The sequence below is a fragment of the Haemaphysalis longicornis genome, unplaced genomic scaffold, assembly GCF_048455015.1.
Source record: "Haemaphysalis longicornis isolate Haplotype H1 unplaced genomic scaffold, Haemaphysalis longicornis Haplotype H1 scaffold_7, whole genome shotgun sequence".
NCBI classification, from domain to species: Eukaryota; Metazoa; Arthropoda; class Arachnida; order Ixodida; family Ixodidae; genus Haemaphysalis; species Haemaphysalis longicornis.
Window position 1 is genome coordinate 98,245,470 of NW_027526422.1, and position 246,588 is coordinate 98,492,057.

General features: G+C 47.5%; 2 protein-coding genes and 2 non-coding genes across 4 annotated transcripts; 2 read left to right on the forward strand and 2 right to left on the reverse strand.

The window, feature by feature from the left end:
- Positions 1–28,001: 28,001 nt before the first annotated feature.
- Positions 28,002–47,973, reverse strand: LOC144146155 (scoloptoxin SSD14-like). The gene is made up of 11 exons (XM_077678121.1): positions 47,742–47,973; positions 44,487–44,609; positions 43,219–43,316; positions 40,865–41,075; positions 39,806–39,969; positions 37,736–37,940; positions 36,889–36,964; positions 33,575–33,765; positions 32,141–32,378; positions 29,507–29,620; positions 28,002–28,294 (listed from the first exon to the last, which is right to left on the reverse strand). The coding sequence occupies exons 1-11, from the start codon at positions 47,906–47,908 to the stop codon at positions 28,145–28,147; spliced, it is 1,737 nt and encodes a 578-aa protein (XP_077534247.1). The 5' UTR covers positions 47,909–47,973; the 3' UTR covers positions 28,002–28,144.
- Positions 47,974–66,862: 18,889 nt separating this feature from the next.
- Trnaa-cgc (transfer RNA alanine (anticodon CGC)) lies at positions 66,863–66,934 on the forward strand. Its single transcript has one exon. It is a non-coding gene; the product is annotated as a tRNA-Ala (tRNA).
- Positions 66,935–74,107: 7,173 nt separating this feature from the next.
- Trnaa-cgc (transfer RNA alanine (anticodon CGC)) lies at positions 74,108–74,179 on the forward strand. The gene has a single exon. It is a non-coding gene; the product is annotated as a tRNA-Ala (tRNA).
- Positions 74,180–108,297: 34,118 nt separating this feature from the next.
- Positions 108,298–224,517, reverse strand: LOC144146156 (scoloptoxin SSD14-like). Its single transcript, XM_077678122.1, has 12 exons — positions 224,396–224,517; positions 217,043–217,267; positions 196,251–196,373; positions 195,747–195,844; positions 189,394–189,604; positions 160,240–160,400; positions 154,392–154,596; positions 153,328–153,403; positions 144,616–144,809; positions 144,168–144,405; positions 135,343–135,456; positions 108,298–108,444 (listed from the first exon to the last, which is right to left on the reverse strand). The coding sequence occupies exons 1-12, from the start codon at positions 224,458–224,460 to the stop codon at positions 108,298–108,300; spliced, it is 1,857 nt and encodes a 618-aa protein (XP_077534248.1). The 5' UTR covers positions 224,461–224,517.
- Positions 224,518–246,588: the final 22,071 nt, after the last annotated feature.

Below are 246,588 nucleotides of genomic sequence, written 5' to 3' on the forward strand. Positions count from 1 at the left end.
CATCGCTCTCCAAAACTGTCTACACAAAGTTGTATAGAGGCTGCTCGACTCGCTCTTCACTATTTTTCAAGAGTGTATTCATAGTACCGTACCGGGATAAATCTTCCGAACTGAGTACCCGTGTGAAGATCCCGGGAAATTTTCACATAATTGATGACAAGTGCTATGGGAACCCTTGAACCGGGCTTGCAACAAATAGGAACAGAAACTCCGAACAATTACTACATACTGTAACCTTTATTTGCAATGTGTAATTTCTCAGTTTCTTTTCATCTCATCTTAAACCAGCGCGTCAGGTACCTTCCCTAAGTAAAGGTGAGTCATTCAGTCATTTCTTCCATCTCAAGCAAGGCGCTCAAACAGTACGCCTTCTATGAAATACAACACCCTGAAAGAAACTATTGCCGCAAGCAATTTCGTATGGTTCCCTGAGCCCGGCGTCTTGCTCCGATTATAATGTGCAGAACTAGTCGAAAGCAGCCGTAAGGGTGGCTTGCGAATTCAACCGCCCTGCGGACTAGCTGGAATAAAATTGGCCGCGTCTTTGCTTGCTTCGCTGCAAATGTCAAAAACTGGTAGTTTTCCACCGCTCCTGCCACCTAAGACCAGCTCCTCTCTCCCTCCTCTCTCCCTCCTCTCTCCCTCGCGCTCTTCCATCCACTGTTTCTCTCTCATGATGAACGCAAGGAAGTTTTTAGATAACCAGGGCAATTATCAAACGTAAGTCAAAGCCCTGCTTTTTCTGATGGCTAGAATTTTCGAAACAGTAGCAGCTGTGACAAAATTTTTAGCTAGACAGCTGTTAACTGCTTTAGCAAGTCATTATTCACATGCAAAAACTGCAGTAGAGCTACGAAAGAAACTTGTCCACACTTGCATTATTCACTCCGCGACATCCTCATACTCTATTTTTAGGACCACCTTCTTCTGCAGCCTTTGTGCAACAAAGCTTCAAGATTGTTTGCCTCGCTGTGTTGCAAGATTTCGTGAAACATCTTGTCAGGGCATTGTTAATAAGACCCACGTTCATTTCTCAAGTATGAGTATACTGGCTGGAGTATTGTTGGCCAACAATTGTGTTAATGGAGTTTCCTGCTGCCATGAAAACCAAACAGTTTATTAGTATTAATTTGGATTTTGTACGCTCACTGTATGTGTATTTTGCTAACTCATGCAGCTTCGCGGAAAATAGTGGGTTGCGATGACAAATGATGGGTTAGAAACCAAAGGGCCTTTGGTATTTTTTTTCTACCTTTGACCTTTTTAGGTATCAGGACTGCGCTGATGCACAAAAATTGGCTATTGTAGCTCGAAAAAAAAAACCAGAGCAATCAATTCACACAAATGCAATTTGTGAAGTATAAAATACAGCGTTTTGCTACAATCTTTGCCACTTGAAGTGATTGATTCTAATATGTGTTACACTATACACTCTTAGGCAAAAAGGACTAAAAGTTTGTCCTTTCGGGGACTAACGGCCTCTGCCACAATCATTAGCCCCAAAAATTGGCTATTGTAGCTCGAAAAAAAAAACCAGAGCAATCAATTCACACAAATGCAATTTGTGAAGTATAAAATACAGCGTTTTGCTACAATCTTTGCCACTTGAAGTGATTGATTCTAATATGTGTTACACTATACACTCTTAGGCAAAAAGGACTAAAAGTTTGTCCTTTCGGGGACTAACGGCCTCTGCCACAATCATTAGCCCCTTTGTGGACTAACTGCGAGGGGACGAACGGTTAGTCCCCCACCCGGATGGTCCGTTCCGATACTCCCCAAGGACGAACTGCGTAGAGTGCAGAAAAAAGAAAAAAACTCCAGCACGGGCAGAGATCGAACCCCTGACGCCCGGAAATATACACAAGGAACCCGACGCGCGATCCGCTGGACCACGCCGCCAGGTGGTAGGTGCGGTAGATAATATTCAAGTGCACAGCGTGTAGTTCTGTGCATAACGCAACAGATCCATTGCAACTGGTGCCCGAATTTCTATCTGTGCAAGCGAACGTGACCGCGTTTTGCGCCTTGCGCTTAGCGCTTTGCTAGGTTTAGGGACTATTGCTCAGTTCGATTCGAAGTAGAGCCTCACAACCATAGTTTTTCTCGTAAATAACAATCAACTCGCCGTCGCCTAGTTGAGATAGGTAGCTGGGCGATCGGACGACTCATTTTTTTCCGCACAAATTAGCGCAAGCTAAGTGCTTTCTTAGCGTTCGATACATATGTTAAGTGCTCTATGTAACGTATGTGAAAGGTATCGTCTGTGTGAGTGTCAGAATAAGGAAACATGCCATATTTTCCTGCATCGGCGAAAGCGAATTTCGCGTTGCTTAGCCTGAATTCTTCCAATTCGCGTCGCTAGACGATTGCGACTGGGAAATGCAAGCGGGTTTTACAGCAGTTGCAGCATTGTCATAGCTTTGGTGCCCAAGGCAATTATGTACCGGGTGTAAAAGATAACTTCGAGACGCTTACCTGTAGCGAGCATTTTTGTTTTGCAGTTGTCATCAGCAACATGCGTTTTTTCTCGTCTGTTAAACATATACATATGCATCTCGCTCAGGAATCCACTTTTGCTATTGTCAGTAATTTTTGCGTTACTGTTAAGGCGCTTGAAAGCTTTCATCGGCCTTTATTACCTCGCACGAATCGTATGCAACTCAGCGTATCAACATAACATCGCCGAGAAGCATATGACAATCGCGCTTCGCCGCTCCTTGCCATTACCCGCCGCTCTACTAACCCTAGGGGATTTTCTTATACCTAACATCATTATGTTCTCCCGTGGCACCATCTAAAGCACCCAGTGACTGCAATGGCTTGTGTTTTGGAAATATAAAACTGTTCGCAGACATATGCGCGAAAGTGCAACGACGACGCCATTAGGGGATTAACGACGCAGCAAAGAGACTAACTGCATGCGTTTCGTCTTCCTGTTACTCCTCATAGACCGGCGGGGACGAACAGTTAGTCCGAATTTATGCACACGGCACGTACTCTGCCGCAGATACTCCCCTTGAAGATGAACGGTCGCCCGCGAAGACTAACGGCTGTATTTTAGTCCCTATTTTAGTCCTTTTTGCCTAAGAGTGTACCATTGAGAGTAGTAGAAAACTCATACTAAAACAGTGAGCTAAAGTTGGTTTTGTCCAAAGACAAGCGCAGTGTTTTTTTCGCGCCTTCGTGTTGTTCAGTCTTCATTTGAGTGCTGCAGATTCGCAGCTAACACTGCAGTTCAAATTAAGTCAAATTAAGTCAGTCGCACAAGTGGGGAACCGACAAGTACCGTTGACTATTCGCCTTTAGAACGAAGGAACTGCATATATATGCCTCGGGCAGCACGGTATCCTCATTCCTCAACCTCACCGGCAGGTATATTATTAACATGGACGCTATTCGAAGCGAAGTGCCCAGTCGAGGCCTGTTTATTTGGTGTGGTATAAACAAAAAGTGTGAGGCCAATCGACTAAGTTGAGTCCGGCTCACAGCTACTCTCTAGTTCAGCACATCAACTATAAGAAGAGAAATGCCAAAACAAGCACAGGGGAGACATTTGTCGGCATAACTTCTAACATCCCTGGCTTTGAATTCACACCACAAAACAAAAGTGTATTTTCTGGAAACAAGGCCGGGCGAAATTATGGGCGCAGTGTCTTCATGCGAATACGGGTTTATGGGGTTCTTCCTGCGCCTGCTATCATTCACCCACAAAGAGAGATGATGAAAAAGTAAACTCCGGCAACCAGAGTATGAAAGCGTACACATTAGCTAGAGGGATCAGTCCTTGCAGGTTCATTTGGGGTACTTGAAAATAGCCATAGTTGAGCAGAATATGCCTATTTTGTTTTCAGCTTCTTGAAACGGAGGTTGGGCTTTTTATAAAAAGCAATTTACATAGAGGCTGGCACATGCAGGTTTTCGCATGCTGGCAAAGGATGTAACGCGGAAATTAATTATGGGTAAGTTTAAATGCCACTTTTCTTGCAAAACGCGCACCCTAGACAAACGATCCGCGCTTTGTTTTGAACGCCATTGATGACTCGGAACCTTAATGACGTTAATGGAGGATACTCTCCAGCCGCTATGGCTGTCGGAAACATTGGAAAGGCTGAGCTGGTAATGAAGCTTGCCTTCTGCCCTGATTAAGCTTGCAATTTAGTATCTGCACGTGTGATTAATTTTCTAGCTTACAACCATGTTGCTTCAAGTATCTGACGCTTCCACCTGCTTTGCACGAACGAGTACTTCTTAGCATTGACTGTTAGTGGCATCGGCTAAGGAATTTGTTTAGAACGCGTCTAACCAAGCAACCGGCAGATAGAAATAAGGACCAACAAGGACGGAAAGGCCGGGAGGTTAACCAGGTGTAGAGCCCGGTTTTCTACCCTAAACTTGGGGAGGGGGTTCAGGGGATAAAAGAGAGAGTGGGAGAAGAGGAAGAGATAGGAGTGGGAAGGCGCGCACTAAAGTCCGTTTCGGGGACTATGGTCTTTCGTGCAAGTTCGTTTCACCCGGGAGACGTAAAAGGGTTTTCGTCGCTGTTAAAGACCGATGACTTAGGAACGTTTCTACTGCAAATGGTCGATTGTCCATGGGGCTGAGCGCGGTGGCAAGCACGCTTCTCTCCGACGACTATTCGGGGCAGCGACATAGCACATGCTCTATAGTCTCTTCCACCCGACAGGCGTCACAGTGGGCGCTGCAGGCCATCCTGATGAGGGAGGAGTAGGCTTTCGTGAAGGCCACTCCCAACCACAGCCTACAAAGTAAAGTCGACTGGGGTCGAGACAGCCCATTTACATAGTGCTTAGCATAACGTACAGTACTGCCTTAACCCTTGTTTATTATCTAAGTAACCATTTATGCTCGAGACTCAGCCGCCTTATATATTCAATTCGACCACAAAGTAGGCACGCACTCGAAAAGATATCACTCTTATGCTGTGGACATATCTTATGTTCGCGGTAGACGCATAATGAACGAACCAACGAACGCTGTTGCCTAACTTATTTGGTTCTTTGGCGTTCAAAGACATTCCTACAATTCCCTACCCTTACGCCTACTTTCTGTCTTTGGGGCGGCGCGGTAGTGCGTTTTCAGTTCCGGGTACCGCTGAGCGCGTAGGGTGGAATTATATTTATTTTTATTCAATACAGGAGGCGTTAGTTTAATTCAGCCTACTACTCCTTTTGTATCGTTAGCGGCTCAAGGCCGGCGTGCATTTCTTACGTGCGATAGTACGTTTTTGAATGCAGCATCCTCGTAATAAAAGATAATCGTAGCCATACAGTACTAAAACGTACGTTACTAATTACGCTACCTCACGCAGCAAACTTGGTGTGTATGTTGAATGAAGTGTTGCGATCGCTCACTACAGCTTGGATTAAAAAGTCACTAAAATTTAGAAAATTTTAGCCTCTTTCAGTATAATAAACTGCCATAAATGCAGATATATTACTCGGGGCAATAGAACTTGCTTCCTAATGCAAGACAATTCCAAATGAGGGAAAACAGGTATCGCACCCTCAATTCACCTTCCGCACTACGATTCGTGTCATCGCAAGGGGTCGAGGTTGTGGCGCAGGACTGGTGAAGCTTCTTAAGAATTTTTAAAGCAAACCCAGATGTAGGAATATGTAAACCTGAAATAAATATATGCTGGAATTACTCCCAAGCCTGCGTGTTTTCAAAAGGCGCGAATCTTTATTTTTGTACGTGACTGAGAATGTTTTTTTCGTTCAACATCATCAGCATGTCACGCAGCAGCCTTTTTATGTCCATTGCAGGACAAAAGCCCCTACGAGTGACCTGCAGCCGCTGCGGCAATATTATTATATACTCACAGCCAAATTTAAACGTCTAAGCCCGGTATATATGTTCATACTTGTCAACTTTGTTGAACAAGAACAAGGCATTGCGCAAATAGAAGACAGGAAATTAGCACACAAGGGATATTTACAGTGTTCCTTTATTAAAAAAATTCATGGATGCTTAGTTTTTCGATAGCAAATCATATTCTACATCTACTGCAGAAAACGACCGCCTGCTGTTGCCCGCGCCATCTCCTAGCGGCAAATGAGAAATCACGCGGCAATAGCAACTAAAGGTTCAACTAGATAGGGTCCACGTCCTGCTTGGAACGCACGTGGAGCACGGTGACGCGGTTCTATAAACCTTGAAGTCGGCCGCCTCGATTCACGCGCGTCTCCGCCGTACTGCAGCGCTGCCATCGAGGAGCCCGGCCCGTAGCAGTGGAACGCGGTAAATTAAAATCCTTTTGAGCAAACCTTTACTGTGTTTACTTTGGGGTGAGCGCGACGGAACAGGAACAGCATGAAAGATGAGCGGGAAAGCAAAGGGCGGCATTTCCTTGGTAAATGTCTGCAAAGACTATCGTCTTTTGACGACATTTGCAACGAAAGGAGCATATACAAGGCCAATTTTTTATTTGAACAATTATACCTTCTATTGAAGTTTGTTCCCTGATACAAGAAGCTATTTTCCTGCCACTAAGCGTTACTCCCATCATTCTTATTTCCATGGACCATTCAGTCGGCCTACGTTTGCTTTCCAGTGATTTGGTAAGGCGCCAAGTTTCCGCTCCGTATGAAATGACTGGCACGACGCATTTGTGAGATCCTTCTTTACAGTTAGACTAATTTTCATTTTTTCGGAGTGCTTCCCGAGTGCAACCCAGCCCACGCCTATTCTACGCCGGATTTCTTTCTCGTGGTTGGGATCAGCACTGTGCGGCTATTCGAGAAGGCCCGAGTTTCAGAGAAACTCGGGCAAGGCGGATCTCTGGCGTTAATCATAAGCTCATGATAATACTTCTAGGCAGGGCTAAACCGCTTTAAAAACGCGATTCATGCTATTTGCTGGTTATTGACGTGACACAATCGGTCCAGGGCCGCGCGCTCCAAGGATGCGCGACTAAGGAGTGGCGCATCATTCAGTGCGTTCTCTCGTTCCACTGCTTTCCCAGTGGCTACTGGGGGTAAGCAAATCCAACTACTAAATCTTATTGTACTTTCACGTTATTATTCTGTTTTACCACAAAGTTCATTTTATTTTTTATTCCAGGCGTTCATATGAGCTTTTTGTTTGACATTTTTCGCCCTAAGAAGCAGTTTCGGCCGTCGGTGGCCGATAAGGTAATCACGTGACTGTGGCTGACTGGCAAAAAAAGAAGCGGGTGATGGAAGCGAGCCACATTCAAAACAGTATTACGTTATCAAAACGCTCCGCTTTTTGACACAAAATTTTTTTGACACAGATTTTTGACAAAATCTGCCTATGTGCTCTTAGGCGAAAGCCTGGCGATAAGTATTAGCAACTTTTTTTCAGATGCATTGTACTTCCGCCTTTTCCCTCCCTTTCGTTTGTTTGTCTTTTGGCACGGATTACTTCAGAAAGCTTCTTTTCTGCTATTACATGTTTGCGTCAGTTTCTTCTCTTTCATTTCTTCGTCTTCGTGAGTAAATTACGTTGGCCAGCAGACTGGAACACGGCACAGCCTCCCTATATTCGCGGTTCTCCGAGGGTGGTGTGTACCTGTCCTACTCCCGTGGCATCACGTTCAGGCTTCACGCTGCGCGCACTCTTCTACAACTTGTCCTTTTCAAATTCGCAGTGATGAGTTTGGCGAACCGGGCACATTAGTTCATCAGAGCTCCATACTGCGGGCCAATACCCCGAGTGGTCATGTGCTATACGAAGGAAGTAATAGCAACAAGGACAACAATTTTTCAGATTTGTTTGTGCTATTTCATTCTGCTCTTCACCCCTCTTGTTCGACGAAGCTCTCCACCGTCGCTTTTTATTTCATAATGTTCAATCCACTGACAACCGTATCTTCCTTCGCGCCCTTTCCACTCCCGCTTACCCCCCCCCCCCCCCTCTGGCGTCACGCGGTTACTTTAATTCTTAGCTCTCCCCTTTACTCCTCAGGACTTGAATAAAGTTATTTGCCTGTCTATCTGTCTCTCCCCTTTACTCGCTTTCCATGATTTGCTTCCTTCCATACGACGGTGGCGCTGTACAAACCCCGTTGGAATGCGTAAAGATCGCCCCTTACAATAGGCACGCGCCGTTAATTGTATTGTAGCGATGATAATGAACAGATGCAACAGGCCATCAAGCTACTGGGGTATGCGTCGTACCAGCATCAAACGTGTGGTAGAGAAAGGTAGGATTACGTCCAATTAAGACGCGGGGATATGCGCCAAATACGCGTCAGGGGGAAAAGATGAATCCCATAAGATGCATGTGCGAGAAACGAGCTGGGTTATCTCCATAATTTAGTATTTTGAAGTCCTCACGTATTTAACAACCGATTTACCCTGGCCAATTCCCCCTTGTGGGTGCGTGCCAAAATGTGTGAGGACATCATCATCATCATCATCAACAACAACAACGCTCGGAGCTGCGTTCCTATCGGATTAACCCCTGCGAATAAACCACCTCAACCGGCTATAGGTGCATCGACTGTCTCCTTGATAGTATATGTGCTACGTATAAGCTATCCAGTCAGTAAAGTTTTCTCAATAAATTCACGTCACGCAACCCCTCGAGGGAAACTGTCTGCCGCGCTGATGATAAGCAAAACGCACGATGATGCAACGCCTCGTTCAAAGCTGTAATGCGAGCAGGCGATAAGTGAAGAGCAGACGGGGTGAAGAGCAGACGCATCTATCTGGCTGCAGACGGATACATGTGCGGTAGGAACCTGTTGAAGCCATGTCCGCCAAACCAACTAGAAGAAAGCGAGGTCTGTGAAACACGTCTCCACTGTTCATATTGCACGCAGACCGGCTGACGGTCGACTGGTGGCGGTCTATGGTGCGGCCGCCACCAACGCTTCTGTAGAAGCTGGCCGTCGAGTAAAACCGCAGTGCACACTACACTTCTTCCTCGACGGTCATGGAGCGAAAGCCGCCTTTAAGTCGTCGCAAACGGGGGCCTGTTGCCAGACGACGACTGCACAACCAATGCACAGCACTTTTCGAGATATAAAAACGAGTTCGAAATTCTTCCTTCGTGTAGAAGGGCTGTCGGGGTAGAAATATGCCTGCTACAGCGACAATAAAAATAAACGGCGGCACAGCAGTGGCCCCGACAGGCGTCCCTAGTTCAACTCGGCCGGGTAAAACCATGCCCAAGTTTCCTCCGAGTTTTCATATCTGTCAAACCCACCCAGCCCATTCGTGGGCGCGGCGTAACAACCGAAGCCACACCCACCCATGGCTTCCACTTTGTGTGGGCGTAGCGTCGTAGCCACGACGTCGTCATTTGATGCCCGCTAACAGCGACAAGAACTTAACACAAAAAAATGAAGTCCCCAGGACACTATCAGCCAATGGTGTCATAGTCGCCGGGGTGTTCGGTCCGAACATGAGTTCATTATAGTCCGATCCGATGGAGAGGTCAAGACGACACGATTTTCCCACGGAAGCCTTCTTCATACACGGTGAAAACAGAGTCGATGACAAACGACCAACTTCAACGTCTAAAACGCACTAGCCAATGCTAAAACACGCTCTTGACAAGGGACGATGTCTGATAAGCGCCCGCCGTGCGCACTTAACCAAGCCGTAAACAAAAGCCATATTTGATGGACGGGAGCAGGGCGCATTCCGTTCGCTAGAATGGACCCCCTTGATCACTTGGTTTGTGCTTGCGCAGGGCTGCACTGTGTCACCCTCAAACCACGTAGCAAGCATAATTCAGTGGAAGAACACAACACCGTGAAAAACGGATGGCCCTGCTCCGGGCGTGGCCAACGGCCAGGCTGGGGATTTTAAAGTAGCAGTGTGGCTATCTAGTTTATGCTAGGGAATGAGTATTGCAGATCAATTTGAGATGGTGCTGCATGCAGAAGTTAGCACGAGCCATACTTTATCAACGCAAGCGGCCCCAATACAGCGCGCTGAATATGCCAGGCGTGCTGCGCGCGATTCCGCCAGTTTCGCTCGAGGTGTATCGTATGCTCCACTATCCATACTTTCATAACGCAAGCAGCTAGAAACTCGGTGCGGAATTCGGGCCTTCTAAATTAGCGCCCCTGACCACCAATTCAGATAGTTATACTCCTCTACTTCTTTTTCTAACGTCTCGTTTTATATAACGTAGTGGGCGCATGAGGTATGTTTATTCACTATCACTGTATATTTATTTATTCATATTTATTTATATCCCGATGCCCATTCATTCTGATTGTAGTACCTCAAGCACTCTTGCAGGTGTATTGCAGACTCACGTAGCAAGGCTATGTCATCTGCAAACCTCACATCGCTCAAGTATTCTTCGTTAATCCGTGAACCTTGTGTTTTCCCAGTCACGCTTCCGGAATACAACCGTTAGACAACCTGTGAAACGCTCACGCGAAATAGTATCTCCCTGTCGTACGCCCATTCCAATAAGAATTTGTTGATTAGTTTGTGACGGATTACCCTGCCCGTACACTTGTATATATGTCGTCTAGAAGTCCTACGTAGGGTTTGCTCTATTCCGTAGTATTGTAATACTTCAAGCATTGCTGCGGTGAGCACTGAATCAAACATGGGTTCATGGTGTACAAACGCCATGCATTAGGGTGGGATACTTTACGGATTATCTTTTATTCCACTGACGACATGCCTATGATTCATTGTTTAGAATCCTTTCCTGAGGCTAGCCTGCTTTCAGGGTTGTTGAGAATCTAGGCTTTCGCTTATATGGTTCACTATTATCTTGGTGAACAGATTGTATACAACTGAGAGTAGGCTGATGGGTCCGTAATTCTTTAGGTCTCTGGTAATTCTCTTCTTAGGGGCAAAAATATAGTTCGCGTTATTCCAGGGTATGGGCACCTTTAGAGTACTTAAAGGGGCATGCAGACAAAACGCAAGTTTAGTTCATTCGAAAGATTGGCTCGTTAGAGTTATATCAACAGCACTTTTAACCCACACTTCGCTCAAATAAGCTATGTAATTAGGAAAAAACGAAATGGCCATGCGACCCCCTAAATCATTTCCCGCAACACAACCTATGATGTCATATGCCATGGTGAGCGATTGGCTGATGCAAGCAAAAGCAAATGCAAATTAGGCAGGCTGAACGAGGTATTTGAGCCTAAATGTAATATATACTCATTTCACAGCCGCAAGAATGCTGCTGTAAACAATGAGAGATACGACAGTACACGCAAACAAAGAAGTATCGATGCGCACAGCTGTTGGTACTGGGCGCACTACTCTTGTTTTAGCTGCACAGCAGTCCGCCGCTTTGGAGTTGTCTTACCCGACACCGGCCGATTGGAGTAAGCGACGTTGTCCTACGTGACCCTCTTTGTCGAGCTCACCACATGTTTCACGAATAGATTACTTTCTACCGTAACAAAAACAAACCAGGGGCAAATATTGTCAAAAATACAGCAACGGCGGACAACGGTACCGGCTCCGTATGGTACCGCCGTCTTGGAGAACTGACGGTAAGCTTGCGTGCAGAGCCTAATGACGCACTGCGAATACGTTTGAATACCCGCCCCTGTGACTTCACTGCAGACGAACGAAATAAGACGATTTGGAGGGAGATTTGAAATTTTAACCTAAATTGATTAATTTCTCAGTGAATACGGCATCGTTTGCTGCGGAAAAGCGCTGGGGGCACTATGAAGCAAAAAATCTTTAGAATAAAACAAGCTTGTATTAAATGCAAAGCATTTCAGTAACTCACGATGTCACCCGCGTTGACGTCCGTAGTCGTAGTCCGCACCCCTCCCCCTACACTATATAAAAAAAAATACTAACCGGCGCCTGGTTTCGATCCCTCGACCCTGCGGGCGGAACGCAATGTACATGGTGCTCTACCCACTGCGCCACAAAGCCGACACAGAATGGGAGGCTACGAACGCGCCTTATATCCTTGACTCATTCAAACTACGTCAAGAAGCTGCTGATACAACGCATTCACTACCACCAACTCCCCAAACACTAAACGTTAACGCAATACACCCACCCCCTATGCGATGCATTTACTCGAGTCCCCCTCGCGGGGAGATGGGCCCAATTTTTTTTGTCCGCTTGACCCCTTTAAGTATTCTCAAAATAATGCAGCAAGCTTTATTAGTACAATATCTCCTGCCTCTAAAATATCTATGGTTATGTTGTCGTCACCGGCAGCTTTTGGTCTTTAGATGCCATTGAGAGCCTTTTCTACTTCATCTTCAGCTACCAGTGGGGCGTCGCAAGGCTAATCTTGTACACTAATTAGTGCCTCCTTGTGTAATGTCGCTGGTGTGTAGCCTGGTATAGAATCATTCCACTACTTTTATTATCTCGTCCAAGATGTGGGTAGAGATGTTACGTTGCTCGTCTCTGAGTGCGTAAAGCAGGCCAAATCTTTAACTAGCGTTCGGGAGCGGTTACTTTTAATGCGTCAGCAGCGTATGACGGAAGCCAAGTTGCAAACAGGCCAATCGTCTGCTAGCTTTTCATTTCTAAGAGTGTTTAAGCTGAAAATTTGGCCCACTGTACCTTCTGCTTTTACCGAAAGCTATAGCTTCCTCCCGTTTACAGTGTTCCATCGGTCACTGCCATGTTTTACGCACAAATAATAATCAATCAATCAATCAATCAATCAATCAATCAATCATGTTTATTTACGTGCCCAGGAACAGCCAGAGGCCTGGGTGCTGGCGCACGGATAGTTACATGAAAACAAAATACAAGAAACATATTGAAAGAAACAAACAAGCGACAACATACACACAAATTGAAGTAGCGAAAATTACAGAAATAAAGCACAGGCGCAGCCTGGGTACAGGTAAAAAAGAAAAAGAAGATGCCTTTGTGGCTCAGCTTATTGTAATGAATACACAACCAGCTGAGAACAAAGTTTAACAGTAAGATGACAAGAACAATGACAAAGTATAGAGACAAATGATAAGACAACCATGATAAGTAAACAGTTTCAAAAACAGGCAACTATATTGGTTGAACAGAACCACAGAGAAACCAAATTTCAGCAATAAAAAAATAAGAACGAACGACAGAGATATCATAGATGTTTAAGATACTGTGTTCAACAAAGCAGTACGGTAAATTGTAAAGGAGCTTTGAAAGATGTCAAGGCGTTCAGAGAAGCGGTTGTAGCAATTCTGTATTCTGCGCACAGGAGAATGATTGGAGTTGCGCGCAGCGGTCAAGAAAGGGCGATGCGACCTGGTGGGCCTCTGTGGAACACTAAACTCTAAACAGTTAAGCAGGTCTGCGCAAGAAAGGTCACCATGAACAATTTTGTGAAGAAATGTAAGGTCTGCACGCATACGTCTGCAGGTCAACGAAGGAATGGAAGGAACTATGGGTAAGTCAGAATCAGGACCCGAACTGTGATTGTGATGACGGTGCTTAAATATGGATAAAAACTTCTTCTGCACACGTTCTATTAATTCACTACTAGATTTGGAGATGCCGTTCCAGGCAACAGAAGCATATTCTAAGTGGGGGATACATATTGCATTGTATAGCATTAGAAATGGATCTGGAGAAGAGAATTCCTTTGTAATCCGACACACATTTCCAAGACTTCGGAGCGCTCGCCGGGTGATGAGCCTAATATGAGAAGAAAAAGAGAGGGTACTGTCGAAAAGAACCCCGAGGTCCCTAATCTCCTCAACCCTTTGCAACGGAGCTCCCGCTATACTGTAGGAAAACAGTAGACGATGGGTTTTCCGGCTGTACGTGACAACCTTTGTTTTAGCTGGATTTAAAATTAGACAGTTTTTGCTGCACCAGACCGATAATTCCGACACATCCCTCTGCAAGGCACAGCAGTCCTGAAAACTGCTAATGTGCCTAAATAGTTTGACATCATCAGCATATAGAAGAAATGAAGATTTTGTTAACACTGTTGACACATCATTGATAAAGATAGAAAACAATAGTGGACCCAGCACAGAACCCTGAGGTACACCACTCGTTGCAGTGTAAACACTAGACCTTTTGAAGTTTACATCTACGTAAAAGGACCGGTCAAGGAGATAGTTGGACAACAAGGCAACAAGACTTGCATCAACACCGGACATAGTAAGCTTGTTAATTAATAATTTATGGTTCACTACATCAAACGCCTTACTGAGGTCAAAATAAATTACATCCAACTGGCCGTTTTCACAAACTGCAGCCGAAGCCTGAGTCATGAAGCTTGCAAGATTTGTAACCGTCGATCGACCCGAGAAAAAGCCGTGCTGATTTGGTATCAGAACGTTCTTGACGCAGGCAGCAAGAACGTTGTGCAGAGCTGACTCAAAGAGTTTTGAGGCGACACAAAGGAGTGAGATTGGGCGATAGTTGGTAACGGCTGACTTATCACCAGACTTAAATATTGGAAAAATTCGAGCAATCTTCCATGCACGAGGAAATTTGCCGAAAAGCAAACAGTTATTATAAATGGAAGTTAAGACAGGCACAAAAATGTTGCCGTAAGCCTTCATGAGGGCTGCTGGAATTCCGTCTGCACCACAGGAAAATGACGGTTTCATCCGTTTAAGGCTATCATTGACAAGTTTTTCATCGAACATAAGTGTACTAAAATTAGACATATTATTAAACGATAGGCGTTCGTCGGGACCATCTGGCAGTTGAAAGACAGAATAAAAGTACTGAGCAAAGCTCGTGGCGACATCCTCAACCTGTTCCCCATCGGAATTAATCAGACTAATGTGTTCTTTAGACGCCTTAGAACGGCCGCGTACATACCTCCAGAAGTCAGCCGGTTTCTGAGACGCAGAAGCCTCTAACGACTCTATATAGAGCTGGTGGTCACGCCGGTAGAGGCTTTTACAAAGTGAGCGATACCGACTAAAATCCGCTTTCCACTTGTCAAGCCCAGACCGCTTGGCCTTTTTGTGGGCACTGTCCTTAAGTTTAAGCGAACTTCGAAGTTCTTTAGAGAACCAGTGGGGAAATTTGGAATGAACAGGCTTATAAAAAGGGATGTAGTTTTCCATGCCACTCCTGACAATTTCGGTAAAACGTCGAACCTGTTCGTCAACATCATTGACATCAAAAACACTAGACCAATCAGCAGATGAATAAAAGTGATAGAGCCCAACATAATCTCCACGCTTGAAAGCATATCGCGGGACTGCACAATCGTCAACACCACCATAGCAATGCTGGGCAGCGACAGAGATAGAGACAATAAGAGGGGGGTGAAACTTGTCGGGGCGTACAAGAGATATTTCGGAGGCACACACTTGTACGTTTTTCAAGTTCGAGAAGCACACATCTAGGACATTACCACAGAAGTTTTCTATGTGGCAGAACTGCTGCAAGGAGGTGAATGATTGAAAATCTAATAACATGGTGCATTTCTGCGCTGCATAATGGTTTTTATGCTGAAATGAAAGACTGTTCCAGTGAATACCTGGGGTGTTGAAGTCCCCAAGTATAATTAGCTTATGGTTGGAGTGTGAATTGGAAACATTTTCAATAGATGTGAGCTTGAGATTATATTCAGCAGGTAAGATATCCGGGGTTATATAGAATGCACCGATGAGCAGCTTCTCGCCCCTCTTGAGGCCTACCTCAAGCCAGACTGAGCCTACCTCAAGCCAGACCTCAAGCCTACCTGAAGCCAGACTGATAATAATAATAATAATAATAATAATAATTATAGTAATATAAGCTTTATTCAATGTTTTATATACATGATATATTTACTGCCACACCTAAGCACGCAGTGCTTGTGAGTGGGCAGGCAGATCAGAGGCGCAGCGACCGTGCGATAACGCAAAAAAAAATTGAAATAAAAGAAAACAAGGGGAAAATACATCCATGTATGCCCTCAAACAGCATTTCATCCCTTAGAAAACACTGCTAGTGAAACAAAATCACCAACAAGAACAGTAATGCCGAAAAAGATTACACAATACCGATATCACAAATATACAGCGGCGTACGACACAATTGACGCATATCAATGTATGCTGCACTAAGAGCAGAAAACATAACGTCATAGCTGCAAGCAAACAAAGAAGACAATTTTTGCATAAAGAATGAACCAGGACGGTAAAGAAAGAAAGGGTAGGCAACAATTCGCATAAATATGCGAGGGAGGAAGAGAAGAAAAAAATTACAAAAGATTACAAAAGAGATATACTGACTTGTATACAGGTAATTGCCATGATGCACAATAATGCCACACTGATGAAAATGTAGATCACAATTTGTGCAACCCAACCGCGACAACCACGATGCATTGAAATGGGCCGCGAAGTTCTTTTTTCCACTATAGGTCTACTTAAAAATCTAGACACCAGTTTTTCAATTGCTTTTTTACTTGCTTAAGACTGGTTAAATTAAGAAGTTCTGCTGGGACCGAGTTAAACATGGATGGAACATAATATTGTCTATTCCTTCGTGCGTGCGTTTTACTTGCGTGCGTTTTACTTGCGGTAATCAATTTCTATAGCTCCGCTAATGTAATTTGATCCACAGCACTCGATAATTTCATTTTCTTACTTTTCGCAACGTGGCATCGTTTTCTGGGTTACTTTTCCAGTTTATTTGCTACATGCTGCTTCTCCCCCAGCTGCTGCAGACTCTGATTGTCGTTATCAGGTTGTAATTTAAAATGTATACACTATCCTCGTTTTCCTTAGTTAAAGCCCGAATTTGTTTTGGATGGTTATTTAAAACTACTGCGTCCTAGCCCTGACTGACTCCATGCTGGGTTTCTTACTTTTAATGAGTTTCCTTCTTTCTCTTTTAAGATTCAGCAACTTTGCACCTAACCATCTCATGATCACTGCTTCTAATCCTGCCTAGCACCTCCACGTCCTGCACAACACATGGGTTGTCATCTAAAACAAAGTCAATTTCATTTTTTCTTATACCAACAGGCATTTTCTATGTCTGTTTTCTATTTTTTTAGCAGAACGTGTTCCATACGCTTAGGTTATTTTCCTCCGCAAATCCCACAAGCGTATCTTCTCGACTGGGACGACTGCATATTCCAAAGTTCCCCACAGACCTTTCTCCCATTTGCTTCACGCCTACTTTTGCGTTAAATTTGCCCGTGCCACTCGTGAACTGTGTGAACTGTGTTGTTCCCTTCTTCACTGCTGATTCGACGCATTCGAAGAAACTGTCTATGGCCTCATCGTAGCAGGCTGTTGATGCATAGGCTTGTACTATCTTTAATTTGTATTCATATTTAGCTTGATCGTAAAGGCTGCGACGGTTTCAAAAGTGCTGAAGAATTCCTCCGTGTTCCCTGCTATTTCTCTGGAAATTAAGAATCCCACCTCCAGCTTTTTCTTTTCTTCATGTCCTCGGTAGCACAGATTACGCCCGCTAGCCAGCTCTATAAAGCCTTTCCCTGTTCTAACCTCCCTTAGTACTATAACATCCCACTTAATCTCCAAGATCTTCACTAATAGTACTGGTAAGCTCTCCCCTCTGACAGGCTTCGCGTATTGAACGTTGCCGAGTTCAAGCTCCAAAGGCGGCCTGTCTGCAGCCACATATTAGAGAATTTTAGCTGACCGTTTCTGACGGTCCGCTCCGCTCCTATAGCTAGCGTGAGCGCCATTGCGCATGCGTGGCGCGCAAGGGCGCTAGCGGCGATACCGGAGCGAGGCCCCGCTCAGCTAACCGGGGCCTCTCAGCGGACCGTCGCGGCAGCTTGCGTTACCGTGCGGAATGTCAACATGGCTGCCCCGCGATGCGAGCGGGCTCCCGCGAACTCCGTTTCTTTAGTTGAAATGTGAGCGACGAAATCGCGACAGCTGTTCCGAATAGACAAAAGTGCCACACTCTTCAACGAGCTTTAGTACGGAAGCAAATAACGCCGACCGAAGCGCGGGGATGCTTCTATGTAGCGCCGAGACAGACAGCCTTGTCTTGGCTATTCCAAAGTTATCGGGTGCTGTAAAATAATTTAGCGCCATTGTATTCAAGAGGTGAAATAAGGCACTAAACACGGTAGTTTACATTACTTGAGCGACCAAATTCCAATTCGTATCTTTAAGTTCGCAATGACGTTTTGGTTTGCACACGCACAGGCACGACCAGTGACGCGAAGCAGTCCCAGTCGCGGAAGATACGGTTATCGCTTAGCTAAAAGCCTTTCTGCCGCTGACCCTCCGGTTGTGCTAAGCGGGCCGTCGGCAGCATACCGGAGCGTCAAAAACGGTTAGCTAAAATTCTCCATTATCAGCACCCTCTGATGGGTCGCTGGTCTGACCGCCGCCTTGGTCGGGTTCTCTAAAGCTGCTGGAGACTGAGGGCCAAGAGTTGCATTGTTAAGTCATGGGAGGGGGGCCAACTACTATACCAGAGTGGCCAGATCCTTCTCCGGTGATTGATTGATTGATTGTAGGGTTTAACGCACCGACGCAACGCAAGCGATGAGGCGCGCCGTAGTGAAGGGCTCCGGATTAATTTTGACCACCTGGGGATCTTTAACGTGCGCCGAAATCTCGTACACACGGGCGTTTTTGCTTTTCGCCTCCATCAGAAAAGCGGCCGCCGCGGCAGGGAATCGAACCCGCAACCTCGTGCTCAGCACCGCAACGCCTTAGCCACTGAGCCACCGCGGCGAGTCTCCGGTGAGGGAGTGTTGTTTGTTTCCCTAAGAGCATTCCTGCTTGAACCTTTCTAGTGTAGCCTCTTGGGTGTCCGAGATTATTCTTACTTCTGGAACAGGCAGCTATACATACCTGCATGGGTTATTCTCGGGGAGCCAGGAGAAGAAAACATCGGACAATAATTTTTCTACTCAATCAAGTCCTATTCTGCACGTCCTAAACGCAGAAGTTCCTTGTCGCTTCTACTATCTAGGTGAATTCGCGTCAGTGAAGAACTGCAGGTATGTTGGTGGTGTTCTGAGACCCTGCGTGGTTCCAGAGCTGGAATAGGTGTAAGAGGGGCCATTTAAACGGCGATCAAGGGTTGGTGCCGGCAAACGAAACGAACTGACATTAAGAAGTGCTGCTGGTTACTCGATGACTAGCAGATAATGCGTCGAGTTCTTTGTACCGAAGTAACAACACATTCTACTAGGCAAATGTCGCATATATTAGCGGGATTCTACACTATCTTAAGGGAACCACTGCGAGTTGGAAAAGAAAAGCCACCGAACATAACCCATAACAAAGCAAAGGGTAATTTCGAAGCGCTGCGTGTATCATTTCTTTAAGATAAATACTAAACGTTATTTACCACTTTCTCACCTGGGCGGCTCTGCGTTCTACAAAAATATCGTGGTATCATTTTGAGATATTACGCTGTCTTACAGAACGAATTACCTCTGCTAGCGGGCAAAAGAAGGAAGACCGGAGAAGTGTTTGCTCGCGGGGGTCGTGTTATACCTAGCATTAGGTTCCCCGTTGCCTCTTCTGAAAAATATTCACACTTTCCGCTTGTTATAAAGATCGGCCCGTAGGTCAAACAAAATGAGAAGGAATTTTACCTCTTTTGTGGCGGGGAACTCCGGCGAGGCGCCGTGCGGCGACAAAGCAAAATGAGATGTCTGGCGGTTAAAACTACACTGTGCGAAGAGGTACGCCGCGCGGGCTTTAAAATAGCTATACGTGCCGCCGTCCGTCTATACGAAACATGAATGCACCCGCCGATTGTTACAAATATCTGCTCTTATCTGGAACAACATGAGAAGGAATTTGGTGAATGAACGCGCAGGGCGGCGAGCGGCGACAAAGCAAAGTGAGATGATAGGCGGCTCATATTGCTGGGTCAGAATTATGAGTTTTGTCCATTTAATACCAGTTTCAAAGTGTACATTTAGAGTTTCCTTTCTTGACTGAGGAAACACTACACGGTTCTGACTCAAGAAAGGCAAGGTCGTTTCTTTGCAGTTGTCTAGAGTTCACTAAAGGACTCGCAAGTGCATCTGCGTCATGTCTTTAAACGGCGGCGAAATTATGGGAATTTTTTAAACAGACATAAATCATTATTCGGCCTATGGTAAGGTGTTTCGGCTTTATGCGTTGCATAGCTGTAAATATATCCAGAAAACTTCGGCGAATTAATGCGAGCTGTTGCCCGCTTTGTTCATACCTGTTTATTAACTAACGACAAAATAGCGGCCCAACTATGAGAACCTGCCTGGTCAGCAAAACAAGGTGACTGGCCGTCAGCTGCCGTGTTGGAAACCGCACCAATTCTCTTTACTGCTTCTTTATATTGTAGCACAACCTTAATGAAACTGTCTTGAATGATTTCGTTAGCAGTCTCACTTCACAATGTTGGACGTGATCTTTTACGTCACGCAGAAATGAAAAAAAAAAACAAAAGGCGAAACAGCGGCTTTATTCATTATTTTTAAAGAAACAAAGCTTCATTTTTCGGTCGAAAAATGCCGAAGCAGCTCCAAATACTGGTATGTTTCAATTATTACAAAAATACATTCAGACGTTGGTGTCTCGTTAGCCATTTACCGTGAGTAGGACATACGCAGTGGACGCAGTTATTACTCTTGAGTTTTCTTGGTTCTTGAGCAATCGAGGGTCATGGGGGATGGTAATGCATGATAACAAAAAAGTTATCTTCATGCTCCTTGCGAATGTGTTGTGAATGAACTATCGAGTATAATAATGTGTGTGTGTTTCTATTGAATAAACAGTTGATAGAAAGCGCTCGTGCTGTCCTCTTCTTGTGTTACGTCTGTCCGCGCTTCAAACATGAATCAGATCCAACTAGCTTAACTTTCCGTTCAACTGATGCTTTCCTGTAGCTGCGCAGTAGCTGATAATTGTATTTATCACCGACACGGAGCACTTTGTGCTTTTGAAAACGTGGCTGAGTGTGCTCTAAGTGCGAGACATTATCTATAGCCCGAACGGCCTTTTTCGTATTAGTACTAGTTTCTGTAAGTTCTGTGAAGTGGTGTTTGCCCACACTAATGCGCAATAATTGAGGTGGGGCTGCTGGAGGGAGTTGCACAAAAGTTTCTTGATGTTAGTTGGGAAATCATGGCGATGTCTGCTAAGGACACCGGCAACCGTGCGTGCTTTTGAGCAGATAGAATTAATATGGTCATCCCAACTCATATTTTCCGAGAATATAACACCAAATGTCTTTATAGATTTTTCGATATCTATTGTAAAGGGTTCCAATGTAACGCTTTTCGGTAAATCTAAAGAGGGAGTTCGAAAACAAAAAAGAACACACTTAGTTTTTGATTCATTGAGCGATAGGACGTTTAGTTCGGACCAACTTTTAAGCTGGTAAAAAATGCGATTTGCATTGGGCAAAATTTATGGAAAATCCCTTCCACGGACCAGTACACTGCAGCCATCAGCGCAGATAATGAACCTATAATGGTGTCTATGCGTACAATGTCATTTACGTAAAATAAAAAAAAGCACCGGTCCAAGAATACTACCTTGCGGCACCCCAGCAGTTATTTGACAAGGGTGAAATTTACATTAATTAATTTCTTATGTATGACCGCACAAGTGCCGTTGGAGTCCCCAAAAACCGTATCGTCCCAGTTTAGCGAGCGAGAGCTCATGATTAACGCTATAAAACGCTTTGCTAAAATCTATGTATATGCCTAACGTCATTAGCTTTTTTTCTGTTTTCCAAAATTGCTTCCTTCTGAGCTAACAAGGCGGATTCCGTCGAGCGACTTGCCCTAAAACCGTACTGATAGTCTGTGAACAGATTGTACTTTTGTGTAAAGCTGTTGATTCTAACATTTATCATCTTTTCCAAACCCTTAGAAAATACTGGTAATATAGATATTGGTCTGTAGTTGCCTATTTTATTTTTATCACCCCCTTTGTAAGCAACCGTTACTCTAGCCAATTGCATATTTCTCGGGAAAGTGCCAGTTTACAAGGTGAGGTTGAAAATATGCGTTACTACGGGAGCTATGATGTCAAGCACATATTTTACTGGTCTGATTTCAAGGGCATCAGCATCTTTTTATCGACTATTTTTAAGATTCTGGAAAGCGACAAACACTTCTGAAATATCTGTTGGCCATAAAAATATTGTATTTTCAGTTTCAGGAATAATATGCGACATTTAGGTGTTGTTTACATCAATGTGGCCACCAAGTCCGGTGAAATAGTTGTTAAACTTGTCCGCTACCTATATTCCAGTTAGGGTTTCACCATCAGCTACAATTTATTCCAGGCGAGTAGCACGGGGTTTCCAGATTATTACTTCGTTTAACTTTTTCCACACGACATCACTTTTGTGGAGGCAGACGCTGTCAAAGAGGCGATAATAGTAATCTTTCTTTGCCTTTTCTATCTGCTTGTTAAGTTTATTTTGAAAAATTTTAAATGCAGTCTATGCTGGTGGCTCTGGGATTTGAGAAATGCGTGGTAAAGTTTGTTCTTTAGTTTAATTTCTTTTACAATATGCGGACTGATCCATGGTTTTCGCACTTCCTTTATTTGTCTATATTCTCTCAGTGGAAAAGATTCGAAATAAACGGCCTTGAAAAGGTCCCCAAATACATCATAAGATACATTTCAAGCATACCTGCCAGGTTTCCCGAATTGTCCGGGAGACTCCCGAATATTCATGGATTTGTACGATTGTACGACCGAAACAAAAATCTCCCGAAAACGCACCTGTCTTTGGCCTAATCTTTTTCCTAGTCTGGCCACAATGCTCCGGAGGTATACCTGACAATCCAACCCGACACCAATTGGCATCGTTATCCATGAAGTGCTTAAAAAGGGAGTCGGCTATGCGGAGACGGTGAACCTGTTCGTCCCATTCTTAGTTTGCTATTTGCAGAAACACAGCGCCGCAACTGCTTTCATTTACGCACGAGCACGGCCGTTCTGGACGGCCGTTTTGAAGATTTAGTGTCTACAGTGGTGTAGAATGTTGTTAGTTTAGACGAAGCAAAAACATAGTTCAGTTCCTGCTGTTTTGTGTTGCGGTTGCAGTACTATTTAGAGGACTTTCTGAAAAGGGCGGCGTCAGCCGCATCGGACATTTAAGTGGTGTAGCTTGTTGGTAGTTTGGGCGAAGCAACAGTTCATTTCCTACTATGTTGTAAGCAAATAAAAAATGTGCATAAATTTACCCGTTCTGTTGCTACTACCCCCCCCCACCTCCCCGGTCAGATCTCCCCATGGATCTTCCTAAACCTGGCAGGTATGCATTTGCATTCTGTATGGCGAAGATCTCAGCCCAGTTTACTTCCGACAATATTGTTGCTAAAGGTTTTAGGTGTGTTCGGTGATATTACAAGGTATGAGGCTTTGTTAGGCCGCGCACCTCGGCTAGCGCCATGCTTATCGACAAAAAGGAATATTGGCATGTGGTCACTTATGCCGGAGCTCAAGACCCCAGATATGTTAGGATCCCTTGAAGAATTTGTGATGAACATGTCAAGAAGTGAAAACGTTGGGCTGGTGACGCGTGCTGGTAGTGCATGTGATGACGTTGTAGAACCCATTGCACTCAAGGATTTCCAAAACATCTGCCTTTGTACCGGAATGTTTCTTTACATCGATATTAGTCTCCCCCAAGAACTAGCAGGCAAACCGTCTCATCTGCATACGAAAACAAGCAATCAATAAAGCGAAAAAAGCAGCAATACATCCAGTTGGCGGGCGGTAGATAACAGCAAATAGTTTTTTGTCGTAGTTTATGCAAAGGATTTCATAATTATCTGTGACTTGGCTGTATTCCGAGACTATTTCAAAGCTGGTGAATGTTGTTTGAACCGATACGCCGCCTCCATGGTTGCCTATGCGATTCATATAAAAATGGCTGTAATCGGGCAGTATGTAATGGTTTGAATCTTCGGTATACCAAGTCTCGGTGAAGATTACAACATAAAATCCTACGTTGCATGCCTCAAATAGCGCTGAGACATCATCTTGTGTGGTTCTGAGTGATCGGGCGTTTAGATGAAAAAGCTTCGGGCATTTATTTAGATTGATGTCTCCACCGGCTGAAACATTGTTTTCCGGCAGAATGTAATCAGTGCTCATGAGAAGGTAACTGAGTGCTTTCGGTTTATGGACAGATGATCCTACGCGGGATTCTGTGCACCGTTACTTTGGCTATTGTTTTCACTGGCGCTACGAAGTACGGGCGACTTCTGGGCTACATGTTCAGCGATATGCGCAGCGTCGTCCGCGCACATGTTGATATAGCTTTCGGGGATTATGGCAACTATTGACGACTTTTCGGCTTAGCGGGCAAAGATATTGCCGTTTTTTACCCACACAAATTTCCACCCGTTTTCGCGTTTACGTGCATTCGCTATTCCAAGCAACCGTCTCATTCCAGGGCATAGGCGTTCATTTATGTATATAGGCTGATCCGATCGTTGTTCAAGGGTTTCATTTGTTAGACGCTTTTAAGTGCGAATGCACTTCTTAAGCGAGCCTGAATCGTCCGCCGCCGTCGTCCGCATAGCAACAGCAACAGCGCTCCTCGTCTTCCTCCTCGTCTTCCCTAGCAACGGGGGGAGATGGGCGCGCGCTACTCTCCTCCTCCTCTCTCCGCTCAGTGACTGCGGGTGTTGGGCGCCTCCTCTCCACTTCGGGCGGGAGAGCTCTCGCTCGCGTAGCGGGCGCTCCGCATTCAGACGCGTGAGGGCGCTCGTGTAGCCCTCGCCGTAGAGTTCCTGTATATAGCTCCCGCAGGGAGCGAAGAGTTGCGCGACCCTTTTCCACGCGCCGCCGTGATTGCGACACTCCGGTTATCCATGCCGCGCAGAGAAGCCCCCACTACGGCTGCGCCGCAGCCGCCGACGCGGGCGGCACCACGCCCCGCCCAGGAACAGCAGCAGCAGAAGCGTGAGGCGCCGCCGACCGAAGCGCCCCCACCGCGCGTCGGCCGCCGTCGGAAGCGTGGCGGCGAGGCTCCTTCACCCGCGACGGGCGGCTTTCCCGCAGCAATCCGGATAACAAAGATGGCGGTCGGTCGCGCAACTCTTAGCTCCCTGCGGGAGCTATATACAGGAACTCTACCTCGCCGTAACGGCGGGCGCTACTCTCCTCCTCCTCTCTCCGCTCAGTGACTGCGGGTGTTGGGCGCCTCCTCTCCACTTCGGGCGGGAGAGCTCTCGCTCGCGTAGCGGGCGCTCCGCATTCCGACGCGTGAGGGCGCTCGTGTAGCCCTCGCCGTAACGGCGGGCGCTACTCTCCTCCTCCTCTCTCCGCTCAGTGACTGCGGGTGTTGGGCCCCTCCTCTCCACTTCGGGTAGGAGAGCTCTCACTCGCGTAGCGGGCGCTCTGCATTCCGATGCGTGAGGGCGCTCGTGTAGCCCTCGACGTAACGGCGGGCGCTACTCTCCTCCTCCTCTCTCCGCTCAGTGACTGCGGGTGTTGGGCGCCTCCTCTCCACTTCGGGCGGGAGAGCTCTCGCTCGCGTAGCAACCGTTTATTCGCACTTACACACCCTCCCCCACGGGGAAGTGCGAGGGAATTTTTTACGTGCCTTTTCGAGAAACTTGTCTCGCTTTTCAAGGCGTGGGAATTGAACGACAGTGTTTGCATAGCCCGGGTTCTTGGTTCGAACTCTGTGACAGACGTTTATGTCATTTGGCGACACAAATTTGACCGGGAGCTTCACCTTTCTTTTGCACAATAGCAACAAGGTTTTCGCTCGGTTCATGTTGAACACCTTTAATTTTGATATTTCTATTTCGGGAATATTGTTCATTTTTCAACAAATTGTGTTGACTAGTGCTAAGCTCGTTCTCTAGCGTGCAAGCCTTGTGCCGGAGTGCTTCATTTTCTTTTTTAGGTCACCGTTTTCCTTTTTCACCTCTGACCAACGTCCATTTGCCTCATCAAAGCCTTTGCTCATGAAATCAAGACTTTTCTTAATTTCTTCTATCCATAAGCGTAGGTTTCGCTCGTCAGATCGAATTCTACGTTCCAATGCCTCTTTGAGAAGCCTCAGATCATTCTTCATCTCTTCCTTAAATTTTTGCAACAATTGCAACTGTTGCCGGTATTAGTGCCCTGGGTGTGAAAAACAGGCTGACTGGCGGGCACGCAGGCCGTCAAACAATGGTATGCGCGCATTTGGGAATAAATGACTGATTATGAGCATTCAGTAGACACAGGATTTTCAATTTAGCTGCGGTTTGCATGAAGCTGCCCCCGTTTCGAAGTCGTTCATCCCAAGAGAGATAAAGAAGCACTGCTTGATTAGACGCACTTTTTGATTGAATAAACACGCTGCTTGACCTGCCGATTATAAGATCGATGCGCTGACAACGCCCCTTACGGGGCAGTTATCGGACGCTGAAAACGCGGAAGTTGTCGATTGCTGTGACTGGACAAATACTTCCGCTGATAAGCGGATGTTAACGCGCTAAGAACGTGTGCACTGGCCGTATCGCTGGCCATTTTTTTTCTACTTCTCTTCGAGTGCGCCTTTGCAAAGGTCACTTTACTACCACCCGGCCGATGCTGAAGAGTATTGAGCGCTAATTTGCGTTATTCTTAGGTGGGTGCAACTTTTTTTCTGGACATGTAATAAAAAGTTACGGGAGTAGACCTATAATTGAAACCAAGCAACGCCTTCCAATGTTCGCCACATGAGTTGTTCCACCTAAGGTCATTGCCACCTGGCCGACGTATACATTCTAATCATAGTTTAAACGCTCATGTGGCTTCTATTTTTTTCCGACGTGCCCTCTCACGCAGGTGTTTGAATACATTCGGTGCTTTTAACGGTTCGCAGCAGGGCCACTTCCGCAAGCTGCAGGCGCAGCGAGCAGCCTGAATTTATTAAGTGGCGTAAGTGCAGAGACTGAAACAAAAAGTAACAAGATGATTGTTTTTTCTGTCGCTGCTAAAGTTGGAATAATTGGTAGCGGACGGATATTTTTACTTCGGGGGTACAACTTGAGACAATTCGAGCTTTCTGGCTAATAAGAACATAATTTTTCTGCTGGCTACTTGTCGGAGTACGCGTGAATAGTGTTTTTTTTCTTTATGCTGTAAGCGTAACAGTAGGCAAGATTTTGGGCAGCGTCTTGATGTGAAAAAAGTTTGAAAAAAGGGGAGGTTTACTTTATTAAGTTTTTGCTATATAAAGTATTTTACCCACGAGTCGCAGGCTTTAAGAAGGTAAATAGCCGATTGAATTGGAGGAATTAGGTACCAGACATCCGACTGCGCCATTCCGGCAATGTCGAAGCACTTTGTATTTGTAGAGATGTGCATGGACGTGTAAAATTTGCCTGTCAAGGTAATAACATCTCCGACAAAGGACGACGGCGGTTGAACGCGAAGATCTTTGTGCGAAACCAAATAGCGAAGGGTCAAATTCAAAGCCGCTGCGATCAAAAGTCCAAACTGCGTGCAAGCCAAAGTCGATGCTAAATGAATCAAAGTTCGCACCGTCTGCAGGTCAAAGTCTTTCTCAGTCGACAACCAAGGAATACGTCACAAGAAAGCTTCGCGTTCAACCAAAGTCGTCATGGGGTGTAGGGCGTAGTGATTTCGCTTTTAACACAAATAAGGTGTATTTCTGTGGGCATATGCCTTATCTTTGTGCCATTCACTCTCCTCTTTACTTCTCTAAAGCTCCGTTCACTTGCGACTGTGGCTTTCTTCATGGACGCAGCCTCACAGCATGGGAAGCTAACCAAAACTGCGTGGCAATGACGACGATGGACCTCCTGATCGGCGCCACCCTGGCACAAGCAACAATCCAAGAAGCAGAAGAGGTAGGTGTAGCACTAGCCCTGGCAGAAACAAAAACAACCGTTATCATAACAGATTCTCAAAAAGTATGCAGAAAGAACGAATACATGAAATAAAATAACTTTTAAAAGAAAGTGAAAATGAAAGAGGATAGAGGGAAGATCAACCATGAATTTTTATAGTGTAATCGGAGATGTTCGAGTGAACTCTCTGGGACGTTTGGCGCGGAATGACCCAGCAGTGAGTCCGATCGTCCATATTCGAAATATTCAAGAGAATAGACGGCTACAATTGAACCGCTGTTAGCTAGAGATAGATATGCGAGACAATAGGAGGCAGTGGGGAAAGGGAACAGCCTTTTTATTTTTGTATTTCTGAGTGTAAGTGCGGTGATTGCTGTTACGATGTGGACGCTCATGGTTAAAAGGTGGCACATGTGGCAAGTGCTGTCAATTGTAAACAGTAAAAGTCACGCAGTCAGTGTTGTCAGCCACCGTACACGTCACCACCACTTCTGTAGTCGGAGTTCGCGTACAGGCGGCCGCTTTTCCGCAGCACGCCCTGGACGTTGCTAAACTCCTCCGTTGCAACTGTCTGGATGTTGTGGCCTTTGGCTTTCAGCAAGAGGGAGTACATCTGTAGGGGTGAAACACCGGGTTGACCGTTTACGCTCTGTCCTACACTTGCCACGTTTTCCTTCATTGTTTCTTGTATAGAAAGAAATCTTATTATAATACGCTGTTTATTTGAACCAGTAAATCAAATGTATTATCCGAAATGGCATTTTCAAAATGGCACGCTTCCATGGAACGTCGACTAGGCGAAAAATCATCTTACGAAACAAATATTTCAATTCATTTCCTTCTATGTACAAACTTGAACAAATATATCCCCAAAATATTCATGTGCCTTAATTTTCAGGAAATATCTTGACTCCGTGCATCGAAGCGCCGAAGATTGAAAGTTGTACTCTGTGCAAGGCACCAAGTTCGATTGCGTGATTTTTGCTCTCAGATAAGCGGCGAGTTTTTTTTTTTTTTTGGAGGTACGCCCGAAACTAACGGCGAAGACACAACGGTAAGGCATTACAAAAAGCGATGGAGCAGAGGCCTAAGCGAGCTGGCAACCAAAGGCCAGGAAAAACAAAAAAGAAAAAACTCATGCGCAAGATAGAATGAAAGTGACCGACCAACTACATGCGCTACTCGTGGTCAATGCGGAAGCACCGAAAAATTTTAACACCAATAAAACTCGCAGCAGTGCAGAACCCCCCGGCCTTTAGCAATAAAGCCCACACTAACTACTGAAGACAAACACCAGTGCGTACTACTATGAGAACTGAACCAAGAGTCCCCGTAATAATAAAAGTGGCCATAAGCAATTCCCACTGCATTTATGCCGATAGCTGACGGGTACTCATCTGATCACATTCCTATGCGATTTGCGGATTCATAACCTTCGTATTTCAGAAGCATTGCGTACTAATACAAAAAGTTCAAAAAAAAACCATAGAGATTATTCTAACGGCCTAGTTTGCTTCTTGATAAAATCACTTTTTATGAAATAAGAAAGAAACAAGATACAGTTTGGTTTACCTAGCTTTCACAAGATAGCGCTAGCTGTGTAGCAAGCGAGAGCCTTTAAGTCTTTATTTCAGCACAGAAGGGACATATCTCTAAAACAAACAAACTACACCCCTTCGTGAGAATTTCTATGAAGTTATAAACACTAAAACTTTTCGTATTAGTGGCCGGCCCACGATTCTTAGGCCCGTGGGTCGTGAAGTAGCACGTTCCAAAGGAATGTTAGCAGGCGAGTTCCTCTTAATCGTGCCGCACGCACCCTTACCTCTGGAAACGCTGGCTCCGCCATTATGTAGTCGGGAATCAACTGGTCGTGCACCCGGGCATAGTCGATGGCATCCTTGATGTTGCTCCCCATCCAAAGACTACGCATGCTTACCTGCGCAGGAGACGACGCAGTGCGAGAGCGTTACAACCGACAGAATATCCTCGTTTGGAAGCCACAAAATAGTGATTGTCCGCGCCAGGCAGTCAAATGCTTGCTCACACAGGCGTGCACCGAGGTCATGTTTCTTTTTAAGTGCGAATGCACTTCTTAAGCGAGCCTGAATAGTCCGCCGCCGTCGTCCGCATAGCAACAGCTGCGGGTGCGCGCGCTCCTCGTCTTCCTCCTCGTCTTCCCTAGCAACGGGGGGAGATGGACGCGCGCTACTCTCCTCCTCCTCTCTCCGCTCAGTGACTGCGGGTGTTGGGCGCCTCCTCTCCACTTCGGGCGGGAGAGCTCTCGCTCGCGTAGCGGGCGCTCCGCATTCCGACACGTGAGGGCGCTCGTGTAGCCCTCGCCGTAACGGCGGGCGCTACTCTCCTCCTCCTCTCTCCGCTCAGTGACTGCGGGTGTTGGGCGCCTCCTCTCCACTCCAAGATCACGATATCCACCGTAATCGCGCAATCAACAACCGTGCATTCGCACTTACACACTCTCCCCCTCGGGTAAGTGCGAGGGAATTTTTTCTAATTTTGAATGCCTTTTTAGCAGTTAAGTGAAAAAAACAGTAGACGGTTCGTGATTGATGGTTGCCGGTGATCGTTTTTTTTTCGTCTTTAGGCGCTTTTAAGTTAGCTGGCACTATTTGTAATACAAAAATTTAAAACGCCAAGCACACCACGTCGACCCTTTTGAGTGCTCGTTTGCAGCCGGCTCAGAACAACTGATATGTGCAACATGCCCAACCGGCTTCGCGAGTATTTATTCTCCAAACAGAACACCGCCAAACAAATTCAATGATATATGGATATGTAGATAAAAGAGCTGTAATTGTCACTTTAAAGTCACTATTCAAAAACGACTAATGAAGGTTTTGCTGCTATGAGACACCCATATAAATGCAATGTTTACGTAATAACGGAGCGTAAGGTAGGCCTTAACACTGAAGAGTGGCATTTATTTCTCGGTTCTTCCGGATGCTCCGAAAGTATCGATGCACTTTTGAAGGAAACGTATGAATCGCTCGTCCCTAGGCTCCCGCTCTGAGGAGTAGCGTAAGTTTTCCCTTTTAAAACGAGCCTACAAGAATGCAAATTTTTGTTCAGCTGGCTAGGTCAGCATGTCAGCGTGGAAGTGATTTGAGCTTAGGGCTGGTGCGTGGACACAATACGTGCTGTCTAAGAGACTGAGTTCAAAGACAGATGTAAGACTGAAAATAGACATAGGTCTCGTGTCAAAGCGCCTACTCTTTAAAAAAAATTACGTTGCACTGTGGGGCTGGAGACAAGCCGACAGAATCAATGAGTGTGCAAAACATGCAAGTGTACACGTTAGAAACACAGAGTTAAGACAATGCCTGTCACCTTTGAGTGCTGCGTGATCCTTCTCTGTAAATTTCTCCAAACACATGCATTGGTGTAGAGTAGGCTCCCAGTGTAATTCTACAGCAAGACATTACAAATGGAATTGCTTCGTCGTTATCGAGGCAAGTAAGGAACCACTCTCGGCGATAGTACTTTACGCGGTTGGAGAAACATAGCTTGGCATTCCTCCATTCAACCTCACGCGGATCTATGATTTGTCTTGGTAGTGCTGAATCTTCCAATCGCTGAAAAAGATGCACCAGGTGTTGAGGCTGCTTGCAGACGGGAGCCTCCAGTCTTGCTTTGAACAGCAGAGAGCTTTTAGTTCAGCCGTGGAGCGCTATATATACCAGAAAACTCAGCCCAGCCGAGAACCCGTGAGCTTGCGCCTCGTAAGGAGCGCATCGCGTCCGACGGCTCGACCTTCTACAACTCTGCCCAGCGCGTGCGTGACGTGATCTCTCACGTGCTATTTTCGCGCCAGTTCACGTGCGTTCGCGCCTGAAGTGGGAACACAGACGCGGAGATCGCGCTACTGACTCCGAGTTCGCGACGGTGGTTGCCCTGGGTTCTAGCGCCTGCTAACGCGGTCTACTTTGGGACAGATACGAAAGCTTGCGGACAAAACGATCCTGCCTTGCCGGCCACGGGGAACTCTCAGAAGCAAGTTCGTAAATCCATGCGAGGTGAAAGAACAGGGTCTCCTACGAAGGGAGAGGGGCCGCCAGCTCTCCAGCCTGGCGCTATTAGTGCAAGCTGCGCCAATTTTTTTTTTTTAAATTTTACAGCGTGCGATTCACACCGCGATGTTCAAAACGTCATGCTGTTGGCATGACCGAATATTCCTTTTCAATCAGTCACCCACTGTCTCGCCAGCGAGATCTCTTTAAAACGTAGCTATAAAAACAAGACTGAAAATATTTTAAATCGTGATTGTTCTGCCCTCGTTTCTAGATTCAAACACTACCGCACTTGCTAATTTTCACACTTAAGTCATTTTAGGAGTATCGTGTACCTAAAGCTTTCCTGGAGCATAAACATTTTCAATTAGAGGCTTTAGCCATGTTAACATTGGCATAGATACACCGGGTACATTTTATAGCTGACTTACCAGAGCCGCACCCGTGGTAATCTTCGGTCCTCCGGATCCACCGACTACCAGCTCGACATCTCCATTCGGGTCGAGTACAATGCTAGGACTCATGGAAGACTGGGGTCGCTTGCCCGGCTCGATGAAGTTGGCTTTCGAGGGCGCCACGCCCCAGTAGTTGCTCTCGCCAGGAATCGAGAAATCGTCCATGTGGTTGTTGAACACTATTCCGGAGGAGCTCCGTACGTGGCTGCCGAAGCTTCGACACCGCAGAGGGACAAAACAGGGAAATCACATGGGAGAGTGTCAGAAATCAGGACAACTTCACCGCGTTTCTATTGCATTCCAAGCTACTGTTCTTGTTTTTGTTACGTGGTAGTTTTGGGGAAGCAAAGCCCGTATCACTGCACCGTCATTGCATCAAGCCTGCGAACTACGAAACCCAATTGTGTAAAGCAACGTAGGAAGCCAATCGATGCAATAAACGCTCGTCATAAGGACATCGGTTTACTCTAATCGTTGCATAAATTGCATTCGATGTGTTTTCCCATCTAGTCAAGCCTCCATACAATCTAGTCCCTCTGTACAAGTTTTGCCTGTACAGTCGGGATCAATTTGAAGGTTATCGCGGGAACGCCGACCGACCGAGACGGCAGTGCCGTTATGTGACACTTTCTAGCATAAGCCACAACGAGATTATGCTACGTTTGATTCTCCCTTGGCTGTTCCATGCAGTGCTTGCACTGCCATCAGGAGCGATAACGGCCACGCTCGTTTCTTTTTTCTTTATTCTTTCCTCCCGCAATCGATTTACTTCCCACTGATACGCAGCCTTCTCAGGGCAACTATGTCGGCATGCAGGAGCATTCAAGTATAAAAAAAATTGTAATTTGCTTCTGCAATGCCACAAATGTTGAGGTTATCAAATCGCCGAGAAACGAAACGCGAATAGTCATCCAAAAAGAAATGAAGAAAAACAATGAGGCAGTCGGCCATTGCTGAAGGGGTGAGCGAATTCTATGCAACAGCCAAGGGGTGAGGGAGGGTAGCATAATCTCGTCTTCCCGAATGAAAAAAAGTGCCACGGAACGGCGCTGCCGTCTTTCTTGGTCGGTTCTACCGCGATAACCTTCAAATTGATCCTGACTGTACCTTGAGCCGAAGGGCGCCTGACAGAAGCGCAGGCAAATCCGGCTGCCAAGTTTTGGGTTCGTTTAGAGATTGCAAAATTTCCGCTAACACAAAACATGTCCTGGCCCTCTGCTGGGCACTTTTGTTCATGACCTTTCAAAATGAAACAACACCACCCGGTGGGAATGCTTCGTGACTGGCACAAATGCCGTTTTTCAGAACACGCTGCTTCTACATAAGTGTCAATGCACTTAAATGCACTTTGTGTGGGTTCGATAATAGCTCACCAACCGTCGCTGAATTAGGAGGCATAAAAATACCTACTATGAGTTGATAGAGCTCGTGACGCTCAACGCGTCTCCGTCTTTCCACATCGCCAGGTGCGCTGTGCCTTTACTGGACGGCATAATCTGGCCCACAAATCCATAGTGCGCTGGATCATGGTAGGTTCGCTCGTCATCGATTTGCCGCCTCGTGGACTCCGCGTTGTCTCTTGAGGTCAGGTTTTGTACCAGCTGCATTTCACGTGCAGTTTTAAGTGCACTGTCTTGATTTTTTTTTCAGTCTTGTATAAACGTCGTAAGAACAAATTTTTCGAAAATAAAAGTACGATAACAACGTTGGTCACGAACTTATGGAGCAGATTTGCGTGTGGAAGCCAGGTAGACTTTTTCCTTCTTAAGGCCACTCTTCGCAAGCGTTCCACTGCCGGATAGCCGAACTATCAGCAAACTTACCGGTCGTTTGACCAACAGAAACCAAAAATCAAAGGAAGTGGATCTTTAGGAATGCGCGAGCAAATATTCCCCCACTCCTAACGAGAGTCTCGAATCAATGCACGCCTTGCTCCGGCCTTATAAGCCCTCAACCGGGTGTTGTTGACACGCCCTTCGCAAACCATTCCTTCCTGTTTTGCGCTCTAACCATCTAAGTGACCACGTTTGCTCGCTTTAGTATCAGTGGCTGTCTGTGCCTCTCTCTGTTGTCCATGAGAAACCGCATTCTGTCGCCGCCATGCACTTTTTATGCCATTTTGCAGCCTACGCGGCCCTGCACTTGCGGCACACGAGGTGCGACGAAAACCGGACTACGAGCGCGACCGGAAGCAGCAGGGGTTCGAACGCAGGTTCAGCGAAGCCAATGTAAACGCCCAGTAGAAACTCAGCTGGATGCCCCTTTTCCGCATGGGCTCTGTCGCTCTCTGTTCTGTAGCGTGTTCTGTACGCAGATCAATGGCACAACCTTTTGCCTACATGCCTATCTGTTGTTAACGCGATATAAAATTGGGACAGATGTGGACATTTAGGGATCATAAAAACTAGTTCCTGATGTGTACTGGACTACGGGGACAAAATATGTAACCTGGCTTCGGACTTTAATCGGTACTAGGTAAATGTAGTCACAGCTATAATAACAGGAAGCTATTGGTTTCGTCACAATGCGGTTCAACCAGGAATCGATTTGCCGTGCGCTGCCTATGCCCGGCATTGGTACACGACAAGGTGTGAAAAGAGCTGTCATTGGCGCTCCCAGTATTCGGTACAGTGGCTTTGGGCCATCAAAGCGAATGATAGCGTTACCGCTCTGAATCTCAAAAAGATTATCAGAAACACGGCTGCCCGCGCAACTCTATTTCTGCTGCTAATACTTTGAATGCGTACATGTAAATAGCATTGGTGGGAGCACAATGAAAATTAACAGCATAAATGCACGTTACCATGACTGTGGCCTCGTGAAGAGTGATTTGTGCGACGACGCGCTATTGCTGGTGGTGATCGACGCTTTATAACTTTGGTGGTTTTCCCAGTGGCTTGGCGCGTAGGTTTAAACTCTAACTGCGCAGCTGCTAACCACGCGAGATTCTGTCGGGCAACCCCGTAATGCCCCACGGCAGCGCGCCGAGGCACAACCATGCGCTTACAAACAGATACTAGTTTTATAAGAAATTTAAAAAAAAAACAGCTGTAATGGAAGACCGGCAGGAACTTTGGCAATGTGGTTGGGGTGCATTACCCGGGATTACTGCTTGAAAGCAGTTCAGAGCCGGCTAAGCGTTAGCAAAAGAGATGCTGGAGAGGGAGATCCGTCTGTAACAGTAGCATTACCTCAATGTCGCTGCTTTATTGTAACGTCACAAAATTGCAATGCACCGCGTCCTCCAAATAGCTTGATTGACTCTAGAGTTTAACGCGCTGACGCAACGCAGGCGACGAGGCGCACCGTAGTGAAGGGCTCCGGATTAATTTTGACCCCCTGAGGATCTTTAACGTGCGACGAAATCTCGTGCATACCGGCGTTTTTGCTTTTCGCCTCCATAAGAAAAGCGGCCTCCGCGGCCGGGAAAAGAACCCGCGACCTCGTGCTCAGCCGCGCAACGCCTGAGCCACCGCGGCGACTGTTTTCCGAACAGCTACGCTGTATTTTACCATCATGGTTTGGGATAATCGCAAGACAGTTTTTCCGCTGTAAAACCTTTACCCATAAGCTAACTCGCAAGCTTTACCTTCCTCTTCACGCCCAGTAATTTGGTTTCTTTCGCCTTGCGTAAGAATTTGAAACAATAACCGTCGCTAGCCCGCTAATATTACTTGTGTTCAAATAGGAATTGTTTTGCAGTGCTCTCTCTGTACCCATCCGGCAGTGTTTCGTCAAGCGCCAATGAGGTGTAAAAAGGGCTGTCAACGACGGTAGCAGTATTCGGTACAGTGGCTTAAGACTAATTAAAGCAAAGGACAACGTTAACGTTGGAAATCGCGAAAAGAGATTCTCAGCAACACGGCAGCTCACACAACTCTCTCTGCTGCTAAAGTATGAATGCGTACATGTAAATAGCATTGGTAGGAGCACAATGACAATTTAAAGTACATCCGCTAGATGCCATCCTCGTCATTTGTGCGGAGGCTGAACCATTTTTACGGTAAGCGATAACAGTCAGGATGTGCAGAATAGATAACTGCGCCGCTCCGGCTCTGTCAACGCAATGAGGGATTTGGTGCCAAGAAGTCCCCCGCAGACACTTTGTTGGTCAGTCTAAATATTCCTTCGCATCACACACAAGCAAAAAGAACAAAGAAGGCGTCCAAGACTAACGCTCACAGCCTTACCCCCAGGCCAACTATTGATCGCAGATTGCTTACTTCCTACCCCCTACCCTCTCCCGCGCATATAGATGCTTTCTTTTGGTGTGTGCCTGTGCGCGTGCAAGGGAAGTGTGTGTTTTAACGTACGCCACTGGCATCACCAAACTGGGCACTTAAATACTGATATGAATGCTATGGTTCCGCAATTAAAAGTGTTTGAGCAAACAAATGATGATCAACCGTACTTATGGCAATATTCCAAGGTTCAGTATATTTATACGTCCGTCCTGAGCAACCTTCAATACTTGCTTGAATGCTGCTTGAATACTCGCTTTGGCGCAAAACAGTTTTTGAGTGATTTCCCGCTAAACGTAAGCTTGCTAAGGAAGTCAAGAATGTCCTTTGGCCCGAATAATAGTCCTTCCTGAAAGTCATACAGAGCGCGTGCATTGTCTCCTTAATTAAGCATGCAATCAGTGGTTCTTTTCTACACATGCCTACGAACGCGTTTTTTTCTTACTTCAGCATCGGAAGGCGGGAAGCCGGTGGTGTACTTACATCTGCAACGTTCACGAAGCGCGGGTCGCCTAGAAGGGCTCTCTTGGCGTAAGCGAACTTGCAAGCCTCAACAAACCTGCAAGAACACACAAACCTTCACGTATTGAATTCTAAAATACGAATGCACGACAACACTTGTACTCGCAGCAGGGAACCGTAGGGAGCTCCTTTACAAGAACTTCACACATAGTTGTCTATGAAGATTCACTTACAACTGACCACTTGTGTTTGCCACTCACGTTTAAAAAGTAATCCATGTAATTGTGGTGTTACTTCCTAGCCAATTTTCAAGTATTCAAAAATAAGGGATGCGTGCTTTTCAACATTATACAGATTCATCGCCTATAAAGTTTCAGTGGCAGTTGGAACCCGAAATGACTATTCGCTTCCAAGCACTGTTTTCTGGAAATTAAATATACCACTGGCGGAGCTGCACCGATTGAAATAATAAAACTACCTTAAGCGAATCTTTGTTCCCTGCCATTGCTGAATTTAGCGATTTTTGTTTTGTGGGCTGAAATGATTGCATTCTGTCGCGGTGGATGGTTCAAAAATAACAGGTGTTGGTTACACACAAAAAAGAAAAATTTCAAAAAAATATTCTGTAATAAGTAGCATGTAGCGAAATACCAGTAATCTCGCTCCGAGCAACAGATCAGTTAACTGTATGGGCTATACCAGAGCCAGAGATGTTCAACTTAAAACTATATTTCATATGCAGTGTATGCATACTTAGTAGTCGTTGCAGCACCACAAGCCCAAACCGTTCCTTATTTACTTCAAGGCTCGCTATAACTCAAGACTAATAGGTAGCAACCAGCACCAGGTAACGCGAAAGGGCGCTCACCTGTGCAGCGTGAGCACATCATCCTGGAGTGCGGCGCTGTCGTTGCTCCTAAAGGCGTCCATGATGGCCATGATGTAGGAGTAGATGGCGCCACCTGCCGGAGGTGGTGCAGAGTAGGCGACTCGGCCATCCCGAAAGGTGACGCTGACTGGGCGTGTCCAGGTAGGCTTATAAGATCGTAGGTCGTCGAGGGTCAAAATGCCACCTGCGATTAAAGAATTACAACAACATATACACTCCATATTTGTGGTTGTTTTGAGGCGCATAATGTTAGATGCAAGCTTCTTGCAGGAGGCGAAGTAAAAGAAGAGTAATCAAACATCGTCCTGCTTATTTCTCTTGCACCCGACGTTTCTAAATATGTATGCACATGCTTTGTTTTATGCAAAGCTTATATGGCTAAGGGTTTATGCATTATTCACTTCCGTGAACAAACCTTGCCGAGGTTCCAGGTACCTTTGAAGCAAGACATGTTGGAGAACGAACGTCCCTCCCGGTGTTTATGCTAGTAGCCCAGTGTCGCCACCAAGACGCACGCCATTCAAAACATAATTGTGACCTCAAGCTCATGCGCATAATCTCTTGGATTTGAGTATTGAGTAGATTAGTTGTGTTTCTCTTGGGCATTACCGCCGTCAGCACCAAGGAGAATTAAAAGTTACCAATACCATTCACCTAATTTGTGTCCCCCCCCCCCCATGTCTAGCGGTAAAAAACTACGCTGGTCATTCTTCACAGTATAGAGAGGCGAATTCAGGACAATTTTTGTTCACTCTTAGACGATCTTGTGGAACAGCTTCCGCACAGACGACATGACGGACCAATCTCGCCGCAACTCCAGTAAACTGTTTTATTTACTGGAGAGCGGATTGACAGTCCCCTAGTGCGGAATGCAAGCATCAGCGACATCAATAAAGTCAGCCGCGCTTTCAGTCATTCAGGCGTCGAGTACTTGCGCTGTAATGGTTACCCAGCCTTTTAACTTTGTTTTGACCTTACCTTCTCCGAAAAATTACGGAGAATGCTTAGAAATTTCAAAGAATGTGAAGGCGAAAGCCTAGTTTGACCTTCTGTTAATCTGCGGCTGAACTATGGGCCGAACTTTTCAGCCGCACCCGTCGGCGCTTAGAGAGAACCCTTCCCCAGGAAAGAACCCTTCCAAGCTCGTTCCTACCACTCGCCATAGCTGGGAGCGTCCTGTTCGTCCGTCGTTAGCGGTCTCCCATCCTACGGCGCGGCTTTTCCTTCGAAAGGCTCTGTCGGCCTTTCGAAGAACCCTCCTCCGGCCATTCTGCATCTATGCCCCGGCGCGCACTACCCATCTCGCGCTCAAACTTTCTATACCTCTATATTCTCTCTACGTCACAACCCGCATGCTTGAAGCAGATCTAAGGGTTTCGCCGTAATAATAGTTTCTTGGCTTATTTGGTGATCCGGAGTCCCACGTCGCATGCGACAAATCGTTCATATCCTCGGGGGAGTGAAACTGGACGAGTTATCAGTAACCACTGGCCACTTTTTTTCCTCGCGAATAATTACGTTACACTGTGCGCGTCGAGACGCCTTCGTAACTAAAGGACAGACATTGTTAATATTCTCGCTTTTCTTGTCCCAGTGCACTTCCTTGCATGTCCGTCTACGTTGTGGTTAAAGGTAATTTTGCTGCATTTTTCCAACAGCTGTGCCGCTGATCGCATAATTTAAAAAAAACGCAGTCTTTCGTCATCGCGTATTTCAATGCTTCTTTATGCGTGCTGCTGCGAATAACATACTACTAAACAACATCGTATCGGTTCCTACTGAATCCCCTAAATTTCCGTCCTAATGTGTAGATGTGTGCTAGTGTGGATGCACATCGTGTGCATCAGTAATATCATCGCCATCGTGCATAAAAAGCCCACAGAATTTACCCCACTGAGGTTTCAGGTTAATTTGATGATTCATCTCTTTTCCTCTCCCTGTATCACTCCGGAGAACAATTATAAGCGGAATTCCTAGAACCAAGTTGTTTCTCACGTTGTCTGAGGAAAGAGGAGATGCTTCAGGCAAGCAGGCAGGCTCGGGTCTTACCGTGTTTGGCGATCTCCTGCACCATCTGCTCGGCAAGCTTGCCTTCGTAGAAGTAGTTTGGGCCGTGCTTTGCGATCTCCGCCAACGTTTTTGCCAGGTCCTTCTGCACAAGCCGCTCTCCGGCTATCAAGGGTCGCTTCGCCTTCCGGTTCCAAAAGGGTTCCCTGTGGTACGAACAGCGCCAAAGGGGCAGATCAGATGGTCATTAATCTCTTGTTTCAAAGTTACGAAAGACTAACGAAGATTTTTTCCTGGGTCAAGCTTCTCTGGTTTCTGAGGTTACTAGAAAATAACGAGTTTAAGGGAACCCATATGATGGAGTCACTGTCAACAAATACTTCTCTCGGCGAGTCTGCCGCTGGAGTAGAGCAGTGCGTACGAGGTACGTTGGGTGCTACGTACAGGCTCAGCCAATTTTCATTATTACACTGGTGTTCAAAGGCACAAAATCTGTAAGCTTGGAAAATGCTCTGTCGCCGCCAATTGTCATTTGTACACGACATTAGGCGGTGTTGAACTATCGCTGTGATGGGCTACGTTTCGCTGAACCAGACCAAGGCGTTCATTCCCGAGTGGTTCTCAGGGCCTCCAAGCTGGTCAGTATGGAGGCTACCTTTATGTACGTAAACAGGGAGCTCGTATATTACTGAAGTGGGGTTTAAGTCGTCATGGGATATGGTAAGGTGAATTCAGCCACCCTGCTATGACTGAAGTGGTCAGTCGAGAGTCCTCGAGGTGCGTCGCTGCTATTTTCAGAAAAAAAAAAGAAAAACGGGAGAATTTGGCAACCTGGGCAATAACCACTGGCTATAACAGAGGGCTACCCTGTGAGAACACTGCGTGAACACGAACCCTGCCAGACCACTGATCGGTGGATCTGGGCGCCGGTTTCTGAGGGACCGCCGGCGGGTCTCGGTACCTGCTCCCACCCCTGAGTGACACAACCTTCAGCAGTCCTACGAAAAGCGGGTTCTGCCTGCAACAGGTCCGCTCTTAAAGACACTGAAGTAGAAGAAAACTATACAGTGTATAAAATCTTTGGTAAGGTTCGTTCCGCACCATGTGGGATCGCACGGCCCGTCTGGACAGCTGAACAGGTCACGTGCCTCGTAGCAGAGGCTGTAGGCGATCAGTTTACTGACAGGGAAGCCATCGCGTGCCAGGCGTATGGCGTCTTGGAATAGGGCGTGCCAAGGAAGCCTGCCTTTCAGGCGCCTGTGGATCTCCGCATAGCCGCGCACTTCTCCGGGTACAGCAATGGCGAGTCCACCTGTACAAGTAATGAACGAAAAGGTAACGATGACAGCATCTTTTGGAGACGAAGAATGAGAAGAGCGTGAAAAAGAAAATGTTTGAAAAGTGTGTAGATACTCGATGTCAACAATATCTACTAATTGCAGCTCTTTACCGACCGAGGACGGTGACCAGTAAAGAGTTTGTCTAAACGTGACTTTTTGGCATGCACTAGTCACTGTAGTGGGGCTTCGTTACGCACCCTCTATTGAACAGTGATTAATTATTTGAAGGATACGAACATCCTTCTCTTTTAAACGACGTACGCCGTCCCTGTGTGCGCCGTGAACATACATGGTCAACATCATGACAGACTTCAACCTCTAAAAAACCTCGATCTGATGGTGTGAGGGTGCATTTAGATGGGACCAAAAGGGTCCCATGGGACGCGTTCAATAAGGTAGGTTGGAAGTCTTTGACCACAACCTCTGCTGACAAGCTTGTGGTCGGTAATGATCAATTCTAGGCTGAGTTTAAACCTACCTTTTAGTGTATAAAGTGGCGTCTTCGTGTGGTTTTTATAGCGTACTTCGAAATTACCTAAATTATTCGGACAAAAGCTTCCGGACTTCAGAAAAGTGTGGCAAGGTTTTCAATAATTAAACTCGACATTTTTAATTTGGTATATTCTGAAACTATACAAAAGGGTTGATCGATGCCAGGACATTGGTGATCCTAATCTTTTGCGTTGTGTTTTTTTATTTGGCAAGAAATTTGCTCGGTTGTCTTGAAACCTAAAAGCTTGCGAACGTGCGGCAAGATTCACTGAAGGCGTTGCTATAGATGCTCTTTTGGTGCGACTATGATTCGGACGTTTCTTATAATGCGTTTTGAGGTATCTAGTGCGAATGCAGCTTGGTGGAAGTTATTTTTGACTCTAGCATTATATGCAGAGCCATTTACCGACTGGTCATACGCTGGTGTGGAGAGCCCGTATTTGGCTCTATTAAAAATACTAGCGACACATCTATTAGTATTGGCAATGAAGAGACAGATATTGGCTTCTTGTGGTACACTTAAAGACGGAAGTTGGGCTAGTTTGTGTTATTTGGGATACATATTACCAGGGCTTGTTTCTTAGTCTTGGTCTTCGGCTTCGTTCCTGACCTGTGTCTTTTTCGTTTGTAATATGCACTCTTGTGGTATTCTGACATTTAGCCAATAACCAAGATTTTGATGTTACTCGCAAAAAAAATGCTTCATATTTTTATGCTCACATATCTCTGAGTTATAAGCAGTACAAACGAGGAATTTCCTGCGCTAGTAGGGAGTTTTCAACCGCACCTCGTGCGAAACTGCAGATTCTGCGAATTAAGGAAGAATTCACAGCGACGAAGCCGCGTGACATATTTACCCATGTTATGCGCTACGAGGATCAACAGCGTCTTCCTCACACGTGACATAACGTCCAAAAAAAGTTTGTAACGTTTAACGTAACCTTTACTGCCAAAGGTTTAAATTCGTTCTGATGTTTCAGCCAACCCCACAGAGATCATGGCGTTAAGGCCTTACGAACGCGGTATTTTCGTGAAAGAGCATTTGGGAGGTACATTGTCCTATTCGTCACTTTTCAACGCAAGGAACGAATATGAATTTATGGGGGGACAAAAGCAGGTATACTTTACGACTTGTGCCGTCAAATAAGATTCACCATCGAAAAGAGGAATTCCGGCACCCATTTTGCCATCCAGAAATACGCGAAACAACTGAGAGAAAATAAAAAAACGCTTCCGACCAACATTCACCCAGTTCAGCTAGTCGAGAACGCAGCCCTTGCGCGGTCAAAGCCCCGTTCACTGGCCGACGCGTGATAGGTCGCGTTGTTTTTCACGTGTGTCCGGCTTTTCACTGAGCTTGGTTTGTAGACACCACGTGAATGAATGAGCTATTTTGAGGAAAGTTTGAAAAATTATTCTCGAAATTCCTCCAGACAATTCGAAGAAGTGTCGACTATATCTGAATACTAACATAACATGTTCTATTTACACCACAGACATTGTCTGCGTGCTTCCAAATGTCTGCGGCTACAGCTGCAACGGCTCCTACAGGTGTTCAGGCATATGAGACTCGATATTTTAGCACCGTTGAAAAATTTAAATCGCAGAGGAGTGGCGGCTCACCTTTGACGCTAAGGGTGGCGTTCCCGACAAACATGTCTCTTCTTGCCGCCGTCGGGGCCACTTCGCGGGAAATGAGTGAGAGGGCCTCCTGTTCTTTCCTGCGACGAAAAAGATGATTTAAGAGTTCCTCTTTATGCTTCGGATTAATGAGGATGCTGTTGATGGCTGCATGCGTTTAATTGTAGTAGAACCGCGGCACATGAATCTGCAACCACAAAAAGGAATTACGAACTCTACATCGCTTGTCGCTGGCCTTTTTTAAATAACAATGAAACGTAATAAGAAGAGAGATCGATTTTTCTTAATTGACGGCCGTTAACGTATAAGTGGAGAGACGGCCTATGAAGCAGAGGGGAAGGGCTTCCGTGTCCAGAACTGGCCGCGTACTTGTCTGACAAAAGCAGTGACAGAAAGTTTAGAAGTGGCACTCCCACACCGACTCACTCAATCAGCGCGTCATGGGTACAAGACTGACGAGGTGTTCAACATGGGTGGTCTGTAAGTTTTACGACAGTTGAAACAAAACCGCCTGTAGAACATTTTCTATCGCGTCAGCTGAAACTGGCCAACAGCCACTTTCCTTCAGCCCTGTCTTGCCCTTCCTCGCTCACTAGCCTTTCCGCTACCACTGTCCGCAGGGTAGCGCCGCTTCCCAAAAACTATGCTAACCGATTTACAGGGTTTGTACAGCCTTCGCAATGTGGCATCGCTGTGCCTCGAAGTTTTGTGGCCCTAGGACGCCTACGTTTTTCGCTGATCCGTGGAGTGGCGCCCGCCGGTGAGCTTGCCCCAGGCGTCCCTATAGCTCCAATTGGAAAGCGGCTGGCGCGTCAGGCTATGTTATACAAATGGCGTTGGTTGAAACTTGGGCTGGTTGGTACACAATTTAGAAGGAAAGCGGCAGCGCTACTGGTAGAATGGAAGGATAAGAGCAAGCGTTTGCGTAATACTCGTCCCGTCCCGCCTGTTGCGATGCGGCTTTCTCACGTAGGTATCAGCTTCGCTGGCAAATCCCTTCACGCGGGAGCCCAAATGCTTCGCAGATTTTTTTCAGCATAACCCTTTACCGCATGTAGCTAGAGCAAAGTATATAGCTCACTGGGCAGCTCAGTCTTGCACGTAAAAATTGATCGCTGTCGTGGTCGTCGTCTTATACCGTATGCATGCCGTATGCATGCCGTATGCATGCATTTATGGCGTTATCCGCATTACTCTGACACACTAGGTGGAACTAGATGCTCATAGATCTTGCAATGGAGGCTACACACCTCGAGTAGAAGGTTGCCACGAATCCACCGCCGATTCCCATCGCCTTGGGCAGGACGACACCCATACACAGCAGAGTGGCCACGGCTGCGTCGGCTATGTTGCCTCCCTTCGAATAGATGTTGCTGAGAAACGTAGAAAAAATATTTCAAAATCGTCACGAGGACGAATGCCAGGAATAAAGAAGGAACGGTGGCACAATACTTTAACAAAAAAATTATTCACAAGGGTGGTAACAATTTAGGCTCCTAAGCGGTAATAACAGCTTTGAGACCTCAAGCCGGCATTAAACGGGAGAATTTTGGCGATATTTCCTTCAAAACCTGTCTGGTTAGAAGTCAACGGGTAATGTTAAAAACAGGTTCTCGCCGTTGACTAGTACGCATTGGAAACGAACGGCGCGTGTTCCAAAAAAAAGAGGACAGTAGAAACCTGCGTCCCCGAGGGGTACTGGACCGTAGCGAAGCACGCATTTTCTCAATCGGGTAGTGATCGCACGTTGTCAGTAATCGTCCTATTTCAAATAAAGTGAGTCCACGTGGTATGTCTGGCAGCAGTCTATTGCTGCCAGCTTGCCTACACCAAGTGCCCTGTGCGAGCGAGTACACAGCGGGCCGGTGCTCACGACAAAATGAAACAGGTCTTTAAAACTGCGATTAACGGAATTATTAACGTCGCAACCTTTACGAGCTTTTCCGCGCATGAATCATGTATAGCAGCAAGCCGTAATGCGATACGCTTTAGCGTTGCACGGTCAGCATGAAAGTTACGACTCCCCTGCGTAAGTTGTACTTTATATTTTCAAGGCGTCAAAGCAGCCATCCATTACTCCGTCCTTATTTAGTAGGCAGCTATCTGAAACTATGCTCCTCCAGTTGTGCACTCTTTCCAGCACGCCTCACGTTCAGGGAGTTTATCGACGTATACTGTTTTGTTCGATTGTCAAAGTATGCTTGAGAAATAACAAACGTTACGCTCGGTGTCGAACTGTGCCCGTGAAAGCTTGAATGGCATCCGGACCCCCGACGTTAGGGGCGCCCAACTAGAAGACGACACATTCGGTGGGTGTTCATTTCACAAGCTATTCGGGACCTTTTTTAAATAAAACGGACCAAAGCTCACTTTTAAGAACAACTGTTAAAAAGCGAAGCTTGTTTTTTATGAAACCCGAGTCGAAGTCAGACTACAAATTCCGAACTGCTTCAACCGTGTCGAAATTGCGCAATCGGACAGACGTCGGCTCTATAACACGAGGCACCCAGGTTAGATTGACCACTGGAAGCGATTTTTTATTGAGGCGCTTGAGGTGCATCTGTTCATCATTACCCTTTTTTGAAACCAATTGTGCAAACTTGGTTTTCCTGGAAAGCGTTCCCGCTTTTCGACGTCATCAGTGAGACCTAGAAACCTTCGCCTCGTTAACCGGCATGCGTATGTAGCTGATAGGTGCTCACGTCAAGTCTGCGCCATCCTTTTGCTATAATTTACGTTTACTTAGTATTGCCAAACCATATTGGAAAAATTGTCGCACAGGCTAGCGCGTCGATTCTAGCAGCTCAGCAGCAAGGTAGCCTAAAACTTCTCTCGTTCATCCGCACTGCTGTTGCTGCAATCGAACGCTATGATGAGCTTCAGATAAAGTTGGCTTCAGAAAAACTAGGTCAGGACTGACACAAACCCTGTCGGGGTTTGAGAAGGCACGCTGCGCATCTAAAACTCCTACAATATGACAGTTTGCGAGGCCGGGTTGGGGCAGCCCACACGGACTGCCCCAATTGCGAAGCGCAATACACTGTTACCTTAAATGCTCGTCTCTAGATATAGCGTACTCCCCAAGCGTCCTATGACGACCCGTGCCTTCTTTGTGACGCTGAGTTTTACGGAAAACGACGCTTGCACCGAAGGCTAATCCTTTTCGTCGTAATTAGTCAAATAGCTTGTATATGAGGCGGGCGCCTGTCACCACTGAAGCAGCGGAGAGCGCATGCGCGGACACAGCATGAACCATCGCCCTTGATGTTCACCCGTCTGCGACTCTCGATCCCAACCTCTTTCCTGCTCCAGTTCGGGTGCTCCAAAAAGGGATTCGAACTTATTATCGAGCATTAGCGGTAATGAGAACCTAAATATAGAAATCGATCATGACGCAATAGCCTGGCTGTGCTGGAAATCGTAACGAGAGCCCGGTGATGACGAGAGAGTACGCTGAATGAATGAATGGGCGTGTTTGCGTCAATAATAACGTCTAAGCGTTTTAGAGCATGGTCCGCAATGTGTTCGTTTTCCCATTTGAATAACAAAACATGCATATACGATCATCACAGGTCGAGCGTGGGACACATTTACTCGGCGCACGCTTAATAAAAAGCAAATACAAGAACACGCCCTTCCAAATTCCTTCCGCCACCAAGCCATTCTTAGCCGGATACACTACAGGCTGAGCTACAAGGAGTAAGTGCCCACGAGAGAAAACTGTCCTGGGTCTTTATTATAATTGTGTAAACTACGTCACTTAGCTTCAATACACCGGAAATTACTTGCCAGAGCTCCTATAGCACCGCATCCACACTGCGTATCTAAACAAGGAAGGATCCGAAACCCATGCAAACAAGGCTTTTACAGTAAATTAATAATTTTTACACGTGGCTCGACCCTTGCACGCTTTGACCAGCTGTGGCGCCTCTGATTATGAAGGTGGCAGAAGCGAGCAACTGGCGTGTGGTGTTCGTCAAAGGGAGAGCTTACATGGGCTACTTCAGGGCACCCTTGTCTTCAGGTGGTGTGTACAAGGCTATTCCTGAGTTCTCCATCAAACTTACTAATGCGCGCGTGTTACTAGTTACACACAGCACGAAGCCATGGTGTACGTAATTTTCAGACGATCTAATTAGGCTGAATAGAACTGGGGACTATATAAAACCTCAAAGTTTAACCGCTTAGAGCTACTGAGGAGCCCCGTGGATCGGGTAAGGACATAAGCTTATCTCCCGCATTGCTGAACATTAATGAACACATTATGCATGTTCCGGTCTTTATCCACCTAAACAAGGCGCCTTAAATTTAATAAAAGATATTCTAATGATGTGATTTTGCATAATATGTACTACGCTTTGTAATAACGAAATCTAAGGACCCTCTTCTAGGCTTCTAGGGAATTGAACAAGCTTTATAGCTGTTATTATTCACGAAAGCACTTTTAAACCTAACTGCGGCGCACGTTGTGAAAGCAGCCCAAGCATGCAACGCTTACCACCCACCTGGCAACTGGGGCGCATTGCCTGGCCGGCGTTGACACGGCCCAGTGTGAGAAATTTCCCAGCCTAGAAGGTCCGTACTCGATGCCGCAGCTCTCGTCCCCTTCAGCAAGAGTTCCGGTAAGGGCAACAAAAGCGGCCGCAAGCAGCAGCACTGCTAGGCGTGCCATGTTTATCGAAGTTCAGCAGGCAACCGCACCGCCTGTGAACCACACGTGCGGCAGGTCGTGTCAGAAAAGGCAGCAGGGGAGCCGCAGTCTACGGGCGAAGCACAGCAGGTGCACAGCTGGGCCTGCGAAGTATTGCACGGGAAGTTAATTGCATTTTCTGTAAAAATTGGCGTTACTTATATGTGCCATCAAAACACTGCAGCGGTTGTTTCTGGAGTTTAGTAGGCGTCGGCCGAAGAAAAAAGACATGATCATCAAAATGGCATTGTATGTGCGTTGCAGTACGCTGTCCTCCCTTAACTCGGCTAAGGTAGGGCAGTGCGCAGAGCTTAGTGTTTTAGAGCAGGTCTTACCATTCAATAGCAAAATTTGTGAAGGAAAGTTTGACATCCACCTAAATGCAGCCATACGGCTACAAAGGAAAGCTATACAGCTTTCTCAGAAACTTCGCAGTTCAAGAAAAATTCGTCCTGGTCCAGGATTCGAACCCGGGACCACTGCTTAACCGGAGCAGTCACTCTACCAACTGAGCTAACCAGGAGGCTAGTCGTTAGTAGCGCGAAAGCGAATTGATCAAACAACTCGAAGTGAAGGACAGGTTAATCGACCAGATTTAAGTACATGTCCTTCACTTCGAGTTGTTGATCCATTCGCTTTCGCGCTACTGACGACTAGCCTCCTGGTTAGCTCAGTTGGTAGAGTGACTGCTCCGGTTAAGCAGTGGTCCCGGGTTCGAATCCTCGACCAGGACGAATTTTTCTTGAACTGCGAAGTTTCTGAGAAAGCTGTATAGCTTTCCTTTGTAGCCGTATGGCTGCATTTAGGTGGATGTCAAACTTACCTTCACAGAAACTTACTGCACCTTGGGGATTTCCCTAAATCTGGTCGATTAATAGCAAAATTTGTAACTGGTACAGAGCTGCATTGAGGAGTTATTTAACCTTGCCTAAATACCAAAAGAGGTACATGTGCACTTTTATTTACCTCACCTGTTTTTTGCAACCCTGTGGTCTCAAACGGCTGCTACTAATTTATTGTTTGCTATTGACTGATTATAGACTAAATACACTAAGTACTACCCCGAACATGCAGGACAATTGGCTTTTCAGACTTTCGGTTGCAGACATTCCAAATCCCCTACAAGTATTCAATTGGCGAGTTTTCGGGGAACTGTTTTTGTGTTTGCCGCGTTTTGTCACCAAGACTTATTTTCGTTGCTTAAGCCACATTTATTTGACGCAATCCATTTATAATCATCATAAACATTATCATAGCATGTGCATATATATATATTCCTTAACCAGCGAAAAACGAACATGTTGGTTCGCGACGTCCTGAAAACACAAAAAATTTGCAATCGCCTAGACGAATACACGCCAACACCTCTATAGCTGAATTCGAACCCAGGACTAAGGTAATCCCAGCCCGATACACTACGTACTGCGCTAGAAAACTAACTGATTTTGTTCTACTACTTCAAAGGAAATTACTTCAAAGCTGCAGTTTCATTTAGGGAAGGTGCAACTCGCGGCTCAAATCGAATAACGGTGGGGGCGCGAATCGTATGCCACTCGGGGCGCAACTTGGATGCCGTTTTGAGTCGCCGCACTCCGCACCCTCGCCATCATCCACGGAGTGGAGATGCTGCCATTTTTCTTTTGATAACTGATCGTCAGACGAAATGTCAGCGGGAAATCGCGGGCAAGTCAAGGACACCAGAATTGGCAAAAGAAAATTTTAGCTTAAAAAATGTCCAGCTCAATCCACCAACCTTGGAATGAGTGATCTTGTGTAACTGGCCAGTCCCGGTGGCTTGGGTATGAAGAACAGGACGAGTGCCTGGTATAAAAGCCGCGAACACTGCTACCACACTGAAGTGCGATGCACTGCATCCATTGGTTTTATAGGGCTCAGGAAAGGGCAGGCGACGATGACCCGATATGACGACGAAGCAGTGAGCCGGTCATGCGCAGGATATAGCAAGCGCAGGTGTAATTCCGCATTAATGGTGGTTGCGCTAGTCTTGCCGGTATCGGTGACCTGGTTTTGAACAACAGGCTGACTGGCCAGCACAAAGTTTGTGAAACAAAAGCACACAAGATGACATGACCTGAGTGTGAAAAACGGGCTGACTGGCTTGCACAAAGTTCGTGAAACAAAAGCATACAAGATAACAGTGTAGAAATGACTGATTACGGGCATTTAGAAGACACAGGAATTTCATATCGGTCGCGGTGTGCGTGAAACTACCCACGTTTCGAAGTTGCTGAGCCCAAGAAAGATTAAAAAAAACACGCATTGTCAGCTCTAGGTGACGCTGAACCTCTCGACCTGCAGTTTATGAGACTTATGCGTTGACTGCGTCTCTTTCGGTGTGCTTTGTATCGCACGATACAAAATATATCGACTGCCCTGCGTGAACGAATTATTCAGTTAATATAAAAAGACAAAGAAGGCTTCAGCTGATAAGCGGAGGCCCACATGTGAAGAGCGCGTACTCTGGCGTACGGCCGGTCACATTTTTTCCTGCGTCTTTTATTCTGCAGTGTATCAAAAAGTCGCTGATTTACCGGTTAACTGATGCTCAGGGATCTTTTAGCACTAATTTATCTTATTCTTATGGGGGTTTAACTTGTTTGCGGACGCAAACAGAAACTCAAGGAGTTGACCTATAATTTGGGCCAAACAATAGCTTGTCATAGTCGCTACCAAAGGGTGTCCGCGCGTGGTCACCAGCAACAGACAAAACAATAGCTTTGAGTGATCCTTTAACCTTGGCTTCTAAATTATGTGCGGCGTAGGCTCGCATGCAGGTGTTTGAATAAATACGCCGTTTTTACGTGTTCGCAGCAAGGCCGGCCATTTGCGCAGGCTGCAGGCGGGGCAAGCAACGCGACGTGATTTAGTGCCGTAAACGAAAAAAAAAACAAATAAAAAAGTTGCAACTTCTTTTTTTCGTTTATGCTAAAGTTGCAATAATTGGTAACGGTATCGATATATGTATGTCAGGGTTACAACTTGCGAATATGTATTGTTTTTCGGTTGTTAAGAACATTTATTTGACGGCTGGACGATTCTACCAGTGCGCTCTAATCATGTTTCTTGTTTATAACTTATGCTGACTGAGGAGAGAATTTTGTACACCCTCTGGTTGCATAAAAAGTCAGGAATAAAGAGAGGCCCAAACTATTACAATTTTTTGTGATATTTATTTTACCACCCGGATCACATGTTTTAGACAGATAAGGTGAAGAGTGTGCAACATAGATATAATATGTACACAATGGAATACAGGGCATCTGTGTGAAAAGCAATCAATAATCCAACACCGGACCGGAAGTCGAGCGACATCGGCGAGGATGCACGGACCCACATACGAGTGGAACCGATCCCCAAGAACGTCCACCCAGAATACTACAAGGAGGGGCGAGCGGCGCGGGCCAAGACCCTCGTCGAACGACATGCAAAAGACGAGCACGCGCGTTACGTCGACGCGGCGGAGTACCAACGAGAAGGTTTCGTCGCGGTGGCCGTCAAGGCTACCACGGGTACCACGACAGCGGCACCAAGCGTGCGGTGCACGGGCGCCACGGACGCCGAAAAGGTCTCCATCGCTCTGGCGATCTCTGAGGCTGAGTCTCACACCGTGCTCAGAGACTCAAGAACCGCCGTGCGGAACTTCACCAAAGGCCGAATGTGCACCCATGCGGCCGCCATCATCGGAAAGACCAAGCTTCAAGACAGAGAAGACCACATCAAGTGGTTCCCGGCGCACATGGGCGAGTGCGCAACTACGTCCAACCACAACGAGACGGCTCACTCGGAGGCGCGTGCACTTACCTTCCGCTGCCCCGATACCGACCGTCCGTGGTGGTTCGAGAGCAAAGACCGCTTAGCAAGCTACACTGAAATCACCAAGGCCTACCGCCTAGCTCGACAATTAATGCCCCTTCCTTCCCCCTCCCCCCCCCGCCCCCCATTAAGGACTGAGCCGGGAGGAGGTCGTGTTGCTACGGCAGCTCCAAACCGGGTCCATCCTCCCGCCGGCAACGCTGCACGTATTAAACCCAGGATTTTATGAGTGGTCTGTGCAAAGTGTGTAAAGTGGATCTGGAGGACCAGTGGCACATCTTCTGGGACTCTGTCCGGTTTCCAGACGAAGCGAAGTCAAGGACGTATCCGCCGAAACTCCAAGAAGCAGTGCGCAGTAACGACAAGAACGTTCAATTTTGGGCCGCCCAGCAGGCCCGGTGTGCGCTCGGAAAACACAGGCCACGCGACACAGCAACGGGGTGCGTTGGCGCTGTGCAGAGTAACTGCAAACCCTAGGTCAACGCCAGGTACGCGCCACGGCGAATAAAAATGGTCGTTTTCCAAGCATAAATAAAGTTATACCTAACCTAACCTAATCCAGATTATATAGTGATAGTTAATTCTGCATGAAACTCGTCAGCCTTTGTGAAACAAAGTTGGCGAAATATGTTTCATATGAACGCTAAAAAAACTCTTCCACTCAAGGGGAAGGCTGTCCGAAGTGCAGGGCAGTGATTCGCCATAATGGGCAGTGGCGCCGTAATCCGCTCAATGCTACCACCGCTCCCGGTCTTCCCCTCCCTGTTTCACTCCTCTGTTGATGAATTGAACAGTTTTATCCAACGCAATTCAAATTTCCCGCCTTCAATGTGCGAGCGTTCCCTCTGCCTGGAGCAGCACGAGCGGGAGTTCTGTTCTTTTTGTGCTTGCTTACATCTCCCACGAGCCTGAGCCTTACTGCGTAGTTCTGCACGCGTGTCTTACTATCGGAAACACAACCCCACGAGCGGTCCTGAAGCGGAATTCACACGACGGAGAAACCCTCTTTTTTTGGCCCGCGGGACCAGCTGAAGTGACCGGTTTCAGGCTCCGCCCGTCGGTGGGGATAGCCCGCGGAGGCTCCGCGAAAGAAAACCCCTCCGCATGTTTTCGTTCGACGGCGGTGGCCCTCGGCGGGGAATGAAACCTGTTCCTCGGCGCTGTCGTCTGCTAGTCACTCTGCGTAGCTCCGCACGTGTGGATGGGCCGCCAGGACGGATAATCCGGTCACGTGCGTTTGACGTCACATATCCGCCCGCCTCCGCGCGCCTGTTCCTCCGTCGTGTGAATCCCGCTTAACTAAATAAACTCAGGGTCTGCGGGTTAATTACAGAGATTTTGCCTGAAATGTACCTGCAGTTTTCTCTGCGCTACACAGTGGGGAGATTTATGACAAGTGCCAGCGGTTCAGGAGTTTCGAACGGTTATGACTATATCAACCGCTTGTATTTCTAAGGTGTATTACGCCGTTACGACGTGGGGCTCTGTTCGGGTCCGTTACGCCGCTATTTTTCGTGATTTCGGGTGGTACGTGGCTATACATCGTGATAGCGAACGAGCTACAACAAGGCGGTACCCTAAAGTGCTCCGCACTTAAAATGGAAGCCAATGCTGCCTACATGGACGCTATATTTGCCGTACTCTTGTAATAAGAAAAGCTCCAAGGATAAGGAAGGAAGGAAGGAATACGTTTTTCGTCCATCGGGATCAGGTGTTGGGGGTGGAGGAGGCCCACAGGGCCGCCGCGACCGCCAGGGCCCGGGAGGTGGTCAGGACTTGGCCTGTCTCCCAGGGGTCACGCAACATCTGCTCCCAGTGGTGAGGGGAGGGAACGGGGAAGTACGGGTCTGCGGGGCATTCGCAGAGGGAATGGTAGTAAGTGTCGAGTGCCCCGCTGGATGGACAGGTAGGGTCAGTAAAGCGGTGTGGATGACTGTGTATTAATTGTGTTCTGTGTGGGAAGGTGTGTGTTTGCAGGATGCGCAGCATGTGGCCCGCCTCCGGGGAGAGGTGTGGGTGCGGGGGTGGGTATCGGCGGCGGAGAAGGCGGTAGTGCAGGGCAATATCCCTGTATTGCAGGAGGGAGGCTGGCTTGCCTGCAGGGGCATCGCGTGCAGGCGTTGTGAAAATGGCGACCCGGTGAATTAGTTCGCGAGCACGTACGTGCACCACTTCATTAGCGCCTACGCCTGTGTGGGCTGGTGCCCACAGCAGGGTCACGATGTCGGATGGAGGATTTTTGGAGATAATTTTTAATGCCATGGGAGAGATGTTACAGCGAATAAAATTGCGGATGGCCTGCTGACAGTCAGAGAGGACGAATTGGGGGGTGGGGCGCTGGGTGAGCGCAAGGGCAATGGCTGCCTCCTCCGCCGTGGTTGTGTTGCTAGTTAGGATGGTAGCCGCTGTGTCGTTTGGTGATGTGTGTTGGCCAACAACAGCTACACAGTGTGCAGGTTTGTGAGGGTAGGGGGTAGATAAGCACTCCTTACGAGTTGCGGACGCCAAAGCCTAAGTGTCCGATTGCGTGTTCCTCGGAGTTCTACGCTGCGCGTGATGTCCTCGCTTCGCTCCTGTAGCTGCGTTCGCCTGGTTTCGCTAACTTAGTTCCACTTCGGTGAACTAGCGTATACATGTCCAGGGAGAGCGGCAACCACGTGCCCTGTCCGTTGCACGCTGGACAACGGCCGCTGCGCCCATCGCACCCGCTAATTGCGCTTGACAGGGTGTTGACACGCCCTCTCTCTCTCTCTCTCTCTCTCTCTCTTAAGCAACAGCGGTGCGGGCTTGTGTTTTTGTGTTTTTACTTTTAAAGCACATGCACGCGTTGTGAAACGTGTCGCAGCCAATAAGAGCTCAGGAGCCGTTTCTACGCTACAGATGCCAGGCTGCCCATTTCGGTAAATGACCCCCGTTTACAGCTTTCGCTTTATAGAAACAGGCTATACGTCCATGGTTCATTGGTTGATTGTGGGGGTTTAAGGCGGGCTTACCTGTTAACATTACTATGAGACTTTCAACTTCGAGACCCACTGGCTGCCACCGCTAATATCATTGGGCACTAATGCGAAAAGTTTTACAAATACACAGGAATGTGCACAACGCACTAGCTTGCTTCCTTTAGAAATACGCCACTCCTGTACTGAAAAAAAATAATCTCGCACTAGGTACACCGCTAGCGCCATCTATTGAAGGCTAGATAAACTAAAATGTACCTATTGTTTATTTTTTTATTTCAGTAAAGCTGCACGATATTTCTAAAAGAAGCAAACTGGGCTGTTATGCATATTTCCATGTATGCATAAAGCTTTTCGCATTGGTGAACACTGGTTTTCAAGCACGCGTTGGTCATGAATTAGTAAGTCCGATAGGAATGTGATCTGGTGAGTGCCGCTTAACGCGCCAACGCTACACGGGTGATAAAACGCCGTAGTGGGGCGCTCCGGATTAATTTTCAGCACCTGGGAATCTTTAACATGCGCAGAAATCTCGATCACACGGACGTTCAATGTTTCATCGGCGAGGAGCAATCTGAGTTTCGATCTGCTGAAACGTCGGGGGTCATGCGGCAATTTCTGGAGGACGAGCTTTAAAGGGACACTGAAGTGATATGTAAACATTGCGGGATTACTAGCGCAAATTGTAGTCCGGAGTCCCCAGGCCATGTTTCGACCACTCTAGGCGCGTTTACGCGATTTTATTTAGTAGAAAAACTAATTCGAAAATGCTGTCCTCCTCTCTTTACGCTCGCCCATTTTCTGTGGCGTTTTCGTGTGACGTCAGGAGAGGATGAGCTGGCAATTGGCTGCGCCACGGCTGCGCTACTGCACGGCTCCCCCGGCCGACAGAGTCAGTCGGCCCAGCGTTTCGTCCGCCGGCCGCCGGCAGGTCGTCGCAATCAAGGAGGTTAAAAAAAATTGCTTGGTCGCAATTCGTTCGCTTAGTTGAAACGAAGCCAGGACACGTTTGTGAATGGAAGAATGTGCATTTCTTTACTTGGTTTGTTTGTACACTGTATCTAGCTCCAAGTCAAGTTCCCTTCACACGAGTGCTGCACAAGCGCACATGCGACGCTTCGCTGACTGGTACGCCAGTAGGAAAATATAAGGCCTCTTGAAGGCGGGAGAAGAGTCAGCGAAGTCAATATAGGTACTAAGGAAATAAAATCAACTGATATTTTTACCGTACAGCGTAAAACTAGGGCGCGGGAAGCACTTTTTTGCGCTGGGCGAACAAGCACAGCGGTCAGCAGCACGACTACGCATCTGCGAACGCTTTTCCGTCTACGAAATGCAATTGCTAGACGTGAGCTACTGTGGAAACTCGGGCGACGCTTACTGCACGATCGCAGTACAACAAATAGTCACCTAAGCTGCTTGAAATGCCAAAACTAAATAAAAGTGTAAACCGGTTGTACAATATATACCCTATATTAGCATATTAGCAAGGCCTCCGCGTCCCGCTCCGTGGCTCAGTAGTCTGGGGCGCTGGGTATGCCACTGCAAATGTTTTGCAAGTCACGAGTTCGAATCCCCGCGGGTACGTGCTTTTTTTTTGTAAGTTAACTTTTTTGTTTCCCGCCGATGTTTTCTATATTGAGTTCACCTTTTTTTGGGCCGCAACGTCCATGGCTACACGAACTAGTTCACAAAACGCGCGCAGGCTGGCACATGCATGGCGCGCTAGCGAGTTCTCGTTGGCGTGCTGTTGCCATAAGCACCGACTGCTTGCAGGCAGTGGGCACAGGCCAGAATGAACAGACCCTTGGCCTGGTGCGAACACGCTTTTTACGATACAGGCATGAGGTAGGCAAGCTCCAATTATGGGGGAAAAGCGCATGACATTTGGGCGTCTACGGGTACGCGGAGGGCGTTCATGCACTGCGTAGGTTTCGGCTAGTGAATGCTATGATTCCAAGCCGTCCTAGGAGGCTTATCTTTATGCATTTTTACAGCTGACAACATGGCAGAAGCGCGGTACGATGATTACTGAGTCATTGAGAAGGCCCATCCAACAACGCCACCGGTTGTGTTTTACAGAACCGAAACCGAAACCGAAACTTGTTTGGTTGCTCACCTTGGGCATCGTCCAATCACGGTGCCCGCTCCTCCTAACGTCACAGCTTTAGTTGGTGCGGCCGCCGCAAACCGCGCGTGGTAGTTTTTCTTCAATCGCGCTTTGTAAAATAATTACCGATTTGTCAATCGTAAAAACGACGAAAAGTGTGCTAATCTGAGCCAGTCTACACAGTGCAAGCAAAAACGGGAGCTTGACAAATTCACTTCAGTGTCCCTTTAAAGTGCTTTAAGAATCGCGCGTATGAAGGCGGTGCTGTTATCAGCAGGGCATGTGGGAAAAATATATATTTAGGAGGCCGACCAACATAGCGCTATAACCGCCTAAAATGCAATTACTCATCAAGTCACAAGCGCGCAATAAGTAACATGAACGTGTAAACACACGAAGCGAGTTTCCCAATAAATACCCATAAAGCCCACGCAATAAAATGTTCAACGTGTAAACACACGAAGCGGGCGGTACAACATTTTCAAGATAGAGGTCGGACAAAAGGAGGGCACGGGTTGAAACTGGCGGCCTGTGCGGCCCCACTTAACAGCTGGGCGGTTGTTGGGCGTAAGCCCAGCGCGTACAGCTGCCGTTTGGTTCCCCTCCCCTCTCCCCCCTCCTCCCCCCCCCCCCCAATGTAGTTGTGATGCGAACTCTAGTTATTCGCTGAAACCCAAGGTGCCCCACTTGCCACATTGTGCATGCGAGGGCAGGAGGTCGTGTGAATGAGGTTTGCGTTGCCGATTTTTTAAACTTTCAGCTTAACAACGAAAACAAACTTACAGCACGATCTTTATAGTAAGCTGTTCTTATTATTCATTATTGTAAGCATGTAAATGGCAGTGAGACGTCTACGCACCGCCAACTTTCTGAATATAGTTCCTAACAAGTGCTGCGATGTCATTATGACCGATCAAACAGGGAACGCAGGACTAAGATGTCCTGTTCTCGTGGTGGTCATGGAACACTCAAACTCGAGCTCGCGAGCGGGGCCGATCTTCTTTTAAATGCAGAGCATTTCAGTAACTCACGATGTCAACCGCGTTGACGTCCGTCGTAGTCCGCACCGTCGTTGTCCGCACCCGTCCCCTTACACTATATAAAAAAATACTATCCGGCGCCTGGTTTCGATCCCTCGACCCTGCGGGCGGAACGCAATGTACATGGTGCTCTACCCACTGCGCCACAAAGCCGACACAGAATGGGAGGCTACGAACGCGCCTTATATCCTTGAGTCATTCAAACTACGTCAAGAAGCTGCTGATACAACGCATTCACTACCACCAACTCCCCAAACCGTAAACGTTAACGCAATACACCCACCCCCTATGCGACGCATTTACTCGAGTCCCCCTCGCGGGGAGATGGGTACAATTTTTTCCATCAATCATGCCAACGCCCCCTGTCTTCGCTCGCGTCACCCGATTATTGCACATTTATTTTCCACAGTCATATCAAGCTGAACAAAATTTATCTTTGCGCAAAAATATTGTTACGTGACGGCAACGCAGATGAAACGATCCGTGGTTGATGGTGAAGAGATCTATTTATAAAGACGTGATGGACGTATTTACAGTATGTACATGGCGGCCATGAGAGTGCTAGGCGATCGCCTCGCTTGCTTCGGCTCAAAGCTACAACGACCACAATATGGTTTACCTTGTTTATTGATTAGAGAGGTTGGGAGCCAATGTGCGCCGGGCTACTCCATTTCACCAATAAAGGGTCATTGATTGAAAGGGACCCGGCTATTCAATTCAACTGCTCACGACGATTTCGAGAGTTCTAGTAGTTGTCTATAAAATATCCTCCTGTTCACGGATTCACGGTAAAAAGCTAATACGCCACCTAATATTTTGACGCTATTCCTGTAGAGTTAAAAAAACACATTCAAGGCATGAACCCGCTGCAGGGTATGGTCCTAGTAAAGATGCTAAACACATCACACCACGGTTATCTAATGGCAGTCTGTTGTAGAGTTCACTTCTTTGCAGGCAATATAATAGGAAGTTTAACATCACGCAGGAAACATCTTCCTCTGGCACTCCGCGTGCGCAGGATGGTGAGTTTTCACAGCAAATTTTGAAAAGAAAGGAATTTGTACAGGCAACGCCCAATCGCATACGATGGAACAGAGTTTGAACTTTTCGCGGCAACTGCAGACTCAGTTGGAACTGTAAGGCTCGGTCTATTGCGTACAGCAATGACCGCTTCATTTCCTGATCAAACGACGCGTCTGCGAACCGTTGCTCACTAAGTTTCGGTATGATACTCCTTATATCATCAGCGTGGAGAGGAACGGTGAGCTCGTCGCCATGGTCGTGCCCCTGTTTTGCGAGTCTGTCTGCTCTTTCACTTTCTTTCAGGTCGCTGTGGCTCGTACCCATTGGAAATCTCCGACATGCCCTTTATCACGGGCTGTTTGAAGATGTTCAGCAATCGTAAGAGCCAAAGCCATGCACCCATGTCAGTTAAGGGCGGTTGCCGCAAATGCAATCATAAGGGGATTGCCCTCTTTGTGGATGCCCGATCAAAATGCTGGCCGCAAGAGATGGTAAAGTTGGCGTTAGCGAGTCCGCCACAAGCGAGTGGCAGGGATGCACGGCTGGAACAGAGGATCACGCACAGGAGTTGGAGGCAGCGTCGAGAGACGCTTCGTAGAAGCGGGAAACCTGCAACTGGTCTGGCATTTGGGCCCGAGCTCGTCAGGGCTCCATCTGGCGCCTTAGCAGCATGGGGCTCAGTTTCGGTTTACCGCATTTCTGACCCGCAACAGGCGTGCAACTTTGGCATGCCCCGCCCCTGTACGACCTGCTGCCTGCTCGTAGTCTACCGGCAGTTGCCGGTTGTCTACTGCCGGATGCGACCTGTAGCCTGGCACCCGGTCGTGAGCGGGAGTCGAACAGGCAGTTTGCTCTTAGGGCACTGGTGTCCACCTCGTCAGCCTACCAGCACGCAAGACTCCGTCATCGCTGCCCCGTGGCATCTGCCCTCGCATTGTCACATGAACCCATGACGCCCTGATGACTGCGATGAACATTTTGTTGGAAGTGCTTAACGCCACGGCTGTTTAAGCCTGACCGGTGGCGTTAGCAAAAAAACAATACCAAGAAAAAGCGGCCGCGTATCTGCTTTCTTTGTTAAAAATGTCGACGAAAGATGACGGTCGTCTGGCACCCCTGCCAAGTCAATGCCTTCCTTCTCTTTTCCGCCCAACTCTCATGCTGCTCCTCTCGCGTCTCGCTTCTCCGAAGATAAACATGCTAGCGTTTTGCTCAAGTCAATTTAAAATTGCTGCGTTCCACTGCGCCACGCTGAATGCCTCGATGTCAGCACTGCCGTACGGCGGAGACGCGCGTGAATCGAGGGACCCTACTTCACGTGCGTTCCCAGCGGAACATGAAAATTCAATAGCAGAACCTTTTGTTACTCCTGCCGTTTGGTATTTTAAAATGCCGCTAGGGAAAGCTCCGGTGACTACTTTTGCATTTTTCAGGACGTATTGTTTATTAAATCACTTATCCGTGTATTCGTAATAAAGAAAACACAGCGAAAATCACTTATGTATTGATGTATTGTCCCAGATAAGCGCAACATCTTGTTTTGGCTCAACAATGTTAACCGGTATGAACATTGCCACCTGACATAGACGTTTAGATTTGGCTGTGGTTACAGCATCTCTTTCAGTTTGGCCGGGCGGCTGAATCGAGGTACAGGCGCACAACAGCCCTTATAACGAAACCGGGAGGGGATCCGTCACGCCCGGAAGCACATAGGCCTATTACTTCGTTAAATACGGACTATATAGTCGTAGCCACCATAATTTCAAGGCGCCTTTCCAAAGTGTTGCCCCATGCAATGAGCCCTGCCCAAACATGTAGCGCACCGGGCCCTAGATTTTTTCGGCCCTGTCTCACACCAGGGGCATTCGCCACTCGAACAAGCATTCCAGGCTGCTTTGTGTCGCTGGATCGGGCAAAAGCCTTTAATCAAGTACAACATCGTTACTTGATGGCTGTTCTTTGCAGCTTAGGCTTTCCCGTGGAACTCATTACGAGGTTAAACCTTTTGTACTATGATCTCACTTCCGGCACCTCCTAAACGGACAGCTTAACGCCCCTTTCCCAGGTGAGCGAGGGATCAGGCAGGGGTGCCCACTGTCCCCCCTACTTTTTGTCCTGGCCTTCAACCCTCTTCTTAGACGCCTGGCGAACGGGCCCTGACCTACGCGGCTTTTCCCTTCCCTGAGCGGCTCAGGTAAAATGTCGGCGCACGCAGACGACGTGTCCCTGTTTTTGCGGGACGATTGCAACTTTGCCGCATTCTCACGGCTCTATTCCATCTACAGCGAGCTGTCTGGTTCGCAAATAAACAGGAGAAAGAGTCAGGCACTGCGGTTCGGAGCATTCACGTTAGACCTTCTGGGAGAAGTGGAGTGGATTGCCGCCGTCAAATTCTTTGGTGTAACGTACCACGCTTGGGGTGAGGTGGCGTGTGAGGCATGGACGGGAATTGTGAAGAAGGACAGAAAGCGCCTGTCGGTAGCTGCGCAATTTAAATGGTCCTTTACTGAGCGCAAATTTGTCATTAAAGCATGCGCTTCTTCCGCTCTTTAATACGTTGAGCGCATAGCTCACCCCCCCCCCCTCCCCCTCTACCCGCAATGTAGTGCGGAAGGTGGAGAACAAGTTCTTCCCTTTGTTTTTGTTTTGGAGAGGAAAGAGGGAGACGGCAACTCGGGCTGTCATGCGGCTCCCAACCCGCCTCCCATGCATATCAACAATGTGCAGCGTCCTGGCGTTGCGTACGTTTGTAGTTCTGAAGTAACAAAAGCTTGATGTGGGCGAGTTGGTACATTATGCCAAACAAATTACTCGGTGCTAAATCAAAGACGAAGAAGAAACACGTAACACACAACACAGTGCCGAACTTCGAACTCGATTTTATTGAAAAAAAAAAAAAGCTGATTATATACTTGAAGACGCTGCTTATAGATCTGGCGCCGAACAGGGACTACATAGGAAGCAGCTTTTTAAACTACTTCCAGGCACACCGCCACGCGTATTTTACAGTGAACCCTACATCGGCCCTTTGGCAGAGGAACCGCCGCCGTAATGCGCTGACATCACGAAAACCTTTCGGGAACTGTTAGCACAAATTGCAGACTTGCAAATTTCGTACACTACCCCAAGCAAACTTTGCGAACAACTTGCTGTGGCGGAACTCACTGTGGAGCAGCAAGCGTGCTCTAAAAAGGTGCGCTGGTGACAGCTTACTTCCTCGGTACCCACAGCGGACGTTAAAGATTTCGGGTGGGAGCGTGGTTGGGGTGTTCTGCCCACTAGAGACCGCTTGACAGCGTGGGGCGTAACACCGTCAGCGCGGTGTTCTCAATGCGGACAGAATAAAACTTTGCGACACGCGATCTTTCGGTATTCAGTAGCAAGGACGTTTTGGACGATGTTGTCTAGGATGTTTTAAGTACGCCTAAGGGAGCGCACAGATTCGCGTGATGCCCTAGTGAAGTTTCTGTTATGTGTGGGGGCCCTGGTTGTATGGAGGCGTCCTGGTGTCGCGGCACTCGGGTCTCGGTCTCACAAGGCTGTTCCGAATGTTGCTGCGCATGCGCACGCGTCTGTTCGAATGCCTCGAAGCGGAGCTCGCTACGCTGGGGTAAGAGGCGTTCCTAATGCGTTGGTCGTGCCGCTTCATCAAGGCGAACAGAGCACTTTTGATTCGAATTGTAGAATATTAGCCGTGTAACCAGACTAAATACGATACATAGTTATCTACAGTGTTCACTTTACCATGTGTGTATCTGTAACGACATGTGACGGTAGTACTGCTAGCAACGTTCGTGGAGATTCGACCTTGAAGTTATTGTTCGCTTTTGTCCACAACTTAACTTTCCACTCTTATATATTGTACCCAGCGTGGTAGAAAATGTTACAACTGGTATGTAGGGCGGCGGCAGCCATTTCTGGATTGCTGTTTTTGTGTGTGTTTCTCTTTTGTAATGTGTATTTGTTACCTGACGCATAGTTCCATCGAGGCATGTTATGTATCTGCTTCGATGACAAATAAACCTCTTCAGAGACAAATAAAGTCGCTTTACGACAGACAGGAAGACATACAGACAGGCCAAAATTTCTGCGTTTAGAGACTATCGTCTTTATTAAAAAAAGACGCAGGTGTACTGTGCGGGTCAGGCTTGTCTAGGGAAAGCGAGCGCACGGCTCCGGAGCGTGCTGGCGACATCTGTTGATATCTGCTGGGTTAGAATATCTTGCCATTGGGCGTAAGTGGATCTCACAAAGGGTTGCGCCCATGGAGGAACGAAAAGGTTTCTTACCTCCGTGGTCGAGCCGGTCGTCGTTTAACATGGGAAACTCTAATTTGCAGACGCCACCAGCAAAGAAGTGTGCTAGCCTTCCATATAGACACGCCAGGCCACAGGCCGGATAGATGTGTCGTTTGACGCGGTGTAATGTCACCGCAGGAACTTATGTAATCGCGTAAAACGATTAGCCCCAATCATCTAAATCTCACTCGTACCAAACGAAAAGAACGACGCAAGAATTCACTGCAGAGCTTTCGGTCAAACTTGCTGTTGTGCGATTACGTATCTTCCTGGAGTGGTAATGCACGGCGTCAAATTACGCGCTGATCCCCAGTGTCATCTCTTACGGCTGGCATAGAGTTTCTTAGTCAGTTTACTAGAGAAGAAACTGCACCTGGGAATCCATGTCGTCATGGGGGGGTTATGGGAAGACCCCTGCTTCTGGCCTGGGCTTGGCATGACAATTGGATTCTTAAGCGGTTTTTTCGGATTTGCTTTTTTTGTTATGCATTAGCACTGCTGCGAGCTTCCAGGAAGCCGAATTCTTTCCTGTTCTGTGGTAGCCGTGAGTCGTAACAACTTCTTGTTCGGTGAAAGAGCAGGCAGGGCGTTATCGTACCTAAAGTTGGTCATGCCGGAGTCCAAGGAACGCGTGACTGAGCGGGGGATATCCTGCCGCAAATTTTGTAGCTGACGGAAAAAAAAAGACAGAAACTAAACGTACTTCGACGAAGTCCAGATACGACAGATACGAGTGCCTGCACCCATCCTATCTTGTCTTCGTCCATGACTGTTTAACGCCATGTTTTCTTTTTATTGCAAAGCACTATTGCAAAAACACACGCTTTAATCGTCAGCTACATTTTAACAAAAGTTTAACAAAGTTTAACAAAGTTTAACAAAGTTTTAAGTTTAACAAAACCTGGCGCTGAGCGGGTTGGTTCCTACCTGAAGAAAAAGGAAAACGTGGCGTTAAACAGTCGTGGGCGAAGGCGTGATATGGATTGTCGCAGGCGCCCGTATCTTGTGTACCTGGTCTTCGTCGAAGTACGTTTGGTTTCTTTTTTTAGACAGCTACAACTTTCGCGGCGGCCTATTACCCGCTCAGTCATATGTTCCTTTCACTCCGGCAGGACTAACGTTAGGTACGATCACACACTGCCTACTCTTTCGCAAAGCACACATGTGCCACGGCTCACGGTTACCCCAGAAAAGGGAGCACTTCGGCTACCTTGTAGCTCGTAGACGTGTTAATGTATAGTGAAGAAAGCAAATCCACAAAACCGCTTAAGAATCCAGTTGTCATGCCAAGCCCAAGCCAGACACTGGGGTCTTCCCATAAACCCCACGACGACATGGATTCCAGGGTGCTGTTTCCTCTCTACTATACTTACTAAGAAACTATGATTGCCGCCGCAAATCCCCCCTTGCCAACTAGCTGCGTGAACCCGCCGGTTGAAACCAGCTTGCCCCATTGGAACACCGGCGTGAGTACCTAATTATGTAGCTTGAAAGCCATTCAGAGCGACATTGTCGCGTCGGTGGCCCTCGTTGACCAGCTCGTCATAGCTCTTCGGGCTGAAGTATAATAATGGATCTTAGTCTGGTCGCATATAACGTCATTCTTATCCCTGCGCCGGCATATTTCACTCCTAATTATGCGTTCATCCCCGCTTGTCAGTTTAGTCGTTCATGAGTTGGGCGTGGAGGGAGGGGGCACGCACTCACTGCAGGGCTTAATGCCGCTACCGATGACCTTCCCATTGTGGTGGTGGGAGATAAAAACGTGGGAGTGTCATGGCTCAGTGCACCCTGTCAGCTGTCCTCCGCAATTGAACGGTTTGGGTCTGGGTCGGTGTGTTGCACAGACAAGGAGGTGCGTACGACTGGGCAGCGGAACGGACACCCACGTGTGTGTGCGCTAGAATAAAGGTAGATGCCTTCGCTATGGGACGGACGCATGTCGTTCGCTTGGAGGAAGAAGAGCGGAAACTGAGGAAGCGTGAACCCGAACAGAAGCGTGAATGGGCGCAAAAACAACGCAAAGTTGCGGCCGCCGTCCTTGCGTCTCAAGTTCCAGCTGGTCCAGTAGCTGCGAATACCTCCCGGATGAACAGCAACTGGCCCGCTCGAAATGCCGACCTGGGCCAATATCACTTGTTCAGCAGAAAGGGCCCTGAGAGAGAGAGAGAGAGAGAGAGAGAGAGAGAGAGAGAGAGAGAGAGAGAGAGAGAGAGAGAGAGAGAGAGAGAGAGAGAGAGAGAGAGAGAGAGAGAGAGAAACAACTTTCGCTGAGCCCATTTCAGGTGACGCTCGCAGGTGTCAGACGGGGTGGAACCCTATTCACGACATGTTCGGCAGTGTCTTTCACTTGTGAAGGTCCGCTCATGACGGGTTGCCGATTTATGCGTGCTCGGATTGGCTGGGGCTGAAGGGGTGGAGGGAGGGGGCACGCGCAGCTAAAGGTTCTATGCCCTGACTGATGCATGTTCGTTGCGTTGGCGCGAGGTTTAAACGTGGCTGTCAAGCAGCTCAATGCGACCGCTCCGGTGTCCTCAGTGGCGGAGTGGATTGTGTTGGCGTGTTACACAAACAGTAAGATGCCTACGACGCGGGAGGGAAATAGACAGTTTTTCAAATTTCATTCAAGTGGTTGGCTGAGAAGTATGCTCAGCCGTATATTACAAACAGACGCCCTTTGTTTCGTGCACTCCGTGGAGGGTATGCAGCTTTGCAGGCCATCCGTTTTCACAGAGCAAAAGGGCACGATTTTTTTTCTTCACGAATGAAGGAACACGCTCAGCAACAAGTTCTGTTAAACTGTAGCTGATGGTCGGTGCACCGCTGCACTACGAAGGCGACGTTATCATGGACACGCTCAAAAAAATTTCCAAGCTTTTCAAACAATTTATTATTCGAAACAATGCTAAAATAAAAAAATAAGAGTCTCTAATAAGTTTCCCCTAAAATTTTAACATTGTTGTTAACCACCAGCTTGGTCTGCAGAATAGTAGGCACAACCGTTCCGCAAAAATACGCTTTACGTCCTTTTTTCTTAGCTTTAAAACAGCTTGTTTTTTTTTTCGGTTATTTAATGACACACCATTCGCTGCCTTTTTATGGCACTGTGTTCGAATATACGGCCACTGAAACGTTTATATCCAAGCCAATGACGAAACTAAGGCGAACGCATGGTATAATGAAGGCCCACGACTACTCAGGTGGCCTTGATATGAGCCGCATAGACGCTAGGGCCAGATTCCTCAGTAGTGTAACTGTGAGAAAGTATGGAGGCTGGTACGCAGAAAACAAGCGCCAGTTTACGGTGGTGCCGCCTGCAAATCTAAGAGGCCCGAGCTGAACGACGACCGGCCACAGCCTGTACGAGATCCAGGCACGCGCAACGGCAAGATATATCTAACCTAGCAGCTATGAGCAGATGTCGCCAGCATGCTCCGAAGCCGCGCGCTTGCTTGCCCTAGACTAGCCTGACGGGCACAGTGCGTCCAGTCGTTGCATACACCTGATTAGCCTCCAATGACTAGCTGGGGAGAAGCAATCCATTGCGCCTTTTCGGACTCTTGAAGGCCATACTTAGGTTGAACTGGCGCTCCCATCGATGATTGACATCGGACAAGCGTTTAGAATTGAGACGCCTCTATGTACTCGTCTTTTACGTGCTCTGCTTCCGTTGGGGGGCTGTAGCTCAGTGGTAGAGCGCTCGCTTCGCATGTGAGAGGCCCCGGGTTCGAACCCCGGCAGCTCCATTTTTTTAATTTATTGAGTTGTTAGGCGAAAGAGCACACATTACACCACGTTGTCTTTTGTCTTCCATATAACGTATTCTTTGTTTCAGAACCGAGTATTTCGCTCTTTTACCACTCGATTGTTCAATTTGAGCTTTTGAGGAGTTGATGGGTGAGGCGGCACCCGTATCTGCAGTTGTGCTTACCCTGTTATCTCGCGCACAATATTTTGAGATGAAATTACTTTATCCAGCATGCAAAGTCCGGCCTTTACTACGATTTTTCATACAGGGCGCGCCCGATAATGAACTACTTCAACTACGCGTCCCTCATCAAATAACGGTGACGTTTTTCCCGGTGTACATAGGCCAGAATGCCGTACAGCACAACCTTATATTTGGCGACCTTTCCGACAGACTGTTTCAAAAACCGTAATTATCCTTGCCACCGTCCCTCCTGTCGCGTCTCCCTCGACTTGAGGTAACATGAAGCTACGGCCGTGCACGAGCATTGTTGTCGAGGCTGAAAAAATGCAAATAAACATTTGTACCTAAGGTGACGCAGGGGGGCGGGAGGGGGGGGGTTGCTAGTAGCATTGAAAAACAAAGCCAACAATGCAGAATGTTAGAAAAATAGTGATAAATGCGCAAAACTCGGCACACCTTGAAAATTCCTTTTACACTCTGTCTCTATCATATGCACTGTGTATTTTGTTGTATATTTCCTTTTCTCAAGTGCCTTGAACGTTTCGCTGGCCGAGGGCTACAGCTTGCAACACTGCTTTTTTTTTTTTTGCTTTTTTTCTGAATTTCTGTAAGTATTTTTACTTTATTTTTTCTGCCATATCCAGGATATTGTGTGTTGTGCCGTGCTGTTCTACGTTTCTTTCATTAATGTTTTGTACATGGTGTGCCAGCACCAAGACCTTAGGGTTGTTCCTGGCACCGAAAATAAAGGTTGATTGATTTATTGATTGATTGACTGATTATTATTATTATTTTGCACACCAAGAAGCAGTAGTTACGACTTTGCTCGTGGTGACTACATTGGTTTATTTCACTTTCTTAGTAACACTGATTGGTCACCAATACCTAACCTCAACGACGTTGATGAACAGACCGATTGTTTTACTGGAGTTGTTCACGATGGCTTGAGGAGCTTTGTTCCCCGAAAATTTGAAAAGAAAGGCAATTTTCCGCGTTGGTTTTCTGCTGAACTTAAACGAGCTTTGGGGAGGAAAAATCGAGCGCACAAGCAAGCTAAGAAAACGGGGCAGGAAAGGTGGCAGAATGAGTTTCGTCAACTCAGATCTCTTTGTAAATGTCTGGTTAGGCGCGATAGGTCGAATTACATTGCCGCGGTTGAGGCTGATGCAACACGCAATGCAAAAGCTTTCTGGGGCCACGTCCGTTCTCAAACATGTAAAAATTCACCTGGGAACATTAACCTCATCGATGAACGAGGAGAGAGCATATCGGACGTTGCCAATGCCTTTGCGCGACAATTCCGTTCCACTTATGGCAACAACAGTGCAGCTTGCCCCCCTCCACAATCTCTACGTTACTGTAAAAACTCAGAAGTGTTGGTTTCGGAAAGTCTCGTTTTGAAAGCTCTGAAACAATTGAAATCGTCATTTTCATGCGGCCCTGACGGCATTCCTTCTGCCGTACTGAAAGCGTTTGGTGATATCCTAGTTCCAGTATTGACGTGTATATTTCAAACTTCTCTCAAGTCTGGCAAGTTCCCCGCTCGTTGGAAGAATGCAAGGGTTGTTCCTGTATTTAAGACAGGTTCAAAATTGGACCCCACGAACTACCGACCGATATCTATTCTATGTGCTGCTTCTAAATTGTTTGAGTGAATACTGCATAAACTACTCACATTCAGTATAAATACCACATTAATACCTGAACAGCATGGTTTTTTCGCGGGCCGATCGACCACTACCAATCTCGTCAACTTCATGCTGCATGCTTCGGAAGCTGTGCAAGGGAGAGGTCAACTTGATCTAGTCTACTTTGATTTAAGCAACGCTTTTGATGTCGTCTACCACGAGCTCTTAGCCGAAAGACTATCTGAGTTTGGTATACAACCCTCCCTGATATCTCTTATATGCAATTATCTATGTGATAGGTCATGTTTCGTGCATGTAAATGGACAGTCTTCTCTTTCCTATGAGGTCACCAGTGGTGTCCCTCAGGGCTCAGTTCTCGGGCCACTTCTCAATCTTTATAAATTATGTCGCGACAATATTTAATGATTGTAATTTTCTTTTATATGCCGATGATGTAAAAATATTTAAATCTGTTTCCAACTCTGCCAGCTGTTCCGCTCTCCAGAGAGCAATTTCGTCCTTCTCGCATTGGTGCTCATGCAACAAACTCCTCATTAATACATCTAAAACTAAGGTAATGACATACACAAGAAAGACTGACAACATCTTGTTTCCCTATAACATCAACGGTGAATTACTCCCACGTGTGGTAGAGGTTAATTACCTAGGCGTCACTTTCGACAGTAAACTGAGCTTCTCTCCACATATTCAGGTAATTACTCGTAGAGCTCTTCGATCGCTTGGCGTTGTCTGTCGCGTGTCCAAGGAGTTCAAGGAGCCGATTTCTCTTCTCAAGCTCTACACAACTATATGTCGTCCTCAGCTTGAATATGCATCTGTTGTCTGGAACAGCACGAGCAAAACAAATCGTAAGCTTGTAGAAAGGGTCCAAAATAAGTTCATATCTATCTTCAACCATCGCTTTGGCGATAGTAGTAATTATAACCCTGGATCGCCCTCTTCATTGACGCTATCATGCTTAACTTCCAGGCGGAACAAGGCTGATATTCTCTTCCTCTTTAAAATTATGCACGGCATAGTGTCTTGTGGTGAGCTGCTACAACATGTTCGTCTTTATGTGCCGCAAAAGTGGACCAGGAAACTAGATACCTTTTGCAACCCCAATTGTCTGCGTGTCTTGTGCCCTGTGTTCCGACTGCAATGCACGTACAATCGGTACTCGGATTACCTTGATATATTTAATGATTGCCCTACTCTGTTTCGCAAACATGTCTGTGAGTTTGTATTGGCGTAACTGCCAACTTTTCTTATTCTGCATTTGTCTTTTATCCTTGAGTTCATGCACTTAAATGACTTTCATTCCGTAACTTCAACATAAGCTATCCTTTCGTTTTTTTGTATTTTGTATTTTATTTTGTTTTTGAGAGATGTGTACACTATGTTTCGTGTGTTTCTGTTTCCGTGCGCCAGCACAAAGGCCCCCTCCGGCTGTTCCTGGGCACGCAAATAAATGATTTATTTATTTATTTATTTATTTATTTATTATTATTATTATTATTATTATTGGGACTACTATTTGATTCTTCTCTGACCTTCTCTTCCCACGTTACACAAATTACCGGACGCTCTCTTCGATGTCTGGGTGCTGTTTGCAGGTATTCTAGAGAGTTTAAAAGTCCTCTTCCTTTCTTAAAGTTGTATTCGGCTCTCTGCTTACCTCTTCTCGAATACGGTTGTGTTGTTTGGAATGGAACTTGCAAGTCCAATAGTGACCGCATCGAAAGGGTTCAAAATAAGTTCCTTTCTATCTTTAGGCACCGTTTCCGTCATGTACAAGAAGAGGCAAACGGCAGCATGTCTTGTCTCAAAAGAATTCCTTCCCTTTGGTGTCGACGAACGAGAGCTGACATTATCTTTCTTTATAAACTTCTTCATGGTGATATTTTGTGTGATGACTTGGTTGCACTTATCAATGTCAACTTTCCGAACAAACGTTTCCGAAGATTTCGAACTTTCAGAACAGATGCTTTAAGTATACGAAGCTCGTCCATCTGCAGAATACAATGTGCATATAATGAATATTCCGATCGTCTTGGTATATTCCAGAGCTCTTTGTCTTTGTTCTCTAATGAATTGAAAACTGTTGTAGCTTAAGTGCCTTTATGTCATTTATGAGCCGTATTTCTGTTCCGTATTTATTTTATGCAAATCATCATCTTTCTTGTTTGTTTTTCACTTTTCCTGATTTTGTGTTGCTTGAATTTCTGTCGGTTTAAGTGTCAGTGCTTGTAACGCTGAACTTCGTTTTTCCATTTCGAAACTTCCTAACATTTTGTTACAAAACCTTTGTTTTATGTGTATAATCTATCTCCGTCATGTTCATTGAGTATTTGCTTGTGTATTTTCGATTTTTCACGTGCCTTGAACGTTTTGCTGGCCGGGTGTCATGGCTTCTAACACTAGGCTTCCTTTTTTTTTGCTGTTTTGCTTTCTGGGATCTCTGTAACTATTTTTACCTTATTGTTTCTTTCATATATATGGTTTTCTGTGTTGTGTTGTCTTGATTTAAGTTTGTTTTTATGAATGCTTTTATGTGGTGTACCAGTACCAAGACCCTAGGGTTGTTCCTGGGCACCAAAAATAAAGGTTGATTGATTGATTGATTGATTGATTGATTGATTGATTGATTGATTGATTGATTGATTGATTTATTGATTGATTGATTGATTGATTGATTGATTGATTGATTGATTGATTGATTGATTGATTGATTGATTGATTGATTGATTGATTGATGACGAGTACTTTGGATGTGTATTATCAGAATGTGCGCGGTCTTCGTACCAAGGCAACTGACTTCTTTGGTAATGTTCTGGCTTTCCGTTAATAGCTATCTCTGAAACTTGGTTGTGCCCTGATATCCTGTCCAGTGATTATTTCCCTCAAAATTACCATGTATATCGTAGTGATCGTGCCTTGACGGGAAGCAAACAGACAGGGGGTGGGGTCCTTCTTACCGTCGACAAATCTCTCCCGAGTGTGCTTTGTAGTGATATTCAGAATGCAGATGAGTCTGTATGGGTTGACATTCTTATCTCTAAAACTGAAAAACTTCTTGTTGGAGTTTTTTACATTCCCCCTGATGTAGCTCCTGACGCATTGTTAGTCTCCTCCATTGAGCAGAAGCTTATTACTCATTGCAACCGCAAGGTCCTCCTTCTTGGAGACTTTAACGCTCCTGGCGTTCAGTGGAGCCATCTATCTTGTTCCCACCATAACCACCACATTGAACAGAAGGGTAATAGATTACTAGATTTTTCGTCTTTCACTTCTATGGCACAGCATAATCACATAGAAAACTGCAGTGGAAACATCTTGGACCTGTGTTTTTCGAATTTTTAGGGTTAATCGGGGCTCCTTAGAATGACTAACACCGTACAAGCGTGTGTAGAATCGAGACGCCTCTATGTAGTCGGCTTTTACATGGCGTGTCGCGGGCGTGGGGGTGTAGCTGTCATCTGTGTAGCTGTAGCTGTGTAGGGTGCAGGCTGTCATCAAGAATCTTGTGGGACCGCATCAAACATGCGGTATAAGGGGAAGGAGCATCTTTACTAACATTCACATAGCACGCAGTATCTTGGAAACTTGTGACATGGATTTCCGAAAAGTTGCCATGTTGCAGGTAGACTTTGAAAAGGCGTTCGACAAGGTGAGTCATGACGTCCTTTTCAAAATACCGGAACATGCAGGAATGGGCAAAAGAATTCTAGACGGAGTAAAAATGTCTTACCGACGGTGCACAACTAAATTCATTATTAACGGGAACCTGACCTCTCCTGTCAATGTGCATGCGTCAGTGCGTCAGGGTTCTGCCCTGTCGTCACTCCTGTTCGCGCTTTACCTTGAACCTTTGTGTGTAAAAATCAACCAAAGTCCTCTCGTGCAAGGTTTTTACCTTGAATCCTGTAAGGTTAAAGTAATGGCTTACGCCGATGATGTCGTATTTTTTTGTAATAACCAAGAGAGTGTTAGTAAGGCAATGATCATTACGCAATAATATTGCGATATGACGTGTAGCACAGTCAATTTTAAAAAGTGTTGGGCTAGCGTGGACTGAAACCCCGCGTATCTTTAACAGCATCGCATAGTCAACAGAACCGGCATCTTATCTCGGAGTACCCTTGAGCAATTATCGAGATAGTAACGGGTATTGGGCTGAGCGAGCTCAGGCAATGCGCGCGCAAACGGCAAAGTGGGAGGGCCGTAGCCTTTCTATCTTTGCGCGCGCAACAGTTTGCAGTATCTTCCTTGTCTCAAAACTTTGGTATATCATGCAGGCCATCTCTTGCGCTCGACTAAATGTTCAAAAGTTTCACCGCATTTTTGCGGTCTTTGTCTGGCAATCAACTTTTGAGAGAACGAGTAGGAGCAACTTGTTTAGGAAAGTTCAACAGGGAGGGCTGTCACTCCCACATCTATTTGTGAGACAACTTGTTTCCCGTTTCCTGTTTTTAAGAGATCAGGAGGACCCGTTTATCCGTACTTTCTTGCAGCATACGGTCGCAAGTGCTTTACCCAACTTCGTAGTGTCGTCAGCGAATGTGACCCGCTACTCGGTTAGTCTCTTTTTAAGAGAAGTTGTTTTCACTTGCCGTTTTTTAATGACGCGTTTTTCTATTCAATTTTTGGCAGCAGTGAACCGCAAAAAACTCTCCTGTGACCTTATCGATAGTCTGTTCCCAGAGCCGATGTATAAATCTTTGCATAAAGTTGGCTCCGGACATGATGTACTACGGAGAGTGAAGAAAATGCCAGTGCCTGGTGCTGTGAAAACGTTCTTTTTTAAACTGCATACTAATACACTCCCCGTTAAAACGTGGATGTTAGAGAAGGGTTTATTTTTGCCGTGGGGTGCCGAATGTTCATTGTGTAAAAAACCAGAAAATGTTGATCACGTATTCATCGACCGTTGGGATGCCGTTTTCTTTTGGGATGTCTTGCAGCGTACCCTAAAAAAAGACCTTCCGATAACAGCACGAGGAATCCGCTTCCTTGATGTGAAACCTGATGTTCTACCTTGCGATTTGTTTTTCCTTCTGGGTTTACATAGCATTTGGAGAAGCAGATGGACGTGAGAAATGCAGATATTAATGCAAAATCGGTGGGAAACCACTTTGTAGAGCACGTGTATAAACTGCGCGAAGTTTTTGTTAAGCTGGAGTATGATGATGATGTGATTACTGTTATGAACGAACTGTCTGTATTAAAAGTTCACAAAAACGTAACCGCCAGCTAAAAGCGCGGCGGTTTTGATGTATTTTCCTTTTCTTTCTCAGCCCTGAGGGCTGATGTAGTACTTGTTTTGTTGTGCCCAGACGGCAATAAAGAAAAAAAAAAGTGGGGGTGTAGCTCAGTGGTAGAGCGCTCGCTTCGCATGTGAGAGGCCCCGGGTTCGAACCCCGGCACCTCCACTATTTTTTTTTTTTGCAGTTACTCAGTTGTTATAAAAACGAGCACACATAGCCTCATGTTGTCGCTTGGCTTCCCCGTAACGTATTCTTTGTTTGAGAACGGAGTATTTTGCTCTTTTACCACTCGATCGTTCCCTTTGAAAGGACTGCACGGGCCCGCTCCACAATTTGTTTTAATATGAGTGAGACGCCACCCATACTGGCACTTGGGCTTATCCTCAGTGTTGACTCGCGCACGATATTTTGAAATAAAACTATAGTGTCCAGCCTGCACAGTCTGGTCTTAACTACGAGTTTTCATACAGGGAGCGCCCTGTTAGTAATGGACGACTACGCGAACGACGCGTCGCTCAGCAAATAACAGTGATGTTTTTTTGCGGTCTATACATATATGACGGAATGCTTTACAGCGCAACCTGATATTTTGCCACCTACAGTGATCGATCGCTGCAAAAAGCCATAATTTTCGTACTCACAGTCACTGCTGTCGCGTCTTCGGAAATTCCAGGGAACATACACCCCTCCCCCGAACCCGACCCGTCCCCCAAAAATAAAGATTCCACAACCACGAGCGCCTTGCCCGGGATTCAGTGGTTTATACAAAATTTCGATTTTGGGGCGGCGTCGAAATCCTTCTGGGGGTGTTTTTTTTTCGGGGGGGGGGGTATAAATTCCTGGGCGGGTTGCTTGTGGTTCTGGAATTGTTGGGGGGTGGGGTGCCGAAATCCTTCTGGGGGGTGTCAGGGTGGTGTTGGGGGGGTTTATAAATCTCTGCTGAGATTTAAACACCAGGAGAATTTCAGCGCCCCTCCAAAATAGAAATTCTAGATAATCCCCTGACATGAAGCTACGGCCGTACGCCAGCATTAATCAACTGCTGTCAACACTGCGGCATTGCTGGACGCTAAATCCAGTAATCTCTGGTTAACTCGAACTCCGATATCTCAAAATATCGGTTACGTCGAAACTTTTTTTTCGATGCGCATTTACCTCCACTAGGAGTTATGTACGTATTTGATCCACTTTATCTAGAAACGGTTTTGGGGGCACTACGGATAGATAGAAATGTTGACTTAAAGGACACAAGGCAAGGTCCCCTACAGGCAGCTGATATAAAGTCTCCGTTCTAACGCTGCTCCCACTGTATACGCACCGAACGCGGCCGTGAATGGCAAACTTCCGATGCACAGGGACGATGTTCCTATGCATTACCGGAACGCTGACGGACGCCTACATCATTGCGGAAGCTGTGGACGATGCAGCTGATTGTGAAGACGAAGAGCTAGGAGCCTGGGGAAGTGCCTATAACGACAGAAACAACAAAGATGATGCGGCCGCTTCGCAACAAGGTAGAATGTAGCCGTGGCTACCAGCAATTGATGCGATGCATTGAGCATGTGGTGGACGCTTTTCTGGGACCGGAGGCGAACGCGAAAATAGCCGAGCATCAGACAGTTCTTTCTTGCACAAAAATAAAAATTCGTTTTTCCCGCGAACTTTTTTGCCCTTGTTACGAAAGCTCCCGTGTGCAGTTGAGTTTTTGTTACCACCATTACCTCTTATTTCAATCACCTGCCGCAAATTTCCGGCGTTTCGCTTAACTCGAAACTCCACTTATATAGAAATTTTCAGCGTATTTTACGACGCCGAGGTAAGGAGTGGTTACTGCAAATGTTACGTGCCTAAGGCGAAGGCCGGGAGGGGGGGCGGGGTGCGGGCATCAGCAGCATTGAAAAACAAATACAACTATAAACAAATACAAACACCGTTAAGGAAAATAGTGATAAATGGGTAAAACTCGGTACAGCTTCAAGGTTTAGTAACAAAACCTCGCATAATTTTTTTCAAGAACTGCAGTTATCAAAGCTCGTCTTCAGCGGTTAAGTCAATCGTCCCTTACCCGATCAATGATGCCTTCTTTCTGCTCCGGGGAGCCGAATCCGTACCAGCGCAGTTGCTGCAGGACGTACAACAAAGTGCACAAATCATGCATTAGTGTTCTCTAGGGATGGGCGCCGATTATACAGTTTTACCGATCATTCGGCAGGAATGAACCAATTCACAAATTAGTTCAACGCATTTATTCAAACAAATAAAAAGCTTTCAACCCAGTCACCAGCATGACGGATGTTTTCACTGCAGCGTCTCTGTCATCAACACGTCGACACGGTGACGGCGAAATAATTTTAGACATGACCAAAAATATAGTAGAGCAAATGAGGAAAGCAAAACGTTTTCAGTCGGAGCGTTTTTCCAGCCCTCTACAATACCTTTCCAGTTGTGCTAAACCTAACCCACATGGCGCCGACGTTACCGCGAGGCCAAGCACGAGGCTTAACACGAAGGCACCATTTCCGTAATATATGAGCCTGAATCAGTGCCGGATTAAGGTGGGGGCTACGGGGGCTGCAGCCCCGGGCCCCACGGCTTCCAGGGGCCCCCTGCATCCGCGCCCCGCTCGACTATTTAAAAAAAGAAATGTCAATGAGCCTGTTTCGTTGAGGGGCTCGGTTGAGATCCCGGCCATCGGATAAAACTCCGGCGGCCGGGGCCTCAACCTCAACTCGACACAGATGCTGACTAATCCGTGAGGAGCCGGCGCAGCCCCGTAGAGAGCACCGGCGTTCATTTCAATGCAGTTTCTTTATTTTGCTCACACGTTTCTCAGAAAGCTTTCCGGACTAACAAATATGAAAGAAGCTCACACTAATGTGTAAGACCTGAAAGTAGCGAGGCCGAACGCAACCTTCACAACCATCACAACGGTTTAGGTCAACGATCGGACTTAAACGAACGAACGGAACACGAGACCTTAGACGAGGCTTTCGAAGGTGCAATGTGTACCTTATCCGTTTTTTTTTTCTATCAAAGCAGGTGGCGTAATTCCTCGCCCCAAAGCCAGAACCTAGTGAGCAGTGTTGCGGAGTTACCACTCCGGAATTGGAATCATTCCAGATTCATTCCACCTTTTCCAGTGGCCAGAATGGAATGGGAATGGAATGAGGACAACGTTTGGAGGAATGGAATGGGAATAGAATTAAACGCCTTTCGCCCGGAATGGAATGTTAATGGAATGGTGATTTTTAGCCGACGGCATCACCATTGCTGGCACCTTCCGGCACATCAGTTAGTCTGTGGCGAGGACTGCGTCCGCATGTCTCAAAAAGAGCACCGATAACAAAAACGAAAACGCATGTACGGAATCTCGAGTAACCGAATCCACAAAGCCTGCTGCAGCGCATGTGAAAGTCGGCCTGCGCAAGCGCGTCTGGCTGGTGGCGCCGTTAGGTCGACTCTTCGTGCTTTGGCAGGGCTTTTTGAGGCATAGGTTTCTCTGTACAACTGTCCGTGGCGCCGATGGCAGACCGGCGTCTCAGTGGTAGGCACTGTGTGCCCAGGGAATAGCATCGAAAAGCAGGGGTGGGGAATACGAACAGCGCGCATCCGAAGCCGCGGTGTTTCTCACCACAAGCTGATGCTGCGAAATCTTGGAGCTAGCAATATAAAGCGTTTGCCCATGAAACATAAAACAACGGGTCTGCCTGGCATTCTCCTCCCACCCCCCGTACCCGGGGTCCCCGCACAATGAATATCGTTGTAGCTTCTAAGCCGACCTCAAAGGCATCTCCCAGGAATACTACGCCAGCCTGCCGACCCTCTGTCCGTATGTTGCACCGGGGCCCCGGGGCTCCAACAAATTGATGATTTGATTGTAGGGTTTAACGCGCCGACGCAACGCAGGCGATGAGGCGCGCCGTAGTGGAGGGCTCCGGATTAATTTTGACCACCTGGGGATCTTTAACGTGCGCCGAAATCTCGTACACACGGGCGTTTTTGCTTTTCGCCTCCATCAGAAAAGCGGCCGCCGCGGCCGGGAATCGAACCCGCGACCTTGTGCTCAGCAGCGCAACGCCTTAGCCACTGAGCCACCGCGGCGGGTGCTCCAACAAATCAAAACCAAGGCAGCAAAAAGGAAAATTGTGGGTGAAGGCCCGGTGTGTGTGCCCGGCACCCGCCATAGGCCTAAGAAGCGAGCTTCGGATGTGTTACTGGGTTTTTTACGTCCACGCTCTGATACGGTAGTGAGCAGCCGTGATATACGATTACATTAGATATTAAAGGGACACTGAAGTGAATTTGTCAAGCTCCCGTTTTTGCTTGCACTACGTAGACTGGCTCAAATTAGCACACTTTTCATCGTTTATCCGGTTGACAAATCGGTAATTATTTTACAAAGCGCGAAAGAAGAAAAACTACCATGCGCGGTTTGCGGCGGCCGCACCAACTAAGGCTGTGACGTTGAGAGGAGGGGCGCCGTGATTGGACGATGCCCAAGGTTGGCAATCACACAAGTTTCGGTTTCGGTTTCGGTTCTGTAAAACATAACCAATGGCTTTGTTGGATGGGCATTCTCAATATCTCAGTAATCATCGTACCGCGCTTCTGCCATGCTGTCGGCTGTAAAATGCGTAAGATAAGCCTCCCAGGACGGCTTGGAATCGTAGCATTCACTACCCGAGGCCTACGCAGTGCATGAACGCCCTCCGCGTCCCCGCAGACGCTCAAATGCCATGCGCTTTTCCCCCATATTTGGAGCTTGCCGCACTCATGCCTGTATCGTAAAAAGCGTGCTCGCACCAGGCCAAGGGTCTGTTGATTCTGGCCTGTGCCCACTGCCAGCAAGCAGTCGGTGCTTATGGCAACAGCACGCCAACGAGAACTCGCTAGCGCGCCAGTGCCAGCCTGCGCGCGTTTTGTGAACTAGTTCGTGTAGCCATGAACGTTGCGGCCCCAAAAAAGGTGAACTCAATATAGAAAACATCGGCGGAAAACAAAAAAGTTAACTTACAAAAAAAAAAAGCACGTACCCGCGGGGATTCGAACTCGTGACTCGCAAAACATTTGGAGTGAAATCCCAGCGCCCCAGACTGCTAGGCCACGGAGCAGGACGCGAATGCGTTGCTATATAGGGTATATATTGTACAACCGGTTTACACTTTTATTTAGTTTTGGCATTTCAAGCCGCTTAGGTGACTATTTGTTGTACTGCGATCGTGCAGTAAGCGTCGCCCGAGTTTCCACAGTAGCTCATGTCTAGCAATTGCATTTCGTAGACGGAAAAGCGTTCGCAGATGCGTAGTCGTGCTGCTGACCGCTGTGCTTGTTCGCCCAGCGCAAAAAAAGTGCTTCCCGCGCCCTAGTTTTACGCTGTACGGTAAAAATATCAGTTGATTTTATTTGCTTAGTACCTATATTGACTTCGCTGACTCTTCTCCCGCCTTCAAGAGGCCTTATATTTTCCTACTGGCGTACCAGTCAGCGAAGCGTCGCATGTGCAGCGCTTGTGTGAAGCGACCTTGACTTGGAGCTAGATACAGTGTACAAACAAACCAAGTAAAGAAAGGCACATTCTTCCATTCACAAACGTGTCCTGGCTTCGTTTCAACTAAGCGAACGAATTGCGACCACGCAATTGATTGCGACGACCCGCCGGCGGCCGGCGGACGAAACGCTGGGCCGACTGACTCTGTGGGCCCGGGGAGCCGTGCAGTAGCGCAGCCGTGGCGCAGCCAATTGCCAGCTCATCCCCTCCTGACGTCACACGAAAACGCCACAGAAAATGGGCGAGCGTAAAGAGAGGAGGACAGCGTTTTCGAATTAGTTTTTCTACTAAATAAAATCGCGTAAACGCGCCTAGAGTGGTCGAAACATGGCCTGGGGACTCCGGACTACAATTTGCGCTAGTAATCCCGCAATGTTTACATATCACTTCAGTGTCCCTTTAAATATACCAATGCAAGAGATACAGCTGCCAAAGGGCGTTTATATCTTACAGTTGCGGCTCCAGCCGTGCCCTTGTTTGTGAGTGTTTTGACAGCTCTCAGCAGTGCGACACCGTGCTTTGCTTCGATCCGAAAGTGCGGCCCTCTCCTCCAGTTGTGCTAAACTGGTTCGTGGTTTGGTTGCTGTGTTTCTGTGCATGTGGCCTTTGCACCTGGGTAAAAACGCGCCTTATTACTGCAGCCTTAGTCGTCGGTTTGAAAGTTGGAGCACCACCACTATTCAGGTAGGAAAGCCTCATTTAAAAATTTTGATGAGGTCTTCGTGGATATTGGTTGCGCGTTAATGGAAGCAAACTGCCTGACCCTATTTCTTTATTTTGCCAGGGCTCCCGTCACGATATGGTTCTGCCACTTTAAACGAGGGGGTCATAAATAATGCCCCGAACTGAACGCAGTCGGCTGAGGTTAGGGCCAGGGTAACAAACAAGCGAAATAGAGGTCAACGTGGAAGCGGTGATGACTTTCCCACGGTGAATGCAAAACTGTTAACGAGTGGCGCCGTCCTCCCGTCTCTCTCATTGGCTTGGTAGCATTATTCGACAATGCTGTAAATTTAGTTGAAATCATTTAAGTAAACACTTAGAATCCGTATACATGTGAGAAAGCTCCACGCGACATGCGTGTGAGTTTTCCACAGCATACTGGTATGACAGTACGCAAAGCAGAAAGTAAGAAAGGACACGACAGACCAAACGAAGAAACGGAAGAGGCAGGCATCAACGTAATAGCTGCTTCATCTCGCGTCGCTCAAGAATAAACCATTAAAACAGGCTAATATGCAAATACCATAATAAGTAGCGCGATCCCACTACTCATTATGTATAAAGGGGCAGTGTGACACTGCCCCCTTTTCAAACGAAAGCTTTCTAAGTGGGACCGATGGCGTTTGTCAAAAACACTAATGCATTTCCCCATAGACCGGTTGCCAGACCGAAAAGCTCTGATAACATCTCTGGAGACACGGCGCGTGCGTGAAAGCGGGGACCGCAAATAAAGTTTATATCTCTCGATCTCCCTGAAACCGGGCTTCCATTGGGTCAAAACGGTTACTTGAAAATCACGAAAAAGGAACAGTTCTAAATAAGACACAGCGTAGATCATGAAGATGGAGAGCAGTGGTATATCTTTATCTTATGAAACCCGTAACCATGCACATTTAGATCGTTCGAAGATGCGTTTACTCAGTGCGCGAAAAATCCTCGAATCGGTTCGCTCTTCGCTTGCGATTAGGGACACTGCAACACTCTTTGAGCAGTGCAAGTAAACCTGCGCGACGTTTAGGTTACACTGCCAGGAATACCTGAGCCAAATATTACAATTGCGCGGGAAGCGGTGAGCGCGCAAATCGATGTGAAAGACGGGAAAAAACCAACCGCTCTCTCTTCAGTTGTCCTCATTATGCAACCCCTGGCATGGCCTAAGGGACGTCACATCTTCTTCTTCTTCACATAATCTTCTAGTACTCCAAAAGAAAGTAGTACGCTTGATAGAAAATGAATCACCCAGAACCCACGCTGCCCCACTCTTCTACAAGAATAGCATACTGACTATTCCAAACAGCATAAACAAAAAAATGGCTTTGTTCATTTATCAACAGTTCAAAAATAATTCTGATGCCTTCCTGGAACAATACGCATCGAAGAACCACGAATACAATCTACGGCATGCGAGCTACAACAAAGAAAGAATCCGCACTAACTATGGGTCGCAAAAGACAACCTACACAATTCCTGACTTTTTGAACGAACACCCTGTTATTTTTACATTGATACAGTCTTCCCTTTCTGTACAATCTTTCAAAAAGAAAGTTGATCTGTATTTGCTGGGGCTACAGTGAACAAGCTATGATATAGATAAGCGTGATATTACCGTTGATTATCGCTCTGTATTTCTACTTTGTGATCTTGTTTATACTTGCAATGCCAATTCTTAAGTAATACAAATTCTACCTTTACTTGTGTTATGTAAACGTTTTATCAAATGGAGTTTGTTTTCTGTATTATGTTTTCTGTATTATGTTTTCTGAGCTCGAAAATTTTGTACTTTGTCACGTTGCTGCTGAGTGGTGTGTAGGGGGGGAGGGGGGGAGGGGGAGGGGGGGGCCGGGGGATGTCGCTTTGTCAGGTAATTCGTTTGCCTTTTCGGCATCCCCGAAGACAACCGCTTCTGTGATGTTTTTACGTGTTCATTGCGATGTTTACTCGGTAACATCTCCCCTGTAACTTTTTTCGGTTGTCTGAAATAAAACATTCACATTCACATTCACATAGGCCATGGCTGCCCGATCGGCTGTCACTGGTCAACTTCGCGGCTAGATTCTCCCATTTCCGTCGTCGTCATCGCTGTGTACGAACCTCTTCTATGCCTGAACCTGTAGGCACTGTTTTGTCGTTTCTTTTGTGTTTTGAGTGCGCGTGGAGCTTGAGTGATGAGCTCAATACTTCCCTTTCAATGGGACCACTCGACTACAAACGTTTATTGCTTCAAAAACGCCCTACCAGCCCGAGCGCGCACTTGCGAGCAGGCACCAATGCCTGCTTTTTTGAGGCACCAGACCGGAAATAGACCCCGCCGCGTTGCGGAGAAAAGGAGAAAACTACCCGGCATGTGATACATCGAAGGCCGCCGAAGAGAACGCCGCGAGCCGCCCCCCTCTCCGGGAGAGAGCGCGCAGCTTTCGTCGCGTTCTTCGCGGTCGAGTTGAAAGGGAACGATTATGTGCGATTTCTCATCGCGCGTAGTTTCGTTAATTGTGAACGGATTTTCATAATTCTTGCGGGAGGAGATTTCTGGGACAATAGACTTTATCCCAAAATACATTACTAGTAGTCGATGGCAAGTGTTGCAGGGCCCCTTTAAGGGCTTGGCGATCGGTTGGACGCACTTTTAGCTCTCGCGCTTCTCTCTACATTCGTTACGAAGGGATGGTTAACGTTTGCATTAGAAGGGTAGTTATTCTGCACGAGATATGTATCCAACCTGCTACCTCCCAAATCGGTGACGAGTGACACATTTTTCATACTTTCGCAGTTTTTAACGCGTATGATAACGTCCGATTTATGTTGTGTTCCTCGATAACTCGACAGAGCAACTGAGGCAGTTTTTACTATGAAAGATTAAAGGAATGGAATTGAACTGCCCCTCCATTCCAGGAGTGGGAATGGGCAAAATTCTGTCATTCCGAGGAATTGGAAGGAATGGAATCACGACAAGTTCTCATTCCTCGGAATGGAATTGGAATGGAATGGGGATGCCCATTCCGCAACACTGCTAGTGAGTAAGCCGTTTGAATCTCGGGTAAGTTATTCGCGGCCATAGCCGAGTGGCTACGACGACTAACTCCGTTGATCTATCAGACACAGGTCCGAATCCTGACGGGGCCGGTGATTTCTTTTCTTTATACTGATAGACTGACTTTGTTGAAACAACGGAATCTACGAATTGCTAAACAGCTTCGCTGTTTAAAGCTTTGTACAGAGCTTGACGGTATCAATGAACCCGCTAAAAGAAGCCCCAAGCCCTGCTACGGTCTTTTCGGTTGAGGGCGTTTCGGTTCAGTGTTTTTGCTACCCGGAAGTTTCTGTTAATGGATGTTTCGGCGCAAATAGGGGTTCAGGCGCGAGCATAAATTGACTTATTTCCGCAGAACGTTCGGTACTTTTTAGATGCGACGCATCGCTTGCTCTCGGGCTTGTCCCTCCTGCGTCGTCGTCGCGGCGTCCGTCCGCATCCCTCCTCCGTTCTTCTCTCCCACAGCTGTGTGCAACACTCTCACTCCGGCTCATTAGCATACCACAGCTAGCGCGCTTGTTTGGGCGCGCTTCGATGCGAAACGCTGCATTAACAACTGCTCCGGCGCGCGCAAGTGCGCGCATGCGCGACTCTCCTCCATTGTCTCCTCTCCTTCAAGCGCTGTAAATATAAAGCGGGTATCGCGCTGCGGCGGTTCAGTCAAGCGCTCGCTCTCGCACTTGACGTGACCTTGCTTGACTACTTCGTGCTTGACTTGATTCTTCCGATGAAGATGTGATGGAAGAGACGGACCCTTCAGTGAGTGCTGTGACGCAACAATTACGCCCATCGTCCCGCGTATAGGAACACCCGCATGTGATGCATCATACGCGTTCACAACACGTTTCACGCGATTTAGAGAATCAACCCAACGGAAACACCAATTGAACCCCCCGATGCGTCGCATCACACCAGGGTTCCCTCGCGGGAAGATGGGCGTAATTTTAAACCCAAGGGACATTCAATGTAATAATTGACAACTTGAGCACAGACTTAGTGGCTCGAAAATCTGCGTACACAGTTTTTGGCAGAAATTACGAAGTATAGCGCTTGACAAAGACGGTCGTAGCGATCACAACCTTGTCAGTCAATGTAGTTGGTTTTGGAAGTTCATCAGTGCGATCTTGACGAATTTTTTTCACTACCTAGAGAATTGCAGTTCCCAAGACAGAAGTGCGGGTGGTCGGCTCAAAATGTGACAGCAAGAAAAATGTGTTTATCCTACAGTTTCTATTGCTCTAAGGGAGTCTATTTTCGTAACAAACTGTGAGACCGAACATTGCAGTTTGAAAACTGCTTTTGATTAAAAACTGCTCACGCTATACTATCTGCAAGGAGAATTGATGTCTTTAGCCATCATGTCGATCATAAGTCAACTGCTGAAAGATGTTTCTTTTGATGAACAAATATGTGAATTTGCGAGTACAAAAAGCTATTACGGGCCGTATTAAATTTTCTACCTGTTCCTGTTTTATCTTAGTGCTAGCTTGTCTCATTTTTCTACCACTGTACGGTGTGAAGGAAGTCGTTCTTTGTTCCCATTTTGTCACAAGTGATTGAGCCAGACGTGACTGCTTTTGTTAAATGTATTGAATGTAAAGGTTTATTTTGAAGCGAAGTCAATGTGCATGATTCGTATGGCTATTTCGATGTTCAAAGGCTGCGACTACACATGTGTTTTCTTGAATTTTATGTCTTCTAACAAGGCCTAAAGTGTTTCTTTCGAAGAAAGTGCTCTCATGTTCTTTGGCCTGTCATGCGTGCCAATGCGGCATTTCGATTATTGTGGATTGGTTATCGACTGCAAAATAAACCATACTGACGTGCACATCATGTAATAACCGTTAAATAATATAACGAAGAAAAAGAAAATCAGTTTTCGGAAAGCATTAAAATTAAGTATATTTTTTCACTGATCATTGCGCGTAACATGTGGTATTCGGAAATTTCAACGTCTTAATCCAGTCATCATTATCGTCATCATCGTTATTAGGGCCCCCATGATTAACCTAATGGGCCCCAAAGTGTTAGGTAGCCCCGGGCCCCAAAATTTCCTAATCCGGCACTGGCCTGGATTCTTCCACAACTGAAAGTGAACTCGCCACCATGGCCGTTCATCGGTTCTATATGGTTTTTTACATTATCACCGGTTATCTATACGTTTAAGATTAATTCGCGTATAACACACCGAAGGCAGCGCGCTATACGCATGCGTGTAGTTATTTTCATGTAGTTGTACACGACGAAAAAAAAAACACAGCCTCCACCTCTCTTTTTTCGCTGAATTTGAATGACTTGTTTTCACGAATAAAACCTATGAGCGCGCTGTTGGTTCATGAAGTGATTTGAAGGTGGATTACTTGGACAAAGGAATGATATACCACAAGCTCACGCCGAAGTTGGAGGGGAAACGTTGAACCGAGTAACAGAAAATTCGCCTAAAAATAATTTAAATTAGTTATTAGAACGATTAGAATGCGGCGTAGGAAAAAAAAATGTTCCACTTGTTCAAATATTCAGGCCCGGCCCCGGGAGATAAATCAGCTAGCTGTTCCAAAGGACACGTAACCGATATCAGGGAGAGCTGTTCCAAGCGACACGTAGTTGATATTGCAGAGTAGATACCCGCACACTTACTGTGCTGTACTCCCGCAGGAAGGCATCGCGGCCGAAGTAGTTCACTCTCATGTCCAATTCTGGAACCACGATGTCACTTTTCGGGTAACAGGCACAACGGTAGAACTTCTGCGGCTTCATGCTCCTGCCCATACCTCGGCAAAGTTGGCGCGGGTCACTCAAACTCACTCACAATTTTTTTTTTCGAATCACCACTCACTCAAACTCAGACTCAATGATGAGCAGCACATCTGCGCTCACTCAAACTCAAACTCACATTGAGCTCAAAACTCAGAACTCACTCGGACTCAAAACTCAAAATGTACTCAGAACTCAAATGTACTCAAACTCAAAATGTAATCAAAACTCAAAATGTACTCAAACTCAAAATGTACTCAAACTCAATTTGGACTCAAAACTCAAAATGTACTCAAACTCAAAATGAGCTCAAAACTCAAAATGGACTCAAGACTCAAAATGTACTCAAAACTCAAAATGTACTCAAACTCAAAATGAACTCAAAACTCAAAATGGACTCAAAACTCAAAATGTACTCAAACTCAAAGTTAACTCAAACTCAAAATTGACTCAAAACTCAAAATGTACTCAAACTCAAAATGAACTCAAAACTCAAAATGGACTCAAAACTCAAAATGTACTCAAACTCAAAGTGAACTCAATACTCAAAATTTACTCAAACCTCAAAATGTACTCAAAACTCAAAATGTACTCAAAACTCAAAATGTACTCAAACTCAAAATGGACTCAAAACTCAAAATGTACTCAAAACTCAAAATGAACTCAGAACTCAAAGTGGGCTGAGAACTCAAAATGAATTCAGAACTCACATGGCCTCACAGAGATTGAGACAGTCAGAGAGTGAGAATGAGAGTTTGAGAGTGTGAAATTGAGAGTGTGAGCGTGAGAGTGTGAGTGTGAGTGGGAGTGTGAGTGTGAGTGTGAGTGAGAGTGAGAGTGAGAGTGTGAGTGCGAGTGTGAGTGTGACTGAGTGAGAGTGAGAGTGGGAGTGGGAGTGAGAGTGAGAGTGGGAGTGAGAGTGAGAGTGAGAGAGGGAGTGGGAGTGGGAGTGAGTGTGAGAGTGAGAGTGAGAGTGAGAGTGAGAGTGTGAGTGAGAGTGAGAGTGAGAGTGTGATTGTGAGTGAGAGTGCGTGAGAGTGAGTGAGAGTGCGTGAGAGTGAGAGTGAGAGTGTGAGTGTGAGTGAGAGTGAGAGTGAGAGTGTGAGTGAGAGTGAGAGTGAGAGTGAGAGTGAGAGTGTGAGTGTGAGTGTGAGTGAGAGTTTGAGTGTGAGTGAGAGTGTGAGTATGAGTGAGAGTGTGTACCTTTTGCTGTATACCTTTTGCGATATCCTCATAATTATAACCAGAAAGCATTTTCATATTTGTCCCACGTGACCCCCTCGACGAGACCTTCAATTTGATACCCCACACACCCTAGCAGGGTCATATGGAATTCATACCAGTCAAACTAACCATGACTCATGACTGTAACCAGGACGCATTATTTAGGTGTCCGACATGATTCCCCTAACTGGAACGTTCAATTTGACGCCCCACATGCTCGAGCGGCTTCACCTTGAATTTAACCCCATCTATGACTCATAATGACCATCTCATTATTCGAACTACGAAGCCTTTTTTTTATTTGTACGACGTGATTCCCCTCTTCAAGACCGTAAATTTGATACCCTACACTCCCTAGCGGGGTCACTTCGAATTTTACCCCAATATAAGACTCGCCATGACAATCTAATGGTTATAACCAGAGTTATCTTCGTGATGTTCCTTTCCTCGGGGCTTCTCCTCCAAGCCGCAGCAGCGCTGAGGATCTGACCCCGGGTATCCTCAACCGACAGACTCAGCCTCCGATACAAAACTGTACATTTATTTACAGCCCGGCGGGCGACTAAAAAACAGGACTCGCGCGGAGCTCGAAGACGGCGGGCCGAGCTCTCCCGCGCCCGGACCCCGTCTCTCTGTCTTCATCTTCCCTTCCTCCTGACGCTGACGGCCGGGGAAGAAGGAAAAGCCAGTTGTCTCCGTCGGTGGCCATCGCATGTGGTGGTGGTTAAGAGATCCGGGGCGCGCTGGCGTCCGAAATGCGCGGCGTCTCAAGGCGCCGCGCGACACGTGCATTTCATTTGTGCGCTGCTCGCCCCAGGGCCCCCGCCAGTTCGTGCGTCGAAGCGCCCGACACCTCCACCACCACTGTGAAACATAACTTCAGGAATGTTTCACACACGAAACACACACCACACACACTTTTGGCCCGTGCACCATCGTTCCTTCAGTTTGACGACACAACAATCAGCACGGCCAGTGCCCCTTGACCCTGACTGCAGATCACCATGACAAAATAGGCACAATCCTGATCTAGCTCGTTCAGAGCGAGCGGCCTTTAGAAGGTGGTATGCACCGGCCGTTGTCGTCCGAAAAGACCCTTGCCATGCGGCGCACCCCGTCGCACAACAGTAACAGGGCCCCCTCTCCTCCCCGCTTTCTCGCTCGTGAAGGGACCCCTGCAGCCTCGTCGGCCTGCGTTGCAGCCACGCTGCACTCAGGTGAAGCTGCATGACGCTTTCGCCTCTTTCTGGGCGGACTCTCGGAATCGGCCGCTTCTGCGCTCGGAGCGCCTTGCTGCCCAACGCACCGCTGGTCAGCGTAAGCAACAGAGGGCTGCTTAGCGATCACATTACCGCTGACATTGACTGTCTGTTCAGCTACGCCGGCAGTCCTACCTGCAACTGCCTGGGGCTGCATTACATAAGCAGCCGTACACTGATTTACACGTTCCTCTTTCAATTCATAGGAGCTCCCCATGGCGATCACATTTTCGCGACATGACATTTGGGGATCTCCCGAAACAAAAGATGCAGTGTGTGCGACACCAACTGCATCGGATTCCTCGCGCGATTCCCGGGCTGCTGCATCCTGCAAAGCTCTTGGCCGCTCGGCCATGCTCCCAGAATGTTCTGCGTCTCCGCACGCTGCGACGACGGGCTCACGCTCACCTGAAGCCAGCCCCAGCCCCTTCACAGCGGCCGATTTGAGAACTGCACAGTTCTTCCGCTCCTTTCTGTGCGAACCCTCGCGTTGGGCCGCCACTGAATCACCGCGTGCGCGCGAAGCTGCGTTCTCTACCACACACCGTTGTGTGGCGGAATGATTAGAGAGGGGCTCATCGGTCACATGCGACGCAGCTGAGGCTGTTTCTCTGGCTATCAGCTTTTTCACGGGCATGCGCACACTCTCATTCACCTTTGACCGCCTGTCATTTCCCAATGCAGCCTCGCGCGTAACATTTTCCTTCACCTCCATCTTCATTTCGGTGAAGCCTTCTACGCGGGATGCCTCATTATCCTGCTCCCCGGTTGCAGGAAAACTGAACGCCCACGAAGGAACGCGCGCCACTATCCTCTCTTCGCCTATCCCGCGTGACTCTGATAGTGCCGAATCCCGCGAAACAAAAGGCTCACGCACGCCCAGTGAATGGACTCCACACCGCACATCTTTCGGCGTACTGGCGCACTCCAGTCCACTCTCTCCCTCAGCGCCGAACATTACTCGTTGAGCAATCGGTGAGGCAGGAACATTGTTAGCTCTCTTGAAACGTTCACTCTTCGAACGTTCCGCTGCTAACTCTGCCTCAGCGATTCTCAATTTCGCCTGCAATAGCGCCTTCTGCTCAGCGAACGACATTGCAATGCTTGCTGTCCCTGCAACGTTCATGCACGCTTCCTAATCCTCATCACTATCTCGCGGCTACACCTAGATAGCCGCCAGATGTCATGGTGAACCGCAGACCCATGGCATCAAACGAGGCACTGACCTGCATAGCTCGGCGCCTGTAGAGATGCCGCACCGGTGCAGATGGGGTATCCATTTGTGCGCCGCTCTTTCCGCCGAGGTGTCCACCAAACAATCGCCCGCTGACTTCTCGCCTGCCGACAGCTCGCTGCTCCTGCCGCTCCTCGTTCAGTGGGCTGCTGATGCCGCCACTGACCGCTGGTCAAGCTGCTTCTCCGCCGCTCAGCAGGCCGCAGACACTGCCTCGGTCTCCGATCAGAAGTTCGCAGAGCGCCGGTCGAGCCGCTTCTCCACCTGGGTGGTGAGCTCGCTGCTCCTGCCGATCTCGTTCAGCAGACGGTGATTTCTCCGCGTACCCCGTCCGTCGAGGGCCCGTCTCGCCCGCCGGCCGGCTGAGTCGTCGCTGTTGAAGATCCTGTCAACTGCGCCAGTTATCTTCGAGATGTTCTTTTCCCCGGGGCTTCTCCTCCAAGCCGCAGCAGCGCTGAGGATCTGACCCCGGGTATCCTCAACCGACAGACTCAGCCTCCGATACAAAACTGTACATTTATTTACAGCCCGGCGGGCGACTAAAAAACAGGACTCGCGCGGAGCTCGAAGACGGCGGGCCGAGCTCTCCCGCGCCCGGACCGCGTCTCTCTGTCTTCATCTTCCCTTCCTCCTGACGCTGACGGCCGGGGAAGAAGGAAAAGCCAGTTGTCTCCGTCGGTGGCCATCGCATGTGGTGGTGGTTAAGAGATCCGGGGCGCGCAGGCGTCCGAAATGCGCGGCGTCTCAAGGCGCCGCGCGACACGTGCATTTCATTTGTGCGCTGCTCGCCCCAGGGCCCCCGCCAGTTCGTGCGTCGAAGCGCCCGACAACCAGGAAGCATTTTTGTATTTCTCCCACGTGATTCGGCTCATCAAGACCATTGATTTGATACCCATCACATCCTAGCGGAATCAATTTGAACGTTAAACCAATCAATGACTAACCATGACTATCTCATGATATAGCCCTACCACATTTTTGTCCCACGTGATTTTCCTTATCGGAACCTTCAATTTGATACCCCGGACACCCAGTGGCATCATTGTGAATTTTAACCTAATTTATGACCCCTTTTGACTATGTCATGATAATAATCAGGAAGCACGTGATTACCCTCATCGAGACCTTTAATTTGATACGCCCTAGCGTCATGAACCTGAATTTTAACCGAATCTTTGATTTACCATGACTACGTCATGATATATCCATATCTCATGTTCGTCCCGAATGATTCCCCACATCGAGACCTTGAATTTGATTCCCCACATGCCCTCGCAGCGTCATTTTGAATTTTAACCCAATCTATGACTCATTATGACTGCCTGATGACTACAATCAGGAAGCATTTTTTTTATTTACCCCGCGTGATTCCGTTATTCCGGACCTTTCATTTGATACCTTACACGCCTTAGCCTCATCAGTTTCACTTTTCACCCAATCTAATGTGGTCATTATTATGTCTTAAGGGGCGCTGCCCAGTCAATTCAGCTCATTCATTTGAAACAGTAGAAAGGACAGCCCCCGCCCCCATTTCCCCCCGGCTCTCACCTCTTCCTTTGTGACCCCTAGTATATCAAGCCGTTAACAGTCGCAGGCGAACAACCAGCACGCCAGCGCCGCCGTGTGCTTTCCCACCACCCTTTCCCACGCTCTTAGTGGATCCGTCAGGAGGAAAAGTTAAGACAACCCTTTTTTATGACCTCACCAGTCAATTATCACTCATGCGCCCAGCCGCGAAAATTAGGTATACAGCAAGTGCTTATGGCCATAAAAATTCAACAAGAAACTACAAAAAATCAGACACCACCTCCCTCCCAACCGATCATGCAGATCGCGATTGGGGCCATACCCGCAGGTAACTTGAATTCTGAGCCCACAGTGACGCATGAAACTTAACAGCCAACCATAGCTGCCTGCTAGGCTACTCATATGTACTCAAACTCCAAATGGACTTAAAACTCCTATTTACTCAGAACTCAAAATCTACTCAAAACTCAATATGTAATCAAACTCAAAATGTGCTCAAACTCAAAATGTACTCAGAACACAAAATGGACTCAAACTCAAAATGTACTGAGAACTCAAAATGGACTCAAACTCAAAATGTACTCAGAACTCAAATTGTACTCAGAACTCAAAATGAACTCAAACTCAAAATGGACTCAAACTCAAAATGTACTCAGAACTCAAAATGGACTCAAACTCAAAATGTACTCAGAACTCAAAATGGACACAAACTCAAAATGTACTCAGAACTCAAAATGGACTCAAACTCAAAATGTACTCAGAACTCAACATGGACTCAAACTCAAAATGTACTCAGAACTCAAAATGGACTCAAACTCACTCGGACTCAAACTCAGTCGTGATCACTCGGCTCAAACTCACTCAAGCTCAAACTCACCATGCCACACTAGCCTCGCGCTCACTCAAACTCAAACTCACGCGTGAGTTTGAGTCCAAATGAGTCTGAGTGAGTGGACTCATGAGTGAGTTTGCCGACCTCTGCTCCTGCCTACGTGGTAGTGACAGGACGTGCGCCTCCCGGGATCACAGCACGTGTGGTAGCGTTGTCTTCTTTTTATTCAGTATGAGCCCGGGTGAGGGATTCGTGCTTGAGAGAGAGATAAATACATTTATTCGGTGAAATCCGGCACCGGGGGGTGCGTCACGCAGGACTCCGCCCCGTCCGTGGAGTCCCCGAAAGGACCGGGCTGGATGACTAATGTGCCTGGGGAGACCGGGCGTGAAGGGCATTACAGCCACCACCTTGGTGACTGCCCGATCCGCCTCGTTTCTGTCTAGCCAGGGCTAGCTCCAGCTGCTGGATCACCGTCCGTTGCGCACTGAGGTCCGTAGAGTTGAGCGCGCACTGCACATTCGGGGGGAGCACCCGCGGGTATACCCCGGAGTTTCGTGTTCTACACATCCCCACATTACGTGTGGTAAGTCTGCTAGCACCAGTTCACAAACACAGCACGTGTCACTTGCGTAGTATCCTGGACACACATAACCCGCCAACGCCGGCGTAATCACTGTGTTTGTCTGTAGTTGACGATAAAGCACTCCCTCGGTACGGGTGAGGAGTGGGTGTGGCTGCACTGTCTTCCTCCGTTGCTCCCGATGCCAGGCGAGTACGTCTCCATAGTTCAGGATTGGGTGCATTTCATTGGAGCTGTCGCAGTCAGTCTCATTTCCCTCCGCCCGCGACGTAAGAGGTTCGGCAGTCGCTTCACGGTGTGCGAGCTCTCGTGCAACTTTGTCCGCCTCCTCATTGCGGTTGGGGGTCCCCTTCGATAAGTTTCCCATGTGCGCCGGGAACCATCTGAGGTATGCTCGAGCCATTCTGTTTGTGGGTGCCAGTTTCCACGCGACGCTGCTTATCGCATCTCTGCTGTATCTGTGGACAGCAGAGAGGGAGTCGCTCAGTATCGTGATGGTTTGACCGGGTTGACAGGTCAACGCAAGCGCTATGGCAGCTTCTTCAGCTTGCACGGCCGTACGGGTCCGGACACTGCCGGCCGTTACACACTGACCATCGCGTGCTCGTATTACCGAGAGTGCAAAGACCACGGTCTTCTGCTGATTCGTGCTTGAAGCGAGCACAAAAAGGACACGAACACAGAAGATGAACGAGTTCGCGGCACTCACTTACAACCAGTGTTTATTGCTCGAAAGGAGTGTTACAAAAGTGGACGTCCACAGAAACACGCTCAGGAAAGGACATAGGGGAAAAACTAAAAACATAAAGGCAAGAGGAAAAAAAACGCGTGCATTGAACAGACGCCAATTAAGGTCTTCTGCGCAAGCGTAAAAGCAAGTTCTTAAAGGTGAAAATATTGCAAGAACGGGACCATACGAGCTGTTCGCCTAATAAAGCTTCACTTTGACAGATTTCGTTCAATTCAAAGAGTCTGATATTAGTAAGAAACTGTGTTGCTCGCTCCTTGTATCGGCTTTGAGATGTTGAAAACTCAGAGCCGAAACATAAAACAAGCATTTCAAGGTTCAAAGTACCAAAATAATACGCTTTAATACTGATTTTTTTCGGCTAATTCTTTTATGTAAAAACTACTGTCATTATTATTGCAAAAACACCGTCGAAGTTTTGCTGAAATCACAGACGCTGCTCCCGCAGCAACAAGGCAGCGCTCAGTAGCGCATTTACAGCTCGTTTCCTTTCCTTTTCTTTCCGCCGCCGTTTCGCGTAGATTGCGTGTGGGGGAGAGGATAAATAAGAATGGACTAGTCTAAAAGCAGCAGCGTCTTACTGCATTGGGTGAAGTGACATCAAAGCGCTTCGGTAACCATTAAAGTATTAGGGTTGTTCACATGAATGTGAAAAAAAAGGTTGAACGGAAGTATATTAACAACATTATTTTGGGCATCTACTGCCGATATTGGGTTTGACGCGCTGATGATCCCCCGCGGCTTATTAGCATTCGCTTCCGCGTGCGGCGGCGCAAACACAACTTTTAAACGTAAAATCATGTCAACTGACGAAATCACAATATTAAAGCTAAAATTTTAAAAGAATGCCTGGGGCATTCCGTACACCGAAGTGTCCGCACCGAGACGTCCTGCACAAAAATGTCTGTGCACCGAAAAGCCCGTGCACCGAAATGTCCGCACTGAAACGTCCTCCATTGAATTCTCCTCTCCGAAATGTCCAGATCCCATCCTGCCGGCATGTTGCTATGAGACGTTCTTCATGTCTGTCAATTTAAAGCTGACGAATAACCTTCATATAGAAGGAAGACAGATGAGTCGGATTCGACACACTTTTCATAGCTTTGCAAGCCGAACAAAGCACAACTGGCTTGTTACAATCAAAGTCACTCAAAAAGAACTGAGAAAAATGAAATTGTGCCTGGGCGTTTTGTACTTGTAGGTATTGTAATGTGTATAAGCGTTAATCAGCCCCCCCCCCCCCCACATACACACACACGCACAAGATCCATCCTTATGTCCGTGTCAGTAACGTGTGACAAACATTGGGGTTTAGTGGTGTTATCGTAAATTTTACTGCCCCCCCCCCCCCCAAAGAAAAAAAAACATGTTTGGAGGAGGTTCCCCATGCTTCGAAATTCCAACTGTTCGATTGATGCCCTTCCTAATATGCAATGAATGCATGCACCGAAAACAAATAATGGTGATTTTTATCGAGGTTCGTGCTTTTCAAGAAGCACAAGTGCTGGTTGCAGGCCAATGAAGTTGTGTTACGTTGCCTACTCCTCAGTTTGCCGCACCATAATTTATATGTATCGAGTTGATCACATACTTTGCCTTCGGAGTCGTGCCTTATAATTTTGTTGTGTCTCTGCGTTCTGTTGCAGGTGAGACCATGTGAATGGAATAGTGAAGAGCACTCTGACTGCAAAAGTGAGTAAGAAGGCCTTTGGTGCCAATTTTGTCGCTTGTGATGTACTGTGTTCAGCAGTTAGTAATTTTGCTGCTTTGTTGGCTTGCCTCCAAGGTATCAGGGGAAGGTTCCACCAGCACTTTGTCCACGGCACCACCTTAGACGGCAGCCAATGGCAGCACGACTACAACTGCATGGTCTGGAGGAAGAAGAAGGACCTTGATATACTCGTGAGTATCTTACGTGTGAAGAGTGCGTAGCTGTCCTTGCTACTTATGTCTGTCGAAGAAGTGCTAGATTCATACTGAGACAGGCTAAATTCAAGGACATGCTTTAGAGGCTCCTTTCATTGCTTATAATGATTGGAACCTGTAAGCTCACATTGGATTAAGCATTCTAAGTGACACAAGAACACTCCTTGGTATGTGCTTCCTTTACAAGCTCATTCATGGCCATGGCACTGTTGATCTTGCCGATTTGCGAACTTCCATCAATTTTGATGTCACCACACGATGCCATTCTTCGCTACCATTTTATCCTGTCGTCAATCATGCAAGTCCTATACAGAGAGCGCAACTCCTTTAAGAGTCACTTGATGGAACTTTTGAAGCACCTGAGCTGAGTACATCGAGTAAATGGAGCTTTCAATAGCCCCACGGGACCACCGTAGTACAACCGGTTATACCTAATAGCAACAGTACAAAAACGGGCCAACCGGCAAAGAGAATTTTGTCCACCCGAAGGTGGAGAGAAATTAACGGGAAAAGCTATCTTGCGACCCACCGCCAGGGGGACGGGCCCGGGGGGACCCCCGTTGTCCCCCCTAGGAAGAAGCCGGATGGGGAGGGTTGCTGGGAACGGGAACTTGGGCATCGGTATGGGTTATGGGAAAAAGGATGGGAATGGGGGGAGCAATTTTGCTCCGATCCAGTTGTCTGACTCTTTTTCAAGACTGATTGCTCAGCGAGGGCATCAGACAGTGCCAATTGCCAAATATGCGGTCCCTGCGAGGGTAACCGCTCACCCATAGGGTACCATAACTGGGCCCCAACCGTCGGAGACAGGCAGTACCCTATTTGGTGGCGATGGCCGCCCCCATCCCCTCGGCCCCCAGCTCCGCGGCCGATGCGTACTAACGTCCTCGATCGGCGGTCCCGCACCAGGTACTAAAGAATCGCCAGTGAAGCTTTCACCTATACACGGGTACTTGCAACACCTGCTTTTCACGGTCTCCCGACACCGGAAGTTTGTCCCTTCGTCAGGATAAGGGCCTATTCTTATGTCCTCCTCTTTGCCTACTCTGTCACTCATAGGAACAAGAGTCTTCCGGCATTGCCTTGCATATCGAAGAGGAGATCGGTCCGGGCCTACTAGCCGTTACTAAGCCAGGAGAGTTTCCCCGGTCGGTGTACTAACCTCACCTTTCCTCGTTTTCCCCATGCGGGACACCAAGTAGCCTGCGGCTTGGGTGACGTGGTTCGCCTACGCCTCAGCTAGAGAAGATCAGTCTATAGGCCCCTCGCAGCAAGGTTGCAGGAAGGCGCGACCCCCCCCCCCCCCCCCGGCCTAACTGTACAACATCTAGCCCCCATTGACGTTAGGTTACAGGGGTATGTCACTCCCCGCGACTTGTTGCGATCAGGTCGCTGGCCCCGCCAAGCTCGCGGTTACAAGGGTCGCCAATCCCCCGGCCCACAGTGGTTTCCCGACTATCAATCGGTACTGCCAACTACAAACGACTGTACGCTGGCTGTAGGCTGTCAGTAGGATCCCCCCCCCCCCCCCCCCCCGAGCTGAGTACAGCAAAATCTCGATGATACGAATCTCGCGGGACCGGGGACAGCGAAAAATATTCGTATCTTTCGAAATTCGCATGAACCAACACAGGCCAAAAAAAAACTGAGCACTAAAAAGTTTTCGTTTATTTCTTTTCTTACTTTCACGTGAAGAAATCCGTGACGTTTTTTTTTTTTATTTACCTCCATGTGGCCGAACGGTCCTTTGTGGAATTTCGTCTCCTCATTCGCTGTGCCCAAGCTGATTACAAGAGCATTTTTGCACGCGATTCGTGCGCGTCGGCGTTGCGCGCGCGATATTTGTAGGCGGCCGCGCCGGCGATTCCTTCGCCCGGGGCCGCCTGTGCCTCAATCAGAAAATGACGCTAGTACTACTACTAGGTGGTTCGGGTGGAAAGGAAAGGAAGTGCACTGGGGATATTATTGAGCCCAACTGGGGGCTCACCTGCATAAAACCCAGAGCGGTGGGAGGGGAAGGAGGGGGATATAAAGATTAGAGAGGAGAAAGGGGGGATAAAGAGATAGGTGGGCGAGTAACAAAAGGGAGAGAAAAGCGAGGAGCCTCGAGAAGAATCTTGGTGAAGATGCGCTACGCGCGTGGCAGTGGTAGGAGCCTGACGACTTGCGCCAATGGGAAGGCGTGCGCCTCATGGCGGCAGTTTTGAAGCGCTGGAGACAGCCGGCTGGCTCCGCCGGAGATGTTTAGGCTTAGTACCCCGGCAGACATTTCATGGGCGCTTTCACTAGTGGCGCGGATGAAGTTTTTGCACCGTTTGCGCCCACATAATTAGCTCAATTACCACACAAGAAACTTCGTGTGTGCTTTGAACGGCATTTTAAAGACCGGTTAGAAGCGGTCGCTCGAGCGCCCCGCACCACTTTGCGACCGAAGCTGCCCACATGTTGCCGAGGCCGGCTGCGCCCCGCGCAGCGTGCGGGTGGTTCCGCGCCGGCGTTAGCGCGCCTGCGGAGTGTGCGGCGCGTTTTCCTGAGCAGAAAACAACAGCCCATCCGTTCCTGAAAAAAAAAAACGACAAAGAGGGGAGAGAGAGCCCGTACGTCGCCGGCGCTTGCTCGCTCGGCAGTCGGGCGCCTCCCGGCTCGTTCGCATCATCCGCCAGGCCGCGCATGTCCGTTCGTAAGAGCCGAAATTTTGTAGCGGAAGCTACACTACGCTACCTCGGGCAGTCTTCGCGGGGTGATCAGTTTTGCCCTTGACCGATATTGGTCAAACTACACACCTTTCCGCAAGCGCCCCGCACAGAGCAGTGGCCCGATAATGGGGATTGATCCATCATTGCCTCTGGCAGTCGCACTCACAACAGGCCCTGCTGTAATGGTACCAAGGGACACGGGATGTTCCCATGCTTTTTATCGTGCATCTGTCAGGTCTGTGCAGAAAATAGAAATAAGCTGTCACTCACTTCCTCATATACCTATACACACCTAAGTAACTATGAATTGGTAAAGGAAGGGGAGGGATGAAAGGGAACGAAAGAAGTGGGAGAGATGAAATACCAAAATTTATGGGGAAAGGGTGGACTGACTCAGCATTCAATAGACGTAGCTAGATATCTTTGGGAGAGGTCTCCGTCCCGCAATGCACACAACGATGATGATGATGATAAAAGGAGGAGGGCCCATTACGGCTGAAATTGATGTTTACTTACTCTATTTGCTAGGGTCATTTACTGGCCAAGCTAGCTTGTCTGGCTGCTTCATATATGTCTGCCCATTTTATTTCTTGTTACGTAGTTGAGTTTAGCAACCACTTATGGCTAGCTTGTCTGGCAACGTCGTATAAGTTTGCCAATTTGATTTCTTGCTATTGATTTGAATTGGCAACGAATAAACAAATCCAGACTCTGAAGGGGCACGCTTTGAACATTGTAGAAAATAGAGATCCTGCCGTAATGGTAATGGTGTCACAAATGTGTCTGCCAAATGTCACTTGTTTTTTGTGTAGCAGCAAGCTCATATTCTTGACGCAAACTTTGTGTTGGCTGTGCTATACTTAGCTCAAACTCTCACCACCTTTAGTGTCACTTTTAGTCCTACCACCTTTAGTCCCTTTTGTCACCTTTAATGTCACCTTTAGTGTCCCCTTTCAGTCACCTTTAGTGCCACCTTTTGTTTCACCTTTAGTGTCAGCATATAACGTTGTACGTTAGTGCTCTAAGACAGCTTCACCGGACAGCTGTATTTTTGTACTTTTGTACTTTTGCACCACCTGTTCACTTATGCTACCTGTGTGGAAGCATGCTTTGCATTGTTCTTGTGCATTTGGTAAGCCTGCTGTTTGCGGTTACCGGGTGGCCACCCCTTTTAGCTTGAGAGTTACTAAGTGGGTGTCCACTTTGTGAAAAGAATTGTTCCTGTCGGATCAAAGCCTTTCAATCACGTCCATGGAGGGAAAAGATGCCTCGTGAGCACGAACAAGGGGAATCGCTAGACAACGCATGCCAGGAATTCCAAGCACGTCTTGTGCTACCGGCATTCGCTCTGCCGTTGCCCCTCTATTCAGCCCCTCTTCAGCACTGCGGCTACTTGGGAACTGGAAATGGCTGGATCACTGACCACCCTAGGAAAAGTGGCGGCTGTATGTGCCGGTGGAGAGCAGGGTAGCTGAACAGGATGCCCAGATGATGACAGTACACAGAGGGCAGGAGTTAATGTGTAAACAGGTGGGTTCTGGCTTATGCGGCCTTATCTTCCAGTGTTTGTGCACCGTGTTGCTCCTATCGTCTATATCATCTTGAATAGGGTTGTAAAGTGAAAGCTTTATTAGTGGGACCCATGGCATCGTGTCAAAAAACTAGTGCATTTATCCATAGACTGGTTGGTCGACTGTAAAGCTTTGATAAAATCTCTGGACAAAGCGCGCGCATGAAACTGGGTTTCCATTGTATCAAAACGGTTACTCGAAAATTTCGAGAAAGGAACGGTTCTAGATAAGACAATACACGCATCGATCATGACGGATGGCAATAGTATACCTTTATCTTATAAGCACTTATCGGTAACACTTAGATCGTTCGTAGAAGCGTCTACGTAGTGCGCAAAAAATCGTTGCACGGGTTTGTGCTTCATGTGCAATTTGGGTCTTTGAAGGTTCGGCGATCGAATGTACACACTTTTGGTGAAGGTTTTGATGCACTTTTGCCGCTGTTTTGGTGTTAGAAAGCTTTTGTGCCTCTCTCAACTTTCGTTAGGAAGGAAGCGTAAATTTTTCAACTGTTTTCGGTTGTTTCATCCAGTTATTCTTGGGGCCCCTGCCGTGCCATATTGTGCTGCAGTAAGCAGGTACTTTTGAGTCCCCATGAGCCCGTTAAAGCCTACTATCTTGGTAATAGCAGCAACGGTTTCCGTCGAACAGAGTTTCAGTGAGGTGGGATCTCTCCAATCTTTCAAATATTGCAAACTTCCATATTGTCTTGGTGGTTTCTTTAAGTAATTGCCACCGTGGAGTTGCTACGGTTCTCATGCCGCAAGATGGTGAATTCCTACACAAACAGCTATAATTTGACTCAGTTAACAGAGCAGGTTTCTACATTATTTATTTAATGTCAGTGTGTTCCCTTAAAGTTCTATCCTTCTTGTCCACAGGTGGCGGAAAAATCTTCGCAGGGGCACACTGTCAGCGTGCTACTCGAGCAGCCTTGGAGGCGTGCTCCACGAAATGGGCCACACTTTTGGACTGGGTCACACTGCCGAGGGCATCATGGACCACCGGTTCCACGACATCGCCCACGTGTACACCGTCTCTGAATGTGGCGCGCAAGACGTGAGTGGGCCTCGAGTTTTTCAGCGCCCTTAGTACCCATGTCCGAGTGGAAACTTTCGGCAAAGGTAGAGCTTTGTTGTGACATTGTCTCAGAGGATTGCCATCCGTAGATGATATCACTAAATGAAATGTTTGTTGGAGTTAAAGGCCAACTGCACCCAAAATTTCAACCTCTTGAAAAAGGTCTTGCAATGTAGTCTGCCTAAAAAGGCTTCAAGATACAAAATATTACAAATGACATACGCGTATTAACGGGGAAAATGACCATAAAAATCGGAGATCTTGAAACCGATGAGAAGAACGCAGCCTTTATGGCCAGGCTGAAGTAACGTTACAGCTGGTGAACGAGTGGCCGAGCGTGGCCGGCCGGCCGGAGCAAACCTGTGGGCAGCACTTCGCCCTTGCAGCATCCCTAGGAGAACTGCTCCCAGCTGAAGTTGATTGGTTCTCCTGGCTGGCTGGAGCAAAAAGCACCCGACCGGCAGCAATGGCACTTCTGCTTCTTGGCTGTTTGTGCGGCCCGCCCGCAGGTGCAGCGTCGCATGCAATGAAGCTATTCTAAACGTTTCTAACAAATTAACAACACATTTTACGTGGCTACCAGTAATCTCTTAGTTGCTTTGGTGGTACGTACTGTACGTTCAAGCAAATTTGGCATTTAAAGTATGATTGTGTATGCTGTGGCTGTCATAGGTGTTTCAACTTATTTTATGAATTTTTACTGTTTAAGGTTGAGGTAGTGCATCGTATTTAGGATTGCAAAATGTCCGATTTGTTGAGTGGGCTTACGTTCCTTCCGCTGCCGCATAGTTGCAATGCTGCTACTGTCACCCATTTTACTAAAATCCTAGAGCTTGCACGAGTGTAACTGAGCCCATGTGCAAGCTCTCTCATATGTTTGCCCATTCGTCTGTTTTTTTATAGGGGCACCACTCGAAATTTGTGCGCGAGGCAGAGGACGCCTAGGACTGCTGTCATGCTGTATTAATAAAGCCTTCATTGTTAAGGCCAGGTCTCCTAAGCGGTTGTCCTATAGAAAGTTCTTTTTAGTATTGCAGAGCAATGATTGCAAGAAAATGGTGACCGGCTCAGTTTCCCTTCATGACTAAGTACAAAGTAAGTGCAATGTTTTTGCTTGAGCAGAGCCTCATCTGAACCCACTGTAGTTCACTATGGTAGAAAGTTCACTTTGGTAAAGAAGTTGTGAAACACATTTTGTACACTGCAGGCATCAGTGCCAAGGTCAGTCAAGCCCATATAAAATGACTGCAGCTATAACGAATGCTTAATTACAAGGAATAAACGCATGACTGTCGCGGTAATCATGAAAGCCGGGGCATCATGTTTCACATTAAACAAATATGAGCAAAATGCAGTTTGGCTTCAGCAGCCGACTGACCGTAGCCCGCCCACGGTAGGCATTCATTGTCGCCACTTCGATGGACTTTTTGCGCGAGTGTGAAACATCAGATGTACTCTGTTTGGATCACCCCTTCTTTTTCTCAGCAAAACCTATTCTTCACAACCAGCAAGAAAAGACAACAATGGTGACAAACGTGGGAACAAAAAAAGGGTGTCACCGGTAGTTCCAAGTCTCTTCCAAGGAAGAATTTGTTCAATTTATTCCTTGCAAAATTGGTTAAGAGAAAGGTAAATCTGCTTATAACATGGCCCTACTTTCTACATGTATTGTTTTTGTTCAACTTGTGGCACTGTGAGCTTCCTCCTCAAAATTATAGCAAGTGGAGTAACTAATCAATAAGAAAATTTGCTGGTTGGTGGTTGATCTAATGTGCATAAATGTTATGTCCGGTTGTTTTGAGGATGAAAACGCATTTGGATTTTTACTGCCAGCGAAAACATGCCGGGAATTTTGTCTCTGCAGGTTTGGGGCAACTTTCGCGCCGCAACGGTGGAAGCGGCGGGGAAAGGGGATGTATGCGCGGCCGCCAAGAATCCAGCTGGCAACACTGAGTGAGCTTGATACTATATTACTCTCACCACTACTCACTACAGCAGCAAGAATCACAAATTGTTCCTCTGTACAGCTGGTGCTTCTAATAATAGACCCACATGGTTGAAATATAAAACACCATTTTGCGCCCACAGTATGCTGTATCTGAAGGGGTGTCATAATGGCGAACATTGCTGTTTTTAAAACTTTAGGAAGCTCTGTCGTTATTTGTGCAAAGATTTCGCTTTAACGCGAGCCTCGTTGCATTGATACACATTCAAACATTCAAAGAGAGGTTTGAATGTACATAACCTCTGTACATAATGCGTGTCAGAGTAGATTGGTTTTCGCTTTTGAGTGATCGTACACCTTTTGGAGCCAAGGGAGCACACTGAAATGCAAACACGATTCTGTCTACAGCCAGCAGCAGCTATAGCCTTTACTTGCCTAGTGACGGTCAAGATTGAGGCCGCCTGCTCACGACGGCCACTTGTTTTTTTGCCGCCTATTACTTTCTATTTACGGCGCTGGGAGGATCTCTTAGGTAAAGACGAATTTGTTTTTTCATAGAAGTCACCGGGCGGAGAACTCGCTAAAGGGGAAGTGCCATTGGGGGAGAAAACTCAAACGATGCCTTTTGACGCTCCTTTTTTCTGAAGCACTGGCCTTTACCGCTTACGGGATCAATAACTTCACTCTAGTGGACATAAGTAAAAATCAATCACATTATTGGCGGAGAAAAAGCAGAGGCAACGTCGATCGAAGGCACTCGCAACCGTATTTGGCGTCAGGGTATATTTTAAAGGAAGTATGAGCCATCAGGGCGTTTAGGTATTGTTCAATAGGTAGCGGGTGGTACAAGCCTACGCGACCGCTTAATCTTCAGTCCTGCAGAAGAAATAGAGGCTCTCACTGAAAAAAATGAAGCATGAACGAGAGAACATGACGAATAAGAAAAGATTGAGTACGACTTTGGGGCCCACAATTTTCTGAAATGGTATACATTCTTCCCTGCGTTCCGTTGCCTGCGGAGGCGACAGTCTCGCTGAGTGAATAGCCGGTGATAGTTAGTTCTCGATAAATTCCAAGTGGGGCAAGTAACACTTGTGAAGGGCTCTTTGCCGATATGCCGATAATGGATTGATCGACCATAAACGGAAGCGCTATCATCAAACCGACACGCTTTCGTAAGTTTGGGAGCTTTCGTAAGTGCGGGAGACGGGGTGACTGCCCCGTCTGGAAACAGCGTGGTGAGGCAAAACTACCTTTTTTTGTCGCCATTCAGGGTTTGTACCTCACTTATCTATATACGGCCCGGTGTGCGCAACTGTGGGAGGTGAGATGGTTTCTTGGAACGCGGTAATGCTTCGCTAGTCACCTGGTTCGCCTCCCGTGTCACATAAACATCCCAGTGCAAAGAACCTTGCATCCGCGCTTCCGGTTTGCCCTCGAGAGACCCTAAGAAATGGTTCCCACGGGAGCGTACACAAGTTTTGAGGCGACCGTAGTGTCTTGTTCTTTTTAGTGTGTGTGTATGGGGGGAGGGGGGGGGAGGGGGTGAAAAGGTGCTCCTGGCCAAGGGACCGCATTCTTTACTGCAACAAAGATCCCTTCGTACCATTTTTCAGTTGTACCAGTGATAAAAATTGAGAGCTCGCGTAAACACGTCAACCTAGCGCTACAAAGACAAGCCTTTTTCTCGACTAAGACAATACCGTCAGTAATTGTGGTCGCGCGTTCTTTGCACACATGATAGAGGGGAAATATAGCTAGAACGTAGGAAATAACGAAATCCCAAAATTGAGAGTTACCACGATGCCAAGCCAAAAAGCTTCCTTTCATATCGGGAAAAGAACAATAAAAGTCCTTTCTACTCTACCAACACCGCACAAAGGACGGAGACCAGACGTGAGACAAACATATCGCTCTCTCTCGTCTTGTGCGCGTTTTCACGGCGCTGGTACTTCTCGTTGAGTACCAACTCGTTTTACTGGTAATCCTGGTGTAAGTTTACTTTCCACTTTTTTTCTTCTCTGCCACAGGAGGGGGGTGTATAGAATGGAATAAGAGCAGCGGCATTTGCAAGCGTTGTGTGAAGTTCCGGGAGCTCTGACGAAGGGCGTTCTCCGGCGCCTATAAGTTAATTTAAACTAGGGTTCATGTTCACCCTAGTCATGTTTATTTAGCCTTGTTGTAGTTCGAAATTTTAGCCGCAAAATCAAAGAGCTTTTGTCCATCATTGAGGGTGAGTAAATTATGGAATGGGACTGTTGATTAAAAAAGGACTGAAACGGAAATAAGCCGACAGCGTTATTGGTTGTCATCTAATCCGAATAACGCTGCGAAGCAACCCCTAGGTTTATCTTTTGTTTAAACGGTTCGCAATCTATAAACAATTCTTAAACTTTATTACAGGCTCTGAAATATATAAGGAAGGGAAACAATATCAAAATGTCTAGCTGCTCGTATTATGAAAGCTTTATGCGTATTCTAGCCATTTGCATGGTGCGAAATGCTTTGCGGAACTCAGACGCGTTACAAGACGTGTGCTCGCCACAGCGGCCACCCAGGCGTCCTGTACCTTTCAAGTGAAAGTGCGGATTGAGGGAGGGAGCTAGAGAAGTGAGGCAGGTTGAAACACACGACAAACGCAACCGAGTCCATGGCTTTGACAACTGAGGGGTTCACCTATTGTGGCTCACCCCGTGAGCTACAAGCTGCGGCCTGCGCCGAAGCTGTTCGTCGACCCCGCCCAGCTTCTCGTCAACAGGAGGCCCCGCCGTACCGCTGTCCACTGTCGCCCAGCAGGACCCCTATGGTCTAAAACCCGACGTCAAGGAATACTGACGTATAGCGAGCTCCCGACCGTCATCCGCTCAGCTACTCTGCTACCACTGCGGAAAAGCCAGCCACATTTACCGTCGCTGCCCCTAAAAACAACTCGGCCTGCGTGGTTTCTCCGCCGAAGCATCGCGCCCATGCCTGGCCAACGATCCACTGGGATTGTCGAATACCGGTCTGAGACAAACCGAGATCCAGCGCGTGTCATCCGTTCACCGTCTCCGTAGCCACGCGGATGTCCGTAGCGCCGCAGCAACGTTGACTCTACGTGCGGAAGGTTCCTCATCCCACGAAGGGGAAACAAAATACAGCAAATTCTGGAGGCGAAGTTGCACTACGGTGAAAAAACGAAAATCCTCCAACGACACAACGAGGCACAGCAGACGAATATTCACGAGATGCCCACCCTTCGCCCAGATGGAACGATGACGTTAACCCCGGACACGACTGAAGCCACATGACATGGCGTCTACCTCACAAGACGACACGCGTTAACAAGACGACAAAAACGACGGCGCGTAGCGACCGACCGTCAACACGAACCAGCCGTAATACTACGCGATCATCAAATCTTCAAAGACCCAAATCGCAAGCGAACAACGAACCTATGCGACAATTTTTCGCGCACTGAGCAAGGGCATCTACGAACAATCTGAACGTATACCGATACCTGACTTATGGGATAAAGGTACTCTTTGAACTCCTTAAAATGCACTCTTGGTATTGTACAAGAAGGGTACTCGTTGAATTGTACTCCTTCATAATCAAGGCGTGTATTGTGTTATTTATAACCATTCCTTTTTTTTGAATTTTCACATAACCATTTTGACTCAATTGAAGCCTAGGTGCACTCACGTGCCGTGTGTCGAGATATCTTATCAGAGCTTTTAGGTAGAAAAACAGGTTTATGTAGAAATGCATTAGTTTTTTGACCGCACATCGCCGGTTCCACTATAAAAGCTATAGCTTTCAAACTCGCACAATAGAAGTGACTTCCGGAGCAGTGACTTCAGGCTGTCAGCTTCGCCAAAGTTCACGAAAAAAGACCAACCCGCAGCCCTGGGCGCTTGAGACAGGGCGGCTCTCCGAAAGCACTTACCGCCGCTTCCCTACTTTCCTATCGGGGGACGCATCGAAGCCGCAATCAAAAACCGACGCCAAGGTGCGGTCAAAGAAAATTTGCTGCGGCTTATCTCATCTAACCCTGGAAATTCAAAGCGATAGCTTGCTTTAACCTCGTTAAGTCTAGTGTTCACGTGGTTAGCCTTTAATGCAGCTGTAATTATTATACTATTCGTCCGAAGCCTGCCTGTGTCTGCAGTTGTGGTCCTGCTTCCGGCATTTTTCGAACCGAGTGACTTGCACCTCCACATCTCCGAAGCTACTGTATTTCACGATTGTAGGTTGACTCGGATGCACATCGCCCCCCACCCCCATGGCATGTCGAAAAGCATGAATAAAGACAGAACACACGAGCGCATTCCACCTCCAAAATATATTGGACACCTGACCTACACCTCATTCTCACTAGTGTCATCGTCTTCACTAGTGGTGCTGCTGCCATGACAGCTGCCGCGACCTCACAGCACGTTGTCGCGCAGTGTGAGCTCGCCCTTTCCAAAACACCGCATTACAACATCGCACGGAATGACTGACCATGAGGAAAGCACCCAAAAGCGCACAGTAGCCAGGGAGGCTGTCTTCATGGTCAGCCCGGCTGATATGAGCGGTCAATTGTCCGCCGAGAGCCACTTATTGTATTCGCGGCGTAAAATGACCCCTGAAAGTCTTATTTATTCCCATGTCAAGCGCCTGAAGTTGCCCCGCAAGATTACTGGTGATCACCATCACCCCCACGGGGTATCTGACGCTGCTGGTTAGACCACCTCTAAACGGCCAACGGAAGATGGCACATGTACTACTGCCAGCCGAGTCAGAGCAAAAAAAGAAGTATTGAGAACTAGCGTTCGGAATAACTACCATTTGCAATAGGTAGAGTCGGAAAGAAAACGTGGAGTTGCAACTATGCCATTGCGTCTCTGATTTCTCGTTTGGCTTGCCATCCCTCGTTTCAGTTTCCATTACAGGTTGACCACAGAACGTTGGATTTTCAAATTTAAAGGAATGGATGGATCTACAATCGGGTAGATACGGTGGCTTCGCGCGCTTGGCACTCCGGGCGCTCTTCAGTGAAGCAGCTCGCCGGGCGATGTCAGCGGGCTGGTAAGATGCGTCTTGCCGACAGCTGCTCAAAGCCTTCTGCTCCCGCGCAACGCCGAGTGGTAACGGCCCGGCCTCACTCTCATCCATGGCCAATCTCGCACTGTCTATGCGGCGCGGCGCTCCCCTTGGCAAGGCGCGCGGCGAGTCACGTGGTCAGGCGGCGACCCAGATGCGGAGAGCGCAAGCGCCAGGCCGGCGGCGGCGGCGGAGCTCGGCGAGGAGAGCCACGTGCTGCGTTGCCCAGGCTGCGGCGCAGGTGCGGTCAAATGAAAGTCAAGTTTCTGGCGGCGGCGAATTCGGCTCGACCAAGTTAGTAATGCTTTGCTTTAAAAGAAAAGAGCAGGCATTCCTCGGCGAACTTTGACGAACTCGTACCGTACGAAATCGGTGATTTCTCCTACACGCGGATTGCTCCGGGAGCTTACGTTACATCGAAAATTTAACATATAGGGTGAGGAGGGGGAAATAGAGAGGAAGATAGCAAACTGTTTTGCCTTTTCACCACGTACATCACAGCAAAGTAAACGATAAGTGTAAATTTGGCATTAAAATTTTATTCTCCGTCCACATCACCGCCTTTTCTATAGTCAGAGTTTGCGTAAAGGCGTCCATCGGCTTTTCGCACGCCCATTATCACTGAGAGCCTCGCTGTTTCGTTGGTAACTTTATGACCCATGCGCTCCAGCTCGTCAATTTGGTCCTGTGGATTGAACAAAAGGATAGTATTATGACGTGCCTGGCTTGTCTTTCTAGTATGTCAAGTTAAAACGCCAGGTCCCTTGCACCGCTTCATCACGGCCTTTTTTATTCCAGCATAAGTGCTTTTAATTTCCCCGACAACTGGCCAGTCATAATCTATGGACACAATGGCCACCTCTCAAAAACCTATGGTAATAGCAGGGCGTAGACTATACCGTGAGAAGAAACGGAGCAGTTGTGATTGTTCAGGCATTAGTCACGCGCTCCCCTTCCAGCCGTTTGGCTCGTTCTCCCACTAGCTTGTAAGACTTCATTGCAGGAGAAGCAACATTAGTACGCATTTCACGTTACATGTCAACATATGTTACACGTCAACACGTCAACGTATGCACTACTTCTTGCCAGTGAGTATTGAATCATGCTTCCCACAAAAACGTTAAATTCATTGAAGAGGGATTTTAACCCCGAGTTATTAAAAGTTAAGGCAAACAGAGTGGCAACTTCGTCAAAAACAAAAACTGAAGAACGTTGATTATGAGCTATAAGGCAGAAGCCTGGAAACGCTACAGTTCTTCGCATCTTCCCTTGTTACTCTTACCTTACACAACTTAGCCTATCCGATGGATAATCAGCAAGCTTCAATAGCACTTTTAACGGGTGCGACAATTTGAAATTAACAAATAATCATAATAATTTATTTTGTCTTAAAACCCCTATTTTGGGAATTGCATAAGTGGGGGACGCATAAGCTTGAAAATGGTCGTAGTAACTGTCAGAAAAAATACATATAAACACCAATAACAAGCAGAATACATAAAGGTGCGAAAGAGAAGGCTATGGCCGCTTACGTATGTTTGCTAGAAACAAAAAGCAGGACGGAAGGAAAAACAAATGAGACACTCATAAGAAAAAGTTAAGAAAACATGTCAAAGTACGGGTAAGAAGTTTTGGGAAAGAAGAAGACCGATCGCAGCGCACACCTGAGCCCACTGGGTACCAAGGGCTTAAAAGAAGGGACAAAAAGAGGATAGAGACAATACAGAAACAGATTGAATACCAATAAGAAAAGAATGAGGCTGCAGTAAGGAAGGCAAGAAAGCAGTTTATCCTCACTGCAGCAGCATGTTTTTTTATTTATTAATTTCCAACAATGCTACTCTCAGCTTGAGAGCATTGCAGCTCTCGTAAAGACAATAAATGTAAATGTAATCGTAAAGACAATAAAATACGGAAGGAAAGAGCACGTGGGAAAAAAGACAAGGATGAGTCAACAGTAAGGAAATGTTACGAAACAGTTTCGGTGCACAAAAAATAAGAATAACTTCAGCTGCACCTTGGTAACAAGAAATATAGAAAAGCAAGGGAAGATACAGGCTGCGAGACACGGGAACTTCACGCTATCACCTGGATTGGATAGTAGTACACGTCAATTTTTCACACGCTGCTTAGTTATTGGACCTATTGGACTTGGAAGGTTAATGGTACAGGTTCGACGGGGTTTGAATTTATTTGGGTCACGTTCAGTATAACTTCTGGTTTAGACAGGTTATACCCTCATCTGCTGTATTGGGAAGAAAAATTGTCAAATGAATTGGTACAACCATGCAGTTGCTGCTTCCACATAGAGTTGTGTAGGTGGCATGAAGTGCGCAATGGCGGTAGTAATAATGAGCTTTCTACGTCGGGAAATGTGTAATATAGTTTGTGAAAAAGATAGAGTAGCGATTTTCCTCAGAGAGCAGAGAATAGGGAGACCGAGGGACGATTTTATGGCGGAGATGCCCGAAGGGAAGCCGCAAGATGGGCTAAACGATTTTGGAATGACTCACGAGAATTTATCAACGAGTTTCATGGGCGTTCCGAACTGCTGTTTGTACGAGCACAAGCGTAGCTCGCACAAACGTTGTGTGTGTTAATTGGCAGACTGTAGCAGGTGTGCAAGATAGGGATGTTCTGATGTACTGAAGGCTTTGAGAGGCATCGGTTGCAAGTTACAGGAAGTGGTCAGACCAGGTTAACTAACTGTTTATGAGGACACCCAGGTACCGGTGCCAACTCGTGAAAAGTCGGTTCAGTTTAGCGAGTATGCAAGGGTAAGGTGAGAGGGTTTTCGGGTGACGTGGGATGCGCTTTTGTTGTCTTCATGCGTTCCTGTCCCCGCTAATTTGCCCCCAGTGTGATTTTTGAGATCCCAACTCGCCCAATTTTCAACCCTTTTACGTGCATAAATTAACACTTCAATAAGTTGTTTTGACATTCACAGCGAGCACCAAGGTCATCTTGGAGAAGAAGCTGATCACCTTTGCTAGAATTTTTTCTCCAGAGAACACAGTCATCCGCGAATAGCCAAGTGGAGGAAGAAATACCGCACGGTAAATCAACACACAATAAAATCAGAGGGCCGAGAGCAGCGCCTTGCGGTGTTCCGAACGTTATTGTAGTAGTGCGTGAATAAAGACCCGGTATGGTAACAAAGCCTGTACCCACACAAAGAACCCACAGAATGAACAGTAAAAGTAAGCACTCCTATGTAATAAAGATATTAACCCCTTATCTACAGCAGGTCTAAGCCCTCACCAGCCCACTTAAGGCCTCTGCTATTGTGTTATCTCTGTAGCCACCTTTTGCCCCGAAATTCCTTATCTTTCATCTCCTTCAAAGTACCTGTCTTCCCCTACTACTGTGCCTGTTGCTAGCTCTTTTATTACCCTCATAGTGCACCGATCGTCTGTGGCTACTCAATTCGCAGCCCTGCTTGGGGCTCTTTAATACATTACTGAAGCTGTTCGTCGAAGGTGGTCCGTTTTTTATTCCAAAAGTGCCCAGCAAAGTATTCAAGCATCCCTGGGATTCGGTCCTTTCCACCAACTGGTGAAAGAAATTTCAGTATTTTTTTATCAGGCCGTCATTAAGGGTCATGATATTTTATTCACGTGGCTGCTATGTCCCTCTGGAATCGCCGGCAATGTTGTGGCTGATGCAGCTACCTGGAACGGTCAGGACACTGAAAGCATCATCTTGTTTCCGCTGTCAAGGACCGCCACCCCTGCGGTGCTGTTAATCCTGCTACACTTCTTTGTGTGGTTTATTGAGCTCATCTAAATTTCCTTGGCTTGGTTTACGGAACTCATCCCAATGTCTCCTGCACGGATTCCAGCCCTTACTTTAATCCCTCGCACCACTTGGCCACGGTAACTTTCAAGGACAAGGTCATCACCTCCGCCTCACTCAAGACCACATCTACCTGCGCTGAGGCAGAATTTCCCATGGCCCTCGCCACCTCTGAAACACCTGCACCGATCATAATTACTGACTCTCAGGAGGTTTGTCATGGTTTTATAGTGGGTGAGGTGTGCCTTAGTACATGGAAGTTTCTCACTAACACGCCCCCGTTCGGAAGACCGATACCGTGTATCCCCCGGGCACTCCCCACAAACGGGTAACAACTTTTCCCATAGGCAAGCCGGCGAACTTTAGACCCAGGGCTCTGAGAAAACGCCGATTATTGTTCCCCTGATCGCATACCAAGTGCTACCCAAGGTTACCGCTCGTCAAGACGTTTCCCACCATTTCACCCGAAGGTTACAAAAGCAGAATCATACTGTAGGAGCTTGAGTCAATCACCTTTTGTAATTCAACTGGGCAACGTCGAGTTGAATGAGGGAAGTACCAGATCACATTTCGATCTCCCAAAGGGCTACATTGCCCGTGGCGGATCCAGAAGGGAAAGCAGGACCCAGATGTCTTATTATCGTGAAGAAAAGTGCTGCAGAAATTCAGAGAATTGTCCACGAATGCCTACCATTCGTTTTCAACTTTTCTAGAGTGTGAGTTCACAGCAAAATATGGCTACGAGTACCTAAAGACGTTAGATTATTTTATCGTTTTTGTTTTCTTTTGTTTCTTTTCGCCAATGACCTAAATATACAACATTAGAACGGTGAATTGCTTCTACTTCGGTAATTTTGTTTGTGAAGATGCAAGGCGTACTGCAGAGTTGGTCCATTTAACGTATTTTTATACGTATTTTTAATATGGTTTTGCCCACTTTTTTCGTTAAATATTTGGTTTCGGAGGGAAAAGCGTAAAATGCATATTTCTGATTTCTTCAGATGATTTTTGCAAAAATTTCGTTGTTTCTAGTTTTCTTATTCTTGGTTTTTCAAATTTTCCACCAACCAAATATGTCAAATTACGCTAATATAGGGATTAAAGATCTGGCTCTTAGCCCAACCCATGTAGGTGAGGAGTGCAGCCTGCTCCAGAAGTAACCATCATTCCGGATATCTAAGAGGCTACACTAGAAGAGTTCAACTATGTTATGATGGCTCTTAAGAATACAAACACCACCCCATAACCAGATCAGGATCTGGCAAAATGGTGTAGTACATGGCTGCCGCCTACCATGATTGACCAACTCTAGCCTCGGCCCTCAGTGTGCGGTAGCTGTAGAGCACATGGCCACTGGGGCAGTCAGGACAGCGATAAATCTCTGTATTCAGACACGCCGCTTTTTGACTTGACCCTGGCAACGTTCAACGCATGCACGCTGTTTACTGAAGGAAGCTTCCCTGTACTACTTGAGGAGCTCTCGCACATAAAGGGGGATATTATAGCCTTAATCGAAGTTAGGAGAGCAGGAGAAGGCTTCATGCAGCTCACTAGCTGGCATAATCGGTGCTACAGTAGATACCAAGCGAAAAAAGAACACGCCGTGGGATTTTGAATCCACAGAGAAGCAGCAGGGAACTTACAGGTGTTTTTCAGCATGAGCGAGAGAGTCGCGGATGTTGTGACCAAGCTAAATAGACAATTGTACTGGTTAAAGATATATAATTCAGGCCTATGCGCCAACAGCCGGCTGTGATAATGAAGCCGTAGACAGCTTCTACGAGGACGTCGAATCAGCGCTGAAGAAGCCAAGAACACAGTTCACGATTATAATGGGAGACTTCAACGCAAAGGTCGGTAAGAAACAAATGGGAGAAAGATCAGTGGGGAACTTCGGAAAAGACAATCGCAACAGTGGAGGAGGTGCATTTGTGGAATTTGCTGAGAGAAATACCCTGAGGTCCATGAACACATTTTTTACAAACGAAAGAATATGCAATGGAGGTGAAAAAATCCCGATGATGCAAAAAAAAAACCAGTTTAACTTGATTTTAAGTGGCAACCACGTAAAGTGCGAGACATGGAGGTGCTAAGTAAGATTCATGGCAGCGATCATAGGATGGTTGGATACAAGCTATGGGTGAATATTTAAAGAGAAAGAAAACTCGTGAAACGTAAGAACCACCGGATGGAGTCAGTCAGATCGAAAGCGCAAAAGTTGAACATACCTCTTCGATTCGCGCTTCTAAATGAGCAGAACAAGACTTGTGTGGACAGGCTAAACGAAAACCTAACAACAGCAATCAGAGAATCAGCAGCAGCTGTGAAGCTGTGTAAACTTTGGCAGCACGTAGGAAAGTATTCAGGTTAAAATTCTTATTTAACATTCTAAGCGACAAGACAGGAATAAAAGAACCTCATTACATCACTACTAGACGAGATAACCCAAGAAAAATAAGACCGTACCAGTGCCGCATTGATGTCTTTAAATACTCACTTTTTCCTAAAACGATTGAAGATTGGAATGCTCTACCCAGTGAAGTAGTTGCCGCGTCTGATTTTCACACCGCCATCGATGATTTTGTGATGTAACATGTAACAGTTGTGTGTTATGCTCCGCCATTATATTTCTAAGTGACGTTGCCCTTTTGTGTATTGCCCTTTTCTGTGATTGCTTTATGCATCAAGGTTGTAACCCCCCTACAATAATGCCATATCGGTGCTGTATGTATATGTAATAAATAAATAAATAACATGTAGAAACTAGCAAAGAAAACGAAGTAACTGAGGAAAGGGTTAAGTACGGCGGATCATAGTGAATTAGCCGAGCTGTCGAAACTGGTTAACAGAAGTAAAACAAACGGCATTCGTGCATATGCATATGCATATTCGTGCATTCGTGCATGGCAGTGATCAAGGAAGCGCAGCCAGCTCGAAAGCAACTAAGAGGAAGCTAGCCATCGGCTAAGACCGGATGTACGCACTGAGAGACCAGCACAGTAACATTACGCACAACTTGGAGGAGATAATGGACGTAGCAGAAAGATTCTGCAACAGGCTGTATGCCAGTGACGTTAGACCAAGGGAAACTGCTGAGTGCATTAGTTTAGCATGCGATGTCCAACTAGCAACCAAAGTAGAAGTAGGAAAGGCAACCAAAGGCATGAAAATGGGAAAAGCTGTGCACAGGTGACGACGTCATAACAGAGGATATTTTCAAGAAAGGGGGAGATATTGTACTGCAAAAGTTCCTGTGCCATTTCCGGAATGCTTAAAGGCCCAAAAAGTGCCTATAGTCTGGAGAAACGCCCACATTATTCTATTTCATAAGAAGGGAGATACCAAGGACCTCAAGAATTTCAGACCTATGAGCTTACTCTCAGTTGGTTACAAGCTGTTTACCAAATTTACATTTAGCCACATAAGTGACAGCCTGGATTCTCCTCAACCCAGATAGTAGGCTGTATTTAGGAGAGGTCACTCAACCATAGATCAGGTACATGTCGTCAATCAAGCGATAGAACAATCCGCAGGGTACACTAAACCCCTTTACATGGCCTTTATAGATTATGAGAAAGCATTCGATGGCGTTCTTGCTGCAGCCGTCATAGAAGCATTGAAAAAGAGGGAAATGGAGATCTTTATGAGACTTCTAGAATACATATATAAAAAATGCATGGGCATGATACCCCTCTACTAGCAAAACTTTAAATTCAGATCCGAAAGGGAGTAAGACCGAGAGATACTTTCTCGCAAAAGCTATTCAAAGCATTGCTGTAGGGCGTATTTAGAAAGCTTGACTGGTATCATATAGGTTTAAGGATAAACGGAGAATAGCTGAGCCATTTGAGGTCAGCGGACGACATAATCTTGCTGAGTGAGACGGGGGAACACCTGCAAACACTGCTTGATGAAATACAATCAGAAATCACGGACGTGGGGCTAAAAATAAATATGATTAAATCTAAAGCAATGCGGAATAAGCATGGCAAAGGCGTCCCCTTCTGCTTAAGGAACGAAACGCTAGAAGTAAAAGATTATAACTATCTCGGACAGATGGTTAGTGCTGACCCCAACTACGAGATAGAAATCCGGCACAAATTAGGTAGGCTGCGGAGCACTCGGGAAGCACTCGGAAATAAAGAAAAGTAAGCTACTTGTGTCACTAAAAAGAAAAATCTACTACCATTCATACTGCTTGTGATTACATAAGCAGCTGAAATGTGGCGCAATACTAAACAACTAGAATGCAAACTTAGGGCTGCTCAACGGGCCATGGAACGAATAATCTTCGGAATAACACTCAGGGACAGGAAGCGAGCTATCTCGATCAGACAACAATCTAGTGTAGAAGATATCATAGTTCAAATAGAGGAAAAGAAATTGTCTTGGGGTGGTCTTGTAACGAGATGAACCGACAACAGGTGGACAATTGGGCAAACAGAGCGGAAAGAAGGAGATGGGCTTAGACAAAGAAGGGGACGTCCATTAACCCGATAGAGGCGCCCGGGCTAAAATAAATAAATGGGAAGAGGGGGGGGGGGGTAAACTGTGGACTCGAGAAGCGCTTGACGGGAGCGCTTAGATGTAAATAGGAGAGGCCTTCGTCCTGCAGGGGCCTGAATGGACTGATGATGATGATGGTGAACGATTAAAGGTGTTACTTCCGCCAAAACTACATTTTCGTGTAAATGCAGGGCGTTACATGGTTGGCAATATTTGCTAATTTTAGTTCGTATATTGGACGTTTCTTGGGGGGGACTTTTCTTTTTATTCCTAGGTTTTTGCAAGAGATGTATAATATGCATCCGTAAAATATACTGTTGGGCTAGTTGGTTCATTGCTTAAAGAAAAACGAGCGCTACAAATGAGGTCAGAAAATACCAAGAACGACGAGACAGATGCGCTACTAACAACTGATTTATTCCATGTAAAGACAGGGATATAAGTAGCTTGTCTACAAAAAAATATAATATGCATATTTTTGTTTTTGTAAAATCACTTTTGTGAAAATGTTATTTTTACTATTTTCTTATTTATGGGTTTTTCAAAAGTTTTCCTGGCCAATTATCTCGATTCACGCTATTATAGCGATTACAGGCGTTGGTTTCCCCAAATCTGCATTTTTGTGGAAACGCATGGTAGGGAGCACTTGATAGAGAATGCTACGCATTAGTGCAACGCACACTCTGAGCGACGCAGTGGTTGGAACTTTGTCTTCCTCTTTACTACACGCTTCAGCCCCTCTTCCCTCCAAAGTGGTAACTGGCCTGCCCTCCGCTCGTCCGTCCTCGATTGCCCGTCATGCATCCAAAGCCGCAACTGGCCTGCCTGTTTCTCGCCGCGCATATAACATTCGTCCTGTTAACGAGAATAACGTCGAGTCTGAGAACCACCCAGAAGACATGGAGTGTCAATCGGTTGCGTATAAAAGAACAGGATCGCCGATTTTGGGTTCACCTGATCCGTGCCCGAAACAAAAGACAAAGAAAGGTCAAGGGATTAAAAAAACAGGTGATATTTTGGAGGCGGCTGTGGCGGCCACCACTTCCCCATCATGTCTCTTCGGATACTTTAATGGAATTGTCGTAAGTCTTTTCAGCGCTAACAGACCTTCACTATATTTTCTCTAAAACCCAACCAGATGTTATTGTACTGGAGGAAACTTGGCTGACTCCTGGTCGGCCATTTAGATTACCGAATTACCGAACGTTCCGTTTAGACCGTCCAACTAAAGTAGGAGGATTGCTAACTGTAATATCCCCTCAATTTGGCCATAAAGACTATCTTTTGTTTGAATTAATGTCCCTGGAATCAGAAATTCTGGCAGTGACGTTCAACGTTCCAAAGAGAGAGAGAGCGAGAGAAAACTTTAATGAATACTGAAGAGGTTAGCCCCACAAAACGGCGGGGCTTGCTACTTCAGATGGGGGTGAACATAGTGAGGTGAAAAAAAAAGAGGGGAAGAAGTGAAAACCAACAATGAATAAAAGGGAGAAGAAAATAAAATCAGTTCGGAACGTAGAAAAAATTTACAGCACTAGGAGAAAAAATCTGAGGTTTCCAAGTTTAAAGAACATCGGTTAGTCTCGTGTCAGGCAGAAAAGTTCAGAGAGCCTTTGTCCCTCGCGCCGCGTCAGCGTGATTTTTCCAAGGACCAAGAAAGTGACGCAGCTATAAAGAGTGTCCTCGTAGCAGTCACACTAGAGTTCTTTAAGCTGTTTCGCGTTGAGTTGTGTGCTTCGGGCAGTAACACAAGACATGCTGTAGGTCGTCTCTCACAGAGCACACAGAGCACAATGGCGAGTCCGCCCAGCCTATCTTAAAAAGAAAACTACCAGTGAAGGCAATGTTCAGGCGTAGTCGGTGAAGGACACCCTCAGCTTTCTTTTGCAGACCTCGTGGAAACTGGAAATTGCACTGAGGGTCAATCGCGTGCAGAGGCAAGGGTATCTTAAGAGGGGCCTGCCAAGCTGATAACTGCAGTTTCCATCCAAGCGCATTCACGGCCGTACTTCCGTCTTGTCTGGAATACGGGATTCCAATAGACACAAGCAGATTGTGCGCCTCTTTCTCTGCTGCGTCAGAGATGACGTTCCCCTTGATGCCGGAATGACCCGGCAGCCATTGAAGCGAGATGCGGTGCCCGTCTCGTAGCCCTAGTGTGTGCCATGCGTTTAGCTCACGCACAAGTTGGCTACAGCGGTGGGATGGCTTCATCAGTGCTTGCAAGGCAGGCCGCGAGTCGGTAAAAATCACCCATTGTCGAGCGGGACTATTGGTGATGTGATGGAGGGCCGCCCTAATAGCAGTTAACTCAGTGAAGGTGGATGACGTCTTGTGACTGAGTTTCTCTTTCACAGTTAGTCCCACCGACGGAATGCAGGTTGCGTTGCATTTTCTATAGTGAACACGCATTTTCCGGGTGGAGTAACTTCCACCTCTTCACTCGCCGACATGCTGTCGTGTCGGCGTGTGAAAAGCGAGTTGTTCTTTGTGGGGATTTCAATTCGCATCACGTATCGTGGGGTTTCCGCACAGATTCCTGTGGCAGGCGTCTTTGCGGCTGGATGCGGGACAACAATTTGTATTGTTTTAACTCTTGAACTGCGACAGTTTTTCGCTGGCAGGGCAGTTCTGTTCTTGATTTGACCTTCTCCACCCCAAGAAATATTTCTTCATGGTGTACTTGGGATCAAGCTACAAGTAGCGATCACATCCCTATTTTATATGAGTTTTTATGCCCTTCTAAGTCACTGCGAGCACATATAGTTCGGCATATAAATTTTCATCACGTTCAAAAAGAACTAAAGACAGCACTTTGCTCTATTCCATGGGCAGACGAGGAACTCCGGGCAGCTCAAGTGTTATCAATCCTTTCTTAATCTCTTAAAATATCCCACTTTATTGTTTGTGAACAAAAAAATGGCGGCTCCAGTCCATGGTGGAATAAGGAATGTGCTCGTGCGTATAGTCAGAGAGAAGCGGCTTAGAAGGAAGTTCTTAAAAACCAATGCCCATCCAATTGGACCAGTTACAAGTTTGCGGCTGCCATATTCAAGCGGATTGTTTCTAAAGCAAAAGAAAATTATAACACCGAAAAGTTTGCCTATCTATCAAAGTCCAAAAATAGACGCATGTTGCATAGACTCCTTTGTTCTAGAAAGGTTGTACGAGATCAGGATAACGGCAAGTCAATTGTTCAGTCAAAAAGTGAGTCTATGGAAACATTGGAACAAATTGAGCAGGAACTGGAAACTCGTTTTTCTTCTGGGTTGGCCTTTCCTTTGGCGTGCCAGGTTTCAAATGAGGGCTTCACTCCAGTGACAAGGGCGGAATTAGCTGATATTGTATTGCAGCTATCTGAGTCTGCTCCAGGGTCAGATGGCATTACGGTGTGAACGCTAAAATTTCTGTTTGAGGTGTTTCCTGATGATTCGCTCAACATTGCCAACATGTCGCTAAAAAACAGCTGGATACCTTCGCAATGGAAACTCGCTAAGGTAGTACCATCGTTGGAAAATGAATGTTTGGGTTTCATCCAAGGCAATATTAGGCCAATTTCGTTGACTAGCAGCGTGGTAAAGCTGGTTGAAAGGTTATTGCATAGCCGGCTTATGGGGTTTCTGAACACTAATTGTATTCTAAGCCCCGCCCAGATTGGCTTCAGACCTGGAAATTCTATTTGGAAGGCCCACGTTGACATCGAGAGCCGTAATAAATTAGCTCGCTGACTAAAACATGTCAGTGCACTCGTAACCCTAGATATAACAAAGGCTTCCGACAGCGTGGAGTACAGCACGTTGATGTCACGCCTTGCGTGTAGCGAGATTCCGGGTTACATTCGCTCCTGGATTGGTAGTTTTTAAAGGGAAGGAAATTCTTTTGTTCCAAGGGTGGTTTATCGACATCCCAGTATCACCAATTTCGTGGAGTTCCTCAGAAATCAGTTCTTTCTCCTGTTATTTTTAACTTACTCCTAAGTTCCATCCCAATGCAGAACGGTGTATCTACTTATGTGTATGCCGATGATATTGCTTTTTTCTCGGCTGATAGGGACATGCAAGCGTTGTACCAGCGACTGCAGGACTATGTGGTTGTCCTGGATACTTGGCCCAGCACGTTACACCTCTCGCTAAATGTCAGTAAATGTGCCGTTATAGTATTTCCTGCAATAACCCTATATCATTATGTCTAACATACCGGTTGCAATCCATCCCTCAGGTCACGGAAATTAAATACTTGGGTATAATTTATGACGACCACCTCACATGTCATCCTTATATTTCGCACATTGCTGCCAAAGGTGATAAAGCTGCTGGAGTGCTGCGTAGGCTATGCAATCATAAATTCGGTATGCGTAGGGACGCCATGCTAGTGATTTATCGTTGCTATGTTCGCCCTGTATTGGAATTTGTTTGCGTGTTATTTTCGGGCTGCGCGACGTACAAACTCCATCCCCTATTTCTGATTGAGAGATTGGCTTTGCGTTTATGTTTAGGGTTGCCAAAGTATGTAGCTAACTCTGTATTGTACCTTGAGGCACGGTTGCCTTCACTTCTGTATCGGTTTAAATTGCTAACGGTTGTGACATTTCTAAAACTGCTTGAATCTTCATTGTACGAGGCTCAACCCATTTTCCTCTTGAGACCTGACCTTTTTCAAGGATTTACGTGCCCCGATTTCAGCATCCTCCATTGGATTGCGTTCAGGCATGGCTGCAGCCTCTTCATGAAGATCGTTTTCTACTCCAGCCCTATTCTGATAATTTGTCGCCTGTCGACATAAGCTTGCACAACATTTTTCCTCCGCGTGCGAAATTATTGCCGGCCAGATTACTCAATAATTTGCTTGAAGATCATATGGCTACCCTTCATACTCATGTCGTCATTGCAACAGATGCCTCGCAAAGGGATGAGAAGGATGGGGTAGGAATACATTCTCAATTACCGTATAAACCGGAATATAGGTCGAGTTTTTTTCCAAAAAAATCCGCACAAAAGTCCCCCCTCGTCTTATATAGCGGTCATTGGCAGAATGTAAATCGCTGTCTGGCAACAATGTGCAAGCGCAGTCCGTCGCCATCGCCATTCGTGTCGGACTGCTCTCTCGCACTATCAGGCCTTTATTTGATTTCGCTTTTCTCTAGTTTTTCGTCTTTTACTCGTTTATTGTGCGTGCGTGCGTACATTTCTGTACGTCTCTGTTCCGAGATGAGTGGCGACAGTCGGCGCCAGTTCACCGCGGCGTTTAAGCTGACGGCGATTGAGTCACCGAGCAGAATGGGAATATGGTGGCGCAACGCCAGTTAGGCATTTTGGAGAAAAGTGTGCAGTACTGGCGGAGCCAGAAAGCTTAGCTGTGCGCGTGCAACCCCCGAAACCGATCGTTCCGTGGACGTCAAGCGGTGCACCCCGAGTTGGAGAACAAAGTGGCGGACTTCGTCCGGGAACTTCGCTCACGATCGCTCCGGAAGCCATGCGCGGACGGGCTCCGCGAACTGTACAATGAGTGGATAGCCGGCGACAACAAAAAGACCTATACGGGCCGGTTGCGACCGTGTCAAGCTGGGTGTCCTTCTCTGGGCAGTCGCTGCCCGACGACATGGTTACTCGAGCGTTCAGGAAGTGCTCCATCAGCAACGCGCCTGATGGCATGGAAGATGGCAGTGCGAAGCAGTCATCCTTGGACGACTCTGAGAGCTCGGACGAATGACTTCGGCAGGCATAGTGAGTGGCAGTGACGGACGGGCGTCGAAAATAAATATAGACATTGTGAGTGCGCTTCTATGCCGAATTATTTTTTTTTGTGAACTTTTCCCACCTCAAGGTAGGGGGTCGACCTATATACCGGGTCGACCTATAATCCGGTTTATACGGTACTAGATCGATCCTTATCAATCAGGCTACTAGACTATACCCCGATTTTTCAGGCAGAATTATTGGCGATAATGCTAGCCCTTAACAACCTACAGCATAGATTTGCGCGGGCGATTATCCTTTCGGATTCTCTCTCCGTGTGCACCGCTCTAACAAATGATAAAGATTCTTCCCTTCTCCGGTCATTCCGTTCATTCGTTACTTACCAGCTTCGTGAGATCCGGTTAGTGTGGGCCCCTGGTCACGCAGGGATACTCTTCAATGAGCTGGCAGACCAACTAGCCAATTTGGCTCTCGGGGGTCCTGCCATCGTGAATTGCCCAATTGACAGTTTTCTTTTGGGGGCGAGGTTCAGGCGCCTTCAAGATTTACAAATTAATTGGCAGGATGCCCTTCGATCATGCTCCGACTATATTCACCTCTCTCACTCATGGAAGCCTAAATTCTGCGAATCTCTTAAATGTGAGTTGGCAATCACAAAATTCGCTGCAGAATCCCCCAACTAAATTTTTCTCTACACAAAGCTGGCCAGGCTTTATCTTCTCATTGCCCTTTCTGCAAGGGCCCCGAAACTATAGAACACTTTCTTTTAAATTGCCGCAGCTTTTCCTCGATGTCATATACGCACCTTGAATACACGTTTAATCGGCTGAATCTCCCTTTATCTTTAACAGTTATTCTTTCCCTGTGTGCTTCCGTCGTAAGATATTGCCATAGAGATGTTGTGATCGCCTTTCACTCCTTTATTGCGGCAACAGGCCGGATGCACTGCTTGACAGCTATGTCTTCATTCGCCATTTTTTTCTTCCTGGCAATCCTGTTCTATCCAAAGATTTCTTTTTCTTCTCTTAATATTTTCCCCCTACTTCACTTTTTTTCTCTCTAAAATAATCCGGGTCACAGCCTAATCATTATAGGCAGCTTCTTGGTCAATCCCCCGCGTGGGTACGTGCCATGACTTAAGGATCCAACCAACCAACCAACCATCTTTAATGCATCCTATTCTTTATTCACAACAGATCTTCAACAAGCGGAGGCGGACCTTCAACGGAAGATCCAGGCGATCAAAGATGAATACCAAGAACCCATCAAAACGCGACGACGCCGAATACGGGAGTTACAAACAAGAATCAAGGAACAAGAACAGGTGGAGTGGCTTCGAACGACTCAATCTCTTCGTCACTCATTCCGAAAGCCAACAGGGGGCACTCATCGCCGCAAGATTAAAAAAACCCGTCGTTACTTGAAGGTCCGTCTAGTGATGACCGCGGACTGCCGAGATGGATGAAACCTTTCATCGAGCAGATACAGGAGCAGCCGCTACAGCTCCAGCAAACACAGCAACTGCTAATGCAGCAGCAACAACTACTGCAGTAACTACAGCCAATGGTAGCCAATTTCCAGTCGATGCAGCAGCATGGCCAAGTTCTCAGCCAGTAACAGCCGCTTGCAGGACACTATCGCCGATGGTATGTCGCCTCCTCCACCAATACTTCCTATGCCAGACTCACCAACCCCCGACGTGCTTCAGTGGAATTGTCGCTCTCTCCAAGTGTGCACTTCGGCGCTTAATGAACTTTTCCAGACTTTTGGGTGCCCATCTCTCCTGCTTCTGCAGGAAACGCGCAGGTAAAGTCCTGGAATCCGTGGAATCCGTGGAACCCAGCATTCAGCATAAAATCGCGGGGCTAGACGCTCATCATGTTCAGGCACAGTGCGCGGTGTTCGTCCGCAAAGGCATAATCCACACCTGTATAGACACCTCTGTCTTTTGTGACTCGCTGCAGGAGGTTGTGGCAGTGAGGTGCCTCATCCCGTCTCACTCACGACGGCTTGTGGCGGTTTCCCACTACGCAAGGCCAGCCACTAATGGCTACCGCCAAGGGAGACGACCCTATGAGCAGCAGCAAGACTACATGTGAATTCGCCGACTCCAGGCAGCACACCCACAGGATGACTTCCTAGTATGGGGTGATTTTAACGCACAACACCCAGCCTGGGGTTACACCTATGAGAAAAGCAGGGGAACAGCACTTTTAGAGATGATGGCAAGCTGCGGAATGGAGTTGGTCAGTGACCTCGACTATTCTACCCGGTACGGCCTCCACGGAGGGCTGCGCTGTATGACCCCAGACCTCACATGGACGTCTAGCCGCTCGCTGGTGAGAGAGTGGAGGACAAACCCCGACCCTCTAGGCTCTGACCACTATCCTATCTGGATTGAGCTGACCCCAAATGGTCGAAAACGCGACTTGCGGAGAAGGACGAGGAGCGGGGACTGGGACAAGTTCAAGACGCTACTCCGTCAATACGAAGACAACCGGCCTGTCACTGAGGTACTACAGAAGGCAGTAGCCCTTGCCACACGCACCTTGGATATCGACCTAGAGCTTCCTACCCCGGATAAGCACCTTGCCAACCAGTGGGCAGCACGGAAACGTCTCCAAAAAATTTTCATTCGGAATGGAAAGAGACATAAGACCTTATCCGTCTAAGATGCAAAACATCCGAAGCTAGGTGCTACGCCAAACACTGCCTCTTGATAGGTGGCAAACCCCTGTGCATCCTTCGGTGAGAAGACGGGTGCACGTCAACTGTGGCCAACATTTCGAACTATGTACTGCAAGTCCAAAGCCAAGAACACAGGTCCCAACGTTCGCATGAAACTCGACATGGACCCGGCGACGTATGAACAGAACCTGGCAGCCACCTTGTTTCCCGAAGCCACGTACGGCAGCGAAGAGGGCGAAGACTCTATTTGACCCAATGCCCGTTGCTTCCGAGGAAGGCCCAGACTCGCTGTTTACCCTTGCAGAGCTCGCAGCGGCCTTCGAGTCAGTTAATGCAAGAAGTGCACGAGGCAAGGACGGAATCACCTGGACGATGCTTCACAACCTGGATGAACGACAAAACAAAAAATTGCTGGACGAGCTCAACTTGGTCTGGACAAGCTGCCTCTGACAACTGGCGCAACTCTGTAGTGCACGCTATTCCAAAACCAGGGACGCCTTCTGAGAGACCAGGCAACTTGCGACCCATCTCACTCACGTCTACTCCGTTCAAACTGCTGGAAAAAAGGGTGCTTAGTAGACTGAACCACCATTTTGAATACGTGAAACCAGATTTATTTGACCATGGCCAGACTGGGTTTCGCAAGGGACTGTGCACCTATGCCAGCATACACCTGATAAAGGCAGCTTTTAAGCGTAGACACGGGCGACTCCGCCAGGTTCCTGGGCTTTTGGTGGCTGTCGATCTTCAGAAAGCTTTCGATACGGTCAGACACGACTACCTGCTTGAGGCTCTGGTACAATTTCGTACAACATTTCTTGAGACGTCGAACCTTCGAGTTTGCGGCTTCAACAGGTGCCAGCTCGCCCAAGGTATTTATTGCTGCCGCAGTTGGAGTACCTCAAGGAGCTATTATATCGCCTACCCTCTTCAACATTGCGATGGCTAAGACCGCCCGGGCACTTAGGAAGATACCGGGTCTCGGCTCGACTGCCTACGCCGATTATGTCACCATCTGGGCCATTCCGCAGCAGTGTACCACCACCGAAGTTACCGTGACTGCTGTTCATACAGGCCTCGACACACTCTCAGAGTACCTAAGACCAACGAGCATGCAAGTGTCTCCAACCAAGACGCAGTGTCTGGTCATTCGGGGCTCAGAAGCTGAGCGTGCCCAGGCTCACCTTACCCTGAATGGAAATGCCATATCGCGACCGACAGATGGCTAGACTCGAATACTGGGCATTCCCTTCCACGAGAATGGCACTCCTAACGAATGGCTATCACCGCTCCGAAAGTCGTGGAAGTCAATACTACACGTAGTACAGAGGATCGGCAGCCGCTTGCGAACTGCGAACGCTCGTCACCACGTCCTCACAACTAAAGCGTGCTACGGAGCCATGGCTATTGTCCTAACCAAGGCACAAATGCAAAAGCTAGAGCTCTTGCACCGAGACTCCCTCCGGGTGGTCACCGGCCTCCCACGTCACGCAAAAGTTGAGGACCTACATAGGTACGCGTGACCGCCTTCCTTGCCGGCCACGCTCGCTGCGAGAAGAGACAGCAATGCCTCGAGGCGAACCTTCACGAACGCTGGCAGGTATATCATACGCCTTGCTGATGAATGGGTCCGTCCCGAGATACCCTCATTACCGCTTACGACCCCATCATGGGTGGACACGCTCGTCACTCGGCCAAAACCACTGCCACAAAGACGCAACAAGGAGCGCCACAGAAAGTAACGGGGGGCTTGTGCACGCAACACCAACGACCCCGAGCTTCAGGCAACTACTGAGTACACACGGGAGGCCACCCTTGCAGTGGTCACACCCTTTGGGCCATACAGAGGGTCACAGGCCTACAAATATCACGAGCCTACAAGCACACAACTAGAACTCCATGCGTAGTGGATGGCGACTCTCGTGGTACGCACCAAGGCGGCGCGCTATCTGTGGACGGCCCGACAAAAAAAGCACCGTAATGGGCGACAACACAGAAGCCATCAAATGGCTTCAAGGACCAAGCATCGATGGTTCCGTGTGCCACCTTATTAAGAAGGAGTGCAGAGCACTAAAAGACAACCACAACATCCAGGTATGCATCGACTGGGTGCCGGGACACGCGGGTAGCCTCGGAAACGAGGTTGCTCACGCGAAGTCGAGCGCGCAAACCTCTACGCTCCACTCGCTTCCCGAACACCCGGTGCCACCACTCATTGACGTCGACCCGGCCAGCCTTGTCGAATAAGATAGAAAACGAAGGAAGACAAACCTGAGAGACATGAACCCCCAAAATGAGCACCCTCTTCCAAAGGGCGTACCTAGAGGGGCTCAAGTTCTGACCAACAAGGCCCGAATAGGAGCCGCCCTTACCGAGGATGTGCTGCACAAGTGGCGCTCCTACGTCAAAGGGGCGGCACGTAGCAATCCAGACAGACGCAATGGCTCCGCCGCTCTCATCAACCCACCGTACCCCTGCCCGTACTGCAAGGACTCCACAGTCAAGCAGGACATTCGACACCTCCTGTGGGACTGGGGGGGCCTCCGTGAACTCCGAGCCCGACACGCCCAACAGGCGCCATGATACAAGTGGACTACGCCAAGGAATCCTAACCATGCCAAGGGGAGATTGCTTTCCCTTTGGTTGTTCGCCAAGGGGTCAGGCGTAGCACGAAGGATTTAGGGCCTAGAGGAGCCCTGCACCTCCTTCCAAACACCAGCCCCCCCTTCTTAGGCCACTGGCCACCGCTTTTCTTCATAAAGATTATACATACATACATTTACAACACCCCCCTCCCCCGCTCCGACCAGGAAGGTTGTGGGACTGGCCTTTAGGTTAAGCCTTTGCACAGGGCGCCCATTTTCTTTCTTCCCCGTGGTCAGCCGGAGTTAAGTGTAGCTGGATTTTTGACATAGTCGTTGGTAGCGTGTAAGACGTAGGTGGGGCACCATCATGCACGGCAGAAGCCTACCGCGGCGGTCACGCCAGTCTGCTCGTGCGTAGTGACCCAACGGCGGAGGACGCGAAGAGGAGCGCGAGCAGTGGCACCTTTTTTTTCGATGAGCGTGACGAGCATCAAGAACACAACCGGAGTCGTCGTCTGCCACCCGTCCGCCATCTACACCACTGCTGCCAGTGTAATCATCCTTGTCTAGCTCATCTCCTCTGGACAATGGCGCAGAGAAAATCCACGGGTATTTAATAATGGCACGACTGTGTATCACTACTGTAGACGCAATGCGACCGTTGCAGTTCGTACTTCGAGGGGAAATTTGCTTCACCGGCCCCATTTCTCGCACTTCCGGCCTATCTGGGGGAGGAAGACCCCCAGCCTCACTCTTCCCGCCGTTCGCTTTGTGATAGCCGCCGGGTCTTACGGGCGTTCATGTAGCAGGGATGGCTGTATGCGCGTGATTGCGAGCACGTGCCTGTTGTGGCGATGGTGGGGCCGTGGCGCGCAAAAACAGAGGCGTATTGCATATGCACTATTCTAATCTTAAGGGGGAGGCACAAGGTTCGGATCTGACATGGCCGCCGCAGCTTCAAAATTGGCGGAGTATTTCATCCGGGCATGTTTCCCCAGACGCGATGAAATATCTGGCGTCTATAGGTGGGATTCGCTCTTTGTGAGCCACTACGTGACGCAGCGACTGACTGTTCAATGTCTTTCGGGGTGGCGTGTGAGGATTCGGCTTCTTTTGGCAGGGCGTGTCGGAATATAACTTTTTTGGAGCGGCTTTACATTGGCGGTTTAGTGGTCTTTAGCAGCGCCATACAACCAAGCTCTGAGGGTCGTGTGAGCACTATACGACATCTTGAGTTGGCGAAGAAGGTCGTTGTGCTTGCTCTCTATAAGTTCACTGAGATCTGTGACCTGTTGTGGACCCAGACACGCTTTGCGAGGCCATCGGCTTACGAAAATGCAAGGAACACTTCCACCGCATCCTCACTCGGTGTATTTGTCTTGTTGTCGTTCGAAAGCAGGATTCTCCAGCCGTTAGTGAGGAGAGTGAAGCTTGTGCTGGGCAGACAAATTGGGGCAATTATCTGATTTTGATCGATATCCTCTGGTTGCGTTGTAGCCGGCTATATGAGAGGAGACTCGTCGGTAGTAGCGATGCAAGCAGAAACGCCGGGTTGCAACACAATGAAAGCACTAATGTTGAACGCGTGTTTAACCAGCGAAGTATTCTCGAGATATCCTTGGCGTGTCTCTGACCAAACCATGGAAGAACACCAAAGTGAATGCTTTGCGGTACGATGGAAAACCCGTTGGCTGTCCATTGTCACTCACCTAAGTTGTCCGGACGGTTCCCCCGGAAATCAAATGCATAGCAGCAAAGACAACCAGATGGTGTAAAAACGCGCGTTCCGGAGGGGCGCATTTGGTCATCGAAGAGTTGCGCTACAGTAATGTCATGCTTCAACTTTTAGCCCTTCAGTTTACCTTCTATTGCATCGTCAAGGGCCCGGAGCTCGATGTGCTCGTAAAGGACAAGGTCGAGCTTAGCGCGAAGATCGAGCTTTGGTTTCGCGTGTTTAAAGGAAGATAAGACTTTCCAAGGCAAATAAATACCACCGGTTTAAGATACATAAATAAATAAAAATGTCGCAGGCCATCTCCTCTAACTTGAAACCCTGGGGAGGGACGAAGCATCCAGTATAGAAATGTATTCTTGGCGCCTTGGCGTTTTTTCCAACGGAGATGAAACCGTTGAGGGGTAAAGATATACAGCTGTGCTGTAAAAGTCTCTTGTTTTTGAAGCACGAAGCTCTCTAGCGCGAAGCGTAAACGAGTGTCCCGTTGTTTTTTAGTACACGTTATGAAGCGCTTTAGCGCGAGGCGTAAACAAGTGTCCTGGTGTTTTTTAGTACCCGTTACGTTCTAGCGCGAGGCGTAAACGAGTTTTCCGGTGTTTTAGTACCTTGAATAAACGAGACGACAATTACGATGACGACCGAAAACGTTACCAGCCTCAGCCCGTAAGGGGCTTCGCCACAGATAAAACAAACTTGGGTTGTGTTCATGGCCATTTTTAACTTCCGACTTTTGGTGATGTCTCTTCAATCCCTGCAACGTTGTACACGCAGATATTGCGTTTCTTTTTCTGTAAATCAATTTTTACAACTCCGCGAATTTCATGCGGTCTTTTGTTCCTGAACTTTTAGATTCCTTTGATTTTCAATAAGCTGCTTGCTTAGTTTTCTCAGACGTTTTAGCAGTTAGTTTTTCAGGTCCTGTCCTCCTACGGGTACTCCTGAATATTTGATTATGTCGCTTAGTTCTTTCTCGTTGGCGGCAACCACCAATTCATTGCGTTTGGTGTCTTGTTCGAAGCTCCTGATCAATGTATTTTGTGGATCTTACGTTTGGTTTCCTTCTTTTCCCTAGTTTTTTCCATTAATCTACTTACACATAGCCCCATTCTGCGTCTATCTAATCTGTAATCATTGTACTTGGACGTGTATAGCACCCCAGCAACCTCCGCAATGCTTCTGTTGAGGCTTATGACCAACTGAGCAAAGTTTTTTTGGTCTTCATGGCGCCTTTCCCGCCTTGAAGCTCTTCTAAATGCACAGCTAAACTACCATCGCTTGGCAGAGTCTTAATATTAGGCGCTGCCAGGTCCAAGTTCCGGAGGCGTGTTGCCCGGATCTGGAGATTCTGAGTACTCTCTGCTATATCGCTGACTTGACCGCTACTTTTGTTTCAGTTTCGGTTTATTGTTGCTTATGAAGCGTTATCGAGCATAAATAACTCGAGGAGGTCCCATAGTCATAGGCTGAGGAGGGACCTATTACCAATAGGTACAAACAAACAGTGCACTTAACGCGGCTTACAGCAGCAACATTCCTAAAAAACACAAAGGAAGAACGTGTTTACACAAACAAGTCAAATATTGTCAATACCAATCAAAATTATTGCACAAAAAAGGTATATAAAACGGATATTCATCCACATTCAACATACAAGTATATAATAACACTCGTTATGCCAAAATGATCCGGTGAAGCTGCCTCTTAAATAAATGGATTGAAGGAGATGTTTTAATGATATCGCCAAAACGTTGGTAGTTAATTGGCCGTATTTAGTCCCAGGCTTTAGTAAAACATAGTTATTTTGCTGTAAGAATGTAGTTGCAGTGAAATGCGGGGTTTGGTCTTTAGATATTACCGGAATAGGTAAATTCCCTTGAAAGAATTTATAAGACGCAAGGAATATTTATTTAAATCCCCCATTGACAAAATATGAAATCTGCAAAGTAATGTCTACGCATTACATAAAAAATAGCTTTAAGTGATTATTCTTAATGCTTGGTTTTGCGAGGGCTGTGAAGGTGCCAAATGAGTCTGATATGTGTAGCCCCATGAAGAAATGCAATATGAGATATAGCTGTGAAGGAAGACGTACTACAGTGAAATTATCATGCGTTCATTAAAACAGGGTCGCACTCTACTTAGTATTCTCAGAGAATTCTCCGCTTAACGGGTTAATAAAATGTGATTTGTTAATTTCAAACGACTGTTGGCTTCGACGCCACGAAATGTGGCGTGGTCAATAGCGTGAGGCAAATTCTGACCAACGATTATTGACGGCTTTCCCGGGACAGTCTTAATTAAGCGAACATAAAAAAAATCACAGTATGATTTAGCGTAGTTAATTGTGAGCATAATATCACTGCACCAAATAAAGATTTTAGCGGTGTCAGCATTTAGGTGAGATATTAGCGAATCGATACATGTATTAGGAGAATAAAGTGTCGTACGTTATCAGCATATTATTATTAATATTATTATTATTATTTTAACATACTGCTAATCCCATTTGGGATTTTTGCAGGAGGGGCAATACATCGTTGCAAATACACAAATTTCAAGCACGGTTTTCGTTCATACAGGACGAGAACAGTATAGAAATCTGAGAGAGGTTTTCTACATGACAAGCGAAGGTTGCATATTACATACGAAATCTGAAATCTCATGCATCAAACATGCATGAGATGCATCTTGCATCAATTGAGTCATGCATCAATTGAGTCAGTGTCATGCATTCCCGGTCTGAGCGAGCATATTGCGGTCTTGTTTTCACTTCCAATTGCTTTAACTTCGCGAAGCCCCTCGAAAAAAATTAATACGGGACATTACATTGCCGACTTTTCCACGATTAACTCCGACCTTAGTAAATGTTTAGTCTCCCAAACAGTTAACCGAAAATATAGGGGATATATAATATGAAAGGCTACAAACGCGCCTTATATCCTTGACTCATTCAAACTACGTCAAGAAGCTGCTGATACAACGCATTCACTACCACCAACTCCCCAAACACTAAACGTTAACGCAATACACCCACCCCCTATGCGACGCATTTACTCGAGTCCCCCTCGCGGGGAGATAGGCCCTTTTTTAGCTTGGTTGGGAGTTTCTTGTGGGCGCACGTCACGACGAAACCGTTGGCTGGTGGAGGTACAAAGAATGGAGGAAAGAAAAGCTTAGATGAGGCCCTAACATCACTTCCACTGTATCCGGAAACGCCATCTGGGTAGAGGACGCCCTTGTTTGCTTGTATTTTGCGGGCAAGCATCGCCTCCTCGGCCTTCGATCGCTCAACTTATAGTGAACTATAACTCCACTGTTGTCTGCTTCGTCTGTGACCGCCGACTATTGGCTACCGGCTGGACCACGCAGTCACGAACAGCCTCGGTGGGTTGGCTTTAGGTGCCGTAGCTCGAACGCGTTTGCTATCGGCCTACACTGGCCGCAGAAAATTTGCGTCACTTCTTCTACACTTCTCGCAATGCGCCGGCGGCTAGCGGGAGTCTCCTGCACTTCCTTTCCTCCATGGTACAAAGCTATGTTTTAATAACCAGCTACCCGGGATCCTGACAACATGCCTGCCAGTCTTAAGGCTACTAATAACATATCAAGTCAATTTTTTCGGATAAGTTTCATCCAGTCGATTTACGAAGGTTCAATTCCAGATGGCTGGAAACTTGGGAAGGTTGTACGGGTTTTTAAGTCAGACAATCGATCTGACCCATCCAAGTATCAGTCTATTTCACTAACCTGTATCGCTTGCAAACTTCTGGAACATATAATATATTCGCATGTAACTCGCCACCTCGATGAACACTCCTTTTTTCATAAGCACTGTTTTTCTTTCGGGGCTTTCATGTCGAACACAACTTTTTTAATTCACAACTGATCTTCATCTGAACCTTGATTCAGGATTTCAGACTGACCTTATTTTCATCGACTTTTTAAATACCTTCGATCTTGTCCCTCACCAAGGACTTATCACCAAGCTTCTTGCCTCTCCCTCGATGCGCTGACCTTATCATGAACGAAATGCTTCCTTTTTGGCTGGTGTGAATTCATTGTAATTGGTGGTGCCCGTCCCGAGACTACTCAAGTAATCGCTGGTACGCCTCATAGCTCGGTTGTGGGTTCGCTTCTCTTGTTGATCTGCCTAAATGACCTTCCTTGTGATTTTTCATTAACGCTTCGTCTTTTTGCGGATGATTACGTCATCTATTGTCTTGCATCAACCAGCGAAGATCAACCTATGCAATAGCAAGATTTACACACAATTCATAGCTGGTGCGCACAGTGGAATGCGAGGTCGAATATTTCCAAGTGCTAGTTCAGGCCTGTGTCTTGACAACACACTAATCTACCGCACTCATTAAAGTCAACAAATTTATCGCAAGTTAATGTATACCGCTACCATGAAGTTTTAATTACAAGCTGACTATCCTGGACCGGGCATACTGCAAAACTAACTGCCGATGTCTCGAAAACAATTGGCTATCTGAGAAGGTCATCGTCGTTACCACCTGCAATCATTTGAAAAATGGCCTTTTAACTTTTGTTCCCACTAAAATGAAATACGCATCTGTCGTTTGGAGCCCTCATAAGATTTACCTAATTAACATGCTTGAATCCGTTCAAACTTGGGCCGCAAGATTCACCTCAAAATATGACAGATGTGCTAGTATCAGACACTTAAAACCCTCATCGGTTGCTCGGTTTTGTCAGCTCGACGCCAAATTGCTCGCCTTTGTCTTTTTTACAAACTGTACTGCAACGTTCCTCACCTACATGGATCACATTTACTACCGTACTTCCGCCCATCTCGTCGCTTATTAATTCCATAGGTATTCAGCGCCTGTTTGGCTCTACTGACGCTTTTAACAAATCATTACAGCCTACGGCTACTGAAGAGTACAGCGGATTGACGGATCCTATTGTCAGTGTGCAGGTTCCCTTTAAGTTTAAGGATTTATTACTAGCCACCCTTGACTGGTAATCGCTGTTTTTTTTTCGTTGTTTGTTCCCTGCTGCATGCATGTTTGGATATCGAATTGACTGTTACCCACTTCGTTTCACGTGTTTTGTGTTCCTTTTTGTTGTTTGCTGCTACGTGTATGTCTTGGTAATTCAAAAACTGTTCCCATGGATTGCATTTCATTGCCATTCCTAATTTGATTCTTCCCGTATGTCCTACCCGGAGAGGCGCCCTTAAGGGTAAGAAATTATGATGATGAAGACAGTCAAGGTCGGATACGAAACGTTTTACCGATCCAAACTGCTGCAGCGGTGCTCCTAAACTTGATGAGCTAAAAATGCTGAAAATAACCGAGTGCCTGGTACAAACGCCCAATATTTTGCTCAAAAAGGAAAATACTAATTACAGGCTCTTTAATTTGAGAAATATTACCGAGAAAGGGTGCAGGTGGCTCCTGCCATGAACCAAGAGAAAACGAAAATATTATTTATTTATGCGGGACGTTAACATTAAGTAATATCTACGCGGCACCGCGTTGCCGCATATGTATTGTGGCAGGAATTCATAATCTGATTTTCACGTCAAGCGTTGGTAATCATATCAAACAAGTAAGCAGGCACCTTTAGAATACCAATCGCTGCACTCCAGTAAGCTTCAGTGGTAAATATCTTACGCGCGAGTGTAGATGGGACCAAAATTATGTTTAATCGTCCCCCATTGTACCTATCCAACAACCTGCCCCACGCTACAGGAACATCTTGGCCCACTACAAGCCCGAATTGCGAGTTTTCCCCAGTCCCCTCCCCTACGACACGAGAGATGAAACCAACGCTTTCAGACGGCTTGAAACCAACACTCATTCAAACCGCACCCTTCCTATCCAACCGAGTACCAATACTATGAGGTAAGGGAGTGTCAGGAAAAGCAAGCATCGTATCTGCAACCCATTTAAAACCCCTGCATTCAGCACTGCGCGTGCACTGACACGTGCTGCCAGCTACAGCCAGGATCCTGTTCTAGGCATCCCCTCCACCGGTTGAGTTCTTTAACAGCACCTGTTATTCATCAAAGTTTTTTTTTTCATTTATTCATTCTACAACGGGCATGTGCCTGATCAAGTCATGTACTTGCCAGTTATATTGCGCACATTCCTGACTTGAATTCCGCACAACCCAATTTCTCTGTTGTCAAAAGGAAGCCTGTTACAATAAAACACGTGTTTCTAGGCACGTTTATCAAGCTAGCGCATGACAAAACCCCTCCAAAACAAAACAAAACATCTGAGTATCCATGACAGGAAATTTGGAGGCAGCTTTGAGCATCATTATTTGACAGCACAGGAAATTACTTGCATCAAGTGAGCAGTTAAGAAGCAGACTAGTGCTCCGTTCTCAGTAAGGCCTTTCGAGATTGCATCGAGGGAAAACGTAAAATTGCAGCTGACCAATTCAAGTTAGTGTTCGTTAATAGAAGACATAATGTCTTCATGGCATGATACTGTTTAATACTGTTGTGTGCGCTCCCCTTTTTTGTACTGTAGCGGCTAGCAAGCCATTAGCCCCCACAGTAATGTCAACATTCTAAGAGAACGGGTTAAAAGAAATATTACCGAGGAAAAGTTTTTCTCCACCACGAGTTCGTCAGGGATAAGTTGGTGGTGTAGCCTCGGAGAGTCAATCGCCTGTTTTATAGTCTGTCCCATCCATATTGCGCGTATTGTCACCTGTGTAGCAAAGGAAATAATTTTGCTCATATAGGGTATTTTTGTAGTGCAAAAATCGCTACCATGCACAAAATTCAGCAGAATTTCGAGCTGCGGGTACCGGTTGCCGTCGTCAGAAAAAAAGAGTGACGTCAGGCCTAACATCCGGCCCTCTGCTGCATACCCTAAATTTGCTGCCGTTATTCGAGCAAAGTTAAACAAACCCACAATGTTGCACACATATTCGCGCAGCGGGGGATTGGTATGCGCGTTATAATCAGGAATGTAGGGTACTGCACCGCACGTTGCTACCGCCACTGATGGTGCATGCACCAATAAATACACGAACCAATTAAACAATTACTTAAACCACACGCTCTGGGAACGTTGACCTCAAGAAGTATGAGCCGGTACCTTGAATACAGTACACTAACTTCTGAAACCTAACACTTCGTTACGTACCAACGGAGTAGCACCTATCCGGAATGGGGTATTCGTCAACGCTTTGTAAGCAAGAATGTATGCTACTTTCGTTTGATGATCCGGCATGATTCAAGGCAAAAGCATGTCAATTTTTACGTATTTTTACGTTTTTATGTATTCCGACTTAGCGGCGGATGAAATGAAAGTGCCGTGGACCTTGAGCTTAATCGCGAACTTCCATGGATTATGTCCTGCATAGCTTTCTACTCCGTCTCATCTTTCATTTCTCTCCTCTCCAGCCGCCGCTTTGTCCTCTGCACAATCGCTTCGCCTCTCTCCTCACTGGCATCTCCCCTTGTTTCTCAGCGGTCAGAGGGGCAATGTGCCGGTGTTCATGTCTCCCACTCAGCCACGAATCGCCAACGAAGTTAGGCTGACAAGCTTAGGCTTCTACACGTGTTTCTCGTGATCGCTAAACATGTGTGCCATGATTCGCCCTGGCCAGCGGGAATCGCGGCAGTGAGGTGCGGTACAATATTTATTTTAATGGGGCGTAATTGCAGCACGCACTGCATTATTTTTTTCGCATTTACTTTTTGTACAGGATCGTGAAGCTGGGCGAGTCGGTAAGGATCCATGATTAAAACAGCGGAAGGAACAGGTCCCCGTATACCCAGGTACCTGGATCAACGCACACGAGAAGTTGCGGAGGTGTTCACAATCTATAAAATGAAGGACTCGTGCGAAAGCGTGCCGTCAATGGCGCTGCATGCAAAAGAGATGTTATTTGGGCGGCGTGGCTGCGGTGGGTGACACCACTGTTTATTAATCTTTTTATAACCTTTGTTTGCCTTTCTTGTTTTGTTTGTGCTCTTGCTTTTTCATGTATATTTCGCCGGGTCTTTCAATAAAATTTAGTCCTTAGTTGGCGCCCGTCCTTGTCAGTTTTTCTCGTCCTGTCCCTTGCGCTGTTTCAATCATGGGTTACATTTTGTAGAGGTTTTACAACCCTGCAAAGCATTAGTTTGTAGTTTACAGCGAAGTTTTTTGCAAATCCGTCGCTCTAAACTGTATTTATTCGTGTAATTATTGTTGTTCGGATTTTACGACGCTCAAATTATGCGACGCTTTTTCATGGTTCCAAGAAAGTCGTAAAGGCGGGTTTCTTCTGTACATAATTTTCTCCGTCTTCCAATGCTTGCCCGTCTTCGACGACAATACTGTTGCCAGAGCCTCGAATACATTACATCCGGTGCGCAATCTTTAATCATTGATTTTTTGATTGATTGATTGATTGATTGATTGATTGATTGATTGTAGTGTTTAACGCGCCGAAGCAACGCAGGCGATGAGGCGCGCCGTAGTGGAGGGCTCCCAGGTGGTCGAAATTAATCAATTTCGACCACCTGGGGATCTTTAACGTGCGCCGAAATATAGCAAACACGGGCGTTTTTGCTTTTCGCCTCCATCAGAAAACCGGCCGCCCGGCCGGGAATCGAACCCGCGACCTCGTGCTCAGCAGAGCAACGCCTTAGCCAGTGAGCCACCGCGGCGGATACTCTTTAATCACGTTACTTTTACTGTATCATGATAGCGTACTAGAATGTAAAGGTGCGTTGTCTGCGGTCGGTAGAACGGGTCCCTTTGCGATGATAATTTCTAATTAGGAACACCAATGGTGAGCAACGCCCCTGGTGACTGCTGCTCACTGGTCGGATTCGCAAGTTTTGGCTGTTGCAATCTATATTTTGTTTGGACGGGAAGAGTTTAATTTTTCTAATTTATGGCATCCCATTTGAAAAGTCTGTTAATTAACTGCGGCATTTTAAATCTTGGGCTAAAAAAATTGCCTGTAGCTCTGGCTGCAAGAGGAGTTCGCCGAAGAAGTCCTGATGCAACCGGCGCCACGTAAAAATTTTGCACTGCAAACAGAACCCGCCCTCAGCGTGAACTCTCTCCTCGGATGATCACACCTCTAGCTTGTAGTACTGTTATAATAGCGACAATCCGTGCATTGGAAAGCGCGAGGTATCGACCGCGGTGGTGATTCCGGGAACACATGCAAGTTCTGTAAACGTTATTTTTTATTTTTTAGGTGCAGATCTCGAACAGACAATTTATACTGCAAGTACTCGGGTATGCTTCTTGAATAAGCTTTGCGCTACATAGAAACTACAATGAACAGAGTTTTTATTGTTTTCAATAATACGAATACGAATAGATATTTGCATTTTTAACAAAATAATAAAACTATTCATTGTTTAAAATTATCAAGAAATGTGCAGAACGCTGAACACAAGTGCGGCGGTTTTTATCAAACATAATCCCCCCGAGTTTGCGCCCCCCCCCCCTCCAACCCCCCCCCCCCCCCCCCTGAAAATACCTGCTTCTGTTATTTCGGGGATATGCGGAAACGCATCACCCTGGTGTGCACCAGGCAAGCAAGCATGCTGTCGGCTATGCACGACGCTACAATTTATGTGTGTATAGTTGTTTTTACTGTAACGGCTACCCAGTTATTATTTATCAAAATTTAGTTCCACTATGAACGCAAGTGGCCTTTCTTCTCTCAAGACTTACTCACGGAACATGCGGCATTTTTTTTTTTTTTTCAAATTTCGCTAGCTTCGCGAAATGGCCATTATAAGCTATATGTGATGATCTATGAAAAAGATATTTTGTACATGTTGACTATCCGCTAATTTCTACTCGCTTTCTGCTCCGTGAATTTCTCATGGAGAACATAAATTGTGGTTAATAAAACACAGGGCAGTACAAGCTTGATCGTTTTACGCTCCTTTTCTTTTTCATCATTGGGCGCCCTTGAACAAACTGCAGCCTATCTCTGCGCCTATCACTGGCGTCAGCAGGTAGTTTATATAATGGTTTTGATAGTTACACTGAATCACAGTAAACCTTCAATTATTAAAAAAACGCTTTATCAATAAGAATAGATACCTCCATGAGAATAAAGAAGGAAAGTTCGAAAGGCAACCTTTGCCGCAAAAAGGCGTAACACTTTTGACCTGCATAAAACGATTATAACAACATCGAGACATGGAAACATAAACTATACCTATTCGACAGAAAATACAAAAACCGGCACTGGCATGCGACAGCAGAAGCTACGCTGATCAGTTTTCGGGGTGCGGGTGGTGATAAAATAGTTGGAGAATCTAATGGAGTAGCGGAATTCGTCGATTGTCTTATTGAAAGCGCGCTGATAATGCACTACAGATTAGAGAACTGCACGGGCCCGGGCTGACCCAAGAGCCCGGGCACAGCCGAAGCGTTTTTCGGTGGTCTCGGGCCTGGCTAGGGCTCGCAGACATGGGCCTGGGCTGGGCTCAGGCTTGAAGAGATGCGCCTGGGCCGTTAATACTGTATTTCAAATTTAAAGTGTAGAAAACAGATTTTCTTAGTTACTTCTACACGCTTCTTGAATCAGTGATTGATTTATCGATTATTGATGAGGTTTAACGAGCCGATGCATCGCAGGTTATAAGCGTGCCGTGTGGAGGCCTCCGGACTAATTTTGACCCCTGGCGACCTTTAACGTACGTGAGCCGAAATCTCGAACACACGGGCGTTTTACAGCGAAGCTTCAGTGTCTTCGCTGATGCCGTTGTACCCCAACACGCGCTGCAGGAAAGCCAACTTTTCCAGTCCGTGATGGTGAATGATCGTTGGTGAAGCGGAAGAAAAAACTTCACGCATCTCCATGAAGTGAATCATGACGAGTGGGCGAAGCACTGGGGATTGTTCTTACCGTAAATCACACGTGAGGGTGCTTACTGTGGCTAAAACGATTTCCAATCCAATCCAACACAATACAATTCAATTTAATCCAATCCAATCCATTTCAATTCTATCCAATCCAATCCAATGCTTCTCGATCGCGCATGCGCAGCACGGCTCTCAAGGAGCTCTCTCTCTCTAACCTTTTGTGAACCTTTTATTTTGTTCTTGTCACCCTTTTGTTGACCTTTTGTTCACAGACGTTTCGATTTACACGCTGATGTGCCGTGAGCAGGTGCGCCGGACGCCGGACAAACCTCCGCCTTAAGGTGCTTCGCCCCTAAAACGGTTCGCGTCGCCGGAATCGAACGTCGGTACCTCGCGTTATGAAGCCGGCGTCTATCCGATTGCTCCATTTCGACATGATCGAAGCGAACGCCAAAAAGCAGGTACCGATGCGCCCGCCGTACACCGCAAACCCAAACGGTAGGCCTACGGACTGCACACCTGATAGATGACGGGTGATTCTAGAAAAGCGGTTACTACCACTGAGTAGACGTACTCGCTGTATGGTATTGCCCAACCAAAGAATTCATCACGAGAAAGGTTCGCGTTGAACAATTGTTGTGGTTAGACGGAGCGGTGTATGATTTTTTTTCTTTTAGCCTCCATCAAACAGCGGCCACCTCGGCCGGAATTCGAACCCGCATCCTTGGGCTCAGCAGCACAACGCCTTAGCAACTGAGCCACCGCTTCGGGTACACAATTCTTAATGTTATTTGCACGCATCGTTCAAAAAATGCTTTTTTTCGGTAGTTTTGATACTCATTGGACTCCTCTTTTATTGTAATTTTATGTACGGCCACAAATTTTGTACTTTGAGTATAGCGTTCCAATGATACGATAACAAGGGAGGCCCCAGCGGGAAAGCATTAATTCAAGCAACCTACATCTATGTATATGTCGCATCCATCGAAATGCGGCTGCCGTGGCCGGGAATCCAACTCTCGTGCTAGAGAAACACATGTGACACTAGAAGAGGAACAACAACAACAACAACAACAACAACAACAGCTCCGCGCGCTGATCAACCGCTGCAGGTAAAACATTTTAATGCTCGTAGAGTACTCGAGCATTTAAACGCGGCATTAAATTTCAGCATATATACTTCTGTCCGAGAAATGTGATGGCTCCAAGAATTTGGTCTACAAAGGTGAGGGTGACTCTGACGTAAGAACTCGCGCTATTATTACGCCGATGTGACGTGAACTGAAGACGGTGAAAGCAAAATTACGTGTACTGCTTTACCATAAATTTTCGCTCTTCAACCCATGAGTGCTGTACACACTAGATGGTCTGTCTGATTGTCGGCTACGAGTGGCTTCAGCGTTTAAGCCCGGCCTGCTCTCACACAAACGCGCGCCCGCCCTAGTCTTAAAAATAAATGACCGGGACCGGCCAGGGTCCAGGCTGGGCTTTACAGGCGCATGCGCCAAGGTCGGGCTTAGGCTTCAAAGAGCGGGCTCTGTTTGGGCGCGGGCCTTAAAGGGACACTAAAGTGATTTGTAAACATTGCGGGATTATAAATGCAAATTGTAGTTCGGAGTACCTAGGCTCTGTTTCGACCACTCTGAGCGCGTTTACGCGAATTTATTTAGTAGAAAAATCAATCCGAAAATGCTGCCCTCCTCTCTGCTCCCGCGCCCATTTTCTGTGGTGTTTTCGTGTGACGTCGGGAGGAGAGGAGCTGGCAATTGGCTGCGCTACTGCACGGCTCCCCGGCCTTCAGACAGAGTCAGTCGGCCCAGCGTTTAGTCCGCTGGTCGCCGATGGGTCGTCGCAATTCGTTCGCTCAGTTGAAACGAAGCCAGGAAACGTTTGTGATAGCAAGAATGTGCCTTTCTTTACTTCGTTAGTTTGTACACTGTATCTAGCTCCAAGTCAAGGTCGCTTCACACAAGCGCTGCACAAGCGCACATGCGACGCTTCGCCCGCTGGTACGCCAGTATGAAACTATAAGGCCTCTTGAAGGAGGGAGAAGTGGAAGCGAAGTCAATATAGGTACTAAGGAAATAAAATCAACTAATACTTTTACCGTACAGCCTAAAACTAGGGTGCATGAAGCACGTTCTTGCTCTGGGCGAACAAGAACAGCGGTCAGCAGCACGACTACGCATCTGTGAACGCTTTTCCGTCTAAATACAATTGCTAGACGTGAGTTATTGTGGAAACATGGGGGACGCTTACTGCACGAGCGCAATACAACAAATAGTCACCTAAGCTGCTTGAAATGCTGAAACTAAATAAAAGGGTAAACTGGTTATATACATTACATACCTCATATTTACAAGGTCGGCAGCGCTCGCCCGCGGCTGAGTGGTCTGGAGCCACAAGTATGTCTTTGCAACTGTTTTGCAAGTCACGAGTTCGAATTCCAGCGGGTAGGTTCTTTTTTTTTATAAGTTACCTTTTTCGTTTTCCGCCGATGTTTTCTGTGCTGAGTACACCTTTTTTTGGGCCGCAACGTTCATTGCTCCCCGAACTAGTTCACAGAACACGCGCAGGCTGACACTGGCGCGCTAGCGAGTTCTCGTTGGCGTGCTGTTGCCATAAGCACCGACTGCTTGCGGGCAGTGGGCAGTGGGCACAGGCCAGAATGAACAGACCCTTGGCCTGGTGCGAACACGCTTTTTACGATACAGGCATGAGTGAGGCAAGCTCCAAATATTGGGGGGAAAAGCGCATGGATTTTTAGCGTCTGCGGGGACACGGAGGGCGTTCATCCACTGCGTAGGCCTCGGCTAGTGATTGCTACGATTCCAAGCCGTGCTGGGAGGCTTACCTTATGCATTTTACAGCCGACAACACGGCAGAAACGCGGGACGACGATTACTGAGGTATTGAGAATGCCCATCCAACGATGCCGTCGGATGTCAAGCACGTTGTTTTACAGAACCGAAACCGAAACTTGTTTGGTTGCTAACCTTGGGGATCGCCCAATCACGGTGCGTCTGCTCCGATCGTCACAGCCTTTAGTTGGTGCGGCCGCCGCAAACCGCGCATGGTAGTTTTTCTTCTTTTGCGCTTTGTAAAATAATTACCGACTTGCCAACCGAATAAACGATGAAAAGTGTGCTAATTTGAGCCAGTCTACGCATTGCAAGCAAAAACGGGAGCTTGAGAAATTCACTTCAGTGTCCCTTTAAAGTCAGGCCACTGCAGTGGTCTACTACAGATCCTAGATACCTGTCACGGCTGCCATTCGCTTCCCTTTTTAGTATGCGGTAAAAACATCGCTATTTTGTCCGGTGTCCCCTACAAAGGCCTGCTCTATGTAGGAACACTAAAAACATGGTGCCTCTACTGCGCTCAACGATAGTGACTCTACTTACTCCTATTACAGACTTTACAAATTCAGCTTATCGGCATTGTAAAATAAAGTAGTTGCATTAGGTGAGAACACCATTAAATACCATTACTTTTACAATTACACCTGCCTAAATATACGAAGAACATTTTCTACCAAACACGACGCTTCCACCATGGCCACACGCTACGCCCTTTCAGAGAGAAACAGAATGTGGTCAGGTCCTACCCACCACCACAAGTTTCTCTACTCCCTTGACCCACAGCAGTCGTCAAGGCTTCCGCAAGCTCCCCCGTCATCTAGAAACATTATTTCATCGGCTCCGACTTAATGCAGCCTACACCAACAGATACCGTTTCCGAATTAGACTGTCTACCGCCTCCAGGTGCAACAACTGTGCATCGGAAGACACAATTGAGCATCTTTTACTCTACGGTCCTGTTTACAAGGAACCTAGATCAACGTTGCTACAGGACATTGCACGCATAGGTTACACGCAAGGACCATGACCTTAAAAACCATTTTAGGGCCCTGGCCGTCTTCTTCTCAGCAACGCCTTGCCCTAAAATTTCTGTTTTCGTACCAGCGATACTGGCTTAATTCAAAAGCTTTAAATCTCTTCCCTCTGAGACTTTCGCTCTTACCCTTTTACCTAATTTCGTTGGTCCCTCTCTCAGCTTGCATCTCTTTTCTGCCCTCGTCTCTCTTGGGCCTTTCTTCCTTTTCCCCCTCCCCTAACAGAGTAGCATGAAGGCGATTTTGTACGCCGGCTAAACACTCTATTTTCTAATAAAGAGCTTGTCTCTCTCTCACACAATTACTTTTAATTGTACACGAAAGCCCTGAATGTGCTGTAGCCAACACATTGCGAAACCCTGGCGTGTCTAATTGTGATCCCTGGAATTCTACCTTGTGTCTTTTTTTTTTTCAGGGAAATGAACCAGATAGATTTTATCAACCAATGTCTGATTTCACCAATCTAATCCCGATATATTTCACAAACCCCTTCGTGTCTCAAAGACGCGAGCAGATTTTATGGTCTAATAATTAGTTTTTCCACGCACTTTTAAACCATATCATAAGAGCCATAATTACAACATGGACTATACGTAACCAGCTAATAATGCTCGACGTTACGTAACTCTTGCAGCTCGAGAAAATTTTGCACCGCGTTTTAATGGAGGAATAAATAAATTATACACACCAGTGCAACACCAGTAGTAATTTTGGACCCTCCAGTTCCACCGAGGGCAAGTACAGGCTCGCCTTTTTCGTCTAAAAACACCGTTGGTGCCATGGAGGACATTGGACGTTTTCCTGGCTTGATGTAGTTGGCCTTGGAGGGCGGTACACCGTAGTGGTTTCGCCTCCCAGGTGTTGAGAAGTCGTCCATTTGATTGTTTAAAATGACTCCAGAGCTGGTGCGCACTCCACTGCCGAAGCTGTAGAACAAAGTATAACCAGAATATAGCTTTCATTCTAAATTTTCTATATATATATGTTATATTCTCTGGTTTGGATGGACGAAACAGAAAAAAAAGGCTACAGGAAACTGTAGTTTGTGTTACTAAACTATATATGCATACGTGTGAGCGCTACTTTATAACTGTTTATATTGTTTTTAGGTGGAAAACAGAATGTAAGGAACGTACTAGCCGTTGATGGAGCTTGAAACTGCAATCACGACACCATCTTTGCCCCAGAAAGATGCGTGTGCAGTGCCTTGGTTTATCTCCTGCGATTCGTTGACATAGCCGTAGTAAGTAGGATCGGGGAATGTGTGACTGTCATTGATTTTGGCCTTCGCCTCGGCAGCCTTATCCTCAGACGTGAGAAACTTTACTGCCTAGAACAAAGAAACAGCGAAGTCAAGAAAGGTAACAGCGGCTAATATTTCTCAAAAATAAATAATCGTAATGCAAGGTCTCCATCATGGAGCACTGTAGTACCACTTTACAGCAGTGACCTTGAAAATTTGTTGTTGAATTACTGTGTGGACCAAATGCGGCGGATAGCCTCTTAAGTGAAGGACTGAACACAACGCTGCTTACTCGTATGTCGTGGTACCAGGAATACCTTCTTACTGCGTTCCCTGCGCGGGAGTTCTATAGACGGTGAAATGTACCAGGCATTATGTCGAGTGTGATGAAGCACCCCACTAGCACCTCGCGCTAGACCGTCGTACAAAGTGACCACATCAGGTGCGGATCATCAAGGCGATTTATTCTGATTAGCAGAAAGACAACGAGAATACGCACAAAGGGAACACACAAGGGCAAAGGCACCCGGAGATGTTATAAGCGTACATTTTCACGAGACCGAAACAGTGTCGCTGATGGACAACACAGTCGAAGCAGGGATAGGCAGGGATAGTCTCATCACATCCGAGCCCGTCAGGCACCCGATCCAGCCATGTCGGTGATGGACGCTGACAAGACTCGAGGACAGCGCTTGTGCTTGTTGTGGCACCCCGGGCCTACGCTGCGAGGAGGGACCGCTATCCTGTGGACGTTGCGCGGGGGTCCCTTGACGACGTGCGGCCTGGTGAACTTGTCGGGTAGCACATGCCCCACGTCAGGCCTCGGGTGTTTAGCGCGAACCCAGGTCTCTGCTCGGGCCTACGCCGCGAACCACCTTGAGACCATGGATGGTATGCCCAGAGCTTCCCGGAACACCTCGAAACGAGCCGCCAGAACGGGCCCGGGACTCGGGAAAGGTGAAGTTCTGGCAGTGAGGATTCAGGATCCCGGAAAACCACGCAACAAACCCGCCTTGACGTTATTCCATCACCAAAACCCGGAGTGCACACCGTCTTCCTCCTTCTCTTCCTCCGTAGAGGCACACCCCTCATCCTTCTTCGCTTGTGGTCAAGCCCACACCACCGCGTTATGGCACAATGCATAAACACAACGAGATTCCCGCAGAAACGCTCCTCCATCGCCCTCGTAAAAAATTTCTACACGTCCGAGCTCAACAAGAAACAGGCTTTAAACCCCTTTCGGAAGCTCTCGTCCTGTTTTTTTAGATGCGAAGCATCTCATGCTCGGGGCTGTGTCCCTCCGTCCCTCGTTGTCGTTGTCCGCCATCCACACTCCACTGCGCATGCGCGTCTCTTTGGTCCCGTCAGCGTTTGGGCTGACATCAGTGCAGTCCACTATAAAAAGAAATAGGCGGCGCCCGGTTTCGATCCCACGACTCTCTGGCCGCAACTGGAGGTACGTGGTGCTCTTCCCACTGCGCTACAAACCGAGACGGGAGCATGTGCTAAGAACGCGCCTTATGTCCTTCACTCATTCAAACTACGTCAAGAAGCTACTGATACAACGAAGGCACGCGAAGCTGAACGTCAACGGAAACGACGAACTGAAAACTAATGGGAACTTCAGTCGACCCCATGGCTGCTTCGCATACTACTCAGGGTTCCCCTACGGGAGGTTGGTGAAATTTTTTTTTCTTCTAAATTATCTCTGAATTCATGGAACCGTCATTGATGTTAAACGCCATGTAGTTTAGAGGAGTTAGATTCTGAGTTTGCTTGTTGCATGTTGAAAGTGACGGCCCCTGCTAGTAGTGATGCTGAACAATATGCAGTACAGACTACAAGACCTGATTGACGGAATCAGCATTGACGTTGCATTTACAAACCACGTATTTAAACCCTTAATGTACGCACGCTAGCAAAGAACATGTCTAAAAAAGACGCGCATGCTCATGGCATTTCAAACTCTTTAAAAGCATGCAAAAGATCCCTGTATTTGTTTTTTGGTATGTGCGTAAGCACTCCTCACCAGGTGAGGTTGGAAGCTTCGGGCTCTCACGGAAGCGCACTCTTATTTCAATTCAGATCCATTCTGCCACTTCTATGATCCGAACATTAGATAATACTGAAGGGGTGAACCTCATACGCATGTCGTAGCTTCCAATGCACCAGAGGGATGTGGGTTCCAAATGACTGCGAATGCCATTCAAAGTAAACGGGGCTCACCGAGAGGCCGACTTATATGTCGCTGGCGGATGCGGCAACGCGTCGTCACCGGTCCCCTAGTGCCTGTTGCCTCTAAACTAGTGAAACATGGAAAAGAGAAGCGAATTTAATGCGTGTAAATTGAATGACCGACGCTTTCGCGAGACGCAAATTTGACTGCAACCACCAAATCTCCGAGATAGTCACAAGCATAATCTTTTTTCTGTGCGCGAACAAATACTCGGAAGAAACAGTCTCTTCAACCCATTAATGGTTATGCTAGCGCGAAGTCAAAAAAAAAGGGGGGGGGGGGATTACGTCTCTAGGCGCTACGCCTGCGTGACCTTTTTATCCCTTCTATATTATGGCTCCCTTTTACACGGATGCTGTACCCGCTGGCCCAGTTGTCTTCCTTTTGCACATCACTGACAGCGCATGGTGCTAGGGCTCACTTTTTTCTGCGCGCCTTCACCGGTCCGCTCTCCTCGAGGTCTGCGCAGAGTACTTTATTTACATCCTGGAGACTAGAGAGTTGAAGTCGCTAATCATGGGTGCAGTGTGAAATTCATCGAGCAGGCTCCGTTTCATGGGCAACACACGCAATTTTCCACGCTAAATTTTTTTCGGGCCTGAAGGAAAGGCATGATCTCGAAAATGACTGGTAGCACATGTGCGCTTAGCGGCTGTGTTGTACACACGAAAGGCATTCTTCTGCTCATCGTGTGGCGCCTGTGGTTACAATTATGGTTACACTACACGTTATAAATGAAGTGGCGGGCCTTTCAAATATCGAGAAAAAATGAGGTAACAACTTGGAGGCAAGATTATTGATTTCCGATTTTGGATTTCTGATTGGTGAAACCTGCGACTGGAAGAGGCCAAATATAAATTTTCATCTTGAATGTTTGTGCCCACTTGAAACAAAAACCAGGACGGCTTTTCAGTGGCGTTCATAATATGTTTTATTTTTTCAAACATGATACTTCTGGAATTTTTATTACCCGCCACGGTGGCTCAGTGGCTAAGGCGTTGCGCTGCTGAGCATGAGGTCGCGGGTTTGATTCCCGGCCGCGGTGGCTGCTTTTCTGATGGAGGCGAAAAGCAAAAACGTCTGTGTGTACGAGATTTCGGCGCACGTTAAAGATCCCAAGGTGGTCAAAATTAATCCGGAGCCCTCCACTACGGTGCGCCTCATCACCTGCGTTGCGTCGGGTCGTTAAACCCTACAATCAATTCATTTTTATTTGTCTAATGAGCGGTTGTTGAATTAGCTTGGCAAGTTTCATTGTCCATTCCATGAAATCGAAAGTGCAATAAAGTGTGTTTCATTTTTTTTTCCGGACTCTACTCTATATGTACCGAAAAAAACTATACCCAGTTTTACACAGTGTGAAATCTGCCTGAAACAGCAAAGCTGTGACCCTCTTGTGTCGGCTCAAACGCCAATGGGCGCTCCCCTGAGAACGGCAGCGCCGTCACCAAGAAAATTTCACACTATTCGCGCCAAAGAATCTGGATCTAAATGTTAGCGGCGAGAAGCTCTATCCCCTCTTCCTGCTCTAACGGGAAAGAGAGGAACCCGGCCCTATGAGACCACTGCGCCTTCTTTCGGAAAGTCTGAGAACCCGTTTCTACGAGGCCTCCGGCGGGTCTGGGAACCTCCCCTATACTTGCGTGTTGCACGACCTTCAACAGCACCGCTGTTACAAAAAAAATATTTTGGCTTAAAGGACCCATGAAGAGAAAACAAAAGTTTGTTTTATTCGAAAGATTAGGTGTTTCATAGTACCCCAAGCGCTTTCCCGGAAGCAAATGATGCTTTATTCACTGAGAAATAAGGCAATTTAAGCCAAAATTTTAAATCTCCCACTTAATTGCATATTTCGTGACGTGAACAATGGCGTCATAAGATCCGGTCCATGAAACACATACTTAGTATGTCGACTCCATATAGCACCCACACGCGGGAGTCAGACAGGAACCGGAACTCGTGCCGAAACCGAGACGGCGGCAGTTTTAAAAATACTAGTAAAACCTAGTGCACCCGCAGCCCTAGTCATAGAATCGCCTGATCCAGACAACAAAGCTCTCGTCGAGGAGCTCGGGCCACGGAGCAAGAATATAAGGAGAGGAAACGCCCATTGCGGCCGGCGCGATCGAGCGACTAGATAATGTCACAATCATAACTACGGCGACCTACGGAGCTCCGCAGCTGCGGCGGCGAACAGTTTGACAGCGGAACCTGGTTGAATGTATTAAAAGCAATACTGTTGTTTGCAGCATTCGCCACAAGGCGTGAATCGCTATGCGCTCGAGCTGCTGCTCGACGCGGGGACGGAACGCGCATTTATCTCGGACGTAGTGAGCACGAGTCATGAATTGTCCGCTGTACTCAACTCGCTTCGAGCGCACCGCACGCAAGATAAGGCCGTGCGTTTACAGGTTTTACTTTTTTTTTGCGTTTCCAGGTTTGTATTTTGGTCTTGGTGCTCGCGCAAGATTGCTTACGCATTAGAAGAAAATGTCCCTTTTATTCGCTCGCCTCGGCCGGTTTAAATTTGACAGAAAATTAATCGCGAAGGCGGGCTCTTCAGTCAACGGAAGTGCAGAAGAGCGCACACACTCTCGCTTCGGCCACGGAATGTTTTGGCGGCCCGGCGAAATGCCGACGCGATGCTGTGGCCGGGTTGGACTGGGCCAGCGCGAACAGAACGTGCGCCGGCCGTGGCGATGACCGCGCCCTTCCTTCGCTTGCCGCCAGATGCCGGAAACTTTACGTTCGCCAAGTGCTTGTGATGTTATCAGGCTGCCCCAGGAAGCTCAGTTTCCCCTCCTATTTTATTCTTGCTCCGTGGCTCGGGCTTGCATTTAACAACCTCACACCACTTGAACGCTCAATGCTTCTAAGTGCACGAGCGGCAGGACTTGTGGGATACGCGGATAGACCATAAAGCGTCCATTCCGCGATAGGCACAACAGACGAACGCCTAGCCGTCGGCATCACTGCCTCGTCAGCCCCGTCGCGACGGACGAATACAGACTGGTACGTATGTGCCGTATTTTTATTACGGTTAATAATAGTTAATTTCAGTAGCAGTACCGCTTATGCCAGTTGGCCGGTGTCGTATATGGAAAGCCGTTCGCGCGAGCTCTCTGCTTCGACCAGAAAGATACGAGCGTCAATGCGCGGTGTGTACGGTATTTTTTTTTCCAAGCTCAGAGCGCTTTGACGGCGATTTGACAGGGTCGGCGACGAGCGCCAGCATGTCCCAGGAGTGAGATAACGTAAGGCTCCCTGCCGTAATCACTTCGTCGGAAATGAAGCGAGCACACTCGTACTGCCTTTAGCTCCCTTTCTCCTCCGTTTGCAAAGTTCACAAAACGTAGCCACTTGCTTCGCCGAAGTTCGTCGTGGGGCAGCCCATGAAAGGAGTTGTCTTCACCGGCGGGGATGTCGCACTCCCTCGACGATTGGCCCGTACTACATGAGCATTTCAGGACGCAGAAACTAAATTTCATTGTAAAGTACTCGAACAAACTGAAGTTTTCAGTGGTTGTAAACTGGAAACGAGCTCGTAACGACAGCAGCAAGCCAAAACCATTCCGAACTTTTGCGACGACTGGCATTTTCTCGTCGATGCTTGCTGTTCCTTACTTCACTCGTTTCTATTTTTACCTTTGGTAGTTGGCGATATGACGGCCAACCTCCTGTCAAGGGAGGAGGAGGAGGAATAAACGTGTATCTGAAGCTGTCAGCCCTGGGGAAGAGTCCTCATTCCAGGACCCCTTGAGTCCGTCCGGCTTCTTGGGCTCGCTGCACCAGCCAAAGCTGGTCGTCAGGGTCCGAGCTGGACAGTGCTCTCTCCCAGTGCTCAGGGGAGGGGAAAGGCAGGGGGGGTAGGTGGGGGTTCTTATCACAGCCCCAAATGATATGGTAGAGGGTGCCCGGAGTCTCCAAGAAGCGGCATTGCGAGGAGTACAGGGTGGGGGCCAGAATGTGGGCTCTAGTTGGGTGGGGAAATGTGTTTGTCTGAATGCCTCGGAGGTGGCGCTCTTGTTCTTTGGTGAGGCTTTTGTGCGCAGGAGGATATAGCATTCGTTCCAGACGGTAATGCTGAGTGACTTCGTGGAACGACAAGAGAGGGGAGACCTGCCACTGCTCGCCGAACTCCTGGCTTGCCCGGTGGGTCAACTCTCGGGCATGCTGATGGGCAGCTTCGTTGCCAGACACGGCGGAGTGGGCTGGAGCCCAAATAATCCGTACGGGATGTCGAGGAGGATGCTCGAGTAGAATTTTTCGGGCAGGTCGGGATATGAAACCGCTGGAGAAGGTTCTACAGGCTTGTTGGCTGTCTGTGATGATTATTTCTGCCGAAGTTTGTGCAATCGCTAGGGAGATGGCCGCTTCCTCCGCCTGCAGAGAGTGGATGGTGGGAATTGATACGCATGTAACGAGGTTTTCGGTAGTAGAGACCACAGCGGTCATAGCTCTTCGCCCAGGATATGAAGCGGCGTCTGTATAGACTGTGGCAGAGTTTCGGCCGTATTGATTAAGAATAGCTTTCGCTCTGGCTTCCCTACGAGCCTCGTGATGTGTCGGATGCATGTTGCGTGGTAGTGGGGCCACATCAATGAACTTGCGAACCTCATCGGGAAGCTGAGTCGAATCCGCCTGCGGGTGTTGCAGAGGAGAGCGCAGGTGTAGTTGAGATAGAATGGCTCTACCGGTAGGGGTAGAGCTCAGGCGTAAGAGCTGGCTCAAATTCTGGGATTCCAATAATTCATCTAAGGTATTGTGGACTCCCAACCGCAAAAGTTTCTGCGTTGAGGTGGTAACAGGCAGTCCTAATGCTAGTTTGTACGCCTTGCGTATCAGGGCTTCCACCTTGTCCTTTTCGGTCTTACTCCCTCCCTTACGCCATACTCTCCTGTCAAGGGATTAAGATACCAAGCAAGGTCGCGGCTGTACGTGCTGGAACGGTTCGTTGGCCCCAGAGAGCCTCGAACCCGAAAATTCGTCTGCGCGACGGCGAGATGTCGCGCTCGGCCGGCGGTAGTTTCGTACGCATTGGCGTACACGTTTGCGTGTTTGTTCGGGACAAGTGTCATAAAATGAATGTGCAGTATGTTTAACGGGCATATAGCTCACTATGCAAACTGGTAAACCCTGCCTAACTTGCGTTTGCTTTTGCCGGCCTCCGCCAATCGCGGAGCATTCTAGTGTGACATCATAGGTTCTGTAGCGGGAAATGAGCTGTTGGGTCGCACGGTCATTGCCTTTTTTCCTAATTATGTAGCTTATTTGAGCGAAGTTTGTGTTAAAAGTGGTGTCAGTATGGTTCTAACGAGGCAATCTTTCGAATGAACCAAACTTGTGTTTTCTCTTAATGGCTCCGTTAACGTACCCGTTCGTTCGGGTTTAATCGCCGGCGTGCGCTGTATTTTGTGCTGTATGGACAATGGACAGGCTCCAATGCTCTCACTGTGCCAATAACACGTGGCTATGTTGGACCCATTAGAGTTCACCGCGCCCAACTGTTAACAGTTTATTCCAAGGTGCCTACAAACACCGTTCGCAAAGAGCCCGAACGTTTGTGGTTGTTGCATAGCCGAAACCGTTTGTTGCCTAGCACTAAGGAATACCGAAGGGCACGGCATCAAGGTAAACAAATCTTTCTAACGGATGGCCTGGCCTATTTATTTATTTATTCATTTAACTCAATATTTATTGGTTATTTATTTTTATTTAGATAACTAATTAAAAAATAATTATACGAGATACCCTCATGGTCCCAAAGGACATATTGGAGTGGCTGTACATGACAGTACAACTCAAACAAAAATAACAAACCTTAGGCAACTTAGCAATTCATGTATAAAGCGAGAATAAAAAAGAAAAGCAAAAGTAGAGAAAACATTTGAAAATTCACAGCATTCATACGGACACTTAAACACATGCATAGAAGACATACGATATGATATTGAAAGTGGTGACGCTAAAAGAGCTGCAAAATGAAGTGCCTGTTTCTCGAAAGTCATGCTTGCGGAACCTACCGACCGACACCTTGTATCCCATGTACGTAGATTTTTAATGTGTGCTGTGGATTTTACCATGTTTATCCGGTGCAACGTGTCAGAATTTGACGCAGGCTTGGGGAATGTAATCCATCCTCACGACCCTATTCTGTTAGCCGCGTAATGAGGTTTGTAAGTTCAAACCGCATCGTGTTCGTGTGAACATATCTTTCCTTGATGGAAGGGTTTGATTTATTTTGTGAAGAGTCTCTAATTCTTTTTCGGGTCAATGTGTTTAGCTCAACAACAAGTGCTGTACCCCAAATGCGTGTCGCACGCCGCCAATCACGACAACAGGAAAATGGACATTGCAAGGAACACTTACGTCGGAGCAATTCACAAAGGCTGGATCTCCAAGAAGAGCTCTCTTGGCGTAGGAAAACTTGCAGGATTCAACGAACCTGTATACAAGAGTAGGCGTAGAATAAAGTGTGCACTGAGTAGCTTAAATATTAAATTAATGAAAATACACAGCTCGCCTTGATGTGGCTTTTGAATGTATATACACTATCAAGTACAACAAACGCTGCGGTAACTAACGATGGCAGAATGAAACCAGGTATTTGTGAACTTAAATTTGGGTTCTTTCTTCCGTGAATTCGCATCACGGCTTTCTGCCTGGTTGTCTTGCGTCAACCAAAAGCGACGCCCATACCGTGGCCGCTTCGAAACGCTGTGTGGATCCTGCTACCCCGGCGCGGTGGGCGTCTTACTATAGCGATGCATTTCTAATCCTCGCGTTTACAAGTGGCCTGTAGGGCAATGCTAGGCATCCTTGTCACATTTTTTGACGTGTGTGGAACTGTATTTTTTCCAAGCGTGCTGTGCTGGCAAGCGATGAGATGCTGTATTTGCAGCCAGGTTGTATCCAAAAATTAGAAACGCGTTAGAAAGAGTCCTGTTTTTAAAATTCGTCAAATCTAAGAAAACGGCGAAGCAGGAGAAGGTACAAACATTTTTGTAGAATATATGGCAAACTATTATCTGATATATTCTGTAGTCGAGGACTGATGTTTGACTGATTAGCAGTGCCTACTATAGACGTCATCCGGAATGTTCATTTGTGTACGTGCACACCAACCACTTCCTCAGAACAGTTTTATCAGTTTTAAAATAACCTACGTTATTCCCTACCTGCTTTCTGCGTTGTTCCCTGCTCTGGCTGCCTGCCGGGCCCCCACGGCTAATTATATTTTATATCTTGTTGTAAAGCGTTATCAATTTTGAGACGTCAAAAAATAAACTAGGACTCGCAGAAGGACCCGAAGGATCTTTCGAATTCAATTAGATCAAATGATTCTAAGTGGATTGCTCAAAACCACAGATATTACGCATAGACACAGTCAGTCATTACGAACGCGTCGATGAATGAAGGGAAAGTGAGTTTACCTATGCCATGTTTGCACGTTGTCATCTAAACACTCATGGCTTGAGTTGCGATATTGGTCCATTATGCCCAAGATGTGGGCAAGCACTGCTCCGCTGCCAGGTGGCGGCACCGAAAGCATGGTAAGCGTATTCTTGAAGGAAACGTTCAATGCGGCCTCCCAGGTTACATTGTAGGCGGCCAAGTCTTTTTCTGTAATAATGCCCTCTACGGTAAGGGAAGAGCAAAGCCAAAAAGCAAATTATTGCGACGTCACTCTTCTTTGCGTAATTATTTTTAATGCTACAATTCCAACCCCACGTGCGCAAGCGTTATTGCATATCGCTCACGTGCTGCCAGACGTGACACCTGTCTTTTAAAAAAAACGAGGTTAAATGGAAAACTCTGGAATTAAAGCGCGGTCCCAAGAAGTCCTTCGTATAACTCAGCCTAAGAGCGGTGCTTAGCTTGAGACAAACAGTGAGCAAGGGTTTCCACAATGGTTTAATAAAGCAAAAATTCTAGGCTTTTTTTTTTTCTCCCGCGCCGTGCAGCTTTACAACTTGTTAATTCCCATACTATTTCTTATCTCTGCCGTAAAGACAGTACAATTAAGGTTATTGCTATATCTAGACAATTTCACTTATTCAGGCTACTGCAAAAACAGTTCAATGGTTTCATACTTCGATTACAACAGGGTACAGTCTATTTTCGTCGTTGTCTGTGACGGGGTCGTTAAGTATCGCGGTCTAGGCATGCTTGACATCTTTATACAAAAACAGTCGCAGGTAGGAATAATGTGAACCACAGAAGGAAGGCGAAGAACATGTACATATAAAATGAAAATTTAGAAAAAATGGGGTAAAACCGAATTTAAATCCCACCGCTACCACTTAGATCTTCAGGATTTGATACCTAGTGCTTAAGAGCCCTTCGTATATCTGAGCTATGCTTTTTTAAAATTGTTCATTAAGTAGTGCCACCGACGTTTTAAGCTGCGAAAGCTACGTAATGAGCTTTGTATGTCCTTGTACATATCCCGCAGAAAGTGTCACCTGCAGTCGTTTCGTACGACGTATTTTCAGTCAATTTCAGTTTTTGCACGTGACAAACCCGTGCACTGAGCTCATTTCAACATCAACACCCACGTGACGTAAATAGGGCCTGGTTGACAAACTGTTGACGCCAAGACCGCGTGCTATGCAGTGCTTCTTTAGTACCACGCCAGTTATGATACGCCGCACATCCTATTCCTAACTTCTTAGACCAATAAAGAGGGGGCGCCAATGTTGCTGGTACTGAAGCATTCGGAGAAGCTAGGTCCTCCTGCCTATAAAGAGTGCCAGGCTTCCCATCACGGCTGATGTATAACGGCTGCTTTCACTAGCTGCTCCCTGCGGCACTTTGCGGGTGCCGGCGTTGCCATGCGGCCGCTTGCCACGTCTTGCACCGTGCGCGACTGGTGTCAAGCGGGCGGCCGCCATCAGAGCAGTAATTCCACGAGGGTTTTCTGGTTGTGGCGGACGCCGGCGTTCATGTTTTGTTGAACCAAAACGGGCACGAGTGAAATAGCTGTGCATAATTTTTTATGCTGAAGTCGGTCATCTACTGTGTCAGTTCATGAATATTGAGCCGCCGGCGTTCATGTTTTGTTGAACCAAAACGGGCACGAGTGAAATAGCTGTGCATAATTTTTTATGCTGAAGTCGGTCATCTACTGTGTCAGTTCATGAATATTGAGCCTAGAGGTACTGATGGAAGAAAACAAGATGCAATGCGGCAGTTTCGTGCCACTGCTGAATTAAAGTGGGAACAAAAAATAAACCCGCTATGAAAATATTGCCCTTCATTTGTGCACTCTGTATTCATCATTTGACCACAAGGTAGGTCTGGGTTTTCAATCATTGTGTGCATCACCGCATACACAGAATCGTTGATTGTCTTGATGATTGTTTAAACTTTCCTGCTATGACTTCAGCAGATATAAATGTCGTCTAGCCTGTGTAAGAATGCCGTCCAGCGGTGTAAGCACTCCACTAAAACGGTGACGTCCCGAGGACCTTCCTAAAAAAACGTCGCCTCTGGTACTTTTTTAATATCCATAATATAGCGTAACGCAACCTAGCCTAAAAAGCACACACCAATTATTTGAAACCCGAGAAACTACCCTAAAACATCAAAATTGCAATTTAAGCTAAGACTATAAAAATTGGCGACTCCCACTCACAGGTGAGAATTAACGAAACGCAGGGCTTTTGTCGTTACATCGTTGAATACCGGGGTTGAAATCAACTTACGTGAGACATTCTAGTGTATTGAGCTGTTCGTAGTTGCTGATTTTTTTATAACGGTGAGCCGTGGCAAATGTGTCGAAAAATTCGAGACGTAAGAAGAAACGTTCAAAGTCTCAATCGCTGTGGTGCAGACACCGAAGATCCAAGCGCAGAGAACGTGATAAACGCATCAAGGGGGGCTTGGGCCTTCGTAGCCGAAGCTATGAGAACCTTCTGGGTCACGGGATTAGAACCTCCTAGGGCATGGAGGAATCGACTCGGGGCCGCAACTATATGCACTGGCCCAGATATGATGTTGTAACGCGGCCCTGTCTCCACAAAGTGGCAGAACCGAGAACGATATACTGAGGCAGGTATATGACGGAGAACCCTGTTGGGAACGTATTTCGTTGTGTTCCGAAGGGGGCCGGGTGTATTTTAGGCGAAAGAACAGTTCACTTCAGTAAAACTTTATTGAGGTTGGGGAAGGGACTTAATGGAGAAACTTCGCTGGAGTCATCTTTTTAGAGTCCCAGAAGCTTGTGCACCAACCCAGGCCCTGTCGATCAGCTGGCGCCGGTACTCCAAGGCCTCAGAAGGGAAAAGGTTTGGGCGTGTTGGTTCATAGTCACACAGAAAAGAAGTGCTATTTAAAAAACTCAGGACAAGGCGTGTACGGGACAAGCGCTAAACTTTCAACAAAAAGTTTATTGCAGAACCAGCGCTTATAAACACGTCTGGCTAGCATGAATTGAGGAGGAAGAAAAGGGAAACATCATAACGGTGGGCGAAACAAAAAACAGTGACGTACCGCCTACGACAAGAAATCCAATTCAAGTTTCGATAAGGCTACAGACGGCCTGCTGACGCATTGATCCCCAGACCTTGCTATCTCTGCCGCTTCCACAATTTCTCCTGTCAGGCCCGAGCGGTGAAAATACAAGGCGGTTGTTTGGTCGTACAGAGGATGACACGGGTTTCCCGAGACACATTTTTTACAATGGGCAGCCAGCTGGCCGTCGGTGGCAACGCTCCTGACCTTGTTCTTGTGCTCTTGTAGGCGAACGTTTAAGCATCTGCCGGTCTGGCCGATATAGTGTCTGCCACACGACAGAGGAATTTTGTAGACATTGTCCTCTTTGTCCTCGGCGCTCTTTGCCCTCGTTGACCTTGTGCCATAAAACACCAACCATCATCATCAATTTTGTAGACAACGCTACGTCGCATTTCACAAAGGCGTGTCTGTGCTTGATAGCACGGATCGGTTTCCGCGCACGCGTGGTCAAGGTCAGGGGTCAAGGTCGTGTTCACGGCGCCTAACAAGCTTTTGGCTTTATGCAGGTTGAGCTGCCCCACGCGTGCGCGAAAACCGATCTGCGCTATCAAGCACAGAGACGCCTTTGTGAAATGCCGACGTAGCGTTGTCTACAAAATTCCTCGGTCGTGTGGCAGACACTATATCGGCCAGACCGGCAGATGCTTAAACGTTCGCCTACAAGAGCACAAGAACAAGGTCAGGAGCGTTGCCAGCGAGGGCCAGCTGGCTGCGCATTGTAAAAAATGTGTTTCGGGAAACCCGGGTCATCCTCTGCATGACCAAACAACCGTCTTGTATTTTCCCCGCTCGGACTGACAAGACAAATTGTGGAAGCGGCAAAGAAAGCAATGTCTGGGGATCAATACGTCAGGCCGTCTGTAGCCTTATCGAAACTTGAATTGGATTTCTTGTCGTAGCGGTACCACGTCACAGCTTTCATATGAGACGCATCTCTTTAATTCGCCTTTTCCGCCGTAGTCGGCGTAGTCCGCACGTCTCTCCCCCATTCCCCTCGCCGCGCTAGCTGCGCGCTAACGCCGCTCTCTCACCGCAGCGCCATCTGCGTTTAGCGCTCGCTGGCACTCGCTCCCGTCGCCGTGCCAGCTGTGTGTCAGCGCGCGTTAGCGCTCGGATGAACACATGCGCATGCGCTGCTCTCTCTCATTCCGCTACATATAAACGCGGTAACTGCACCGCTCCATTCAGTCGTTCCGCCGCCGTTCCACCGCGCCGCTCTGCCGATGACATCCGGTGACCACCGATGATTTGAATGGAGACTACGTGGGTTTCCGTTGCGTTTCCGTTATGTTAGCATAACCATTGTTGTTATGTTTCCATTTTACGCAGCGTGTCCCCCCCCCCCCACGATGCGTCGAATCTACCTATGCTTCCCCTCGCGGGAAGATGGTGTAAGTTTTTTTTGTTTCGCCCACCATTTTGATTTTCCCCTTTCCTTCCTCCTCTCTTCATGCTAGCCAGATGTGTTTATAAGCGCTGGTTCTGCAATAAACTTTTTGTTGAAAGCTTAGCGCTTGTCCCGTCCACGCCTCGTCCTGTGTTTTTTTTAAATAGCGCTTGTTTTCTGTGTTCCAAGGCCTCGATGGCCAGAGTCGCCTCCCATGTTTCTACGGAATGAGGTGCATTTTTCTCGGTTTGCCATATAACCGGACAGTTTCATATGGTGTAGAAAAGGGTGGCTTTTTTGTTACATTGAAAACAGTACTCACTAAATCGGTCTTGGAACACGAACACCAGCCTTTATTTGTGCACACGAAACTTTTTCTTTTAAGGTGGACTCCTTTAAACGCACACTACTGCGGCCAGGCAGTTTCGGGAAGAAGAAATTACTGTTATTTATGAGACCGTGCTCCAGTTACTTTTTATTTACGAGACCGTGCTCCAATTACTTTTTACGGCACATGTAGTACGTGTGCGGGCCGGATGTGTAAAGGGATCCTACACCACTAGCCAATAGGTCTTTTCCACTTTCTTCCGTTTCTTCTTCCACAACATGAGGCGTTTGACTAATCTGTCTACCTGAATAAACTCATTCGTTCATTCATTCAACAAGACATCAATATAGGCAAAACTCTTTCAAACTGCAAAGTCTGGTTGAGTTCTTCATTCTTGTCAACATTGTTGAGATAAAAGAAACTACTAGGAACATTGGAGGCAATACACAAATACATAACTGATACTAGGGTTTTTTTCATATTAAAAATATTTGTTGGCTTGGTTTTCGCGACAGGAAGCCAGACAATACAATAAAACAAGGTTTTAGCATACAAATACAACTAAGAGCTCGCGCTCGATCCCGGAGCTTGAGGCCGCACTTCTACACCCAATAGTAACAAAAGGTCCGAATAATGGCACCCGAACAGTTCGAATGTGGGAAAATCAAATTGCATTGAGCAAATCTCTGTCACGCTGATCATGGGAGAAGCGAAACGGGAAGGAAAGAGCGTGAGAGGTGGGTGGGAGAGCGTAAAGCCATTTCATCAAGTCCGGGAGAGCAGTATACAGCGGGTTTAGGGGAGAGAGGAAAAGCAGTTACGGGGCGGGGGCAGAAGGAGGCTATCGTCTGTCGAGCAGGCGGCCATTTTTCTCCTTAGACACTCATCACCGAGTGTCTAAGGAGAATGGGCTGATAGCGAACCACTGTTCGCTATCAGCCCATCAAAAGAAATTTCGTGGAGTTCCTTCATTTCTCTTAACCAAATGGGCTAACGTAGAACTAGAAATAGAAATAAACTTTTGCAACGCCAAATAAACGGTACGTACTATTTCGTTGGATTTCCGCTGCCAGCGCCTCTGCGAAACGTCCTTTGTAAAAATAATCAGCACCACCGCTGTTGGCCACCTCTTCTAGAGTCTTGCCCAGGTCCTTTTGAATCACTGTGTCTCCTTTTACCAACAGCTTGCCAGTGCTATTAAAAATTTGACTGCAAAAAATATCTTGTTTGTAAACACAACTGCAGCACATTGTTAGAGAGAAGAACAGCTACAGTTAACACACATGTTTCTTCGTAGCAATGCTTACACGAATAGAAGAAAGTGAATATTTTTCCCCCAAAATTAAAAAAAAAATCATGAGTGCGTCGTTTACTTAACCTTCGCACAATGCATGCAAGAGGAAGTATTGAAAATAATGTTTCTGTGACACTGTTCATTGTTTGCCCTAAACATGCGCTTAGAGAACGAGGAGTATACGCAACTGTCCTTGTGGTGAAAATACACTCGTCGTAACATAATTATGATCTCTTAAGTGTATACTTAAAGGGACACTGAAGTGATATGTAAACATTGCGGGATTACTAGCGCAAATTGTAGTCCGGAGTCCCCAGGCCATGTTTCGACCACTCTAGGCGCGTTTACGCGATTTTATTTAGTAGAAAAACTAATTCGAAAACGCTGTCCTCCTCTCTTTACGCTCGCCCATTTTCTGTGGCGTTTTCGTGTGACGTCAGGAGGGGATGAGCTGGCAATTGGCTGCGCCACGGCTGCGCTACTGCACGGCTCCCCGGCCGACAGAGTCAGTCGGCCCAGCGTTTCGTCCGCCGGCCGCCGGCGGGTCGTCGCAATCAAGGAGGTTAAAAAAAATTGCTTGGTCGCAATTCGTTCGCTTAGTTGAAACGAAGCCAGGACACGTTTGTGAATGGAAGAATGTGCCTTTCTTTACTTGGTTTGTTTGTACACTGTATCTAGCTCCAAGTCAAGGTCGCTTCACACAAGCGCTCCACATGCGACGCTTCGCTGACTGGTACGCCAGTAGGAAAATATAAGGCCTCTTGAAGGCGGGAGAAGAGTCAGCGAAGTCAATATAGGTACTAAGCAAATAAAATCAACTGATATTTTTACCGTACAGCGTAAAACTAGGGCGCGGGAAGCACTTTTTTTGCGCTGGGCGAACAAGCACAGCGGTCAGCAGCACGACTACGCATCTGCGAACGCTTTTCCGTCTACGAAATGCAATTGCTAGACGTGAGCTACTGTGGAAACTCGGGCGACGCTTACTGCACGATCGCAGTACAACAAATAGTCACCTAAGCGGCTTGAAATGCCAAAACTAAACAAAAGTGTAAACCGGTTGTACAATATATACCCTATATTAGCAAGGCAATTGCGTCCCGCTCCGTGGCCTAGCAGTCTGGGGCGCTAGGAATTCACCCCAAATATTTTGCGAGCCACGAGTTCGAATCCCCGAGGGTACGTGCTTTTTTTTTTTGTAAGTTAACTTTTTTGTTTTCCGCCGATGTTTTCTATATTGAGTTCACCTTTTTTGGGGTCGCAACGTTCATGGCTACACGAACTAGTTCACAAAACGCGCGCAGGCTGGCACTGGCGCGCTAGCGAGTTCTCGTTGGCGTGCTGTTGCCATAAGCACCGACTGCTTGCAGGCAGTGGGCACAGGCCAGAATCAACAGACCCTTGGCCTGGTGCGAGCACGCTTTTTACGATACAGGCATGAGTGCGGCAAGCTCCAAATATGGGGGAAAAGCGCATGGCATTTGAGCGTCTGCGGGGACGCGGAGGGCGTTCATGCACTGCGTAGGCCTCGGGTAGTGAATGCTACGATTCCAAGCCGTCCTGGGAGGCTTATCTTACGCATTTTACAGCCGACAGCATGGCAGAAGCGCGGTACGATGATTACTGAGATATTGAGAATGCCCATCCAACAAAGCCATTGGTTATGTTTTACAGAACCGAAACCGAAACTTGTGTGATTGCTAACCTTGGGCATCGTCCAATCACGGCGCCCCTCCTCTCAACGTCACAGCCTTAGTTGGTGCGGCCGCCGCAAACCGCGCATGGTAGTTTTTCTTCTTTCGCGCTTTGTAAAATAATTACCGATTTGTCAACCGGATAAACGATGAAAAGTGTGCTAATTTGAGCCAGTCTACGCAGTGCAAGCAAAAACATCCCCCTCGCGAGGGGCACGATCAAATGCAGAGCATTTCCGCGGGGGGCGTGCCTGCAAGTCTTATGGATTACGTATTGGTTGTTGTTGTTGTAATTGTTGTCTTCCAGCGTAGACATTGTCGATGAAGTCGATGGTGAAACGTGAAACGTGCCGTGAACCCCCTGCCGCGGCTATTACGCAACGTGGAGAGGCTACGACGCAACGTGGCGCGGCTATGACGCAACACAATCCAACACAATCCACTTTAATCCAACCCAACCCAAATCCAATCCAAGCCAAGCCAAGCCAAGCCAAGCCAAGCCAATCCAATCCAATCCAATCGAATCCAATCCAATGCCCTTCGCGAGAGAGTGCTATAGCCAACGTTTTTAGATTAGGTCAGTTTGCAAACTGCGCCTCGAGAGGCGGTACCATTTTGTCGCCATTCCGACAGGTGGCGCTGGCATTGCGTTGAGATCTAGTTTGAGGAGCGAGGCTCGCCCCGGCCATGTGTTTTCGCTGTGCTGTTGGCGCTCGCCTGCTCGTCACGTCTGTATTAACGTATTAGCTCTGTGCTGTCATCGTGCATACATATTTTAGTGGATCTCTGAAGTGTCGGTGCGGTTTGTTGACGACCTGCGCGCCAGGCTGCCGTTCGGGGTATGCTTCGGAAGCGGCCAAGTCCGTGCAGCGGCATTTCTTCAAAGCGCCAAAGGGTCCTGACGGATTGAAGGCGTGGGAAATCGCGATTCCGCGGAAAAACTTCAAGGTTACGCCATAAACATACGTTTGTGACATTCATTGTGAGCCTTCAGACGTCGTCAACTGTTACGAACACGTCGTGAACGGTCAAACTGTAAGGATACCGTAAGGCAGGTGGACTCTGAGAGACCGCACGGCGCCCCGTATTTTCCCTGACATACCTGAGCATTTTTCGCCACCAAAGACGTCAAAGTCATGCCGCAAACCATCCAAATGGATGACAGTGGTTCCCACCTATGTTGCGTCCTGCCAAAATGATGGGCCTTTGCGCGAGGAAACTGGCGTAAGTGGCGCGAGTGGTGTAGAAAGCGCCGATATGTCAGCACGTACGTTGGGAACTGCATGAGTTGTGGTTCGCAGTTATGCAGGGATTCAGCAAATGTCCGACATTTCAATCGTAGAATGTGAAGGCTTCGTCTAGCCAGGTTATCTTCTACAAGCTCGAACGTTCTGGGTGCAATTGTGCTGATTGAGAAGGGTGCAGTAGTCGGGCAAAACTTGTCGGATGAAGTTAATTCAAGAGGTTTACTTGTACCGCCGTGTAGCTAAAGCGATAAAAATGGGAATATTCACCCTCAGCTGTCAAGGCAGAAGAATGTAGCAACATTTATTCGCTACATTGTTGCCTTAAAGATCAACCCTTGGAACAAATGTTACCTGTTTCCAGACGTTTCATCCGCAACAACTGCCGTGAAAGGGCATGCAGTGTGTGTGGCACAACATATTCACGGTGCTGTCAGATCAGATCCCTACCCGGCGCGGTGGCTAAGGCGCCGTGCTGCTGGGCGCAAGGACTCGGGTTCGATTCCCGGCCACGGCGGCCGCTATTCTGATAGAGGCGGAAAGCGAAAACACCCGTGCGTTCGAGATTTCAGCGCATGTTAAAGATCCCCTACGTGGTCAAAATTAATCCGGAGCCTTCCACTACGGCACGCCTCATCACCTGTGAAGCGTCGGCGCGTTAAACCGCTTATAAATAAATTAATCTGACTAGTCAAAACTGAGAAGTGTTGCCTATCTGTAGATTGCAAAAAGAAACGAGCAGGAAAAATCAACGCAGAAGACAGCATAAGCGATGGCTCAGCGGAAAAACTACCAGGCTAAACGCTTTAAAAAATCGGCATAAGCAGGGCCACAAGAAGATAAGTGAAGGCTAACGCTTTAAAAAATCGGCATATCAGGACTACAAGAAGATAAATGAAAGTGTCTGTGACCCTAACAGATAGTCCATCAGATTTACGAACCAACAAAAAAGAATAGCAGTACGACAAACATTCTCATCCGAGAAAAAACGTTTATTTCTTTTAAGAAACCACATTTATACCTGTCAGGGCAATAAAAAAAAACATTGGTTTAATAATTGGTTCAGTTTTCTTTGTTAACAGCGAAGCTGTTTACAAATCATAATTTTTCGTGTCCGCAGTTAAAATACCAAGAATTTTCTGAGCGCGTGCACGTGAGCGCGCACGTCAGCACTTGGTTTCCAATCGGCTCACTTGATCAGTTTTGTTGGGGTTGTAAATATGTTCTTGTGAAAACGTACCTACTGCATTGACTTCCAAAGCATAAATAAAAATGTCGAGGCGCCTTCTCTTGATTCCAAGTAGATGGCTGACTATTGTAGGCTTTCCCGCAGTTTCAGAAGTGTAAGACGTGTTCGGGTATGCTTTAAACATTATTGAGCTATAAGGGATCCCGTACTGGGGAAAAATAAATGAAAAAATAAATAAATGGAACGGGAAGCAGCCGAAGACAAGCGGACTGTGCAGTGTTTGCCTTGTCTTTTTTTTTTTTCTTAAGTACAGCTTGTTTCTCGTTATAATGTCGATAAAATTGTAAACCCTCGGTCACTTAAGCGTTAGAGTAGAGCGAATTTTTATTTCGCATGTCAAAGAAGAACATTAACGGTGTGCGGTGGTCGTTCACCGGCGCCTTTCCAAGCAAGGAGTAGCAGACGACGCGCCGAGACCGATCTCAACGCTACCGCAGCGCCACCGCCTGGTCGGCGACAGCACCGGCCCGCGCCGCGGTGCTTGGAAGGCCGCGCTCTTTGCCAACTGACCTAATCTAAAAACGTTGGCTATAGCGCCGAAATCGCGCCACCACATGAACGCGAACCGAACGCGGCGAGAGAGGGTGTTGCGGGCGGAGAGGAGGCGAGGAGGACGCGGGGGAGAGGGCGCACCTGTGGCCGACGGTTGAATGAGTCAAGGATGCGTAACCTTCCATTCTGTGTCGGCTCCGTGGAGCAGTCGGTAAAGTGCCGTGTACCTTGCGTTCCGCCCGCATAGTCGTGGGATCGAAACCTGGCGCCGGAAGGCATTATTTCTTTATATAGTGTAGGGTGCGGACTACGTAGTGATGCGGACTACGGTAGGGTGCGGACTACGTAGTGATGCGGACTACGGACGCCAACGCGGGTGACATCGTGAGTTACTAAAATGCTCTGCATTTAAAACGGGAGCTTGACAAATTCACTTCAGTGTCCCTTTAATGAGCCCTTCGCGCGTTGTCGTGATCATGATAGCAAGCTGGTTTCCCACTTTCTTTCCTTTCTATTCTTTTTTTAACGCGCAGTTCCTTCTAAGAAAGCTTTCAAACCGTACCCATGTTTTCTCGAACCAAAACTGAGAAAGTCCATGTTGTCAGTTAGAATTGTGCCCCATGATGATGGTGCTTAGCATGAAACAATAATGCGGCATTTTCGTACAAGTTACCTTGCTGCCATGGACAGATTAGCCCGGCGGTCCTCCCTTCCGCCCCCCCCCCTTTAAGGCGGAACATTCTCAGTCTCATTGACGGCGATGTCTTAATTGAAACGCACAGCAGAGGTGGATTACGCAATGGGAGGGCGCGTAGTAATGATAATTATGATGAGGATGATGCTGTTGGTGATGATGATGAACGGGAAGGAGAGGCATAAACTAAGTGCTTCCCCCGGTCAGAATCGAACTTAGGTCCCTGGCGTCATGAAATTGACGCCCGTCCGATTGCATGTTCCATCATCGCATTCGGCTTGTCCAGCATTTCCATTCGGATGGTTGCGCGAACATTGGCTTTGGATTCTGGCTGAGTTGAAGACGAGAAAATTCAAACCCTTTAACGCGTGCCGATGCTTCATTCAGACCATAGAGTTTCTCACTAGCTAATATTGAGAAACTCTATGATTCAGACTACACTTCTGCGCATTCTCTCTGCAAACAAAGTTCAAATCCCCTCCGTCTAGCCAGGACGATGGTCTAACGACGATGGAAGGGGTGGGCGGAGGGTGCGCTCAGCTTTCTCGTCAGGGGTTTGTTTCCTGTCGTCTTCGTTTGGACTTCTATTCGCAGGCAGTTTACACTTGCATCATTTACGCATTGACTTCGATTGCAGCAGCTTTGACTTTGGCCTTCGCCATTTGATTTTCGCAAACTAGAAAGCGCCTCGTTTCACCCTCATTGTATTCGGAAGGTATTTGGACTTTTTTACTATGTAGTCCCTCTGACAGCGTCCTATAAACCATACCGATCGCGGCCAACGTACTTTCTTGGTAGTAAAGCAAAGACGCTAGGGTTGTTAAGTAGAACTGCGTCACGTCAGCAAATGGTTTATGACAGTAAATATTAATATTGTAAACTCCTCTGGTCTGGATGGAATTCCCTCCGCTCTACTAAAAGCTTACGGGGTCATACTAGCTCCGATTCTCGCTTCTATATTTAACAACTGTATAAAATCATCTACCTTTCCGTGCCTTTGGAAAGTCGCGCGTATTGTTCCTGTGTTTAGGTCTGGTGTGAAAACAAAGGTAGAAAACTACAGGCCAATTTCTATCCTCTGCTCGGCAAGCAAACTGTTCGAATCAATTTTGCACGTAATTTTGTCGAGTAGTGTCAAAAACATCCTTCTTCCAGAACAACACGGTTTTTTATCTGGCCGTTCAACTACTACAAACCTTGTGTCTTTTATGTCCTTTGCCTCGGAAACTGTGCATGGGCGGGGTCAGCTCGATACCGTGTACTGTGACCTCAGCAAAGCGTTTGACGTAGTTGACCATTCCTTGCTTCTGCATAAAATGTCTACTAATGACATTCCCGTTTGCTTCGTGGAGTTACTCAGCAGCTATCTTAATAATAAGTCATGTTTTGTCTCTGTTAATGATAAAGAATCTGCTGCCTACTATGCTTCCAGTGGTGTGCCTCAGGGATCTGTTCTGGGGCCTCTTTTGTTTTCTTTGTTTGTTACTGACGTCTCAGCCTCTATAAATCACTCTTGTTTTCTGTTATATGCTGATGACATCAAAATATTTAAAGAAGTTACTAGCGCTGAAGATTGCATAGCTTTTCAATCTGATGTGGATGCTTTTAGCAACTGGTGCTCCGCGAACAAACTTGCTCTTAGTGGCACTAAAACGAAGGTTATGTCCTACACTCGTAAAACAAACCCCATACTTTATCCGTACGTTGTGAAAAGTGTGCCACTACCGCGTGTGTGTAAAATATCTGACCTTGGGGTGGTATTTGACAGTGCGCTAAACTTTTCTGCTCATGTGGATTCTATTTCTAAGCGCGCCCTTCGCCGCTTGGGGTTTGTCTGTCGAATATCAAGAGAATTCAGCAACCCTGTCTCACTACTAAAGCTTTATTTGTCTGTTGTCCGCCCTATTTTAGAATATGCCTCTGTTGTTTGGAACGGCACGTGCCAGTCGAACAGTAATATACTTGACAAAGTGCAAAATAAGTTCATATCTATCCACAAACATCGTTTCTCCCGCCACAGAGGCAATGGTTCAGACTTTTTTACTTCTAATCCTCTCCAAAGTTTGAAGTCCAGACGAACCAATGCTGACCTAATTTTTTTATTTAAACTTGTACACGGGATTATTTCTTGTTCGGAGTTGCTTGCAAATGTAAATCTTAGAGTACCGTCGAAACTTACCCGTAAGTCTCCTCTACTTCGTACCCGTAAGACAAGCAATAGACACTGCACATTGCACCGCCTTCAAGAAACATACAATCTCTACTCCCATAATATTGACCTGTTTCATACACCCCTTCGGTCTTACATGTGCGACCTTCTGACTTCTGTCTCTCCCCGACTTGGTTCCGACCAGTTTTAATTCTATTTTCATTGCCCTATTTTCGTTTATGTTGCTCGCCTTTGTTACTGTTCCTACTCATATATATCTATATCTGCCCGCTTGTATTGTCAAATTTTTATGACACTGTGTTTTATCGTTTCGCGATTGTTCAAACTTTAGTGTGCCGAAATCATTGATTTTGTTAAATGACCTTTATTCTTCATTATAGTTTTTTTTCTTCGCTTGTATTTTGTTGTTCTTCTCACGTGTGGATGTATTTGTGTCGTCGTCTGTCTTTTTCTTAAGTGCGCCAGCACAAATGCTACGGCTGTACCTGGGCACTATAATAAAGAGATTGATTGATTGATTGATTGATTGATTGATTGATTGATTGATTGATTGATTGATTGATTGATTGATTATTACTGTAAATATTGTAAATATTATCGTACATATTGTAGAAAAATACTTGTTTTCTTTCTCTCTTTCTTTCTTTCTTTCATTTGTTTTTGCGTTCCTTCTTTCTTTCTTTTCTTCTTCCTTCCTTCCTTCCTTCCTTCCTTCCTTCCTTCCTTCCTTCCTTTCTCTCTTCTTGTTTTTCTTCCATTATTTCTTTCTTTCTGTCTTGTTTTTTGTTTTTTTTTGTTTTCTTCTTTTTTATCGTGTAGTTCCCCAAACGGCGGCCTCTAAATCGTACCAATCGGGGCTCGCATATTTTCTTCAAATGCGAGAACACCTACGTTGTTAACTACCATTATTCGCCGTAAAAAAGGAGTTAGAAAAGAACGACGCTCGGTTTTTCGTTACTTCTTCAGAACTGCCGTGAACTGCACATCCCGCTGTGTCCTCGCATTTCTTTTTTTAGCGCTGTTCATCAAAGCGTTGTTTCAGTTAAACTTAACCATCACTACACCCGTCGTTACGCGACACAAAAGCAAAAACCCCTTTTCCCCAGTTAGGAAGTGGTTTGCTCTAAAGGTCCAGACGCAGCGCTTAGTTATTTTGGCACACCGAGTATCTTTAGCTTAGGAGTGCTCTCTGGTCCGGAAGAAAACATCACCCTACATTCTTGAGAAGCTACAGGGCCGAGGCGCAACCATACTAGAAGTCTCTCTGGGACAGAAACGAGATCTCGCCCTCCTTGTAAAGTACTAGGCCATAAGCTCACCCGCATCAAAGAATCCAACCCTGGACCCACAATAAACCGCAGCTGAAGGGCACTTGACCACGGTGGTGGAGAGAGAGAGAGAAAAACTTTTATTGAACGGAGGGGGTTAGGGAAGCGTGGTGGCCGCCGGTTGCTGGTCGGCGGCGACGGTGGCAGCTCGTCCCACCAAGGCGATCTGAACGCCCGGGTCGGAGCTACCCAGCGCACTCTCCCATTGCTCGTCACGGGTGATTAAAGGGAAGGGATTTGATGGACAGGCCCACATAGAGTGGGCAAGTGTGGCGCACTGGTCACATCCGGGGCAATGAGGTGAGGGGTAGAGGGAAGGGTGGATGTGATGGAGCACCGCCCTGCAGGTGCTCCATCACCTGCAGGGCGGTGCTCCATCACCATCATCAAAGGAATTAAGCTGCAGAAGTCGCCAGGTGCGCGCTTGCTCATGGCTGAGCTGGGGATGCGGAGGGTGGTATTTTCGGCGGGCGAGGCGCTAATGAGTGAGTATGTCATGATACCTAATTAGGCGGTCTCTGCCTGATCGGGCCCCGTGGTAAGGAACTAGGCTGGCTCCCGCTCGGATTGTGAATCCTCGAGCCGCGACATGGACCGCCGCGTTCCCCCCGAGTCCTGAGTGCGCCGAGGTCCATAGTAGTTCTACCGGGGAAGTTGGAGGATTTTGAGCGATAATTTTGAGTGCCAGCGGCGAAATGAGACGACAGGGAAAATTTTGAACGGCCGTCTTCTAATCAGAGATTACGATCGTGGGGGTCGTCCTTTGCGACAGGGCGAGCGCAATTGCTGCCTTTTCCGCCGTGGCAGGGCGAGGAGTGCGAACTGTGAGGGAGCATAACTGGGGGTCGACCGGTCGATTCACGATGGCCAGACCAGAAGCATCGAGGTGACGGTACTATGCCGCGTCGAAGTAACAGATATCCTGTCTTACCTGTAGGCGTCGCTGAAGAGCCTGCGCTCGTTGCATTCTGCGACCCGCATAATACACAGGGTGCATGTTGCGTGGTACAGGACGGTCGACAAGTCGAGCGTGAATAGCGCTAGGAATGGGGGATTTATGAGTGGGCAATGTAGCGGCACGAATCCCGAGTCGGTCTAGGATGTGCAGACCGGTTGGGGTAGTGGATAAGCGTGCTATTTGTCCTGTGAGGTGCGCCCCCCCAAGCTCCTCGGCATTATTATGAATACCCAGACGGTCTAATCTGGCAGTGGAAGAGTACAGGGGTATCTGAAGTGCCGCTTTGTAGGCTTTTCAGATGAGGCAATCGATTTTCTGAAACTCAGCAGCACTGGCATGAAGGTAGAGGAGGGAGTAAGTTATTCTGCTGATCACGAAGGCCTGATTGAGTCGCAATCTCCCACTCTCGCACAACCCATGCCAGCGGTTGGCAATTCTTTTTACGAGAACAAATATTTGGACAACATGCTTGGTTAAGTGGGTGAAAAATTGTGTATTGGTTTGATTGCGTTGTATAAGGAGCCCGAGAACATTCATTGTGTGAACTTACGGGACTGAATAACCACTAATAGAGATGGAGTTATCTGACGTTGTGCGGGCTGCTCTTCCGGGTGGCAAAACGAGCAGCTCGGACTTGTTAAGAGAACATGTAAGGCCTGCTAACTCTGCTTGTTTAACTACAATATTTGCACCATTTTGCAGGGTCTCTTCAATGTGCGCATCACTGCCACCTATCATCCAGAGAGTGATGTCATCGGCGCACATACTAAAACGCAGACGGGGAACTTTCTGTAATTCTTTGGGGATATTTAGCAAGGCCTGATTAAAGAGCAGTGGTGATAAGACAGCCCCTTGCGGCGTACCTATGGATGGCAAATTCAAGGTGTCTGATGTGATATGCCCGATTTGGAGGATTGCCGTGCGTGCCGTGAGAAAGCTGCGAACATAGTTGTATATGGGCTGTTCCGGGTTTACAGATTCTAATCCGCGCAGGATGGCGGTGTGTGAAACTCTATCAAAAGCCTTAGTGAGATCCAAGGCCAGGATGGCCGCGGAATCGAGCCTACTGGGGAGAGTTATCACTTAGCTCAGCACCCGCCGCGGTGGCTCAGTGGCTAAGGCGTTGCGCTGCTGAGCTCGAGGTCGCGGGTTCGTTTCCCGGCCGCGGCGGCAGCTTTTCTGATGGAGGCGAAAAGCAAAAACGCCCGTGTGTACGAGATTTCGGCGCACGTTAAAGATCCCCAGGTGGTCAAAATTAATCCGGAGCCCTCCACTACGGCGCGCCTCATCGCCTGCGTTGCGTCGGCGCGTTAAACCCTACAATCAATCAATCAATCACTTAGGTCAGCGATACAGTGACGGTGTTTGGTGTCTCTGTGTCCGGAAAAACGCCCTCTGGGTCTTGAACTTGGCAACTATTTTAGCTACGCTTTGATGGGATCTCCATTGCCTTAACAGGAATATGAGAGGATTAATCGAGGTTACAAGAACAGGAGATGACTTTATGGAGTTTAGTATCGGGCATATTCCGCGCTATCAAGGATTGCTCGAAAAGAGTGAAGGCGGGGTTAGATTCTTCGCCCTGCGAGAAATAGCAGGAAATTTTCACAAATTCATCCGCCTAAACGAGAAAGTTGCGGACGTCGTGGTGAACCTAATCAATGATACAGGTCAAAGTAGAATTTTAAGGAGTGAAATCTAGATACGGAGATGAGGCCGTAGACAATTTCTACTAGGATGTCGAATCATCAAGAAAACGGCGAATGGCACGGATCACAATGTTGAAGAAAGACTTTTTTTTCAAAGTAGGCGAGAAGCCAGTAAGCAAAAGGGTGGTGGAAAACATTAGAATAGAGAGTCGGAATAGCTGAAGGGATGCAGTAGTTGGATTTGCGGGGAGAAATTATTTAAGTATAATAGATACATCCTTCTAGAACAGACAGATTATGAGAGGGTTCTGGAAAAGCCGTCCGAATGCTAGGCTAAAAATAAAACCAGTTTCAATCCCAGTGACCATCTTGGCGTGGAGTAGGATGTGAAGGTGCTGGGTGAAATCAAAATTGGGGATCATTGATTGGTGAGGCGCACGGTAATACCAGATCTCAAAAGGGAAAGAAACTATCAAAAAAATTCCCGCGCCTTCCCGCGAGGGGAACACGAGTAAATGCAGAGCATTGGGGGTCGTTAATCTTCCGTGATGCTGGAGTAGCAGACACGAGTAAACGTGGGAGCGAGCGTCAACCAAGGAAGGAAGGAGCAACGCAGTGACTGAAGCACGAGCGACCGCTAGCCACTTTATATTTGCAGCGCGCGCAGTAGAGGGAGAGCAGTACGGTGGGGAGAGCGCGCATGCGCAAGCAGAGCGCGCCCTTCCACGCCCCACCGCGCTGCTATCATGCACCTGTTACGCCGAGACCGCGACGGAGCGAACGGGCTGACTGTGACGCATGCGCGCGCCAGCTGCTGTTGAGAGATAGGAGGGAAGGAGGAGAGGCGCACCTGCTGCGGACGCGGAGCTGTGGACGCCGTCCGACGCAGGAACAGGCGAGGCTAAGAAATGCTCTGCATTTAAAAATGCTCTGCATTTAAAAGTACAAAATCCTACTTGCAGACAGCAGGAGCGCAATCGCCGTAGTTTACAGTTACCCTTCAAAAGGAATTAGTATATTTATGCGGGGACAATAGTGATACGTGTACAACTGAAATGACAACCTTTCGACGGATATCACTCTGCAGTATTCGGTAGATGGATCAGAATTTAAAACAAAACTGCCAAAAACTGTCCAATTAAAGTGCATCACGTAGCAAAAATAAACACTCTGCGAGTGTTTCTCGTTGTTACGTGATGCACTGCAATTTATTTCATCCTTTTTGTTTTCGTGTTGAGTTGGAATTAGATTTTTATTTATCGTTTTACCATTGTGATGTGCTGTACACCTGATGTGATACCCTCCGACAGAGGGCCCATAGGGTTATTTTGAAATAATTGAATAAATAAATAACTAAATAATAAATAACTAAATAAATAAATTAAAATGCACTTATTACGGAAAATAGAAACGTTTCAAGCAGAGGGCATGGGATTGATAAGGGGAAGCTGTTGAAATCGATTAACAGAAAAAGTTGCTGACACCCGTGCCTATAACCTGTCAGAGATAGAGGTAACTTTAAAGGGCACTGACACACTTTTGTTGTTGTTGTTGTCGCGGCAAGTAGCTAATGACATGTTTATCACACGTGGAAACCTCATTTGCTTCAGCGCGCGACGTTAGTTTAATTGGAGACGCTTTTAATGCGGCCAGTCGCAGTTTCGGTTTCAGCGGGCGCCCGGACAGGAAGACAGGTAACTTTATTAAAGGGACCCTGCAACACTTTTTTCAACTTTTTTTGAAATTTTAAATGCTTGCAGAACGCAGTCACCCAACCCACCCAGTACATAGATTAGGGGGTCGCAAAGTACCTCAGCATAAAATTACTGCTCTATGCTGATCAGATAACTTGGAAACTTGCTCAAAAGATTTTACTCTCTTTCCCGGTCCTAACGTTCTTCGACGGCCCGAATTACGTCATCGAGACCATCTAGCAGCTGTTGGCCGGTTTTCCTTCAGTTGCAGCAAAGAACGCTTTTTGATAGCAACTTTAAAATAAAGCAAGAAAAACAAAGCAGGAACGGAAGGCGCGCATCTGTTGCGACAAGCAAATAACGCAGTGCCGCTCCGTGATGCCGATAACTGTAGCTTTCGCAGTGCTTCCAGGCGCGAAGGAAAGAGTGAAAGCGTTCATTGAAAGTGTTGCAGGATCTCTTTAAAAGAAGGTGCCCCTATTCCGGGGCTCCGGGCACGGAGCTGAGAACCAACTATGCCCGTTCCGTCATCTGTCGCTGGCCTTGAGCGGTTGAGTCGGCCAGCCACTTCTTCCACTGGGCGCGAAACGTTGATTTTAGTATCAACAAAGCTGTCCACGTGACTTTAGGACGGATATCAAAGAGTAGAGCCGCCGCAGTACTTCCGATTCCGCGTCGGTGGCAGTTTCTTCTAATGCCGCTGCGTACTGATCTCGTCAGCTGCTTAATTAAACAGCGACCGTGGACGTGATGCAGGCGCCAAGAGTGCAGATTGCTGCCGCGGCTAAAAGAGGACGCGGAACGCTTGAAACAGTGGGTGGGGAGACGAGCGCTGGGAGCAGCCGGCCGGTCTGCCACAAGGAGGTTAAAAAAAATGCTATTTTTTTTAACCTCCTTGGTCTGCCAGCAGGTCAGCCTACAGATGTTAGGCTTAACACTGTGGCGTCTATTCCATTGCCACGCTCGTAAGCGGTGCAGTTGATAATTGTTAATGCAATTTGCCATCATCCAATACCCTTCTTCCTTGAATCTCCAGCTGTTTTCACGTTATGAGTACCATTTAGTGGAGCGGTAACAAGCTATTACTTGAGCTACCTGCGCCTGCCTGCTCCATTTCGCGGCCGCGGCCAACACTCGCACATCGATGGTGGCGGTGGTATACGCAGCTCCCTGAGTGCGCCTATCATGTGCCCGGCGCGTTTTTGTGTCCAGTAATAAAGAGAAATAAAAATAGATTCCCCAGAATAGCTGTAGAACTTAGGTCGCGCCCAGCTGCCAGATGAGTCAACGATGGCAGTTTCCGCCAGTGCGGAAACGGCCAACACAAACTCGTGACGTGTTTCGATGTTGTTTATTTACGCCACATCCACGTAGGTGTCGATCTCGCGAGAAGCTCCACAGCTGGCTTACCAGTTGTGTTACACACACTTTAAAATTGATTTTAAATGTGTTCTAGGCTGTATTTGCCGCTGATATTTTGCAGGTGACGTATGTGTGTTCACAAAAATCTATCGCACAAGTTATCTAGACGTCAAAATTTTGTGTGAGCACTCCTTTAAAGAAAAGGTCGCGGGTTCGATTCCCGGCCGCGGCGGTCGCTTTTCTGATGGAGGCGAAAAGCAAAAACGGCCGTGTGCACGAGATTTCGGCGCACGTAAAAGATCCCCAGGTGGTCAAAATTAATCCGGAGCCCTCCACTACGGCGCGCCTTATCGCCTGCGTTGCGTCGGCGCGTTAAACCCTACAATCAATCAATCAATCAATCAATCAATCAATCAATCAATCAATCAATCAATCAATCAATCAATCAATCAATCAATCAATCAATCAATCCTTTAATGAAAATAGTAAGCTTAGGAGTGACTAAGAAGGCATTGACTATTGGTAAAGAACGAACGTACGTAGTAAGGTAGTTGCACGCTAGGAAGCGAAATGTAATACGCGGAGCGAATCTAATGAAGCTGCAAGTTAGCAACGTTAGGGAGTGAGACAGTAGTGAGCCTACAAACGTAGCTTACGAGGCGCCAATAGTAGATGGAGGAGGAACTCAGGGGCATGAAGAGGGAAAACGCCACAGGTGGCAGCTGTAGGTTTCTTAAACGAGGGAGTTGACAGGATGTCGAAAATCTTCCCAAGTATACTCAGAATTCTTCCGAATAATTACAGTGCCCCGGACGGGAAAGGTACCTTCGTAATTCCGATTTGCAATAAGGGTAATGTTGAAGAGTATAAGGACTACAAACAAATAAGCCTACTCTTTGTCGTTTACAAAAGTTTTTCAAGGGTAACACTAAACGGCGTAGCTACAGCCTAGATTTTCAACAACCGAGGGAATAGGTCCGAATAGAACAGGCTGCACAAGAATTGATCACACGCCTGCTATGAATCCTGCTGTAAAATTTGGCAAAGTGTAATAATAAACCCCTCTACTTGGAATTTCATAATTATCATCCTCGTCAAGAAAAGCTTGTTTAAATCCACTGAAATCCGAAGGCCTGAAACATTGACCTTCAAACACTCCTGCCCAGCGCTGCCCGAGTCCATTCACTGCTTCTAAATGTTCTTATTCCTTCTATTCATCCAGTTATTGGCTTTCCCCTTCATCTTCTCCTGTCTCTAAGTATCCAACGTGATACCATCGAGGTGCACCGGCTATCGGTATGTCCCACTACATGGCCAGCCAAAGTTTTTTTTCTTAATTGGAACTATGATACCTTCTACTCGAGTTTGCTCCCTCATCTACGATGCTCGCTTCCTGTGCCTAAGTGTTACTCCCATCATTATTCGCTCCATGGCCCCGTTAGGCACGACCTAGTTTTGCTGTACCGTTGTTTAGTACGGCGCCACGTTTCCGATCCACATGTCATCACTTGCAGCATGTCTTGATTGTATACTATTATTTGTTGGAATAGAGGCACCCTACTCTTTATTATACCTCGGAAATGTTGAGCCGGAACACACAAACTCGCTCAGAAAAATCTTTCCCAATCACTGGTGCGTCAAACTCCGACTCACAGCGAGCGCCAGACTCAAAACTCACTCGTGCTCAAAACAAAAAAAGGACTCAGAACGCCAATGGTCTAAGAACTCTGTCGGGCTTACTCGGGACTCAGATTGAATCAGACGGACTCGTATCTCAAATGTACTCAAAACTCAGACGAGCTCAGATGGATTCAGAACTAATATGAATTCAAAATTCATAATTCACGTGGGTTCAGGAATCATGCAGGCTGAAACGTGTGTACTCGAATTCTTGCGTTTAGTATGACGGGATCTCGTAACTCTAATGAGGCTGGAAAAAAATTTTCGCTGCAGATTTATTAGGCTATACTTGCAACTCCATGATGACTAGCGCCGCTTACAAGCAAATGTAAGTATGCTTGGATAACAAACCCTTGATACAAACTGCGTGTTCATGACAGATGATTCAGATCCGATGGTGTGCTGGGGGAGAGACAAAAGACATTGAGCAAGGTGACGTGTGTTCAGTTCATTACATCGAACCTGTTTATGGTTAAGGTGCCGGGAATTATTGTTCTACATCCTCAAAATACGCCTTGCGCATAGCAAACTGTTCCTACAAAGCTCCGAAGAGCGACGCGTTCAGTTGTGTGCATTTGTTTTTATTTGCGTGATTGCTTATAGTTCACTTCGGCATCAGTCACTTATAGGTGACTAATGCTGAAGGGGCGCTTGCCGGGGCAAGAACTTTAACTCAGCCCGACGATTACGCCAGGGGAAACTATAAATATGTCTTTTTTGCATTGTGCACTTCACTTCAGTGTAGTCGTACAATCGAACACGGATATATCGAACTCGAAGGGGATCGCGAATTAGTTCGATATATGAAAAATTCGATATAAAAAAATAAAGGCCCCGAGACCTTAAAAATAAAGGCCCCGAGACCTTACCTGTGGCGGACGATCCCCTACAATCGGCGCATTCAAGAATGACAACTAATTCCGCACACACGATGCAACATAATGTTTTATTTCCGTGAAAAAAATCGCTTATCTTGGCCTGCTTCTTCGTCTTCGAAATGAAGTTGAAGACGCTGGCCTCGATCTTATCGAGGCTGTCCAGGTGCGACAGCCCGGTTCCCTCCATGTCGCCACAACAACGGCGAATCAAGCCGAACGCTGCCGCTACTTCGGCGGCGAAGTACGCGCGTGTAGCCGCCGCCTCGTTCGGGCGATCTTCGTCGCCACTTGAGCTGTCGGCCTGGGCATCCTGGGTCCCTGCGACCGCAGCTACAATGTCCTCGTCAGCGAGGCTCGCAACAGCCTGAACATTGCAGTCCACTTCCACGAAATCGTCCGCAGACACTTCGGGTGGAACGGCAGCCGGGAAGAGTGTCGACAACTCGCGAAACGCGTCGTCTATGCGCTCTTCGTCGCCGTCTTCACCGGTTTCCGCAAGTTCCGCCGTCCCGAAGCCTGCCTTCCGGAAGCAGTTGGCCAGTGTGTCCGTCTTCACGTATCGCCAGGCGCCCGTCAGCATTTGAATGGCACCAAGCAGGTCAACCTTCAGCTCGGTGCCCATGCGGAGGTTGACCAGCAGCCTATCAAGGAGTCGCCTCCTGTAGCCCACCTTGAAAGACTTGATGATGTCCTGGTCGAGCGGTTGCAGCTTCGCTGTCGTGTTGGCCGGCAGAAACTTCAGCCCGATGTTTTTGAGCTCGCAAGTGGTGTGGTGGGCCGAGCAGTTGTCCACAAGAAGGCAAGCGCGACGCCCCGACTTGCCCAGCTCGACGTCCCACGCTGATCAAAACTCACAAAACATAAACAACAAAAAAGAAAGAAAAGGCGAAAAGAGGAGGCCGCCGGCGCCCAACAGCGCAGTCCGAGCCGCCGAGCCCTCACGTTTTTCAAGCGTTTCGGGTGTCGGCGGAGGCGCTGTGCCGCGTAGGTGGCGAAGGTCGCGGGGGGCAGCGAGTGCCGAAGCGCACCTTCCAGCTCGCGCGGCGTTCGATATATCCGATGGCGGGTAAAAATACCGTTCGATATAAACGTTCGAATTTCTATACTTTTACAAAGGATTTTCAAGGGGATAATTTACGAGTTCGATATAGCCGAAAATTCGATATATCCGTGTTCGATATATCCGTGTTCGACTGTATTATGATAGGGGCATATAGGCTCCGTGCACTGGTGTTTCGAGAGCGACCGCAGCGCCGCCGAGCAGCGGCGCCGTCAGAAATCGAATGTTGGTCAGCCCGTAGGAGCGGCTGTACTGGGCGGAGATTCCGCAGTCGTTGTGAAAAAGTCGAGCTAGTAGTGCGTATTTCTGTACGTATTGCTGGGTCTATGGGTCCCGCAACATTTTAAAAAGGTCGCCAGGAGGCTGACTAAAAAATAGTTTATCTCGGTTCCCTTGAAATGAAGCGGAAAGGCGACAGCGATGAACCCGCGCAGTGCGACGGGCAATGTAAACAACGCCGATCGACTTCTGGCCATAAGCGTTCGTTTTGCTCTTTTGTGTGGATGTGGTTTATACTCTAGGATCTTGTTTCTGTGCACACCCGCTATCAACTTCGCAGGGGACCTGCGACAGCCGGTGCCCAGCGAAACTTGAATAGGCAACGCGAGCTTCATCGGGAACAAAAACAGCGTGCCAGCACACACCCCAGCAATCTTAGCTGAGAGAGAGAGAGAGAGAGAGTGAAGAAACATTTAATAGAGCAAAGTGTGGTGGTTGAGCCGTCACTCGGTGGGGTGGGTTCGCCTCAGTGCTACGGAATATGACGCAGCGTAACGGTCGACACGCAACTGCAGTGATCCCCCAGGCAACCACCGCAGCTAAACGAATGTGCCATTAATATGCGCATCAACCATCTTGAAGCAGTGACGGTGTCGGTCGTTTTCTTTTTTTTTGTCGCTGAGCTTATGACTCCCCGGCATTTGGGCATTACATGTAGCTTATGGTATAGCAATCTCTATCGCTTATCCCTCTTCTGTATTATGGTGCTCATCGCTGCTTACCCTTTCCTAGGTGTACGCGCGGAGCATCTGCCCATGCGGCCTCGGCCGCTGCTTTGACGCAGATACCGCAGCCAACTCCATATGACTAACAAACATTTCGCTGATTCGGACAGAGCTGGAACACAGGCGTTGATACCTGCGCTAAAATTTGGCAATAGCTGCCTGGTGCTCACCGTTATGAGTTGACGAACATAGCAACTGCATCAGCTTGTTTACGCGAGCCGTGGCATCCGGCCTTGCGCGTGCTGCTTTTCCCGCCTACCTCTGCCGGACACGCAATAAAGTTTCTCTCTCTCTCTCTCTCTCTCTCCCCCGCCTACCTCGCTTCGACTCACTAGTGCAGAGATGCGTGAGCCGCGTGTTTCACAACCATTCACTGCACCCCCCTTTAAGTAAACGTCGCAGCCCAGGGTCACGCCTGTTATGTGCCCAACGCCATTGCTGGAAACATCGGACGGGTGTGTTGCGTTCGCTAGCTCCTCCCGAACGCAGTAAACATCGTTTGCGGCGTGTAGCTGTCGACCGCGTTTTGAGGTTTTCTTAGACAAAAAAGAAAACGAGCCAATATCTCCCACCTGTCTAAAACCGCTAAAACGAGCGCGCTGGTTTTTGCAATCAGTCATCTGAGCGTAGCACGGGCGTACGGGGAAGGGCGCAAGCGACGACCACAACATCCGATAAATGCCTCCACTGGCCGTAGATGGCGCTAGTTGTTCAGGCGCCTGTGTCGCCACCATACCAGCGCACGGAGCCTATAGATCGTTACCCAGTGCACCGTGTCCGACGGAAATTTACTAGTATGCGGAACACGGAGGCTCTGTACTTAAGGTTGCCGTCCTCCGATTCCCCACGACGACCGGATGGTTACGCCGACACCCTCCCCCTCCCCTCACCCCCCTCACGCCAACAGACAATTTACGAGATTGAATGATGGCGAGCACTGCCTACTCGTCGCACCCCTTCCTTTGTTAAAATTTGTTTGTCACATCAGCTTTGTTGGTCATCCACCTTCGCAGAGTAAAAATAATCATGACATTTTAAAACGCTTTGCCTATTCCATTCGCGTGGTTTTGATGGCTACATAACCTGGCGTGCAGTGCAGCTAGGTGCCACGGCATCGCTGCATGCTAAAGTGTGCGCCATGTTACTACGGCGGGTTGAATACGTCCAAAACAACACTGACGCTTGCATGTGTTTGAAGCCCTGTTTCGGGCATTCCACAGTTATGTGTTTTATTTTCATCAACGCTTTCTACACAGGCCAAACGCCGAGTGCTGGGACGACTCGTATACGTGCCGTGCTCTATGTTTGCACCACCGATGCTCCCCCTGGGCTTCGGTTGAATGTCAGTGAAACATGAATTCACAGTGAAGGTATGTTTATTCTTCCATGTTCTGGCGGTGGCGTGGGCGCTTTACTCGGGGCATCAGTATAGGCCTCCTGCGCTGTCCAGGGGGCGCTGCGCAAGCGACTTCCGGCCAGTGCTTCTGGGTAGTACAAAGCTGCGCGGGTCCCATAGGATCCCGTGTTGACAGAAGTAAAATGAGCTCAACGCTCCCGATTATTTTGTGACGTGCTCACCAGCTCATCCCCGACGCGTCCGATCTATTTCAGCGATCAACTTGGCATTAGGGGAAAAAGCTTTGCGGCGCTAAACACGTTTACAGCGACGACGAAAGTGCCGGGACCGTGACGGCGTCTGCTACTCGCAGGTTCACCGATCGATGGTACACGTACGAAGTGAAATTTTAAGTGAAATTTCTAGGTTAAACTAATACTCTAGGTGACAAAGACTTCTCAAAAACAGCCAATCAAAAAATAAAAGTGACGCAATCGGCGATGATCGCGCTTTAAAAAGCCAGTGAGTCCGGCGGACCGCAGGCTCGCCTGCTGGGGTGCGCCGCTCTTTTGCGTACCTGCACACTATGCGTGCACTTTCATTAAACAGTGCTCGTTTGCGTCGCCGTTACGAATACATGGTGCAGCGTTAGCTTGCCGTTTTGTTGCGTGTCTCAGTGACAAACTGCCGCGACCGTCAGAAGCGTGAAATCTGTTTTGCGATTCCGAAATTAGTGGCCGTAAAACAAAGTGGTCGGGCGAACTAAGAGGCCGCTCGCTTTCTTTGTTTGCTCTCACTTTACTTGATTACGCTCTTAATAGCCTAGAATGAGGGTCAGTAACGGCCGAGTTCCATGCAGCCGACACGGCGGAGGGCTGGACGGCAAATCCGGAGGGTGGGGGGGGAAGGGGGAGGAGGAGGGGGGCTTTGAATGCAAAGAGAAAAAATTCAGCGAATTTCTAATAATATTTGACAATAATCTGGTGAAGTGTGAAGATTGGGGGGGGGGGGGGGGGGCAATTCAACTGGAGGACGCCAATTCTCTGTTCTTGTTTCGCTGTCTAACTCCATTTGAAGTCAAAACTGGCGTGTCGGCCGGCGTTCAGACTCGACAACCCCTGCTCTAGAAAACCAACACAGTCAGTGATGATCGTGTGTAAATATTCGGGGCCCCACGCCGTGTATGCGGCTGTGTTATGTGATGTTATAGAAGTACACATATCTGCAGGCAGCGGGCGTGTGATTTGGTGCATGTTTTGCGTCTTTTAATAGCGCTTAATTTGTTTATTTGGCATATTGCCCCACCTACTCGCTAGTATACATGTACCCTGCCGTTCGTTAATCGTTCGGCGTAAAACGTTACGCAAGAATCCTTTAGTTTGCGAAAATACGAAACAAAATTTCCACTCGTTTCAAAGGCGGTGCCAGGCCAGCAGTGTCAGCTGAGTCAGCTGCGCAATTCTTGCGTTCGCTTGCATGCTCCCGCTGAAGCAACGTTTTGCAGTTACCTCAGGATATAGGATGAACAGCGTTCCGTGTTTATGCTACTCGTGAACTTTCCTTTGTCGACCGCACGCAAGAAGAAAAAAACTGTAACTGTCGTCAAACAGTTAAACCACCCGACCTGGCGATACTGTCCCACGCCGCGACCACCGCGACAGCTCGCTCAAAAGAAAGCCGACAAATCGGCTTCTTTTAGCGGATATTATTTTTTTTTACCTCTGCAACCACTTTAAGGGCTATTTCATACAGTATGCAGTCATTTAAACACGCCACAAAGCGCCACAACCAACTTTCACTCTGGCTTGTAATTGAAAACACATGGAGGGCGGTGAGGGTCGTCTGCTTTTGTACTACCCAGAGGCGTCGGCCGCTAGGGGCGCTGCATGTCGCCAAAACTCCAGCGCACGCTCTCTCATTCGCTCATTTGCTCGTGCTTTCTTGTATTTCGCTCCACACTCGTTTTAATTCGACAAGTTACAGTTCGGCATTTCGAATTTAACTTCTCCGCTGTCATTGTAGTTTCAAGGTTGCGTGCATTCCGACCTCACGGACGCCAGGGACGTCGAAAATTTGGTAACTCTGCCGGGCGTGTGTACTCTCCGTTTAAAGGTGCCGCGCATCGACTCTTCACCATGAACCCCGCACGAGGCACCTTGAGTATTCATGGTGACAGTGAGCAGCGACACCGCGGACCCCGAGCTCCCATAGATAAGCTGTGTCCAACCGTGGCGAGGTGTTTAAAGGTGAAGGGTAGAAGCCGTAAACGGTGGCCGTCGGAGCCTTGGTCAAGCTCCGGCCGATGGGCTCCCTGCCTGTCGACCAGGGTAACGTCAAAGGAGAAAGTACCCCCGTCTCCCTGCTTTTATACATGCTGTATGAAATTTTCTCAACCCCCCCCCCCCCCCCCCACCTCCAATGATCGGCCTCCCAAAAGAGGCCACACCGAAGTACTTGCGAAAGAGAAGGCAGAGCATTTCTATAAACATCTTGTAGTTCATTCCACAGGGGACACCCCTGTCGGCAAGAAGTCAGTCATTCTTTTGGCCAAATGCATTGAGTCTGTTGTCGGCTCAGAATATGATGCTAAGAAGCTTTCATCCTGTGACCTACTTGTTCATGTATAAAGGAAAAATCGAAGTGAAAACCTCCTAAAACAGACCACGTTGGCTGACCTGTCAGTTACTGTGACTCCGCATAGAACCCTCAACTCCTCTCAAGGTGTAATCTCAGAAAAGGAATTACAGTCTGAGACAAAGGTCGAACTGCTTCAGGCACTTCAACCTAAAGGAGTAACTTCTGTCAAACGAATTGTAATCCCTAGAGCAAATGAAGAAATCCCAAAAAAGCATCTTGTCCTAACATTTGATTTCACAAACCCACCCGAAAAGGTCAAAGTGGGCTTTCTAAGCTGCAATGTACGACCATATGTCCCTAATCCCAGGCGATGCTTTAAATGCCAACGATACGGCCATGGAACTCTATCATGTCGAGGAAAGCTGACTTGTCCTAAATGCTGAGACACTGACCATTCGTCGGATGACTGTGAAAATGGCACAGTGAAATGCCCGAATTGCCGCGGCCCACATGCTGCTTATTCGCGAACCTGCCAAAAATTCAAAGCAGAAAAAGAAATTCTACAAATGAAAGTAACAGAAAACATCACCTTTGCTGAAGCACGCCAAAAGCACAAGCTACTTTCGGCCACATCTTATGCAGACGCTGCCCGCTAAGGACTGGGGCGGCGTTTGGTCAGCACAGCGACACAGTGCAGCCTTGTTGCTGATGTGTTGCTGTCCCAGCTTCCAGCTGAGCAGCCACCTACTGCCTCTACAACACCTGTAGAAGGTGCGGGGGCCCCGTCTCTTGTCGGACTGCCTTCGGTAGCCCAGCGGTGTAAGGAATCGCCCAGTGTGGCGACTCCAGCGAATGTGGCGGTTGTGATCACCGCTGGGAGCTCTGCCGCTCTCACTGTTTCCTCTCCACCGGCCCTAGGGACACCTGAGGGCACGGAGATGAAGACAGGAGGGCCCACAGCAGCGCTCATCCAAGCTCCACCGCCTGCCCCGCCCGCGGCGCAGGCAAAGAACACCCGAAAGGCTACGAAGTCAAGGGGGCCCAGTTCGCCGGGCACCCCCTTGCCTTCAGGTGACGACATGGACATCGAGCCCTTCCGGCTTTCATCGCAGAGGAAGGAACGGGCTGCGACGTCCAGGTCTGTAGAGAAGGCCAGAAAACTCCTTCCAAGAGTCCAACCCCAGAAAGACCCTACATAGTCACACTCCAGTAGCTTTCAGCACTTAATAATGGGAAGAGAAAATATTGTTCAATGGAACTGCAGAGGCCTTCTGAATGATCTTGACGATGTATACGAAATACTGCATGCTTATCAACCAATTGTAATGTGTGTTCAGGAAACACATTTGAATTCTAAACACAGAACGTTTTTGAAGAGTTACCTGGTATACAGAAAGGACCGGGATGGCTGCACGCACTCTTCTAGGGGTGTGGCCATAATCACCTGGAAATCCTTAACATGCCACCCTGTCACTCTGAACTCTGTCCTTGAGGCTGTGGCAATTCGAACAATAATATTTAATGGGTTGATAACGGTATGCTCCATATACATTCCTCCTGATGTTGCACTTTCAAGCTCTGACTTCGAGGCGCTGGTCGACAAGCTGCCCGAACCATATATCCTCACAGGCGACCTTAATGCTCGCAACTCTCTTTGGGGCTCATCTCGCACGGATGCCCGAGGTCGCCTGATAGAGAAATTCCAGACATCTTCAGGAGCATGCCTTTTCAACAATAAACAGCCTACATACCATAACAAAGCACACAACACATACTCATATCTTCACTTGGCAATTGGCTCCGCAGTTCTCTTTCCTCTTGTCGAGTGGGGTGTGGGCACTGACCCATATGGCAGTGACCACTTCCCCACCTTACTAACATATATAGGTAAAGGCCCATGCAGTCCATCTTCCCAAAACAGGTTCAATGAAGCAAGAGCTAACTGGAATACATTTACAGAGACATCCAAACTACACCACACATCCATTGGACACCTACACGTTGAAGAAGCTACCTAACTCCTCACGGCACACATCATCGACGCCGCTGAAAAGTCCATTCCCACCGCCTCTGGTGCCCCGCGCAACCAGAGGAGGCCGTGGTGGAGTGAGGACTGTAGGCGACCGCGAGAGGCCCAGAACAAGGCGTGGGGTATCCTTCGTCGGTACCCCACGTCAGGTAACCTTATTTTGTTTAAACGGGCCAAGGCGTTCGGAAAACGTGTGCGCCGTGAGGCAAAACGAGAGAGTTGGCATACATTCATAACATCAATTAACTCCTACACAGACACACGAAAAGTATGGACACGTATACGCAAACTCAAAGGACAACAGACACACAGCCTGCCCCTGGTCTGTACAACAGGGGACACACTACAAGACCTGGCTAACACACTCGCACCACACATCCAACACGTGTTCAGCTCAGCACACTACACAAATACTTTCATGAAACACAAAACATCTGTAGAAAAGAAGTCCCTGTGTGATAACAACAAGTCGCACACTTCTTACAACTCTCCTTTTTCAATTCATGAGCTGAAGGCAGCCCTGACCACATGTAAGCCTTCAGCGCCAGGTGCGGACAAAATCACATACTCCATGATACAACACCTACACTCAGACACCCTGGAAACACTTCTACATCTATCCAATACCATATGGCTTTCGGGGGATATTCCTCGCTCTTGGAGGGAGGCCATAGTAGGGGCTTTCCTGAAAGAAGGGAAGGACCCTTTCTCTCCCGCCAGTTACCGGCCCATTGCTTTGACAAGCTGCCTGTGCAAGCTGCTCGAGAAGATGATAAACCGTAGGCTCGTGTACTTTCTTGAGTACAATGGTCTTCTCGAGAGCTGCCAGGCAGGCTTCCGGGCAGGGCGATCCACAAACGATCAATTAGTTACGCTGTAATTTTACATTAAGGATTCCTTTGTACACAAACAGTTCTGCATGACCGTATTTTTTGATAGCGAGAAAGCTAATGATACGGCATGGCGTTATGACATTCTTGCAGACCTAAAATCCTATGGTGTAACAGGTGACATGCTGAATACTTTTTCCAGTTACCTGTCTGAACGAACATTTCGTGTCAGAGTCGGTTCCGCACTTTCAAACGTTTACGTTCAGAAGAATGGCGTGCCTCAAGGTGGCGTATTCAGCTGCACCTTGTTTATAGTTAAGATGAACTCTCTTCGACAGGCGCTGCCACCAACCATATCCTGCTTGATGTATGTACATGACGTTCAACTATCTTTCAAATCATGTAACATATCTATTTGTGAACGTCAGGTCCAGCTTGGGGTAAACAAACTTTCCCGCTGGGCAGATGAAAATGGATTTAAACTTAATCCCTCTAAAAGTACCTGCGTTGTATTATCAAAAAGGCGGGGCATTCTGCCCGATCCCGACGTAAAACTCTTTGGTGATTCAATTCCAGTAAAAAAAGAACACAAGTTTTTGGATGTGGTGTTTGACGAGAAACTCACATTCATCCCTCACATAAAACGACTCAAACAAAAATGCCCCAAAACAATGAATATTATGAAGGTCTTATCTCACCAATCATACGGTGCAGACAAACAACTTTTGCTTTGACTTTATGCCTCGTTGGTGGGGTCACGGTTGGACTACGGAAGTGTTGTGTATGGGTCAGTCACAAAAACAGCTCTTAAAATGCTCGACCCAGTGCTTCACTCGGGGCTTCGCCTGTCTTGTGGGGCATTCCGTGCCAGTCCTGTCCACAGTCTTTATGCTGAGTGAGACAAATGGTGCTTAGCGTACCAGCGAATTTATGTTGATCTTCTATATGCCTCCAAAATCTCATCAATGAATAATCATCCCTTTAAAACGGTTTTTAATGATACCTCCACAACTAAACTCTTTTTAAACCACCCATAAATTTCTGTTCCCTTCTCGCACAGAGTGAGGGACGAGGTGACTATTCATGAGGTCTCCTTCTTAGAAACATTCAAATCTCACACTGATCTTGTAGCACCATGGCATCTCCGTCCTTTGCCATGTGATCTGTTTTTTATACGATACAATAAGAACAAGACACCAAGAAGTGGGATTTTGCAGCATTTCATTTATCTGCAGGATAAATACAGGGCTGCAGAGTTTTTCAGCGATGCATCTAAAACGTTCACTGCGGTGTCTTGTGCTGCGCATGGACCCAATTTTGAAGCATGTAGGACCATGAATGTTAATACAAGTATTTTTACGGCAGAAGGATATGGCATTTTTCTGGTTGTAAGTCAGATAGTTGAACACAAAATCCGTCATCTATACAGATTCGCTAAGCGTCGTCCGTGCATTGTCATCCGGAAACTCATCGAAAAACCACGTAGTTAACCTTGTCTTGAAATCAATTGTGCTGGCGTTTTCTTCAAACCTTGAAGTCACTGTGTGTTGGGTGCCAGGGCACTCTGGCATCGGCGGAAATGAACTGGCGGATTAAATGGCCACCAATGCTGCACTCCGAAACACAGTAAACTTAACAACACTACCTTACACAGACATCAAGCCACACATAAGACAGCAACTCCATAAAACTTGGCAAGCAGACTCGAGCGAACAAACAGACAACAAACTACACGTAATAAAACCACACTTGGGACAATACACTACTGACTCACACAACAGGCACATTGAAGTTACCTTAGCTAGAATTACGGATAGGCCATACACATGTAACGCACTCGCACCTGCTCACGGGATATCCAAGACCCCTGTGTAGCACGTGTGGGGAGATCGCGCAAGTCGTGTATAGGGATAATTAATGATTACCAAAGTTAAGAATTGATTGATGAGTGATTGATATTGGCAATCAGTAAGGTGGGATTAAGGTCATTGAAATAGATTAAGGTAGATCACGATGAATTAGAATGTATTCCATTGATTGTGGAGTTCAACGCGCCAACGCAACGTAGGCGATGAGGCGCGCCGTAGTGCAGGGCTCCGGATTAATTTTGACTACCTGGACACCTTTCACGTGCGCCGAAATCTCGTACACACGGGCGTTTTTGCTTTTCGCCTCCTTCAAAAAAGCGGCCGCCGCGGCCGGGAATCGAAACCGCGACCTCGGGCTCAGCAGCGAAACGCCTTAGCCACTGAGCCACCGCGGCGAGTCTTTGATTGTATTTGGCTTGACGAAAGTGATCAATGAAGAAATAATGATTGATTAGTTATTGAGAGTAATGATTAGTAATGAATTAGGATGCATAACGGTAGTGATTAATTAAGATCTTTTACGGTGTAATACCACTGATTAACTTAAATTACGGTGGGGAGAAGGGGGTTATGGTGGATTAGGATAAATGAGAACGGAATGGGGGTTATTACCGATGGCTGCTGGGTCAACGTGTGGGATTTGATTGATTGATTGGTTGATTGATTGATTGTAGGGTTTAACGCGCCGACGCAAGGCAAGCGATGAGGCGCGGCGTAGTGAAGGGCTCCGGATTAATTTTGGCCACCTGGGGATCTTTAACGTGCGCCGAAATCTCGTGCACACGGGCGTTTTTGATTTTCGCCTTCAACAGAAAAGCGACCGCCACCTCCGGGGATCGAACCCGCGACCTCGTGCTCAGCAGCGCAACGTCTCAGCCACTGAGCCTCCGCGGCGGGTACAACGTGTGGGCGTGTGTATCAAATGTGCCTCTGATAATATAAGGCCATCATTTCGCCTTTATTGGTATAATGAAAATCGGTTAACACAACGCCACTACAAGTGCCAGCGTACAATTGGCCCAAGCCCTTTTCCTTTACGTCTTTACGTCAAAGTCACGATTTCAAGCTAATATCGACAAATAATGTCTTCAAAGAGAGTGGAACAATCTTACTTGAGCGTTTCAGGAAGGGTCTTGTTCAGTTTTTCGAGCTTCTGTACTCCAAATTTTAAAGCATTGGCAAGGTGTTCGCCCATGGGAAAGCCGCACTTCGCCAGTCGAACAGCGTCCTCGAAGAGATTCTTCCAACAAAGCACGCCGCCCAGCTTCTCGTGCATCTCCTTGTAACCTCGTAGCTCCCCCGGCACTGCTATGGCGAGGCCACCTGCGTATTCATGACGGGTTTGAACCACGTGGATTCCTTTGGCATAAGAAATATGTTAAAGAGAAAGCGTCCCATGTTTCATCACGAGAAAATTCGGCGGTGTAACAGAAATATTTATGGTCATAACAGTACGTTATCAAATGTGCGACGCGAGTGCGGAGCGAGCGGGAACGAATTCACACAAAACACAAATAAGCCGGAATGGGAGTAAATGGCTTGTTGCATAACTCAGTACCAATTCGGAGTTTTCAAAACTCCTTCCAATGGGAGTTTCGCCTTACTCCCATTATTTCCGCAGTTTTTTCAGTAGCATATGGGAGTTTCATTTTACTGCCACTACAATGGGAGTTTCTAGGGGTACCCTTGGGAGTGTATTGTTTCCTCCAACTGGGAGTTTTCAGGGGGCGCGTTGGGAGCAGTGTTGACCTGCATTCGAGGTGTTTTTTTGTGCGCTTGATATAAGCGCTGCAGAGGACTTTATTACTGTATTTGAGAGTTCTTAATGAGCGCACAGGCCGCATTTTCATTTTTAGTTCAGGATTACGTAACTTCCGCTTCAAACGTTGAATGGCAAAACATGAAAAAATTGTTTTCTGCACTGTCAATTTATTGCATAAAAATTACATAAATACGATACGTGTGAACACGTTCATAGGACAATAAAAATACTGAATCAACAAAACACCTACATCGAGAACACAAGGTATCTTGGTAAGAACTTTATGTGCTACAGCACTCCTCAACTAAAGTATTTTAAGCCATTTCCAAACAATGAGGTCAGCATGTCGTCGGTGCGCTGTTTGCTTGCACCTGCCTCTCAAACGCTGACGTTGCCGCACCTCCTGGCACGTTCCCCAGAAAGCCACAGCAGCACATGCATTAGAGGGATAGCAAAACGCTTTAAATCTTCGGCAACAAATACAAAAGCATATTGGGCATCTGACCTGAAAAGAAAAAAGAAACGGCACTGTAAATACGGCGAACTTGCTACTCTTGTGTCCAACTTTCCGTAATGTCTGAATGTTTATTGAAAGCTACGAAAATTGCACTTCCGTCCGAGACACCTGCGCTCACTAGTTCGTCAAAAGGAAGTGCTCTGCTGTTCAAAAGGGTGCGCGACCCTTGTGGCGACGAACTTCTCAAAATGCTTCCTTTCCCTCTTTTCCTGGCGTGTAGTGTTGTGGGAGCCAGCTGCAGGTTGAACCACCCGCACTGCACTTCTCTCCCCTCACGCAAAGTTAAGGAAAAATTTCGGTCGGAGTGACGCCTGCCCCCCCTCCCCCCGCCCTCCCCTTCAAAAAAAAAATAAAATAAGCAGTCGTCCGTCGACTCTACAGAATGCTCCCTCGATGGCGTTTGCGGGTTATAGTTACACGCGCCTAGCTAGCGTACGGAGAGCTCCCACGGGGCCCTGACCTTCTCCCTTTCCAGTGAAAGCAATTAATCGCCGGCGGCACGCGGCAGTCACCCTCCTCGTAGCAGGCGCGGCTGGCACCACACGTACTTCTCAAGAAAAGCGGCCGCCCTGCGGCATTTGACCGGCCAACTTCACCTTCGCCTGCCAGTAAGCCAGAGACACAGCCTAACAAAGACACCTAACAGCCGTTGAGAGTTCGGACAGTTTTCATTCTGCTCGCGAGTGTGAATGAGTCAGTGTTCTGCTCGAAACCCGAGCAAATACGCATGAATTGCTTCCACACCGTTCGGCTCGTGAAGCCGTGGGCGAACAGACTCGTGAAGCCGTGGGCGAAAACGTGCAACCGCAACGGCGTTGCTACGACCTGCTTCCTTTCTAATGGCGTCGCGTTCACCACCAGTGTTAGCACCGCTGAATTCTCAGTGTTGTCCGCCTTTTTGCAAAGGGTCTATGACGTTCCGGGCATGGCGCCGTCTTTCACGCACAACGTTCACCTCCAGTGGCGGAGAATCGCTCGTGCAGTGACGCGAGAAACACGCTGAGTTTATTTGACTCTAGAAGGGGCACAAGTCCCCCAAAATGTTGGGTACAATAAAAAACGTGAAAATCTTACCTTCAACCACCTCGCAGAGACACAACCGCGTTGTTTTTAACGAGCCACTCTCAGCGATCACTGCCTTTAGGCCTCGCGTCGGCTCGCTGGCGTATTCCGACGGCTCGAAGGTCGGTGACACGGAGGCGACGTTGCAGTGTGTCGCACGTCAGTGTAGGCTGGTTCCACAATGTTCGCAACGAGCTTCGATTGTCGGGAAGCACTTCACATCCTTTCGTGCGGCCGCAAGTTCACATCGACAATAAATTTTCGGGGTCGCTGGACCTCACACGACACACGGCACCAACCGGCAGCCATTTTGTTAGGAGACGTAGAGGAGGATGTGGTGAAGGATGAGGAGGAGGAGGAGATGGTGGAGTCGTGGGAGTTTTTAATACTTCCATTAGGACAAACGTAGTATTCACAGCTAGATACTGCGTTTTGTGAAGAGGTACAATCGTGGTAAATGCGCCTATTTACGACGGCTTGTGGCCCCCGGTGTGAACTGGCAGTTTTTTCACCATCATACAGCAGGCCACCTGCCGTGAGGAGTTTAAAAGACGTATTCCAGCCAAAAACCTCCCATTCAGGCTAACTTGTGTTTTGTGTGAACGATGCTACAGGGGTGAGGAAAGAGGAGGTGTAGCGAAGGAAAGTTTGACATCCACCTAAATGCACCTATGCGGCTACATGGAAAAGCTATACAGCTTTCTCAGAAACTTCGCAGTTGAACGAAAATTCGTACTGGACCAGACTTACTGCACCTTGGGGATTTCCCCTAAATCTTGTCCAAGACGAGGTGTAGTACAGTAAAATCTCGCTAATTCCAACTCGAAGGTGACCATAAAATTGTTTGAATTAAGCGGAGTTCGAATAAGCGGGTGGGTGCTAGAATGAACAGACATCGCGCCCCACTGCGGGGGCAGAACAAAAAGAAGCCACCTCTGGACTAGTTATTGCAAATTAAGCGCTAGCACACCTTTGTTACGCACGCCACGTAATCGCAGGCCCAAACCAGTGACCTCGGCACAAAGCCAACCTGCAACGGCATCGGCCGGAGCCCTGGCGCAGGTGGCGCGGCGCCCGCTGCGGAAGCGAAATAAGCTGTCTCAGCAGCGAAGCGCGCACCCTACGCTGTTGTTTTTACTGCGAAGCAGTATATGTCTAACCACCAACCCCCTACCACCGCCCCCCGCCGCCCCCCAGTTTTTATTGCGGTGAAGCAGATTTACTCGGCATCGCTTCGGGGTTCCTCCTCGCCACCGCCGACCCATCTTTCACAACTCTTATAACAGCGGATATTCCCCTCGCCACCACTACTCATGCCTCTTCCGCAATTTGCACAGTCGGCTGACAACGGCCGTAGCGCCATTGTCAGGTGATTGCGGAGAATGAACACCAGCGCGAATGGGTGTAAAACCACCCAAAAGCCAGCGCCGCAGCCGAAAATGTAGCTGCGGCCGTTGCCGCCTCAAATTCCACCTCGCCCACTAGCTGCGCGTCCCTGCCGGTTCAAAGCAACCTGCCCTGTTGGAACGCCTCCGTGAGCCCATTATTCTTCTTTAGCACGAAAGCCATTACGAGTGATGTTGTCGCTGCGGCGGCGGCCATCGCTTACGAGCTGGTCATAGTTCTTCTGGCGGAAGAATAATAATATGCCTTAGTCTGGCCGCATATAAAGTTTTTCTCCATTTGCCAGTGTATTTCTCGCCTAATTATGCGTCCATACTCCGTTGCTCATTTGGGCTGCACGGGCTGAGGTGTAGGGATGGGTCATGCACGTGCAGTATGGCTTAATGCCGCTACCGATGACATACCCGTTGTGGAAGTGGGAGATTTGGGAGTCTTATGGCTCATTGCTCTCTGTCAGGTGTCCTCCGCAAAGGAGCGATGTGGGTCTGAGTTGGTGTGTTGCACAGACAGATGCCTACGAATGGGAAGCGAAAGGGACACCCATGTGTGTGTCCATTAGAATAAAGGTAGGTGCCCTCGAGGTGTTAACTCACTACGGGACAGACGCGTGTCGTTCGCTTGGACGAAGAAGAGCAGAAACTTGAAAAGGGTCAGCCCCAACAGAAGCGTGAATGGGCGCGAAAACAACGTAAAGCCGCCGCCGCCGCCATTTCCGCCTCAAGTTCCAGCTGGTCGTGTAGCCACGAATCCCTCCCGGATGAACAGAAACTAGCCCACTTGGAAAGCCTGAGTGGACCAATATCACTTGTTCAGCTTAAAAGGCTTTCACGGCGACATATTCAACAGTGTCATTCACTTCTAAGCACCCATTCATGGTCGGTTGCCGGTTTATGCGTGCACGGGCTGGGAGTTGAAACAGGAAGGGAAGTGGGCGGGCGCACGCACCTGTGGGTTTTACGCCCATACTTATGACATGTCCGGAGGTTTAAACGTGGACGTCAAACAGCCCAATGCGACCGGTCTAGTGTCCTCTGTGTTATAATGGATTGGGTTGGCGTGTTACACAAACAGTACGGTGCCTACGAAGCGGGAGGGAAGGAGACAGGTCTACGTTTGTCCGCCAGGATAACGGTGGGGTCTTTTTCAAATTTCATTCACGTAAAGGGCTCGGAGGTATGTGCAGTCGTAAATTACAAACAAACGTGTTTTGTTTCGTACACTCCGTGGCGGGCATGCTGCTGTACAGGTGATGCTTGTTGAGAGGATGGAAGGGCCGTAAATTTAACATGGAAGTATGTTATGGCGGGGTACACAAACCTCACCGACGTCATATCCGTCACGGAAATGACATCACCAGAAAAAGTTCCACTGGCTCGGCGGCGCTAGGTTTCGAGCCCACGATCAGTCTTGCCGCAACGAGACGTGTGTCTCGCTCTGCGAACTGAGCTATGAAGTCATGCCTGCATGGCTGTGCGAACGCACCTTATGTCCTTCCCTCTAACTTTTCCATTCAGATGGTGTGCCATCTAGGAGACATGAAGCGAAGTAGTGGGTCATGACGCTAATGAGCGCGGATAGGTGAGGCCTCGATAGTTCAGCTTATAGCAGCGGAAGCTGCTGTGTTTATCAGTCCTCTGCCCACAAGGAACGCCGCTCAGCTTGTGGAACGCCGACGCCGCGATCCACAAAATGAGTTCGGCGCCACGCACGCGTCTGGCGTACATTCCACGGAGCAGGACCGATGTGGTCGCAACTTTTCCGAAGCGACCCGCCAGCAGGACGCCGCTCACCAAGCACTCCCACAAGACTGCTGCCGACCCGCAAATCATGCTTCTTTCGTTGCAGCGGGCCGTGACTTCACCAAACAATTCGCTGACAACCCGTTCGGTTTCGTTTGCACGGTTTGCGAGCACCTGGGGTTTTAATCGGACTTCCGCAATGCTCCGGCGCGTGTAATCCAGTGTCTAATGTTGTTGTGTCTAACGGTGCCATACCGATGAAATATAAATAGCGGTGTGCAAGTTCATATCGATGCACAATAAACATTCAGGTGTTCCTGGGAAGGCACATTCCATTTTCGTGTTTTATCGATTAGTATCAAAGAAGGATCAACCGTGTTTTTTATCTTTTATAGGCGATACCCGGACTAAACGACCCTGAACACTCTATTTTGCGACTGTGCGCGTACATAATCGTATTTCAAGTCGTACGCTGTGTCCCTGTGCCCCTTTAAACACTAATGCGTGTTGCTCAAGTATTCCATCAAAAATACCGTGAGAGTGAAAACGTGCTACGGAGCGGTTGACAGGGAGCGTAACCGTGATCCGGCCGTCCAATGTTGAGCGCAGAATTGAAGTACCTGCGTCAAAATCTGGTAGTGCATGACCATGCCTGAAAAAGGGGCCCGGTATCACTGACAGAAAGGATGCCCCGAAACCAATACTCTTTTCATGTTAATTGTAGGTTAGTTTATTTGGCGCTGTGTTGTAATTGTGTAAAAGGTTATGGTTTGCCTAGTACGTTTCGTAGCATCACTCCACAAATAAAATATTCGCACATTATGTCATAGCCGTTACCGTTATGTTCGCGCATTGTGTGCGCCGGCTGGCCCATAGAATGTATTCGAAACGTCATAGCAGTTTACAGTTCCACGCTGTCTTAAGGATTATTGAAATCTGAAGGACTTTTTTATCGAAAGTGCTGAAACATCTTTCACTTACCGAGCATGCTCAACATTGCACTTCTGTTAAACATATCTCTCGTGGCGTTGCCTGGCGCCACTTCTCTAGCTACTAGAACCTCTGCCTTTGATTCGTTCCTGAAAAAAATAAAAGGTTGCACTTCAGAAGACACTGTAAATTCTGCATTTACAAGCTCTCAACTATTCACAACTGCGGCTTGCTTATGTGGCGGAAACAAACAGCGGTTGATATAAAAAGCATAATAAAGGTGATATTCCTTCCCGGTTCCATTTATGAACAACTATAAGCCTGCCTACGCGGCTGTTTTGTACAATTCTAAAGCCGCGTGATCCTCCATGACAAAGCTGGACAGGTCTTTCCTAATAATTATCTGGGGAGATATATGCAGTAGACATACGCACATTGTAATTTACTCCATTCTTACAGTAACAACAGGTTGTAGAACAAACCTGATAAGCCGAAAAAGAAGGACCATAGCGAAAATTGCATAAGCAGAAGACAATATATAATAACACTACTTACTTTGAATAAATCGTCGCTATGAAGCCACCGCCTATCCCCATCGAGTGGGGAAGCACAACTCCCATACACAGTAGCGTCGCAATCGCGGCGTCTACAGTCTTTCCGCCCTGGTTGTAAATGCCCCTGAGTGAATAAATATGTCATACTGTAACATCACCAATCATTATTAACGTGTAAGCATTCTTTTCCCAGTACCTCACCTAAAGACCATGACCCTTTATATCTACAAAATAAGTGCTTAGCTGCAAATTTAACAATTTAGTGTATAATAGTGCAAATATAAATGGTTGATACCTTTAGAATTAATAATGAAGATTGAAAACAACGCGTGGCACAATGCACTAGCAATGCAGCTGTCCGTAGTTATCAAGCCGGCTTTACAGGGGTTGATGTGTAATACTCCCTATTAATAGATAGAACCATCAAACAATAAAGCTGCTTACTTGACGTGAAACTATGTTTTGTGAGCAGTGAAATTGCGTATAATAGTGAAGACGACTTTAAACGAACTCGTAGTATAGCAGATAAGCTGAAATGTTAGGCATTAGTTGACAATACATAACAACACTACTTACTTTGAATAAATCATAACTCTGTACGCTCTTTTAACAGCATAGCTCTTTAAGCTTTTAGTCCCGCTGTCCAGCGCTACCATAAAAACATACAAAGAAAAAATACCGAGCACAAGTGAGCGTCTGCACCATGAGGAGCGCGAAGCGTCGGCCAGGCTTGCGCGTGGGGTTGCGCCATATGAGGAGCTCCAAAAATACCAAGAAAAATACCAAGCACACGTGAGCGTGCCCCTCATGAGGAGCGCCCAGCGACGGCCAGCTCGACATTCGAGAACACTCTGCCCAGCGTTCGGGGTGTGATGTATCGCGTGCTGTTCTCCTCGCCAGTTCATGTGTGTTTGCGCTTGAAGTGGAGAGCACAGACACTGAGTTCGCGAAGCCACTTGCCGCCCGTTGTAGCGCGTGGATACGCGGTGCACTTTGGGAGATATGCGGACGAAACGACTGGGCCTGCCAGTCATGGAGAACTTTCAGCGGCAAGTTCGGAAATTCATGTGAGGTGCAAAAGCCGGATCTCCGACGAAGGGGGGCGGGCCGCCAGCTCCGCTGTCACTCATTCTTTGCACCAATAATGCAAGGTGCGCCAATTTTTTTATCTCCCGATTACAGGTGCGGGGCTTGTGACTTAGCGACTGATATGTTCCGAACAACTGGCATCAAATAAAAAGAAACATGGGTCGGAAGCTCAGGCGAAACGCCTCAATTTCTTGCTATGTGATACCTTTTATGGCTATTATTTTCCATACCTGTAGCATCTGCCGACATATCCAAAGGTTCTCACGATTAGCAAACAATTTTGGCAGTTTCAATTATTAGAAGTCATGATCATACTACCAGAACTTTTCGCTGCTCTGGGCGGTGAAACCACAAGTGTGGCCTTCTGAGCCTCACTAAAACTACGTCGGACGCCACTTTACTCATTGCTTCTTCGTATACTTCTCTTGTCAACTATGTTCAGGGGGACGCTATTTCAGCGTGTTGCTGTTGCCGAAGTCATCTTATAGTGTGTGACTAACACACTAGAGTTATTTATCGCATCGTTCTGTGATGATGTGTTCGAAACTTTCGCACTCGGGTCCCACCTTTTGCGAACAACTCCCTCACCCATGGCTACATGCATGGAAACTAGGTACAGCTGCTTAAACCCAGCCTATTATTCTTAATGTCACGTGGAACAAAATCCACCTTGCCTAGGGCCCCACTTCTAACTTTGAGGATAAGGCCCACTGAAGGTAACTCGCATAAGCACAAGGTGAGCATCGTGCACACCATTTCTGTGATACCTTCGTCCTTACCCTGGTCACCGCAACCTCAGACACAACAGTCAGATGCTTTTTAACGCGATAGCGTTATTAGGCTCTTTTCTCAATTTTGCCGTGCCCGCTAGACGTCTGCTATCAACCGTGCTCATCAAGTGTCCACGGAAATACGTCACCAATGCCAACAGGAAACTCCGACTGAGGCAGCCAGATGCAAAGGTTAACTGGCGGGTGGGAAGGAGGGCAATGATGCTACGGTGGATGCTATGACAGAGAAGTGGTAGGTAACGATTCATCAAACGTTGCGTCTGCGCAGTGAGTTCATTCTCCCACCGTTCGTGAATGCGCGGATGAGCCACTGTTGACGCGATGCCGTTACTGGGCTTATTCGGCGACTTTCTGTAAAGGCTAACTGCCTGCTATCAACCGTGCTCATGACGCGACCACGGAAGACCATGTCCCCGTCAACCGGAAAGTACGTCTGCGCACGCAAAAGAGAGCTCGCGCCTGACGCTCTAATCGGTTCTAGGTGCTTAAAACCGAGTCCTGGAAAGGAGAGGGCGGGCCGGTACAGTGGCGTAGCCAGGGGGGGGCTGACCGGGCTTCAGCCCCCCCCCGAAATTTTTCCGGCCGTCGCCGGTCTGCCTGTATGCCTGGTACGTCGCCTGCGAACAAAGCTGCATATCCTTTGAAAGTGCCACTAGTAGAAGCATTCACGACTCAATGTCTTCCCTACGCAAGGGTGTTTACACAAAACCACGGCCGGACTCGACTCTTTTTCCGCGCTGCGGAAAGGGAGTCGAGTCCGGCCGTGACAAAATGAAGCCCCTGAAGGGTGCGAACCGCTGAGGGATGATTGCGGAGGGGGGCAGCCCTGAAAGCCACGGCGCCTTCAGGTAAGCTCAGCGCACGGGACGACACAGGCATGCGTTGTGTCCCTTTGTGCGAGACATGTGGCAACACAGAGAATAATAGGCCGGCTGAGTACTTCTCAGCAGAGGAGATTGACTCGGCCGGGGAAGCAAGGATTGGTCCGCACTAACTCGCGGGAAAGAAAAAAGACGGACCGCCGGTCATTGATGGTTTAAGACTGGTACGATGCAGGCCCGTAAGGGAACAGACGATCTTTGTATGTTAAGCAGAACAACGTGCACGCGGCGGTGGCTGACCATGGCTGCTCCATCTCCTAGAAAAGGGGAGATGAAGCGGCCGTGGGCACGTGCACATTCAAGACTCGTGCAAGGTAACTGAAGAATGCGATGGGGCTACGTAATGGATGAAACATGCAGTTTAGCTGGATGAATGTCGTGCGCGGGCAAAGGGCCTTTGCGAATGAGACACACAGCAAGGTACGCCCCTCTTCCTCTCGTCAGCCCTTCATTCTTCCTTTTTCACGTTTCTGCGAGCCCGGGAGGGTTTTGTTGGAGTGGGCTCAGACTGCGCGCACTGAGTGTCCCCTTCCGACGGCGATGTTGCGACAATCAATTTCACCCCTGCGATTAGGCAGCTTTGTTCGGAAGTATTCTCCCCTAACCTAGGAAACTGGAGAACAGCGGTTCGACAAAAAAGGCGCGCTGCAGCTCCCCGAGCCAGTCCCAGACTTTATCCTAAATGTGAAGGCACCGCGGTCACCAGCCCTGCCACAGGCAGACGACGTCGCGAGAGTAACAACGATCAGGTGGCCATATTCTACCTCGATCACAACTAAAGCCCCTCCATTGTGTCCACGGCCGCTTTTTCTCTGGACGGCGGCTGCCCAGAGCAGTGTATATTAAGGGCCTGAAACACAACGGCAATATGTCGCGAGGATAGAAGCGCCCCTGGTTTTGAGAAGCTCATGTTCCAAGTGCCAACACCCAAAAGAGGCCTCGAATTGTAAGTCATTTCCTTCCAGTGATTAATCCTTCCATGATCACTGATGTCTTTTGACGATGGAGGTTGCATTGTACGTTAAGTTGTGCAGAGCAGATCAGTTATGCATTCTCTGATATTTAAATAATAATTTCTTTATATTTATACGATGCCCCAGTATCTTGCGTCTGCGAGCTAAAATTGTGTATTTCGTTTTATTCCGAATGCAGTATTTGCGTTTGAATTGGTTGTTAAAAGCGCCCACGGTGGAGCGGATAGGTGATTTTTAATGAGGGAAAACGTAAATTCAACTCCTGTAACGCGTAAATATTTTATTATGCACGCAGTTGGAGAGGGTTACTCAGAGTGTATCGGGACAGCGTGAGTATCAGTACATGAAGAGTGAAAAATATATTTGTTCTGGCTGCAGTTTTAATAGTTTGCTTTTACTGGAACGAAACTCCATGTGATGTAGCCGCTGTTGCATTGTGTGCGCGTTATCGGGACTTTTGTTACCGCGTTTATTATCTACGCGTGCATCGACTGCTACACCAAATTTTAAACCCATAGCAGCGTACGTGCACAGCGCAAGTGAAGGACCTTCGTACTGGTGGCGAAGAAACGAATGTGCCTTTCTGGTAGAATTTTCCTTTAAATCTTCCTGGCCTTCTTTGAAGTTCTGTGGACGCAGGAGTATCGTTCTTTCAAGGCTCAATCGGTCGTGCAAGACAACATAATTTCCTAATTAAATAAACGGGCTACAGACAGCAGGCCCCCTCAAGAGCACCAGCACACCTCTGCCCTCCTCCTTCGCTCACCTCACCCCCCCCCGCACACACACATACGGGTGCGCGCTGTTGTCTTTCTTCCTGAATCCACAACTGCTACTTATACATTCTAAAATGTTGCATGAAGGACATTTTGAGCAATCGTCAGCATTTCCTAAGTAACCGAAATGACCGAGGAATTATCACGGTAAACAACTTTGCAACTTTTAGCCAATCTATCCTGTCGTATAGCCTGAAACCATGCTTGAGTTTCAACATCACGCTCGCTGTCAACCAAGGAAATAGTTTAACTATGTCATTACTGTCCGCTTCATGTTGAAGCATGGTAGTCTTTGGTCTTTCTGTATACGGGGCCATGCCAATGCGCATGGTTTCTTGGTGCACTCCGGAAAACAAAATGCTGACTTGTTTCGCGCATCGCACCACGCCCGAAGGTCATGCTGGCTCTGCACAGCTGCCCAATCCTCCATTTTCTGGTGGGCCAAGGAGATTCCCAACATAATTTCCATTTCCCGCGTCTCTAACAAAAACTACAAAACTCATGTGCGCCCTATACATTCCAGAGCCACCCATGCTTATGCACTGATATTTTTTTATCGTTTAGCTTTAAAACCGGCAGTGTGTACTCGGCTGAAAAATGGCAGTGCACGCGTCAGCTAAAAAAGTATGTCCTTTCATTAAAGTTTGAAACCAAAATGGTAGGACCGCATTATAACTCTTTCCTCAGATCTCACGACAAAATTCAAAACAGCAATATTTTGCTCAGATTGCACAGAACACGCCTAACCGCAAGAGTACGGTCAGGCATCGTCGTCTTTGCGTTCCTATTTTTTCTTGCTAAATATAAAGTTCGATACAGCATCGAATGGTGAACTTTGCAGTGACTTGCTCTACCTCATCTAGGAGTGGTAGCTAAATGGGGTGGCTGCTCCAGAAAAGTTACTGGGTAGTACACGCCTTCAGGCAGACTATAGGGCATTTATGCACGAAGCATTGAAAACTTGACAGGTAATAATGCAACTATTTGAGAACATCAAGCTCATTACAGCAGACTCTACATTTAGGCTGTGCCGAAATGTAAACCAGATCCATTATGTTACAAAGCACAAGCTTCTCATGTCCGCCCGGAGACCTGATAGAAGCTACGAAATGGACTGTGTTGAGACTCAAAACAGAAGCGCAAATTTAAACTGGCATGACTTAACAAATACCAATGGCTGAATTATTACGCTTTGGTGTGGACTAATCTTGCCATGTTCATGTAATTTTCGTGCTTAACAGCGCTGTTATTGCGCATGATGTCTGTGTGTTTAGGGTTGATATTTGTTAAAATTATTGCTAGAGATATAACGCTTCTTGTATGTATAATTCATAGCCTCTCATTTTTTAAAGATAAGATCTGCGCTACAGATAACGCAAGTGCATAGAATCGATGTATACTGCACAGAATGAGCTCCATTGGCCTGACACTGGCCGCTACTGTGCAGGTGTACGCAAAATATTTTATTTTGCATTTTGGACAAGAACAACTAAATAAAAAAAATCTAATTCTTACGGCCTACGTCATTTTATTGCGGTTGTCACACCTATCATACTCCACACGTTGAGATAAAGCAAGTAATTGCATGAAACTATGGCCGTTTAATGCAATGCCTGCACAAGGTTCCTGTGCGTGCAATGTACGTCCCGTATCACGGGCGCAGATTTGCACCACGCGGTCTGCGGATTTCCGCCCAGTTTACAACTTCAGCTGGCACTAATACAATCATAATCAACACCAATATCATGAGAGAACCTTAAAGAGCCTTTTAAAGACAAAATACAACCTTGTTCAATTGAATAGCAACTAGCCTTTGGTAACTCGCACAGCTCCATTCCAATCACAGGCGTTTTTTAAACCGAAGCAATGCAACAAATGTCAAAATTTTTTAAATTTAGCGCTGCAGTGAAGTGATATCGGCAGGAGTGGTATATATATAGACTAGCACTAACGCGTAGTTATGAGTGTGTTAACTGCACGTTAGAATTCAAATGATAAGATCAATGGAGGCCCGTCTACAATCGCGCAATCATGTTCCTTGGCGGTGACTTACAAGATCCTGAACTGTCATAGTGAAATCGCCGCCGGAAAGTGGGCGGGGATTCGCCATTGCTTCAAACGTTTAATTTAATATTTTGATTATTCCTTTGAAGATTGCGATAAAACTGGTATCATTGATATCGGGACAAGGCAGACTTTTGAATGAACCAAACATGTATTTTATCTTCATAGCCTTTAAGGGCGCTTGCAAACTACCGCACATTTTTTGTTCGGGGGGGGGGGGAGGGGGGGGGAGGGGGGGACGAGAACAATCTTAGCCCCCCCCGAACAAAAATCCTGGCTACGCGCCTGGGCCGGTAGGATTGCCGACAATGGTACTGCTGCGCAGAAGACAGAAAGGAATCGAGGTTTTGTCAAATGCCGCTTCTGCGCAGTGAATACCCTTCTCCCACATAAAGCCGTTGCTCCTAGTATCGTTAGGTTAAACTTCAGTGTTCGGACATTATGAATGGCGAATGCCGCAGCTCCGTTCGAAGCTCTCCCTTGACGACGAGGTAACGCCTTGTCGTCAAGCGTAGATGACCCCTGCAACTTTTCTACCTGAACTCACTGTTAGGTGGTAAACTCTAGCGTGAGGAATGCAATGTATCCCGGGTAGAGTTCCTGTATGTCGCGTATCGCAGGAGTTGTGCGTCTGAATGCCACATGCCACGGGTTCCACATTAGGGCAGCGAAGCCAGCTTTCAGTGCTGCCAACAAGACACTGTTTTCAGTCAGTTCTGCGTAAGTGACCGGATACGGTTACGGTGGCGGCGGCCGCGGCGGCCGTTCAGCTGATAAGCAACCGAGTATCCTCGCAGTTGTGTAGTCCCACAGTTGCTGTGACTCGCATGCGCCGACTCCTACACGCGTGACGGGTGGCTTTCTCGCACGTCTTTAGAACTCAAGATGGCGAGTGGACGTTCAACTTTACTCCCCTAGGGGAGCTATGTACAGGGACTCTAATGCAGGGGAAGCCGGTTCCCATCTACTTGGCGTCGTTCTAGATGCCCCTCGGTAAATTTCGTGAAAAGTAAACGGAGAAAATGTAGGATGCCTCGCAGTGAATTTTAAGCGTTCTTCTGGCCAGTTACATGACTGTTGGACGCCTCGACCGAAGTGCTATAGTGTCTGAAAAGTTTAACACATATTGTTTGTTTGAAGCAATAAGGCACATTTTGCACACAAGCGTAAACTTTGAAACACAGAATTTTTTTCGTCATCTCTGCACATTTTGCAGAAAAAAGCGAGAAGATTTTAACGTTTGAAGATGTTTTGCACTTTGTATGAACAATGTGTATATCGGTAAATGGCATAAAATGAAATATCAAGCAGGAAATTGATTACTATTTTCTTAATGGAGAAGTTTAAGGAACGAGGGACCCCTTGCTCGAAGCCCAACAAGTGAGACGTATTCGCAGTATAACATTCTTGGAAGACTTATTGGGGTGTTTTCCGGAAACGAGACTGGAAATAAGATTGCAAATTAGACCGTGAATAAGGCTGCTTCGAGCAGTCTTATTCACAGACTTATGCTGACCGGCCCTGTAGGGCTATTTGTACCAGTGTGGGACACACGGAACCCGAAGCCCACCCATGACTAATTCCTCACAAGGCAAAATGTGCGCCAAGGTTGCGCCAATGTGAAATTGAACTCCGGTAACAGAACGTTACGAGAGGTGTCATGAGTAGCAATTAGGAGCCCGCACCCGACGGGCGGGCTGCTCAGCAGGCGATTGAAATCGTCTGCAGAGGATTAAAATCATCTACTAAGCGTTGCTTAGCGGACAATTTTGAAGCAGGCCACCGGTTTGTGACTCATGCGCTGGGCACCCGCCGCCTGCGCAGGGCCTCTTTAGCAAAGAGAAAGCATGGGGAGAGCATACCCTGCGTTCTCCGAAAACGGCGCAGAGAGGTCGAATCGCATGAGTTGACCAGTTACCGGGTTATTGTAAATGATTCGTAATCAATGTTTCGGAGTTGCCACTCAAGAAATAGGAATGACTCTGGATTCATTCCACCTTTTTGAGATGCCGGAATGGAATGGGAATGGAATGGTGATTTTTAGACGAAGGCGTTACCATCGCTGGAGCCTTAGGGCTACTTAGTGTGTGGCGACGACTGCGTCGGTGTATCTCAAAGGGTGCACCGGCGACAAGCACGACAACGCATACCCGGCATCTCGGGTAACCGAATCCTCGGAGCCTGCGGCAGTGCGTTTGAAAGTGAACTTCGAGCGGCGCAAGCGCGATGCGCGCATTCCTCTACCAGAGACGACAGTGTACAGACCCCGCAATGAGCAGTTGCTGTAAGTCGTCTCGAGTGGATGCACTAAGCCCATGCTTGTCCACAAGTCTAAGGTTGCGCTTGTTCATAATTTAAATTTTAAACTGTTTTTTAGGGTTTCGCTTAGATCCCACTGCACCATTTTTTCCCATTTTGATGGCACTTTGCACTGCACAAAAATTTGTTTTATTGTTCATAGTGGTTCGCACGCATGCAGATAAAAGTGGGCGCGAAAAGGTACAGGTGTTTTTGGAAGACGTGTGGAAGCTAGACCAAAAAAAGTGTTTGTAGTTAGTGGTTTCTGGGGAACCAGTTCTTTCGTATTATTGTTTTAATCTTATGACTACCACGGCATCTTTGTATGCAATGCTGTCAGAGTGTTGATCCCTCATCTGAAGCACATACTGCATGAAATTCCTCATTTTTCACCCATTTTCTGCCTGCCCACATTGTGCAACATCCCATTTTTTATCATTCTACTTCGGTAACTCAAAAAAGACGCGTGAAGTCACTGGGCCTACAATTATTGGCCTATCAGGAAATATTTTGATACCTTGCGAGCAAATTTAGCTCCACATGTGATTTGAAGACGAGTTACTGTAGCTTTGCAGGTTGCAGTAGCGATTGCTGATGCAACACGGAGCTGGGAGTCGCTGGGGTGAAGTCCGTCCGTGCCACCAATAGCTGCATGTACACCACGAAATGCCTTAAACATATGAGCACGGGTTTCTGTCCCTTCAACGTGGATCGTCACGTCTTCACGGTGGCGCCGTTAGGTCAGCTCTCGTGCTTTGGCAGGCATTTTGAGGCATAGATTTCTTCTCTGTACAACTGTCCATGGCGTCGATGGAAGACGGGAGTCTCAGTGGCAGGCGCAGTGTGCCCAGGCCAGCAGGCGGGGAATAGCATCGAGAAGCAGCAAGAGGGGGGGGGGGGGAGGGGGTGGAGACCAACGGCGCGCATCCGAAGTCGCGATGTTTCTAACCGCAAGCTGGTACTGCGAAAATTTGGAGCCAGCAATATAAAGCTTTTGCGAATGAAACATCAAACAGAGTCTGCTTTGCGTCCTGCTGCCACCCTCCGTACCCGGCGCACAATGAAGAGCGTTGTAGCTGGTAAGCCGAATTGGCAGGCAGGCATCTTCCGGGAATATGGAGCCACCCTGCCGACCATCTGTCCGTCTGTTGCATCGGAGCCTCGGGGCGCCAGGAAGTAAAAACCAAGGCAGCAAAAAGAACATCGTGGGTAAGGGCCTTGCGTTCCCGGCACACGCCATAAGCGTTGCAAGCGAGTTTCGGATGTCTAACTGAGCTTTCTACCTCCACGCTCTGCTACGGAAGTGGCCAGCTGGTATACACAATTACATTAAATATTATGTGCGACAATGTGAAGGCACAGCTGCCAAATGACGTTTCTTTCTAACAGTTCCGGCTTCAACAGCGCCCTGGTTTGCGAGTGTTTTGATAACTCTCAGCAGTGCGACACCCTACTTTGATTCGATCCGAATGTATAGTTTTGCCAAACTTGTTCCTTTGTTGGTTTCTTTCCTGTTTCTGTGCGCGGGGCCTTTACGCCTGAGTACAAACGTACAAGATTACTGAAGCTTTAGTCGTCGGCTTGAAAGTTGGAGAATCGCCACTATTTAGGTACGAAGGCCTCGTTTAAAAAATTTCGATCAGGTCTTCATTCGTATGGGTTGCTAGTTCATGAAAGAAACTGTCTGACCATGCTTTTTTATTTTACCAGGGCTCCCGTCATGATATGGTTCTGTACTTTAAATGAGGGGCTAACAAATAGTTTCTTGTATTTTGCAGCTTGAGCTGAGCTGGCAGGTTCCAGTAGCCAGAGCAAAAAAACAAGCAAAAAGGAGGTCAACGTGGAAGTGGTGGCGGCTTTCCTACGGTGAATGAAAAACTGTTAACGGTGTTTCTTGATGCTGCCCTCCCGTCAGTCGCGTTGGTACAGTATACAGTAACATTAGTAATCAATGCTGTAAATTCACTTAAAATAATTTAAGTAAGCATTTCGAGTGCGTGTACATGTGATCAAGGTCCGTGCGACATGCCTGTCAGTTATCCACAGCACAGTAATGGCGTTGCTATGACGGTACGCAAAGCAGATAGCAACATAGCACGCGGCAGTCTGTACATCTAAATGGAAAAAGCAGAGAGCAACGTAAAAACTGCTTCATCTCGCGTCGTGCAAGAACAAAGTGTTAAAGCATTATAACCTGCAAATACTATAATATGTAGTGCGATCCCGCTACTTATTATGCACAAAGAGGCAGTGTGACCCTGTCCCATTTCAAAACAAAAGCTTTCTCAGCGGAACCAATGGCGTTCTGTCAACAAGCTAATACATTTCCCCATAGACCGGTTGCTCGACCGAAAAGCTCTGATAAGATCTCTGGACACATTGCACGTGCGTGAAAGCGGGAATTGCAAATCAAGTATTTCTCTCTCTCTCTCTCTCTCTGAAACTGGGCTTCCATTGTTTGAAAACGGTTACTTGAAAATTACGAAAACGAAACGGGTTTGAATACGGCAACAGACGCATCGATCTTCAATTAGGAGTAAAATAGTACACATTTTTCTTATATACCACGGAACGATGTACATTTAGTTCGTTCGTAGACGCGTCTACTTAGTGCGCGAGAAATAGTCGCATGGGTTCATTCTTCGCATGGGATTTGGTATTTTGAAGCCTTGACGTTGGGTTGGACACACATTCAGCAAAAGTTGGATGCACGTTTAACTTTCGTTCTTCTGCCTACTTTCGTTAGGAAGGGATGGTAAGACTTTGCATTAGAAGGGTGGTTGCTCTGCACGAGATGTCGCCAAGCTGCTGCTGCCACCTCGCAACTTCGGTGACAAGGGACACATGTTGCATACTTTTGCCGTTTTCAACGCCTATTAAAACGTCAGATGCATGTTGCGTTCCTCGGTAACTCGATACTGCACATGGGGAAGTTTTTACGTTCAAGAATTAAAGGAATGGAAATGAACTGCCCGTCTGTTGCAGGAGTGGGAAGGGGGCTAATTTCTGTCATTCTGAGGAACTGCAAGGAATGGAATCGCGACAAGATCTAATTCCTCGGCATGGAATTGGAATGAAATAAGGATGCGCAATCCGCAACACTGTTTGTAATAGTATTCACATAAGCCGCCCGATAGGCCAAATTTATAGAATTGTACCGATAATCGTTCAAAACAAACGCGTGCTCTTGGCCGGCAACGCCAAAGCGACAGTATTTTTGCCGCATTGCCTGTTTTTTCTAGGTACCCGTTGTCCCCATAGACTTAAATTGGGCTGCTCTAGAACTTAATTACACTCGAGGACAACTTTCTGTGACAATAGAGCGAAAGCTGTGAGAGGAGGGGAAGGGGGAGCTAACTGCTCTGTGTTACTGCGGCAAAGTAGTTCAGTCTCGGTGTCACAGATATGCATTTTATACAGTTCATTTCTTCACATGAGCTCCGTGGTTGAGCGCGCTGAACCAGGATTAATCAGCATTAATGCATATTGGCGCCTCCTCTCCCACACTTCATTTGTTTGTAAACACATGCCGACGCTTTGACTGGAGAAGTCAGAACGACAGTGGACCATGCAGCCCAACTCTGTATCATTCAGAAAAGAAGTGAATTTTGTCTGAAGTTCTGACGGCATGCACTGATTTGTAAACTCTTATGGAGCTAAAAACTGAACAGCACCATCGGCATGTGCAGCGTACTTACATAGCGCGGGCGCGGTGTACCGAAAGGGCAGCATGCATTCTTACGCACACGCTCGCTTACGCCGCTATCTGGCTAACCGAACGAATTGCGGAAACGGCGAAGAGTCCCGGCCGCATCAGTCTCACTTCGGCGTACACTTTGAAAACCACTTGCTTCGTTTGTTTAGGCAGCGAAGCTTCTTAAAAATCCTGGGCGGAGAATGAAGTTGAAGCAGCTGAAATCTGTCGACATAAAGGAAAGAATACTCAAGAGAGGCCCCTAGCATCCCAATGCATTGCAAAAAGCGTGGAGGAAGTGGCGTAATTTCTGATGTGCCGATACACAGTGTTACCTAGTTTTTTTACGGCTGTGGCGGCTAAATCTGGCTAAACGCCACGGAGAAATTTTTACGGCGTTTTGACTGTGGTTGCCTCGCCACCCTGGCAACAAAGCCAGTCGCTACGGCGTCGTCGTCGTCTGCCATCTGTGCACTACAGCTGATATCGCAGCGTATTTTCTACTGCCGTTTCCTTTGTGCTCCTCCGAAGGTAACATCCGATGGTTAATAATTGGCGTCGTTCGGGAGTATAGTTGCCGTTCTCCAGCGGCGATATCGCGTCGATTCCACGCTATGGTTTCTATCCTTCTCGGTCTGCCGGTCAGAAGGTGCGCGTTCGCAGCTTAGGAAAGTTTATCCAGGTACGACCTGCAACCCGGCGCGCAACAGTTGAGCGTCTTGAAAACCACTGCAGCCCCTTATCCATGTGAAGTGAAATGAACCGTAGCTCAGAAGTAGCGCACAAAAACCGCCGTGCTGTACGGACCTGAACACTGCTTCCGTCGTATGCTTTCGCTTTCGTTAGCCGCCCGTACCGCGAAGCTGCCATCAAACGGGAAACCGCAAATGCGAATGGGAAAGAGTTCTGTGCTCAGTGGGCTCATCGACAAGGCGGATGCGGCTTCACAAACGTGACGTCAGGGCCTCTCCTAACCTTTTTTTCCTCCATGGCCATCGACAAGAGCTCTATGTTTTTGTTTTATTTTTTCGGATGAGCCTCAAACAGATAATCCCACAATCTAAAAAAAAAATATTGCTCTGTGTTTCATACGTTCTGGCTAGTAATTTATGGCATCATCAATCCAAGTCTCAAACATAAGAACTATATATTTTTGAATGGCTTAGATTACAGCCAGCCAATTGTTTTTGTTGAACTATTTCCAGGTGCACCGCAAAAAAGCGTGGTTTGGCTCCGTAGCCTTTACTGGATTGCCACAGAAAGTTGTTCCCGTGTATAGGGTGGGCGCTTTTGGGAAAGCGCACTATTCTGAATCTTATTAGCGAACTTATTGAAGTTCGCGAATAAGACTAGACTGTCAATGAGACTGCCCATGAGCACGTTTGTTCGAGCAAGCGGGCCAGAGCTGCACATCAAGTGCAAGGCGCGCCGTAGTGGAGTGCTACGGAATAATTTAGGTCATGGGTATCTTTACGTGCGCCTGAATTCCTCACGATGGGGTTTTTTTTTTCGCTTTCATTTGCGAAATTTCCACCGAAGTCGGGAACAAACCCCCGACATCCTGCGCTCGGTATAGTGTTTTCCATCCTCACGCAAGTTTAAGTGAATTACTTGCTGACTTTGGCCTTCAGTGCCACGAAGACCACGTGACCGGCCATTTTATAGCCACGAATGTTACGGCGTGTTCGACTGCATTTCGTTCTATGGGGGCAATTCAACAGAAAGAACCACCTATCAAGGCGAGAACATCATCTTCACTGGCCAGTTCCCCCATGTGCGCATGGGAGAATTGTGGGGGGATGTTGAAGCCGAGACATGATGAATAGGAGCAGCGCTGCCATAGTGGAAAGGGTAGAGGTGGATAAGCGTGTAAAGGTGGGGTGTTTCACCGGCCAAACAATGCAGACGGTGATGACACAAGTGAAGGGGCAGCTGGCCTTGTCCAGTAAAGCTAGAAACATTGTGGTGATTGCCGTGGGGCCACGGAGCAAGCCGTGCGCGGGGCTAACAATGTTCTCAAAGGGGAGGAGGGAAAACTTGGCCAGGAGATAGCGAAACGGGTAAAATATCTGCGGGCCACGGCCCCAAATGTGCTCATTGGAGTCTGCACCGTGCCGGAGGTGACAAAGCAGGGCGTGCACCCCGAATGGCAGTACGCGATGCTAACAGCGAGATCAAGAAGCGCAAAACTTGGATTTGAAGTGATAGACCTGAATACGGTAGTGGGCAGCATTCAGAATACATGGGCAAGCATTTCAGTGGGACGGGATTCTCTCCAGCCCTATGCTATAGGAAACAAGGAGGGGTGGCGCTTAGGTGGGAGAGGGGTAGCTTTATTTAGGGGGCCCCATGGTGCTAAGGAAGGCAAATAGAACTGAAGAGAAGGGGAGGAGTTGGCATGCTTATTAAACAAGAAACCGAGTGGAAGAGAGCCCATGAAAGCTGTAAAGAACATCTATGGGTTAGGGGCACCATAGCAGGGAAGAATACATGGTTAGGAGTTGTGTATCTGTGGGCTGGAAGCAGAGCTAGGGAGGAAACTGTGGAAATGGTCACATGTTTGAGAAGAGATATAAACGAGTTCAAAGATTGGGCTGAAATAATCTTAGTTGGAGATATGAATGATCACATAGAAGATCTAGATGGATACACAGATCACAACGGTCCTCTAGAGGTGATCTATGTCAAGAAAGCCGGCTTGTAATACTAAACACAGAAAGCAAGTGTGGCAGACAAATGAAATGGGAAAGCCGCAACAAACAGTCCAGCATAAGCTATAATCTAGTCTCCGAAACAGTATACGAAAGCTTGCGAGAATTGAGGATAGATGAAAACGGAACAAACAGCTTACGAAGCGACCCCAAGCGCCTTACATTGCACTTTGGAGGCGCAACCCGGGCAAATTTAGAAATCGGTACAACCGGAGGAAGTAATTTGAACGATGAACAGTTAAACATTATCGCTGATATTTATTTATTTATTTATTTATTTATTTATTTATTTAAAGTACCCCTAAAAGCCCTCACGCAGAAGGGTATTACATAGGGGGTAGTCAATGCAACAGACCAAACATACGAACAAAGATATACACTCGGAGATATAGAACATAAAAAGGAAAGCGCATGCGCGAACACAAATATGATAAATGTAATATTAGCTCGAAATAACGCGTAAAATATAAACTCAGAAGAAGCAACAACCAACAAAATCTCTGTAGAAAAAGAACAATCTGTCAGAAGTGATAGAATAAAAAACTGATAGCTTTGTTTTCAATTCACAACTGAGTTAATTAAATTTAACAGCATCAATGACGGTGGATATGTGTGATGGCAATGCGTTTCAGTCAATGATCGTACGCGGAACGAATGACCGAGAGTAGTGCAATGTATGACATGGTAACGCTTCACATGAAAGGATGGTCGTGTCTGGGAAGAATGGAAGCTGGTGAAGAAAAGAAATCGTCATGAAGCAATGGGTGGTGATAAAGTTTGTGAAAAAGTGATAACCTTGCAGCCGTGCGTCGTTGCGACAATTCGAGCAGTTGTGCGCGAATTTTCACGGCTGTGATACCGGAACGACGACGGGAGTAGTCTGAAAAGATTGAAGTTATTCGATGTTGTTGATTATGTAAGCTTGGTACCGTAAGAGTCCCAAATGGCTGATGCATATTCGATTTTTGACCGTATAAATGTGCTGTAAGCGAGTTTACGTAGGTGTGATGGGGCATGCTTCAAGTCATGTTTTAAAAGACCTAGAGAGCGGTTAGCCGATGCAAGTATGACGTCAATGGGATGACTCCAGGATAAGTCCGAACTAAGGTAAAGACCAAGGTACCTGTAATTACTATTAAGTTCAACTGGAATATTAGTTAAAGAGTATGAGGTTGAAATGCGAGATGCGCGTTTAGTAAAGGGCATAAGCTTTGTTTTAGAATTATTAAGCCACATTAACAATTTAGAGCACCAACAGCTTATATCATCTAGGTCAGACTGGAGGGCCTGTCCATCATCTTTGCACAAAATTTTGCGATAGATCACGCAATCGTCCGCGAAAAGCCTGATTTGAGATGAAACCGTCTAGGCAAATCATTAATGAAAATTAAAAAAAAAAGCAGGGATCCCAGCACGCTGCCCCGAGGAACGCCTGAGTACACTGCCCCAAAAGAAGAGAAACTGTTATTAAGGGATGTGAACTGAAGTGTTCTTGAAAGGAAATCTTTAATCCATGCGAGTACAAGCGGGAGAATGTTAAGCTTTGTTCATTTGATTAGCAACCTGTGATGAGGGACCCGTTCAAAGGATTTTGAAAACTCAAGAAAAATTGCGTCAGTTTGTATGCCAGCGGTGATGGAAGGATGTAAATCGTGAGTGAACCGGGCAAGTTGAGTGTCGCACGAGTGGCTCTTTTGAAAGCCGTGCTAGTACTTGAAAATTATCTTATGCTCTTCTTGGTAGTTAATTACCTGCGAGTGAATGACGTGTTCGAGAGAGAGAGAGAGAAAAGACTTTATTCATAATTCCTGCGTGCGGGAGCACCCCAAAACCGCGCAGGGCAGGGGGTCCCTGTCTTGCTAGACCTCAAGAGATGCCGGCCGGGCTCGAACTACTAGGAGTTTCCTCCGTTCGCTCTTGCCTAGCCAAGGCCCTCTCGAGCCGCTGGATGGCTGCACGTTGCAGTTCGTGGTTACCCGAACGGAGCAAGCCCATGAATTCCACCGGGATTTCATCCGGCACACATGGCCTCACGCCATCACTGCTGTTGCTAGTGTCACCGAGACGTTTGCAAATGGCGCTTGTGAACGATATTGGTCTATAATTAAGTGGGGATGAACGATCGCCAGATTTAAAATAGATATTACTTTTGCAATTTGCCAGTCTTGGGGATCAAACCAGATGAATAGCATCGAGTAAAAAAAGCTGATAAGATACGATGGATGCCTCGATAAATTTTTTTTTTGTATTTTGCTATTGAATCCAAGGTGATCAGATGCTGAAGTAATTTTAAGTTTGCCGAGTAAAGAAAGTATACCAGCCTCGTTAATAACTATCTCTGGCATTGAGCTAACGGTGGAAGTGTTAACAGCTGGTGGTGATGTGATGCCCTCTCGGGTAAACACTAAAGAAAAGGTGTTATTCAGGACCTGCGCGCACTCGACCTCGGGAATTGCGTCACCTGCAGCATTGGAAAGGGTGATGTCGGGGTGGTTAGAAGGGTTTATTGTGCACCACAACTTTTTTGGGTTATTAGTTAACATTGAAAGCAGATCGCGGGCCGAAACGTTGCGGCGGGTTGATTTTAGCAGAGCTTGGTACTGACTGTCACATAATTTGTACCGTTTTCAGGAAGCTGAATCTTTAGGCTTATTAGCCTGCCTGAAAGGCGCGCTTCTTTTTATTATTAGGTCGGCGAGGCTGATTATTAAATCAAGGAAATGTGTTAGTGCAAGAAATTGTTATGATGGGTACAAATTTATTTATGAGCTCGCCAAATTTTGTTTTCAAGAAGCTCCAGGTATGCTCTACGGATCGGGTTGAAAAATATTCGAGAATTCCTTCTGCGAAGGTAGACAAGTTCTTGTTAATACCATCATAATTTGCACTACGGTAACACATTGTTTGCTTTTTATGACGTTCTTTTTAATTGGTGAGCATTTCAGGTTACCTGTGATAATGGAGTGATCAGAAAGACCATCAAGATGTATTATATCTGAACAAAGATTGGGGTTTGTTAAAATTTGGTCAAGGATGTTAGCTGAGGTTGCGGAACGTCATGTGGGCTGAGTGATTAATTGAAACAATGAGAAATCAAGGCAGGTGTCGAGGACAGCGCTAGCCTCGGATTCCGTGGCAGCTCCTGATATGGTACACCAATTAATAGAAGACGATGGACGACGAAATCAATTAGTACCCAGGCCAAGATTGGGATTACGACGAAATGATCGTGTTCATAAAGCAGAAGATGAATTAAGCCAAGCCACGAAATTGGTGGAAAATGACGAGAAAGCCGAGAAGCTGGTGGAATAAGGAAATAAAGAAGCTATTGACCAGCATAAAAGGCGCCGAGAGAACCTAGAGAGGCAAAATTACTGGTATGGAACTGGAGGTTGTGAAGGAAAAATGGGATATCTAGCGGGAAAAGAAACTAGAAGTGCAGAAAAGGGTGCAAGCAAAGATCAAACAGAAAAGCGATGGATAACAGAAATACGGAAGAAGTACAAAAGCGCATCCCAGAAGTTTTGGAACCAGGTAAAATTACTAAGCTCAAGAAATGATCTCCGTCAAAAATTCTTGATTGATGAGGGGGGTAAACATTTAGAAAGAGATAATGCGTTGGCGTATATTCATAGAGTTATTAGTAAGAAGTTTAGGGAAATAGAGGTAGGGAATTGTGATGATAAAGATGATTAGTGGCTCTCCCTTTGAATCAGGGCGTCGGTTGACAGCAACCGACTTGACTGTCTTATTCCACTTGCCCTACTAGATAATATAATAGATTTGCCTCCCCTATTTCCCACTCACCCCTGTGGTTAACGCTTATCGCTCCCGCCTTTCACCCTCCTCCCCCCGCTGCTCTAAATTCTCATCTGTATGATTACTTCGCCTGCGTACCATCTGCTTCGCACCTCTCCCGCACCACCGTTACAATCGCCTGTTCGTCACTCTATGGTCCTGAAGTTGAGGTTCCCCCTTGCCCCAATCCCAAAGCCTCCGCTAACGTCGTTGTTCTCCTGCCTCCGTGGCGGTCAAACCTCTGTGCAGCCACTGACAATAGGGTCTGTAGTTTTCCGATAACTGCCGCAGCATGCACATGTTTCATCCTGCTACCTGTAGACACCCGTGAATGCCCGGGTTCTCAGGCACCCTGTCTTTGCTTCGAAGAGCGCTTCACCGCCTCTCGTATTGCCATAGAAACCTTCCTTCCTGATTTCTAGTTTCTCTGCCCTATAAGTCTCCAGGGTTTTTTTCATTCCATTCTCTGTGCCCCCTTCGTGGTCTCTGCTGCCTTTTTCTGCTTTTTAACTGTTGTGTATGCCTCACTTCCCCATGCCAACTTTCCGTACCGCTTGTTCAGCTGTCTGGTCCGCCGTCTTCACCGCGTATCCATGCTCCTCATATACAGATACCTAACACTCTCGCTGCCCATTTTTTATCCGCTATGTCACGAAGTCGCTCCTCAAACTTTATGTTGCTCTGCGCCTTCCTCGCTTCCAAAGACGACCAGCCCATACCCCCCTGTACCGCTTTGTTTGCAGTTTTTCTGTGGGCCCCAACACCGATAACCTCAGCGCCACAGAAGATTACCGAAAAAGAAGTAAGTTTGAGGAATTTTGAATGGAAAAAAGCAGAGCAAAAGGTTTCCCCCCAAACAGCCGTAGCCCCGGACGGAATAACAATGCAGCTGATAAACCTGCTTGGACCTGAATTTAAGACATCGTTTATGAGGGCAATAGATAAGGTGATACAAACCACACAAATGCCGGAGGACTGGCTAGAGAGTAGGACAAATTTAATATATAAAGGCAGAGACACCAAAACCACTATTGACCCATACAGATCACTCACAGTAATGTCAGTGGTGTATACATTCGTAATGCAGGCGATAAAATCAGAAATTCAAGCATGGAAGGAAGAAAGTGAATTCCTTGAGGAACTGCACAATGGATTTAGACAACACCGTCGATTGGATGATAATTTGGTCGTTATAATACAGTGCATTGAAATTGCGAAAGCGCAGACTAGACCATTATGCATTACGTTCTTTGACATTAAATGGGCATATTACAACGTAAATAGAGAACTGCTGTGAAGAATGACATTAAATGGGCATATTACAACGTAAATAGAGAACTGCTGTGAAGAATGCTGAAACTACAGTGATTAGATGACGAGTTATTACAGTTCCTTATAGCGATCTACAAAGATAATAGAGTGCAGCTGACGTGAGAAGGGCAGAAATTTTGTTCGCGAAAACCCAGAAAGACGCATGACGGTTGCAATGGCGAGCAATACGCTTGCTTGAACATTTACAAGGATGCTTCGAAAAGGCTTGGTGGTTAAAGTATGATGGTTAATTACGTACTGTGTGGACACGTAAAAACAGCTGCAATCAATCTCGACTTGTTCTAAATTCCCGTTGCCGGCTTCACTTCTTCGAAAATAATCTTACTTCTTCCAATTATAGTTGTTTGTAAGCAAAGTGAAAGTTGATTAAATAGCTCATTCTTACCTGGAAACGTTTGCACAAGGGGCAGCGTCAGTGCTAACTGCCCAACGAGAGTAGTTTCCAAGGCGGGACGTCGGAGTAGCATTTTGCTTTTCACGTGAAATATTCTCACATGTTATCGTGAGATTGCCGGCGCAACGATCGGGTTGTGGTTCTGTAGAGCTTGCTAGAGATACACATACGAGGAATGTACAGCTGAGCAGAGGGGTTCTCGCGGCTTCTCTTCTCCTGCAATGTAAAAACAGAAAATGTCGGCGAAAGTAGTTGAGGTTGCGTTGTATCCCCCACTTGAAGGATACTGTAATGATACATGAAGTATACTTAATAGGGCTCGCCATTATATTCTTATATCAGCACAACCACAAACGTTTATGGCATTATGGGAGCGGAGAAAACACTGCAATAGGTGCTGAGTCAAAGAAAGATTTTCATTCAGATTAAGCGGAATTCCATTTTATAGCTTTACAAGCGTTCAGTCAGACAGAGGGCCAAGAAAGGTCCATTTGTCCGCCACCGGTGGGCTATAGCTGCTGTGGAAGCTATGGCGCTATGAACTTTAAACTTTTGCAGAAGAGCTTTTCAGCCACGTCTGTCAGCGGCGTGTGTACGGATGCTAACAGGATTCCTATAAAGCACTTCCGGCTTGGCGGGGATCAATATCAATAAGAACATGAAGTGATGCAGTTCTAATCGCTACCCGTTATACCTCGGTGGAACGGGAAGGGTTTCAGTTCATGAGCGCGTTTAATAAAGTTCTAATCGCTGCTGTTTATTTCAACCACTCTTGCGATAGCCCTTAAAGGTTTGAAGTATGTACAAACAAACAAACAAACACACAAATAAATAAATAAATAAATAAATAAATAAATAAATAAATAAATAAATAAATAAATAAATAAATAAATAAATAAATAAATAAATAAATAAATAAATAAATAAATAAATAAATAAATAAATAAATAAACACATAAATGAGTAAATAAATAAATAAATAAATAAATATATGAATAAATAAATAAGCATAGCTGCACCTGTCGAGAGCTGTAGATTTCAATCTAGGCACACTTTTTTTGGCCGGCCCATGCCATCATTCGCACGTTCCGCCATTTACCGAACGTGAAACTGCGCACAAGGACGGGACAGCTAAAAAGGAGTAACAGGACGAGCGCAGGTGTGCTAGCTTGTTTTTCGCTGTCTTGTGCTTGTCCGCAATTTTACGCTTTAATATGAAAAACCAACCAGCCCAACAGCATGCTTTACTGCCGCCATCTGCTTGGATAGCGCAGTGCAATCTAGGCTTCGGTGGATACTGCATTATGGCGCTAAAAATTTCGGACTGGCACGTACCCACGCTTGCATTGTCAGTCAAGCAGTACATTTTAGAGGGAATGTACATTGCTACATTTATTGTATTGCTACGTGTACAATGTATTGCTACATGTACATGAATGTACCTTTAGTTAGTATTGTTGTATGTAATTAGCAGAGGAATGTTCTCAAGTTGTACTCACCACATGTTTCTCACGCACATTTTTAAGTCAGAGTCCTCGAGCTATGGTGGTACTGGGGATATGAGCTCCTCTCGCATTCTGGAGGCCTCGGGTTCGATTTGCATCCAGGCCGAAAGTGATACAACGGGCTTTTGAATTCTACTTTACATTTATTCTCTTCTGCTGTCGGCCATTTTATCAGCCGTCTCTAGCTCATGCAGGTTTATCGACATACACAGTCATCAAATGCTTCACCATCTCTTGACTTTGACCCTTGGTTCGGTCGTACCTAAATGTGCGGCACAACTTAACGCTTCGACTGGCCCAGCCAAAGCTTTTATGTAGTAGTCTGTGTGCATTTGGGCAAGTGGATTTACCTGTCACATACCCCTTCCGTCTGTCCACGCATGTGCCCATGCTGCCTATACACTCAAGCGGGTTAGCAATAAGAACGAAAAGATCCAAATGGGGCATTGAAATGAGCAGTCAGGTTGGCTCCTGTTGCATGTTAAGTCTGGATGTGGTTCAAGATATATTTGGCGCCCCTGAAGTCTGAAGACGTCGCATTCCTGGAGACTTATTGCCTTAAGTTGGCACTACCGCTAGGTGACCTTCTGCAAAATGTTTAAAAGGTTTTAATGATTGAAAAATAGCTTCTTGTAGTTGCAAACAGCAGTCCCAGACTGCTCTCTGACACTTTGCCAAGTGCCTCAGCGCACGTATGCAAAAGGTGCATACGCAAGTCGGCCCATGAAGCTAGCTGGCACATCCAACGCTGCCTCTATTGTTTGTTGCAATCGTATATGGATCCATAATATATATCATTCTTGATGTAGCTCCTTAAGTACATTAGTGATGATTTCGAGTCCCTATTAGAACTCAATTCCCTGCTTCAGGCGAGGAAACACATCTGCAACGCGTTAGCATTGACCTTTCATTGATACAGGAAATAACCGAACACAACATAACCAGAGGTCTCTTCAAGATCGTATGACCACCTGGACTGACTGCCATCATAATCGCCCTCGTGAAACCATTCTAGTGCATCTTTCACCCATTTTTCTGCAAAAACGATAAAATCCTAAATGACCCCTAGCAGTACGAAATATTTGCGATTTGTTTACGAACCTTGCAGATGTCCCTCTCCAAGGCTATAAGCCTTGCAGTGCGACATCTTTTGTATCATCCCTCCCTTTTGTTTCGCATCATGCTCCAAAATAATATAAAGCCGCTCTCTCTTTCTCTCTCTTTCTCTCTCTTTCTATCTCTTTCTCTCCCTTTCTCTTTCTTTCTCTCTCATTAACTCTTCGCTGTTTGCCAGCTGACGCGGAAAACGAAAACTCGGGACCTTGCTGATAATACCATCAGCTCCGTAAACACTGAATTCTGCGCGTTATGCGGGCACGGAAAGCAGTCCATTTTTAAGGTCAAGTCGTACTGTACGCTTATCGCCTGCACGTTCTAAATAACGTTGTTCGCATCCGCCGTTATTAGATGCGACGCATCTCTTGCTCTGGGGCATGTCCCTCCTGCGTCGGCGTCGGCGGCGTCCGCACGCCACCTGCGCATGCGCGACTCTCCTCCGCTCTTCTCTCCGACAGCGGTGCGAAACACTCTCGCTCCCTCTCCTTATCATAAACAACAGCTGCGTGAGCGCGCTTCGCTCCGCTCTTGTCGCGCAAGTGCGCGCAAGTGCGCGCATGCGCGACTCTCCTCCGCTGTCTCCTCTCTTTCAGGCGCTGTGAATATAAAGCGGGTAGCGCGCGGCGGCGGTTCAGTCAGCGCTCGCTCTTGTTCGACTTCGCGTCACAACTCGTTTCACCAGATTTATAGAATCAACCCAACGGAAACAGCAACTGAACCCCCCAATGCGTCGCATCACACCAGGGTTCGCTCGCGGGAAGATGGGCGTAATTTTTTACAGCTGCTCTTCTACCTTCCAACACAAAAAAGCCTCATGCTCAGTGCCTCCAACGGTCGTGGTCTGACATTCCGCGCGTGAGCTATACTCAGCGTAAAAAGCTTCCAGGACGCTATTACGACTGACAAAGTTAATTCTTTGCTGCCCGATTGCTAGGCGCTTGATTTGTATTCGGAGGCGAGGCATCACGCTCCGTGGCATCACCGCCGTACATGTACCATGAGCTCCTTCACCAGGCATTCGGAAAATAACCGTGGCTGTCGAAATCGCATGCTGGGAACTTTAGACACAAGGTGTACGTTGTACTACCATAGTCATTGGTGGAAACCCCGGCTTTCTCTAAATGTAATATGCGCCTTTTTAGTGCTTGCAAAAACCTTATATTCATCATATGCCTGGATATCTCCATCAGTTCCTCTGAAAATTCGCTATTTGATTTCAATCCTACGGCCACAAACATTCTTTCCAGAATCCGAGACGTCACTCACGATCGTTTCAAGATACGCCTGGTCTGGACTCATGCTCACACCCATGGAGCGGACAGAAACCAGTCGGCGCATAATGCTCCCCGCGAGTGTTACCCAATCCTCCCATGGTACCCGATTGCCTCCAGGAACACCCTGCCAAGAACAGGCATGTAAACTCCACTGGCAACAGGAATACCGTAGAATTATGAACCTCAGCCGGCAGCGGCTTGCTGAAGTCTCACCACCTGGTTTTCTTGCTCCGCTGCAGTTCCTGGCAGGAACAGCAGAAATTTTCACGAATAAGGTCTACTTTCACCAATATGGTCTACTAAGACTCGGCCTGCACTCCGAACATCATCTCTAAATGCCCAGGCACCCTACTAGTCTTCAGTGCCCCTGCTGTGGCTGTAACCACACACGCAACTTTTTCTACGTCGTCTGGGCACATTCAGCTTACTCAACTAATCGCGACCACTTTCTCACAACGCAAATAGCTCAACGACTTCTGCAGAACACGTCCAGTATATCAGAAGCAAGGCCCAAATATTACACCAAAGTGCAAAATTCGGTCTAAAAACAGGTCTCTATAAAGTAGTACAGTCGAACACGGATATATCTAACTCCAAGGGGATCGCGAAAGAATTCGATATATCGACAATTCGATATATAAAATACGCCTATCCGAAGAATATCTGACAACTCCGCACATCACTGAGAGTTTTCTGAAGTCGTGGAAAACGGTAAACTACCGTTTTGACCCTTAAAGCACGGAAAATCCGAACCGCAGCATGATGACCACAGCACTTTATTTATCATTGATATGTCGTTGAGCTTCGCTTGTTTTTTTCTCCTGCGTCGTAAAGTTCGCCAAATTGTCTTCAAGGTTACAAACACGCACAAATGAGAAAATCAACGCTGTACACTGTGCCACAACAGAGGCGATTAACGCTGACGTAACCTCGGCTGCAGTAGGCGGTTGGGAACGTTGTCAGGCACTGAGGGCCGTTAACTTCAGTATCCGAACCGAACACCTCCCCCATCTGGAGGCGTGCAATGAAGTCGCTTTGCGCCCGACACGCTCCGGAAAAGCCGGGGCGGGTTGTGCTGCATTCGCCTTTACGTCAACGTTGATGCGTGCATCGCCCTCAAAACTACTGCGAGGAATTCCGAACGCCTTTTATACCAACATCTTTTCAGCAGCCTGCACCCGACGAATTCTCGCCTTAGTTGCTCCGAAATTAATGCCTTGGACAAAACAAACAATACACCGCATCGGTCCCCCTGCATGAGCCACTAAACAGCTAAATCACAGAAAAAGAGTGCCTCCGGTCAATTTCTTTTGCTCCTTTATGTCCTTTCGCCCCAACCACTATCCGCGTTCTAGCTATCATGGAGCTGCCCGTCGTGCTAGCGTGAAAACAGCTGTTGAAGGCCATCGAAGCGACATAATGCCGCCTACGCCGCCTCTGTCTCCTCAAGCCAGGCAGCTCCTGCGATGAGTCAACATTATCATCAATTCCACCCCATCAGAGGAAGCAAACTTTCAGGGACACCTTCGGCGCGTAATTCGATATATCGAATTTTCCCGTGATCAGGAGTTCGATACACGCGCACAACAGCCCTATACTTTTGCATGGGATTTTCAAGGGGATGTTTGCACTGTTCGATATAGACAATAATTCAATATATCCGCGTTCGATATATCCGTGTTCAACTGTATGAAGTCGAATCGTCATCCGTTCACTAGATGCCCCTAAAGCTTACCCCTCGTGGCACCCCACGGCTTCATATGGATACCCGGATGTTCATCGTCTCACAGTGTCGTTGCCCCTACTACGTCCGTATGGTACCCGTAAGGGTGAAACCAGAGATAACAGGCTCAAGTTAACGGCCGAAGTGCAGTGAAAGAGCTTTACAGAACCATCTTCCTCTACTGCTATTCCTATATCCCACATAAAACACTCTTGACCTCCTTCCTCCAATAAAATCATTTATACCATTCCATTTGCATGTGTCGTACTTAAAAGCCGAACGTGCACAAGTCTTTTTCGTGTTTGCTTTGTTTTCCGAGTTAAGGGCATATATTTTCTCCATTTTTTCGAAGGCCATACTGGATGCTCAGCGCGGAATGAGATCGCCAAGATTTGTACTGAACGCGGCATCTTGTGCACGGTAGTGGGCTTGCTACCTCAGATGACAAAAGCACAAAAAAAACCTCTGATAGAGGAAAGTGTAAAAATTTTATACTGACGTTTCTCGATTACCTTGACAAAATAGTTCCCCATCGCGTTTCACGTCCTGCGAGATGTTGTACTGTAAGCTGCCTTATCTATTTACCCTCATACATGTCATTTCCTTCCTAAGTTGGACACATTTTGTGTTTATGCCAGGTTACACGAAACGGTGAAGAAGGTATTCTAAACTTTGGTTGCATTATGCATGACACGGAGAAGACACGACAGGCAAAATCATTAATTTCTGAGATAACTTTCAAGGCGTTCTCTCGCCCAAGCTAAAGCGATTTTGTATTAGCCTGCCCCATTATTCCATCCACCCCTGCTCAATAAGCGGTGCTCTATCAAAACAATTATAACCACTGCTGGGGTTTGCTTAGAGTTTCACATTTTATTTTACTCGCGTCTCCGTCCTTTTGAAGCACCCGAATTGTTTGTTCAATGACTTTAGCGATCAATTAGCTTGCGTCACGTGCAAGCTCTGACAAGTAAGCACGATATTGATTTGCCGGGACAGCTTGCGGAATGCTATTTTTGTTGCGGTGCAATGCTACTAAATCCCTTTAAATCCGAGTGCTTACAATTGATGAATTCTATCTAGGCGTGCATGACGGTCACTTGGAAAAAACTGAGCTTTGAAGGAACCACGCTTTGACGAGCATCGTTGTTTATGGGCGCACTCCGGACCTTCGTTCAATACGTCAACAGCGAACCCTTGAATAAGGAGAAGGCTTATCAGGAGTAACCTCATATTTAGGCACAAAAATGGCACCTAATCAAACTCTAAAAAACAGCAAGTCCTAACACTTTCCATTTCTTTTTTTGCAACAACTGGGGGATGATCTAAATTTTTAAGGCTGTCAAGGCAGTTAATCACTATTGCTAGCTAACCACGCTACATTTTTTTAGGTTGCCTGCTGGTGGTTGGAACTGCTGGTCATCTGTAAACGCTCTTTTTCTGGTTCCTTCATTTTGTTTGCCATAATGTGCGGCTACATTTTTGTGCTGTGTATTTCCGTGTATTGTATGTGCTGTATTGCCCCTCCTGCTTGGGCCCAAACCGGGCCTGCAGTATGTACTAAATAAATAAATAAATAAACAACCGATTTTTGATATTATCTTTGTATAAAACTGTTTATCGAACTACACGAAAGAAAATAAGAGCAAATTCAGAGCATCCCCTCCAATATTAGCAATATTTATTCTATAAAAAACGGCGCACGTTATTTAAACTTGAACCCTACCTTGAGTACACATTGAAAATGAAGCCTCTACCACGTGCCATGGAGTGAAGGACAGCAGCACCCATGCACAAGAGTGTCGCAATTGATGCGTCGACAGTTTTTCCGCCGTTCTGAGAGATGGTTCTGCATAGAAAGAATAGCGTGCACATTTTTCATGAGTAACCAAAATGATTGTCGGTCACATACGGTAGATGGCTATACTTTTTCGCTGGCCAGCCGCAGGTGTACACTACCGACAATAGAAACATTCATGCACATAACAGTCCATTAATGTACGTCCGCAATGTTGACAGTATTGGTGGGCCACTGCGCAAACTATTACCAGTTAATCACACAACCACGTCTCTTAGCGCTATGAAAGGCAGTACACTAAGTAGTAGTAGTAGTAGTACGTATTACTGAATGAAGCGGACTTAGCGTTGCATAGCTTCCAGCAATCCCTCCGCCTAATCGTCCGCAATACAATATCAGAGACTATCAAAGTCACACCTCACTTAGTCCTAAAAAAACGGACACACAATGTCACCACACCTCACTTAGTGCTGTGGTCTGCAAGAATCCGAGTAGGAGACCCAGTATTCCATTAAATCAAGCACCTCAAAAATTTCGAATCCCAAAAGCTATCTTTCTTTCAAAATAAAGAATTGAGTGGCCTGGAACAAAAGGCGATAATTCTAGAGCTTAAATCACGTTCTATGTCTTCACCACAGTTGAATTTCGCTTCGGTTCTTCCTGATGAGGGATGGGGGCGAAATAGTGAGGTTCTTTTGGGGCCCGGGGCCGAGATGACGATCTCGGCTCGCCCTGATGACCGACGTCCGATGCTTGAAGAAGGTGAGGGATGAGAACTGCCTGTCTTGCTAGATATTAGGTTTATTTACATTATTTACATGACTCCAACTTTACATCAGGTCAGAGTGACGGTTACATTGTCACTCTGACAGCAGCAGCCTGTTCGGCCGAGATCTATACTGAACTAGATCCGCTCTCGACCGACCCTCGACACACCCCAACACTCCGGTTTTGATAGCAAAAACCCCGCCTCCAAAAAGGGGGCGTTCAAGAAAGAGAGAAAAACCTTTCAAAACGATTATTACAAACCATTGATTGGCCACAGGAACCAGCCAATCACACACATGTCCCCACCTGCGGTCACGTGACCTAACACTCTCCCTTACACACTCATAGTGCGTTTCCCACGAACGCCATAGCACCCGACAAGCAAATACAGGACATCTGTGGCCTAAGTGGACACACATTACGTTCAGCGGGTGGCATCTGCACAAAAAGCAAGCCGAGGGCCCGGAGCGGTCCTCGCGCGGCTGACCTCCCTCCGCGCGACGCCTCCCACGACGCCGTGCGTCTGCGTGCGCGGCGGGACAATGAGGGTTGCTAATTCCCTCCCAGACGAAGGGCGCCGCCGCCTGCCGCCAGTCCCACCGGAAGACGCGCTTCAGGCCCACTCGGTGGTCTCCGAGGCGATTGACCCGTCAACGACCCACGCCGCCGCCGGAGTCGAAGATTTCCAAACTTACACCGCGCGCGCTTTCAACACTAAGAGATACGATAATCTGGCTTCCCGTCAGCTTGTTATGCCGAGTGACCCAGCCCCCTCCGACGCGACAGAGGTACTCAAGCTAATCGCCCCCGTCTTTTGACACACAAAAGGACGGGCACAACACACGCTCTCCGCGGCTCCTAACTTGGCGTCCGTGCGGCTACATGAAAGGGACACAGGATCGTAGCTACCAGCGGAGGCGACGCTAATACATGGGCCACCGGCGGCCTTCATTAATTGCATGCGGAGCCCGAACTTAAAGGAGCCATGAAGAGAAAATGCAAGTTGGTTTTATTCGAAAGATTTCGTGTTTTATAGTGCCCCCAGCGCTTGTCCGGATACAAACGGTGCTTTATTCACTGAGAAATTAAACAATTTAGGTTAAAATTTTGATTTTCCCGCTCAATCGTGCGTTTTCGTGGTCCCAAGTGACATCACGGGAACCGACCGCTCTGCAGCCTAGAGTACCTTCATTCACGCATCCGCCGTACAGGGTAGAGACACGTAACGCTGGCGCCGCCATGTTCGGTTGCTCGCTCGCCGCCAAAGCAAGTCATTGTGTCAAAACCGCGCTAAAATTATCGCCGCAACGCGGTTTACTGAAGAAGTTTGAATCATATTGTCTGTTTCGCGTTGCGAGGTCTTGTGGGAAACGAAAAGAATAACGCGTTGAGCCCGTTGGCCCAATTGCGGCGGCACGGGACCGTTCAAAGGTTGTCTCCACCCTGTAGCGGTGTTGGTTTGTTCCCACGTTTTTTTACGTTCCGTAACCTAGATGGCGCCACCATACCGTGGCAAGCGTTTGGTTTGTTTTTGCCCGCATTTAAACCTGGCTTGTTTTTGTTCTGGGATAAAATATTCGTTCCCTGAAACAGTGCTCGCTCGACAAATGGGGTCACGTAAGACACCGTTGCTTGCGTCAATCGGCCAGTGTCGTCTGAGACAACCCCAAGCCCCATAGTGCTGTGCAGCTAAACCAAAGCATGCTGTGCGCAGTACGAACAGCAGAACGCATCAGTACTTCTATGTTTACATGTGCTTTCGTAACTTCCACTGTTTGTCCCATCATTCCTATTGCTTTGTAAAGAATGTGCCCTAAATTTAAGCGCAAATCGCTCGTTCGTCTATTTTGTAAGCTCTACCTAATTTGCGTCTGCTTCTGCCAGCCTCCGCCAATCGCAGAGCTTAGCCCATGTGACATCACAGGTTCTGTTGCGGGAAATGAGCTGGTGGGTCGCATGACCATTCCCGTTTTTCCTAATTATGTAGCTTATTTGAGCGAAGTTTACGTTAAAAGTGGTGTCAGTATGATTCTAACGAGACAATCTTTTGAATGAACCAAACTTGTGTTTTCTCTTCATGGCTCCTTTAACACCTCCGCACTAAGAATGTTGTCCGTACACTAGCTGTACGTACAACATTAACTCTCCTGCAGGTTATGTCTTACTGCAGAGCCAGAACTCAACTACAGGGCCCGTGAGAACAAACTCGTGGCACCCTCTACCATTAAAGGCAGCCAACCCCACGAAGGGTATAAATGTTCGACCTGACAACTGAATGAATGACACCATCCACTCTTAAACGTTAAGCGCATGCAGGAACATTCTATCACTCTAAGGAAAGAAAAAAAAATATCCGAACAAAACCAAACGTACCAAAAGAGGTTCTCCTGTACAAAAAAAAAAAAAACGTCTAAGGAAGTTCAGGGTCTCTTCACGCACTCGCCGACGCGTGTTCTTTCGGAATGCGACACAGATTGTTCGTCCCGGTTGCGGTTCACTTGTTGTCCACATGCGATGCACTGAAAGTTCATTTTTCAGTACTTCAAACACCAGTTCGCACACAAGCGCCACAAGGGGGCCCTACTTGCACATTCCATGGCCCACCATGACCACATGCCAACGAGCGCAAATAAAGGAATGCACTCGCTATTGTACCCAGAGGTAAACTCCCTACCGTGCTGTAACAGCGGCTCTACTCCTCAAGAAGACAGCGTTAAGACCGCCAGGCTGCGCTTCTCGCAAATCACACGACTTACGACAGCTGAATGCAACCAACACATGCACAAACAAAAAAAAACTAACAACAAGGTGGGAGAACTACAATACAGGTGAAACTAACAATAATTGCCCTCTGAGCGATCCCTACGCACCCAGAGAAAAAGACGCTAACAACCAAGTGTGCGCCAAACAACACTGACCCGTTCTGTCTAGCACTGCACACTATTCAGCGCAACCCCCCCTTTCCACGGCGGCACACACCGACCGTCGCACGGAAGCTGATTCCGTTTCGTGCGCCACCAGCTGATTCTACACGAACCCTGGTTTGGCTCGCGGCGTCCTCTGCTCCCGGGAGAAAAGGAACACCCTACTCGGTGGTAGCGCGTACGACGATGTCGCACCTGCGCCGCCACACCCGCCCCCGAATTCCGCGTTCTTGGGCCCGTCGGAATCGCCCTACGCGCAAGACGCCGCGATCCGCCTGCACCTTCATGCTTTGATCACACAAGCTCAACAATCAGGCACGCCGTTCCGCTGCCGTAGCATGCCCCTTGTGCTGCCTCGGCGACAGACGGCTGTACATTGCGCGCCTCCAAAAAGAGAATTTCCGGAGCTGAGACATCTGCCTCGCGAGATTCCTCGATCTAATCTGTAGCAGTGGGAACGCTACGGTGCTGCTCAACAACTGCAGTGGCTTCGGCCACCTCAACTGCATTCCCACCCTCCTTATCCCGTGGCGTCCGAAGCGCCCACGAGGGAACAACCACTGTGAAAACATTGGTGTCCTCTTCGAGTTTACCAATCCTGCGGAGCTTCGCTTTTTTGTAAGCGATCTCCGCTCTCCCTTGGGCTAATTGAGCGCTAAGCTCTTCAGCTGTCCATTCGGACTAGCTACCCACGCCCCTGCTACCCGCTAACCTTGCTTTTTCGAAAGCGTGCTGCGCATTTTTTAGAGCTATCTCCGCTCTCAACTCCTCAATCTCGAGCACAATGGCACTAACCTTTCGGTCGGTGCCGCGACATCCCGTTAGCATAGTGGCCATGGTGAACCCGGAGAAAACAAATCAGGGCCCACCTGTGCTCGCTCCGGGTTAGGCCGGGTCGGTGATGCAGCAGCTCGTGGACCCGATGCGCCGCTCTCGCCGCTGGGATGGGGCCGTGCTCCTGGACCGGAGCCCACGAGGTGTGTTATAAATAAATGAGATGGGCGCAGGCAGAAGGCGATAGCTGGGGTAAGGAAGAAGACGAAGCTGCGCCCACTGCCTCGCCAAGAGTATGTTCCATCGCCTTACGAGAATGGGTGCTGGGTCGTGCTTCTCTCTTGGATCCTCCATACGCTGGTGCCGAAACCCAGGAGCCTAGGCGGGTTTTTGGCGGGAGGCCAGAGCCCACGAGGCCTCCGGCTTAGGTGTCGCCCCGTTGAACCGCGGCTTACGCCGCCCTGGGCCAGAGCCCATGAGGCCTCCCGCTGAGGTGTCGCCCCGTTGAACCGCGGCTTACGCCGCCCTGGGCCAGAGCCCATGAGGCCTCCCGCTGAGGTGTCGCCCCGTTGAACCGCGGCTTACGCCGCCCTGGGCCAGAGCCCATGAGGCCTCCCGCTGAGGTGTCGCCCCGTTGAACCGCGGCTTACGCCGCCCTGGGCCAGAGCCCACGAGGCCTCCCGCTGAGGTGTCGCCCCGTTGTCGTTGAATAGTGGCTGCTGCTGCACTGAGCCGGAACTCACGAGGCCTCCCGCTAAGGTGCCGCCCCGTCGATGCTTGGAGTCGGGCTCGTTGTTGGTCGGAGCCGAACCTTGCATTGAAGGAGTCTCTCCGGAATGCCCCACCAGCTCCAGCCGATGGTCGTGGTCATCCTGTCAACTGCGCCAGTTGAATTTCGCTTCGGTTCTTCCTGATGAGGGATGGGGGCGAAATAGTGAGGTTCTTTTGGGGCCCGGGGCCGAGATGACGATCTCGGCTCGCCCTGATGACCGACGTCCGATGCTTGAAGAAGGTGAGGGATGAGAACTGCCTGTCTTGCTAGATATTAGGTTTATTTACATTATTTACATGACTCCAACTTTACATCAGGTCAGAGTGACGGTTACATTGTCACTCTGACAGCAGCAGCCTGTTCGGCCGAGATCTATACTGAACTAGATCCGCTCTCGACCGACCCTCGACACACCCCAACACTCCGGTTTTGATAGCAAAAACCCCGCCTCCAAAAAGGGGGCGTTCAAGAAAGAGAGAAAAACCTTTCAAAACAATTATTACAAACCATTGATTGGCCACAGAAACCAGCCAATCACACACATGTCCCCACCTGCGGTCACGTGACCTAACACTCTCTCTTACACACTCATAGTGCGTTTCCCACGAACGCCATAGCACCCGACAAGCAATTACAGGACGTCTGTGGCCTAAGTGGACACACATTACGTTCAGCGGGCGGCATCTGCACAAAAGCCAAGCCGAGGGCCCGGAGCGGTTCTCGCGCGGCTGACCTCCCTCCGCGCGACGCCTCCCACGACGCCGTGCGTCTGCGTGCGCGGCGGGACAATGAGGGTTGCTAATTCCCTCCCAGACGAAGGGCGCCGCCGCCTGCCGCCAGTCCCACCGGAAGACGCGCTTCAGGCCCACTCGGTGGTCCCCGAGGCGATTGACCCGTCAACGACCCACGCCGCCGCCGGAGTCGAAGATTTCCAAACTTACACCGCGCGCGCTTTCAACACTAAGAGATACGATAATCTGGCTTCCCGTCAGCTTGTTATGCCGAGTGACCCAGCCCCCTCCGACGCGACAGAGGTACTCAAGCTAATCGCCCCCGTCTTTTGACACACAAAAGGACGGGCACAACACACGCTCTCCGCGGCTCCGAACTTGGCGTCCGTGCGGCTACATGAAAGGGACGCAGGATCGTAGCTACCAGCGGAGGCGATGCCAATACATGGGCCACCGGCGGCCTTCATTAATTGTATGCGGAGCCCGAACTTAACAAACACCCCAAGCGGTTGGACTGATGAAACGGGGGCAAGAAAGTGCTTAAAAAACAGTAAAGGCTGCATTTCATCAGTGTTGTTTCCTTTCATTTCCGAGTTTTATAATAAATTATTGCCAATTTATCCACTCCTTGTGTTCTTATTTCAGCAACATGTGTACTCCCTTAGATACTGAAGCACATAGCCGAGGGTCGCTTGCTACAGCCCATTTGCTATAGTTTCCGAGGATAGCTGGTGAAAGAGGGACATTTCCGCTTTCAGAAGAAATTGTGTTAGTTTGCGTCTGTTCGTCAGACGAGCGTGTCACGTTAATGGGTTTCTCAGTGCAGATTTTTCTATTTCTCTCACTCGTAGGTGCTACGTGAGCTGCGGAACAGAGATGAAAACAGGCGAATAAAATGGTCTTTCTTTGCACTGGATCCCTGAATCGCAAGGACAGGGGAATTGCTTTAATTAATCACATCAGACCAAAAATTGCGTAATAATTTTTAGACAGCCATTTGTTAAACATTTTTTTATGGGAGTGCCTGCTGTTAAAGAACTGTTTAAAAGTCGGCAGAGCTGGGATTTAAATGCAAGCGGTCATTGAGCTCACAAAAAATACCTGCCGTACCCACTTGAAAGAAACCATTGAGGGCAAAAGTCGATAAAGCTAGTGAAACCTGGCAGCTTCGTTTGTAAAGATGCGCATACATCAAAAGAAGGGATATTTTTAGGCATGTTCATTTGATTCTTGGATCAGCGAAATACAAATTCGCAAAACCATCGTGTGTAACACAAAATTGTGATTCAGGCTGGCTGCCCAAAAACAGTCGGGCCCCCTCGTTCAAGCGGCTCGTACTTTTTTACCAGCGGAACTGTTTGTCTAATCGTTATTTTTTGTGTCTGCAGTTAAAAATGACAAGAAAATGTCGGGCGCCCGTGAGCGCGCGCACATGAGCGCGTGCCTCGCGGTGACCGCGCAGCAGTTAAAGAAAGGAAAAAAATGCCGAGCGCTAGTGTGTGCGTGCCTCGTGGCGACCGCCCAGTGTCTCGGCCGCATGTTTGTCAAGCCAAGCATGCCCACTTAGCGAGAGAGAGAGAGAGAGAGAGAGAGAGAGAGAGAGAGAGAGAGAGATAAACTTTATTTTGAGGAAGGGTCGCGAGGAGAATTGAAGTCCGAATAGTGATGGCAGGTAACCAAGTGCAGGCCCGCCCCCTCCTGGACGTCATCTCATTTACTTAGGTTGGTGGTCCGTGGTGGCCATTGGCTGGTGCCTTCCGGCTACCCCTTCCGCCCTGTTTACCAGGCGGACCTGTAGGTCCGGGTCGGGGCTGCGAAGCGACACCTCCCCCTATTCCTCACAGGGGATTACGGGGAAAGGGTCCTGGGGGCATGCCCATATGATGTGGGCCAGGTTGGAATGGGTTACACCTAAGGCGCACGACGAGGTTAGATAAAGGCTGGGGTGGACATGGTCATGGTGGCCGGATTGGGAAAGACTCCCGTCTGGAGTTGGCGCCAGATGTGATTTTGCTCTAATGTTAGCGATTTGTCCGCCCGAGGATTGATCAGGCAGGAGAGGAGGTAGTACGTGGTAATATCATGAAAACCGATAGGACGGACCCGCGCGGACCGGGCTCCGTGGTAAGGATACGGGTTAGGCCCAGCCCGGATAGTAAATCCTCGGGCTAGATCATGGACCGCCTCGTTTCCCTCGAGCCCGTAATGCGCGGGGGTCCAGATCAGTTGTATTGGGAATTGCGGTGGGTTTCTGAGCAAAATTTGGAGCGCCGCTGAGGATATGCGTCCAGCGGCAAAATTTTGGAGAGCAGTTTTAGAATCTGTAATGATTGTTACGGGTGTGGGGCTGAGTGAAAGGGCGAGTACTTTTGCTGCCTTTTCCACCGGTTCTGGGATGGGCGTCCGGACTGTTACAGAATCGAGCATGCTGGTGTTGGAGTAATTTTGAACGGCGATTGCGGTGAACGCCTTCTTGTGCCTGTACTCTGCTGCATCGACGTACACGACTTGCGGATCATTTTTATACGTCTTGAGCAGGGCGCAGGCTCGTTGTTTCCTGCGCTCGGAGTGGTACGTGGGGTGCATGTGGCGGGGAAGTGTTCTGGCTACATAATGAGAGTGAATACTAGGGGGAACTGTTTTCCCGTCCTGATATTGTGTGTGGTATCCTATTCCTAGTTTGCTGAGTATGTGTCTCCCTGTGGGCGTGCGAGTGAGGCGTTCACATTGTCCCATTAGGTGAACTTCAACTAGTTCGCTGGCCTTGCTGTGAAGGCCTAACCCTTCCAGTTTGGCAGTGGACGTGCCGGGGGAAGACATAGTGCTGCCTTGTAGGCACGTCTAATGAGGACGTCAATTTTGTTGGTTTCAACATATGTTAGTTTAAGGTATGGAATCGAGTAACCTATTCTGATCACGACGAAGGCTTGGATTAGGCGAACCCTGTTCTGCTCGGTCAAACCTGAGTTTCTATTGGTGACCCTCTTGAGCAGACCAATGGTTTGGTTTATGTGGCGTACTATTATTTGGACAAATTTGTGATTTAGTCTAGTGGATTGTATATACAGCCCCAGGACTTTGAGGGCCGGGACCTCTGGGATCTCTCTACCTTCAATGTGAAGTTTGATGCTGGATTGGAGACGTTTTTTCTGGTTCGGGGGAATGACAAGTAGCTCAGCCTTGGCCGGAGAGCAGGCCAAACCAGCCCTCCTGGCCTCCTCCACCACTACTTCTATGACTGTTTGCAGTGTTTCTTCGATGTGCCCATCACTCCCCTTGTTCATCCAGAAAGTGATATCGTCAGCGTAGAGGCTGTGGTAGAGGTGGGGAATCCGTGTTAATTTCTTCGGGATGTCTATGATTCCAAGGTTAAAGAGTAATGGTGACAGTACGGCTCCTTGCGGAGTGCCACGACTGCCTAGTGGGAATGTGTCTCAGACAAGGCTATCTAGGTGTATGGCGGCTGTCTGGTTTTACAAAAAGTCCCTGTAATTGTAGCTTCTCTCACCCGGATTGACCGACCACAGACCCGACATTATGGCCTCGTGCGAGACATTGTCAAATGCTTTTGTCAGGTTCAGGGCCAGTATCACCGGCAGCCCAATGAGGGAGGTTTGCCAAATAAAGCTCCAAAATAATTTTGCCAAAATAATTTCCCAAAATACTTCCAAAATTTGCCAAAATAAAGCCAAACTTGCTCACAACAAGAAAGGCACGTCGTAGCGTACACCCCTCCTAGGTGACGTCCAATGATTATCACTTCGAAAAAAATGAAGGAAGCTCATACTAATAGAAACAATTATGAAGGAGAGGCCGTTGCGGCAGCGAAGAAGAAGCAATCGGCTGCAATCGTGGACGTAAACCGTCGTGATGGTCGTTAAGATTGCGTACAGCTTCGCTACCTTCAAGTCTTGCGCGTTAGTGTGAGCTTCCTCCATTTTTGTATAAGTTCCCGAATAAATCCTATATAAATTTTCACTACCGCAGCTTTTCTGTTCTAAATCTGAGTTCCACTGTTTCTCTAATAAATAGGAGTAAACTACGGCTTTTTTTGGGCGAATGGTCTTTAAAGAGCGAGATATCTGCATAATACTAAATTTGTTTCGCCGAACTCCTGTCTCGAACGCATGGCCAAAGCCTGTGGGAATTTTATGCTCCACAGAGTGCAACGGACACATTAAATCTTCTCAGCGTGTAAATCATGAGGTCAAAACGGATACCATTAAAGCACGGCACCGCGTTTTAAAGATGGCGGCAAGAATCAAAAGTGCGCGCTATGAAACTAGCTGCACGCGCCGTACCTATACCAACTGAAATGGTGGTTGGGGTGGTGAACGTAAGTACTGGCCGTGAGGGCAACCACCGGAGAGGCTGGCGCTGCAATGATTTTGGCGTCACTCATAGGATCCCCGTTCGTACCTTGCTGCGTCATTGGCTTGCATCGCGTAACGCTTCGCTTAGGAGGCGGTTCCTAACTCGACTTTCGTGTTAATTCTCGGCCTTTGAAATGAATTCTCAGTGTGTAAAGCGTAATGTGACCTCCTGGGAACTTTATAACCGTATGAACTGTGGTAGGGGGCCAGCAAACAACCCGTGCTTGCTAATTTATGCAAACGTATGCGGCCGAACCTGGTGTAAGTGAAAGCTGCCGCGAGTTTTCTCGATCAACCTTGTAGGCTACTTACGATCATTGAATAAAACATATATATTTCGGTCGTCATTCGCAAGATCTGGATAAAAGAGGAAACCGTGGAGCATTTACCACACGCAGAAATGCTCCGCACACAAGCCGTGCGTACCTGCCCTTACGGCCGTCAAAGCGGCTGGAACCAACGCAAGCCACGGCAGTAACACCTTGTCGCCGCTTTTGGAATCACACTGATTGAAAGAAAGAAGTTCCCCATGCGCGAAAGGGGATGTTATTGTGATGAAAATTTTGCTACGTATTGTGGTCAGCGCGGATTTCGAAAGCGGTGATCAAATATCTGCCGTGATACTATAAGGCCTCATTCCTCTACCCCGAACGACCGCGGAGGTCGTTAAAGGGACACTGAAGTGATTTTTAAACATTGCGGGATTACTAAAGCAAATTGTAGTCCGGTGTCTCTAGTCCATGTTTTGACCACTCTGGGTGCGTTTGCGCGAATTTATTTAGTAGAAAAATCAATTCGGAAATTCTGTCATCCTCTCTGCATCCTTCCCACTTTTTGTCGCGTTTTCGTGTGAGGTCAGGAAAAAATGACTTGGCTTGATTGCGCTTCTGCACGGCTCGCCAACCTTCCGAGAGAGTCGGCCCAGCGCTTAGTCCACCGGCCGCCGACGGGTCATCGCAATTCGTTTACTCAGTTGAAAGTAAGCCACGACACGTTTGTGAACAGAAGAATGTGCCTTTCTTTACTTTGTTAGTTTGTACACTGTATCAAGATCGAAGTCCATGTCGCTCCACACAAGCGCTGCACAAGCGCACATGCGATGCTTCGTTGAGTGGTACGCTATTAGGGAAATCTAAGGCCACTTGAAGGCGGGAGAAGACTCAGCGAAGTCCATATAGGTACTAAGGAAATAAAATCAACTGATACTTTTACCGTACAGCGTAAAACTAGGGAGCACAAAGAACTTTTTTGCGCTTGGTGAACAAGCACAGCGGTCAGCAGCACGACCACACATCTGCGAACGCTTATACGTCTAAGAAATGCCATTGCAAGACATGAGATATTGCGGATATTTGGGGGACGCTTACTGCGGGAGTGCTATACGACAAATAGTCATCTAAGGTGCTTGAAATGTTAAAATTACATATAAGTGTAAGCTGGTTATGCGTTATATACCTTATATTTCCCCCCCCCCCCCCTCCCTCCCCGGCAGTGTTGGTTCGTGGCCAAAGGGTCTGGGTCGCTAGGTATGTCGTTTTGCGAGTCTAAAGATAGCATCCCCCAGGGTACATTCTTTTTGTATTTTTTTAAGTTGATTTCTTTGTTTTGGGCCAATGTTTTCTATACTGCATTCACCATTTTTGGGCCGTAACGTTCCTTGCTGCAGGAGCGAGTTAGCAGAACGCGCGCAGACGGACACTGACGCGCTAGCGAGTTCTCGTTGGCGTGTTGTTGCCATAAATACCGACTGCTTGTGGGCAGAGAGCACAGGCCAGAATCAACAGACCTTTGGCCTGGTGCGAACACGCTTTTTACGATACAGGCATGAGTGAGGCAAGCTGCAAATATGGGCGAAAAGCGCAAGGAATTTGAGCGTCCACGGGGACGCGAAGGGGGTTCATTCACTGTCTAGGCCCCGGTTAGTGATTGCTGCGATTCCAAGCCGTCCTGGTAGGCCTATCTGAGGCATTTTACAGCCGACAGCATGACTGAAGCGTGGTATGGCGATTATTGAATATCAAGAATGCCCATCCAACGATAACGTCGGATGTCAAGCAGGTTGTTTCACAGAACCGAAACCGAAACTTGTTGGATTGCTAATCTTGGACATCGTCCAATCACGTAGCACCTTTACATGACGTCATTGCGGTTAGTTGGTGCAGCCTCCGCAAACCGCGCATGGTAGTTCTGCTTCTTTCAGGCTTTATCAAACGAACACCGCCTTATCACTATAATAAACGATGAAAAGTGTGTTCTTTTGAGCCAATCTACGCAGTGCAAGCAAAAACGGGAGCTTGACAAATTCACTTCAGTGTCCCTTTAACTTGGTGAGCGACCCGACACCGCAGGCACCAGCATGGTCACGCCAGTTCAGGGGTGGTGCGGGGAGCGGCTGAAGGATGCTGCTACCAGCGCACGAGAACCGACCGAGCCGTGGCAGGTATTTTGATCATCGATAGTTAAATTGGCAATCACCGTGGGAACAACGTTCCGAATGCGAGAGAGAGGGTGACAGTGTGTTGAAAAGTTGTGTTAGTGATTGTCGTTCGTACTCGTGACGATAGCGGCGTAAAATATCTGCCGCGACGCTAAGCCTGAACTTCTTGACGTCCGAATCCGAGCAACCCAAGACGGCTGCGACCTCATCCGGAAGACCCACATATAAAATTCCTCGCGTGCGAGCGTGTGGCGTTTAGGTTCCTTTAACTTCTGGGCGGCCACCATCGCTTGGTTCCGCTATTCTAAGACACCCTATTACCCCAAATAATTACACCATGACGTGAATCGCTTCGTACACAGCCTCGCCTTCTGTGAGCAGTCGTGAGTTCTCGATCTTGAGGATGCTAGAGGAAGGCAGGCTCAATATAAACAGACAAAAGGAAAACACCAGTTGCACCAATATTCTCCTACGGCGAGGCCCTAATGAAATATCGAAACAAATATCTCGAAAGTCACATAAGCATGCAGACATGCCATGCACAGAAACATGCAGACCTAATACCACTTCACTGCATCACTTGTAACTTTATCTCTTCCTTTTAGATGCGACGCTCAGAGCACCTCTTGTCGGCGGCCCTGTCCTTCCTGCGTGCGTCCGTTGTTGTCCGCAGCCACCCTCCCGCTCTCCTCTCCGATAGCGAACACTCTCTCGCGAGGGGCATTGGATTGGATTCGATTGGATTGGCTTGGCTTGGCTTGGCTTGGCTTGACTTGACTTGGCTTGGCTTGGCTTGGCTTGGCTTGGCTTGGCTTGGATTTGGATTTGGATTGGATTAAAGTGAATTGTGTTGGATTGTGTTGTGTCATAGCCGCGGGAGACGCACTGGCGCCGGCGCTTGCCCAGGGGACAGCGTGTGCGGCCCAGCGCGCTCTCACTCCGCCGGTGGGCGGCGCTGCGCGCGGTGCTGTGCATGTGCAGTACTCTCTCTCTCTCGCCGCGGTCTCCTCTCCTTCGGGCGCACTGCGCCTATAACCGGTGTGCCGCTCTCCGGCGGCCTTTCGGTCAACGGTTGCTCTCTGCTTGCGCTTGAACCCCCCTCAGCGTCGCATTACACCAGGGTTCCCGCGAGGGGAGGTGGGCGTAATTTTTTTGCTATCGTTTATTTTATTTTTGTTCCCCACGCTAGTGAACTTTGTGACGTTCTTTTAGTTTTGACATGTGGTTCTGATAATCTTTTTTATAGCTCGTGTTTCTTCCCTGCAAGTATTTGTACGTGATGCACTGTCATTTATTTTAACCGTTTATGTTTTTATTTTCTATTTTTACATGAATGCACGGTACTGCGCTTCACCATTGTGGTGCAAATCATACATAATAACCTCCCCCGGAGGACCTATTGTGAAATAGATAAATAAATAAATAAATAAATAAATAAGTAAATAAATAAATAAACAGATAAAAAATAAATGATTAGATAGATAGATAAACCTATAAATAAATAAATAAATAAAATCTAAATATAGGCATGAATGTAAAAGCCCGCCTGAAGACGTTGAAAACTCGCGTTCATGCATTGGGAACAAGTTGTCAGAAACGTAATCATTAATAGCCGCACAGAATACGGCAGTGATCACTAACCAAATCAGGACATCAGTAAAAATTTGGAGCAGCTTACACTAGTGGAGCGACACTGAAGAAACACCAAAGCTACGGGTCTACCTGACTTCTTCCCCCACTTACAGTGGATCCCAGGAGAGAGGGCGGAGCAGTCGGGCCCCAGCACTGCAAAGCCGTTTTGGGCGGCAGTGTAAATCAAACGCAGAGTTTATTCAGTAGTAATCGTCGTCATTCCTTTCTTCGTCGTCTTCCGATGGCACAGCCGCAGAGGGAAAATCTTATTGTAGCGATTCCTCGCCTCGGTAGACCTCTACTTCTTCGTCAGCTGGTCCGGTGGCCGTCTCTTTGTGGATCGGGAAAGGATGGCTTGACAGATTCCTCAACATCGTCTTCGGCGCGGGGGACCCATGGCGCGCCGGGCGCTAAACGATGACGACGCTAAAGGCGGGAGCTGCTCATATGGCGTAAGCCCACGCGCAAGCCTCGACGACGCCGGCGGTCACCGCGGGGCACGCTCTCACGCGCGCTCAGGGTTTTCTGTCTTCGCCGTGCGGATTTGTGGCGGCCTAAACACCTCTGCTGTTAAAAAAAATTACACCATCTTCCCGTGGGGAACCCTGATGAGGATGCGAAGCATCGTGGCGGTTCCGTGTGGTTCCATTGTGTTGCCGTTATGTTGAGTGATCTGGTTTTTACTAGCGCCAGAGGGAATTCCGCGTCCGGGTCCACACCGATGGCAAAGGCACGCAAGTGCTGTTGTGTTACGGTGAGTAGGCGGTGGTTCTTGAGGCGCCGAAACTCGTCCATCATGTTCTTGTCGATGTTGTCTCTGTGGTAGAATCGGTAGTCTCCGTCGGCTTTGGTGAGGTAAAGGTTGTTCACATTGGTGCACCGGCAGAGAGCAATGTACACGCCCTCTTCTTCGCAGCTTTATCTTCTCGTTCTTCTTCTTCTTCGGCGGTTCCCCTACGGGAAGATGACGACGGTGGTTGAACGCGAACCTATCTCGTGATGGATTCTTTGGTTGCCCAATCCCTAGGGGCATCCTGCCACAATCAGCATCAGAGGCGCTGCGGACGGGGCTGGTTGAGCTGCAAGGCGCGTGGCGCTTCCCGCCACAGCTTTCCCACGGGAAATTCAGCATCCCCCTATAAAGTTTTCAGTTCGTCGTTTCCGTTGACGTTCAGCTTCGCGTGCCTTCGTTGTATCAGTAGCTTCTTGACGTAGTTTGAATGAGTCAAGGACATAAGGCGCGTTCGTAGCACTTGCTCCTGTCCCGGATTTGTAGCGTAGTGGGAAGAGCACTGCGTACATCCCGTTGCGGCCAGAGTCGTGGGATCGAAACCGGGCGCCGCTAACTATTTCTTTTTTTTATAGTGTAGTATCGCGGAGCTGTGGGTGTAAGGAGGAGAGTTGCGCATGCGCAGTGAGCGTGTGGACGGCGCCACCGTCAACGACGGAGGACCAGCCGAGCCTAAGAAATGCTCCGCATTTTAAAACGTTGGAGGGGAAATAGGCACCGAAAGGAAAATAGCAGATCCCACCAGCACTTCCAAAGATGACAGTTACTTCAACGGGAAAATTTTGGTCTGTCTGTAACTCGACTGAGCCACCCGGCCAAAGTGAAACAGAAGCTGCACAATACATTTATATACCCGCAGCCAAATGTAAACATCTAAGTCCGGTGGCAATGTTCATACATTTCCCAATTGTTGAACAAGAACAAGACATTACACAAATATAATCTAGGAAATCAATACATGAGTGATATTTGGCGTGTTCCTTTAAAACGAATTCATGGATACTTGATTTTGCGATAGCAAATGAAATACTACAGAAACAAGGGGAATTACGGCCAGTTGCTTTGTAATGGTGATTTAACAGCGCAGATACCGAGATGAGGAGCAGAAAGACACAGGGCAAGCGCTGCAAAAAACTCCTTGTCCCCCGCGCCACTACAGCTTCTAGCGGCATTTTAAGAAATTAAACGGAAACAGTTACGAAAGGTTCCAATAGATAGGTTCCACGTTCCGCTTGGAACGCAAGTGAAGTAGGGCATCGTGGTTCTGTAAACGTAGTATAGGGTGCCTCGATTCACGGGCGTCCCCACCGTAAGGCAGCGCTAGCATCGAGACACCCAACTTGGAGCAGGGGAACGCGGTAAATTTAAGTTGACTTGAGCAAACCTTTAGCGTGTTTTCTTGTGGGGAACGAGATGCGAGAGGAACAGCATGACAGGAGAGCGGGAAAGAGAAGGGAAGCATTCACTCGTTAGGGGTGTCAGTCGACTATCGTGTTTTGTCGACATTTGCAACGAAAGGAGCTGTAAACTTTGATGTATAAACTTCGAAGTAGGGCACCACCATTAAAGCGCGTTTCCGCCGAACGGCAGCACTAGAATCGAGGCAACCGGAATGGAGTAGTGAAAGCGGTAAATTTAAATTGACTTGATCAAACCTTGGGAGGAGCGCGACGGGAGAGGAACATTAAAGCAGTGAGCGGGAAAGCGAAGGAAGGCATTTACTTAGCAAATGTTGACGAAAGCCTATCGTCTCTCGTCGACATTTGCAACGAAAGGAGGAGATACGCGGCCAATTTATAAGCACGCTCGGCGACGCAATCCGCTCATCATCTCTCCAAAGTGATTCCCTGTCAAGCCATTCGCGCCGTGCGAGCGGTGGGACTGCAATTGAGCAGCGCGTTTCTGTCGCCGTTGCAAGGACTATTGCATTCGCTGAACACACATTCTGGTGTTTCTCATGTGGCAAACATATAATAATCAATTGACCACGTGCTTTCGAGACATCAGTTGCACCATCCTCTATGATGTTGGCTGGCTGTATGAGCTGTGGGTCACGATATATAGCAACTACCTAGACGTCGCGGTGTTGCCGGGAACTGGAGAGTTGTTTGCTTGCCCGGATTATTCGTTTCCTAGACCCCATTTTGTGTAGTTCGCCTCAAAATCACGAGGAGATAAGAACTAAGTGGCCAAAACAAAAAACATGGGGTCATATGAGCGCAGGAAATCTGTGCTAGCGGGCGGCAACCTAATCCGGCATCCTATGAGCGATGTCACTTGGTGGGACCACGGTATGCCCTCGAGGCCAATAGTGCGTGAAGCTCCACCTTTCCTTCGCCTCACCCCTGAATTGTGTCGCGGTAAGGCGAGCTCTAATTAGTAAGTAAAGCCTCAGGTTACACCATTTTCCACGTCGGCCATTCGAAGTCGGAGGCACTGCGAATGAGGAGAACCTAATACAGTTTTAACACTTTTTTCTAGCCGGGGGTCAACTCACGCTGTCGTTTTGCATAACTTTCAGCGTAATCACGGAACCGGAATTACAGTGCGATCTTCAGTACTCCAAAAGTAAGCACGAACTATGGTGAGCAATCTCTCCTGTACCTGTCAACTGAAATAATAAATAAATTTGGAGAAAAATAAACTTCGACGCCAGTAAACCAACGTTTAAATAACAGGTCAAAGAAATGTTTCTTAAGCAAAACGCTTGCAATAGTGATGTATAATTAAATGTTTAAGGTATATGTCTAAATTGTCACGAAGCCAGAGACGATGCAGTGGTCTTGAAGGAAAACACGTTTATTGGAGCGAACTTGTGCTCCCCTAACAACTCAAATAATACACGGGCGGCAAGGGAGCACTCAGCAAAGTGACGTACTCGAGCGAGAGTCGGAGATCGAATGCCACGGCGCCTGCTGTGCAGGCTTTTATCTTTCGGCGCAAGTGTTTCTGGAACCGTCGATTCACATCCAGAACATTGTAGATCACAGAAGATTATTCTGGGCTAGCGTCGTTAGGACGAAAACAGTCTGCTTATCTGAATGTGATAGCCCGTGCGGCATAAAAGTAAAGAACGGAAGACGCGCTTCGTTTGGAACGCAGATAACACAGCCGGGCGTGGCCAGGCAGTGAAAACAAACAATAAATAAACAAACCCATACATGGTTCGCGGCATTACCCCCCCTCTAAGAGTGCATCGACCCGATGCATTCTTAGGCTTCAGCTTTAACCCCGACGTACGAATGGCCTTGAGTACAGACTCCAACCTTGCAAGGTGTTCGTCGAAAGTCCGGGCGAATACGACAATGTCGTCGAAGTATACGAGGCAAGTGTGCTAGTTCAGGGCACCTAGCACAGTGTCCATGACTCTTTGAACCCGCCGCGGTGGCTCAGTGGCTAAGGCGTTGCGCTGCTGAGCACGAGGTCGCGGGTTCGATTCCCGGCAGCGGCGGCCGATTTTCTGATGGAGGCGAAAAGCAAAAACGCCCGTGTGTACGAGATTTTGGCGCACGATAAAGAGCCCCAGGTGGTCAAAATTAATCCGGAGCCCTCCACTACGGCGCGCCTCATCGCCTGCGTTGCGTCGGCGCGTTAAACCCTACAATCAATCAATCATGACTCTTTGAAACGTTGCTGGCGCCGTGCACAGCCCGAAAGGCATCACCTTGAACTCGTATATGCCATCCGGGGTTATAAATGCAGTCTTCTCTCGGTTTCTCTAGTCCACTTCAATTTGCCAGTAGCCGGTCTTCAGATCCATCGATGAGAAGTACTTCGCATGGCAGAGGTGGTCGAGGGCGTCGTCGATTCGTGGCAGGGGGTACACGTCCTTTTTGGTGATTTTGTTCAGTCGCCGGTAGTCAACGGAGAACCTTAATGTGCCGTCGTTTTTCTTCATGAGTACGACCGGCGCAGCCCAGGGGCTTTTCGATGGCTGTATAATGTCGTCGACCTGAGTCCGGATGGCTTCCCGCTCGTGTGAAGAGACGCGGTACGGTGACTGTCGGGTAGGTCGGGCTCCATCTTCGGTCATTATTCGGTGCTTCGCTAGAGGTGTCTGACGTAGTTTTGAGTTCGACGAAAAACACTCTCTCTAGCGATGAAGCAAATCCAATAATTTCTTCCGTTCTTCTTGCGGTAACGCCGGATTCCCGTCGAAGGGATTCGGAAGCTTGAAGGTATCTTTGGGTGCGCGTTCAAAGTCGGCAACCGCGATCACGTCACTTGCTTCTTGCGTTTCTTGGAGGAACGTAATTGCAGCGCCCCTGTTTAAATGCTGGTATTCCTCGCTGAAATTAGTGACCAAAACTTGGGATTGGGGTTGCGTAAATCGCGCAATGCCTCTTGCAACGGAGACACCGCGGTCGAGGAGCAACCTTTGGTCACTCTCTAGGATAGCGTCGACGTCAGGAACAGCACCTTCACAGTAGACGGTGATCATCAAGCTTGCGCGCGGTGGCAGTGTGACATGGTCATCGGAGATCCTTAAAGCAGCACGGTGTTCGGGGTTCGGTTCCGGCGTCATGGAGTGATCGGAGGAAAAAGTTATGGACTTGGTCTGTAGATCTATTATTGCGCCGTTGTCCGTCAAAAAGTCCATTCCAAGAATTACGTCGCGGGAGCAGTTAGGCAAACTGACGAACCCCGCAGGGTACGTTGTGCTGTCTATGGTGACGCGTGATGTGCACGTTCCACTTGGCGTCACGAGGTGGCCTCCTGCTGTGCGAATGTGCGGACCATCCCATCTGGTCATGACTTTCTTCAGCTTAGACGCAAAAGGTCCGCTCATGACTGAATAGTCGGCTCCCGTGTCTATGAGGGCGACTACTTCAAAGCCGTCGATGGACAGCTGAACGTCGGACGCTAAGGCTTCTTCGAGTTCCGGGTGCGTCGTGGCGTCGTATTTCGGCTTGTGCGTGTTGACGGTCGGGCACTGTGCGTCGTGGTCTTCGTTGTATTCTCATCGGCAGGTTCGGTCATGTCGGGTACACGTCGCGCCGTTTTGCTGTCGTCGTGGTCGGGAGTCACGTCAGGGTTAGATTTGGTCGTCGGGGTCGGGGCATGTCGTGAATCAGGGTCTTCAGCGAGTCGCTGCGTCGTGGGAGGGTTTTAATTTTTCCGCCGTTGTGCAACTTTACCTCCCGAAGTTGCTGCTTTTAGTTTCCCCCGCGTGGGCCGGGGGACCTTCCACGTTGGAAATCAGCATTGCTACGGCGGTTGGGCGACTGGTATGGGTAGGGCGACGGGGATCGGTTGAAGCGGGCTGGTCCTGGGTTGGTGTTGGACAGGTATTCGTCGATCTCAGTAGAGCGCTGGCCGGGTCGGGGGCGTGGGGCGTCGACGGAGAAACCACGCAGTCCGAGTCTCCTGTACGGGCAGCGACGAGAGATGTGATCGGCCTCTCCGCAGTGGTAGCACAGCGGACGATTATCGGCGGTTCGCCATACGTCTGTCTTACTCGGCGCCTGGTTTTGGCCTGCAGCGGATCAGGCGTTCGACAGTGGACGGCTGTACGGCGGGACTTTTTGATGACGGGTTGGAGCAGGGCGGGGTCGTCGAACAGCCGCAGAGTAGGTCATAGCTTGAGGCTCACGTGGTACTTCGGAAGGCGTAGAAGTCCCCAGAGCGAGTTGAATTTCTTCCCGGATCACGTCACTCATAGAGGTGACTTGGGGTTGCGGCGTTGTTGGGAAGAGTTTCCGCAGTTCTTCCCAGACGACAGCGCGGATTGTCTTACGTAGTGTGTCAGAGCTAAGGACCCTAGCATCGATTGTGTCCGCAACTAGCGCATTGACGGGACGTTCGTACTGCCTCGTGCGAATTTCCAACGTCTTGTCCATGGCGGCCGCCTCGGACGCAAATTCGGCCACCGATTTGGGGGGGGGGTTCCGGACAAGGCAAGCAAAAAGTTCTTGCTTTACTCCTCGCATCAGAAACCTCAGTTTCTTTTCTTCCGTCATATCCGGGTCCGCGCGACGAAATAGTTGCTTCATTTCCTCAAAGAAGATTACGACTCCTTCGTTCGGGTGTTGCATTCGAGTTTCCAGTAAAAGCGCAGCTCGTTCTTTTCTCACCACGGTCGTGAAGGTCTTAAGGAACTCGCTTTTGAATTGCGTCCAGTCGGTCAAGGTGCTCTCGTGGTTCTCGAACCAAGTTCGAGCTGCATCCTCCAAGTAAAAGAAAACATGCCGGAAGGTTTCTTCATCGTCCCACCTGTTCAAGATCCGCACGCGCTCCAGCTTCTCCAACGATTCTTCGGGGTCTTCAGCGGGGGCTCCCCGGAACGATGGCGGTTCCCGGGGCTGCTGCAGGACGATTGGCGACGTTGGTTCTGGCATCATGGTGGTTGTTGCAGCCGTCGCTGTCTTGGGTCTTTCTGGCAGGAGGCCGAACTCGGGCGGCAATCCTTGCAGTCGGAGGCTGGCTCGAGTTGGACTGGGCTGGCGGCTTGCAGAGGTCGTCATAAAGCATGCCTGCCCATCATAAAGCGTCGACCCCTCAAACCATTCACTCGACATCTAACTTAGATGTTTTTTTGGGCCATAACCTGCTCCAAAGTACCATTTAGGGACCTTTATCTCTTACAGGCCACTGCACCAAACAAATTCGAGGGTATAATTGAGCAAATATTGAACTTATTACGGCTGGGCTTCCAATATTTCTCCATGACGCCTATCTACCACCCTTTAATCGCCACAACATTGAAGAAAACAGCCTAAGTTTCAAAAATAAAATAATAACTAGTGAGTAAACATGTACCGTTCGTTACCATCAAAACGACAAACCAAACCCATGGTTCGCGAAGTGTCTTCAACAAGAGCGTAATACGAAGAGCATCTGTACAAACAGGCAAACCGCGTCGGTACACAGCAGACATGGCTGTACTACAAATGTTATCCAGCAAAATACTGTGAAACTCA

Bases quoted from the DNA above. Each gene is read 5' to 3' on its own strand.
- LOC144146155 (XM_077678121.1), bottom strand. From the start codon at position 47,908: ATGGCACGCCTAGCAGTGCTGCTGCTTGCGGCCGCTTTTGTTGCCCTT. The intron at 41,076-43,218 runs GTGAGCCGCCAC...TTACTTGTACAG, and splicing joins CGCCACCCTTAGCGTCAAAG to GTGGACTCGCCATTGCTGTA. The intron at 36,965-37,735 runs GTGAGCGCCCTT...GTGTTCTTGCAG, and splicing joins GATGTGCTCACGCTGCACAG to GTTTGTTGAGGCTTGCAAGT.
- LOC144146156 (XM_077678122.1), bottom strand. From the start codon at position 224,460: ATGGGTGCTGCTGTCCTTCACTCCATGGCACGTGGTAGAGGCTTCATT. The intron at 217,268-224,395 runs GTAGGGTTCAAG...TTTACATTGCAG, and splicing joins ATTTTCAATGTGTACTCAAG to GAGAAGAGAAGCCGCGAGAA. The intron at 160,401-189,393 runs GTAAGATTGTTC...TATTTTTTGCAG, and splicing joins ACCCTTCCTGAAACGCTCAA to TCAAATTTTTAATAGCACTG.